The 269,905-nt window shown below is 39.6% G+C and overlaps 15 protein-coding genes and 3 non-coding genes across 43 annotated transcripts; 10 read left to right on the top strand and 8 right to left on the bottom strand.

The window, feature by feature from the left end:
* Positions 1-29,980: 29,980 nt before the first annotated feature.
* LOC122828045 (protein Wnt-2b) lies at positions 29,981-49,853 on the bottom strand. 5 transcript variants are annotated; one of them, XM_044111253.1, is made up of 6 exons: positions 49,823-49,853; positions 43,866-44,734; positions 40,168-40,388; positions 36,112-36,389; positions 34,711-34,975; positions 29,982-32,656 (listed from the first exon to the last, which is right to left on the bottom strand). In XM_044111253.1, the coding sequence occupies exons 2-6, from the start codon at positions 44,045-44,047 to the stop codon at positions 32,427-32,429; spliced, it is 1,176 nt and encodes a 391-aa protein (XP_043967188.1). In that variant the 5' UTR covers positions 44,048-44,734; positions 49,823-49,853; the 3' UTR covers positions 29,982-32,426. The 5 variants fall into 5 exon arrangements, with proteins under 5 accessions (XP_043967216.1, XP_043967188.1, XP_043967206.1 ...); XM_044111271.1 differs by having other exon boundaries at positions 43,866-44,010; positions 49,823-49,840; XM_044111261.1 differs by lacking the exon at positions 49,823-49,853 and having other exon boundaries at positions 43,866-44,010; positions 44,327-45,320.
* A 12,627-nt stretch (positions 49,854-62,480) lies between these two features.
* On the top strand, positions 62,481-65,329 carry fkbpl (FKBP prolyl isomerase like). Of its 2 annotated transcripts, none has more exons than XM_044111295.1 (4): positions 62,481-62,665; positions 63,404-63,565; positions 64,045-64,325; positions 64,539-65,329. In XM_044111295.1, exons 2-4 carry the CDS (start codon positions 63,406-63,408, stop codon positions 65,172-65,174), a joined length of 1,077 nt encoding a protein of 358 aa, XP_043967230.1. In that variant the 5' UTR covers positions 62,481-62,665; positions 63,404-63,405; the 3' UTR covers positions 65,175-65,329. The 2 variants fall into 2 exon arrangements, with proteins under 2 accessions (XP_043967230.1, XP_043967236.1); XM_044111301.1 differs by having other exon boundaries at positions 62,495-62,614.
* A 115-nt stretch (positions 65,330-65,444) lies between these two features.
* Positions 65,445-65,517, bottom strand: trnaf-gaa. The gene has a single exon. It is a non-coding gene; the product is annotated as a tRNA-Phe (tRNA).
* Positions 65,518-66,295: 778 nt separating this feature from the next.
* On the bottom strand, positions 66,296-68,954 carry LOC122828112 (EBP cholestenol delta-isomerase). Of its 2 annotated transcripts, none has more exons than XM_044111402.1 (5): positions 68,711-68,954; positions 68,328-68,631; positions 68,196-68,232; positions 67,955-68,085; positions 66,296-67,858 (listed from the first exon to the last, which is right to left on the bottom strand). In XM_044111402.1, exons 2-5 carry the CDS (start codon positions 68,626-68,628, stop codon positions 67,638-67,640), a joined length of 690 nt encoding a protein of 229 aa, XP_043967337.1. In that variant the 5' UTR covers positions 68,629-68,631; positions 68,711-68,954; the 3' UTR covers positions 66,296-67,637. The 2 variants fall into 2 exon arrangements, with proteins under 2 accessions (XP_043967337.1, XP_043967329.1); XM_044111394.1 differs by having other exon boundaries at positions 68,814-68,954.
* A 507-nt stretch (positions 68,955-69,461) lies between these two features.
* trnah-gug lies at positions 69,462-69,533 on the bottom strand. The gene has a single exon. It is a non-coding gene; the product is annotated as a tRNA-His (tRNA).
* A 587-nt stretch (positions 69,534-70,120) lies between these two features.
* trnae-uuc lies at positions 70,121-70,192 on the top strand. Its single transcript has one exon. It is a non-coding gene; the product is annotated as a tRNA-Glu (tRNA).
* A 253-nt stretch (positions 70,193-70,445) lies between these two features.
* ccdc115 (coiled-coil domain containing 115) lies at positions 70,446-72,290 on the top strand. Of its 2 annotated transcripts, none has more exons than XM_044111382.1 (5): positions 70,446-70,714; positions 71,101-71,204; positions 71,297-71,406; positions 71,492-71,683; positions 71,880-72,290. In XM_044111382.1, the coding sequence occupies exons 1-5, from the start codon at positions 70,595-70,597 to the stop codon at positions 72,050-72,052; spliced, it is 699 nt and encodes a 232-aa protein (XP_043967317.1). In that variant the 5' UTR covers positions 70,446-70,594; the 3' UTR covers positions 72,053-72,290. The 2 variants fall into 2 exon arrangements, with proteins under 2 accessions (XP_043967317.1, XP_043967307.1); XM_044111372.1 differs by having other exon boundaries at positions 70,475-70,714; positions 71,489-71,683.
* Positions 72,291-73,506: 1,216 nt separating this feature from the next.
* On the top strand, positions 73,507-77,629 carry si:dkey-109j17.5 (zinc finger BED domain-containing protein 4). The gene is made up of 5 exons (XM_044111158.1): positions 73,507-74,082; positions 74,314-74,553; positions 74,690-74,949; positions 75,041-75,638; positions 76,364-77,629. Exons 1-5 carry the CDS (start codon positions 73,933-73,935, stop codon positions 77,204-77,206), a joined length of 2,091 nt encoding a protein of 696 aa, XP_043967093.1. The 5' UTR covers positions 73,507-73,932; the 3' UTR covers positions 77,207-77,629.
* Positions 77,630-79,979: 2,350 nt separating this feature from the next.
* apobec2b (apolipoprotein B mRNA editing enzyme, catalytic polypeptide-like 2b) lies at positions 79,980-84,591 on the top strand. The gene is made up of 4 exons (XM_044111313.1): positions 79,980-80,780; positions 81,255-81,435; positions 83,861-84,208; positions 84,299-84,591. Exons 1-3 carry the CDS (start codon positions 80,383-80,385, stop codon positions 84,200-84,202), a joined length of 921 nt encoding a protein of 306 aa, XP_043967248.1. The 5' UTR covers positions 79,980-80,382; the 3' UTR covers positions 84,203-84,208; positions 84,299-84,591.
* On the bottom strand, positions 84,339-102,911 carry LOC122827938 (carcinoembryonic antigen-related cell adhesion molecule 5-like). 5 transcript variants are annotated; one of them, XM_044111082.1, is made up of 22 exons: positions 102,816-102,911; positions 102,204-102,355; positions 102,029-102,121; positions 101,892-101,927; positions 101,135-101,182; positions 100,376-100,654; positions 99,999-100,265; positions 99,188-99,454; positions 91,435-91,701; positions 90,839-91,105; positions 90,360-90,629; positions 89,835-90,098; positions 88,764-89,051; positions 87,738-88,001; positions 86,631-86,900; positions 86,438-86,552; positions 86,188-86,345; positions 85,995-86,096; positions 85,572-85,640; positions 85,317-85,376; positions 85,098-85,166; positions 84,339-85,012 (listed from the first exon to the last, which is right to left on the bottom strand). In XM_044111082.1, exons 3-22 carry the CDS (start codon positions 102,105-102,107, stop codon positions 84,948-84,950), a joined length of 3,504 nt encoding a protein of 1,167 aa, XP_043967017.1. In that variant the 5' UTR covers positions 102,108-102,121; positions 102,204-102,355; positions 102,816-102,911; the 3' UTR covers positions 84,339-84,947. The 5 variants fall into 5 exon arrangements, with proteins under 5 accessions (XP_043967017.1, XP_043967024.1, XP_043967008.1 ...); XM_044111089.1 differs by having other exon boundaries at positions 102,204-102,280; positions 102,816-102,830; XM_044111073.1 differs by lacking the exon at positions 102,816-102,911 and having other exon boundaries at positions 102,204-102,586.
* Positions 102,912-104,064: 1,153 nt separating this feature from the next.
* mybpha (myosin binding protein Ha) lies at positions 104,065-117,085 on the bottom strand. Of its 3 annotated transcripts, XR_006370149.1 has the most exons (14): positions 116,876-117,085; positions 116,132-116,191; positions 115,877-115,942; positions 114,412-114,546; positions 113,844-114,011; positions 110,284-110,372; positions 109,978-110,173; positions 109,588-109,727; positions 109,305-109,464; positions 108,424-108,560; positions 106,726-106,912; positions 106,592-106,643; positions 104,554-104,588; positions 104,065-104,377 (listed from the first exon to the last, which is right to left on the bottom strand). XR_006370149.1 is itself a non-coding variant. In XM_044111179.1 (13 exons), exons 1-12 carry the CDS (start codon positions 117,048-117,050, stop codon positions 106,615-106,617), a joined length of 1,542 nt encoding a protein of 513 aa, XP_043967114.1. In that variant the 5' UTR covers positions 117,051-117,085; the 3' UTR covers positions 104,065-104,377; positions 106,592-106,614. The 3 variants fall into 3 exon arrangements, 2 of the variants coding, with proteins under 2 accessions (XP_043967114.1, XP_043967125.1); XM_044111179.1 differs by lacking the exon at positions 104,554-104,588; XM_044111190.1 differs by lacking the exons at positions 104,554-104,588; positions 115,877-115,942; positions 116,132-116,191.
* A 1,007-nt stretch (positions 117,086-118,092) lies between these two features.
* On the bottom strand, positions 118,093-204,033 carry LOC122827880 (neuron navigator 1-like). 12 transcript variants are annotated; one of them, XM_044110987.1, is made up of 34 exons: positions 203,936-204,033; positions 199,162-199,350; positions 193,710-194,560; positions 192,843-192,934; positions 183,167-183,985; positions 171,330-171,432; positions 168,683-169,039; positions 140,276-140,414; positions 137,087-137,360; positions 133,599-134,412; positions 132,977-133,498; positions 131,591-131,632; positions 130,720-130,862; positions 130,436-130,618; positions 130,263-130,342; positions 130,030-130,053; positions 129,741-129,818; positions 129,046-129,129; positions 127,191-127,299; positions 126,976-127,097; positions 126,779-126,787; positions 125,188-125,372; positions 124,931-125,093; positions 124,630-124,828; positions 124,455-124,543; positions 124,263-124,361; positions 123,992-124,163; positions 122,855-123,120; positions 122,580-122,731; positions 122,424-122,495; positions 122,134-122,339; positions 121,908-122,026; positions 121,624-121,812; positions 118,093-120,500 (listed from the first exon to the last, which is right to left on the bottom strand). In XM_044110987.1, the coding sequence occupies exons 3-34, from the start codon at positions 194,552-194,554 to the stop codon at positions 120,405-120,407; spliced, it is 6,846 nt and encodes a 2,281-aa protein (XP_043966922.1). In that variant the 5' UTR covers positions 194,555-194,560; positions 199,162-199,350; positions 203,936-204,033; the 3' UTR covers positions 118,093-120,404. The 12 variants fall into 12 exon arrangements, with proteins under 12 accessions (XP_043966922.1, XP_043966907.1, XP_043966943.1 ...); XM_044110972.1 differs by having other exon boundaries at positions 130,714-130,862; positions 203,936-204,032; XM_044111008.1 differs by having other exon boundaries at positions 130,290-130,342; positions 130,714-130,862; positions 203,936-204,032.
* A 3,355-nt stretch (positions 204,034-207,388) lies between these two features.
* On the top strand, positions 207,389-213,651 carry csrp1a (cysteine and glycine-rich protein 1a). Of its 2 annotated transcripts, none has more exons than XM_044111491.1 (6): positions 207,389-207,898; positions 210,328-210,437; positions 210,880-211,048; positions 211,128-211,257; positions 211,331-211,427; positions 212,783-213,651. In XM_044111491.1, the coding sequence occupies exons 2-6, from the start codon at positions 210,329-210,331 to the stop codon at positions 212,857-212,859; spliced, it is 582 nt and encodes a 193-aa protein (XP_043967426.1). In that variant the 5' UTR covers positions 207,389-207,898; position 210,328; the 3' UTR covers positions 212,860-213,651. The 2 variants fall into 2 exon arrangements, with proteins under 2 accessions (XP_043967426.1, XP_043967415.1); XM_044111480.1 differs by having other exon boundaries at positions 207,393-207,898; positions 210,310-210,437.
* A 233-nt stretch (positions 213,652-213,884) lies between these two features.
* Positions 213,885-216,666, top strand: phlda3 (pleckstrin homology-like domain, family A, member 3). The gene is made up of 2 exons (XM_044111503.1): positions 213,885-214,718; positions 216,197-216,666. The coding sequence occupies exon 1, from the start codon at positions 214,289-214,291 to the stop codon at positions 214,709-214,711; it is 423 nt and encodes a 140-aa protein (XP_043967438.1). The 5' UTR covers positions 213,885-214,288; the 3' UTR covers positions 214,712-214,718; positions 216,197-216,666.
* A 3,870-nt stretch (positions 216,667-220,536) lies between these two features.
* On the top strand, positions 220,537-226,016 carry tnni1a (troponin I type 1a (skeletal, slow)). The gene is made up of 9 exons (XM_044128805.1): positions 220,537-220,632; positions 222,317-222,348; positions 222,476-222,482; positions 222,573-222,614; positions 223,049-223,180; positions 223,274-223,363; positions 223,485-223,661; positions 224,217-224,240; positions 225,930-226,016. The coding sequence occupies exons 2-9, from the start codon at positions 222,335-222,337 to the stop codon at positions 226,014-226,016; spliced, it is 573 nt and encodes a 190-aa protein (XP_043984740.1). The 5' UTR covers positions 220,537-220,632; positions 222,317-222,334.
* lad1 (ladinin) lies at positions 225,422-235,778 on the top strand. Its single transcript, XM_044111200.1, has 14 exons — positions 225,422-226,143; positions 226,646-226,828; positions 226,983-227,268; positions 230,085-230,164; positions 230,918-231,059; positions 231,442-231,534; positions 231,845-231,888; positions 231,973-232,015; positions 232,208-232,248; positions 232,364-232,430; positions 233,730-233,864; positions 234,019-234,105; positions 235,078-235,214; positions 235,302-235,778. The coding sequence occupies exons 1-13, from the start codon at positions 226,106-226,108 to the stop codon at positions 235,174-235,176; spliced, it is 1,338 nt and encodes a 445-aa protein (XP_043967135.1). The 5' UTR covers positions 225,422-226,105; the 3' UTR covers positions 235,177-235,214; positions 235,302-235,778.
* Positions 235,779-236,062: 284 nt separating this feature from the next.
* Positions 236,063-243,529, top strand: tnnt2a (troponin T type 2a (cardiac)). Its single transcript, XM_044111327.1, has 15 exons — positions 236,063-236,188; positions 236,303-236,359; positions 236,576-236,586; positions 237,012-237,053; positions 239,069-239,119; positions 240,180-240,203; positions 240,478-240,502; positions 241,266-241,329; positions 241,449-241,565; positions 241,650-241,727; positions 241,830-241,940; positions 242,009-242,118; positions 242,218-242,308; positions 242,405-242,445; positions 243,295-243,529. Exons 2-15 carry the CDS (start codon positions 236,325-236,327, stop codon positions 243,326-243,328), a joined length of 834 nt encoding a protein of 277 aa, XP_043967262.1. The 5' UTR covers positions 236,063-236,188; positions 236,303-236,324; the 3' UTR covers positions 243,329-243,529.
* A 761-nt stretch (positions 243,530-244,290) lies between these two features.
* LOC122827972 (plakophilin-1) lies at positions 244,291-268,648 on the bottom strand. The gene is made up of 15 exons (XM_044111146.1): positions 267,320-268,648; positions 265,146-265,255; positions 260,402-260,566; positions 260,141-260,319; positions 259,874-260,018; positions 258,676-258,883; positions 257,997-258,159; positions 256,921-257,038; positions 255,478-255,633; positions 255,209-255,400; positions 249,424-249,571; positions 248,050-248,236; positions 247,869-247,953; positions 246,575-246,676; positions 244,291-246,440 (listed from the first exon to the last, which is right to left on the bottom strand). The coding sequence occupies exons 1-14, from the start codon at positions 267,480-267,482 to the stop codon at positions 246,581-246,583; spliced, it is 2,115 nt and encodes a 704-aa protein (XP_043967081.1). The 5' UTR covers positions 267,483-268,648; the 3' UTR covers positions 244,291-246,440; positions 246,575-246,580.
* Between the last annotated feature and the right edge of the window lie 1,257 nt (positions 268,649-269,905).

Genomic DNA, 269,905 nt, shown 5'->3' with positions numbered 1-269,905 from the left:
ATCTATGGAATGTACTTCCATAGATAGATACAGCTTGTAGATTCATAGATTGTCAAATGACTTATGAGGCGTTTTAAAAATCCAAAATTCAGTTTCTCTGAATATTTTAACTTTACATAACACAAGTTAAAAATAGAACATATTTCACATTATCACGTGAAAAGCAGCTGATTGCTTTCCACACCATTTACTACAGTCATTGACCCTCTCCACAAGGAGCAGGTTGAAAATATCACGGTAAAGTTGACTGGAAGGAAAACCTGTAGTGGAAAACGTGCACAAGCAGCAGAGATCCCGAGAACATTGAAAGGACTGTGAAGCAAAGCCAATTAAAGAGTTTGGAGATTTATCTAGCTTAGCTTTAATCGGGAGTTATATTTTTAACAACCAACACAAAGACATGGACTTCAGCTCATGAGTCAGGAGAACCTCACCTGGGCAAGTAAGAAAAATGTCTGGAGAGTTGCCCAGTGACCAAAAGGTTTTGTTTTAAAAAAAAAAAAAAATTCTCAAGTTGGGGTAAAATATGATTTTTATTTATTTATTTATTTAACGTAAAATGCATATGTCTCTTATAAGAAAAAAATGCTTAGTCTCTTCTAAACCCAGTAAATAGTGATAAGGATTAAAATGGGCATTAAGGGAAAACTAAATTAGTCCAACTTTTGTGGCAACAGTTTATGCAGAAATAGATTTAGTGAATACTGCACTGATTTCACATTTATTTAATGCTGTATAATACCAGCCAAGGCAAATAACCATTTTTTTTGTATTCATAAACTACTTTTACAAAAAGACAAAAATACTGAAAAATACTCTGACTGTACATCCATATGTTATAATAATAAAATTTGGAGTATTGTTTGTTTATTGTCAGGAACTCTGATGTGATTCAGACACAATCAGCTCCTGAACACAACACGCCTTTGGGTTATTTGAAATAAAAACAACCAATATCTATTGAAAAAAACCCATCTTGGCCCTGATGGTTACAATAGGGAGCAAATTAATCACCCTTTGCTTTATTTCAATAAGAGCAAGTCAAATATCTGGTGGGTAAGGAAAGTAAAACATCATTATAGAAACCAGTCAACACAGTTTTAAAATGGGAGATTTTTACATATTCCAATATGTCACTGAATGGAGATTAGATTATTTCTAAATAAAAAATACAGGCCTATCTTTGTTTTCTGCACCTATTTTACTTTTGCTTTATATATAATATAGAGATTTTGAAGTTGTGCCTTTAGGTAAATGTATTCCTACAAAGAATATTCCAACATTGTCCACAAATCAAACAGTTTTTTTTAATTATTATTATTATTTTACGACAGAAAAAAGGAGTAAATTTCCACCAGAAAACTCAGATATTAGGGATAGATCTCAAAATGTCAGAGATTTTCATGCATATTTTTGACTTTTGAAGCTCAGAAATGTCAATGTTTTTTTCTAGAAAATTTTTGAGATTAATCCCAAAATTTCTGAGTTTCTTGACAGAAATGTACTCCCCCCCCCTACTTTCAATGGCCCTAATACGCTGTCATATTACTGTCATTCATGTTAGACTATTAAGTCTATACATTTTGAGAAGCTAAATAAGAAGCTAAAATTTTCATTGTGTCCGGTATGTTTCAAACAACATCTTCGGCACAAGGATTCCTCAGCAATTAAAAACTGCAGTGTGACTTTTGTTTGTTTTCTATTTCTCCACTAGAGGGCAGCACCGACTCATTTTTCCTCAGCATGCGCAGAAGAAGCTCGCTTGTTTTCTGACCTCTATCGTCCCCCTCCTCTTATAAATAAAACAAGTTCAACAAACTGTAAAATAAGCAACCTGTTGTTGATTTGTGAGGCAATTCCTATGTCTGTGCTCACATTGTGATGAGAGTCTTCTTTGTTAGATTAAGTTTCTTGCTTTGGGCTGTGACAACAGAAAGATTTGAATCTCTAGTTATCAATTCTACTACCAGTTTTTCAGAGATCATAAGATCTTGATTGTTCTCCTAAACAACAGTTATGCCGTTTGACAAAAATGTCATAAGTGTTTTTACAACACCATAGGTGTATTCTATCTGAAGTTAGGTCAATTTAAAATACTTTATAACATATTGCATGACGTCATGAACACTTTGGCTCAAATTAGTTTGCTTGTACAACACAGGAAACAAATTTTACTTAAAAAGGAACTAACCTCACAGAGGAAGTGGAAGTTTCTGAACTCTGGCTTGATATGCTCTTGATAACATTTTGTCCTATGTTTAGTCCAGAAATAATGAAAAATAAACATTAAAATGTTGTTTTTATGCCAACATTTGAAACATTTAAGCTTAGCATTAGTTTTTAAAGCAGATATTTAAGATATGTTACTTGAAGTGAATATTAAAAATGTACTCACTCCTTTCAAATTGTCAAGTTGTCTCATGATTTAAGACATTAGTTTAGAATAATTGATTTCAAACTTTGTTTCACCTTTAGTGAAACCCATATATTGTGCAAATCAATTGAAAGCAAGCATGCACGGGGAAAATGTTAACTACATAAAAATAGCTGCAACAATTAGGATGCATACATAAGTTTGGACACTCTGGTTTTATGCCTCTTTTTATGGTTCCTCTTTAAGACCCAACAGACCCAAAACTTTCAGGCATCTGCTCAGTAGAGATTACAGTTTTATCAACACAGTGAGTCTAATCTCCAAAACATTAAAATAACAGGTGACACTGCTGACATAGCTCTGAAACACTACCACATTTAAAGTGAAGAAATATCAATAAATTACATGTCAGTTGATAAATTACATGCTTTATGTTCAAGGACAAATGTGTTAGGATTTGCTTTAATACCAGTGTTGATGTCAACTTTATTTACATCACTCTTATTAAACAAACAGGAGTTACATCAAAAACGAGAAATAAGTAGGATCAAATAAAGTCCGACTCAGCTTAGGTCATAAAACCTAATAAAGTGAAGATTAAAAGTAAAGTGAAATGAGCACAAATGTAATTTTATAGAACCTAAGAAGACAGAGTAAGTCTTCCTGGCAAAGTGTGGCTTCAAAACTCCTTGGGCTGGGTTTGTTTGACAGAAAATCTTCTGAACAAGTGGAGGTGTTTGTTTACAGTGTGTGTGGATCTGTTTGTGTGTTTCTGTCTTTCTGTCGATGTATTTGACGACATCTGAGGTTAAAGCCAACCTCTGTCCACTGGCTAACTCATTAAGATTTTCTTACTGTATCTAATGGGACTCAGGCACAACCTCAGACCCCACACGAATGCCCGCAAGCGGCGCTTGTGTCGCTTTGATGGCACTGTACATATGTACATATTCATTTAATAACTGCATTTGTGTGTTTTTGTGCATGTGTGTTAGTGATCCACAGGGACCAATAAATAGCTTAAATGGCCACAGCTGCAGCACCATGGAAACGGGGTGTTTAAATGGAGGCGCATTACGGGCTAAAGCACAGGGTAATGACCGCTTTGGCTGTCGGAATGCCTTGATCTTATCACCATTGCAAGATGGGATGCTCCCACTTTCTGATGGTCTAATAGCCCCGACTCTCTGTAACCCGGATAGTAAAAACATAAGAGAAGCATAAGATAATAAATAACAAGGATAAGTTCATTTATTATATTCTTTTATTTCAATTAACATTTCAAAGTTCATATAAAGTTATTAAAAACATGTTTGCATTGTTTAAAATAAGTTATCTTTACTTTGTGGGGAATTGCCAGCAGAGAATTATATTTTCCTACGGGAGTACGGTCTGTGAAGGGAGCACAGGTGTGAAGAAGAAGAAAAAAGAGGAGAGTTGAGTGAAGCGGGAGAGGTGATAGCAGAGAAGGAGCAGTTAGCTGGTTTTTCGAAGTGAGTAAGCTCAGACTTGTCGTAAGGAGAAGTTATAATATACTAATATACCGTATGCAGGTTAGCAGGACACAGTAGAGTTTCAACAAGAAACTGTATGGACTGTGTGTTTGTTTTCTTTGCCGCTGTATTACTCAAGAGTTAGAGCGAAGCTAACCTAGCTGTTCGCTAGCATGGACTACTGTAGGCTGCTGTTTCGCTGGTAGAGTGAAACTTAAAGGACTACAGAAGATCGTTACCGGACTGGATAACGAGAGACGGACTCCAGATAGTCACTCTGAGTGCCCGTGTCGCTCAGAGTACCTCTGGCTACGTGGGAAACGAGGACCCGGACCCCAGATAGTCACTCTCAGTGCCCGCGTCGCTCAGAGTACCTCTGGCAACGTGGGAACTGAGGACCAGTAGATGTGGTGCACGTGGAGAGCACATGGAAACCACACAACTGCGTAAATCCTGAACTGCTGTTTCTTCAGATCGCTTTGCCTGGATTCAACTGTGGAAAACACGATTATACAAGGTACTGAGTTGCACTTTAATCTTTTGCTCTTTGAGTGAAGAGGCTCTGGACGGTTGAGTCGGTGGGACTCCTACATCCATGAGCATCTGAACAGGCCTGCAACGTAGGGTATATTTTCTGCCGGCTTTAGGTTTAGTTTTTCAGAATAGTGGGTTGTATACCTGGTGTTTTACACTGTATATGCAGATTCATTGCACAGTTGGAACAATGTTCTGTCTTTTCTGTTTCACCTGAACCCAAAAACCTGTCATTTCCTTATTTTATTATTATTTTTGCCTAATTAAAGGAGGGTTATTATGGCTTACTTTACATGGTGTGTAGTGTAATTTAATGTAGTTGTGTTCAATGCTGATTGATCCAAAAGCATTAGAGAGAGATTCAAATTAGAAAGTTGAGACTATACTGAAGCAAAGAACCCAAAACTCACTTAATTACTAATATTGCTTAGGTGAGGGCTACATAAATTGGAGGCACCGCTGGGATCTTTTGGGTCTTTTTGAAGCGTTGAACGTGCAACACACTATAAAAAAAAAAAAAAAGGCAAAAAGTTGATTTGAAGTAGCCAGTTCCTATTTTTCATTACTGTGGTTTGAAAGATGGCAGATCGCTCTGGGCTAACAGCAGAACTGAAAAGGTGGTGTCGGGGCGAAGGATTGGAAGAAGCTAATGCTCTCTTGGTAATGGTTCCAGAAGAAGTGGAGGTAGCCAAGATAGAAGAAACATTAGAGACTATTAAATGCTTGGGGCGAGTCAGAGTAAGGGCAGTAGTTTCATACCTCCTTGAGCTGCCGTATGGTGCTCTGTGAATGCAGAGAAAATATACCCAGAGAGAATCCACCAACAGAAGTGCTGGAGCCAGACAGTGGTCAAAGATGGCCGATAGTCACTCTCGACGAAAGTACAGCTGCTAATGATTTTGCTCAGAAGGTGAGAAGTCTTCTGGACACTGAGGGAAAGACTATGGAAGATATACAAAGCTTAATTTTCAGCCCTGCTCAACAACAGCACACCTCTGATCCCCTGTAAATTCTACTGAGTCTATATTGCGGTGGGTGATCTGTTGGAGAAGACACGTAAACCACAAGCTGAAGGTGGTTATCGGCGTTTGAGGCTGTTCTCAGGAAACCTGCCAGTCCCTCCCAGTGAGGAGCCATTTGACCACTGGTTGGAACAGGCATGGCTCATGGTAGAGGAAAGTGACTGCACTGACAAGGAGAAAAGGCGCAGGCTGATGGAAAGCTTATAGGGACCAGCTAGAGATTGCTAAATCTCGTGAGTCGAATCCTGAAGCAGGTCCGATGAATAATTAGAGGCGTTGGAAAGTGCATTTGGTAGTGCTGAATCTGGAGATGATCTTTATTTTGCGTTCCGATTAATGCAGCAACAACCAGGTGAAAAGCTGTCTGATTTCCTAAGGCGCTTGGAGAGGGCCCTCACTAAAGTTGTTCAGAGAGGAGGATTAACAAGCTATAGCAAAGACAAAGCACGCCTAGAGCAACTTCTAAGAGGGGCCGTTGTTTCCGACCTCATGTTAATTCAACTGCGTCTGAGAGAGAAAAAGTCCTCACCCCCAACTTTCCTCCAGCTCTTAAGTGAGATCCGCATAGAGGAAGAGTATGAGGCATCGAGGAGAAAACTTAATCCATCCGTCCACAGTGTGCAGACAAAACTTTCTGAAACAGAGCACACAGAAATACAAAATCTCAAAGCTGAAATTAAAGAGCTTAAGAATAAGTTTTCCACCTGCACATCTAAGTCCCTTGATGCCAAAGAAAAAAAGGTGTCCTCAGTGCAGTCCAGTGAATGCAGTGATACCCAAGAACTGGCTGCATTGAAGAAACAAGTCAGAAGACTCCAGAACAAGGTAGCCCAAAAAGGGACTGCTCCAGAACCCTCAGTACAACTTGCTTCGGTGGCAGCAGTGGAGGCCACATCAATGACAAGAACTCCCAATCGGAACAGGCCACCTCTGGAGGAACAGTTCTGTTACCGTTGTGGAGAGAAAGGGCATTTTGTGGCTAAGTGTCAAAATCCTGAAAACCAGAACAAGGTAATCAGAAAGCTCATTCAGACTATCCGAACAATGAAAGAAAATCCCGCTGCTTCATCGAAGAATACCAGTGACACCAATTGCCATGTTAAGCAGGGTCTTCTGACTTCTCCCACTCTGGCTGGAATCCCTGAAGGACTGATTGGACCACCCAGCATTGTACCACTCAAGGTGAACGGACAGCCCTGTGAGGCCTTATTCGACAGTGGATCACAGGTCACCATAATATTTGAGTCCTGGTACAACACCCATTTGTCCTCTGTTCCAGTGCACCCAGTCACTGGCCTTGACCTATGGGGTCTAAGTGAGTCCAATGTCAGTTACCCCTACCTCGGGTATGCTGTGGTGGACATTGAGTATCCTGCTGAAATAACAGGTGTCAGACATACAGTGCCAGTTCTTGCCCTCATCTGCCCAAGCCCAAAAGGAGAGCAGATTCCTGTCATTGTTGGCACCAACACCAGCCATGTCCGTAATTTGGTACAGGAATGCAGGAAAGAGGGGCGGGACATCACTAGAACTCTGGGCATCCAAGTTTACGGTGAAAGGGCAAATATACCCACACACTCTATCAACCTGGGCTCCCAAGATGACCAGGTTGGTTGTGTGATTTGGCAGGGGTCCAGTCCATTGTCCTTACCCCCAGGGAAAGAGGTGCAGATAACATGCAAGGTACATTTTCAGCAGGCACTGGGCAAGGAGATTCTGATGGTTGATTCCTCTCCGTTAGCTCCTTTGCCAGGTGATGTCTTGTTGCAACCGATGGTGGTGCCTTCGCATGCTGTACAAGTTAACAACTTTAGGATTTTGGTCGAGAACCAGTCTGCCAGGGAGACCATTATTCCTATCGGAACCGTCATGGGTCACATTTACCGCACTGAAAGTGTCATCTCTGTTCCATGCCAAAAACAGGAAAGGGCAGTATTTGACAGCAACCAGATTGATTTTGGTGACTCGCCTGTGCCTGAGGAATGGAAAGACCGGCTGAAGCAGAAACTAGCGGAACGCCCCCATGTCTTCTCGACTGATGAATGGGATGTGGGCCTTGCAAAGGATGTTGAGCACACCATCCGTCTGGTCGACTCAAGGCCATTTCGTCAAAGATCCCGTCGTCTTGCACCTGCAGACATCGAGGATGTAAGGAAACATCTGCAAGAGTTGCTCTGTGCTGGCATTATTAGAGAGTCTCGAAGCCCCTATGCTTCTCCGATTGTTATAGTTAGGAAGAAAAACGGAACAATACGGATGTGCATAGATTACAGACTCCTTAATAGTCGGACAGTTCCGGACCAATACACAACCCCTTGCATTGATGAAGCCCTGGATTCTCTGTCTGGCAGTAAATGGTTTTCAGTGCTTGACCTGCGTAGTGGATACTACCAGATTCCCATGGCAGAAGAGGATAAGGAGAAGACAGCATTTATATGTCCACTGGGTTTCTTCCAATTTGAGAGAATGCCACAAGGAATAACAGGAGCGCCTGCGACTTTCCAGCGACTAATGGAAAAAACAGTGGGAGATATGAACCTCCTTCAAGTCCTCGTATACTTAGATGACTTGATTGTTTTTGGAAAGTCGTTGGAGGAACACGAGGAGCGACTCATTAAGGTCCTGGATCGTCTTGGGGAAGCTGGATTGAAGCTCTCCCTGGACAAATGCCAATTTTGTCAACCGCAGGTGAAATACCTTGGACACATTGTGTCTTCCGAAGGTGTCTCTCCTGATCCACAGAAGATCGAGGCAGTGACGACCTGGCCTCAACCCCACGACCTAAAATCTTTAAGATCCTTTTTAGGATTCTGTGGATACTATAGGAGATTTATTGCTAACTATGCAGCAATCGTGAGACCCCTCACTGAACTGACAAAAGGCTATGCTCCAACCCAGAAGAGCAAGAAAAAGAGTCCAGACCCCAATAAGTCCTATCTGAAAGAGTCTGAACCCTTTGGAGAACGGTGGGATGACTCCTGCAAACAAGCTTTTCATCAGATTATTCATTGCCTGACCCATGCACCAGTACTAGCCTTCGCTGATCCTACAAAGCCCTATGAGCTCCATGTGGATGCTAGCTTCAAGGGACTGGGGGCTGTACTATACCAGCTACAAGAAGGGGAGCTTAGGCCAGTTGCATTTGCCAGCAGGAAACTAAGTCAGTCTGAGAAGAGGTACCCTATACATCAGCTTGAGTTCCTGTCATTAAAATGGGCTGTGGTGGATCGCTTCCATGACTACCTCTATGGGGCGCGCTTTTCAGTACGTACTGACAATAACCCGTTGACCTATGTTCTGTCCACTGCCAAACTCAATGCAGTAGGACATAGATGGTTGGCTGCTTTGTCTACGTACGACTTTGACGTTCTTTATCGTCCAGGCAAGCACAACATAGATGCAGACATCCTCTCCAGGAACTTTGTTGATGACACTGAATGGGAGACTATACCTGAGGCAGCTGTTAAATCCATCTGCAGGAGGCTGCAGGTATCAGAAAACCCAGAGTGTTCAACTAGATGTATAGACCAAACTGGAGCTTCCCCAGAATGCATACCAGACATTTATGCATTCCCACTAAGAATGGAGTTGCAGTCTCTGGAACATGTTTCAAAAGCTGATCTTGTTCAGGCGCAAAAAGATGATTCAGTCATTGGTCCAGCTGTCCAGGCAGTTAAGCTTAATCAATGGTCTGGCACCAGTCCAGAGCTGTCGCTTCTGAAAAGAGAGAAAGACAAATTGACCATACTGAAAGATGGTCTACTTTATCGCATCACCAAGCGTCACTCAGGTGGGGAGGTCCATCAGTTATTCCTGCCAAAGATTTTTCATGATGTTGTATTGAGATCAGTGCACAATGACTCGGGACACCTAGGCATAGAGAGAACTCTAGATGTACTCCGTCAGAGGTTCTACTGGCCAAGAATGAGTCAAGACATTGAGCAACATATCAAAAGGTGTGGTGAATGCATAACACGCAAGACTCCTGCCCAGAAAGCTGCACCACTTCACCAGATCTCCAGTAGTGGTCCATTGGATCTTGTGTGCATTGATTTTCTATCGATGGAAACTGATTCCAGAGGGATGAGCAATGTTTTAGTGGTCACCGATCACTTTACTCGTTATGCCCAGGCGTTCCCAACAAAGAATCAGACATCTCGAACAGTGGCCAAAACCTTAGTGGATAAGTTTTTCGTCCACTATGGTTTACCAGCTCGTATCCATTCTGATCAGGGGCGAGACTTTGAAAGTCGCCTGATCAAAGACTTACTGAAGACTATGGGGATAAGAAAATCACGGACCACCCCATACCATCCGCAAGGAGACCCTCAACCAGAACGGTTCAATCGAACATTGCTTTCGATGTTGGGTACTCTCAGCACTGAAAAGAAACGTCAGTGGAGCCAGCATGTTCCTTATTTGGTTCATGCATACAACAGTACCAGATGTGATGCCACAGGGTTTTCACCCTATTTTCTGATGTTTGGCCGTGAAGCCAGATTGCCAGTAGACTTGTGTTTTGAGACGACAACTGACAAACCTGATGAGAGTCACTCACACTATGTGAAATTAAAGGACAATCTCCGTCAAGCCTATAAGCTTGCGTCAGAGACAGCAGACAAAGTCCATCAAAAGAATAAAACGGCTTATGACAGAAAAGTGGGTTTCCAGTCTTTAGAAGTGGGAGACAGAGTCTTGCTAAAGAACTGGGGTCTAAAAGGCAAGCATAAGTTGCAAACCAGATGGAGTCCTATACCATATCAGGTTGTTGGGAAAATGCCCAATCTTCCTGTCTACCAACTGAAGAAAGAGAACGGAAGTGGTCATTTGAAAATCCACAGAGATCACATCCTTCCTATTGACCAACAAGTGAGATTGCCTACCCCTCCAGAGGGCCAGCATTGTTCGAATAGACAAAAACCGAAAACCAAGACACCAAAGCAGGCTACAGTTGTGTCTGAACCTCAACTATCCCTGGATTCTGATTCAGCCTCAGAATATGAGTACTATGAGCCTCAAAAACGTTACTACACTCGTGACAGAGTGAAAGAAGGACTGAGACACACTTTAAGATTTGAAGCGGCTGCACAAGAGGACAGTGAGGATGAACAGGACAATGTTGCTGATGAAAAAGATCCTACTGATACTAGTGATGGGGAACTGCAACTGGAGGATAGCAGATCCATTCAGGGCAGTGAGTCTGAGGCAAACTCAGTGGTGGATTTACATGAGGAGCCTGACCAATATGGAGAAGATGAACAAGATTCTTCCCCGGAACGCGATTTGAATTCCAGAGCCGGCCCATCTGTCAAAACTCCAAAACCACAAACTCGTAATCAGTTGTACGACACTCCTAGATTAAGGCCAAAGAGACAGATTAAACCAGTAGTTAGATTAACCTATGATGAGCCAGGGAAAGCTAATGATCAGCCTATTACCATTATCCATCGAGGGGTTGTCATTACTATAGGTAAAGATTAACACTCATGGGGTGTTCACATAAGGTTCATCCTGCTCCTGAAGTTCTTGTAGTTCTTTGGTAGTCTGTTGAGGACACCAGACATTTAGTGGGGGGAGGGTGTAACCCGGATAGTAAAAACATAAGAGAAGCATAAGATAATAAATAACAAGGATAAGTTCATTTATTATATCCTTTTATTTCAATTAACATTTCAAAGTTCATATAAAGTTATTAAAAAAACATGTTTGCATTGTTTAAAATAAGTTATCTTTACTTTGTGGGGAATTACCAGCAGAGAATTATATTTTCTTACGGGAGTACGGTCAGTGAAGGGAGCACAGGTGTGAAGAAGAAGAAAAAAAGAAGAGAGTTGAGTGGAGCGGGAGAGGTGATAGCAGAGAAGGAGCAGTTAGCTGGTTTTTCGAAGTGAGTAAGCTCAGACTTGTCGTAAGGAGAAGTTATAATATACTAATATACCGTATGCAGGTTAGCAAGACACAGTAGAGTTTCAACAAGAAACTGTATGGACTGTGTGTTTGTTTTCTTTGCCACTGTATTACTCGAGCGTTAGAGCGAAGCTAACCTAGCTGTTCGCTAGCATGGACTACTGTTGGCTGCTGTTTCGCTGGTAGAGTGAAACTTAAAGGACTACAGAAGATCGTTACCGGACTGGATAACGAGAGACGGACTCCAGATAGTCACTCTGAGTGCCCGTGTCGCTCAGAGTACCTCTGGCTACGTGGGAAACGAGGACCCGGACCCCAGATAGTCACTCTGAGTGCCCGCGTTGCTCAGAGTACCTCTGGCAACGTGGGAACTGAGGACCAGTAGATGTGGTGCACGTGGAGAGCACATGGAAACCACACAACTGCGTAAATCCTGAACTGCTGTTTCTTCAGATCGCTTTGCCTGGATTCAACTGTGGAAAACACGATTATACAAGGTACTGAGTTGCACTTTAATCTTTTGCTCTTTGAGTGAAGAGGCTCTGGACGGTTGAGTCGGTGGGACTCCTACATCCATGAGCATCTGATCAGGCCTGCAACGTAGGGTATATTTTCTGCCGGCTTTAGGTTTAGTTTTTCAGAATAGTGGGTTGTATACCTGGTGTTTTACCCTGTATATGCAGATTCATTGCACAGTTGGAACCATGTTCTGTCTTTTCTGTTTCACCTGAACTCAAAAACCTGTCATTTCCTTATTTTATTATTATTTTTGCCTAATTAAAGGAGGGTTATTATGGTTTACTTTACATGGTGTGTAGTGTAATTTAATGTAGTTGTGTTCAATGCTGATTGATCCAAAAGCATTAGAGAGAGATTCAAATTAGAAAGTTGAGACTATACTGAAGCAAAGAACCCAAAACTCACTTAATTACTAATATTGCTTAGGTGAGGGCTACATAAATTGGAGGCACCGCTGGGATCTTTTGGGTCTTTTTGAAGCGTTGAACGTGCAACACACTATAAAAAAAAAAAAAAAGGCAAAAAGTTGATTTGAAGTAGCCAGTTCCTATTTTTCATTACTGTGGTTTGAAAGATGGCAGATCGCTCTGGGCTAACAGCAGAACTGAAAAGGTGGTGTCGGGGCGAAGGATTGGAAGAAGCTAATGCTCTCTTGGTAATGGTTCCAGAAGAAGTGGAGGTAGCCAAGATAGAAGAAACATTAGAGACTATTAAATGCTTGGGGCGAGTCAGAGTAAGGGGCCGTCAGTTTCATACCTCCTTGAGCTGCCGTATGGTGCTCTGTGAATGCAGAGAAAATATACCCAGAGAGAATCCACCAACAGAAGTGCTGGAGCCAGACAGTGGTCAAAGATGGCCGATAGTCACTCTCGACGAAAGTACAGCTGCTAATGATTTTGCTCAGAAGGTGAGAAGTCTTCTGGACACTGAGGGAAAGACTATGGAAGATATACAAAGCTTAATTTTCAGCCCTGCTCAACAACAGCACACCTCTGATCCCCCTGTAAATTCTACTGAGTCTATATTGCAAGCGGTGGGTGATCTGTTGGAGAAGACACGTAAACCACAAGCTGAAGGTGGTTATCGGCGTTTGAGGCTGTTCTCAGGAAACCTGCCAGTCCCTCCCAGTGAGGAGCCATTTGACCACTGGTTGGAACAGGCATGGCTGATGGTAGAGGAAAGTGACTGTACTGACAAGGAGAAAAGGCGCAGGCTGATGGAAAGCTTAAAGGGACCAGCGTTAGAGATTGCTAAATCCGTTCGTGAGTCGAATCCTGAAGCAGGTCCCGATGAATATTTAGAGGCGTTGGAAAGTGCATTTGGTAGTGCTGAATCTGGAGATGATCTTTATTTTGCGTTCCGATTAATGCAGCAACAACCAGGTGAAAAGCTCTCTGATTTCCTAAAGCGCTTGGAGAGGGCCCTCACTAAAGTTGTTCAGAGAGGAGGATTAACAAGCTATAGCAAAGACAAAGCACGCCTAGAGCAACTTCTAAGAGGGGCCGTTGTTTCCGACCTCATGTTAATTCAACTGCGTCTGAGAGAGAAAAAGTCCTCACCCCCAACTTTCCTCCAGCTCTTAAGTGAGATCCGCATAGAGGAAGAGTATGAGGCATCGAGGAGAAAACTTAATCCATCCGTCCACAGTGTGCAGACAAAACTTTCTGAAACAGAGCACACAGAAATACAAAATCTCAAAGCTGAAATTAAAGAGCTTAAGAATAAGTTTTCCACCTGCACATCTAAGTCCCTTGATGCCAAAGAAAAAAAGGTGTCCTCAGTGCAGTCCAGTGAATGCAGTGATACCCAAGAACTGGCTGCATTGAAGAAACAAGTCAGAAGACTCCAGAACAAGGTAGCCCAAAAAGGGACTGCTCCAGAACCCTCAGTACAACTTGCTTCGGTGGCAGCAGTGGAGGCCACATCAATGACAAGAACTCCCAATCGGAACAGGCCACCTCTGGAGGAACAGTTCTGTTACCGTTGTGGAGAGAAAGGGCATTTTGTGGCTAAGTGTCAAAATCCTGAAAACCAGAACAAGGTAATCAGAAAGCTCATTCAGACTATCCGAACAATGAAAGAAAATCCCGCTGCTTCATCGAAGAATACCAGTGACACCAATTGCCATGTTAAGCAGGGTCTTCTGACTTCTCCCACTCTGGCTGGAATCCCTGAAGGACTGATTGGACCACCCAGCATTGTACCACTCAAGGTGAACGGACAGCCCTGTGAGGCCTTATTCGACAGTGGATCACAGGTCACCATAATATTTGAGTCCTGGTACAACACCCATTTGTCCTCTGTCCCAGTGCACCCAGTCACTGGCCTTGACCTATGGGGTCTAAGTGAGTCCAATGTCAGTTACCCCTACCTCGGGTATGCTGTGGTGGACATTGAGTATCCTGCTGAAATAACAGGTGTCAGACATACAGTGCCGGTTCTTGCCCTCATCTGCCCAAGCCCAAAAGGAGAGCAGATTCCTGTCATTGTTGGCACCAACACCAGCCATGTCCGTAATTTGGTACAGGAATGTAGGAAAGAGGGGCGGGACATCACTAGAACTCTGGGCATCCAAGTTTACGGTGAAAGGTCAAATATACCCACACACTCTATCAACCTGGGCTCCCAAGATGACCAGGTTGGTTGTGTGATTTGGCAGGGGTCCAGTCCATTGTCCTTACCCCCAGGGAAAGAGGTGCAGATAACATGCAAGGTACATTTTCAGCAGGCACTGGGCAAGGAGATTCTGATGGTTGACTCCTCTCCGTTAGCTCCTTTGCCAGGTGATGTCTTGTTGCAACCGATGGTGGTTCCTTCGCATGCTGTACAAGTTAACAACTTTAGGATTTTGGTCGAGAACCAGTCTGCCAGGGAGACCATTATTCCTATCGGAACCGTCATGGGTCACATTTACCGCACTGAAAGTGTCATCTCTGTTCCATGCCAAAAACAGGAAAGGGCAGTTTTTGACAGCAACCAGATTGATTTTGGTGACTCGCCTGTGCCTGAGGAATGGAAAGACCGGCTGAAGCAGAAACTAGCTGAACGCCCCCATGTCTTCTCGACTAATGAATGGGATGTGGGCCTTGCAAAGGACGTTGAGCACACCATCCGTCTGGTCGACACAAGGCCATTTCGTCAAAGATCCCGTCGACTTGCACCTGCAGACATCGAGGATGTAAGGAAACATCTGCAAGAGTTGCTCTGTGCTGGCATTATTAGAGAGTCTCGAAGCCCCTATGCTTCTCCGATTGTTATAGTTAGAAAGAAAAACGGAACAATACGGATGTGCATAGATTACAGACTCCTTAATAGTCGGACAGTTCCGGACCAATACACAACCCCTTGCATTGATGAAGCCCTGGATTCTCTGTCTGGCAGTAAATGGTTTTCAGTGCTTGACCTGCGTAGTGGGTACTACCAGATTCCCATGGCAGAAGAGGATAAGGAGAAGACAGCATTTATATGTCCGCTGGGTTTCTTCCAATTTGAGAGAATGCCGCAAGGAATAACAGGAGCGCCTGCGACTTTCCAGCGACTAATGGAAAAAACAGTGGGAGATATGAACCTCCTTCAAGTCCTCGTATACTTAGATGACTTGATTGTTTTTGGAAAGTCGCTGGAGGAACACGAGGAGCGACTCATTAAGGTCCTGGATCGTCTTGGGGAAGCTGGATTGAAGCTCTCCCTGGACAAATGCCAATTTTGTCAACCGCAGGTGAAATACCTTGGACACATTGTGTCTTCCGAAGGTGTCTCTCCTGATCCACAGAAGATCGAGGCAGTGACAACCTGGCCTCAGCCCCACGACCTAAAATCTTTAAGATCCTTTTTAGGATTCTGTGGATACTATAGGAGATTTATTGCTAACTATGCAGCAATCGTGAGACCCCTCACTGAACTGACGAAAGGCTATGCTCCAACACAGAAGAGCAAGAAAAAGAGTCCAGACCCCAATAAGTCCTATCTGAAAGAGTCTGAACCCTTTGGAGAACGGTGGGATGACTCCTGCAGACAAGCTTTTCATCAGAATATCCATTGCCTGACCCATGCACCAGTACTAGCCTTCGCTGATCCTACAAAGCCCTATGAGCTACATGTGGATGCTAGCTTCAAGGGACTGGGGGCTGTACTATACCAGCTACAAGAAGGGGAACTTAGGCCAGTTGCATTTGCCAGCAGGAAACTAAGTCAGTCTGAGAAGAGGTACCCTATACATCAGCTTGAGTTCCTGTCATTAAAGTGGGCTGTGGTGGATCGCTTCCATGACTACCTCTATGGGGCGCGCTTTTCAGTACGTACTGACAATAACCCGTTGACCTATGTTCTGTCCACTGCCAAACTCAATGCAGTAGGACATAGATGGTTGGCTGCTTTGTCTACGTACGACTTTGACGTTCTTTATCGTCCAGGCAAGCACAACATAGATGCAGACATCCTCTCCAGGAACTTTGTTGATGACACTGAATGGGAGACTATACCTGAGGCAGCTGTTAAATCCATCTGCAGGAGGCTGCAGGTATCAGAAAACCCAGAGTGCTCAACCAGATGTATAGACCAAACTGGAGCTTCCCCAGAATGCATACCAGACATTTATGCATTCCCACTAAGAATGGAGTTGCAGTCTCTGGAACATGTTTCAAAAGCTGATCTTGTTCAGGCGCAAAAAGATGATTCAGTCATTGGTCCAGCTGTCCAGGCAGTTAAGCTTAATCAATGGTCTGGCACCAGTCCAGAGCTGTCGCTTCTGAAAAGAGAGAAAGACAAATTGACCATACTGAAAGATGGTCTGCTTTATCGCATCACCAAGCGTCACTCAGGTGGGGAGGTCCGTCAGTTATTCCTGCCAAAGATTTTTCATGATGTTGTATTGAGATCAGTGCACAATGACTCGGGACACCTAGGCATAGAGAGAACTCTAGATGTACTCCGTCAGAGGTTCTACTGGCCAAGAATGAGTCAAGACATTGAGCAACATATCAAAAGGTGTGGTGAATGCATAACACGCAAGACTCCTGCCCAGAAAGCTGCACCACTTCACCAGATCTCCAGTAGTGGTCCATTGGATCTTGTGTGCATTGATTTTCTATCGATGGAAACTGATTCCAGAGGGATGAGCAATGTTTTAGTGGTCACCGATCACTTTACTCGTTATGCCCAGGCGTTCCCAACAAAGAATCAGACATCTCGAACAGTGGCCAAAACCTTAGTGGATAAGTTTTTCGTCCACTATGGTTTACCAGCTCGTATCCATTCTGATCAGGGGCGAGACTTTGAAAGTCGCCTGATCAAAGACTTACTGAAGACTATGGGGATAAGAAAATCACGGACCACCCCATACCATCCGCAAGGAGACCCTCAACCAGAACGGTTCAATCGAACATTGCTTTCGATGTTGGGTACTCTCAGCACTGAAAAGAAACGTCAGTGGAGCCAGCATGTTCCTTATTTGGTTCATGCATACAACAGTACCAGATGTGATGCCACAGGGTTTTCACCCTATTTTCTGATGTTTGGCCGTGAAGCCAGATTGCCAGTAGACTTGTGTTTTGAGACGACAACTGACAAACCTGATGAGAGTCACTCACACTATGTGTCGAAATTAAAGGAAAATCTCCGTCAAGCCTATAAGCTTGCGTCAGAGACAGCAGACAAAGTCCATCAAAAGAATAAAACGGCTTATGACAGAAAAGTGGGTTTCCAGTCTTTAGAAGTGGGAGACAGAGTCTTGCTAAAGAACTGGGGTCTAAAAGGCAAGCATAAGTTGCAAACCAGATGGAGTCCTATACCATATCAGGTTGTTGGGAAAATGCCCAATCTTCCTGTCTACCAACTGAAGAAAGAGAACGGAAGTGGTCATTTGAAAACGATCCACAGAGATCACATCCTTCCTATTGACCAACAAGTGAGATTGCCTACCCCTCCAGAGGGCCAGCATTGTTCGAATAGACAAAAACCGAAAACCAAGACACCAAAGCAGGCTACAGTTGTGTCTGAACCTCAACTATCCCTGGATTCTGATTCAGCCTCAGAATATGAGTACTATGAGCCTCAAAAACGTTACTACACTCGTGACAGAGTGAAAGAAGGACTGAGACACACTTTAAGATTTGAAGCGGCTGCACAAGAGGGCAGTAAGAATGAACAGGACAATGTTGCTGATGAAAAAGATCCTACTGATAGTAGTGATGGGGAACTGCAACTGGAGGATAGCAGATCCATTCAGGGCAGTGAGTCTGAGGCAAACTCAGTGGTGGATTTACATGAGGAGCCTGACCAATATGGAGAAGATGAACAAGATTCTTCCCCGGAACGCGATTTGAATTCCAGAGCCGGCCCATCTGTCAAAACTCCAAAACCACAAACTCGTAATCAGTTGTACGACACTCCTAGATTAAGGCCAAAGAGACAGATTAAACCAGTAGTTAGATTAACCTATGATGAGCCAGGGAAAGCTAATGATCAGCCTATTACCATTATCCATCGAGGGGTTGTCATTACTATAGGTAAAGATTAACACTCATGGGGTGTTCACATAAGGTTCATCCTGCTCCTGAAGTTCTTGTAGTTCTTTGGTAGTCTGTTGAGGACACCAGACATTTAGTGGGGGGAGGGTGTAACCCGGATAGTAAAAACATAAGAGAAGCATAAGATAATAAATAACAAGGATAAGTTCATTTATTATATTCTTTTATTTCAATTAACATTTCAAAGTTCATATAAAGTTATTAAAAACATGTTTGCATTGTTTAAAATAAGTTATCTTTACTTTGTGGGGAATTGCCAGCAGAGAATTATATTTTCCTACGGGAGTACGGTCTGTGAAGGGAGCACAGGTGTGAAGAAGAAGAAAAAAGAGGAGAGTTGAGTGAAGCGGGAGAGGTGATAGCAGAGAAGGAGCAGTTAGCTGGTTTTTCGAAGTGAGTAAGCTCAGACTTGTCGTAAGGAGAAGTTATAATATACTAATATACCGTATGCAGGTTAGCAAGACACAGTAGAGTTTCAACAAGAAACTGTATGGACTGTGTGTTTGTTTTCTTTGCCACTGTATTACTCGAGCGTTAGAGCGAAGCTAACCTAGCTGTTCGCTAGCATGGACTACTGTTGGCTGCTGTTTCGCTGGTAGAGTGAAACTTAAAGGACTACAGAAGATCGTTACCGGACTGGATAACGAGACGGACTCAGATAGTCACTCTGAGTGCCCGTGTCGCTCAGAGTACCTCTGGCTACGTGGGAAACGAGGACCCGGACCCCAGATAGTCACTCTCAGTGCCCGCGTCGCTCAGAGTACCTCTGGCAACGTGGGAACTGAGGACCAGTAGATGTGGTGCACGTGGAGAGCACATGGAAACCACACAACTGCGTAAATCCTGAACTGCTGTTTCTTCAGATCGCTTTGCCTGGATTCAACTGTGGAAAACACGATTATACAAGGTACTGAGTTGCACTTTAATCTTTTGCTCTTTGAGTGAAGAGGCTCTGGACGGTTGAGTCGGTGGGACTCCTACATCCATGAGCATCTGAACAGGCCTGCAACGTAGGGTATATTTTCTGCCGGCTTTAGGTTTAGTTTTTCAGAATAGTGGGTTGTATACCTGGTGTTTTACACTGTATATGCAGATTCATTGCACAGTTGGAACAATGTTCTGTCTTTTCTGTTTCACCTGAACCCAAAAACCTGTCATTTCCTTATTTTATTATTATTTTTGCCTAATTAAAGGAGGGTTATTATGGCTTACTTTACATGGTGTGTAGTGTAATTTAATGTAGTTGTGTTCAATGCTGATTGATCCAAAAGCATTAGAGAGAGATTCAAATTAGAAAGTTGCGACTATACTGAAGCAAAGAACCCAAAACTCACTTAATTACTAATATTGCTTAGGTGAGGGCTACATCTCTAATAGACAGGCTGGCCGGGCCACTGAGGTCATCCGGAAACATAGAGACCTGGGAGAAAAAGCTCACCATAACTGAGTGCAAATTTCTGGTGAAAGTCCATTGTGGTTAAAATATCAGGGAGAGGTAATGTTTTACTTTTGCAATTTGAATGCAACAATTGCCATCTTTTTTGTATTCTCTTTTTTGTTTCAAAATGTCAACCCATGTGTGAATTTTAACTCCAGCCTATTTGTTCACGTTTCTTTTGCAAAACTGGTTAGACAATCTTTGATAGTGTACGTGTGTGTGCGTGTGTGTGTGTGTGTGTGTGTCCATCTGGAGGTGTGCGAGTGAATGCTGCACTTTATCTCAGTCAATGAGTGAGTGGAGGCCGGTTATAAGGCCATCTGTCCCTCTCAGACACCTCATCCGTCTCTGTCGCTGCTAGTGCACCCACTGCACATACACATATGCACTGAAGTGATCTCCTGTTGTTGAATACAGTATCTCAGGTCTAAATGGTCGTACTTAGCGTGGAGACGACTGACTTAGATTAGTGCATCTGCATCAAACGCAGTTTTGTTGCGTTATCTTTCAGCCAAGATAGGCCACCAGACAGCTCACGTGTACTGAAGTGTCCCATTGAGTTTGCTGAAGTGGATTTGTCTCGTCCAATCACGAGCCAGAAGCCTCTCGCATCCCACTCAAGGCTGAATCCAGACACTAGTGAAGTGATCAAACTCAACTCACCTTTCTCACACCGAAGTCGAGTCTTAGAAATAATCAAGCAGGGAAAACATGGATACGTGTTCCAATGGTGCACAACTCCAACTCAGTCCATGCAGTGGCAGTTTCTGATATGTGGGACTTGGGCAACCACCCAGAGTGGCATGTTGTAGGGGGCAGCATGTCAGGATATTTTGAGGTGTTTGTAATGTTAGCAATAAGAAATGACAGACAGTTGCAGAGATTGCTGCTGGAAATGACTTAGTTAACAATCCCTCAGAGTCAAACAGCATTTTGTGTAATGGCGCCATCACAACAAACAGATCAAGTTTTTCAGGTAAAAAGTAACTGTTGTTTTAAGTCAAAAGCAAGATAAAAACATACAGAAATAATGGATGCCGCATATTCACTTACTGCAGTTCACAACCTTGAAGCGTCTTGCTTCAACAGTGACGTCTCTTTTAAGTCGTCTTGTTTTTTTGTTAAGATCAAACTGACCTACATCCACTCAGTAATTTTCTGTAAACATTTTGTCCGGTACAGAGTTGATGGGAGGAGTTTGCATTGGCACATTTGTCCTGTAGTCAGTGAGCAGCAGGCCGGGTTCACATGGAACTGGTCACCTGTCCATTAAAGACACACAACTATTCACATGCTTTTTTAACTCAATTATCAGTTCTCAAACAAACAAATTGTTACACGGTCAGTATGCAATCTAATACAATGGACTACATAATTTTGTCCACCAAAAGGTTGGGTAAGGAACAATCAAATCTATACCTGCAAGCATATTAAAAAAAAAAAAACAACAAATAGGTGAAATGACAACAGAAACACTTAATAACAAAATATGAACAGCACACGCAAGTCTAAGTAGGAAAAAACATAAAACACACAAAGAAAAAGAGAAACAGTGACTCTAGAGTCTAGACCAACACATGCATAAATACTGATGCATGTATGATGGATGTACAGAGGAGAGATAAAGGGAGAAAGATGGTCATCAGGATGCAGATGGTAAAGGTGTATGTTTGTCTCACCTATGGTGCATATTTGCATTTTTGGCAGGACGCACAGATTGCTGAAACTGAGAATGATGAAACCAAAGAGTTTGTGCTAAGTCTAACAGCTGTAACTTATAAAATCTGGCAGGGCACGTTCCTGAAGCTCCTCGGCGAGTTTGTGTGAGGACAAAGACTCACGTTTTCCAGTCTGCTTGAGCTTGAAAGAGCTTCTTCTTCAAAACAGCTTGTGACTGTTCTCTGTTTCTTCTCTTCAGTGAACTACTGTCGATATTACCTCCCTTAAGTAGCAGCAGGACAAGATAGCAAAGAAAAATTTGATGGATGGAGGTTGTAAAGGAAGGTCACATGATGTCTTTCTTGTGTGAAGCGCAAAGGCTCCATGCAGCTTTGTTAGACGTCTGAACCTGAGGAGTTGAGTTAATTTAAAAAAATTAAAATCAAAAATGGGAATTCTTTCAGGTATGCCTTTCACTTCATCACTCTTTTTAGTCTAAGTTAGAGAATTGGAAAGCATTCTACAGCAGCTTATACTGCCAGAACCGCCCAGCACACACACACACACACACCCACGCACCCACACACACGCAACAATAATAATAATAATAAAAAAACACCTTCAAAATCACATTCCCCATTCAATGTAAGGCTCCATCAGATTGGATGTTCCTCTGGCTGTTGATGTTGTTGAATGTGATTGGGTTCTCTGTTGGATAAACAGCTGTTGGTGTGTGCTTTGGTGTCTGATAAACACATTAGACTGATGTTTATTCTTGTCCAAACTATCCCATCTCAAACACTTGACAGATGTGGCGCTTTGAGCCAATAGTAAAAATGGGAGCGTCACTTCAGAACTTCAGAACAATGAAAGAGCCCAGAGAGAACAAGATCATATTAAGCACGCGCATTTTACCTCAACATGAAACACGCAATAGTCCTGTTTACGTGCTGCATGTCATTTGTGAACAAAATTAGGGCGCGCAGTCAAGTACTTAAACATTTTGACGTCTAATCTTGTTGTTTTAATCTCTTGGGATGGAAATTACGTGCAACAAGATGAAATGAAAACCTGGCTGACCAACAAATTAGAGTACAGTAAAATCTAGTCGAACCCCACTTGGACTGTCTTTGACATTAGAGAGAGAACGTTTGTCACATGTCATTATCAACATTCAGATTTCTGAGGGGTTTCCTGCATGTTCAGTCCACTCAGGTCACCCCACTACATCTCAGAGAGTTCAAATCAAATCTGGGATTTTATCCAACATTTTTTAGTTTTCACGCAGTAATGGTGGATTTATCTTCATATTTTGGACTATTGTGTTGCAGGGTCAATTCTTCATCACTTTTAATGTTTTTACATTTTTTTTATGGTCTCATATTTTTCTCAGGTACCTTAAATGGAGGTGAGCTGCAACAAAGCATTATTAAATTGTAGCGCCTCAACCTAAATGCTTTACAAGTGGCATCAAGATAATTTCCTGGAATGCTGTTGATTTACCTTAAACATGTCATTTGTTCTGGTGTTCAAATAGCCTCATGGTGCCCACACAGATGTTTCACTTTCACTTAATCAGAGTCACTCATTGCCTGCCTTACTAGTCACCCATTTCAGCACTTAGGAGGTGATTCAGCTGTTGGATTCAGATACGTTGGACCAGGGAACCATCTAAGAGTTGCAGGACACTGGCCCTCGAGGACCAGGAATGCCCACCCCTGATCTAGGTGGATTTCCTCTGAAGGAACGTTTTTGGGAGCCAGGGTAGGAGTTTGGAGTTAGTGTTCCTCCCCCTGGAATTTCTGATGCATGAACCAGGACCAAGTCAGGCATTAAGTGGCTTAAATCTATTATAAGAACAGCCCTTGTAGGGAACTAGGACCTTTTTGTTGGAGTCTAAGCTAATAACTGAACTTTAAAGTAGAACTGATTAATATCCTCAGAGTTTGATCTCAGTCATCTTCCAGTTTATCCTTGTCCTCTGTAGATCATTTTATGTTGACTTTAAATTACAAAGCAAGAAGTCTGTATTTTCTTTTTTCCAAACACAAATCCAGCCGCCTGTGTGGAATATAAAAGTGTTTGACAGGATTAGAATTTTTGGACCGTCCAACAACCTGAGTGAAAGTACTCTGAAACTGACATAATTGTGTCTGATTGTAGTCACTCTTTTTTCTTCTCCTAAAGTTGGGAATTTGGATTGGCGCAGTTCATTCAAAATCCATTCTAAATATATATTTCCACCCTTCTTCAGTTTTGTACTCTATGGTTATTGATGTGTGCTAACCTGAATAAGTACTGACTGTATTCGTCTGAGTTTACCATTTTGTAATCACATTCTCGGCTTCATTGTTGGAGTGGGCAGAGATCAGGTGGAAGCCGCAGTCCGGAATCAGGGAACGTTATCTACAAAAACAGAATGTTGATCTGCAGCCTAGAAGATAAAAACGATCTGGGAAAATCAAATTCCCCCAAAAAATATGCAGGAACCAATCATGCTCACCCCTCTAGATAGACTTCTGTGTTTTATGTAAGTGCTGGGACAATTATCTTCTGTACGTCACCTTAGGGACTGACAGCACCTCGCTTTGAGTACTCTGAGATATTCATTTAACTTTGAAGTATCTGTATTTGAATGGGGATATAATTGAATCAGCATACACATTGCACAAACAGCGCTTTAAAACCACACGAAACATATCGCATGAGTGATTTATAGTACTTTCGCGCCATATATGTGCAATCTGGCAAGCACATCTACGCTTCTCCCTCCTCCGCATTTTCTGCACAAGAGGAGCAAATCTCCCTTCTGAGGGGGATCAAAACAGTGTCAGAACTTGGCTGTAGTAACTGAAAGAAACTTGGATGCAAAGTGTTATTGCCAAAACAATGCGTGTCTCCGCTGCTCAGTTTATTGCAGTTTAATTGAAACACCCAGTTCATTCAGACATTGAGACACCACTGCAATTCATTTGCTTCCCTTTTCCATGAAGCTCTTCTCGCTGGTGTTTGTTTTGCACTTCTGTCAAAAGTGCAAAACACTTTTGACAGAAGTCAAAATTTTTTGACTTCTGATAAAATGATAGATCATTTTATCTTGTGATTTTAAGTTGGTTTACGCTTACAGTATTTTCTGTAGTATTTACACTATTTGCTTTCAGACACAGTTTGAAAAAAATACCGTGCAATCAAAAGAATTAGCATCATTTCTGGGTTCTGGATTCAGTTCTTTTCAAGAAGGGCAATCGAACTCCGACTGTAGAGATGCAGCAAATTATACTTGTGTGTAAAGGACATATTTGTGAAGTGCACGACTAACAGATCTTGTGTTAACATGTGTTCCTTAGAGCTGCTGATGTTGCTTGTTCAGTAACATCCTCAAAGAAAACTCTGAGGCCTTCACAGAACAGCTCTATATACATGATTAAATTATACATATATTTAGAAATTAGATGGCTGCTTAAGATGAATTGTAGCACTTTATTTGTTTAGGGGGGTAGAGTAAAGGGGCTGAACAACAAATTTCCGACTTTCCATGTATCCTTTTTCTTCCTTACACTTATGCACCATTTTGTGCTGGTGTATCATGTACAATTCCAATAAATTACACAGAATTTAGCTAGTTGTTGACTTACTTTTGCAAATATTCTGAATCCATGAGATCTGGGTTCCACATTTGTGTCTTAGGACCTCTTAGAACACAACTAAACTTTTACAAAAGCACTACTATCAGTGATTGAATTATCTTTTCTAAAAACAGCGAGAGGCCGGAGCATAAACACGTCTCTCTGAACACACAGAGGGACAGATGAGTTCCCTTCTGTTGTTTTAGTTAGCGCAGTACTTTATTGTAAAACTGAAATGATATTGTTCCAGTGGCAGCTTGGTGTAAATGTTTTCCACGCTGGATTCAGCCATATCATTCCGAGCGCTCGCTGTGTTTACCATTGTTTACCGAGCGACTCAGGCTACTGTACTCTGTTCTTACTCATGATGTACAGCCTTGCTGCCTGTTACAAGACGAAGCCTAGTCAAACGAAACAATTACTACTCCTGGCTGTACGTGAGAACATAGGAAGACATAAGGACCATTCCGAGGTTTTACAATGCCAAATGTATACTCCCAAGCAATAAAAACCAGAGAAAGCTGCACCTCGAAACACAAACAAAACAGCCTCCCGCATTCCACATGGAGTGTGTTTGTTTGTGGGACGAGTTCAAGATCTATCGTACAAGTGAGCCTGTGTGTATCTTTGGACGGTTTGTGTTTTCAAAGGTGAGGAGTCTCGGAGACTGAGCGTGGTATACTGGCTCCGGTGATCCGATAAACACCATTTAGTCTACTTGAAGCAACAACAAATACACAATTGTGAATTATGTCTGGGTGCAGGTAGACATTACAGAAGAAGCCTTTTACTTATTTACCACACGCAGAACTTTAGGTTGATGTGATTTTAAAACAAATGTAATTTTTCCCCCCACTTTAGACTTCAGTGGAAGTCTGAAGAACATTTAAAGACATCCGGATTGCTTTCTAAAAATTCATAAGAATAACTTCCAGCTAGCAGTCTGGGACGGCTCTGCGCTATATATCAGTGTCACTCAGGTAGCCGCGGTATCGCTGTTAGTGTCAGCATCAGAACGTGTCAGCTGGTATCACTCACTGGTATCTGCGTCTGTGAGGCCTACACAAGCTGACCCTGACCCTCTATCTCCTCTGTTTCCCACACCTCTGCCTCGCGTCTGCATCGTCAGCGCAAACCCCTAGATTCTCTGGTATGTTGCTGGAATTTAGACTATTTTTCTAGGTCACCGTTGTTTGTGCCTTCGTGAGGTGTGTCTGTAAATTCCCACACAGGGAGTTAGATAAACACTCTAGCACCATCACATGCATATGAAGCCCTTGCCTCAAAGCAGCTCCACACCCCATGCAGCAGAAAATCTGCGACGCAAACGGACATGTTTGTTTATGCAGCAAATATTTTATGCTAGGTGATGCTGAAACCCCCCCCCCCCCAAAAAAAAACCCTAGCCCGTGCATTCGGTTTCTCTAGTGGATGATTGCAATTCTTTATCATCAGGATGCATGACTTTATTTTTTTTAAAAGGCTTTCAGCTAATTCCTTATGCTTTTCAATCAAGTGCCGCCGTACAGCTGGGAAAACTCTAGAACACATCGGTTTTTCTAACATATCTGGGCACATGGATATTAAATATAATTATTTCTGATGAAAATACATGACAACAACCAAAGAAGATTACCATAACTTTCTGTAAATTGCAAAATAAAAATGTAATATGTGGTGCGCAATTAATTAGGACACCCCTGTCCATCCACACAAACACTCTGAACTCTCTGAACTCAGAGCCTCCAAAAGAGTCCTGAGACCCTGAAGTAATCACTGACCTACTGAAGGATTTTGTTTTTGTCTAAATGAAAGGCATACATGTAGAGTCAGAAAGGCAGGCCTAACTTATAGTAAGCTGTCCAGTTCACTGTCATACAGTCCACCATGTTATCTACCATGATTAAGAGCGTGAGGAAACTATACAACAATTTATGAAAAGTAAAATGTTTTACAGTTATCTTGTGAGACAAAACAGCAGCAGCATTAGAATATGACGCTCCGGTGGAGAGAATTGGACAAAATGTGCTGCTGGGAACAGAGAACACATCCATATTTTCAGCCGATCCATGCGGCGCTTGCGTTGCCATTTCTCATTGCCATTTAATCTTCTTGGATCCTTTCTGTTTGACAGAAACTCACTTTCAGCTCCAGCATTACGAAAAAGGTTGACTCATTGCGTGCCAGATCTAAACCCGGCCAAGCAGGTGCTCTTCTAAATCACTGCACCTCACCGCCGGCCAGCCAGAGCGCAAGCTGCGGGTGTTTAGAAGGTGTCAACGGGCACCGGATCGGTGATGGTCATTTATGCCGCAGCTGAAGGCTCTCTGCAGATATACCTAAACTCTATGACCCCTGACCTCACCGGCCTACACCCCTGTCAACTTTACCCCACAAAAAAAAAAAAGACAGCAGGAAGACAAAGGTTGTGTTGGCCCCGAGGGGTAAACTAACCCAACTCCACACATGCACGCACAGACTTATGTATTTGTGTGCTATCTGGTCGTGAGCAGTGAGTGACAGAGCAGAAACACTTTTAACATTCTGAAGCTTCGACCAGACAGGTGATAGGTGAGGTCCTTCTGTCTTAGCCTGCAGGTGTATACATGTGTCTGTGTGTGCAAAACAGATCGCTTGGCTGACGCTCCGACCACCTAGAGGAGGCTGATTCCCGCGGACAAATACCTGCATCAGAGGCAGGAAGGAGGAAAGAGGCGGTCAGAGGGATGCACACCAGATGGAGCTGGTAATGATGATGAATCACGGAGAAGGAGGCTCAGCTTAGATTAGCATCTGCTGCAAAACAGACTCACTAAGTGACGTTTTTATCCCTACATGAGCCATTTTGACTTATTCTATTTCCTGCCGCTGTGTTGCACTTCTTGTTTCTAGTAGTGAACGAACTAAATATTATAATCCGCTTGTGTGGCTGAGTTCTGTGTTGGACATCGAGTATGCGTGCGCATGCATGGATGTGGACGTAATCCTGGAGTCCGATCTCTATTCTCAGACTTGTCATTTGGCAAAGACTGCCCAGGCTGACATGCGTTGCAGCCTTGACGTAAGTTTCATAAATCTTCTTTTACTGTCAGATTTGAGACGCCGATGGAGCCAAGAGTGAGAACAAGATCTAGAGCAAAAAAAAAAAAAGAAGAAGACTGGCATAATTCAAAATAATTGTGATAATGACGAACAAATGTTTGCTCCGTCTGTGTTATGAATAGTCTAACTGGAATGAAGCTACACATTCGTCTGTATTGCTTTTGCATCTTGACACAATGGCAAGTGTGGTGAAAGATCTGGAAAGTTAGAGAGGATATCAAAGCCACAAAAATGGGCTGAAGACAATTCACTCCAAACAAATCTGATTGGGAGAAAACATGAATAAATAAAGTGCAATAACCCAATTGCACAAGTGTTCAGCATGTTCACCTTTTGATTGAATTCTACTTTTCTTTATTGCTTAAATTAAGTCAGATTAATGTGAGGCACTTTTGAAACGTGGTATCAAAAGATGTTTCAAAAAAGAATAAGTATTAGGATGTGAAAAATTGTGCAACGGGGTTATGATACACTTTTTTATCTTTGACATTTGTTTCCCTAAATAAAAATTGTTGTTTTCCAACTAAGTTTCTATAAGTTTCTTAGCTCCATTTATGTGTGGGGGGGGGAAGGCCGACGATCATCTGCATGTGTTCCGACATGTTCCTCTTTATTTTTAGCACAGATAAGTTGGCCTGCCTCTTTATGCAAGGACTCCTCTCTGCAATGGAAAACAAACACATCGGATGTTTGTGTCCTCATTTAGTCTGCTCTGCCTCTCCTCCACCACCTCGTTGCCCCGACATTGTTTGCGAGTTGCTGAGGCTAATGGTTTGTCTGCGACGGGAATGCTCTCGTATTGGCATTCAGAACACAGATAGAAATGACCACAGGACACTGGCATTAGTCTCACTTGTGTGGCTTGATAATATTACTCTTGGGAAAGACAATAAAGCTTATCTAATAATATTGGCCTCTTGTAGCTATTTAAAGACCACTTCGGGGATGTTGATGGCTCTTTTAGGGGAAATAAGGCTTGTAGTTTAACAGGTAAGTCATAATTCATGTCAGGCTTTTCTTCCTACTGTGAAGGAGAATTTTAATAACCAGGTACAATGAAGCTTTTTACTTAGGATAACATCTCCTGTGACTCTTTACTTCAGATCTCCTGTTCTAAGGAGAGATGACGTTTTCACCGGAACTCAGTGAGGTGTTACAAAAACCTTTGTAAAAAAGATGGTGAATTGTGTAAGTCTCAAAAACATTTTAAGAAATCCTTTGGTGTTTTCCCTCAGTGCTTGTGTGTGATATATTTTCTAGACCGGGTGTCTTTCGACTCAAATGCAAAAAAGAATCAACTGGAGTCTGGGAAGCCGAGGGGGCTGAGGCTGAGAAGATTGCTGGAAAGTATTCACTGTGATAAGCCGCCCAAGAAGCCTTTGATTAAATGTGGTCCCAGTAGGAGCCCACACTAGGCCCTCTGTGGCACGACCATGTCCCATCTCCAGCTATCAACAGCCCTGGGTAATTACAGCCATCTAGTCATTAGCCTGGGCCCACCTGGAATTCCACACAGGGAGGTGGGTGGGGTGGGGGTAGCAGAGGGTGAGCAGGGGTTGGAGATTTTAGGCTGGATCTTTAATAAAACACTTCCCTCTCCTTGACTGACACAACAGTCCTAACCCTGATCTACACATAACCAACCTTTTGTTACTAAAATACAGTTCTGCATACAAGTCTTGGGTCATCTCGCTCCCTCATTTTTAATAAACAGGCAGGGCATCTTATTATTATTATTATTTTTTTTATTTTTATTTTTTTTTTTTGGAGGTTTGATCCCCTAAATGCTTCATTTAGGGGTCTTTCAAGTTTTTCCTTAACTTTTTCACTCTTCTCAATCATTGAAAGTTCAACTTCTTAACCTTTTTGGGGATTTTTGTTTTCTTTTAAAGCCATTCAATGGTGACTTAAGTTTCAGTCATGCATCACATAGCTTCTACATTCAAGGGATGGATTGGTGGATCAGTGCTAATATATACACAACCTGGCTAAGAAACTACTTTAAATTGAATCTTTGGTTACATGTTACCAACAACTTCTGGCTAAAACTCAATTTGTTGCCATATCTATTGTTAATTCTTTGAAAAATACAAAAATGGCTGCTATACAGTTTCTTATCTTTCTTGTATGTGTGAACATCTTAAAATGTGTAACTAAACATAAACAAAAAGAGCACGTTTTATGAAACATTAAGGTTTATGAAGCATGTGTATCATTCATGATGAATTCCTATTTCGTATGGTGCATGTATATTGGGACCAAGGGTGTCGAACTCATTGTGCGACGTCATCAGGATGAAGGAAGTTACGTCTGGAGCTACTTTAGGCACTTAGAACGCCAAGAATAATAAATCCTAACAGGTGCAGACAAATCACTTGCATGGTGGGAATTATTAATGTTGGTGTCAAGTTATTATGTTGACATTTGAGTACAGCTTGCTTACATATACAGTGATGGATATGAGCTGGATATATAACATTTCTGCAAAGCTCATGGCACAGAAGGTTTCAAACAGTTCCGATAAAGAGATTTTCAAAGCTAAGCTTTGAGTGATGTATGGGACATTTTTATGGAAACAAAGTTATTTACAAATAACTGCTTATTTCTGTGGTAAAGAAACAGATACTCAACCTTCTGATGGGGAATAAGAAATAAAATGTTTACCATACACTGTTCAGTATCCAGTAAAATAGTTCCTTAAGGATTGTTAGCTGAAATTGTGGAACACAATATATTAATAAACTAATGATAGGTGAGTTTCTTAGACCCTTTGCTCACTACTAGACAGAACTAGACAGAAAACTCAATCAGGCTGGAAAAAACTATGATCAATACCACTTTCAAAGATAAACAAAAAGCCCAGTAGCTTGGAGTCAAATTTGGAAAACAATAACACTTTGTTTAAAATGGTTGCATAATAACTGCAGTTTGCAATATTGGTACTTCTTTCACATTTTATGTGACTGCAGTAACACTTTACAAATGCTCTTTGTTTAGTCTCATCAGGACTGATTCACTTAACTTGCCATCATTTGCCCATTGTTTCATATTTATGCAACCGGACAAAAAACAAAACCAACCAGCAACAAACTAATTCACCATATATTTTATATGAACATCTGTTTAGATAGAGCGTTATACAAAATGTTATACAAGCAAGCTCAAGAGCAGAAAAGTGAAATCTGTGGATGTCGTGGTTGATGTGTGACGCATAAATGCCTCAGTTTTCTTTGTCTTCTTCTCAGCAGCAGGTTTTTCTAATTACACACACAAAAAAAAGACTAAAACTCGCTGTATAATCACAGTAATGCAAGTGCTCTTCTCTCTCCTTGCATAAGCCAATGTAGTGCAGTCTCATCAACAGATGAGGAATGAAACAACACTTTACAATTTAAATAATCCACTATAAACAGTTTTTGTTTTCATTTTCCTCCATTTGTCTGTCCTTTTACACAGTGTCACTCTATGCTCCAGTGATGCATTTGTCCATTACTTTAAAATTCCTCTGGTGTCCATCTCCTTTTCCTCCAGCAGTCCTCTTCCTGGACGCTTGTCCGGCAAAGTGTTGCCATGTTTAGACATCTTGAATTGTACTTTCCAAGGTACTGTCCACAGTCCAACCAAGTATGCTTCTAGTTTTGTTTTTATCCCAAAAGATAATCTTTGTACTCCCCCGCCCCTATCCCAAAAAACCCCCACAAACAAACCACAAAACAAATAAAAACAAAACAAAAAGAAAACATAAACAAAGCAAACTTATATGAGTATATTAATATGATGCCATTAATAATACTGGATATGTTTTGAGGCTCAAGTAACATCTGTCTGAAGGATCATGAGGGCAGCAGACCATTTGAAAAGTAGCAGTACCACACACCAGAAGCAGGTCGTCTGGGCTGGATCTCTGTTTGAAGCCACGTTGTTATCACTGACATCTGATCCCAGCAGGTTTAATCACAGAGACATTCACAAACAGGAGCTAATATGTGTTGACTCATTACGATGGATAAGGGAGTCTTAGTGCTTTCACAAACAAGTAAAAAAAAAACAAAACAAAAAAACAAAGAGAAAGGAAAAAAAAGCCATGCAATGATGAGACAAGGTTGGGGCGGAGATGCATAGCACTTTTGGACAGACATTTCCAGAATGCCACTTTCTACATGATGTCCTGCAAAGGGGTATCGGGTGGGGCTACGTTTGATGGGAGCAAAGGAGCAGCGCGATCTCAGGTCTTGTCCAACCACTCTGCTCGCTTCGGGGCCTTGCACGTGTGTATGTCCACAGCCTCCTCGCAGTCCTTGCACTCCACTGCGCAGCACCATTTGAACTTGCACTCACACTTTGTGATTTGCATGACCCGGGTGGTGTCGTAGCCTCTCCCGCAGCACATGACCTCACAGCCGTCCGTGCCCCGCGATGTCTTGTTGCAGACCCGTCCAGCGGTGCCCAGAGAACCTACGCAGAGAGTTTGAGAGTTTACTTATTTGTTTTTCGAAAACAGTTGATGTCTGCAGTAGCATGTGCAGTGACAAAAGAAACTACAGTGATTGCAGTTAAAGAAATAAAGACATACAGTGCCTTGCAAAAATATCACAAAATTTCACATTTCAATGAATTTTATCAGGAACTTGTGTGCGTGGTTGAACCAAAGCAGTGCATAATTGTGAAGCATTCCTTCTACTGATAAAAAACCCCGAAAAGTGTGGCATAATTATGTATGTAGCTTCCCGATTCAATACGTTGTAAAATCACCTTTTCTTGGAGTAACAGCTGCAAGTCTGTATGTCTCTACAACCTCAAGATATGGCTGCATTTGACTATATTTAGATATATCCTAGTAAAAGTTTTGCCAGGCACTGCAATTCTTTTGAGTATTCCTCAGGACTCACCAAAGTTTTACTGCTATTTCTCACTCACTGACACGTATTACTAAAAAAATAAAATCCCTCTGAATTCCCAGATCTGCTACCTGTTCATCTTTTTGATCCTTAGCCACTAAATATTTCATTCTCCCTTTTCTTAGTTCTGTTGACCCAGATCTTATCAGTCTTTGCTGCAAAGGTGATAACCTTCGTACTGCAGAAATCCTGGGAGAATTTATCAGTCTGACCTGACAGAATTTAGGAATCACCCTTTTAAGAGTATCACCTATTTGCAATGTTCAATATAGACCAAGCAGTTTATTGACCTAGCATAGGAAAGAGTAAAAGGATCTCAATCAGATTTAAACAGCTTATCTTAGTCTAGAAAAAGATATAAACCACAAAAAAAAACAAAAAAAAAACAAAACGGTGCTCAATGAGAGCAGCTAAAAGCAGCTGCACAGTAGAACAGTGCAGCTGAAACTTTTACCATTTCTGGTAAAGTGAGTGAATCCGACGGACTTTAGGCGCTTTGAGTTTCAGTATGTGCGGTTATGATGCCAAATCAATTTAAAACGCTCGTCAGCGGTGATGAATGCCTCATAGCGCTTAGCAGCCGGGCTACCACTCAGTGCAGCGGCACATTGTCCATGTCTTATGTGAATGTCATCCCCACAGAGATTAGCGTTCATGTTTGGTGTGAGAAGCTCCCTGTTTGAACTGCTACCTATCACAACAAGCGGCCTGTACAACAACAGACCCACACACACAACTATGCGGTGTTGGTAGAGCGGCCTGCAGTTACACTGCCTTTCCCAAGCCACTGCTCCCTTTGAAGCACCTCTGTGTGTGTGTGTGAGGGTTAAATGGACAGTGGAGCGTGACAGACAGACAGGCTCTCACACTCGGAGGCCCACTCTGCCCTCAAGCTACGCTTAGCTCAGACAGAAAGAGAGGGAGAAAGACTGTGACAGACACAGAGAAGTGACTTTTTTTCTTTTTTTTTTTTTTTAATTAGCTGCTTGTGTCCCTAGGCTGTGGATTCCACTGAGAAGGTGAGAATGACAGGGGAGGGTGCATGAAGGCACAGAGAGACAGGGAGACAAAACGAGAGCGAGCATGGAAAGGCTGGAAAAAGCTTCAAAGTAACATCATCAAATACTGTCCAACCGTTCTTCATCCATCACCCAGTCAGTTTGAAACAGTTACATATGATCAGGTTCAATGTTTAAAGAGGAATCAAGACATCTCCTGACCACAAGGTTGTGTGTGTGTGCGGGTGTCCGTGTGCGTGTGTGTGTGCTTGAGAGAGAAAAACAGACTGACAGACTGACAGAGGTCAGGTGGTCACAGAACAACCATGTCCTCAGGGTACAAGGATATTAGCTTCCACCAACATCACAGGGGAGGCCTGCTGTGTTATCTGACTACTATTACACACACACTCACACACGCCCGCACACGCCCATACACACCCATGCACCCGCACACTGACATTTATGACCACAAAACACACTAGTCATGCATGAGCATACACAAAACACATAAATAGCACCTCTAAAACATAAGAGAGTCTGGGCAATCCATCAACATCCATGAGAAACAACCCCTCTGTCTTTTACCCCCTCCTCGCTTTTGCTGTCTTACCTGCTGCTTTGTCTTGGAGGCAATAATCCGGAGAGTTCTCAAAGTACACCAGATCATTCTTGGTGGCCTTCCTGAAGGCTTTGTTGGCCACAGTAAAGCCTGTCCCGTCCTGATTCATGATCACCTCAACCGCCCCGTTGTACTTCCTCCGCAGGTAGTCCCCCGTCTTCCTGAAGTCTGATAGGGCCATCCAGCAGGTCCGCAGCGTGCAGGAGCCGCTCACGCCATGACATTTACACTCCATGTTCATGAAGCGCTTCACCGCCTGCGCGAAGAAGTTTGGTATTTGATTAGTGTTGTTTCAATTTGATTTAATGTCTTGCAAAATGTTTAAGGTCATCTACTATTATTATTTGCCCTTTCGTTGCTAACTTTTATCTGTCTTCTATGTTGTAAAAAAAAAAAAAAGAAAAAAAAGAAAAAATTAAATCATCTGCTCCGATTTTGAGCAGAGCTTTAAGATTGCGTAAAACGCCAACTACAGCATGTAGAATTAAATTTCACTGTAGATTGCTTGTCCTCAAAATAAAAGCTTGGTAGCAGGCATGTAAATAATGAAAATTAAGAAGCATTTGAGCAAAGATTTTTAATAACCAAATAAATCAAATTAATGGGTCATTACCAGGCCTCTGCAGAGCTAAAATTTGCTGATGAGTCATTTGATTCAGTTCTGTTGGAGAGAGGAGAGAGCCACAAGGTGTATTTTGGTAGAGCTCAAAGGCTGGACTAGGACAACCTTGATTTAGACTCACCTGCGTATGTAAAGCCATAAACGGGTAAAAATAAGTGCTAGTCTTCAGCTGACCATATACATATATTTTTTATAAATCTGAGTTCAACAGCACTGGTGTTTGCAACATTGCTGGTGTAATTCATATAAATATTAATCAAGACGGACAAATGGTCTACGTTAAATGAAAGTAAAGACTGATGATTTAAAACTAATGACATGAGATGCTATTTCAGGAACACATCCCCGACAGCTCGAAGTTCAAGAATGAGGTGGACATGCACATCAGTAAAGAAAAAAAAAAAACAAGCATCTCATGTGTACCAAATAAAAAACATATCGATGCTGAAGCTAAAGAAGCTTCATGTTTTGTTTATTTCTGATGTAATTTGGGTATAGCGTTGCAAAAGATTTTCCCAAAAGAACACAATGTTTAAATGTTTAAGAAATCCAGCCTCTTGCCCATATTTATTTTAAAATTTTCAATAAATACAAAATATTTGTTATTTTAATTAAAGCGTCTGGTGTACCTTTGTGCGTAAAAAATATGGTACATGAGCCAAAGATGCCCAAAGTAAATAGCAGTTATCAACATTTTACTTATTTAGTACCGAGTCATTTATTTAAACCATCAAAATCACATGAGGTTGATATGGAAATCATCCACTCACTGTTCTGCCACAGCGGTTGTTGTGGAGGTTCATGAGTGCCCGACCATCCCGGATGGGTCGCTCTTTGGCATCAATGAAGGTTTTGGCAAATTTGATCCCATAGTTGACATTATCACTGCATCCACCCCAGTCAAAGTCTCCTTTTCCGTCGTTAGCTCGCCCCCGCCGGAGGGGGTCGCAGTTACACAGCTTGAGCTCCCCCTGGCTGCAGGCACGGGTCAGCGCATACACGACTCCCGCTGAGGAGATGGCGTAGACGAAAGCTGCTTCACGACTGCCTGAGTGGGAAGGATATAAATATAGAGGTTTCTGAGTACAGGTGACACAGTCACTCACTCACAGCATGTAATAAGTCCTTAACAAACCAAAAGACAGCATCGCGACACATGCTACACTTCCAGACATGCACATACTGCCATGACAAGGCCTGGTTGTGAGCCATGAGGACATGAAGGTGCAGCTGACGGAGTAAATCAGCCCCGATGTGGAGTAAAGAGCAGCTCTGTTTAAATATTATCATGGAAATAATCCTCGCTGTGGGGCTCTCCCCTGCTCACATAAATTGTTTAAATACAGACACAGTGATACCCCATTTATCAGCACCAGGGTGATGTCATGAGAACATTATCTACCATTGCTCTACTCATCTGTTCTTTGCCGGTTCCCCAGGACATTACTCACGCACCGTGCGGCCAAATACAAAAGGAAATTTTTATGATGTGATCGGTCACGGTTGCTCTTTGCAATGTCTCTGTGAGCAAAGTGGCCTAAAACATAGCAAAGGGATCAAAGTTCATCTTAAGCTGAAACACAATAAAAATGCATTTAAAAGCTGGTTTCTGAGATGACACAAAAACTCCAGTCCCTAAATAAGACCACGAATCTTTCTCTGATAACTCACCAGGTTAAAACGTTTAAGAAAAGTTTGTCCATTTAGTTTATCGCGTACACTGTAGCAGATAATCATGACGTTTAATTCTGAAATTCTGTTGCCCAATGCCAGTACTTTGGGAGGTGATAAAAATATGTGAATTTTCAGCTGTTTGTTTTAAAATCACATCGGATTTTCATGCAAACGCATCCTGACACGCTGTCATCACAGAGCTTTTCCTCTTGTCTCCCTTGGAAGCTATCCGTGTGCAGTGAAGAGAAATCAACACCTAATATTTACACAAGAATTTATGAATGATGGATTCTATGTTTTTATTCAGGCAACCCATTTCCTTAGCACAGCTCTCAGGGGTTCATGTAATTTTATCATATACAGACGTGTAATAAATAGATTTGTATGTAACTTCCAAAACACATTCAGCTCCTGAGGGATTAAACCTTCATTTTAACGTTGTTGACTTGCAATGTATCTCAGCTGAATTTTTGTCCTATCTGTCATCTTCTTATCTAAAATCTCCAGTTCAAATAAGTTAAGATTTTGATTTTCTGGGGGGCTTCGTGAGCCTATATTCTAACCTATACAGCTGTTTACACTGGCTGTGTAACAAAAATATATTTTGCATCTTTGACTATCTGACCAAGAGTGCAATTTGTTGATGTGTGTGTGTGTGTGTGTGTCCTTCACTCCACTTGGTGATTTTTGTCTTTTAAACTTATGTATTTATTATGTAAATATGAAAGAATTTGTTAACTTTTTTAAGGATAAAGGAAAGAGCACACAAAAGCATTAAACCAACATTGTTGCATGGTCTGCAGTGAGCAAACCACTTGTACTGTATATTCGCCAAAGTGTCCCGTTTACTCTTGGAGGTGAGGAGTCGGGGGCAGAGGATGCAGACGGGATGCATGTGGGAGAGCGGTGACGAGGGCATCGCTGGTCATCTTTCAAAACTCCGCTGTTTGCCTGACAGTGAGAATATCGCTCTAAATATTTACATCTACATTACTGTTTATTCCTCTCACCCCTTCGTTCCCCCTGCCGCACACACGCAGCCGTACAGGCAGGGTGAGTGTCTTCATATCTTTCACTTTCCGCCATGCTCCGACGGCCCCCACACATGCTTGAGATGGTTGGCCCAGACCCAATAACAATCTGTAGGAAGTCACTGACGTCAAAATCTAGATATAAGGACACTGACACAGTCTTTTTTTTTTTTCTTCTTCGTCCGACTGAATCTAACATCTTAAAGAGCTGCAAAGGAGCTTGTTGGAAAACAAGTCGTTGTGAGAAATACGATGCACTTTGGATTTGCAACCCGTATTCTTTTGTAACTCCAAATGATGCTGCCTCTGTTCAGAATCTTATGCATGCATGGTCCATGTCCTGATATAACAAAGAATAATAGATTATCTATTCGGAGCTTGTTCACGCCTTTGACAATTTCATGCCATAATAGAGCTACAGAAACTGACTGTAAGTCATTGGTTGTTAGCAGAATGACAGAAACTACAGAAATACAAAATGATATGAAGGGAAGAGAAAAAAAAATCAACCCATTAATTCTTCATCCTTATTTATTTCATTTTTTACTTTCGTCATTTTTGTTACATTCAAGTTTTATATTAATTAGCAAGAATCTGCCCGGTCCTGCTATTGTGAGACTATATATGTGTGATGTGCATTTAAAACGACAATTCTTCCACACATGTACAAATGGATGATTTTTAAAAAAACACATCAACTTCTTGATAAGTTGTGGTGTATCATTTGGAAACAATATGGTTGCATAATTCAACTCTTTGTTGCCAAATCTTCAGACCCTCCTGCTAAGTTCTGCTCAAAATCCATTCTGGCAGAAGTTTAACTGTATTTAACCAATCAACCATGCAGCCAATCACATGCAAGGGCAGACTGAGACCGTACAGTTATGTAAAAGAAAGAAGGTGGAGGTCAATCGTCAGCCAGTGTGGTGGTACAGACCACTCAAATTCCTGATTTGATTGACCTGCACCACCACATATTTAGATTCACTTAAGAAAAAATATGTAGCAATATTGTCAAGAGTTCAGCATTTATTTATCTGATTAGTTTCCCTGACTGTGTTCAGGTGTTCATGTAGAGGTTTGATTCAAACATCAAGGTAGCATTTCTATTTTTTTAGCAACAAAAAGGTACATATCAATTAAGGTTTTATAAAATTATTGCATAGAAAATGCTTAGCACCACACAAACATTTCATATTTGCAAAATTAGGTTTAAACGGAAGCCTTAAAATGATAATAAACAAAGTGGAGAAGTGCAATTTGGCTCTTCTAATGAAATGAGACGCCAAAAGCACTGAACCTTTAGTAAGAAATTTTTCTCTTTCCTCTATTTTAAGTTGACATTGACTAAACAAGTGTGCCACTGCTATCTTGTGGGTTGGAGTGTAAAACCATAGTATATTTTTACATACTGTGAGATAAGTGCCATGGTGAAACTGATCATCAAATTTAAAATTTACTTCAGCTAAAATACTGATTCCCAAGCACAATAAAACAGAACCAACCCTAGATCTGAAAATCTGAACTCTCTCGTCAAGACACCTCTACAATCTGAAACTATTCATGCCAATGAAAGGTAGCTTCATGAAAGTAGCAATGCCAAAAGACATTGGCTCAATCAATTCGTACGTCCGTCCGACCATCCATCCATCTATCCATCCATCCATCCATCCATCCATCCATCTATCCATCCATCCATCCATGCATCCATCCATCCATCTGCTATAGCCACTTAGCTCTTAAAGGGCTACAGGGGATCACGCTTGTAAAGCTCACCAAGCGAAACTATTGTAGCCAGTTAACTTTGCGTGTTTGTGGAGTGTGAGGGGGAAGAAAACAAAACGGAGTGTGCACTGGAAAAATATTCTAACACCAAGCAGAAAGGAATGAGCTGGGATTCAAATTCATTGCCTTCTTGCTGTACGTGAACTGTGCTAACAACTGAGATGGTTGTTAGCACAGCCATCTCATGCAGATGCCACCATGCAGACTTAGCATAGCCTGCAGAATGCAAAAGAATGCAGAAAAAGGGTGAACATATAAGGTCAAAGAAAGACCTGCTTGGTGAAACTGCTTCAGGTTCACCAAGCAGTTTTTTTTTTTTTACACTCAGAGACTTACTCCGGAGCAAGACGCGTCCAAAGACGGTGTGATCGCGGTCCAGTGTGCTGCAGTTCCACCGATGGTGTCTGAACTGGTGTTGGCACTCTCTGATCCACTCCTTGGTGCCCTCGCCGATGGCCTGCATAATGTCTGGGTGGCGCTGGCAGAGCTGCCGCTGTTTGTTCACAAGGCCGGGGATGTTGTCACAGATTACACGAGCTCCCAGAGCCCCGATGTACCTGAGAGTGCCAGAAATGATAAAGTTCAGAGATGTTGTATGAAGCGATCAGAAATCTTCCATGTCATTTCAAATATCACTATGAAACGGTTAGGACACAGCGATTGGTGGCATCCTGCAATTGACTGCTTCATGTAATTTCGACTTTTATGTGTGTTCTCAAGAGGACGCAGAGAGGAGAGTGGCATGAAGAAAAGCTACAGAAACAAGCCCCCTGTGAGTCAGAGTTCACTACACTTAACACTTTAAGGTTTGCGAGTAGAAGGGGAGTGGAAACCATTTACTCCACTCTCCAAATAAATAAGCACTTAACCTCTCTGCACAAGACCTGTGAGTGTATGTGTGCTTAAACATTTCCCAGTCGAAATCATGTTGTCACAAATCAGAGCTCTAAGTCTGCAGAGTCCAATAACCCTGTCAAACTTTATTCACTTTATTCTCTTCTGCCTTTTGCTTAATTGCTTTTACCTAACCAGAAGGGTCTTCAAATGTCCAAATAAAGCAGACTTTTACAGTATCTTCCCAAGACACTTTGTTGAGGTAGCCCAAAGTGAACTTTCTGACCAAGTGAACGCTTTTTGCATGAGACGTCTTCCAGACTTATGGCTGTATGGGGGGTTTGATGGATCAGACAAGGAAGGCCAGGGAGCTTGTAGCTTTATCGCCCTCTTGAATAAGGCTGAGAAGAAGTCTAGAGACTTACTATTCCCTTGAGTGGGATTAGAGAGCAAGGAGAAGAGCTGTATACCCATCAAAGGAAATGCTGTAACAGCAATTCACACCTATTTTTTTTCAGTGTAACTCTCTAGAGAAAGGAGGGTTTGTGGACAGTGAATCATTACCCAAAGATAAAAAATAACATGGTGTTAAAACTTCTGGGAATACCAGGGCACTAGGAAAACACAAGGTGAAAAATTTGGCTGATGACTATAATCTACTTGTTTTATACCCGCCTGGGCCCTTAAGGTGAAAATCTGTTGTAAAACTCAAAAATCCAGCCTTTTATCTAGTCATTGAGTAGCAAAATATGAACATATGTGATGCACATGTGCCAGCAACACTCTTCGGAGTGGAAGATGTCCACACAAAGAAAGAAAGTGAGTTGCTAAAATACCCTGAGACATAAGGAGTTGCTTAAAAATAAACTGTAGTGTATTCAGAGACTTTATGGCTGTTCATTCAAGTCCCAACAGCAGAGATAGACTTCAGTGTGTGACATTGCCATCTTGCTCCAAAACCATTTTCAAAGTTTTGCAGTTTTGCTGGTTTCGTGGTGGACTATGAGTTGAAAGGAGTTTTCGGATATTTAATGCCTTACTTACATTTTGTACCTCTGTCATGTTGGCTTTGGAAGGCTAAAAGTCTTTGGAGATCGTTCAGTTAAATTAAGCTTCTACATTCTTCAGGTTCATTGACATTAATGTTTACTTTTGAAAATAGTTATGCTAATTGCAAATATAAGCTAATGTTAAAGGCAACTTAAAATGCAAACCTTAAATGTTTTCTGTTACAGACCACATTCTACAGTGACTGTTCTTTCAAGCAAAGCATGTCACATCACCTCTGCTCCTAATACAAATAACTGTTGACTGTTAACATAGAAAGAAATATTTTGAATGCTATTATTGCTCTTCAAGAAAATCCCAATGGGCTAAAATTGGTAGCTATACAAAACTCAGAAATCAGCCAGGAAGCTATGATTGCTGGATCTTGAGAAAAAGATCAGAGTTGCAATGGCTGGGTTCTAATGTGCAACAGAGTTTTTAACACCACCAAAACCTTGAGCTTTATTTTTCTACTGTTAAAAATCCTGATGCCAAGCAAAGTGTCAGAATAGCGGAGCGTTGCCCCTCCCTCTCCGGGAGCTGTGCACTGCTTGTAAGGTGATTGAAATAAGTCTGTTGTAAATTTGGAAATATGTAGTGAAAAAAGAAACAGACATTTATGCCAATGAAAACAAAAGACCACCAGTCATCACACATGCTAATTTAATACTGTCTTGAAACTGCAATTGGTAATCCATGAATTGCATTTTTGTACAGTGTCTGATTGCAGGTCAGCTAGAGGACAATAGCCAACCAGCTTGCTTTGCTTTTGTTGCTCTTGATCAGAACAGAACAAAATAGCACTCAAAATACCCCACAAAAACAATGTTATAAATAAGTGTAGATGTCTGTTTAAACTTAAATCATTAAGATTATATAATATATCTATGTTTTATCTTTTTAATACATTAGACACCTTGAAGTTATTAAGGTCTTACTCAAGTTTATCAGAGTCTGAGATAATACCAGCCAACGCAGTTCTGATACTCTAGTCATACACTGACTTGTTAAAACAAATATGTAATAGCACCGGTCTTCAAATTTGCAGGAAATGTAGGTAAATTAATAATTATTTAACATTCTGAATGAAGAAAACAGAAGAACTGCATTCAATCTCTCAATTTATATGACAAAAAATAATCAGTGATATAAGATATAATTTATTTTTAACTAATGTTGTGGTTTTTTAGATGGCAGAAAATCTGATTTTCTGCAGGATCCTCTAATCCCCCAAAATAAAAAAAAGGAATAACACCTGTTCCCTCCACATTGCCTTCTCCCATAATCTACACAAACTATTAGACATTCCAGCATTACCAGCACAGGCACCTCTACTATAAACACACACACACACACACACACACACACACACGCACACACCCACCCTCTACTCTCACACGCAAACGTTTTCTATTATGTAACGTCGCCGGAGCTTTAACATTGGTAAAGTCATCTACGTGTGACGCATATACAGAGGTGGCTGCTACCTGGTGAATTATTGACCAGAGTTTGCCGCTCCAGCTGAGCAGCGCGAGCTTAGCCAAAGACGCTGAGATAAATTACGCTCAAGGCAAAGCGCCGGTATTATTAACGTAATCATTATTACTGCTCAACGCGGCAGGGCCAACAAACTGACACGAAAAGAGGGCAAGCTCACCTTCGGAAAACGCTCGAATCTCATTCACAAACTCATAATTTCTTTCACACCCCGGCGTGTTTCTTGGCTCGTATTTTTGGAGACACGTCAATAAGAATTAGACGAAATTATGATTTAAAAACACTAAGAGTGCTTTTGCTTCCAGTTACTTGTAAAATAATACTTCCAAGTGTAAAATTTAATATCAATTCGAAAATAATAAGTAGGCTATATAAAGGCGTATTTATATTTTAAATTACTTGTTAAAACAAACAAAACAAAAATATTGAAGAATCCCTTATTGGATGTAAACATTAAACACGTGGTTATTTAAATTCATTCCAATGCAATTTATCCCTGTTAGGGCTTTGATACAGAGTATCTTTTGAAAATTAAGATAAGAACAATTGTGATATATAGATAATTATCTAATTGTCTGTCTCGGGAATAAAACCAAACGGCTGTAGTGGATCGTGTGGGTGATAAGAATAGGCCTGTGTGATGGATGCGCACTCACCACCAAGAAGAGTCCACGCGAGGCGTGACGAGCAGCAACAGCAGCAGACACGCACAGTACATCCTTGAGCTGGCACCTTGGTTCTGACACGAAGAAGGCCCGGGTGAGAGTCCGGCTCCCGGAGAACCAACGCGGTGAATCCGAGCTGCACGGAGGCCGAGAATCCTGCTTAAACCCAGCATGGCTCCTGTCTTTTTCTTTTTTTTTTTTTTTGTCCCCCCCCCAAACCCTCCCCTCCCCCCGGTAAAGAAGGGGAAGGAGAGATAAATCCTTATTCCAGATGTGAGAGCTTGTTAAGTTTTGTTGTGAGTTATGGAGTTAAAAAAGTTGGAAGGCCTCATTATCCAGAGTGTGAGTCCCGTGTTGTGCGGCTGTCAGCAGATAGAGCCACCGCGTTTGCGGTGCCATGTGCGCACCAGACCCTCCCCTGAGAACTTCTGGCTGCCAACCCGGAGCCTTACCTGACGAAGCGGGGCGGGGGGGAACCAGCGAAGCCGATATCGCCCCTGCTCTCAATTCCCCCTTTGGCTGATCCTGCTGTTTTGTCCTTATACCAGAAGCTGGGACAGTGCGTTGAGAGTATAAGGGCAGAAGTCAAAGTTTGCAGAGGAGTCCGCAGTCTGCTGCGGGACTCTACGCTGCGTCGGATGCTCTCCTTTATTAGCGCACGGTGGATAGAGTCCGAGTTAAGGGGGAGAGGAGGAGAGAGAAAAAGATGAGGGAGGGCTCGCCGCGGACAGCTTCCCTCCCTCATTGGGTGGAAGCAGAGGTTACAGGGTTTGGCGAAGATCGAGATGTTTAAAAGGACGGAAGGAGAAAGGTGAGCTAAAGGAGTGATGACGCTGCTGATGTGACGATCTTGAGCTCATCTGGAATGTCAAATGCATTAAGGGAAATTATTAAATAGCACAAAAGGTGTTGACTAACGTATAAATGCATTAAATGTTTAGAATATAAATGGCTTTTCTCTATACTCCTATAATATTGAAGCATTCGGACTTCGACGAATTTTATCAGGGTTTTATAACATAGAATCAGATAGTGACTCATTACTGTTAATGAGTGAGAGTAAAAATCCACAGCACGCATTTATTTTTGCTGTTGCAGCAGAAAGTCTTGTGTGTATCTTGCAGCTTGACACATTTACAGACTGAAATTATGTCCAGTGTGCTTTGCAATTGTGGTTCATCCTCAGCCAGGTGGGATGGAGAGATTCTGTGAATGTTCGTTTTTAAGTCTTCAGAGAGAAGGAGGCAGACAAGTTTCAGAAGGATTTTGGTCTGGACTAAAGCATGAACATACTTTGTTTTAGATTATATAATATTAGTCCTGTCATAGAGTTTCTAATATGTTTTCTTTCCATGTATTGCCACCTTCTGTGCTGAAGAAAAACAAAAGGATGGACTTAAAGGGAGCTAATTTTCAGATGTATTGGTAAAAGAAATCAAAGGTCATGCCTCTGCAATTATGTGCTATATTGTTTTGGTTTATCAGATAATAACCCAATAAAACTCATAAAATTTTGTGGTTTTTCTGTGATAAAATGTAAAAAAAAAAAAAGTAATTTCTGCAAGACATTATGCTTATGTCATTACCTCATCTAACCAGCCATATAAAACGAGACAAATGTAATCAAATGTGTATTCTTGTGGCTTCAGCTCCTAGCAACAAAGTAGCTAGGCCACAACAATTGTGAGGCCATAAAGATGGCTGAGATGCCAAGATACGGAGAGCAAGAATCACAACAAGGGTGACAAACAAAGCAAACCAACGTTAGGAGCAAATGTCATTGATTTTAAAAGAAGTTCAATCACTCATTGGCACATGCTATAAAACAAATGCATATTTAAACACCCCTTTCACTAGCGTCCATGCCCCTTGTATAGTTCTTCTAAGGTTAAAATGTGAGAAAAAAGCTTGGAATGTAGAACCAAGAATCAAGAAAACAGTGCCAACTTGTCCATTGGATCAGCATCATGGCCTAAATATGAACCATATGTGTGAGGCAGAATGCTGAGAGTGCTTAGCCACACACACACACACACACACCCACGCACACACACGCACACACACACAGATACAAATTTCTCCTCCTACAACCATCCTTGCCCTCTGCCCAATTTTTGCTGGTCCATTTATAGCACCTTTAAACTCACTATCATCAGATTTGGGATTATTTTCATCCCTCCACGACATCTGAGAAATTACAATCTGCTCCTAAAAGTCAGAAATTATGTACTAAAACAAACACACTCCACTGCTTTCTGACAATTTTTTTTGCTTTTAAAAAAAAAAAAAAAAAAACTAATCCTGGGTGAAGAAAGCCACAGTTGATTCAGGTGACCCCATTAATACCAATGAACAAGCAAACAAATCAGGAAAATCCCTGTCGGAATTGAAACTATTAGACTTAAGGAAAGCTGTTGCGAAGTGCTACGTTTTCAAACGCTTTTGAAAGCAGCCTTAGTGTTTGCGCCAAAGCTAGTGTTAAGGCTAAGCTTCTTAGAGACTTTAGTGTTTCTGCTTACAGCCCAACCAGACAGGCTGCTGCTGCTGACAGAACAACCCTAATTTTCACAATTTTCGCAGGAAAAGAAAACAAAAAACAAACAAACAACAACAACAACAACAACAACAAAAAACACAGGCGTCATGCAGAGGGCAGCGCCGGGTGGAGGTTTGTGAAAGTCAGCAAGGTGAGACAGAGGAGCTCAGGCTTTGGAGGATTTTTGCACGCTTCAGCTTGGCATGCTGTTTTCTGCTAAATTGAAAGGAATCAGGGAAGTACAAACACATCTGAGTTATGCTCTCCCTCCTGGGGCCGTAGCTGGAACTCCCGTGTCTCTCCCATTGCCAGCGAACCTGTCTCCAGCTTTCTCTCCATAAACAATAACAAAGTCAAGTGTCTCCTTGTCAGACGGATGAAAAGTTTACCGCGATGTGCTGGGTTTCATTCTGACAGCTGCCTCCGCAGAGGAAAAGTACTGATTTGGGTTGGACTGTTTAAACTACGGACTGGAGAGAAACAGGAATAAAGATAAAATTTACAGCGATGCAGGATTTTAATGTTTATATGTTCGAGTTACTCAGGATTAGATCTGACATTAAGGTTGCAGCTAGGAATAAAAGACTGGACCTAAGGCATTCAGTTTAGATGGAAGAGTTGGACTAATAGCTTAGTAATGTGTCCTTTCTGTGGGGATTATACTGTGTGATGCCATGAGTCACCAGTCCAGCAATGAGCTCAGTGAGTATTCATATCCCACCAAGCATCTGGTAGGAACGGCAGCCCCCAGTCAGGTCTGGCCGAGTTTCCACAATGATGTGACAAACGGGTTGAGGGGAAAAGGGAAGCGGTACGTTGAACTCATCCAAATTCTCTCCTTGTATTTTTACTCTGACCACGTGTGTAAGAAAGAATGCCTCAAATACACAAATTAATTTGCTCATTATTTCATTGAACAAGCCATTTTTGCTAATGTTTTAACTTTCTGGCTGATGTCCTCAGATGTTTCAATATTTTCACGTAATTTTCTCTCCTCATGATCCACCGGTCCCTCCTGCAGCAAATCTCTCTCTCGACAAGACAGCACCACTCGTGAAGTTCTCAATTGGACGTCTTTCTCTGGTTTCCAATCTTCCTCCCTTTTTCATGTCAAAGTAGTTACTTTGGGAGTGAAGGTTTCGTTCTCTTGCAGCGCAGCGTAGTACATAAGTCCTTTCATTGTGGGTAATGACGCCGCTACCATCTTCATCCTGCATTTCTGCCAAGACTTTTGCTTTTCTGCTTTTTTGCTTTTTTGTCCTTTAGGGATATTTTTGGTTATTTTTCATTTGATTTTGTGAACGGCCAACTGAACTCAGCACTTGGTTGGTTTCTCCGTAGTTGCGCAACAAAACCATAAACCAATTCAATGTTTATTGAAATAGTATTTAAGTAAAGTAAGTTTAATTGACTTTAGTGGCAATTAAACTTAAAAATCAATACTTAAAAATAAAAAAGGGTGGAAAATAAAATCGACACTTCAAAATAAAATATTGCTGGAAAATACACCTTTAAGCATGTTGATTTTGAAAAACATAACAGCTTTTCTTCAAATCTTCATTGTAGTAAGATCATGTATAATTTTCTAATATTGACAAAGACGCAAGATCATGTGTGGCTGGTTAGCTCAGTTGGACGGAATGTGGTAGTCATAAAGCCAAGGTCATGGGTTCAAACCCCACACTGGCCAATGGAAATGTAAAGTGTTTCATAAAGTCAACTCTTTAAAATCGCAGGGGCTTTAAATCAAACCATATTTCATGAGCATTTTGAAAAACTTTAGAATTTCACTGCTTTTGTCAAGATCATGTAAGTTTTTCTAACATTGATGAAAACTCAACATTATATGTAGCTGGTTAGCTCAGCTGGTCACAGTAGGGGACTCATAAAGCCAAGGTCATGGGTTCAACCCCTACATTGGCCAATGGAAACATAAAGTCTTTCAGAAAATCATCTCTTCAAAATAGCAGGAGGCTTTAAATCAAACCATAATTCATGTTGTTTTTGAAAAACTTAATAATTTCACTGCTTTTGTCAAGATCATGTAAGTTTTTCTAACATTGATGAAAACTCAACATTATGTGTGGCTGGTTACCACAACTGGTCAGAGTAGGGTACTTATAATGCCAAGGTCATGGGTTCAATTCCCCCACTGGCCAACTGAAATATAAAGAGTTCAGGAAATCAATTCTTCAAAATGGCAGAAGGCTGTGTATTAAACCATTATGCACATTGATTTTGAAAAACAATAGACTATGAGCACTTTACTCAAATCTTCTTTGTGGTAAGATCATGTAAGTTTTCTTAAATCCATGTAAGATGGCTGAGATCATGAGACATCCTGGGGGGAGGGGGCATCATGTGACCGGAAATTAAAAGTAGTTAAGTTGGGTCATTAATCATTCATCAATCATTCCCCGTTCAAATTTTGACAGAAGTGTGCCTATATAGTTTTTTTAAATGTATTTTAACACCTAATTAGACTTATGTTTAATTTTAATGGGAAAGTATTTATACTATAATTGGCCTCCGAAGGTAAAACAGCCAAGCCCGAAAGCATATTCCCATAATTATCAAATTATCAATGAAAATCATTTGGTATTGGTGTATATGTGAAGCTCACTTAAAGCCAGATTACGACACAGACCTTAAAAATATTTAGTCCTTGGCAGGCCTCAATGTGTGCGCCAGAAATCCAGAGCCTCAATAATTTATTGTCCTGTAAATTTAGATCTGCCGACAGAGGTAAAGTGCTTTGAACGAATACAGTGGTGCTGGAACTTCAGAAGCTTGTAAACGGATTGGCTGGCATATAAGTACGTGTCGTCTGAGCCTGTTGTTGATCACGTTTCACCCTGAAAAGTGGGATTTCAGAAATTTCTGCTAAGGGAACATCCGTCTCTAAAAGAAAAATAATAATAACTTGCTCTCACATGTGCATATTCTAGATTATGTACACTCATGTTACATCATGGTTGGCCTCCACAGGGGGAATCAATGCCTTGCATACTTGCAAGCCTTTCTTACTTTATCCTTGGAATAGCCTGCCATCAATGGATTTGATAAAACTCGTGAACAGGCTGTGGGTCCGAGGATGTCATTCTGACTGCTCTATAACAGAAGGTTACGGCGTTGCTGGAAGATGCCGTCATGCTTTACCAGAAAAAAGTACATGTCCATGAATGTGCACAGGCTCTCACACACATACACACAGCGAGACTTAGAATAGAGCGAGTGATGCAGACGACATCAAAGGAGCATTCAGGTCATAGTAGCCTTTTCGACTCTCGAAACATCCCAGTCATCTTTAACTTAACAATAACTTATATGTTCTCTGTTTTATAACAGTGTGCAATTTATAGAAAGCCAAATACGTAAAGTAAAAAAAGAAAGAATGATTGATGAAATTTACCTCAATTGATGCTGGTCATCTATACAGCACAGACACTGTCGCTGCTTCTTTCTGACAAGAACTGAGTAAATGCTGAGTAGTTTCCTGTTTTAATAGGGCCTTGTCTGTGTGACGAACACAGCAGGTCACATGGCGTGTGACCTATGATTACCTCTTTGGAAACTTGTCATGTGTTTAATTATTTCAAAGTAAAAAAAATAACAATAAAAAGTATCTTGCAAGTTTTAAACGAGGTCCATGCCAACACTGTGTTTTATCTTTAAATGTCCCAGTGACACAAATCAGGTTGCAATCACAGCTAAGGTTAAAAAGTTGCATAAAAGGAACCATTCTGGTTTTAGATCTGCTCATACTATGAAACCTCATGTAATATTATGAGGAAATTGTGAATAAATGGTGAAATTTAATCACTGCCATTCATTGCGACAGCTTCTAAATCAGCAAAATTGCTTCACGCAGCCATCCACAAAGCCACGACTCTAAAAGAACACCAGCTTTTCTTGACGCATTCGCACACCGACAAATAAAAATAATGTCGTCTAAGATAAAACCTGAAAGTGATAATGTAAATATTCCAGAAACCTTAATTAAATAAATAAGGTTTTAAATTGAGGTTTTGTGGAGGAGTTACTGCGCAGCAATATGTTACCTGTCAACTCTCTTTGCATCTTCATCTTGGTAAAGTAGAAAAAAACCTATTTTAAAATAACACCAGAAATGTAATATAAAAGCTATGTTTTAAACCTCTAAACTACCATCTTCTTTGCATTACGCTATCACTGACATAAGGGTCTGTGGTTATTTACAGAGAAGCCTGTGGTAGATCATGGCTTGAGGCCCCAGTCACACTGGATTAAGAGTATAGAAAACGTCTTCAGGGAGGTTGTGGTGGTTTTGTTATCCTGGTGGAAGCTTATATGTCTGGATCTTGGGTACAGTGTGAGGCAGCCTGCTGGCATCACTTTGAAAATGTTTGATTCGGACTGGTCATCAGAGAGTTTGATGTGCATCACAGTGGATATGTAATTAGTCTGAATTGCCTCTAATTTGGATGTTTTCTTGCTTCGCTGTAAGGTATCAAAGGTGCATGTAAAGGTGTCAGATTTCAAAATCTCTCTTAAGTTTCATCTTTTACAAAAGTTCAGGGTCAACTGGAATTTTCAGTATTTAGTGAGAATTGATCAAAAATATTAGTTCTTTTCTTCTATTGTGCTGTTTTAAATTTATAGGTTGTGCCATTTTTGATAAGTTTTCACACTTTTTATGGTTTGATTCCATTGTGTTACTTTGAATATATGTCTGTGTTTTTAGATAGACTGTATATGGTATTGTTTATTGATTACTTATTGTATTTTATTTTTGTTGTGTAGAAATCATATATCATAAATGCAACATAATAAAGACAGGCATGAGTGTAACTGACCCATCTATTATCATTTGTTCTAGCTGAACAATGGGGAAATTGAGAATATAAATCAGTTGTCCACTGTTTTTTCACTGTTGTTATTTTTTATTGTAAAGGTCAAACAATAAACAGACCTGAGAATGGCAAATTAAACCAAATAAAATTTGATGAATCACAATTTACCAATGCATTGTTTCATTTCATGACATTATGATAAAACAGTGCATGCATACCATTCCATCCTGTGTAGGCTTTAGATCTGTGTGAACAATGATGGAGGTGACGCTAATCTTGCGGTTTATCATCCCACGTGAAATTGTCACTCAAATCTACCCTGAAGGGTGTGCAGTATCTTTCACTGAATTCCTAAGTATGGACCATTGTGGGCCTTTGGCAGAATAAAAAAAAAAAAAAAAAAAAAGCGATGAAGGCTCTAACCGTGAGAGAGATCTCTCTATGTCCTGAGCGATGAGAGCAGGGTTTAAATGGCTGCAGGTGCGCTGGAGTTAGGCGGGCAGTATCTTTGAAGTAGAAGCCAAGTGGGACCCCAGCCCATCTCTGACCAACCGCCAGAATAGACACATTCGTTTTCAATTAACACTCCTTCTTTCTCAGATGCTGCCCCTTTGCTTTTTCTCAACTGATCTATAAAGGTTGTATGTTTTGTTAAAAGGGTAGCGTTATGTATTTTCCAGTAACGTAGTGCCGTTTTATGGTACAAGCAAATCAAATAACTATTTTACCTTTGATTTTTTTAAATAAAAAATGCTGTATATATCAAACATGACTTAAAGACATTTTATTCCACAATTTGATGCCTTGCAATCAGCTTCTGTCTCTTTAAGAAGCTTCTGCTCTTTCCTCTCAGTATGTCATCACAACAATGCTTATCCATTATGCCCTTTACAAATGTTCTCAGCAGTGTTGGACTGAGAACCGGTTTGCATGATAAACTCAGCAGAATCAGAGTTACACCTAATTGTTAAGTGCTGCTGCCGCTAGTCTGGAGGAGCTGCAGATGTGGATGAGGACAATAGATGTGGCTGCCACAATAGATGTGAAGATTCCTCAAACATGTATGAAAGAATTAAAGCAATCAATCAAATTTACATGGCAGCCCTTTTATGCAATTAGCTTATACCATGAAAACAGTAATGGGTAATATTTTCTAGACACTGTGATAGAGCAGGTACTGGTACCTACTTTAAGAGAAATTAAGCTTCAACAGGGGAGAAAAAGTATATATAATACTTTTATATAAACTATATAAAAGTAAATAGTTTTGTCAGAAATAGTTTTATTTTTACTTTTCCTGGATTTCCATGAGTGTTTCATTTGTCTTAATATATTTGCTACACTTTTCCCGTTTTAGTCATTTTATTAAAAACTGCCCAGCCACACATGTTCCTTTTAAAGAGCTGCTAGGAAAATCTGCTCTGAGGAATACAATTTGTTGTTGAGCCATAATGACTAATACTCTTTACTAAATACATGCCATAATGAGGAAAAAACAGCATTTGGAAATATTGACGCAAGATTTCAAGATATCAGCCAGGAAGTTAAAGCTTGGGCACTAATGGGTCAATTAGATAATGAGGATATGATTACAACCAAATCAGTTACAAAATGTCTTAAGAACTCTGACTGGTCATAAAAAAAAGCTGGGAAGATTTTTTTTTATGTCGTTGTGTGCCAGAAAGACAGCCTGCAAACCTGAATCAGTAACACCAGTTGAGCAGTTAAAGTGGGAATGGGCAAAAAAAAAAAATCTAAATAAATAACTCCAGGAAGCTGCTGTGAAAGCTAAAACATTTGACCCAAATCATAAGATTTAAATGTTATCAAACCAAACATTAGTGAATTGCGTGTCAACAATTCACTAGTAGCTTTGTTGCAATTGTGGCATTTAGCAAATGGCAATAATTTTATCAATCTTAACTGACATGAAAGTGGAAACCAATTGTCTAATTGTGGTTGTGTGTTTTATTCATTCTGTGGAATGTATGATTTTCAGCTTTAGGTCAGACAAAAATATTCTGGTAAAACATTATTTGCTTTCTAACTCATTGCACCTCAATGTATATAACTTAATAAATGCACAGAATTTATTAAAATAAATCTCAAGTATAAATATCTTTAATGTATATTAAGCAAATATTTTATTGCATTCTAATTCTGAATATGAGTGCTACACCTCTCATTTAGGTTTTTTGAACCTGTCCATAGTTAATTGGGTTTGACAGTTTGGCTGCTCAAATAATAATGAGAGGTTCTTCTATATTGGAATTTTTATTTCTAAGTTATTTTTTATGTGCTAAAATCATGCACATTTTCACTCCAATGAATTCAAGAGGTTTCCTGTGTTTACTGCTACCAAAATAAAAGCAAGCGAAGGCTTGCCAGCTTTAGAACAGATAAGGAGTTATACTAATGCTGTTGTGGCTCACTGGTTTTTACAAAATAATGCATACACATTGAAGTGCATCTTCACAGCTCATTAGAGAAATGAAAAAAAAGGTATATAAGCTAGTTTCGATGGCGAGCTCCCTGTAGGCAGCCACATCTGGCTCCTTTTAGTGACAAGCGTATAAAAATCAATTTTAGTTTGGTTTCAGGCATTCTGTACCACAGACACCCCACACATATATACACACGCTGGGAGGTAGGACTCCAGCATGGTGGTCACCCCCACTTCTTTCAGCTTCTGCAATACCAGCAGTCGTCAAGGGGCTTTGATAAAGCCCACATTCCTGCCACAAGCAGCAGGCCTATTTACTGGATGGCATCTGTACACAACAATAGCCCTTTAAGACAATCTTAAAAGATAATACTTCTAAAGTGGTTGTGCAGAATAGTTACGAGTAAGCATCATCTTACCTGTGAGCAGCGGTCAGAGTGATCTCACTTTGGAGAATTAAAGAGGTGTCATAAGAGAATCAATCTAACTACTACCATATGATTAATGTTTTAGATCATGTCTTCCTAACGCCACATTTTCTACAGTTTTACCTCAATTCAAAAGGACCAGTTAAGAACTGCTGACATATTGTTACTATACTAGTCCTAAAATGTTTGCTGAACCAGTTTGTTTAATTGCCCAGCCTAGTTTTTTTTATACTTCTACTAAAATTAGTTTTAGTCACATGATTTAAAGCTGAAACCAGCGTTTTTGCTTAAATTCTTCTTCTTTCTTTTTTTTTTTTTTAAATGTGGTTATTCATAATACTAATGAAATGTGACCGCAATCAGACTTGTGGGATGTGATTCCAAAGTGATCTACATACGCACTTTGTATACAGCAATTCTCTGTATATGAAAGTAGAAATGGATGCCGCCATATTTGAATGGATTTTAAAGAGGCAGGAGATTTTTAGGAAGACCCAGGACATTTTAGTGGGACTATGTTTCTAAGCTGGCCTGAGAGATATAGTCTCTCTCTAGAGGAGCTCACCCACGTGGCTGGAGAAAGGGAAGTTTGGACCTCCATTTATGCTGTTACCCCAGTGACCCGACTCGGATAAGGGGAAGAAAATGGATGAATGGAATAGCAGAAAGTATTGTCACAAATGACTGGTACTCTCATGATTTCCCAAGATATAATACACTGTGAGATTAAGATGAGGCACAGCTCCTTTAAGGTTCTGCAACTGTAAATTGTTTGGATCATTCAACTTGATTCTTTCTCTTGAGTGCGCTTACATTATTTTAATACTTTTTAATACTTTTTCTGAAAAAAAATCTATAAAATTTGTATGTTGCAATCAAAATATTGCACTGTAAATAATAAAATGCTTGAAAATGACTGTAGTTGTGTTCCTGATTTTTACCACCAAGTCATGGAAATCACGTACTGCAGGTAAAAAAAAATAAGTGTTAGACAAAAATATCAACTAATGTGAAATTCTCGTCAGATGTCTGTAAAAACTTGTCCATATGTGCAAATAAATAAAACCACGTATGTCTATTAAGTCATTTACATTTATAATGAAATTACCCTGGGGGAAAACACTGTGCATTTGGAGAAAGGAAGGTTCAAAAAATACACAAACGCATTTATAGGATTAAAAGTGGCTCTTCAAAAATCCTGGACTATCCCTTTTATACATCTGGTTATTCCTTCATTCATAAGCTGCGCTTCAGATTTAGATGTAGATTTTCCTTTCAGTTAAAACCTAATATGGTTCAAAAATATCTAAATATTCTTTTTAATTAGTTGCCACATTAAGAAAAAGGGAGCAGATCCAACATAGTTTAAATGGTGTTGCATGAAGATCACATTAAAGCTCTTTTAAATCCTGAAGACTACCTAATCAGTGATCCGTTCTGCAAGCGATTTAAAACAGATGCTCGTTTCACTATGTATGTGTGTGTGTGTGTGTGTTTGTGCCTCTTAGCACTCTGATAGCACAAAGAAACACATGTCCACATTAAGTGGCTTCACTGATCAAGCCGATAGGCACATAGATGAAAGAACCATGAAGGAACTCGTTCCCCTCAGGACTGTGCTAGCAGCTGGCAGCAACAATCCACTCCAAGTTGGCTCATGTTATCATTAAATATGTCTGTCAGTTTAACACTTCTGCCTACAAGGTGTAATAAATTACAAAGAAGTGATGATCAGACTTTATTTTATTGGTTTGGATACCTTTTTTGTTTTTTTTTCTGAGCACATGATATCCACTGCATTTATTTTTAGTGTAACTCGAGAAATTTCCCCATTTTTTTGGAAACGTCTTCACGAAGGGCGAAGAGCAAAAGTGACTGATTGCAGGACATTGGACCAAATGGGAACCAGAAACTGTGAGATGTCAGAGCTGCTATGGATTTATTTTCTACCTGCACCTCTGAAATCTACCACACATACACCCGCCCGAAGCAGAACAAAAGAGAGGTGGGTGTGGACGTTAAAAAGTATGGGCATAGAGTCATAGGTCAACGATGAGAGAGAATTAGCAATAGGTGTCTGCAAAGATAAGCAAAAGATGGAGCAACAGACAATATGACGACCAGTTTTCGGGAAAAAGCATTAAAATCAGCTGGCTCCTATTGAAATCTACCTTTTGTACTCTGCGAGCGTACATCTGCCCACCGCATGTTGGACTGAGATAGGTGGGCTGCCCTGTTCAGCTTTGTCCACTTTTTATACTGCCCTATTTCTTCATCCAGGATACAGGAGGCTCTGGAAAGGTATCCATCCTGACATTTCTGCTTCACAACCTTAAAACCTTCACATGATGAATTTTGCTTCAGCAAAATGCTGCAAAAATAACACACACAAATATTTCATTTCACCCATTTTTTTTTTTTTTTTTTTGTCAAAGGTTTTTGGAATACATGAATCAGGTTTAACAGATGAATTTCCTATACGCACAGTCTGAGTAGGAAATAGGCAGCTCTTGTTTGACTGATGCTACAGGCCATGACACGGATCATCACGAGTATGACTAACTGTATGGCAGGCCATTATAGCATTTATTTATGCTCTTCTAGTTTTCCATGTTTTTTAAACATATTCGTTTCATTGTATGGGAGAAACATGGACTTACAGACAAGCAAAGACTCATTTACCTTATGATTTCTGAAGCACTAGGGGACTCGTGGACAAGTACACAATTAACATCACAAAGACTTTGAGATTTGAAGCCTGAAAGTATTAAATTGGGTATTGCAAGACAGAATAAAAGCTAAGACTATCTAAAATGCTTTATCTGCCAGTAAATGTGGCTTTTCAATGTCTCTACAAATTACATTTATGAAAATCTGAATCTTAGGAGGTACCTAAAATTATTTATAAACATAAAGGCTACTTTTGCAGATATTGATCAAACCCTGTTCTTTAGAGCCATGACTTTTATTCAAATCAAATTTCCAATGAAGCAGAAATAATCTTCATTGTTTTTCTGAAACAAATACATTCTAGAATTGCAGAATTTCAGAAGTAGCAAAATCGAAGTCAAGACTTGGGGGAAAAAAAGAGGAAAAGAAAGGCTGGTCACCGAAGGCCATGCTCAGACGACTTAAATGTTGGATCACATGCAGAAGTTGTACCAGTTCCTGCAATGTCACTGGATTATTCGAATTAAACCAGAATCAAAGAAAAATAATTATTCTGTACATAGATCTGTTAATTGCCATTCTGTGATTTGGACTGGACCAATGTACAGCTCCAACCCTTCACCGTCGGACCCTTCCTCCCAGAAATGTTGCCGTTGTGATTGCTTCCTGAACTATATGGCTCTAATAAATAGGTTGCAGTTCTTCAGTCGAACCAGCGTCCTCTTCTTTATCATTGAATCTAGTTTCATCCACCAAAATTGCAGATAAATCATTCAAATCTTCGCTGAAATCGTTCATAACGTCCTTTGATTCTGTGTACTTAGTCATAGTTGTTAATGTCTTGAGTTACCCTCATTACATCACAACAGGGTTGACCAAAGACACTCTAGGGTTACAAGATGGAACCAACATTTGACCTAATTACTATGGAAACTGCAACATTCTGAAGTGCCATGGTATTTATGGTAGTCGGTGAGAAATATGTATTATTAAAAGCTTTTTTGTCCGTTAGAATTATGTAAGTGACATCATTTTAAAGTGACATTTTAAGGTGTGGGTTTATGCCAGTTGTTTTTATTGAATCTGAAGCCCCACAGCTGGACTCACTCTCTGGCCGCAACAGGCTCTCTCTCATACAGTAACAATACAAACAGAATGTAGAAAGAAATCAACACTGTCTTCCAATTTTTTTTTCTTTTAGGTAGAACATGAACCTTTAGTTTATATCAAGTTTAACACGAAACGAGAGGCAACGACTTGGACCACGGCTGTACTGCTTAACCTTCAAGGTCACAGTGTAAAACATTTAGGTATGCACTCGTTCAGTGTGTTTGTGCTCAACAAAACTCCAAGACATCCTGTTCAAAATTCCTTCAGATTTTAACATGATAAACATTTACAGTCACACCTACCAGGAGCTCTGACGCTAAAGTGTTACTCTGACTCTAGGCTGGTCTGAATTAGAGCCGCTCACCCCCTTCTGCGGACCTCATACCCTGATCTAAACCTTAGACCTGAACAAATTGGAACTGACCTGAGGATTTCTGACCCTGTTGAGTTAAGCTGCTTCTTAAAGTAGAGATGTGAGAGTCCCACTTGTACAGTGTTAGCAATCTGAACCTCACACAGGCAAAATCCTCACCTTAACAAAGCAATAAAATCTTCATGGGTGTTTTGACTGAGCGTACACTGTTATGCCAAAACTGGAACTGTTGCCACTATTACTGACAACCCCCCCAAAAAAGAAAAATCAACAAATGATTTAAAAAAAAAAAAGAAAACTTGGAGGATCAGAACAGAGGGCACTGGGGTGGAGATATGGCAGTCAGTAACTGGTTTTATCTCAAAGTCTTGGAAAGCATTAAAGGGTCAGACATAAGGCCATTGGGTATGAAGGTATAACTGTAGAGGCAAAAGTATATCCAGATGTGTGATAACGGATACAGAGAGGCCTAATGGAGACTATCTCTAATCACCCACCAAACTGCACCCGCACACAGAAACACATATAGAAACATTGTCCCAAGTATCTCCGCAGGTTTCCTCATTGAAAAACAGCTTTTCACGTTCATTAAATAAAACCCAAAGCTTCTACCTTCCACAGTCTGCCCTGCAGCTCCAGATAACCATCTCCTCCCCTCAGTGGGTTCCTGTCCAAATACTCCAGCTCTAGAATTGCCCCCAAGAGACCAGAGAAACCGTTTAATAGACTTTAAGATCGCCGTTATGCTTCAAATGAAACTAATTTACCCGCTCTTAATGTTAGGTTTTCCCATATTGTTAGTAGACAACAAACAGATTAGCATGTTGGGCTTTTTAGGTTTCCTATCGAGGCAGTGAAGAAATATCAAAGAGCCAAGCATGCCTTGGAATGGCAACGATTCTGACTGGAAATCATTTTTGTTTTGACACATGTCAAGTTTTCAGATAATCATTCAAATAAATGTTAATATTAAAAAGAAACGAATTCAGCCATTTCTTACATAAAGGAGCACATGGAGCTGAGATGGCCTGATTTTTTAGGGTTACACTTTACCTCTCAGCTGATCTGAGGACTAAGACAACCGAAAATAACCGACGTAAAAACAAAAATTCAGATACCTAAGATTATTTCAAATTATATAGATATTTCAAGGCTATTTTATTTCACATTTACACCTAAAAATCTAGTGACTTTTAACTGATTAGCCAGGTAGTGTAGATTGCATTTCTTCCGATATAAAATCACTATACGGAACTAACTCACAGGAGTAATATAAAACATTACCTGGATCATATTAATCAACTGCAAAAAGTGTATCTGTTTGGAGCCAGAAAACACTAGTATGTACACAGTTGAAACATTAACAATTCCTATTTTTGCATTAGAAACACCATAGTTTGTTCACATTTTAATTACAGCTGTTCAAACATCAAACATTCACATGACTCTGACTTGAGTCAAGTTGTGATTGTATCTTTTGAAAAGCAGTACTGACGGCAAGAATGCACTTTCACAGTGCCATTTGCTTAGATATGTCACTCTTAACTGCGTCATTGCTGTGGTAACCTTAATAAAATAAAGCTGGTAGAAGAAATCTAAATTGCTTTGATGATTTTAGAGTTTTTTTAGATTGCAGAGAATCAGCACATTCTGTGGCTTCAGTTTATGCTGTAAAGTCTGAGGCTCCCTTCAGGTCGCACATAGACAACAAACAGCCCAGGGGCAGTAACTCTAGATGCAGTTAAAGTGTCCAACACAGTCCAGCACACACCTGCAGCCACTGTAGAATGTGCTGCTTACACTATGAGGAATCAACATTCTTGAAGCCAGATCTGTTTAGGAGCTGGTCTCGTTGCGGCCTGGGTCGTGGCTGTGAGTGTGTGTGTGAGTGTGTGTAAGCGTCTGTCACCTAGTGTGACTTTCATTTGATACTAAGAGACAGAAAAACGCAGAATAGTAAACACGCTGTGCTTTGCGTGTCCACCTGTCAATTTCAACCAGTTACGACCATCTTCTCTGGAATGACGCATATTGAATCCCTCCGGCCGTACCGGGCCTCCCAGCAGTCTGAAGCTCTAGCTCCTGGTGTTGCAGCTCTTTGCTTGATCCAAGAGCCGAAACACTGCTGTGGCCTCTGAGCGACTATTGCATACTTCACAGATCCAGGTACATGCTCGTCTAAACCAGCAGTTCTATTTTATAATAGCACCAATAGGGAAGTCGTTGATGGCCAAATGAAAACTGCGGGGACATCCCATTAATGGCAGCCCTGGTAAAGATGTGTAAATAGCCATCAGTTTGTCTTCCATTACATTAGCAAAGTCTCTCACTTGGCAGTATACAGATAAAACTTGCTTTGAAGGTTCTATCTATGTGGTCTTCTAAAGTTTCTATAGAAAACATTATGTTTTATACCATTGCACGTTGAGTATTGCCTTTATGTCTCTAAGGCAAGGTCACACCTAAACCTCTGACTTATGTTTATTAAAGTTTGGATGGCCCTACATTTTTTGCATTTTAATGAAAAATGGCTGAGGTAATTGTTTTGGATCTAATGGAGCATGTTAGAGCCCTCATCAAGATGTAGGCCCCCTGGCAACGTATGGTAAGTCTATAGTAACAAACCTTGGTGTTAAAATGAACAAGTCACTTTAAACTCGTAAAAGGGCCATGATTAAGTCCAGCTTTTACAATTCAAGGTAAAATCTATGTATTCAAGGCAACAGTGATTGATACCTTCATTTTATCGCAGCTGGATCACTGCAATTTATTCTACCTCGAAATCAGCTAGTCCTCACTCAGAGGTTTGCAGCTGGTGCAGAGTGCTGCTGAACGCCTCTGAACAGGAGCACACAAGAGAGAGCACATTACCTGACTGCCCTCACTGACTGCCCGGGTATTTTAGAGTTCATTTTAAAATCTTTCTGTTTTTATGTTCTTAAACAGCCTTACCCTGACTTACTTCACTGAGCTTCTCCTCTGCTGCACTCCTGCTCGGTCACATAAGTCTGCTGACCAGCTGGTACTGGTCATTCCCAGTTCTAAGCAACTGGGGCCCCTAAGTCATGGAATGCTCTATTTTGTATATTCGTCAGGCCCCTTTACTGTCCACGAAACCACTCTAGAAATGTATTCACTCCAAAATGTTCTCCTTACTTTGCATATGGGTGCATGTGTGAGGAGGACCTGGTTCTGACAGACAAAGATGCTTTTGAAAACAACACATATGTAGACATACACCAGCCTGTGATTACAATGTGCAATGTTCTGCGAGGGGGTCATGTTGTCAAATGGGTTAGTAGAGAGCGACCCCTACTGGAAATTTATATTTTTCAACAAATTTGTTGAAGTTTCTTTGTCCTTCTTTATTTGCCTTTAATGCCTTCTTTACATTTACATAAAACATTTTTATAATCTTATTAAATGTTAACATTGTTAAACTATTAATTTTATTTTTTCGGTTCACTTTAAATGTTTTTTTTTTGTTGTTTTTTTGTTTTTGTTTTACTGAAATCAAGCAAATTCAACAAATTCTGATCTTTGATTGACAGAAATCTTTATATCCAGGTATATACATTAATAAGTAAAAAGAATAAAATCAAAAGAGGAATTTTATTCAACTTTAAAAGAAAAACTAGTATCATTATAATTCATGCGCTTATTTTATGAAGATCATAATAGTTTCTTAGAAAAATAGAACACCATATTATTGGACAAGACTTGAAATTTGTCTAGAAATTGGAAAGTGGCTCCTCGACCAATTCAAGAAGGCTTGGTGCAAAATGTAATTCATAAAGAAGCCATTTTTCAAATACATAATGTACCTAGGAACATGTACAAGAAAAGCATGTTTTAGAAAGCTAAAAACAGGCATAACAGCAGCCTGGAAAGGATTGGTAAGCAACAACCATTCCAGCGTGAAGCTCTGTATAAGAAATTTACCTCATTTTTGATTTTGCTTTGTTGTGGCTGACTCACACTCATGTAGTCTTGTTGCGTACACCTGCTAGAAAAGCAGAAAATCTGTTTTACAAACGAACTTTATAAGTTTAGGATTATTTCAAAAGGCTCCAGTGTTTTTTTTTTTTTTTTTTCTGGAGACACATAATGGCATAGATATGAAAATGAAAATTGTAATGTTAAGAGGAAAATATGCTACCAATGTCTGGATTCCCTTTGAAATAACTTAAAGGAGACTCCAGCTCGATAGAGGGCAGTAATGCTCCTCACCACCCTGCGTGCCACACATTGTGTAGCTGGACGGCAGCCTCTTAACACAAAGAGAAAGAGGCAGACAGGGCATTAAGAAGAGCTTCTGTTATTAATATTTGTCCGGTACAAGCTGCAGGTGTGTTACTGTGTGAAGGACGGGGAAACTGACTCCTGTGTGTGGGATCAGGTGGGTGTTTGGAGTCCTGAGGTCCGACTCTTTTCCAGAGTGATGAAATGCAGGTTGTTTAATACGCCTCTCTGTGCTCGTGTTGCTCTGAAAAAAGCTGCATAATATAATTCACCGTGTGCAGCAATCCACGCTTGCAAAAACGCGCATAAAACCCTGTGGATTACTTGTTACAATACTTAACCTTATATTTTAGCCATGCAAACAAATAGTAACATTATGTGATTGTGGTAGTATAGTAACTTTGTATGACTTTTTTATATATATAATTATTAATTTGCTCTGCCGTTTTGCTAAAGCACTGCGATTTTCGTCCAAAAAAAAAAACAAAAAAACTAGTACCAGTCAAACTAACTTAAGATATCATTTTCGTTTTATCGAATAACATGTCATGGTCGTTTTTTTTTCTGTTATCTTATGTCTGTAAATTACTGTTTAAGAAAAAAATTCCTCTTCCAAAAGAAAGAGTTTTCATTCAAACATGCCTCTAGTGACAACACGTGAGGAGACTGATCAGACTTTTTATATTTTCCAAATCTAATAATAATAATAATTATAAAACATAATTTTTTTCTGCCATTGATTACATCAATGTCTAAAGCTGAAGTTGTACTTTCCCTCTAAACAGGAGCTTTGCTGTTTTGTCAAATATTTCTAATCTTTTTAATGTGATTGTAAAATAGAGATGTGAACAACCAGCTGTTCATCTTTATGTCTTTGTATGTTTTGCCCACCCAGTGATGGAGCCTGTTGACCTTGTAGAAATGCAGCCTGATAAACAAGAAGCTGTTGATGTCACCTCATGGGTCTCTGTGTGTCCTGGAGGACTCTGGAGGGTTCAGCGAATTCAGACGCATGAATGGACTCAGCAAATCTCTTCTAATACAGCAGCTGACACATGTAGGACATTCCTTTCAGTTACAGTTTCACTGATCAGAATTTTGTGGCCTGTTTTGAATTTCTAGTTTTTATATATGTTCATTCCCACGCTGGAAACGTAAGCACTGTATTGACTTTCTTTCCCCTCTAGCATTCGAACAATGAGCCACGAGGAATCAATTGTATTAGGAAAAGAGGAGACATCTTGTTACGTTTGTGAGAAAAACTGTTAAAAATATTTTTGCTTTTACTTTTAAACAGAGGAAGTAACTAGATTTTGGATACTACTCTTTATTCAGATTTGATCAAGCAGAAATTTGGCAAGTGTGGCCAATTCTTGTCAACATCAGATTTGTTTTAATTATTATTTTTATTTTTTAGCATCTCTACTTATAATTTAACATTTTTAATATGACTAATATTTAGCAGTGCACTATTTGTGACAGCAATCTAATCAGGTGCATACTTTTCAAACTCGTTTTCTCTTTCTTTCCCCGCAGCTTGTCTAACTAATCACCGTCCGAAGCTGGGCTCACTGTGTCGGGTAAAAGTGCAGCTCAAAGCTCAGACCGATGACTCCGATGATCCTCCATCTGCAAAAGAAAATGAGAAGATGGCAGTCACTGCTGTTACAGATTTAGTGCCAGCTCCAATTCTCCGGCAACAGGCTACTGTGCTGCAGGTGCCCCTGGGTGACTGGACAACACTGAGGCTGGGGGAGGGTCAGTGCGATGTCACAGAGGCATGTTTGGAGGGGATGAGAGCAGGGGAGAAATGCGAGGTAAGATCTTTATAGTTCTGTAGCAGTAAAGTCTGGTTTTGTTCTCGATTGGAAGTTGTTGTTTTTTTTTTTGTTTTTTTTTACATAAAACTTTTAAAGAGCCTCATAGTATGAAAGTATAAAACCTGCATTTGATAATGGATTTACAGAATCCTCCTTTCCCCGTTAAATGAAGTTTCATCGCAGGTCTAATCATGGTGTCTAATTGCTCAGATACAACTTGCTCCCATTGGAACCGGACCAGAAGCCTCACTTCACCAGCCTTCATATGAAGACCTTCCTCTCATTGCCACTGTGGAGCTCCAAGTGTTCACTCCAGGAAAGGAATCCTGGGAGCTGACCCCCACCGAAAGGTGGGAGTGGGTGAAATCGCACAAGGAGAGTGGTGGCGGTAGGTTCAGGAGCGGGGACTTATGGGGAGCAACAGACAGCTACAGCCGGGCCCTCAAGCTCCTCATCCCCCTTTGTGGCCTCGTTGGAGAGGTGGAAGACACAAACTGTTTGGAAGAAACACATCAGCTCCCTTCATCTGATCAGCTGAAAATCAAGAAAGCTGAGCTTCACTCCAACTTGTCTCTATGCCAGCTGAAATTAAACCAACCACAGCGAGCCAAGGACAGTGCTGCTAAAGCGACTCAGCTTGAACCTGGCGCCTCAAAGGCCTGGTACCGACTGGGCCAGGCGTGCCAGAAGTTGAACGAGCTGGATGAGGCCAAAGAGGCATTTAAGAAACTGCTGGAAATCCAGCCGGACCTGCCTGCTGCTGTGAAGGCGCTCAAAGAGATAACGAGTAGAGAAAAGGAGAGAAATGTGCAGCTGGGATTGAGACTCAGTAAAATGTTTAGCTAAAGATGGAATGTTATAATTCTAATAATGTTTTTCCTCGTAATTAGATCTAAGTGCAATTATGACACAGCCTCTGTTACAAAGTAAAGCCTTATAACTACAACTATGTCTGATCTCCTTGAATGGAGGTTGGGATAATAAATATTCAACCAAAAGAACGACTGACTGAGCTTATTATCGCAAAATGGTCGCCTTCAATAAATGTCGATAGTGTTTGGTGTCCAGCCACTAGGTGGAGCAAGAAGTCAACAAAACTAAACACGACAAGCAAAATGCCGAAACCCGGGATCGAACCAGGGACCTTTAGATCTTCAGTCTAACGCTCTCCCAACTGAGCTATTTCGGCGCACGCGGGCAATTGGTCCGTGATTCAATATACCAAGAAGAGCGATGTCGTCAGGTCAAATATGGTCTAGTAAGACGACCTACTTTTGGGGAAACTGCTAGAAAAGGTTCCATAAATCCAGCCCTCCGTTTTGCAAACATTAAAGGCTTTTCACTAACTCCAGCACATCGCTACCATCTTTTTCAAACTTATCGAAAGCTTCATTTAAACCATTTTTATAGCACTTTTATCTCATAATTTGTAAACCATTAAAGACGTCACAAACCTGGGATGATGAGTTCATAGCTCAAATTTTCATGTGTAGATTTGATCCAGTGCTTTCTTTCTAATTGCAATTGGAAATGCAATTGGAAAGAAAACACAAATACTCAAATGCTAATTAAATGTTAATTATATAAGAATGTTTTTATGTTCAAGTCATAGCCTAATTGTGTAAAGATTAGTACTAAAGACCATTTGCATGGTATGTTTACATGTTCAGCTTTTTCTGTCTTCACACCTCATCTTTTTTTGGAGGAGAGGTGGGTGATGGTTAAAAACCAAAACTAGATCTGAAACTCCATGCTTAGCAACCTGTATCAGAGACAAGTTTTATAACCTCAATGGTAAAAAGTAAAGTGCTGGACTAAAGGTTAGACAGTAAGAAATCTGTTTTCTTTGTCAATTTTTGTATTTACAATTTCATGGAATCAGCATTGCTATGAATAGGGATCAGATAATTATAACTTATCCAAAATATTAGTCCCAAGGAGCATGGCGGTGGTGTAGGGGTAAATGCGTAACCCATCTACAGAGGTCTCAGTCCTCTACATGGCTGTCACAGGTTTGAATCCTGGGCTGTTGGCCTTTACCATGTCTTCACCCTCTCTCTTACAACCCACTTTTTGGTTGATCTTGGTTTCAATTCATCAGTCCTACTTCCTAATAAGGAGTTGTTATTCCCAGATTTTGCAGCTGCAGGTACAGACCGAGCCTGGTACGGACGGGGATGTTCGTGCGCACAGAATATTCCACAAGCAGCAGAGCTGTGCCATCATATATCATAGCAGATCATACTCACTTAATCAACATAAGCTTCAATATCAGCTGATTAACATATTGTAATAAAAGACTAAATATAACCACACAGTTATTACTAGTCAGATAGTGATGGACGTATTAATATTGTCGATTAAGATAATTACTCATTTATAAGGCGCTTCCCATTAATCTAAGAAATGTAAGATGACAAATCATTTAAGCTGTCTGTGTTTGTGATGCTATGCTCAGTTCAGCGAATGTTCTTGTGGTGCCATATCAAAATGTTGTCTCACACACTGACTCCACCAGATAAGCTCTTAAACAGATTTCACACCTCACCACAAACAGCATTTGCATCCTACCACAACTTTCTATTTAAAAGACAAATATTTCACCAAGGCGTACCAAAGAAATTCCAGGAAGTGTCCAGGAATTCAGATAAGGGATTGGGTGCCTACAGGGCACAATGTAAACAGCACTGTCAGAGACAGTACTTGGGATGCTGGCTTGTTGTCAAGAAGAAATCCTTTCTCTCCTAAAAAAAAAAAAAACTTCAAGCACACCACTGTAATTCTGCAGGAAAATAAACAATGCTGCAAATTTCAAGCACTGGGCAAAAATGGGTAAACATCAGTAAGACTTTTGTCCCGGAAGTTGATATGCAAAATATTGAACTTCATTAGATCATAGAAACATCAGTCAAGATGACTTAAGAACACTGAAACAGTAAGGTTTGTAAAGAGACAGCATGTTTAGTCCATGTTTCACAGTACAGTGTCATACGTTTGGTATTACATGTATTTATTTTTCTAGAAGCTTGATTTTTTTAATCAACTAAGAAATTTGAAAACATCACTGATGTGAAGCTTAAGATGTCATCCAGTTCATTCACAAACTAAAATCTAGGAACAAATGGCATAAAACATTTATTTGAATGATCATAGTACGAAAAACGCAAGAACGAAACTCTTAGTTTGCTGGCACTTTTTGGACAATGAGATCAATATTGCAAGATGCACCAAAGGACTACAGACAGTTTGCATTTGTTAAAATTTTAAAATGTATTTTCTGCATGTCCCATTTTGACGACCCTTTAAAGATTACTTCCTTTTAACCTTCTGTGTCTTTGAGCTGTCTGAAAGTGACTGGGCTGCTGATAGCTGTCTCCATGCATCCACAATAAGCACCAGAGGAATGACAATCCACAGAAAATTCATGAAGATAAAGTAGAACCAGAAGTAGACTGGATGTCCGAACTCGCTGTGAACATAACCATCTCTGTGCTCTGTGAAGAAGTACAGCACTGCTCCGTATATCTGACCTGGTGACAAAATATGTATTTAGTCACAACGTGAACATATGAGAAACCAGAGCATTATGTAAACATTGTGTTTTTATAGTTCTTAGAGCTCCTTACCGAGCGAAATGATCAGCTGCAGTACAAATCTGTAGGACTTGGTAGTTAAAAAGGAATAAACGGTCCAAAAACTGAACGGACCCCATAAGACAGCGGTCACGGTCTCCATACAAACTGTGAAGTTATCAGCTCTAAATAAGAATAAAAAAGAAAACAGCAATAGTTCACCATATCACCTCAGTTTTATATTTTACTTATGTATATTTTTTAAATCAATGTTTTTAAAGTGATTGTGACTCACATAACATATCTGCTGTCTCCTTTGGAGTACTCCTTCCCTGAGAGAGGGAAACAGAATACATATTACCTTAAAAATCAAGAATACATGTCTGACATGGTTTTCTTTTTGTTGGTTTTTTATGGTGGTACTTACACAGTTGTGATAGGAAGCTCTGATCCCCTGGTAAAATGTCATAATAAAGACAAAACCATCCCTCGATAACGCCGTGGATGAATCCACAAACGGCAAACCAGCAGATGGCCAGACGCCTCCATGTTCCCAGCCTGCCAGCGATCCCAGTGATCAGCCAGGTTACAAGTAGAAAACCCCCAGAGACAGAGAAGAGGAACACCAGAATCTCTGACATGGACCGATCATTAGCCACATAGGAGGGAATCGCCAGGTCCCGGGGCCAGAAAGGATGAGGAGTTCTTTTTGCTGAGGTGGCATCCATTATCTGTTTGAAGACAGAATCATTTTTTTATTATTATTATTGTCAATAGAGATGTGATCATTTTAAATATAATTACACTTACTGAGAAGCAATTCCAGTTCTCAGATCTTTCAGAGTCAGAGTTTAAGAGACTAAATGAAAAAAATAAATAGAAATAAAAGCTGGCATCAGCTGGTTCAACTCACCAGAGAATGCTAACAATGTTAGGGATCAGATTTTGTAAGAACGTCTATAGACAGGGTAAAATCAAAATTGATATCCAGCAAATTCCCAACTGCTTCACATGAAAGTGTAAAGCGTGACATCAAACACGGAAATCTGTCAAGTTAGGGGCGGTAACTCATGATTACAAACACCAATGAAAAACCTGCAATTACTGAGGTCGAACGCATGAAAAGATACATTCGATCTGACGGTTCAGATGATTGGCTCCTTGTCTCGGAACATGGACTTTGCTTACAAAAACAACCAATGAACAGGAGCCATTCTTTGGCTCCCTCCTCCTTTTGAAAAAAAAAAAGCACGCATAGACGGTAGACCATGAAAGATTCACAAGAATCTTTAAACTGCGAATTTTGAAACTGAGGAACAGTTTCAAAATTCTGTTGTTCATCGAGCAGTGAGTTGCGGATGTACTTTATTGAGATTTGATATTAAATAAGTCAGAATGAGGCTAAAGTCAGTCGCTGAGACTACAAATGTGCAACAGACGTAAACACAAACAAAAAGATACTATTTATCACTACTAGTTACATTCTGTTTAAATAGAACATATGTAGTCAGACAAATCGTAGCACAAAAAGAAACCCCAAGCCGTGTCAGGGAATTAACCCTGCCGTGACCCGGATTCGAACCGGGGTTGCTGCGGCCACAACGCAGAGTACTAACCACTATACGATCACGGCGAGCTACTGGGGGATATGAGATGCACTGTTCTGGCTGGTTTTATGAACCTGGGCGTATGATCTCGTCTTGCGCTCATGGCTAGGAAGCGTGAAGTACAATAGGAAGTGAAGTTCATGGGTAGCCTACTTTAAAAAAAATGTAACTTACAGAAAGACTATTCAAAAGAAGCCCGAAGGTACATATATACGGAATAAAGCTTATATGTGGTGGTTTGAACAAGCTGTGTAGTTAAATTTTACTTGTTTATCAGATGGAAGTCACAGTTGCAGAAAGATTTTACAAATGCAAAGATTATAGCCGCAGAAGATACATTTTATAAAAATGTGTTTTTCACGTCGTTCCTTTTTTTGCCATTCAAACTTGCTGGTGTGCTGTAGTAGCAGTGATTATGACGGAGATAGCACAATGACAACTGTCATTATCGAAATTGATGGAGCTGTCCGATGTTGGGTTACGAGGGTGTGGACTGAGGATTGTAGCGCAGCAGACATCAAGGGGAAAGACGTACAAATCCAAACTGACTTCCCTCAGCAAGATCGCCATGGTAACTGTCTAGTAGGTCACTTGTCTTATTCGTTTATGTAAGTCCCATATGGTCTAGCGGTTAGGATTCCTGGTTTTCACCCAGGCGGCCCGGGTTCGACTCCCGGTATGGGAACTGCTTTTGTTTCTCCTGGTATTTTTAATATTATTGAACTATCAGGTTTAATACTTTACCTTTACCTAAATAAATCTTTCTGTGATAAAGATATAAAAAATTAAAATCACATGTTTCATGGCAAACAAATTTTTTTTTTTTACTGCCAATATAAACTGTTTCTCATGTCGTAACACTGAAAATATTTTGGTTATGTTGCTAAATATTCACAAAGTTGGCATGTTTAATCATAGACGTGTTTAATTATCTATTTCTCTGTGGCAGAGGAAAACTGCAGTCATGTGACTTACTATGTCATGTGACACCTACACGGAAGCTGTACGGGTCGTCTTGAGTGGATCTGGTGTTGATTGTAGCCGCGATATAAACTGTACGGAAAACACTTCTTTCTAAACAGCAGACATGGGTGTATTGAGAGAAGAAGACTCTCGTCTTTTGTTGGATGAAAAGCTGCTTTATTTTATGGATCAGCTCGAGTTATTGGAGGAGAAACGAAAGACTCTGAACTCACTCATCGAGCAGGTAGAAAAATGATTGAATTCGCACTTTCAACTTGGCTCTCTGTCTTTGAAAGCAGCACTCTAAAAAATTTATAATTTTCAGAAACAAACAATTGTAGTTGTTTTTAGCTATTAGTCTGTGTTATGAACTAAGCTGCTAACCAAAGCTTGATAGATATTGTAGAAAAATATTAAAAACAATTTAGCATTTTATGAATGTATATTTAGTAAAACGACTTTTTCATCTTACCAGAAAAGAAACAAAAACCATAGTTGATGAGTGTGTGTTTGTATATATATGCAACTGTTTATCAGCCGCTTCACTGAGTGCGTAAGATTATTCAGCCTCTTTCCACTTTACTCTTGTATAGACTTATATTTTTATTTTTGTTCTTTACTTCTCTGTAGGGGTGGTTCTCCATAAGCAAGGCCCGTTACTCTATGGGAAACAAGCAGGTTTCTGCTCTTCAGTTTGCAAATGAGATGGAGCCACTGGTTTCTGTGCATGTTAGGTGGGGTATAATAAAGTAAATGTTCTTAAAGTCAAAGTTTTTGCATTTTTAGTTTCAGCTAACCTTTTGTTTTGTGCTTTTCTGTGTTGCAGAACCTTGGAGAAAGACGAGGTAGAATTTTGTGCAGTAAGATCGTCACAAAAATGCAACGACGAATTTGTAAAAGAACCAACCTCAATAGAGGATATTGGACCTCAAGAAGGTGATGCATTGAGAAAAATGTGTTCTGGCAATATCTACTATAAACCTTTTCCTTTTAGACTTCACTGTTTTATTTTATTTCACAGGCATCAGACGAAGAAAAAATACAAAAAGTGATATAGCAGAAAAAAAGACAAGTGAAGACATAAGCAAGGAAAAAGCTCCTGAGGTAAACCCAGGCAAAAAAAGAGACCCTAATCCTCAGCAGGACCCACTAAAGTGGTTTGGGATTTTGGTGCCGCAGTCTCTGAAAGAAGCACAGTCATCGTTCAAACAAGGTATGGCTTAAAATAAAGGAAATTTTTGCCAAAGATTGTTGCGCATTCACAATGTACGGCTTACAAAACGCATACCGGTATATTAGTGAGAATATTTGAAAACATTGACCTTTGGATCCACAGCGATTGTATAATATAAATTCCAATGAATAATTTGTGGTTCTTAATTGAGTTTCTCCTGTCTGTTCCATTGCAGTCATAGAGCTTTCAGCTGAGATTGCAGCTCTCCAGATCGTGGTCTTAAATGCCAGACAGGAGCTGAAGCATGACTCGAGAAACGATAACGGCTCAACTGGTGCTGGACTAAATACCTCTGCTCAATCAAATGAGAAGGAAACGGATGCTCTTTCAGCAAACGAGAGTTCATAAATCACAACGTCAGAATCAGATAATTTAAGAAGTTATTGCTGGATTTAAAGGTGGAAATCACAGGCTGATCAGTACCTGCGCCATTAATTATTGTTCAATAGTTTTCCATGTTATTGCAAAATGTGTAACTTAGTTGAGTTTGTATATAAACGTGTGGGAGTTTGTAAATTTGCCCAAGACTTGTGAGCGTTCTAACAAATCGTCATCACGGCTTTAAATAAATGTGGAATCAACTACATTTTGTGTTCAAATATTTTATATCCCTTTACCACTAAAGTAAATAACGCTAAAATTGTTTGGTTGACATGCTGGTGTAACATTTTGTACTGTTTTTACACTCACTACAAACATTTATTTGTAGGTAAATTAGTGATGCTAAATGAAACATTTTACTGAATAGCCTTGATTCATTTTTGTTAAGTTTAAACATGATATCGATTGTACAGCTTTGTACACTGATCACACATAGGATCGCTATCTTCTTAAAAGCATTTTCCCTCTTGCTCTCAAAACAGCCCTCATGTCAAAGTACAGACCCCTGATGTCGTATACCGGCCATGGTCAATTTTTCCACTTGCGTCGCATTTGATGTTTTTTTTATTTTTTATTTTTTTATTCCAACAAAATGATAATCTCAAAAATCCATCAAGATTCTTTTCACTAAACGTCTCCTAGGTCTTTCATTTGGTATATGAAAAACCTAAGTTGACCAAAGTGCTTTACAAAACAGTCTAAACACAAATAATACATGAAAAACATAGTAAATCATGTAATAAAAGTAAGCAAATGCTATTTGTTTTAGCAGTGACCCTTTTAGAATTTAAAGCTTAAAAGTAAAATTTATCTTGAGCATTAATTTTAAACCTGGAACATTCTCAGCCATCCTTATCTACAGAGGTAAACTTGTACAATTTTGGTAGAGCAACTTCAAAAATGGCAAACCCTTGATTGCCTTCATACTATTTTAGTTTAGATCTGGGAAAGTTAAAGAAAAACTGTAGGCAACAATAATAAAAACTAGTTGATTCTACAGCGGACCTGGGCAATGGAAAAGCTATGAATGTTCCTAACATTTTGTGAAGATGGGCTACTGCATTCTTAATCTTAAAAGCCTTAACTTAAAATATATAGCTCAATTTCATACCAACTGCCAATTTATGCTCAAAATACCACATCTAAGAAATTCAAACTACCTCTATCAATATTGCATAGAGAAGTGGTCAAAAACTCAATCACAATTATGCCAGGACGTCGTTAATAGCTAAAAGTCTGCGTTAAGGAACATTTATCAAAGTAGAGGGGCTATAAATTTGTTGTGTAATTTTGATTTCAAGTCATAGCTACTTAGTCTTTTTTTTTTAGAACAATTGGAACTGTATTGTTTAGTTTGCCTCATTGAAAAAATTATTATTTGACGAATGTATGAAAACGCATGACCTGCTCTGCACATCCTGATCCAGATCGACTATAGCGACCACAGCGGGTCAGTGCTGTGTGTCTGCCTCCTCCATGAAGGTCTTCGCTCTGTCTCCGCTTCACTTGCGTCCGAACGGCGGATGGGAGCGCTGGAAGCACGGATGTGGCCTCACGGTTATGTTATTGATGTTTCCAGACATCCGCCGCTGCTGCTTCTGCTGCTGCTTGTGTAGCTCGACCGTGGCCTATTTTAGATGCGCGAGCAACGGGAGCCCTTCCAGTTCAATTAGCTTTGTGTCTGTGGAGCGATCATTTTTCTACGCGTGATACCGGGGGTCGGGGGGGAACTGGGATGTAAACACGACGGCTTTCCTGCGCTCATGATCTGGGGCGAGGTGAGGCTGATTCCTCGGACTCGGATCGCCAGCTGATTTCACTCTGGAGCAGAGCAGCTGTTCGCTCCAATGGCGTCAATTTCGAAAGTGTCTATCCTGGATTATTTCAATATTGTGTTCGAGGGGGAAAATGGTAAAATCGAGTCCAACTGTAAGGCTTGTGGCACCAGAATCCAGGCGAAACGGAGCGTTACGTCCAACTTCGTTACACATCTTAAGGTAATGTGTCAAAATCCTATAGCAGAAATAAATAAATGATGTCCAGTGTGATCAGCTGGCCCAATGTCTCTGCATATGTTAAATTGCTGGATCAGCAAAGACAGACTGTTGCTTTTGTGTTACTGAGAGTTTATTAATTTCTCCATTAAAATTTACACTTTCATGCTGTTCTCTGACATATATGACATATTAAGCATGTTATCCAATAACATCTGTTTCTCTCCCATTCAGCGTAAACACCCAGCTATGTATGACGACTTTGTGAAAAGGAAGGATATGAAGAGAGAGGGTTATTCCTCTGCTTGCCTGCACAGTTTCACAACCAATGGAGGAAACCCCCGCTTCACACTCCCTGTAACAACTGGAACAGGAGGAGGAGCCCTAGTAGGTGTTGGAGGAGTGGGCACCCTTGAGGGAGGAGGAGGCCCTGGAGCAGGGGTGACTAAGTTTGACAGACATGACCCCCGTCAGGTATGTGTTAATGTCTGTCACCCCTTGGAATAACGCTCCCTCTGAAATCCCTCAAATGGAGCAGAGTAATGGAATCCAAAGTGAGTACAAAATGGAAAGTTTGCCATTTTTTTTTGTCTTTTTGGGATTATGGTAGGTTCTCATCTCCGAGGCGATAGCTAAGATGATCGTGCATGATCTGCAACCGGTGTCTATTGTGGAAAATCAGGGCTTCAGGGAGTTGCTGCTGCTCCTGGAGCCCCGTTACACTCCTGAGCCCCAGCACTACATCCAGGGACAGCTCCTCCCCGCCTACGCTTACCAGGCTCAGCTGGTTACACGTCAGGCCGTAGCATCAGCACACACACTCAGTCTTAGCTTAGACATCTGGAGGAGCCAAACTCAAACTGCTTCAGGGTGAGTTGGCAACATAAACCCTAAAAAAATAAACCAGCGGCATGGTTAGATTCCCCAACTGTGTGGCCTACTTCTTTCTCTTTCTTCGCAGGTACCTCGGTGTTACCTGCCATTATCTTGCATCTGACTGGCAGATACGTTCTGCTCTCCTGGCCTGCCTCCCACTGACTTGCAGTAGCTCGGCGAGCCGTGTGCTGGCAGATTTTGACGAAGTGTGTCATTCTCACGGCGTGTCAGGGAGAGCATTTTGCATCGTTGCGGACCCTTTCCCAGCGACGTCAACGGCGAGGCCAAGTTGTCTTCCTGGCTTCCTGCTTCCACCTGTTCTTACTAACGGCCAAGATGATGATCCAGCAGATCAAGTGCTGGACAACGGAAACAACGCAGAGCAATGGATCAGCAATGGCCATGAGTGTAATGGAGAGGAGAAAGACTGGGGGGAGTCTTGGGAGCAGGGTTTGGGCGTTTGTCGGGTAGACTGTTTCTCTCGCTCTCTGGAACAATGTGTCAGGGAGGGGTTGCACTCCTCCCCACAAATTTCCTCTACTTTGACCAAGGTTGCACGTTTCTATAACTACATTACCTCTGCTGTACCTCCTGAGAAACTCATCCAGGTGTTTGATGGGTGGTTGCCTGGGGGAACCCGAAACCTTCACGATACTGGTACAGATTGGGCTGCTCAACTTAAGGCAAGTAATAGTATTATGATCATAAATAAAGGAACTTAAATATTAACATATTTCACCATATTTTAGCTTCCCTTCTGTTTATTGAAGGCAATTTATTTTTGCACACACCAACAAAATGTTTCTGAGTACTTTACAGAGGATCAAAACTGGTTTAAATTCAAGTACAATTATAGACAATCTGATTAAGCCACAAACCAATCCTGTCGAATCCTATCCAGTCCAATTCAATCCCATCCAATCCAATTAAGATTAGTCTTTCACTGTAATCTAATTCCATATAATGACATTTATATAATGCCAAGTCGTAAAAGGTCTAAATAAAGAAAACCAGTGGATTGCATTGAATCTTTAATTTGATTTCAACCTTGGACATCACAGAGTAGTGGGCGGCTTTGGAGAGTAAAATCCTCCTTTTGGCAGAATGAGACGCTAGCAGAACCAGTCCCAGAGACAGTGAAATCTTTAAACTTTAAAACTGTGGATTCCCAAGACTCTTTACATAGTCTTCATACAACATAATATATTTTTACATTGAGATAATGTGATTATTGTGATTAGATTGTCAATAATTGACAGTGCAACACACCTACCCTTTCACATAACTAGTAGTGTTCGGATGTCCCAGAAACATTACGATTAAAATGTGCATGTGTCTATCAATAGTGCAAATTTCTTGATATATGATCTCATAGTTGTTTTGTTTCTTCACCTTTTTTTTTCTACAGGTCTTGCGGCGGCTTTTGGACTCAGTGGAGTTCCTGGAGGAAGTGAGCGGTCCCGGGGAGGTAGCATTGAGTAGCTCAGAAAGAGCCCTGCTGAGGGAACTCACTGACATTTTGGAGCCCTTCACTGAGGCCTGGGACATGGTGCACAGAGACACACAGAGAGACACCCAGCTGGACAGACATGTGTCCATCAGTTTGGCTCTGCCTTGTGTTCTTGGCCTGCGTAAGCACCTCTCTGAGACATCAACTCCCCACTGCCCTGCCCTCCTGCTCGGTCTAAACCAGTCCCTGGAACGGCTTCTGGCTCCGATCCTGGAGAACCCCTTGTACATTACCGCGACCACCCTGGACCCCCAGTTTAAACTTACTTGGAGCAGCAACCCTGACTGGCACAAGCAAGTTCTCCTAGAGGAATTATCCAAACATTCCACAGCCTCTCCCCCAACCGACCTCAACACAGACATTAGCCCTCAGTCCCAAACTCTTCCTACTCCATCACCATCCCCGGTCTCCTCGTTGTCTCGCCCCTGCAAATTGTTCTCTTTTATCAAGCAGAGACCGGCGACACAGGCTAAAAGCCTGGAACAGGAGTTATCTGTCTACCTTCACGAGGAGCCCACAGATGAAGAGGCTTTGCATTACTGGCGCCGTAAAACCATTGACTTTCCTCTGCTAGCTCAAGTAGCCAAAAGAGCATTTACCATACCTGCTTGTGACACTGTGGTGGAGAATATCTTCTCTGCAGCCAGAAGCCTCCTGTTGCCAGAGAGAGGCCACGTCCTACCAAAGAACTTGGAGACACTCATCTACCTCAAAGCCAACTACAAACTGTTGTGGACATAAAGCTATGAGTCAGCCATATTTTATCTGAAGAGCGACCAGAGGGTTTTCAGTTTTAGAAACATGACTTCTTCTTCACAGCAACAAATGTTGTGAAGAGACCTGAGTGAACCCCATAGTAAATTACACACCTGTTATTTTGAGACTGAAATAACTAGCTTCCTTTCTTAAGTATGGTTTTAGATGTGGATATTCTGCATATGGGTTTTCACAATATGAACTGTTGAAATGTCTGAGATCAGATCAAGACTAAAATACTCACTCCATCTGTCTTTATTTTGCCATTTCAGGGTCTTCGGATGACCATCAAGTTCCTATTGTCTGGTTCCAAGCTTCACTTAGTGAATTATCTGTTGTATTTTTGATTACAGTCAGGAGAGAACAAAAGTTTATTTGCTGTCCATACAGTCATGAGAAAGCATAAGTTTACACCACATATGTCAGAGTCAAGAGTCAAGAGTCAGAGTCAAGAGTCACATCCGGCCCGCGAGAAGATTTTCTACGGCCCCTGGGATGATCTTGATTTATTATTAGAACCGGCCCGCAGCAAGCCGGCACCCCTTCTGAAAAAATGCGAGATGCGCCCCCCACCCCCGTTCTGATCCTCACAACACCCCACCCCATTCGATCCTCACACACCTCACGCGATCCTCACACGCACGGTCCGCAGGAAATTTTGTTTTGGGCGGTCCATGCACTAGACCAAATGCGTCATTTAAAAAATTTGGCCCTCCGTCCATTTGACTTTGACACCCCTGGTTTACACTGTGATCTAATAGCTTCTGCAACCAACTTTAGGAATTGGGGAATAACTACATTTAACAGTTTTCTATGAAATTTTACCAATTTCTATCATTGCTGTTGATGAATCCTGACCCACTCTTTGGTTTTCGATGTCACAGTTGCGTGACGAAAATTGCGTAATTTTGTTTTCAGCCTTAAGTCATCCACCCCTTCCTGTCACAATCTCCCTCGCAAACTTTTCGTCCCCCATCTACGACCAAAGTTATTGTGTGATTGGTCAGATTTTAGTGGGTGCTTTTAAATGGAAAACAACCCTAGCTACTCAACCTCCAGAAACCAGTTTTTCTGTCTGTGAACTCGAAGATATAACTCTTGGACGTTGGTGCAATTTGCATTCTATAGCTAGAAAGTGTCTTAAATGCTTTCCATATGTGAATGATCTTTCTCAATTTGGAAACAATGGATGTTAATGTATTTATAAATTGCCAGACGACCTTTCTCAGATTGATGTGTAAAAACAATTGCTTCTTTAAAGTCTTTGCAGTCTGCCAAAACTGCTTTTATGCTGGCAATAAGCCTTGCTTAAAATCAAATACATACTCTATATAAATGCTTGTGATTAAATGAGTACAGTTTCCCTTCTTAAAACCTACGCAAGGAGCAAGGAAAAATGAAATTTTCCCAATATTATTGACAGTAGTATAAGGTTTGTTTTCTCCATGAATGTATGTAAAACTACTCTACTGGCTGCCGGTCTTTGCTTCATTGTCATCTGAGAAGGATTACATTCACTGCAAATCAAAATATACATCTCCTCATTCTTTCGCTCAATTACTGTAAACCTTAACACCAGGATATCAGAATAAAGGAATTTCAGTTTTAAACATGGAGGTATGTTTTTGTCAAAACTATTAAATAAAAGTAGAATTAAGAGTTTTTAAATGTTTAAACATATAAGAATGTAGGTATGCTCCAATTTATTCTTTCTGTTTTATTCTAAAACAGGCTTTGCTTTGAATCATGTTACAGCAATGGTTTCACGTCTGCTTTGAAGAGCCCTGACTGTATCAGAGTGTGTTATCCTTTATTCGGGGATGGGCCGGTGGGGAGGCAAGGTAATTGTAATAGTGCCTTTAAAATAAAACTTGAGTCAGCAGGCAGGCGGCTGTAACAGCCAACAGATCAGCTTTCTTCTCACCATCAGGTAGGCACACAAATGGGCCCTGCTAAAAGAGGGATGTTCTTAAGTTACCGGTACAGCAAGGATTAAAAGCAGCACGTTTGAAAGTGACCACAAGCAGAAGTACCGGTAGCTTTGTTTTCAGTACAAAGTACAGCTGCTGTTGTTTCTGCTGAGAAGCCACTTCAGAAAGAATTCCTTCACGGATAATTATTATCAGAGGTTGCTGCGATCTTAATGATTACCTCCACACGAGGCCCTCTGCAGATGAAGATGTGGCAGCCAAGATATGTGCATGGGATGTGTCATTGTGTTCATGTCGGAGATGTAGTATAAATGCTCCCTCTCTGGCTGTGTTGTTGTTTGTGATTGTATCTGGAGCAGCTTGAAGCATCTCTCCAGCCTGCGCCCTCCCTGCCTCCCTCACTCCCCTGAGCTGTGACAGCTCATCCATTTGAGTTAGGCGACCAGGGCCGGGATGCAGCCCTATGGGTAATTGCCTCAGAAATGAATTACTTGGCAGAGAGCTAGACAGAGGGAGGGAAGGAAATTGTAATTGAACTGCCCCCGCCACGCTTTATTCCTCTTGCCTCTCTCTCTCTCTCTTTCCCCTCAAGTTATTATATCTGCAGTGCGGGGAGACATTTTCCATCTGCACAAATATACACACACACAAACACACCCTCATAAACTGGTCCTCCCCCCGATGCGGGGTGATTTTATAGATTGATTGCTCACAGGCACATACGCGTATAGGACCACTCTGCACTCCACACACATTGTGTTTATTCAGACTACCTTGCTCCAAATACGCTCCTGTTTTTAGTGCCCTTTAGGTGGCCCCCATAATGCCTGATGCACTGCGGGACTTCAGAGTTGGCACCAAGAAAAAAGTTGCGCTCGGTATCGAAATAACCCCGGTTACCCCATATGTGCAGCCAAGCAATGTTATTAATAACGTGCCTGTTGCCTGCCTGTTGACAGATAGAACGGCCGAAGGATTAAAGATGGAACAGAGTTTGTGTATGTTTCTTGGTTTGCTTTGGCAACCCTGTGGAAGGTGGCTGAATTAAAAAACAAATCTTCTCCCTACCATACAATCCCTACCATTACGCTGTCGTGATCCGTCCTTTGGCCTTTTCTTAGCCCGGCCATGGGAAAGGGGGTGGAGAGGGCTCAGCTAACTGAGCTGCCTGCCCCAGCACCAGAGCAGACATGCACATGCTTGACATGCTGAGTTAGGACTCAGCACACAATGGGGTCTATTTCTGTAACTGCTCTAGGGTTATCACCCCACTTGCACCGACTCTCTCCCTCTATCTATTTCTGTCGTCTCGTCTCTTTTCCCAACACTCTAACCTACTTCCACACCATCATGGCCGACAAAACCAGCCGGTTAGGCGTTCGTAGGAAGGAGAAAGCGCCAGAAACCAAAGCAAATGAGGAGAAGGACAAGGAAAAGGCCAAAGAGAAGGCTGTAAAAACTCCAGACAAGCCCAGCAAAAAGCAAGAGAACACCCCAGAGCCGCAGAGGACCGACGAGAAGAAGACAAATGGTGAAAGCGAAGGGGCACCAGGGGCAGCAGCAAATAACAGTGAGGATAATGGAGAGTTTCAGCCCATAGAGCTGCCACCTTTTGAAATTGTCACTGGGTGAGTAAGATTTCTGGATGTAGGATTCTGATTACTAGTTTAGAAACAGTTTTTTTTTTCATTGAGGAGGGATACGAGTTGTTTGCACCTGCTGTCTCTTAACTTCCTAACAGTAAAAATAGAGATGAGTCATGCAAACACCAAGTTTGGCCATATCATTATACCCAACATCTGCTCCCCAATCTCTGTTGTTTGAGACATTTTATTATCAAAGTAGTAGATCTTTATGCGAGACCATCTGGCCGTTTGTATGCATCATGACAGATTGATGAAGCAAAGCAAAGAGAGAATGTGACACACAAATCAGTTACCTAGTATATTGATGAAGACTTTATGTGACAATATAACAGAGTGATGTATCTCCGACAGTCAGAAGGAACTGGTATTATTGTGAACCAGTAGCTTGTGAATTCTTTGAAGAGCAAACACACACTGTGTTCGATGCGGTGATAACTCTTACTGTCTGTCTACCAGGGAGAGAATGAGCCCGTTCTACTTCAAGTTTCAGTTCAGGAACGTGGAGTATTCATCGGGCAGGAACAAAACGCTCCTGTGTTTCAGAGTGGACACAGCGGGAGGCAACGCAGAGCCTCTGAAAGGCTACATGGAGGATGAACATGCCACAGCCCACGCTGAGGAGGCCTTCTTCCAGCAGGTGATAAAAAGCTCTAGAGCAGGCCTTTAGCACTGCAGTGGCATGCAAAATCTAAATGCTACAAGATGCCCTTATAGTTGTTGGGAGAAAGAAATGACAAATGTTTTTTGGTATGATAAGTAAAAAAAAAAAATCTCTTATTTTTCTTACATTTTTTTAAATTCAAGTAGGGTGTTTAATGTCAATAAATCCAAAAGCGAATTGTGCTTTTCCTGCTTAAGAACCTTGCGGACGAATTTCAGTATGAAAAATATTTCTACTTTTCTAATATATTTTGGAAATTGTCCTCAAAAAATGTTTTTAGATCTGTAACACTGTCTTTTTGTTGCTGTTCATCCAAAGATGCTTGGTCATGACCTTCACTTAGTTCCCATTAGTATACCCTATGTGACTGACATTTGCTTACAATAAATATGTAACTGTGGAACTGTGAAGTAAATATGAAATACTGCCATATTTACTGTGGAAGTAAATATCTTCTTATATTATGTTTTTTTTTTTCTTTTTTGATAATTCTTAAATCTTTATTCATATTTTAATTTTCATCCATTTGGCCTTCTGACATCACAATGTTCCTGTGCAACAAACCTGAAAGTAATTCAACTGAAGTTTTGTTCGTATAGCATCATCTGACAGGAAAAGTCATCTCAGGGCTCCTAAATAAATTTGAAAAAATATGATGATTTGAACTGATGATTTGAACAAAGTATGAATACATATTACAAATAATCAAATTTTATTTTATCCAATTCCACCTAATTCAATAACCTCCCCTTGATTAAATCCAATCTAGTTCAGTTCAGTTCAGGATAATTTGATCTTGCATACTTATGTAAAGTTGAGAAAATAAAGACACTAAAAGCAGTTTAAATCCAATCAAGATTTTCTTTTATTCTCTGCCTTCACAAGGAGGAGAGTTATCTCGTTTTAATCAGTGAACAAAAACAGTCTCAAGACGTTTGGTCAGGCAGTGAGATCATTTGAGGGGATACTTCACAAACATGAAGCAAAAGTGCAGGAAAGACACACTCTACTATAATATCAAATTCATGAATTTAGTCAAGTGAGTTTAGGCCTAAAGCAGCATTAATAAAGCAGAACTCAAATACATGAGCACCAGGTCAAATGTCACATATTCAACTGGGATAACTGAGAGACTGTCTACATCCCAATGTAAATATGTGATCTCATGTCAGAAAAAGGGAAATCTGATAGCTGAATGGTTTGCCTGACTTTCTAATTTAAGAAACTGAAATTTGATCTGTAATGCGAGACCATAAAATGACCCTCCCACACCTGTGCAGTGCACTTACAGCAAATCTCTTTTTGTGACATTCAGCATCCTTTTCTCTCTAAACATCTCATATAGACACATAGATACAATCTAAACATCTAAGCTGTTGCTCATTTGGAAATCAAACTCCCAGAATCTGAAAGTAGTTGCACAAGGTCCAACATGTACTTTCCGCAATAAGTGATCATTTGAATGTCTGTTCCAAGTCAGCTCAGTGGTCAACTAATAAACAGTAGAGCAGCCTTTTGGAGAGACCCAGGAATTTAAGGAGAACCGTGAAAGGGAACACGAGAGACACTAAAGCCAACAGTGTAGATGAGCTGATGGGATATTTTGCTTCCTTAACTTCTCAACAGTTCCTTTGGTTGATCTCCACAATGCCAGATCACACTGAGGCATGCAGAAAGATCCCAAACCAAATATAAGTTCTTATAATGCTAATGCATGAACATACTTTGCACTAGACCGACATTTCTTCTAGTACCACCAGCTGAGTCTAATATTGTTTATTTGGACTCACCCAGCCCTGGTCTTGACTTGAGTCTGATAGATAATTATAAGAAAGATTTGATTTTTCTAATACCCATTACACTGAATATTGAGAAAGGTTTAAATAGTTTTTATCTGGATGTTCTAGTTCAAATAACAAGAGATAAAGGAGCTTTCTCCATTGTCTTGCTGACAAAATTCTTGGTTGAATGCAAAAAGCTTTAAATCTAAATCTGCCAAAGGTATGAATAATGTTTGGTGTAACCATGCCACTCTCTGTGTAATGAATCTATATAAAATATACATTTAATTTGTAGTCTGAAAGTTTTGAATGAAATGTTTTGATTGTATTCTCATTTATTGAGATGCACCTGTAGACTGGAAAACCTGCATCCAGGTGTTTCCCAGCGGGCACCAGTTGTTTTAATTAGGGACCCAGCCTTTGCAAGTCAAGACTTGCCCTTGCAAGCAAATTAAATATTGGAACTGTAATCATCCAAATTATCCAAAGTTCGAAGTGTTCTTTTATTTTTTTTAACTCCCTTGGAGTCGTACTAAAAACGTTACCCTCAGATCAAATGTTGTTGTTTTTTTTTTTCTATTTTCATGTTATCAAACACCCAACCTGGATTATTTTTTCAGGTTCTCCCAAACTCCTCTAAGGAATATGACGTGACATGGTACGTTTCATCCAGCCCCTGCGTCGCTTGTGCCGCCAAGTTGGCCAACATCCTCCAGCAGCGCAAGAAGCTGCGCCTCTCCATATTCTGCTCCCGTCTCTTTGAATGGGAGGAGCCGGAGATAGTGGAAGGCCTGAAGGCCCTGGTGAGAGCCGGCTGCAAGCTGCGGATGATGAAGCCCATTGACTTCCAGCATGTTTGGGAAATGTATGTGGAACAGGAGGGCGAGAGCTTTACACCGTGGGAGGATTGCCAGGAGAACTACGAGTACTATGTGGAGAGACTTACTGATATCCTCAAGTAGATGAGTGTGAGTGATGTCATGAAATTTGATTGTTTTTTTGACTGTCTATCTGGATAATAACTCCATGTGGATTTCCTGTCTTGTTACTGTCTGCAGGTCCAACCTGACTGAAGAAACCTGCTTGTGAAACCATCACTTCGTTTTTGTTTGTTTTTATTTCATTTTTTTGCTGTCACATTTGACGCTGCGGATACATTTTTCACAGAATGAGCACTTGTGGCAACGTTTTCTACTTCTTATTTTTAAAAATGAATACATGAAGGTACACGATTTGTAGATAAATATATCAAACACGATGCAACGAGTCGCTTTTAAAAGAGCAAAGCAATGCAAAAATACATTCAGTCATGAACGGTTACAAATATTAAAAACAAAACTGGAAGAAGTTACACTGACATCTGGTGTTTGTTTAGAGAACTGAAGCATGAACTGAAAGAAACAACGATGCACTAAAAATCTCTAACAACTCTACATTTTTTTTACTAGGTTATTTATGTAAAATAAAAAAGAAATCTACAGTTTCATTTGCCAAATCTGAAAGTGCTGACCATTAAATAAATCCATTTGCCTGATCATCTTATTTACACCTTTTCATGTCATATAGATAAATCACTAGTTTGTTAGCTCGAAAGTCATGACAAGAGACGTTTTGTTAAGCTGAGCTTGACAAGCCACATGCTGTGCAGTTGTCTCTCAAATATGCATAACTACCAGAGAACAACAATTTAGGGTCGTCTCTAGTAATTCACTGCAGAAAAGAAACCATCCCGCCACCATTCTCTGTTGCCTCTTTCCCGTTGGCTGTCGCAGCTGAAAACAAAGGTGCAGAAAGACGGGTGAGAAATGTTTTGGGCTGTCTTATTAGAGTGTTGTTTTGTAGTTTACAAAGAAATACCTTGTTCATCCGGCGTTGTTATTGGGAGAGATGTTGCTTCACTGCAGCTTGTGCCATTCTCCTCCCCTTCTTCACACCAGATAAAAGATAGTAATCATTAGCAATGAAGTGAGAAACTCGTTTTAGCAACCAAAGAAGAAAAATAATCTGTCCTCTTCTTGGTATTTGCTGGTTTTTATAGTCTAGATTAATCTGCAAAACATCAGATCTTTATACTACCTTTGACAGGTGGATTCACATCTGCATCAGTGATGTACTCCACCAGAGGACATGGTGCATCTGTAGCAGAAGATGGGAAGGAATTGAAACCTAAACGTTTAAGACGCATTCCAGTATGACATAAACTTAAATATGTGAGCTGATGGTTCCAAAATCCCTTTTAAAAAAATAATCTTGAACTAAAATCATCTGCAGGGCAATATGTAGCACATTCAGAAACCACACACCAAACCACACAATGTGGGCTCTACCTACCATTCCGGTCCTTTAACTGGGCCATGGTGAGAAACAGACTGGTCTCCTCTTGCTTGTCATCTGCAACAACTGTGTGACAATAACAAGAAATTAAAAGTAATTTAAAAAAAAAGCCTAGAGCCTTTTATTTGCCACTTCTTACCAGAAATTGGCATCATATACATTTTAAATAACTATTGACCTTCACCAGCAGCTACGTTGGCTTCATTTGTGATGTTCAAGCTATGTTAACGCATAGCTTAATAAAAGCGTTTTAGTCTGAAGTGGTTTCTGTTTGATCAGTCGGCCACACTGGCCTGACTGATCGGGTACATGAGCTGTGGCTGGTTTATGTTCAATACAGCTAAAAAAGCTGAAAGGAATTAGTGATAACTAAGTCAATATACTGGACATTAAGAAATTGTAAACGTAAAAATCCCAAACCTGGTTTACGAAAGATTCTTAGGGCAACACATCCGATGAAAACAGCTATGATGCCAAAGAAAAGACAGCCAGAGATGGAAAGAAGGATCCTCCTCTTTAAAACTACAAATTGCAAACAACAAACAATGAATAAAAAAAAAAGACAAGGGATCAAATATTTCAAGGTGAAAGTCAATGAGTGAGGTGTACTCACGGAGGTTCTTGGTTCTGTAGGAGTCACTGCGTTGAGAATACATTGGTCTCTCGGTGCGAATGCCCTCACAAGTGTATGAGCTCTGCTCTGGGTCATCATGTGGCGTGACCTTATATGTCGATGAGAGCGACCGACTGACATTAATGTCCTCTTTATACCTGTGGCAGTCATTTTAGAGACTTTGTTACAATGGAAATGCATTTTAAACAATACCAATAAATACAGAACATTTATTTATTTGTATCATTACCATGTATAGTTCCACGAGTCTGAACTGCCCATCACGTCACATTCTAGCTTTAAGCTGTCAGTGGAAAATACCTCAGACCAAGTAGTTAAGAGGACTATATTGGCCTTTGGGCGCTCTGCAACAAATCCAGTCATAGATGTGATATAACATGTTTAACAATACAGTAAGCTAAAGAATCAAGATTAAAACACACCTTTAATGGTCAGTTCTACATCCCGACTGTCTGAGGAAAATGTTTTTGTTGTTTTCCTTTCAACTTGGCATCTATATGATCCACTGTCTGACGTCTTAGCAGAAGCAATTTGGTGACTGTTTCCAGATGACTTGAATTGTTTGTTATCTTTGTACCATATGTATTTCCATCCAGAGGAGACATTGACATGACAGGTGAAGGAAATCAAATCACTGGTGTGCATCAACTTATCTGAGGGATCCTGCAGCAGTGTGACTGTTGGTTTCCCATCTGAAATTTCACAATAATAGCAAAGAAGATGTAAAATAGCAGGAGGAATAACTTGTATAGGAGTGTGGGTACCTTACTGCTAAATTTACATTAATTTACAAAACAAAAAAGGTTCTACTTTAAGGGAAAATAAAAAGCTGACAAAAATCTGAAAAATCTGTTTGACACAGCAATTGTTGAGTCACCTTTCAGTCCAATACAGTCACAAATGTTTTCAAGGATTTTCTTCTTCTTTGCATAGTAGTTCAAGCTCAGTCAAGAGGGGAGAGCATCGATGAGCATCAGTCACCACAGATTCTCAATTGATCTTTGGTTTAGACTTTGACTTAGTCTTTCTGACATATCAAAGTTATTGGATTAAAACATTTGCCATCATTTTGGTTCTTTGGACATCTATGAAGCTAGAAATTAAATCTCTGCAGCCTCCTACACATTTTCTTCCATAATTCCCATGTGTGTAGCTCATCCATTTTCATCATTCAAATTTATTTCCTCTGCTAAAAAAAGACATTCCCTCAGTTTGATACTATGTTCACTACATATTACCATGGTGTGTTAATTGTTTCTATGACTTAAATCCTGTGATTTCAAGCCTGAAGACACACCACCTAATATTTCCTAAAAACTGCACCAACACACACACACTGAGGTGTTCTTTAGAGAATTATGCTTATGCCACAACATCATGGATCGACATACCAAGAACGCATGAAAAGCAGAAACTCTATGATTTTCTAAAGGTAAACCAGCCATTTGGGATCTCAATAAGGCAAAATTAAAAATGACAACATTAAAACTTTAAAAGAAACAATGGGGTTTTCACCTCTATTGACCTACCTCGAACATCCAGTTGTGTTTCCTTACTATGTCCTGTTGATGTTTTATCACCTCTTTTGGCTTCGCAAGAATATCCTCCTTTATCAGAAAGTTTCAGGTCTAAGCTTAACTCTTTGCCAGGTTTGTTCAGATTGCTTCCATCTTTGTACCAATGATAACTCCAGCCAGAAGAAACATCTACTGTGCATTTTAATTTCACAGTTTCTCCAATAAACATGGGGGTAAACATCGGATCTCTGCTTAATGTGGGTGTTGGCAACTTGTCTATAGAAAGAAAGACAATACAGAATATGTTACTGCTACTGTGCACAAAAAAAGTGACACCAGAATCAGCGACTTTTTATTTGATGTAGCAATTTGATGCAATTTAGTTAATCTTTTTTTTCTGTACATTTCTGTCAGGTCTTTGCATAATAGTTCAAGCTCAGACAGAATGGGGAGGATCTATGATCATTGGTCACCAATGATTCTCAATTGATCTTTGGTTTAGACTTTGACTGAGCCTTTCTGATATATTAAAGTAACTGCATATAAACATTATGGTGTTTTGGATGCTAGAAATAAATCTCCCACTCATTGTCAAGTCATCCTACAAATTTTCTTCCATAATTCCGATTTTTCCGTTCACCATCTTTCCTCCCTCTGTTGAAGGAGGGAGGAAAGATGGTTAATACACAGAGGCTGTATTACGGTTGTGTGTTTTTTGTTAGTTTTCCACCTCAGATATAGTGTTTTGAAAACTATTAAGTTGAATTATTAAAACCTGCAGAAACTCTGTTGTTAATCAAAACTCTTATATAATTGCATTGTTTAATGATTGATCACATTTTTCTACTGTTTAAATATTTTCATACAGGTTTTATGAGGTTAGATGCTGATAACCGTCTTGGTTCATGACAAAAATAGAGATATTTAAAAAAAATGTTCATCTAATTCCTTAAAATTACTTTTCTTAACCTGCCAAAGTCACTTTTATAACTTCTCATACAATGACATCACAAGTGGCTTCAAGAGCAGACATCTCACCGTAGACTTGAAGCTCAAGTGGAGAGCTCCTGGTGCTGCTGACAGACCTGCCCTTCAGTCTTCCTGAGCAGAGGTATTTTCCACGGTGTGAGTGTGAAGCTTGACTGATGGAAAGAATGCTTTCCGCTTCACTGTCGATGACATTTCCTTCACGATATTCCTTTAAATCTTTGTACCATATGAACGTCCAGCCGGAACTCCCCTCCATCCGACAGCTCAGCTGCACGCTCTCGGCGGGGAACACATCCAGCCACTGTGTTTTGTGACTCAGTAATGGAACAGGAATTTCTAACCACAAAGACATACATTAACCGTTTTTGACATCCTGTTTGTGGTGATTGAAAGAAAAATATTTCACTTCATTTGGTTTGTGTAATTAGGCCAGACGTGTTGTTCTGTGAACCTTTCCGTTCCTAATGAAAATAGAAGTGATAAAAATGCATATATTCAGAGCTATCAATTCTTCCTTGATCCTTAGTAATCTCAGTTTCCTACCTCAAGGGTTTCACGTTACATTTAGATGTTAGTAAGTTTGTACATTTTGTTCAGTCATTGGTCCTTATACATATATCTAAAATGTACAATAAGCTGATTTGCAATAACAGGCTTATTATATCCTTAGGAAAGTGCAATGGAGTATATTTTTGTTAAACTTGTGATACAAAACGGTGCTTTTTATCGCAACTATTATAAACAAATTACAACTTTTATATAATTGCATCATTATGTGCTTTATCACTTTTTCTAAACATTTTCACCCGTTTGCTATCTCAAATATCTCACAATTTCCGTTTCTATGATAAGTCCTGTGACTTCAAGCCTGACGACACATCACCTAATCTTTCCTAAAGAACTCCACCTACACACATTCACTGCACACTCTGAGGCGTTCCTCTGAGAATAAAGCTCACACCACAACATCCTGTTTCATCGTATTCAGAAGGTATGAAAAGCGGAAACTCTATGGTTTACTAAAACTAAAACAGCCTCTCGGGGGGGCTTGAAAAAATTCAAAATGGCAACATTAAAACTTTAAAAGAATCAGTGGGCTTTTTGCCTCTATTGACCTACCTCGAACATCCAGTTGTGTTTCCTTACTACGTCCTGTTGATGTTTTTTCACCTCTTTTGGCTTCGCAAGAATATCCTCCTTTATCAGAAAGTTTCAGCTCTATGCTTAACTCTTTGCCAGGTTTGTTCAGATTGCTTCCATCTTTGTACCAATGATAACTCCAGCCAGAAGAAACATCTACTGCGCATTTTAATTTCACAGTTTCTCCAATAAACATGGGGGTAAACATCGGATCTCTGCTTAATGTGGGTGTTGGTAACTTGTCTATAGAAAGAAAGACAATACAGAATATGTTACTGCTACTGTGCACAAAAAGGGTGATGATGTAGCAAGTTGATGCAATTTAGTGCATTTCTTTGTTTTTCTTTCTTTGGTTTGACTTTATGAAAAATTAAATGAGAAGCTCCAAGAGCTCGACTTTTACGGAAATATTATTTCTAATGTAAAGAAATCAGATCCAACATTGTAAAAAATACTAAATGTAAAGTTAGATCTGTGTAATGTTATAAATGCTTTAAAACGTACCATAAACGGACACAGTAGATGTGTTGCTGAATGCAGAGCTGACTCCTCTTCTGTCCTTATGGTGAGCTTTGCAGGAGTACTGCCCTCCGTCGCTCACTTTGGCAGCTGCGTTGTTGAGCACCGACCCTTTTTCATCGGCAATTAGGTTCTGATTTTTGTGCCACGTGAAGGTCCACTCAGAACTGCTCACGTCACAGCTAAACTTCAAGACCTCATTCTCAAAAACGTCTGACCAGGGGCTCAGCAGCTTCAGGATTGGCGTTGGTGGGTCTGCAAGAACGTGTCACAAAAACATTCTTCAAATTAAGATTTATTTTGAAGTTTCAGTGATAAAATGTTTACCTTATTACTGCTTAGCTACGCATGAAATATTTAGGGGAAGGTACCACTACAATTGAAACCATATCGATGTTGTATTGGTACAGTTGCATGCATTAAATTTGTCTAGTGACAGAGGATGTATATAATAATGTGCTTACCAGAGACTTCCAGGGAAACAGGGTCACTCTGATCTGTTTTCAGCTGGTCTCTCTTAGCAAGGCATCGGTAGTCTCCTTTGTCACCATGGGTCACAGAACCTATTGTAATTGTTTTACTGCTGAGTGATGGATTTTTGACATCTCTATGATACCACTCATATTCCCATCCAGACTGCATATCAACAGTACATGTGAAGTTGATCGATTCTCCAGGGTACATTGTAGGGAAGGTTGGACTTCTGGTAAGATCAGGTTTGGGCTTGTTGTCTGTTCAGAAGAAAGAAAGAATAAGGAAAATTTCATCAACAACTGAAAGGATAAGCAAAAGCCTTACTTTGCTTTGCATGGCAAAGTAATAGCATTTTTTAGTAGTAGTCTAATTCTGACAGTACATATTAGACGACCAATATAATGTAATTATTCACAAGAGTTTTTCTATCTCTTCTATGAGCTTTGTCATAAATATTTCCACAATTATCATTCATGTCATTTGCTTTTTAAAGGTTCTGTAAATTAAGAAAAATATTAGCAAAATTATTACACTGCTTGGAAAGGATTCTAATCCCACTACAAACTGAGCATAAATGAGAGCTTACCAGCAACTTCCACTGATTCTGTGTTACTCTCGTATAATGGGCCTTTGCCTCTCTGGACTTTGCAGTGGTACTGTCCCTTGTCGGAAGGCTTCAGAGAGGCTATTTTATGGGTGTTACTGCTGGAGTCTGCGACTTTCCCCCCGTCCTTATACCACTGATATTTCCATCCAGACTGCATATCAACAGTACATGTGAAGCTGATCGATTCTCCAGGGTACATTGTAGGGAAGGTTGGACTTCTGCCTAGAACAGGTTTGGGCTTGTTGTCTGTTCAGAAGAAAGAAAGAATAAGGAAAATTTCATCAACATAACAACTACTACTTACTGAACAAAGAGTGAACTAAATTGTACTATACAGGTGAACCTAAATAAATAAAACAGCTGAGAGACTGAGTTCCTTTAAAACAAGGCTCAAAAACCTTTGACCCTGGACTTCATCTTTGATTCTGTGGCTTGATTTTTGAACAAAATGCCGATTCCAATATGCTTCTGACATTCTGATGGCACAGAACAATTCACTTAATTCACTGACTCTTTCTGTGATAAACAAATTGCAAATATCCTGGAAACATTTGAATTGGCTTTGCTGCATGATCCTGTTGTTACTGCTACTGCCTATCCTCACTACACTCAGCTGCCCATTACTATACTTGAATACAAAACTCTGTCAATAGCCATCTTTTTTTTTTTTTACCAATGACCTTTAGTGGCTTAACCTCCCAGTGGAGAGTGCCTATGCACCGTCTGCTGCAGAACCGTTGAGTCAGCCGTCTTCCCCATGACTGTGTCACTGTTAGCCTTTGCTGTATTTTCTACAGCTAAATACCGCAAAATGCCCAGTAAAACTAACATAAAACATCTTTACAATTAGTTACTGTAATTTGCATTGCATTATGGGTAAAGGACATAGTATTACAGTAACTTACTGTATGTTTTGAAGTTGCAGTAATTTACTGTTTACACATTGCAGTAGTGGTACTGTATTTATAATATCTTGCACTGTTAGCCTTTACTGTATTTTTTAGCTAAATACATAAAATGCCCAGTAAACTAACATAAAACATCTTTACAATTAGTTACTGTAATTTGCATTGCATTATGGGTATAGTACATAGCATTACAGTAACTTACTGTATGTTTTGAAGTTGTAATTTACTGTTTACACATTACAGTAGTGGTACTGTACTAATAATGTCTTTGCGCTGGCCATGTAAGAATTCTATTTGATTTCCAACGGTCATCATAGATGTTTCATCGTGGTTCTCTGTTTCTGTATTTTTACTCCTTTAGTGGTTAACATATTTTAAGGCAGAAAGAGAGCATGTATTTTTGTTTTTTTCACATCCTAGCTAACATTAATATGCAGTTTATCTAGCTACGTCATCAAGGGTGGCTTCGCTTCCAACGTTTTTCTGATGACGTTTGTTTTAAACTCCGAAGCTTTTTCCGTCCAAGTGCAAGTGCAGCTCTGTCGCTGTGGGCTCACACTGCTTCAGCTCTTCGCAAGACAGGTAAAAAAACACTTAGAAAACTGTTTGAAGCCAATGTATATTTTAGATGGAGCTAACGTAACTTATAGCATCATGCTATAATGCTATAACTTAGCATGAGGTGAAAGATAGAAAAATATGATGGTGTTATTTTTTGAGCTGGTTCGGAATTAACGTTAGCTAAGGTGCTAATTTTACCGAAGGTTTTAGCTTGGCTTTTGCCGCTAAATCTTCCTCGAGCGACTAGCTTTGGGTTGAGATAAGCTCAGTGCTGAGTGTCTGTTAGCATTGTTGTTACATCCTTTGTCGAACAATATAACGTTAACTGATAATTGATCCCCCCCTTTTTTTAAAAATACATCTAACTGTTCATTTGTTTAAACCATGACCTTGCAAATGTTAAGAGTGCAGATTAGCTAGGTCAACAAGGATGAATTCTAACGTTGTTCTTTTTTTTCTTTGGTCAGATGACTTTTTTTAACTCCCAAGCTTTTTCCCTCCAAGTGGCTGTGCAGTTTTGTCCTGCTGAGTGCTAACATAGTTTCAACTCTTGAAAAGACAAGACAACAGGTAAAAAGACAGCTCTTCAAACATATTTGAAGCCACAAAATAATCTGGAAATGTAGAGGAGCAGCTAACCTAATCTATAACTTTGAGCTTGCTACAGCTAGTTAGCCTGCTAAAGTATCATTACATCTCCAACATAGTGTATAAGAGTCTGTAAATGAGGACAAAGGTGGAAAACATTCAAGTGGTTTCTGTTATTTTTTGAGTTGGTTCAGCCACAGTGGCAGGTGGACAAAAAAGTTAATTTCCAACCCTGGTTCCATATAAGGACTGTTCACCTGTTTAAACCATGCTCTTGCAAATTTAAAGTTAAGTCAGTACTAACAGGTGCAATTATGTACAGGTGTAAATTCTGCAGCATTTGTACTTCAGAATTTAGAGAATTTTGTACTCATGTGAAGAAACATCAACACACAGCTAATTATCGGTTTTGTTGTGGAATAGAGCAATGTCCTACTTCCGTCAGAGAAAAAGAAAACATTTAGAAGAAAAAGAGGACTCAATCTTCATCTTGGTTGATGTAATTTTATATCGACTCTTAACTTAAAACACACATCTTAAATCAGAATTGTTCAATTAATTTGTTAAAGGGATCAATTCACCCAAATTACAAACATTTTGTTAACCCATATTGTACTTAGCCATTCAGATACTGTATTTGTGGAATGTAATGCTTTAAAAAATTCATTTAGCCTCACAAACTGTCATTCACATCCGTTGTTTCAGAGTGGTAGCAGGATGTAGGGGTAAAGTCTAGTCTAGTCTCTGGGGTGAGGTTCTCAAAAACCTGTTATAATCTGGGTGAACTGGCCCTTTAAATATAAATTACTACCAGTAATTCATATTTAAGAGTTTTCCTTTTATGTTTCAAAGGTATCTTCCACCAAGATGTCTGTTGAGATGGAAATGACCTTACCTACAACACCAAGGGTAATCATGCTTGGTAAGAGGAATATTTTCTATCACTATAATTTTTTTGTAGCAATGTATGTAATAGTTATGGTAGTCTGTACTTTTACTCACTAGCATTAGCTTGACAAGGGTTTGTCTATTTTAGGAAATAGCTTGATGTCTGCAACCTGGTGGATGGTCAGTATGGAGAAGAAGGTATTTTTCGAACCTGAGCAACTACATGACTTTGCCAGTGTCCTTGCTGTCTTTTTTGGGTCATATTATGACTTCAATCTGGAGTATCAGGAGTCAGCATCCACCACGCTGGAGATGATACAACTGTAAGTACTCTACACCAAGCCATTTATGAATTAAATTTAATGACAGTTTGACTGATGATGAAGAACCATAGCTGATTGCTGTATTGTATGTCTTCATTTTAAAAAATACAATTAATATATTTTATTTCTGTTAAAAGATTCTTTGTGAGGATCAATCCAGATGTTGATACCAAATGCACAGCCAAAGTCAGTACAAGCTGCAAGATGGGAAGTCTTGTCAAGAGGAAAGTAGTCAGTGTCAACTCCCGGATCAACACCTTCCTCAAATGACTCGCTGAATTTGAATAGAGGACTTCCAACTAGGTAAGCATTTTACCAAATGTTTATTATTTTATTGTCTTTTCCTCCTATCTTGCATGTTCTGACTTTACTTTAGCCTTTTTAATATGATTTTAATGATTATTTATAAATGGCATGTGATTCCTACACAATAGCCCTTTAGAGTAGCCTGCATCTTTTCTGTGTCCGTGGTAAAAAGTGGATGTCGCTGCATCTCTTACTAAATCACAGAAATGTTTAAGTGTGTAGTCGTTTAATTGAGGTGTTTTTTTTATACTATGCAGTTTTCAGTTTATTAGGCACACCTTTGCAGTAATCCATCAGCACCAACAAAATGACTTAAAGATTGTTATGACATGTTGTACTTCATCGTCTCCTTGGGGACATTTGCAGGAGTCTCAATACAGTACATAATCTTTTGAATTAGTGACCACTGACTGACTGCTTTTGCCATAAACAATCCAAAAACCTGAAGTGAAGCCAGTCCTGCACATTCTTTATGCAGCTTCTATTATCACTTCAGTGTAATTGATTTTTTTTTTTTAAACAAATTATCAACTTAATGCTGCTTTATGCCAATGATTTTATGCATTTGGACATTGTCAGTCAGCTTAATTTGTCAGCCTTCCTGTCGATTTGAAAATGTAGATAACTTCCTGACCATCTCATGACCTCCCACATTGTCTGTCTTATTCTTTACAGTTCAGCTTCCACAAGATGGATCCCACTGATTTTGTTTGACAAATGGAATAAAAGTTCTTCTAATGTAGGAAATGCATCTGATATAACAATATTTATTGATATGAATGCCTACCATATAGTACATTATCGCACTTGCACTGTTATTGTGATGTATTGTGTAACAGAGCACATTTAAGCTACTGTTAACTGCTTTCTGACAATGCAGCCTCTGCTGGTTTTTTAAATGAAGTATATTCTATATATTTTTTAAAGTCAGTCTTTAATAGTTTATGGCTGGTACTTGATGCACACATGTTCATGTTGCTACATACATGTGCCATAAAAATATTGACATGACCTGTAGTGTGTTCTATGGTTTTGTTGTTTTATAGCACATTGTATATTATATTGTGACTTTGTTCTTTATGACATTGCGAATATATAAATGGATTTTATTTCAACAAATCTGCTGAAAATAAATACCTGTTTTTATTCACAGTACTTGGACTAAAATTTCTTTTGTGAAACTTTTAGGTTTATGGTAAAATATTCTTGTATTAAAAAATGTAAACTTTAATTTACAGTAAAACTGACATTATGTTGTGAAACAAGTTTACAGTAGACCAGCTTTACTATAAAATACATTTACAGTTTTATGCTATAAACTACATTTACAGTAAAGCAGTTATAACTGCAAAGCACACTCACAGTAAAAATTAACTGTGAAATATCATAACAGTAAAGGTACTGTAGAATGGTGATTACAGTAACTTACTGGCAACACTGTTGCCAGTAAGTTGCCAGCAAGTTACCGTAGAATGGTGATTACAGTAACTTACTGGCAACACTGTTGCCAGTAAGTTGCCAGTAAGTTACCGTAGAATGGTGATTACAGTAACTTACTGGCAACACTGTTGCCAGTAAGTCGCCAGTAAGTTACTGTAGAATGGTGATTACAGTACCTTACTGGCAACACTGTTGCCAGTAAGTTACTGTAGAATGGGGATTACAGTACCTTACTGGCAACACTGTTGCCAGTAAGTTGCCAGTAAGTTACTGTAGAATGGTGATTACAGTACCTTACTGGCAACACTGTTGCCAGTAAGGTACTGTAGAATGGTAATTACAGTACCTTGCTGGCAACTTACTGGCAACACTGTTGCCAGTAAGTTACTGTAATTACCATTCTACAGTAACTTACTGGCAACAGTGTTGCCAGTAAGGTACTGTAAAATTACAATAAAAAGTCTAACAGTGTAGGCCAGCAGTGAACACAGTGTGGCCCGAAGGCTAAGTGAGGCAATTGAATTTAATTGATGTGCTTTGTTACCAAATTCAAGAAACATAGAGTTTGACCCACCAGGACATTTTTGTTTTTTTGTTAAAACTGAAAATTGGGTCTATCTTCAACTCAGAAATGTTGACCTGCAGGGTAAAATGTTTGGTCGGGTGGGAGTTGGTGCTCATCTCCAGTGGTTATTGTGTGAGAGGCAGAGTACATCTGCCAGTCCATTGCAGGGCAACACTGTTTTTTATTTGCGTTATACTAACTGTCCGAGAGACTGAGCTTTCACCAGCCGTAAGTCACAGGTATCAAAATTTGCCAAAATAAATACTTTGAAGATCTGTCTATATTTGATCTATATTGCAGAGATTAGTTTAATTCTTGCAATTGAAAAACTACAATTAATTAGCTTGTCAAGGATATTTAATTTTATTGAGTGCATCCAGAGTTCTCAATATTTATTTTCGAGTGGATATGAGACTGGTTTTCATCCAACAACCTTACTTTGGAAAAATAATGATCACATCTTCGTCATAGTCTTGAAAATACCCGTGCAAATACATATCCAAAGGTTAGATTTTCTACCACGGTTTGCCATCTAACATGAATGTCTGTTCAGAGTATTCACTGCTTTATATCGTCGCAATTCGCACACGTACGTTCTCTCTTACTTGTTTTGGATACATCCTTATACCATCAAGTGGTGTTGAATTGCAATGCTGACACACTCTCCGAATCTATTTCTCACCTTTGAACAAGTAACTCTGTGGGTTAGAGCCGAGTGTGGGCTGCAGTGTTTCAAGTCTTACGCTACGGTTGTCAAGAAACCAACATGCTCAGAAAGCATGTTGCTATGACATGTTTGGGTTATGTCATAGCAACAACGAGCAGAAAGAGGTACTACCAAAAGTATTTTCAGAAATAATCATTTAAAAAGATTGTGCACAATGTAATGTGGTTGTAGGACGGTTTCACTGTCTGTTTTTTGAGTCATAGTGTGCTTGATTTCAGTTTATATGGGTACAATTTAACTCTTGAATTTTGTGTGTTTAGTACAAAAAAAACCCCAATAGAAACCACATATTTAAATGTTGATTTATTTTTTATGATCCATCTTTAAATCAATCTAAGCTTCTGTTTTAGGACTGCCAAAATTATGTCTAAATGCTAAATGTCACAATAAGGAAAAAGGGAATTTTGTTTTATGAATTTCTATTTGTAGAAGTTTGCAAATATTTTTTATTTTTTTATTTGGTAGAATTGCCATTAAACTGTAAGAATAGGAGCAAACATTTTGGGTGCGCTTCGACAAGCTTCTCACAATAGTTTGCTGGAATTTTCCATCCATTCCTCCTGACAGAACTGGTGTTTAAGTCAGAAATGCAGGTAGTGGAGTGATGCATACGAGTAATGAGACTCTAGGAAAACTAGTGCCGTTCTTGCTGACAGCTCTCATCCTTTTACACACAAAGTTCCATTTTCTGTCTTTTGGCCTCCAGCTCTGACTTCACTGTATGAAAAGTAACAGGAACAAGCAATCCTTCGTCCATTTCTCTTTTGAGGAGTAGAATCTGATTGTTGGGGTTGATTGGCGAATGTTTATTTTTATTGATTCCACATATGTTACTGATATTAACTAATAGTTGGTTAACAATAAGAAACACTGCCAGTACTCTCCCTAACTTGTACGCACTTTATTGTCCCTGACTTTTTTTTTTTACTTTGACTATATGTCTCTTAGCTTTTACGTCCTTTTTTTTCTTTCATACTTGCTCCAGCACTAATTGCCTGGTTGTTTGGTTTTTTTTTCTTTTTTTTTTTTAAAAGAAAATACATAGATGTAAACATTTGATTTTAAGTATTTTAAATCCATCCATGCAGGCAGGAATTTACGCCACTGAAAAATATTACTAACAAATATTTTGCCAACAACTGAAAGGATAAGCAAAAGCCTTACTTTGCTTTGCATGGCAAAGTAATAGCATTTTTTAGTAGTAGTCTAATTCTGACAGTACATATTAGACGACCACTATAATATAATTATTCACAAGAATTTTTCTATCTCTTCTATGAGCTTTGTCATAAATATTTCCACAATTATCATTCATGTCATTTGCTTTTTAAAGGTTTTGTAAATTAAGAAAAATATTAGCAAAATTATTACACTGCTTGGAAAGGATTCTAATCCCACTACAAACTGAGCATAAATGAGAGCTTACCAGCAACTTCCACTGATTCTGCGTTACTCTCGTATAATGGGCCTTTGCCTCTCTGGACTTTGCAGTGGTACTGTCCCTTGTCGGAAGGCTTCAAAGAGGCTATTGTATGGGTGTTACTGCTGGAGTCTGCAACTTTTTCCCCGTCCTTATACCACTGATATTTCCATTCAGAGGTGACATCAACAGTACATGTGAAGCTGATTGATTCTTCAGGATAGAATCTGTCAAAGTCTGGGCTTCTGCTCAGAGTGAGCTTTGGATTGTTGGCTATTTGGAAAGAAGAAAAAAAAAAAGCAAGAATTTTAAAATAGTGTTTTGACACAAGAGTACTCAAAATGACAGCAGTAAAAATTGAACATTTTAAATAGAGGACAGTTTAAAGGGGGGACGAGGGATGACTTAATACATAAAGCTTCATGTATTAAATCCCCTACGTTCAAAATCCAGTTTTGCAGGGACAGAGCTGAAGAAAATTATCTGTCATCCATGACTGGATATTAAGAGTCAATAGGAGAAACGCCAACACGGAGTGTGTCATCAACATAGCTATGAATATTGATGGTGTATCTCCTGATGAAACCACATAAAGGTAGGCGTAGAAAGTTTTACTTTAAGTCTAAGGCTTAAAACGGAGCCTGGTGCTCCATAATAACCAGTTTTAAACAATACGGCATGTCTGTTAAGTTTAGATAGAGAAAATGTTTTAAATACTGGACACAGTTTTTTTATTATTATTATTATTATTATTATTATTATTATTATTGTATTAATGCAAATATGATATAATAATAGATAAATGATGAAAACTCACATTTAACATTTAGATCTGTTGTGTTGCTGAATCCAGAGCTGAAAAGTCTGGATTTCAGCTTGGCTTGGCAAACATACGTTCCTTTGTCGTTTTCAGTAACTGACTCAATGTGGAGCGACGGCCCCTCTTTATCCAGAGGCTGATTGTTTTTGTGCCAGATGATTTTCCATTCAGCAGGGAGGTTCGGTTCACATTTAAAACTCACTGCTTCACCTACAAACACATCTGTCCAGGCAGTCTGCCGGATCAGAAGGGGTACAGGTGGCTCTACAAAAATGGATAAGAGTCATAATGAGCTTTGAGTCTTTGAAAGGAAGCAACGAAGAGCAAAAATAATTATCTTTAACACAAATAGTGGTAAGAGACATAAAACTCACCACTAACTTTGACGTCAGTTGCTTCACTAGTTTTGCTACCTTTTCCCTGCTTCTCTCCTCTGCAGGTGTAACTTCCAGAAAGATCTTTTCTATTTGCAGTTATTGTAAGCTCCGAATTCTGATCTTGAAAAGAAAAATCTGCATTTTGAGACAGCCGCTGTCCATTTTTCTCCCAGGTGAAGGTCCAGCCAGAGCTGCTACTGATACTACATTTTAAGACCACTTTCTCATTTATGTAGACATCCGAAAGCACTGAAGTCACAGAAGGCACAGGAGGATCTGGAAATGAATGAAACGTATCAAAAGAAGAAATTCAAAGGCGCTCAAAAATGAAGGAAAAAAATAAATACCTTGCATTTTGTAATTGACTCAGAATGCATTGCTAAAATTATTTAACCACTTCCAGAGTGAAATAATACTATATGTTGATAAATAATTAACGTGCTTACAAAGAGTCAAATTACGTTGATAATGGTAGAGCAAGCAGAAAAAGCATTACAAACAATAGAAACTGTTCATACAGATTTGAAAGCCAACGTTTCTGATGCAGAGCTTTGATGACCTAGTCAGCGATGTGTCATTTCCTGTGTGTCATTTCTCACTTCCCATGTGTCGCTAAAGTCAATTTGACACCATTACGGTACATTTTCAATTTTTTATTTTATGTATTAAAACTTAGCCATTTAAAACGTGAAAGGTCAGCACATCATTGATGCAAAGTGCAAGATTGAAAAAGTATATAAGTTTTTAAAATCTCACCGTAGGTAGTTGGTGGCACATAAGTGGTTTCATCTGAAGTTGGGATTGCTAGTAGAAGGGAGAGGAGACGTCAAAGTTTAGGATAAATCAGGACTCTGGTTTTACCTACATGAATGGTTGATTTTAAAAAACAAATCCTGTAAGTGGTGAAAATTAAGACTGCAATGGACAGCTAAGGTACTGAGAGTTAGTTGCAATAATCAAGTTTACTTGAATGTCGTGGTTTTTTTCAAGTCATGTGAACGGAATGGAAAAGGAAAGAAAATAAAAACTTATGTTGCACATACAGGCAAACCTGAAACCGGTTAGGAACACAATTAACTGGTTTCAGTCAAACCAGTTAAATATTTACCATAAGCTATAAAGCTAAATGTACAAAGTGGTTTAGAAATCAACTTAAAATGTTATAAATAATGAATATTAGGTTTTCATGAGGGAGGTCAGAGCGCACAAAGAGTAGCTGCTGTCTAAATGTTGTGACTGCCAAACCCATGACAATAAAGTACTTCATGTTCCTCATGTTTAGTTCCTGAGTGTTACTTTGGTCAGTATCTAACCTAAAAATATCAAATGTACAATGCACATTTAATAAAATAGTTCACAACAGCGGAGCAAAGTCAAAGAATATTCTGTGTGCATTTTAGTTAAAAAACAATAACACAAGGGAAAAAGGAAGTGGCTTTAAGAAACAAAATGCTAAACTGCTGTCGAAATATCCGATCAACGCAGTACAGTTAGACAGATTGTTCATTCCTACCAGTTACTTCTTGAGCTGCACAGACAGAGATCAGATCTGTTCAATCACATAAGAGAGAGAAGAAAAAAAATGCAATCATAGTCTCTATCAAGCTTTACCCATATAAATTCTTTTGTTTCAAATATTGAAAAACTTACATATGAGTGTTAAGACCTGAACAAGCAACATTTTCCATTGAGTCTCACATGTGGAGGTTGTCTTGCTGAGCTGAGTCATTTAACTGCCCTGCACTGAAGTGAAGTAGAGGAAATAAGCTTGCAGCCCGAGAAGGGTGTGTGCATTAAAAAAAAAGAACTTCACTTCTGATCTCACCTCAGGAAAGCAGCTTTCCTGTCACTCTGGCATCTAGTTTTCTTTTCTTTTCTTTTTTTTCTTTTTGGTTCACTCTGCTAAAGAAACAGGAAATGTGCTGGCGTACCGCATTCAGAATACCAAGTGTTCGACACGCTGGTTTGTGATGAAAACTGAAAGAGTTTGAGGAATTGAAAGAACTGACATTTTGATGATTTTGATGATTTTGATGCTGAATTTATTATTCATCAGTGTTGAAGAAGCAGGTTGGGTTGCATTATTCATTTCTTTTAGTGGAAACAATTTGTATGAATTCTGATAACAAATATCAGATGAGCAAACCATAGCATTTTCTAAAACCAATCTGGGTACAGCTTTAGAGATCTTTTTATCATGGTACCTGCAACTTAATTTAGGTATAAGCGGAAACCAGGGGTAAAAAACAAACAAAAAAAAGCTCTCTCACTAACCACAGACAGCGCTTCAGTTTTTTTTTTTTTTTTGTCTTTAGCGGAAAGAAGAACCAATAAGTGCGATTAAGAGAAAAACCCTCCACACATTTGCTTACTTCTTATTGTAACACGTTCAACTATATTACTTTTGATGTACACGTGGAGTACTATAAACACCTACCCTGCTGTGTTGTTGCGTTTGATTAGTTTGCTGCAGAAGTTGCTCAAAAACAACTTCCTGTCTGTCTGAGATGTGTCCGGATGTAGCAGGTTTCTGTTCCTCTGTCAATTTACACAATTATCCAATGAACCACAAGGTGTCAGTGTCGCACAGAAAAGCACATGTCACTTTCTAATTGGAGGTTTTAGTCTGAAACAGTTGGTGATGTGGAAGTTTATTAATTTGCAGTCATACTTTACAGTTTAAACGTTGTGAGTCACACTCCCCAAATTATCAGGTATTATTGTACGAAATGTTGCTGACTGAGGTCATAATTTATAAGTGTATTAACTCCATCCTCAAGCATCCTGTTATAATTAACAGGATGACTTCTGTTTTTTTTATTTTTTTATTTTATTTTTAAAAAGTCATTTTGAATTTATAGTTTAAGTTTTGTATTTTTGACAAAACCACAACTTCTGTTTAATCAAAAGCAAAGTATGCTGTTGCGTCAGTAATATTTAGAGGTGCAATGCTTGGAGAGAAAAAAAAACAGCTAAAAATAGAAGAACATGTTTACATATTTATATTTACTTACGTTTCCAGTAAGTAAAGCCTCCGTTCACTCGTCACGACATTTGTTTATGGTAAGTTAAGTTTGCACAGTAACTTTGTCGTTGATCTTTTCTGAGGCCACCATGGCTCCTGTGCGCAACTCCACTTTATCAGTCACAAAAATTATTTTGAAAGGATAGAATTACATAAAAACAAATAAACATGCTAGTTGACACCTTAGTCTCATGCATTTATTTGATACACGCTTGCTGAAGAAAACGTTTTATTATTTCTCATGTGATTTGTCTGCGTAGTGCAAAGAACAGCAGCACTTACTTCCATTTAAACCTCAACACGAGAACAGACCATCCTTCATCCTTCATCTATGGGATCTACACTACCTATTTATACTACCAAACTTCACAAAACAGCAATTGAGAGAGATTGGGAGCTTTTGGCTTATAGTTCATGGTAACCAGATAACGTTGTGACTTGGTAATTCTGATCAAAATGGCATACTTTTAAATTGATGGTCAATGCCCAAACCTATTTTTGCACAACAATTCTTTATGGGATGTTTGCTGGCCATTCAAGCTCAGAAATATTCATTAAACCAGATGTTAGTAGATTATGACTGTGTGGACAAGTGCCCAAACTGCCAAAATTGATAAATTCAACACATTTATTTTGAAACAAATAAAGAATCCCACACGAGTTGTAGTAAAATACACGTTTTTTATTAACATGAGTTATTGCATCTGATGAACTGTTTTTGTTTTATTGCTTGTTAAATCTCCACAAGATTTGGATAAAAAGCTATACATTTAGTTTTGCATACATTTCTGTCAAAAACAGGTTTCTCCAAATGAGATTGTAAGAGTAGGTGTAACGTATGTCTGAGGGACAGTCCTGATGTTTAGTGTACAAATAAATATACGGACGTTGGCATGTTGTTCTGTCTCCGTCTTCGTTGTGTACGTGCTTCTGCACAGCCATCTGCAGTATCTTCACTCACTTACTATAATACTCTGGAAGAAATATTAGATAGATATAGTGAGGAAATAGTAAAATGATCCAAAGTTCTCAAGTTCTATGATTTCAGAGGATGTAACATTAAACCATTCGTTGGCTTTCTTTCTCCCTCAGGAGAGAGATGTTCCATGATGTGATTAACGTGTAAAATAGACACATGCTTCAAACTCACCTTAAGACCCAGGCATCTGCTGCTCATTTAAATTACTGATGGAAAAACAATAAAGACATGAGTCAAATGTCTCAAGTCTTTATGGGTCATTTAGTTTCATTTAGTCTCAATTTTATTTGTTTGAGGAACTGTTGTTTTTAGATGTGCAGCTATTAAAGTTGTTTTGTTTTTTTTATTGTCTAAGGACAAAAATAATGAAATTCACTTTTTAAATGTAAAACGAATCTGTGGAACATACTATTACCGTATGTCTTTGAGGTAAATATTAACGTTCTCCTCATTGTTCAGTGGTGCTGTGTTTTAGAACAATACAGGATGTTTCTCTGACTGAAACCTCACGAGATGTTAAGGATCACTTTAGCTAAGAATGTTCTGCTAAAATGAATGTGGATTTCTGGAGGCCAGATCCAGCGGGCGCTTCCCACCGAGGATTATCTGGTTCTGTTTCTGCCCTCTTAGCCTCTTCCTCCTTCTTCTCGCTGCGCTCCACTCAGCCTGTCAGCTCATGGTAATGTGATGAGATGGGCTGTGCGCCAGATCATCTGGAGTCATTTTTAGAAGCTGAGGATCACTGTTCTGACATAACTGATGCCTTCCCACCCGAAGGCACTCCCATCTAAACCTTTGTCCCTCTAAGGCTGCCTCCTGTGTACGGCTACTCCTAATGGATACACATCCTGATACTTTCTAACGTGACTGCAGTACTTCGGGGACAGATTATATTTGGAATCACACACGTTTTCTCTCAGCACTTTGAATTGTCCTTGGCTGAAAGGTGCTATATAAATAAAGTTGCCTTGCCTTGCCTTGCCTCAGCGATCAAATCACAAGAAGAAAGCTGCGAACTTCTAAACACAACCTAATATGCGGTGTGGTGTAAACATTCCCAGCCTCATTCAGTCTTTTGTTGTTCTCCAGTCACGGTGTATCCCTCTTACGAAAATGATTTTCTAGTTTAAAGGCTATTTTTCTTCCAACTTGATTTTTTGCTTTTGAATTTGGAGCATGTTAAAAGTAGAGTGCACTATAAAAATCATCACTACTTTGGATTCATTAGATATTTACCAAGTTTCATGAATAAAAATAGAAAATGGACCATATTGAAGTTAATATTTCATCATGCCTTTTATGTGTTCAATGCATCTTGCTGCAAATCTGTTTTGAACTGATTTTGCTCTTATTAAAAACATTGCAGTTTTTTTTCTTTAAATGTTAGTGACTGCTACTTTGTCATTTTGTAGGTTATCATCCTATAGAGTTTACTGGTTTTGTATCTTGTTGAGTTTCCTTATCAGTCCTGTCTCAAGCTACTTATAAGTTTGTATTTTTATCTGACTAATTAAACTACAAAATGGTCCTGTCGGGGTTAGGTTTGTATTTCAGTTCACTAAAAACACAACATGATATGTGTTGTTTTTTTTGTTTGTTTTTTTAACTTTCGGTTGCTCCTTGCTTTCATAAGACAGAATATTGCACAGTCACTGCATGTTGCAAAATGTGCACTGATATTTGTGAAAACAAAACAAGGACTTCACCAGTAAATTCTCATTAATGAAGATCAACATCATACAATGAAAGGAGAATATGCATGTAGATTATAAAGGTTACCTTAATTTTTTAGATTTAAAGACGTAAAGCTGTAAGTTCATTCAGGTTTAGACATCTTACCAGCAACGCAGCAGAGCATAGTTATGTCAGTATCTTGTAGTTTATTGTAATCGATTGTTTTTAGCAGCCTCCAGCTAATATTAGTTCAAGTTGCATTATGTTGGTCAAGTTAAACAGTGGGAAAACATGTGCAGGTAAGCCCTTCAGAAGTGAATTTAAATATACTTGCATTGCATTCTTAAAGACATTTATCTAAATGATTCTTTTATTTTCAAACATTAAACAATAATGGCCTCTGAAGCACAGAAGAGAGTTTTGCGCGACTCATTCAGGTCGAATGAATTCATTTAGTTTCATTAGTTTTTTCTGTTCTGTTTCAATCATTTGTATATGCTTATTTTTTTTTTATTTATTTATATTTAATCCTTACCTTTTTTTCCTTATTTCCCTTTTTTATTTTTCAGTCTCCGAAAGAAGAACCTCTGTTTGGAGAGAGATGTTTAGAGTTTTTTTTCAACAACACAAGTCTGGAAAAATGTGAATGTATTAGTTTGCAACACATACGTTTGACCTCCAGTTTGCAGGAGACCATGGCTTCTCCCTGGGCGTTCTTGGCTCTGCAGGTGTACACGCCACCATCAAAGCTGCAGGCCTTGCGGATCTCCAGGGAGCAGATGCCCTGGTTGGAAATCTGACGAAACTTGGGGTCGTTTCCAATGATCATTTGGTTTTTCATCCACTCGATCTTGGGCTTCAAAATAAACGGAAGACATTAAGAATGTCATTCATTTCTCTGTCACTGCATTCAGACTGGTTATATTTAAGTTAACCAGTCTGAGGCCGATGAGCTGTGTCTCTTTTTAGTTATTTGAGGATCTGTGCTTTTTTTGTCCAAGCTTCTTTATTATAATAATGTTGGGGACCTGCACTGATGTTATGATGAAAAATCTGCTTGACATCTTGTACAGACTATTTCTACCAATGTGAGGTATAAGGTAAAATCTTTAAATTTTAAATTAAGCTGTAGAAGTTCATTCTTTTCATCAAGAAGAGTGTGACCCTGGAGGGAACTTCCCAAACTTTTGTGCATCACAAAATAGCTTTTCTGTGTTTATTGTTTGTGCCTGTCTCTTTTAGCTTAGTGTTTACATACCAAGTATTATTCCACAACTTCTGTGAAACAAAGAGTAGATAGTTTTCCAAATGCATGATAGTTTTCTTAAATTTTACAATTATACACTGACTTCTGTCAGTCTATTACATAAAATCCTAATAAAATACATTGAAGTTTGTGGTTGGAAAGTGAGAAAATGCTTATGAAAAAAGGTTAGAAGAGCATTAATAATTCTGCAATGCACAGTGCATGCAGTTATTGTTCTCTACTGCTTGGTCATCAGTTCAAGCAGACCAGTGTATAACTGCTACTCATTGTAATTCTAAATTTGTTGCTATGTGGCTACAACAGAAAGACGGATCAAAGTGCTATTTGTGCCTACGTACAATCTCAAACAACTCCAAGCATGTATGTCGACTTAATCTCATTTAAATAGCAGAGATAACTGGTTACCCAAAGACACCTGTCTCTCCCACCTCCATGAGAGCAGATGCACAGTAACTGTCATTAACACTGATAAGGGAAGTACGCTACAGTCTGAACGGGAGGTAAAAATAGGACCTCCAGGGGAAAAAAGCAGAACATCTATGTAGACATAACATCTTATCACTGATTTCTCTTTGTGTTCCTCTTAGGGCCACTAATGTAACCCCTTCCTCCATATGTGAAAACTCTATCAGAGACAGCAGAACATCTTATCAGTATACTGGAGACACTTCTCTGCTGTACCTTCTCAAACGGCGCTCAACAGGCTGCAGGATCCACGGCAAGAAAATAAAAGTAGCCACACAAAGCAAAGGTTAAATATAAAAACTCCACTTACAGTTCATATGATTTGCAACGCTGATAACTAAAGAACTTCAAAGTCAAATTTCCACAGGAGAGTGGACATGATCCGGTTACCTTCTGTTGCACTCTAAAGACAGTAAAATAAACCTCCACGGGAGTATATTATAACACATTTTGATGCAATTGCTGACGTACAACAATGCTTAAATGGAACGGGGCAGTTTCTTTCCATGTAGAGCATCGTTTGATTGATTATTCTTTGAAGACGGAGCAAACATTTAGCCAGGATTTTACTAAATCTGTGAATGAAGGCGAGCTCTCATCCATGAACCTCTTACTCATGAGTGCACATGACTGACCTTGGGGCATCCTCGAACAGAACACAGCAGCTTGGTAGTGTATCCCACAGTGGTTGCACGGTTGATGAGGGGCGTGGTAAACTTTGGTGCCTCACTGAAGTCATGTTCCTGGTACTCAGGAGGTTTATAGACAATGCCTAAGTTACACACACAACCATCATTGCATCTTTATATAGCATAGGCAAAGGATACTTTAGTGCATTGTGTAAAATTAGTGGGTTAAATATCAATTTCAAGCAACAATACATAAGAAACAGAGCACCAATTTAAATGGAAAACAACTTTATGGGTCACAAATAGATTCTGGCTAGTATTTAGTAATATTAGAGCATATGCTGCAAGGTTATTTTATTAACATTTAATAACAACAAAAAAACTCCAAACAGGGAAAAAATTTTTAGACTGAAATCTAATTTCTTTCTCCTTACAAAACAAAGTAGTGACTGTATTAAACCAAATGGTACAGTGCAATAAGTTGATATCCTGTATGCTTTCCAACAACAGAGAAGAGCACCAATGAACACTACCTACATCCATCATACAGCCTGGTATTGACAAACTCATAAAGTTTCTTGACAGGATCAGGTGTAAAACACATCCCTGCACATGCACACGCAGCTCTGTCAAAGGTCTTTATGGTTTTTCAGGCTCTAAAAATGAATCTCAGTTTTACTTGAACACCGCCCAAGAGAAGCACCCACTTAGATTTTAAAAGAGTGCCAAGGTCATTTTCACTCCTCAAGTACTCACTTTAGACTCTGGATGACTGACTGCTGTTCATTAATAAAGCTGTAAGTGCTGCGTGCCTGCCTGTAAAGCTATACCCACATAAAAACGCTTAGATGGAGTCAAGAAAGTAATAAATGCATCTATAACGTTACCCGTTTTCTGGATTGTTGCTGCGGTCTTGGTAACGGCACCGTTCTCACTCCTCCCCACTTGGTTCTCGGAAAACACCCTGAACAGGTAGGAGTTACCCATGACGAGGTCTGAGACAGTGGCTGTTAATCTATGGTAGTGCTCCAGCACCGTGAACCATTCCTGTCAGTGGACACATGGCAGGTTGTTTACTTCAGAGTGGTGTCCATGTAAAATAAGACTCACCTTTGCTGTTTTTCTACTTGTTAATTTTTCTTTTTAAATATGGTGCTACTGAAGTCGTACCCCGGTCTTCTTGTCGGCTTTTTGGAGAGTGTATCCAGTGATGTCTGAGTTGCCGTTGTCCTTTGGAGGAGTCCATTCCAGGGCAGCATTGAAGCCCCACGCGTCTACTAGCTTAACACTAGCAGGTGGACCGGGGAGGTCTGAGGACGGAAATGAGGGTCAGTAAAACATGGATGGGGCACACCGCAGCCAAGTAGTTTATAAGGCGGTTTAACAAGCAACGGCTCAAAGGTCAAGTGTGTCTTTTACATGTGTTTTTTTATTTAACAGCAGCAGCCGGAAGCAGACTGTACATGCAAGTCAAAGAGGCAGATTAACGTGGTCATCTACAGTCTTTACTGTGAATGGTCGCTGGGAAAGTCAAAGCAAAACATGGAGCATAAGACTGACCTACAATCTGAAGGGTGATGGTTGTTTTGTCTTCAAGGCTTTCCACTTTCAGTGTCATCTCGTAAACTCCAGAGTCCTCCCTCTGAGCACTGCGGATGAACATGATGCTGTCCCTGTTGGTGTTCCTGATGTTGACCCTCTTGGTGTCCAAAGGCTGTCCATCCTTCAGCCATGACACTGCAGGTTTGGGCTTCCCCTGACGGATCGGAAAAGGAAGGAGGAAAAACAAAATGCAGCTTCAGTTTTTCTCGCTCTCTTTTATGCCCTAGTATGATCTATTAGCTTTGGTATGAATTGCTAGCTTACAACAAACGGGATGACCAGGTTGATCTGCTGTCCAACTTTCCCTACATAGCGGGATCTGAGCAAACGAGGCAAGCGGATCTTGGGTCTGTCTGAAAAATTGAGACAACTATGTTTTTTTTCCGGTTATCCATTTACTTATACTGCTACAAACTACTCAAATATTATGCACTGTCTTGAATTACTGGTATTCTTTGTGAAAGCTGGAATGTGTTTAGTGTCTCCTCTTCAGGTCTGTGGGGGCCACGTCGCCTCAAAACGGCACGTCAACGAGACATAAATAGACCAGACATAGTGAGACAAAGCTCACACTGGAGAATAACTGAGTGTGCTACTCTCAGGTTTTGATGTTAAAATGAATATTTACAAAAATGAAAAACAAAACACTTTCAAACATAGTGAAAAAACATAGTATTGCTTAAGTTTCTTTCTTTCTTTTTTGTTTATGTTTTGGGAGAGTCTATTGCTGTGAGAATTTTTCCCAGTTTTATTTGATATGTTGTGAAATATGCAAACACAAATAAAACACTTCATACAAAGTCGGTCCCAATTTACCATCTATCCAAATCCTATAAAATCTGGATTGTTTTTTTTTATTTTCATAAACGATTATACCATTTTTTATGGTAAATTGAAATAGAAAATAGGGTGAAATTGTAAGCTTTTTTTCTGTTTTAGGAAAAAGAATTAAAATTTCCACACTCAGAATGAAGTCACATATAACATTTCCGAGTGATATAGTTTCTGAATGGCTAATCAAAACTACTGTATCTGGGCAAGGAGATGCAAAAGAGGAAGACCTTTCATCCAGCAGAGCCCAAAATAGCTTTGGTGAGAAGAAAACCTTGGCTGAACCCTCAGACACATCTCCTCTGCACTATGTGCAAAGACAAGAAGACGTCATAATGTTTAACTCCTCAGAGAGGTCAAATGTCGCAGCTAAATAGAGGTAAAACATGCGCAGTTGCACTTTTATTTGGATACGGTGACAGGGATGAAATGACATCATGGGTGGGAATTTGTCTAACATCTACGCAGCTACCACGCTGGTTAATTTGTTCAGGTTGGGTGGCAAGGATCAGGAAGAGCATCCTTCACATGATTCTGCACAAGTAGCAAATACCTCAAAAGCCTGATGGGTTTAGATGACACATGAAACCCTGCACTATTTCCACAGATCAACCCAAATGTCCTTTCTCACACCTCATCAGTCCTTCCTCGCACCTCCCCATGTTCTCTGTTGGCGACCCCGCACGTCTCATCACTCTTTATCCTCACATTTGTCACCATATCAAGCTGGGATTTGGCGACGGAAGCCATCATTTCTCAGGAAGCTCAGGTCTGCCCCCAGATGCAGCTCAAACACTGAGCCCTGCTAATTTCCAAACCTGGCAACAATGCCCAGAAGCGCTGCGAAGCATTGCAGCATCCACCGACCGCCGGGTTGGACTGCAAACAATGCGTAATCTGTCTTTGTCTGGGGATAAAGTGTCTATGTTGGAAGAGGCTTTCTGCAAATGCAGGACAGTCTGCTTTCATCGGCCGGTGCGCTTCAATGCGTGTCTAACACAGAGCTGAAATTAACACTGACAAGCCACCCAGAATCCATCAATTAGGCTCATGTTTCGCTTCCCTCCACTGGCCAACGCTTTTGTTTTGATGACCGTATGTGTCCCTCAGAGGTTTCTCTGGATTCCCGGTGGTTTGAACCACAACCAGGAAATACGCTCGGGGACAGAAAGCTCCGTCTCTGAAAGTGGATAAGTTAGGCAGGTCAACACATTTTGACAGCCTCTCAAAATGCCACAGTGGAGTCTGCGGTCTCAAATGACACTTGTCAATCTTAACAATGCGTTGTGCGCTTTCAAACATGACAGTGGAAAATTGAAATATTCCTTAGGTTTTACATTCCTTGCATGTTTTGGGAGAGTCTGTTGCTGTGAGTCTATTGTTGACAGTCTATTTTGAGCAATAGACTCACAATAGACATATCAATTATTAGTCATATACAATGTATAAAAAGAGAGAGAAAGGAAGACATTTTAACATTGTACAACAGTTAAAAAAACTTTTCTAAAGGACATTTTTTACCTACAGTGAACAGCTTGGAGAGTTCTGAAATACAATACACGTCCTGATCTTTATCACCGTACCACACTGTGAAATGGAAAGAACTCAGAAAAGATTAGCACTTCTGCTGGTTCAGAGTCGCATTTCTTACAATGTAAGCACTTTTTTAAAAATACGCACGTTTCCTTCCAGTTCTGATGTAGATTTTAGGAAATGCTTGAAATGGCTTCACACACACAGGTTGATTAATTGGAGATTTTAGTCAGAGATCTAGTCAAATCCTATTTCAATAAAATCTTTCACTTGTGCAAAATATTACCTTCTCAATTTATCTTAACATCCTGAAAAACAATTTAGCTATTTTGCAGACAACCACACATTGCCAGAAAGACGGACAACTCAACTGTTACATAGGCTGAATCAATTTACTTTGCATGAATGATGTCATTAGGTCAAACTGAGATATAAGGACAGCTAGCGCAGCAGTCCCATAAATAAATCGGCTGTGAATCTGCACTGACGAGGCTGTGTTGGTGAAAGGCACGGCAGCCAAAAGGCTCATTACCCAAATGTTTGCCTTTGCCTGACTGAGACTGACTATAAATCATCCTTGAGACTGATAGTCTCAACCATTTAACGCTCACTTGTCACTTTCAATAGGGATGATGTTTACATCCACATCCATTTGTGTTAATTTTGTATACATCTGGATTTTTTTAAATTTATTTTCTTTTTACACATCAAGGCATAGGACACTTTTTTAAAAAAATCCAAATGAATTGCTTTTTTTAAACCAGCTTTCTTTCCCCCGCCATGTTCATTCTTTAGGATATGATGATCACAGCTTGCTGTTGCTGATTAAATTAATTTTAAAAAGTGTCGTTATCAATAAAAACTGCAGTTACTTTCGGAGACATTAAAGTGACAGTTTGATCCACCACCAATGAAAGCTCTTGTCAGCGCCCGTAGGATTTACGTCTTTACATCTGTGCAACCCATCAGACGCTGGCACTTCATACCACCTCTCTGTTTGCAACAGGAGTATTTTAAGGATAGGTCATATGTTACAACTATCGGAGGAAATTCAACAGATAAGTCATAAATGACTTCAACACCAAGGAAATTCTTAAGAAAGTGGCTGTGTGCAAAAATATTTTGTAATGACACAATTGTTTCCAGGAAACAATTGTGTCATTGTTTCCTGGAAACAATATATATATATATATATATATATATATATATATATATATATATATATATATATATATATATATATATATATATATATATATATATATATATATATATATATATATATATAAATATATATAAATATTTATTTATTTATTTATTTATTTATTTATTTATTTTTTTAAAGAAATTGCAAAATTGACCTAGCGTTTTTTTCTCTCAACTTATGTGAAGCTGCAAAGACTCAAATTAAAAAAAAAAGTTCTTTCACCATAAATTGTCTAACCCTAACAGTAACTCACCGCCAATCTCCCGGACAGGCACCGGCTCTGGAAGCAACCCAGGTTCACTGCGGCCACCTGAGTTTACAGCCACTACGCGGACATGCAGCAGGTCTCCGGTTGCCAGGCTTCTGATACAGTAGCGCTCAGCCACGATCAGCTCCCCATTAGCTACAATCCAGTCTGTTGCTACAGAGGAAGATATTTTGTGTCAGAATGGGCTGATTTTCCACTTTTAGGTCTATGTGATGATGTCTGAATCAAAAAAATCAGTTTGAAATATAGCCTCGAAAATCAGGTTCTCCTTCTGAAAATGTATTGGACACTTCTATTAGTTTATCACCTGTTGACACAATTCTGCAAACAACCTGTCCAAGAGAGGGTACAGTAAGCACCAACACCATGAAACCTTAAACGGCATGCTGTCATCCGAGCTAACGAGCACTTCTAAAAGCAGTGTCAAAGGATACAGTGAACGACAGCCGGCCGTATTCGGTATGGGCCCGGCAACAAATCTATCTGCCTCCTGACACTCTGTGGACAGGTGCAGCCTCACACACAAACACGCACGCACTCTTTATACACTTACTTCCATCCTTGCGGTACTCGACAGTGTATCCACTCAAGCCGGAGCCACCGACATTCTCTGGTGTTTTCCACTTGATAGTGAGGCTGGTGTCGTTCACATCGTCTACAGCCACATCCAGAGGAGCGCTGCTGGGGACTATACGGCACAAGTGGATTAGAAAAATAAAAACACAAGCATTAGGGAGGATTTTTTCAGTTTTCACAACATGCTTACATGGCCAATGTTATTTTCTTACAGCGTGTCCTTTCAAATATCTCATTTGTTTGAAACCTTAGAGCTTAATTGCTAAAACATTTTATTTAGCCACAAACAAGCAAACAAATTGCAACTGGGAGACAAAGATGAAGCCATTGAGTACAATAAATGTGTTGTTTACAAGGAAGCTAAATGTGTACAAAAAATGTCACATTTTATTTTATATAACATTTTAACTAAAGATAACTAGCCTTATTTGACAAAGCTAGTTAGCACTTGGCACAATGCTAACTAGCAAGTGTGGTTCTGCTGTCACCTGCCAAACAGGCTCGTCCATTGGATTGGTAAACAGAAAAAGATGTTTAATAATTTCAAACAACACGTCTCTGCTGTACAATAATCTATTGGGGTTGTGCTATATAGCTCTGCATGGTGCTTGCATTGCCTTTGGTGATGGAATGAATGATGCTGCTGTCATGAAGTCTTGAGCTAAGAACATGAAGTTTGGTTGTCTGTAGTAACATTGAATAATCTTGGCAGCCTTTGCATCATGGACCTGAGAGGTTGACTGGGTTGCTGTCATTCCCATTTGTTTCCACCTTGTTATAATGTCACAGTTGATGATGGTGGGATATTTTACTAGCCAATAAATCAGATGACTGAACTTGTTGCCCAGGAACCCAGCACTTAAGGACTGCAGTCATTAAGTGGTAGGTTCCTAGGTTTGTGTTGATTAGTCGGATTCATTATGTTGGTGCTACTCTGGATTTCGGTGAGCTCCCGAGAGCAACCCTGTCTTTCACAAATGTTTGTAAAAGTAATCTACTTGCCTTTACATACCTATGATCACGAAAATGATTGACCCAGCTGAAATGAATAAACAGGAATGTTACGCAGTACTTTTGGCAATAAAGTGTCGTGACTGAATTGAGTTTAATTTAATTTAATTGAATGTACCAAAGAGCTTTAGAGGTAAAATATAACGATATATTTGTAAGATCACACCACATTTGACAAAGAATAACCTAAAAAAAAAAAAAAAAATAAGGAGCAAAGTCTCTAACAATAAAATTTTATATTGCTTCTTTGTTGAATTCTCCGTTATATATAGACATCAAGCCTTTGATTGATTTTTTTCCCCATACCTGACCATGCAGTCCACTAAAAATATTCAACAGCTGGACTATCAATGAGAAGTACACACACAAACACACACAAAAATAGTAATACAACTTGTTACACAGCAAGTTGTCAGGTATTGTCAGGTTACCTGCGGGGGGAGGAGGTGTTGGGGCTTTAGGGGTTTCCTCAACTGCAACAGCTTCTGCTGGAGCAGCTGGAATTTAACAAGCCAAAGGTTTACCAACAACCTCTACTCCACATAGTGAGATCTTAACCTGCTTTCTAAATCTTCTAGATGTCAAACTTCTATACTTAATGCAGCACAAATCACATAACCATTTGCATCATTATTTCTTGCACAAAGCATATTTTGCATATGAAGGTGGTTATATTTTATGTTTACCATCTGTTGGAGCATCTGCAGCAGGTAGCACAGCACTGTCTTCAGCAATGGGAGCAGCAGCTATAGCATTCAAATCCCATTCAGGAAAGCCAGTTAGTGACATTTATTCCATGTTTTAATCTTTTAAAAATTTCCTGGTCATTTGTCCAACACTGGAGCTATTGAAGCAAAGCAGCAGCGAGAGCATTGGAGAAATGGTTGAATCTATAAAAGCACAGTAAATTTTTAATAGAAAAGACATTTTGTTAATTTTTTCCTCTAAAAGATGAATAGGGGGGATTTTGGATTTTGCACAACAATGAAATATGATACTATAAAATGTTACAAATATAACACGCATCATTCATTCATTCATTCTGCATTATAGTTTATGTGTGAACTTTTCGTTCCCCATCAGTCTGATGCTTAATGAGATTAGCAACCAAATTCTGCATAAGCCGTTCTACTAAACCCACCAATGATAAGAATAACCGCTGAGGTTTGGTGATGAAAATTGTGGCAGAACAAGAAAAAGACGAATGAATTTTACTTTGTGGAACCCCCCAAAATGTTGACCGAAACCACTCGCATTTTGTGTTGCAACCTTCAAATCTATGTTCAGATTAATAATCAGATCCTTTGACATCTTAGAAGCTGCAGAATACAGTTGAACAAAAATTCAATATTACTTTCAAATAAGCTACACAAATACGGCTTTCCCTTCCCTCCAGTTGCAGGATTTTTATTTATTTGTTTCTGTTTTACCTGGAGCAGCTCCCTCAGCTGCAGGACTGTCGTCGGCCGGGGCAGCTGCAGCAGGCGTTGGCTCGGCCGGAGCCTCAGCAGGTGGGGCGGGTTCAGGTTCTGCAGCAGGCTCAGGTGCTTTCTCTGCAGCCTTTTTGGCTGGAGGCTTTTTCATAGGTGCGGGTTTACTTGGCATTGCTGAAACACTGATAGAGTCTGTATGAGGGTGGAACGGAGTCCTCAGTGAAATTTATATATACTTAGAGTACTGGGGGGGCGGCAGTATGAGGGAAGGGAGTAACTCCACCCATCTCCTCACCAACCTCCTCTACACAGCCTCATCTTTATCTCTGCAGGTTTCCTTCCAGGCAACTTTTATAGTCTCTTGTCTATTAAGGTTACAGCATAAAACCAAGAAAATAAATTTTCACTCAAGTTCAAATACAATTCCTTATACATCCACATATATACTCATTTTTGAGTCTAGGTTTTTAATTTAAGTTTGAAAGTTCCTTTTTATGTTATTTAAAGGAGCAATATTATGTAAAATCAACTATTGTGAGATTTATATCACTTTATTCCTGCATGAAAAAACATACCTGGGTTTTGAGTCTTTCATTCATGTTTGAGAAATTCCTTGAACCTCTGGTGGCAGCCATTGGGGCGCCTAAACACTTGCTCTCACAAAGCGCCACCTACGCAGTTCATCCTTGCAGCTCACAGAGAACCCCTCCCCTATGCCTTCTCCACTCAGTTCCTTCAAACTAGTGGCAGCAGCAATTAACAAATACATGGTGGACGTCTGCAAGGCCCATCATATGAACTACTTCCCAGTCTAATACTTCCACGGCTCTTTGTGAACAGCATAATGGACTGGTTTTAAAATTTAGAACGTGTTGAATTGAATATTATTTAGGGTGAACTTAATTTTTTTCCCCTGATTTAGTTTTTCTCATAGACTTACGCTGCTTTACAGTTGCTTTGTTTTGTTCGGTTACTTTATTTTGAGGCTGTCAACATAACTGTGTGTGTTTGGTTTATTATTTTTCTCCCTGAAAGTTTTTGAATCCTACACATGCAACGAATCAAGTGAAAACCTGGCCTAGCATCTTATTCTAAAAAACAAACAAAAAACAACAATAGGAAAAATAAAAAAATAAAATAAAATAACCAGTCACAAATGTGTGACGCCCCCTAGTGGGTAAAAAATGTGCAGCCATCCAACCAACAGTCAGAGGTGTGAAAAATGACATGATTTTATTATGTCCAGTGCTTAAAGATAGACATATGGAATCTGATGTGACTATAGAGACATGACATTTCATGAAGTCCACTTTTAATCCAAGTGCTGCTTCCTGCAGGAGGAAGACAAAAAAAACAAACAAACAAAAAAAACAAAACCAAGATGCTCATTTTCTGCATCAACGGGCAAAGCTCTTCTTTGATCTCTCTTCGCTTCAATGATTGTTGTCGCAGATGCAGTGGCTATGTACAGTGTTCACAACAGTGATGTCATTCATATACAAAAGAGAAAGAAAACTTTACAAATATTCTAAGAAAAGCAAAACAAAAAGACAAACACATTTCTGTTGTTTAAAAATGGCAAAAAAAAAAGAGAGGAAGATTTCCAGTTATCAAAACTCTTTGCTATGATACGATGAAATTGCAGTAGGTCCAATGGATGATAGGAATATTCTCACATCTCACCACTTGCCACAAGTCTCTCAGTCTCTGGGGTCAAACTGTGTCAAATTGCACACAAATAGCCCAGTCGTGATCCACATTCTCATATGCTGATACCTATCATGTTCACTAACAGCTCATCCACTAGATCAATAAGCCACTAAGCACCCAAACATCCAAGTCACCGTTTTAAAGTGACAGGACAGTGATTCAGAGGTCCAGAGTTTCCTCCAAACCGAGGCCTCCTGGTGGTAGCAAGCAGCTTGAGAGCAGCTTTAGGTCGAACTGCATTTCAGGCACAGATAGACTTAGGTGTCACATCTTTACTTTCACACCTTCAAAGGGAAGCAGAGGAACGTTGACCGAATATGGCAGTCTGAGGTACATCAGGGTTGAGGTGGGGTGCACATAGTTCTCCATTACCAGCACTTTCCTTCTCCTCCTCCACCATTCACTTTATCTCATAACAGTCATGATATGAGCAATAAATACTGTCACATACTAATTTCTAACATAATTTGTGCAAAAAAAAGAAGAAAAAATACAAAAAGCTTCAAACTTAATTTTCATAACTTAATGCATGGGTGGAGACTTCTTTTTGAGTTCAGATAAAATCTCATGATATAAAAAAACAAATGAAAAGAGGAAGGAAACTATTTATACTTCTTTTTTTCTTTTTTTCAACAGCTGCTCTCCACTTCCCCTTGCAAGATCATATGCGAACAATAACCCAGAAGTCACAAACACAATGTACCTTGCTGTCACTAGATCTCATTTTGAAATGTGTTGTCTGTTCAGAAAGTAGGTGAGGTGATGGGTGAAGGTGTCTCGAGTACAAAATCCTACAAAATTGGCATTTTTAGCTGTTTTTTTTCTCTCTTTTTTTTCCCCAACACAGCTTTGTGTTTTGAATGTGATCTAAATAGAGAACATACTGCACGCAAGCATAGTCAGAGACGGTAAACTTGATCAACAAGCTGTTATTGTAACCGTGTTTCACTTCTGCAGAAATGAAATCGCCAACTTTAAGCCACTGATTATTTGAAGAGTTATGTAATTAGTCATCCATGCACGTTCCTCTTACATCTCTACAGCTTGGCAAACTGATCAACAGTAAGCGAGAAAATTATTTAAAAAATAAAATAAAATAAGAAAATTGAAATAAAAATACAAGAGAAACATTCAAGGCTATGTTCATAAATGCGTTTTCACGTGTGTTGTAATCTGGTGAGCACCTTTGCAAGGACAAAGTACACCATCAAGGCAGGACCTGGCAGAGGCTGCCATCTGCAGGATTTATCCATGAACTGCACTTTTTTGGCTATACCACCAACCCCTCTTTTGCCACATTCACTGACAAAGCTCTCTCTCAAGTCCCATTTTCACAAGTAGAAAATAAAGTGCATTTTGGCCTTATGTCCAGTGATGGTCCAACTCACGGGGGGAGGGGGGGAAGCCGCTAACACAATCGGCTGAAATGAAGTGCCTGCCTTCAACGAAAACCTGTGAGCACCAGTAGCTGTAAAAAAAATACGGTCGTTTCAACAGAGTTAAAAGGGAACAAATGAGTCTTGATGGTTAGGATTACAGGTAATATTTTGCATCGTAACATTTCCTTTCACCATGCACTTGCAGATAAAACAAAAACCCAACCTGGGACACCGAGGCAAGAGGAAGAACAATGTCTGATCATCACATTTTCTTTCCGACATCGGTTTGTATTCCCGGTCCCTCGGAAGCAGGGCAGAGAAAACCCTTAGTTCATAACCCCACTCTTTACAGTTAGCTTTGAAGCTGCTCACTGAGCACACTATAATATTCACTCTAGAGTCCTTTAAACTCTCCTTTGATCCCCGCTCCCATCGGCTCAGAGCATAGTCTGCAGACTGGGATCCAGGCAGCCTTCTCTCTCTGGAGACTCGATATAGTTGGCAGACTCCTGAAGCTTCAGCAACATGGCCATCTGGGAGGCACAAGGAGGCAGAGGTAGGTGGAGAAAATCAAAGCATCAGTCAACAAGGTTGTTTTCAAAAATGTACTTTTGCACGTGTAAAATTCATCTTGAAATGTATTTGACTAGGACATATGACTTGTTAGTTCCTCGTCTGCATCTCTAAGGAACTTTGCATGGGGGCCTTTCTACATTGACTAACCAGTTTGGTTAAGGGCTTTGTGAAAAGATAATTGTTAAGCACCTTCAATTAATGTGCAAGCTGTGAGAAAGTGTGCAACTCTCCTCAAAATTTCTTCAAGCCACATTGAGCTTTCTACAAAATAACATCAACACATGTAAACACTGTCTATTCTTTAAAGCAACCACAGTAGATGCCATTTTAATTTACTCTGATTATTTTTAAAGAACTTTTTTTTTTTTTTTTGCTTAAGGTTATTTGATAGAAAGGTAAAAAGTTTGATGAAGGGAGAAGATCATCCCAGTTCATACTTTAAAGGCTACGTTGCTAAAATGATTGGGTCATTTGCTTCCGTCATCAACTTCAGTAACATCCCACTGTAATCTAACGGACTTAACTTGTTATCTGTCCTCCTTTGTAGCTATAACAGTTTCAATTCTTATTGCAGTGCATGATTATTGCTGATTTATTGATGTAAAATAATAGGAGTTCTTAGTTTTGATGCATTGAATAAACCAGGAAAAAAAAAAAACACAACAATGCTAGTTTTTCAGTATTTAACCTGCAGATCACCAACCAGATTACAAATTATTCATTCTACGGGCAGATTTATTCGTAACAGTAAAATTTAAATTTTATATTCACTTTACTGGCATGTTTCTTCTGACAGGAAGTAATAGCAAGCTTTGGCTGTGACAATAAAGCATTTATTAGTACTCCTTTTTATGTAATTTTTGACAAGCCATTTTTCATAACAAAACCAGTTTTTTATATATATATATATATATATATTTTTTATTTCGCTTTGACATTGTCATATTTTGTGAGATGCCTATCTTCAAGGTAAGGTTAAACTTATGAATCCAAACCTGCCAGGGTTATGAGTCCTTTGGGCTTACCCGTCTCTAAAATAATAATTAGTAATTATACCAGTAGTAAGGACTGTTAACTCACCAGAGGGTCTGATTCCAGTGTGCTGGGTGGAGGTGTATCTTTGGGGGGCTTCTTCTCCTCACTGGGCAGCCCGATGCTGGGAGGTGGGAGGTGAAAGAGCCTGGCCTGGTCCTGCTGTGCATTTGGCCATGGCAGAGTGCCTCTCACCCACTCCACTGGGTCCTCCCACACTGCTTTCTGACCATGCACCTTGGAGAACAGACAGAGAACAGACTGTTGCAGGAATTGTCTTTTTACACGTCTATACAGCAAGTTTTCCACTTGGGAAGTCAGTGTTTGCTCACCTTGATGCCGTCTTTGGCTCCCTCTTGGAGGTACGGTATGATGGAGTGGTTCCACAGGTCAATGAACCACTGCCTGAACTCTGCTACTGACACTGGGCATGACAGGAAGAAGCAGGGACCTGCAGGAGGCAATACGTCCAGTTAAACCCCTACTTATCCGTCTTAATAAAACCACAAAACTTCCCCAAAACCAGGTCCGGTTTACCCAGCAAACACCATGTCTCACCTATGAGAAAGTCTGAGGTGCTGTGTTTCTCCAAGAAGGCGTGCAGATGGTACCAGAGCTGAGGGATCCAGTCGAGGACACGTAGAAGTGTCTGGCGGTGCGTTGGGTCACGCTCCTCCTCCTGGTGGGTCTCCATGGCTTTACGGTGCAGATACCTCAGCAGGAACCCGTTGGCCGGCTCCACATTATTGGAGAACGTAACCATCCTATTGCAATTTTTAAAACACGCTTATTTCGCAACCCATGCTGTCAGAAATCAAGAGGCGGTATTGTGAATTTCATGTGCTTACCTGAAGCTAAGGTGCAAGCCATGATTAGAGGTCATCCTCACTGGTTGATTGGTTGTTCCAATAATGTAAGGACTAAGACACAATCCAAGATGAGAAGTTTAACTGTTAGCAAACACTCTTTGGTAACATCCTACATCCAATAAGCCGAGCACCTACCATTTGTGATACTTGCACGTCAAGGCTCCGTTGACGAGCTCAGTGATGGCCGCTGAATCACTAATATCGTCTATGATAACAACCAATGGCACCTCTCCTCCACTCTCTCTGTCAATCTGATTTGCCAGATTTGACAGGTACAACTGCAAATCCTGCAAATGTGAGGAAATACGACTTTTCTCAAGTAAGACGATAACAACAAGCTAGCGTGTGTGTGTGTGTGTGTGTGTTTCGGCGAGAGCAGCTGTTAAAAATAGCTCAAAGTTGTGTTTTACCTTCTGTGACTGCCGGTGCATGTTGAAGGTGACAGCAGCACAGCGGCCCAACACACACGACTCATGGTCGCTGTCCGACGTGTCGATCTGGCTGCGCTGCAGGAGGTAGTGGGCCAGATGCTGGGCCAGATATGTCTTCCCTGTCCCGCTGGGTCCAGACAGGACCAGGCGTCTGTGCTTCATTAGCAGACTGATGTAGTGCAGCATCATGGGCTTCGGTATCAGAGTCTCAAACACCAGCGAATCAACACTTTTTTCTCTGAGACCTAGAAAGGAACACTTGGCGTTTTAGAAGATTTTACATTTACCGTGAAACTGATTGAAATGGTGAATGGCAGCAACTATGGATTATTTCAGTAAAATAAAATGAGGATTATTCTGACGCTCATAATAACGTCATAATATTCTGACGATATAATGAGAATGTACAGAATTGGCACATTGGATAGATTTTTTATTTATGCACTTAAGCTTATTTTATACAATACTAAGAAAACATAAAACATACAACTGAATAATTCAACAGCTTTAAAATAAATAAATAAAGTAAACATTTGATTGTATCAGATGCTCTGACAGGATTTCTTTTGATCATCTGTAGCAAAGGATACATCTGAAGCCAAAACAATATAACATCAACATATTAAAAGCTCAGCCCTGTCTGCTTTTTTTTTATTAATACAGGTCAGAACTGATCTATTTATTTGGATTAACCAAATAATAAATAGGTGTGCTCAATGGGATATTTCTTTTCCTTTTTTACCAAATTTTAACCAGGTGAAATTAAAACCACTCCACTGGAGACGTTTTGGGTAGAACAAATTTACAGACAATGATTTTTACTTTATTTAATTTTTTTTTCCAAATAAAATATGTATATATATTTTCCACAGTTTTGGCTTCATTACTGCTGTTACTGAATGTTTTGTTCTTACAGCAATTAGTCAGTACACCAAACAATTAATCAACTACTAAATCAGTTGACGATTATTTTAATAACTGATTCAGCGCAATTAAACCAATCAGTTGTTTTAGCCCTGTAGTGAGTCATTATAATTATTCTCAAATTGTCTTTGTCAATATTTAAAAAAATAAAATAAATGAATAAAATCAACCACAGAATCAACCACTGCTCACCTTTCAAGGTTGCAAAAATTTCAACTGGGCCACTGCCAAGGCATTGATGGGGCAAGACCTGAGGCCTGTCCCCCCCTACTGTCCTCTGCACTCCTTGGTTCAGCTGGTACATGTGCAGAGAGTCGCAGGTCAAACCCAGGCTTCCTGTGGGGTCCACCTGACTCAAGTACTCCTGAACAATAAAAGCAAAGAATGTCACTATTAATATCGAGCTACATCACAGAGCAAAACCATTGGTTGAAAGTCGAGCAAAATACTAAATCAGACTCACTTGAAAGGTCTTAGCTATGATGGAGTCGAGGCAGGTCCAGTCAGTTCGTTGGCTGATTGTCACTGAGCCCAGGCAGAATTCCTGCAGCTGTTTCCTGTCCTGCAGACGCAGAAGAGTCCACAGATTGCTCTGAAGTAAAAACCCCAATGATATCTGTGTTTGTTGCTGTTGGAAGGGTTTTTATGAATTTACCTCCATTTGATCTCCGGCGCGAACCAGGACTTTAGCGCAGACCTCTTCATGCTGAGACGACGTACTTAGCAAGTCGCAAGAAGACACTTCTGGAAGACAGAAGCAAACAACTGTATTAAATTATCAGCGAAATTGCAAGAGCTAAATGTTGACTGGGGTTTCTTTTATTCTTTACCTGGAGCTTTACAATCATTTAAGCTTAGGCTGAAGGACTTGGTGAGGGACATGCTCATTGGCGGATTCCCAGAAGGTCCCAGGAGAGAAGCCAGCCCCGACGGCTGAGAGGTGGAGGAGGTGGGACCCGGGCCGGAGAGAGGGAGCTGACTTCCTGTTTTCAAGTGGTCGTTTTCTGCCTTTAGGTTGTCCACAGTGGACTAGAGCACAAATAGATTAAGTTTTAAATTCAAGCCATGCAAAAAAAAAAAAAATTAACCAGCAGAATTTATGGGTGTACAGAACTGAAAATGAACACCAACCTGCATGTTGTTCATGGCTTCTCGGAGCTGCTCCAGCTGATGGGCAGAACTTAAGGCCTCCAGACGGATATCTGTCAGCTTCCTCTCTTTCTCCCAGAGTTCAGACCGTAGGTCTGATACCGCTTTTTCACCATTATCTCCCTCTTCTACTGTTTCCATGATCCTACAAAATAACCAGAGAAACATCATAACCAGAAACCCACAGAGGCGTTTTTAATTTTTTTTTTTTATTGTTTCGAACCCGTTTGTCTACTTACATGGAAGACGTAGCAGATGTTGACATTTTCAGGGATGAAGGCAGGTCCTCGCCCACTTCTCCTCCCTCATGAGCCATCTTCGGCGAGTTGGGAGCTGAGGAGTCTGGGGTGGCAATTTCCTCGATGTCGGAGTAGGTTTTGGAGCCCTTTTTGATACTAAAAGCCTTGTTGAAGGAGCTCCTCAGCTGCACAGACACATGAAAGCAGACACAGAAACTCAATCAGACAGGAAACGTCATTTAATAGGTAAGAGTTAAATAAATACAGACATGCTTCACATTAAGGGAAAAGTTTGTCATTTTTCAGATGTTGCAGTGGGAAACCCCACATGTACTGTATGTAACCCAGACATTAATATTTTTTCACTGGCCTTGTCTATATTTAGAAATATTTGTTTTTCTAGAAAAAAAAATAAAAAATCCTCGAGTTAAAAAAGAACAGTGAATAAAGTTTCCAAACTCAGTTGTGCTTGTATTTTCAATTTGTTGATGCCTTCATTTTGTAATTGCATGTGTTTCAGGGTAAACAGTAGGGGGCAGTAAACTTTCACAAATACCGGTAATTACCTGGTTAACTTATAAGTCCTGTTAATAGAATTTCAAACTTCCGTTTAAGGAAATTCAAATATGTTTTCCAGCTGGAGCCAAATGACGTTGAGATGGATGAGTCTGTACTTAAGCCAAATATAATTAATGATTTCAATTTGTAGAAATATAATATTTAGCAACAGTTTTGGATTTTTGTTTTTTAAATTTTATCTATTTTCATGCAAAAAAAAAAGCTTTAAAATATAGCTGAAAATAAGGAATTCTACAAATCTTATTCCGAATACCTGTTATTACTATACATTACGTACAAAGTTGATGAAGCTTTTCAATATATTCTATGCTCTCAAACACCAAAGAGATATGTTTGATTGTACAGGATTGTGTGTGCCACTAGTTTAAAAAGTGTGAGTAATCAAATTATGTTTTTTTTTTATTTTGAAAGAAAGAATCTAATACAAAGAAAATCTGTGGAAATATTTGAATAAGGACAATTGGCAATTACACCATACCACAACGTCCAGTTCTCAAACAGATACTGCATTTTTTTACAGTTTTAATTATAAAACAGAAAATGGATTGATCTGATTGGTTAACTGCTTTGCGCGTCTTAAATAAATTCAAAAGGAAACCCATTTCTCTAAAATGACAAACTATTCCCTTAAATTTTTTGTTTCATTTTACAAGCAAACTGCTGAGTAACTAAACATAATTTTCATGTCGGTCAAATTTATAACTTCTCATATTTATGCTGAAGAATACGCTACAAGTTAATCACGTGAACGAGGAGAAACACACTTCAGCACATCTAATGACAGTCAACTGAGCAGTGGTTAATTATATTAATGGCACATCATGTCTGCTGCTTGCCTCTCATGACTGATTCATAGCCATAGATTTAATAAAACAGTTGAAGATCAGGCAGAATTCATCAGCAGAGCAGCAAGTCAATCAGCAGAGGTGAAGGGACTGTAGTTCAGACGACCCATCATGCTGTGTGGATGGAAATTATAGGAGTTGTATGATTATGTAGTGACGGCACTTACCTCAAAAACCTGAAACAGCCAAATAACACAACACAAAGGAGGGAGACAGTGGTCATACATCAACCATGCTGTTTTTTTTTTTTTCTTTTTTTTTATTTTTTATAGAGGATGAAGTTCACCAAAAAAAATAAAACAGGCTGAGTTTCAAAAAAACAAACAGAAAAAAACACCACTTTTGGACTCCCACTCATTCTTACCCAGCTCTTCTTTTTCTTCTTCTTTGCGTCTTGATCTTTCAAGCTGCCCACACTCGACATGCTGGTCAAGCTGTTCAGACTGGAGATGCTCTCACATGAGTTCTGACGTCGAATGCGAAGCTCTGGAAGACAGGAAGCTTCAAATTAGTCACAACAGTTTGAGGAAGGGGAGGGAGAAATGCATTCATGGAGTGACTGTCTGCTTATCTACAAACCTTTCATATTATCTTGGCTGTTTAAGGCTCCGTGGATGACGGCCTGTGCTTCTTCGTTCCTGGTCTTCAGGGCTTCGATAGTCTCCCGCAGCTCCAACAGCTCTGAGTCCTGCACAAAGATTTCATAGGAAAAAATGAATCAACAATCTTGGTTAGTGGATGCATGTTAGAGGTGAATATGTTAAATTGTGGACTATAAATGAATTATCAATGAGTATTAAGAAAATTGTCTGAATGTGCAAGAGTCAAACACCAGCAGATTTTTGTTTTATCTGTGTTCTGAATGACAAAGCGTCAAATCAGCAGAGCTATGTCGAAGTATTGGAAAAATTTTAATTTAAATATTTTCATAAAAAGAAAAAAAAAAATCAACCTCATAGAATCTAATGTAGTTTTGTCCCTTGAGATTCTCAGTGAGAAAACAACCTCAGGCAATGACCAGTTCATTTACACCATATATGAATATATGAATTGCATATACTTTTAGAGGTGAGTCTACTCTCATTATGGTGTTTACCTCTTTAAAAGATTCCCAATTCTCCTTCACTGCAAGGAATCACAACTTCTACCTTTCAAAATTGAATTGGAGATGATATGTAGCTTTTGAAAGGTGAGAAATTACAGGTACAGCTTTAAAGAATCCACCTAAGAACTATATTCTTTAATCATAACATTTTCTGTTTCCCCTGAATGAAAAATTATTGTTTGTTTATTTTTGCATTTTATTCAACTTTTTATTAATTTGTTATGTCATTATTAAAAAAACTGCTTTATTCTAACTTAGTGCATATGCGCTATTATTTTTGTTGTAGTGATGTGATGCACATTTAGAGAACCTTGTAGCTTCAATGATTTAAATTATCTGTCCATGCCCCTCTTCTCTGCTGTAGTCCAACTAAATGCAATTATTTGAGATTGCCATTTTTTTCTTTTTATCAGTTTCTTTTTTCTTCGGAAATGTGATGTATGTTTTTTATATTTAATTTCATGTTTTATTTTTTTGTACTCCGTTATTACACAAAATATTTATATACATTAAATATTTTAATGCTACTCATTAGTTTTATTTGGTCCAACTGACTTCTCACTGTTTTGTTTTTTTTTTACATTTTGCAAAGTACTAAATATTACATTTAGTTTTGTTGCGACATTGCAGGATGTTAGTGCAACCTCTGTTGCTCAAATTCAGAGAGGTAGTTTAATGTGCTAATGTAAGCAATGCTCACATTCACACTGAAATAAAGTCAGACAAGCCTGATGAGGCTGTGTGTGATCTCCCCCAAAAGTTTCGGATGAACTGAGCGTTTCTGCTCTGCTTGTTTTCTTCTAAAGCTGATAGCTCTTTGCTCTCAGTGGAGCCACCCGGTCCATCTCAAGGTTAGACGGTGCTGAGCTCCAGGCTGATCTGCACAGGTCACTGCACTGGCACGTACAACAAAGACTTTTCTGCTCCGGTACAGACTGGACTTTCAGAAGAAGCAGCAAGGCGTGATGATCTCCGAGAGACTCCTCATGCATTCCCCTTGTATCAAACACCAGCCTCCGGCAGTGACGAGTTCATTTACACCAAAACTAGACAAAAGAGTGAAGGGCTGGAGCTGCCGGTGCACATGCATGCTTGTCAGTGCAACGTAAAAAGATTTTTATTCGTTTTCCACATCTCTCTTCCGTACTATTTGGTCCCGGTTGCCCGGCCTCTAATCCACATTTAGCTCCTGCCGCAGGCTGTGATCAAAGTCGCCTCACGGAGCTTCGGCTCGTTAAGCTCACTGCTCTTTAGATAAGTGTAGTGTTGGAATCTGGATGGAATCTGTTTTGTGTGTGTTTGAGTTTGAAAGTGCAGCTGGAACGGTACCTTTTGTTCGTGGCTTATCGACAGACTCTGCAACCGAGATGTCATCAGGGCCAGACTTTGCTCGAAGGCAGCCACTAGGTTTGCCTGTTCACAAAAGATGAAAAATAAAGGTTTTTTTTTTACATTTTGTAAGTAGTTGTCTAAGAGAGGATATTTGTACAGAGTTTATTTTTAGGTCTAAAATGGCAGAACATAATTTAGACATTATCACTACCAAAGAGGAATAGATTCAGCTAGATTGCTTTACTTTAAGTTGTTAAAGGACACAAAGGTTGGACAGGACGGCATTTTGCAATATCCACCTCTTTTCTAATCTCTTCCTTTATGGTCTAGCAAAGGAGAGAAAATGATGTTCTTCTCTGTAGCACAAGGCTAGCAAAAATAATAAAATGAGTCATCTCATTTATCCAGTTCATCAAAATTCTGTATTTGAAGCATTTGTTATGGCTTTAACAAGGTCTGTCCATATCTCAAAGGAAGGCGTAGATGACTCGTGGTTTGTACAAGGCTATGCCTAATGTCGGAGCGCTGACTGAGGTGCTCATACTGAAACAACCTTATTAGACGGAGTTAGAGAATCACGGGGAAGGAACCAGTTGCCAAATGTCAGAGAAGATGACACTAAAGATCCTTTTTTTTTTGTAAAAATAAGGCAAGAAAATTATGTGGCAGACGGAAATAGACATGATACATACATTCGCTGTTAGCTGTGTAGTCAGATTGGAAACCTTCTCCTGCGATGACTCCAGCTCTCTCCTTAACATGCGGATTTGCTGTGTTGGAAAAAATATATGTTAAATTATATGATTTAAAGCATCACTTTAAAAGTGTCTGATGTTACTCAATAAATGAAAAGATGGTGACCAAAGAACGATGAGGCGACTTGTTTACTCAGAATCGACAAGGATGATGATTGATGGATGAAAGGGGAAGGAAAAGGAGATGCGACAGCGGGCGTGACTAGGCTGTGAAGAAAACACTCACCTCTCCCTGAATCCTTTCCTCAGCCTCGGGAAGGCGGGAATCAAAGTCAAGAAGTTAGAGAGGACAGAGGGGGTAGGAGAGAAGTGGAGAGGAAAGGAAAGCATAGGAGACTAATAAGGTACTGAACATTATCTCAGGTGTGCGCTTTTTAAAGCATGAAGCAAGGAAAAAAAGCATAACTCCCTCCACCTTCCAAACCAACAGTCATACCAAAAAGACTAATCAGTATCTACCTGATTCTGCACGCTGCCCACACTCACCGAAGAGTAGCTCGACGAGGCGTTTGAGGCCAGGGAGAGAACAGACCCATGAACTGGGAAGTGAACGTTAAGAGAGAAAAAGTTAAGGAAATTCTGCATGTAGATTACATTGATAAATAAACCACAAAAGTAATCTAGTGCCTCACCTTCATCATTGGGCTCTCTGTCCCTGAAGGATCCAGAGCGAACCATACCCATGCTGCGGGGACGTTCGGCCAGGGACATGGTGCTGCCCAGTGGCGACGCACTATAAAGTTCCAAGGAGGCATCGTGTGCTGGGATGCTGTTGGACCGGGTCATCCTGTTGGGTCCGCCTACGGGGCTGGGTACTGTTGTGACAGCAGAGATATCGAGAAATATTAGCCAAAATGATGAGAAACTCCTGCTAGATGGTGCAAATTATTAGCTGGTATTTGAGACAGACCCATACTAGTCTTGGAGGTGCGGGGCAGGGAGGTGGGTGAGGACAGCAGTGGGAGGGTGAGGGAGTCCGTCATACTGAGGACAGTATGCGAGTGTCTCCTCTCTCCTTTCTCTTTTGTTTCCTCCTCAGGCTGAGAGGGTCCACTGAAACTAAAAACAGAGCAGAAAAAGTCAGGCACCCAAAACTAATAAAGGTTGGGAGCTTAAAAATGATTATTTATTTATTTATTTTTTTGGGTAATCAAATAAAACTTTTTCGTGCATATTGGTCAAAAATGATGTCTTGTAACCCACTAAATTGGATATGGTTTAGTGGGTTACCACTAAACCATATCAAAATAAACATTTTAAAACTTTAAAATGTTTATTTTAAAGTTTTAAAATAAACATGACTTTTGATGTGCACCAAAAGACAATTTTTTTTTTGGGGGGGGGGCTTTCAGGTAAAGCCAACCTATAATTTATGTGCATTTCTTAAGGGGGAGGGAAGCTGCAAATTCAGAAACAATTGTTTATTATGTCATGTGACACCGAGGGACATTTGTATTAATAACGGTTCAAATCAGAATAACAAGAAATAGTTTAAGAAATGGCTACAAGAATCCCCCACTACCCATTTTTCGGAAAATCAATGTTTAATAAAAATGTTTTGAGACACAAAACATTGCAATCAAGATGGAAGACACACTGGTGCAGTTAATTGTTTCGCTTGTCTAATTGCAAATCAGCACAGCCACACCAAGACACGGCTACAAACACCCACAACAGCATCCTGAGTAATGAAGTAGCCTGTACCATGGAGTCCATATTGATCCAGAATACAGGGATGAACCAAGCTGTGGATTTAAAAGGATAACTCTGTGTTTGAACTCACATACCTTAAACCTTTCTTTGGCAGTGTGTTTCTGTCTCTCCGGGAACTGTGGAAATGAAAGAAAGTCGTTATGCGAGCACTAGTGCAGGGACATATTAAACTCTCAGGAACAGGCACAAAGAGGCGAAATACGACTGGCAGGCAGATTGTGGCAGCCAGTAATTATGACTACAATCAGAGCTGCTGGTACAGCACTGATAACAGGCCTGTGGTAATAACATCTCAGCAGCTCATTAATCTGCACATGTGCGAAGCAGGTTAACTTTACTTGTTTTTAGAGCTTTTAATTTAAAAATGTCAACAGTTCCCACAGTTAATACTAATCCAAGTGCAAAAAAAACAAAACAAAAAAAAACAAACTCTGTGGCTATTAAAAATAACAAATAAAATTGACTAATATTTAAGCAATTTGCTCATTATTATTTTCTCTTTTGACCAAAAAAAACAAAAAAAAAACAATGGATTAACAACAAAAGCCATTTTCAAAGTTTACTATCAAATTCAAATTGGCATATGCTTAAGAGATGCATGTATAAAAACTTCCTAGTGTTTTGCAGTTGCCACAGTTTCACACGTGCGTCTACAAGAACAGTACATAAATCTAGCCATCTGTCTGCTTAATTTGCTAGTGGGAACATTTGAATTTCCTATGGTTCAAGTTATACTCTACAAGATACCTAAATCAGCCGGTTTCAAAGTCTAGACTCTGAATCCAATGTTTAGTCATCTAGTCTAGCACAGAAAATGCAAACATTTATATAATTGGATTTGTAAAAATGTGAAATTGTTTAATTAGTGGATTTGATCAAACAACTCTTGAGTTTCCCAACAATCTGGGTGTCATTTTACACTAATGTTCATAGTAAAAGGGCTTTATAAGATCCAGGCTTAGGGAGTAGACACAACATGTTATATTTCACAGTAGGTTGCTACAGATTGTAACTGATTATTGTCTGTAAGTTTTACCACAGTTTGAACTTTAATTTGAATTTATTTATTTATTTATCTTAGGGCAAAAAAAGACCCATTAGTCAATCGTGTTTCAGTTAAAATTCCTAACTATATTTTATTTTCAAAAATTAGGCTCTCAAGAAAACAATTGTGCATCTCAAGGGTCAATTGTCTTGCCTACTATACTAAACCAGTTTAATAGTTTTAAAAAAGGGATTTGTTTATTCATTGGATCTTATCATCTAGAAATGTGATTTGGATGTCTGAACATGAAGTTTGAGAATATAGAAGTCCTTTGTCTATCACTTCCATAACAGACCAGAAGGTGGGGCTAGATTGCCGCTTTTTTTGGTAATACCAAAAAGAGGCATTACCTCTTTTTGAGGTAACACAGTACATGACAAATCTACTGATTATATTTCAGCAGGAGTTGACTGACCTGTCTTTGAGTGTGATTGAGGCTTTACTCCCAGAGCTCCAGCTGGAAGGAGGGTCCCTGTCCACTTCTCGGTCTTTGTCTTGAGACTCTAAGGCGTTGGTGCTTCTCTCCAAGGTGCCCCTCACCCTCTCTTTATCCCTCTCCTGGGGTTCTGGAGCCAGACTCATCTGTAAGGGTAGAGACTCCAAACTGCGATGTAGTCCTGATGTGCGAGGGTAGAGCAGGGGAGAGGTACTGCCTTCACTCCCTCCAACACCGAGAGAAGTGACTTGCCTCGGTCCCAGGCCAATGCCGGAGCCGGAAAAGCAGGCTGAGGAGTTCACATTGAGTATAGGTGCGGGGCTGGGGGTCAGACAGGGGCTCGTTGACATTCCTGGTGAGCTTGAACGTTCTTGGAGCTTAGAGTAGGGGGGAATCTTTGGAGGCACACCATCCTGAACATCTATGTCCAGACTGTTTGAGTTCAGCTTGTCCAGTTGGGCCATGGATGGAGGTTTTGACAGACTGCGCACCCCAGACAACCTGATGGACAAACAATGATAATGTTGCAGCAATTACATAATGATTTGTTAAAGTGCATGTAAAAATGGATGAATAAATCAGAGCATAGGAGTATGAATACCTCTGGGTGTTGGGTGAAGACAGATCCATGCCCTTGACACTGCTGGGCGGTCTGAGCCCAAGAAGCTTCCCTCCATTCTCTGAAGGGGTCTGAGCAGGATTGACCTTCAGAGGCCCATTTCCACACTCAGAGTCCGATACTACTGCTTTAGCTTTGGCTCTCTCTTTTTCCTTTTCTCTGTCAGTTTGATTGACAGGACTAGGACTGGGAATTCCACGTCCTCCAGTCTTACCAGAACTTAGTCCTGAGCCGGGTTCCTTGAGCTTAGAGCCCTGCGGCGATGTTGTTGAAGGCTTTGTTAGCCCAGAGCTAGTGTCCATAGTGGTGCTCATTGGGCGAGCTGAGCTTGGCCGGGTCAGCGTCAGGGTGCTTGTCTTCGCAGGACGAGGCAGGGAGCGGTACTGAAGAGAGGTCCTGGCATTTGAAGACAGAAAGCCGCTTTGGTCGCTGTTTGAAACATCCAGACTTGTCTTACGTCCTCCACCACCTGTACATGGTTTAACGGGAATACCAGATGTTTTTGGAATCTTCCCTACAGCCGCTAAGCTGCTGGGCACAGAGCTGATGCCTGAGCTCCCAACGGTGGGTGCACTGGGATTGTTTGCTGTGCTGCTGGTAGATGTAGGGGTTTTCTTGAAGCCAAAATTTCCACCAGCTGAAGGCCTGACCAGGCCAGATGGGGGTTTTCGCTGTTCACTGCTTCCAGTGCCATTTCGATGGTCTTTACCCGCATCAGAGGAAGAACGCTGAAGTCCCGAAGCCTTCACTGCTAGCCGGGATTTGTCCATGGGCTTCCCATCTGCCTTCACAGAACCTACCGTTGGAAAAACAACAGCGATGACTTTCAACAGCTTCCAGAAGGTTGGGTGTGAAGACTGAAACTAACCACTCTACAAAAGGATATGATATCTAATCTGAAGCCCTAAAAGGACTGACTGTCCACTGATAAAACTGAATCCCAGTTTCGCTAGCTGGCCAGACTACAGCCACACACACTGTTATCACATCGTTACTCCTCTTTTCCATCATGATGACCTAAAATAGTTGTCAGTTTCCAGTAAGTGTTTTAGCTTTCCAGTAAGTTCATTTCTAAATGTCCCAGCTGTGGAGTGCCGGGATGTACATGAGCAGCATGGCATGGAAAAGTAACTCGTCTGTATGGAAAAAAAAAAAAAAAACATCAGTTTAACTTAAAATTCTATACCTGAGAAGTCCTTTGGTGATAAAAAACAGGTAAAAGCAAGGGGATTTTGATACCTTTTCTCACATTTCTCAACATACAGATTAATTGAATTTGCTTGGACGTAACAGAGAAAAATAATCTATTTGACACAGGAAGGCTCCACTGTATCCACCACCCACACAAAGTCCTTACTCCTTACACTCATGATTCGTATCTAATGGGAGTCATTATGTGAGGTTTATAAACCAGTCGTTAACAGAGGCAAAGAAGTGCTGTTGCACGAGGCCCACCACCATGCAGCCTGTGGACATCTGGAGTTATTTAAAAGTATTTAGAAACCCACAAAAGACACATATACACACACATACGTACGCCCGCACACACACACACACACACACACACACACATTTGAACAGCTTTCTCCCTACCCCAACACAAACTCACAGTTCCCCATGTTCAGATAATGACACTGACAAGAGATTACTCCTGGAGTTCTAATGTAAATGGGAAAATTGGGTTTATGTGTCAAGTCATAAACTAAATCCATTGTGCAACCACAAAGTGACTTGTTCCAAGAACATTTGAATGAAGGAACACACTAGTTGCAGTGAAATACACAGACGGACCCGGGTGTATGCATTAGTTTCAGCATAAAGACGGTTGATTCACAGACACCCTAACTATGACTCCAGCAGGAGAGACCCTGAATTTTTACATGTCCCGACAGAACAGGCCTGCGTTACATATGTATTCAAGTGAGACTCTATGACATTTACAACACTGACATTTTGAATCTTAAAACAAACTGACTCGACATAGAAAGCTCCAATGTTTAAGAGTTTACAGGCCATATTGTGACGATATATTTAAACTTGCCTTTCACTCAAAACTGTCACCCTCATTCAGATCCAATCCTGCTATTAACAATACTGCTGGCCTCCTGTCCAAGCTTTGCCATGATTGTTAATGAGCTGCTTTACAAGTTTACATTTATCTGAAGGATTTTCAAAAAGGACTGTTCAGGCTTGTGCAGAGCAAATGAGCAATGATATAACGACCAATTCCTGCAAGTTTGAAGTCTGGTGAGCAAACTAGAAGACAAAGCTAAAGCTATAGAGTTAATCAGGAATTATTGTTCATGACAGCTTTATTCTCGTTTCTCAGAGTACAAAGCAAAGTATACTTTAAAGTCTCTTTCTGTGAAATTATTGATGTATATTTAGTTGAAAAAGGCAAAAGTCTAGAAAAGTGTACTCTTATTTACTCTAAACTTGTATTATCTAAGCTTTTGTTCCCCTTTTGTTTAACATTTCTTCAGTAATGATAAAGACATTTGCAAATCAACGACAGACAGAAACAAAGACTTTTGCCAAACCTCAGTCATAAACTCTACAGTGAATACAGTATTTTGATTAGCCTCATTTTCTCATGGTGGTAAATTTGCAAACTTCTGCAAGTTTCTTTTCTTTTTTCTTTTTTTTTCTTTTGGTGAGCAAAAAAAATAATCTGCTTTTAACCAGCCTCATCTTCTGAATATTTACTGTCTCAAACATAGGGGGTAAAATAAATGGCTTTGTTGGCAGTTTCCCATTCAATAACAATAAAAGCCTGGCACACACAGATCACAGGCTGGCCCAGCACACTTGTTTGGCATATCTTTCATTTCAACAGCTGGCAGTGCAAACACAGGACGGTCCCACAGAGGGACGGCTGTTTGCACATCCAAACTGCACAGAACATCGTTACTAATGTATCCTGTTGTTTTGTTCATCTACTGGGTGAGGGTGCGTGTGTATGTGTGTGTGTATGCGTACATAAACAGCACACAGATGGTGTGCTTAACAGGCAGCTGCACAATCCCCACCATTGTGTTCTTCATGTGTGTGAGCGGGAAAAACTTTTTAAGGCTGGCACAATCTCAAATGACGGCATAGACACATATCCTAAAGTCTTTATTTCAAAGTTAAAAATTCACTCTGTCCAACCCCAAAAATAGAGCTGGAATTGTAGGGGATATAAGGCGAAAAAAAAAAAAAGCACTGTTGGTGTGTGTTTGGCTGGCAGGAAGGGTGTGGGTGGTGATGGGCATTTGATACATGGCACCACTTTCTGGCCCAGAGGGTGGGCTGCAGCTGTGGGTGAATGTGTCTCACAAAGACAGGGAGTGTGTCCGCAAATGCGTGGGTGTAAGACAGCCAGAAGAAGAAGGAGAATTAACAGAAAGCTGGAGAAATCAGCCCATCTGTTCAAGTCAATTCAAATGGTTATATTTTACATAACCATTTGTGTCTGTTCCAGAACTCACCTGCTACTTTGAGGCCACTCTGGGAGGTGTGTGTGATCGGGGACGTGACTCCCACAGGTGGGTTTCTCCCTTTCTTCAGCCCATGCCCCTGACTGATGGTCTGTGGTTTCTTCAGCTCACCCTTCTCTCCTTTCCACTTGTTGGCCGACTCAGACTTCAAGCTTCCCGTATCGAAGGAGCTGCTGCTTTTGCTTTTGCGACCGGGCTTGCTGTCATCAGAGTCCCAAGACAAACCGCTTTCCACCAGAGATCTCTTCTCTGCATCTGTGCGCATCTACAGAGCAAAACACAAGAACGTAGAGTGGTAACTTGCCTCAAAAAGGTCTGAGAAAGGGATGTGCAAGAAAACAGTATTTACTTGTGACTTTCACTAGGCTTTTATTTGTCAGTATGTTTTTGTCCTGCTAAACTGTTAAATGACACACCCACAAAAGACAAGTTATGTAGCATTGAAGAAAATCATATTTACATTTTCTACTTTGAAAAAAATAAAGAAGAGTTGAATTCAATGTATATGCTCTTTCTTTGTTCCAGTGAATTTTTGTAAACTAAATGTATTCTTATTTACAAAAAAACAAACAAACAATTGACTTTAGGTTTTCAATGAAAAATGTAAAGTATTCTTGAAATTAAAAAAGACTACCTATGTCTTCTTTGGATAGCAAGAGAGATCACATCAGCTGACTTTTTTCACAATAGCAGATATGGATGAACTCATTTATCAAAATTGAAAATACAGAAAGCGTTTTGAAAGAGCGACCCATAACCTGCTGCTGAATATGCACCGGACGTCTTTCTTTTTTACGTTTCAGGTGTAAAATGAATAAAACATGAACAAAATACGTTTCGAGACTTGTAACATATGTGGAGATGTAACCCAGACATTTTATCTAAAGTTCTTTAAAAGGTGGACGTTGGCTCAAGTTGTTTTTTGAAAAGATAAACCACACTTTATAGGCTTAGTGTCCAATTTAAAGAGACATGAACCCTAACCTGACTACCTGACTCCTCTTGATGACTCTTGAACAGAATAACTCATGCAAATCAGTCAAGCTAAAAAAAAAAACATTTAGTGATGTGTCAACTTTATACTCTAAATACTTTTGCATCTTCTGTTTATTTGTCTCTAAATGTGGTGGAAGGAGACAGTTGCAAGAGAAACAATGCAACAAAACATTAGACACATACACAGACATGAACAACACTAAATCCCAGAAACTGTTAAACACTTTTTTCCTACATAAAGAAACCAGACAGCCTTGTCTGGTCTGAACATAATCCGGAACGGAAGAACAGCAATGCTAAAAATGAAAGAGAAGGAACATCAGGGCCGTCATCAAGTCAGGCAAGTTTCTGTCTATGCTTTTGTGTGTGTGCAAAGGTTCACCAGTTACACAATTCATCAGAAAGTTTCTGAATGTGTGTGAGAGTGTCTGTCTGTCAGTTTAGGACATCACACACACCCCGCGATTCCCACGAGATTCAGATTGCTAAATACTTTTTGTTTATGAAAAACAACATAACCCACAGCCAGAGTCATTTTACCAGAGGCAGAGGAAATGCTGAGCTGGTGCTGCATGTTCAGCTTGATGATTAAACACCGTCATTTCCTCAAACACATTTACTGATGACTGAAGCAGAAGCTGTGAGATGCATATCTGGACAAGCAGCAAAGTATCAATAACACACAAAGATAGACAACGATACAGAGAGGAACACTGCACAAATACAGAGACAAACTGGAAATACAAGTTGCTATAACACGTGTATGTTGTCAACAAACCTCTTGAAATGAGAGAAATCGCACAGCTGACCTTAAAAGGTTTTATGTTAGAGACGAAAATTAAAACAGGACAAAACAGACCAGCGCATGGCTTTGGGACGGGGAGACAAGGAGCCATGTGTATTAGACTTTGTGGGGTGCATAATGATGTGATGCAAGGTTGCCATGGTGATGATGCCACGGGGTCTAATGGTTGCTATGACTCCTGTGCCTAGGCGTGGTGGGAGGTGCTGAGTTTCTTCCGGCTCGTTGGCCCGGTTGCAGGAGTGCAGATGGTCCTGCATGGGTGTGTGTGTGGACAGACGGCCGCGCTCTAGACCTGTCCTTTGGTACATACGCGAACAGACAAAGACTTGCACTCCCTGCATCCATGTGCTGCGATTGCCATGGTTACATTGATATCCTCTCTCTTTCCACCTCCCTCTGTCTATCGCTGTCTCTCTGCTGCTGAAATCGCACCACATTAGTCAGACTCGCCACACTGCGGAGGCGTGACCTAAATCAGGCGGTCTAAGAAAACACACACACAAACAATCTTTGAATTACTTAAACTGAAGTTGACTGACAACATCAAGTCATTGCCCAATCTAAAGAAATAGCTCAGAAAAAAATGTGGGACAAAATGTTGTGTAATGTTGTTAGTTTTTGGCTGCATCCATATTGGTAGTTCTTGCCACCATGGATGACACAACCAGTTATTAGTTTTAAGGGGCAACTAGTTTGTCACATGGGGGAAGGTTGTTTTGAATATATGTTTTAAAACATAAAATCATTATTTGATTGAATAATGTAATTCATTTTTAACAAGCTGAAACATTTCATTGTAAAAAAAAAAGGGCAGTGTGCACAAGTTTAATGCAATGTCTCGAACCGGCTGACTTGGCAAAATCTGAACTTGGAACCCTTCAATAAAAGCTTCATAGCTGTGCAGCTGCTTCATACTGAGTTTTCTAAAGAAGCAATCGGCGCTGATTAAAGTCTACTCATTAATCAGAGTTAACACGCTCTTGGAAGACAAAGTCTACTCATTAATCAGAGTTAACACGCTCTTGGAAGACAAATGACTAAATGTTAAACATAAGTGCTTGATGCCTTTAGCAGCTCCTGACTTACCCTACAAAGGAACCATGAAGAAAAATGCGGCTGCCCGTCATGCAGAGTGTCTGTCGCAGCAAACATCGATCGCTGCAGATAATGCGGTCGATAAATATGTCAGAAATATCAAGAGTGTGTGTGGACTACTTAATGCGCTGCATCTCCTTTTTCTTACTCTTATTGTTTTTCCTACACTGGACTCAGATCGTAATCAGTACCTCTCAGTGGATTAACAGCTCAATCAATACCGACACAAACGCACACGGAGAGTGCTTGTCGCTCTTTATCAGATAGATGTTTGTGTCTCTTACCACCATGGCCGAGTTCCTGCGTGAGCCAATGGGAGTGGTAGGGAGGGAGTTGAGAGTGGGACTCGTGTTGAACTCTTCAGAGCTCAGGTTGTCTGAGCCGTCGCTCAGGCCACTGCTGATGGAACTGCTCTCATCCCAACTGAGAAACAAAAAACAAGGGCAAAGAAAGCAGTCAGACAGCATACATGTTGGTTCACCTTTAAAAAAAATCATTTTAGAAACATTTTGGAGAAGTAAAAAACATTTTAGAAACATTTTGGAGAAGTAACACTGTTGAAATTCTCACAATATGACTGGATACAAAAGGGGAGTTCACTTAAATATACAAATTAAGCATTAACATTTTTTGAAAGAGTCCTCAGTCTAGACATCAAATGGAGACAATGTTTCTGATTTCCTGTATCCATTGATCAATGATGATTATTACAGGCTATAAAACAAGTACTCCACTTTCTTCAATTAATTAACACTTAATACCAGATATCGCACTTGGTATTAAGTGTTCAGAGGCCCCATTTGGTAAGCCGAGTGCTCTACATTTCCAGCTTACATGCTGCGTTAACTATCTGCAGCCTGAAATTTGGAGCGCTACTGACAAAATCTCAACCCACACTCTCAAAAATAGCACTGAGGAGCCCACGCCGATGCACCCACAACCGCATACAGCACCATTTTGTGGCTCCTAAGTCAATGCACTGTTAAAAAAATTATTATACTGAGGATATTGTCTTACTAAGACAGCCAATGAGTGTTTATACATAGTGATAAATAAAAAATAAAGAACTTTATTAGGAATTAGGGATCATTTTTGTTATCTGGAGCCTGAGCTAACACAAGCAAGATTGGGAGCCAAAGCAGAATCATAATTAGGGATCGACTTACAATGCGTCACTCATAAGCCACGGCACCATCATTTATTTTGTACATCATTGTTTCCCAACCCTGGTCCTCACGGTACACTGTCCTACATGTTTTAGAGGTTTCCCTGCTTTAATGTGCCTGATTCAACTGATTGCAGTTCAATAAACACCTGTTATATATACAACAATCGGACCAATGCGACAGAAAATGTGTCTTAGCTAGAAATACTGACTTTGGGGACAATAGAGTGGGGTCAAAGAGAGTGGCTCAGTTGTAACACTTACTGATGGGTTTTATTAAAATGAGCTTGCTTACAATAAATAGGTCACATTTAGGAAGTCTGGGGGGCGGGACTGTGCTTTGCAGGGGTCAACTGGTCAGAGAACCGAAGACAAGCTGTACTGTAAATCCAGTTGAAACAGAGTCTATTTAATGAGGTCATATATAGTACGGCTGCAGAGGGGAGGAAGAAGGGAGAGGAAGCGCTGTGGGCTTCCAGTTGGGTGCCTGAATGGGTCACACTGTAGCCTGGAGGGGAGTTGACTGGGGATAATCGGAGATGGGGGAGAAACTACAGGCAAGCCACGTCTAGCCTGTGGATATCTTATACAGAATAGATCAGTCTGAGATGGATGTCTGACAAGCCGATCTTAACATTTTTAGTCAGAAATGGGTCGAATTTAAGAAATGCACCAGAAAGATACCTGGAATTCCCCACTAAAGGACAATAAAGGATCTATCTATCTATCTATCTATCTATCTATCTATCTATCTATCTATCTATCTATCTATCTATCTATCTATCTATCTATCTATCTATCTATCTATCTATCTATCTATCTATCTATCTATCTATCTATCTATCTATCTATCTATCTATTATTATTATCACTTCATTTATGAAGCATTTGTAAATCAGGTTGTGCTGTTGGGAACGTGATATATAAACAAATTTGAAAATTTTTTTTTTTTTACACCTGATCCCCAGAATTTTGATAGACAACACAAAAGCTACCCAGAACAGCTCACAGTTGGTTTTAAAGTGCCAGACAGTCTCATTTGCATAGGAAAAGGGGGGCTGCTTCACCCTCCAACCCCAAACCTTTGGCTGCTAGCAAACAAACCGCCTGCACTCCTGAAGTGAAGGTGCAGGGTTTTTTTGCGTTCCCCAGGCCAAAAATTTGAGTTAGGTGTTAGGTTGTTGTGGAAAGGATATTAAAAAAAAATGCAGTGATAAAACAATATCTACACCTGTTCCTGCACATGTCAACATTAGCACTGCAGTAGAGCTAGCTGCAATAAGGTGTCTTTAATAAACAAAGCATCTAACAATGATGCTTCATTGTGAGCATTTTATAACATTTGTCATAACAGTCATGTCACTCTCTAAGTGACATTCAGGAACAATTTATTTTGTTTAATGGAAGTGCCAAATTTGTTAATGACCAGCCAGTTCCACATGTTTTGAGACGAACTCAATTTTACTTCAATGAAATAGAGTCACTGCTGTGAGACAAACAGTTTTGTTTTCCTATTGACATCTTTTTTTCCATGTTCTGTCAAAGGCCTCACAGCAATTGGCCTCTCCAGCATGGTTTGGAGTGCCAGCACCCTTTTTGTTGAATAATTCACATCTGATGGAAAGCAGATCAAACGGCTTCTCTGCGGAGTTTGATGTCACAAAGCTGACAGACGTGAACACAGGAAGCCCACAAGACAGAGGCAAGGTCAGGGGTCAGGTATTATAAAGAGAATCTGCCAAGTATATTTATCAAGAAGGTGATGGAAAAAAAAAGTAGGGGACTGTGGCAAGTTATTTCAACAGTGGAAAAAATAAATCAATTAAGAATCTAGATTTCTTTACATGTTTGCTTTATGAGTCTTTCCAACACAATAAATGAATTGGAGTTGGTGTATTCTGAGACATCAATGTCTGTTACAGCTCTTTTTTTCCATGTGATGAAATGAACTGCTCAATTATAATATTAAAATTTCTTATAAGTTATCTGTGGAGGATCCAAAGCCTCTTATAAAAGTTTGTCTTAACACAAAGTGTCTTGGAGAGGACTAAATTTATATATTCTTCCATTAGTGTAGAGCAGATTGTGGAGCCATTGTGGAGCCACTGCAAGCTAACTTTACATTAGTCCTCCACTAAATGAGATAAAAATACCAACTGGGCTTTAAAAAAACTCGATGAACTACGCAGACACGAGGGCGATGTGGTGTGCAAAGAGGGTATAAAAAAAAGGTATAAAAGAGAAAGAGCTGCATTGGAAACAGAGGCTCTGTTTTTGAAGCACAGTTTCCCCTTTTTTTTCCTCCAAATGTCGTGATCTCTGCGAAGAGCTGCTTTCTGTATTAAAAAAGTTTTCCAGGTCCACATCATCTTCCTCATTTTGCTGCAGCAGCTGTGCAGATAATGTTAGCACCACATTCATCAGTATGAACTTTTTAGCAGAGAGTTTTACATTACACACTGCTTAAGAAACTTCCCCGTCATATTTTTTATAGCCGATTAGGCTAAGACTTATTCCTTACGCGGAAGCAACAAAGAAACTCAAATTTAAACACCTGGAAGAAAACAACAAAACATCTTATAAAAATAATAACTCTAAAGGTTTATGGAAAAACATTTATTATTCTATACATTTTCAGAACATTAAATATATCATAAGTTAAACAAAACACAGCTTGGAGGTTCTGAGCAATGAAAATGGAACTCCGTCACTGTAATACTGTGAGAAAAAGGAAAATCAATGTTGATTTGATATAAGATACAATAACTGTCAATTAGGTTGAGTTGCATGTTATTGCCACCATGTATCAGCTCACCTGACAGCCACAATAAGGAAAAGGTTCACACAAGTGTTTTACTGCAACATATGACCCCACCTTTAAATGAAAAGCTAACAGGTTGTTTTTCTCAGATACAATTTACCTATTTTCTTTGTCATTTTAATAAAAAAAAATATATAAAAAAACATGTACTGATCACATTTAAAATATCGTCTTTAAAAAAAAAAAAAAAAGATGCTTCTTTGTTTCCCGTATAGTCTGCAGAGAAGAACCAGCCACACCCACACAAACACTGTTGACTTCACGAGCCATTAAGAGAACAGACAAATAGCTACTGGGCTGAATAGCTGCCATTCATTAAGAAGCATCTATGTTCTGTGGAGATAATTGTTCAAATCTCGAAGCAAGAGGGATTTTTTTTTTTTTGTCTATTCTGAGAGCTCAACCCTGTGTCTGACCTTCCTATCGTGTTGAAAGACAGTTAATAAAACACGGTTGCTCTAGCTGGGATGATAAAAAAAACATAGAGAGAAGGTATCTTTGCCTGTGATGTGTGGGGCTTGAAAAACAGCCAGGCCTCCAACAGCAAATTTTATAGTCTCAGATGATAAGCTTATTATTTTATAAGCTTGCAACCTCAGCTAACTTTAACAGTGACTGAGCAGAAATTGTTCTTTATCTATTTAGAAAACCCTGGAACCATTTTGTGACTATTAAAATTCCCTTTATATCAGAGGCGACTGCAGTTTGTGCCCGATATTTAAAAGAGGTTTCCATATGTTAGGGTCTATATCTGTTTGTTTTTTTTAATCCACATCAAGACATAAAGAACAATAAAAAAATCAATTAGAAACAAGTAAACATACAAATCTATCTTACCTAATACTCTGTAGTAGAGGTTTGAAAGCAGAAAGTAGCTCAGGTTGGAATGACTTAATGATGACAATGAATGTCACTAAAGAGTGGGTCACACCACCTCAGTAAATAATAAATAATGAAGTTTTCAGGTACCACCATACTAAAAAAAGATTTTAAAACTCTAATATGGTATGATTTGGTCTTTTCATGATTGTTTTGTTGTTGTAGAAAGATTAAGGAAAGGGAAATAAGAAAGCTGTTTATCTATTAGCACAACATTTAAGCTGTAATAAGACCCGGATTTGAAAGTTAGCGCTATCGACGGGTGATTATTATTATTAATTGTACCTCTACGTACGCCTAAAGGCTATCAAAGTACCACTAGTGGTATCTGTACCACGGTTTGAGAATCTTGGAGGTAGCAGAAATGCCAATATTGCTAATCATGAGGCGGCAAGAAGTCTTGATAAAACTTGTCAGACCAGGTCAGATCAGATAAGAATAGACAGAAAGGGTCAGTTAGGAGAAATGACAAAAAAAAAAAAAAAAGCAAGTCAAGATTTGCAGACTTTATGGCTCTGGATTATTTAAACATAATAAAACAGACTCAATGCAAATCAACTTTTAGTCCCTTCATCCAGTTAAACACTCTCAAACCATTCACTTACTGTGTAAATGGATGGAAACTCTGCAGTCCTACAGAGCACAGAAACTTTCCATTTCTATTAAAATCCCCAAGTGTCACATGGCAGAAACCAAAATGGCAAAGTCAGATGTTGCCCCTGGTTGGGTCTTTTGAGGTAAATGGAAAGTAGGGCACCAATAGGGCTCTACTGGGCGGTCCAAACAAAGCATTAGAGGTATGTATGTTAAGGTTACTAAAGTATTTTAAGTTTCTAAATATGTTGCTAAAGGAAGACAGAAAGTCTGATGTGGTATGTTGTATCTGTAGTGCAGGTATTTCTATGGTCAGTCTGTAGAGAAATTAAATAACCCTTTTTTGGAAAGCCAAATATTCACTACATCCTCCCATACAGCAGGTGCCTGAGGAGAACTATTTATGGCCCTCACAAAGTCTGATAAACCCTAAAGCAAACTAGATTAGCTGAACTGAGGTCAACCATAAAAAATAAAAACAAGAAATGAAATGTGAACTGTTGCTATGAGAAGCGGCTGCTTCAACATCCTCTGCAGGTTTCAATCTAGACACGTAAAACAGGATCTGACACCAACCGACTACCTGCTCACAAACGGCCATAGGGACTGCAGTGTAAACACACTTAAGTGCACACTCTCACAAAACTAAATGACTCATTTGCAGCAGAGGTCATGACCGGCCGCACCTAATTTTGCTGCTTTTTTTTTTTTTTGCACCAGTGCAATCATCCTGAAATTGAAGATGATTTGTGGAAAGAAAAAACAAAAACACTCATGCCCAAAAGCGTTGGTCAAATTTTTTAATTTACATGGGCTACCTGGTAAAAAAAAAAAAAAAAAAAAAGGAGGTGAAATATGGTGCAACTGTGTGCACAGATGGCTAACAATATGGGTGCTTGGACCTCTTCATCAGCTTATCACCAGGAAACAATAACAAACACACACACACACACACACACGCCCTCACGTATCCAGATCTGTGAATCACCTTGGTGGATAAGTGTAACAGACTGTAACATTATAATATTTCCAGTCAGAGCTGTGAACCTTTCCATAACCTTAAGATCAAAAAGTTTTTAAGATTCGGTTTTCTGCACAGGATAATCTTCCTCTGCAGGACCGTATATGGAGTGGGAAGAATTTCTAAACTGTTGTGTCTTCAGAGCATTAAGACAAGCCGTCTGTGGTTTCATTCATTCTGATATCCAGCAGCTTTAAATCATGTTGTAAAAAAATGTATGTTAACATCTACCCATACAAATGTGACTTTAGTACCATAGAGGCATACTGTTTTCTTACTAAATAACCACAGTGACACATGCTGTGCAAACATTTACTTGCTGATATAATCTGATCCTACCAATTTTTTAATAAATGACGCCATGCTGTTTGGATGCTTGGGGCAATTGCTAGGTGATTAACAACAACTCTGTTAGTAAGAGCTACTTTTAATTAAAATCCCAACACAGTCACTGTGTCGCACTGTAGTTTTATGCATCGACAGTAAATCACTGACCCAGTTAAATACCAAATTAAGTCTAAATTTAAGACTGTGCATACATCCCTACATGTCAGTGTACAAATGATTTCCTCTTTGGTGTTATTTATTATTTCCTCCCTGTTGTGCTTCCACATTGTGCGATGGAACAATGCGTCGGAGCAGTTTTAGCAGCCTTTTGTCTACTCGCATAAGCACACACACCCATACACACACCCAGCAGTATTTGGGTATTACAAAGGATTACAGCACAGGCTGGAGTTAATGAGCTCACAATTACTGTTAATTCCATCTGCCACCAGGATCAGGTCGTGCCAGTGGCCACAGCTAGAGGTGTGCGTGGAAACTAAGGAAGATTCATCCTTAAATGGACAATGAGAAGAGATTATGTTTTATGTGCTTGCGGCTGACAGCAATGGCCTCAAGGTTTAGCACACCCAACTCCTTGGCTCCGCGCTTGGATTAGCTGTCAGAAATGTGTGATATAAGACGCAGAGCGGAATTGCAGTTTTGATAAAGTCACTCATTGCTTCACTGAGAGCTGCCTCCAAGGTGTGATTGTGCATGGAAGAATATTTAGGTCCATTACTCTTCCAGGTTTTCCTTCACAAAGACGGTGACACATTCCACAGAGGCTTATTTGGTTTCTGTGAGTGGAAAACCGGATTTAACAGAAATCCTGGTCAGTCAAATGTGGTTTTCTCCATATGGCGGAGAGTTGTAGATCAGACAGACAAACAAAGGACTTTTTTAAAGGTGGAAAAAAACCTTGTTTGGCGAGGGAGTTAGTGACTTAGTCTCTCTGCAGCTCTGTGCAACTCAGTTTGTATAGATTGTTTATGTTGGCTTTATACCATTGCTTTTCCATGACAAGACACAGGACATCTGACAGCAACAGAACAACTCAACTCTTTATTTAAGAAATACTGAACAAGGCAACACTCTTGGAACAAAAAAAAGGCACAACTGTTGATCATTGGGTCATCTTGATCTTCTCAAATCGTAAGGCCAAAAAAGGATAAATGGGGGGAAGCAAGTAGCAGATTCCTTGAAAGGCAAATTCGTCTCTTTTATCCCTTCTTGGTCTAATATTCCTGTAGTTAATCTTGCCAGTCAGGGATCAAAGTTTGAAGAGTAAGTCTCTTCTAGTCTAAACAGGCCTGGTGCAGAGATAAAAAAATCTGTCACAATACAAACAACGCACTTTAAACTTAACTTGCAGTGATAGGTATAAGTACGTAGAGGGTTTCACCCAGAAAACTTGCTAAGCCCGGCAATACGGAGCGTCCAGTTATAAAGTCTTAAAAAAGACAAACATCAAAAAGACTTGATTTATATTTTTTAGCGCTTCAAATGTTTCATTCTAATTAATTTGTCCAAATTTTCTGATCCTCTATCTGTGACTTGTCACTTTATTCGCTGAACTTATTAAGAGCGTAGACACTTAAAGACAGACAGTGGTTACAGCGTTCCAGTGAATAATAAAAAAAAATAATACAACTTACCTCAGTCTCCCTATGGATTCACAACTAAAGAGACTCTTTAACCCATCACCGATATTGGAGTATAAAACAGCTTAAATAAACAAATAATGATTAGCCTGGCGACATGCCAAGCTTACAATACACTGGTGGAAACCCTGAAGTAAGAGCAGCAGAAGTCGAAGAGAACTCTGAAGAGTGTTAGAGGAGATGACCAGCAACGTTCTGTAGCAACCCATTAACCTCTGATCTCCAAAGTTCCTCTCTTCTTCACTAAAGAGCCGGAAAGTAGAGGAAGGACAGCACTCCTGGGACAACTTCGAATGGCCTTTTAAATCACCTATATAAGTAGTTCAGTCTGGAGCTTCTAAGTCCAAAACTCAATGTCTAAGAACCAGGGAGGAGCTCAAAGGGGGGAATACCGGCACACAGACGCCCGGGACAGGGGTTGGATCTCGGGTTAGAATTACCTCTGGCCTCCATCCAGATACGTCAGCTGACTTAACGGCTATGTAAAATAATGGCGCAGAGCGGATGTTTTGGTTCAAAAGAGAAAAAGGGGGAGGAGGAAAAAAAGAGAAAGTAAGAGGGAGCTAAGGAAGGAGACGAAAGACTGGGAGGTTTCATTTTTTTGAATAAAGCATATTTCTCCCAGGTTGCTGTTAACTTAAAGCAGCTGTGCAGAAGACAGTCCGAGACATGTGCTAAAGAACAAACACAAGTGTTCCCACAAGCAGCTGCCTTTTAATCAACAGAACCAAGAGAAAAGTAGCAGAGCTGGCAACAATTTAAACCAAGCAGCAAACACATGGAGATTAAAAACAAACGTGATAACACTGAAAAGGAAATAATAAGAAGTACATCACAGCAAACATGCAGCATCCTGGGAATTGCTGTGACATTGTAAATCTTTTAGAATATTATTTTTAATCACTCTTGCTCGCAATGGAAGATTGTAGGCAATCAGCGAAGCAAAACCCAAGAAAGGAATATATGATAGGGTCTGTTTTGTTTTTATCTGCAACTGTTTTGCAGTGGAAACTTTGCTGAAAAGAAAGAGGCTTGTGGATAACAATGATTTGGCGATGTTTGTGAAAAGCGATGATTTTTTTTTTTAGGTGGAGAGTTTCTGACCATCCGGCCTTTGGGGACGGTCAGTAAAATTAGAAATTTCTTAATTTCTGTTATTAACAGACTCCAACTTACCCGACTAGATAAAATCACACTGGCAGCAACTAAAAAGCTGTTTGCGATACACTGACCTTGTGCGCAGAAATCTCTTTAAAAGTCATATTTTAAATCAATCATACTAAAAAAAGTATATATTTTTATTAGATTTGAGATCTAGGAGTTTTGCATAACTCTTTATTTTGATGAGAAAAAATGCTTGACACATCTGCACAAATATAAGAGTCATGTGAACTGGCAGAATATGAGACTACAAATCTAACTTGAAGTCCACTAAGCACCTGCCAAAGGTTGCCCAAATATTAGGTAAAAAGAAAAGATTGACCAGAGACTCTCTTTTACCTCTGCTGGCTGAGATAAAGCAGGCCCTCAATAAAACATTCACGGTAATAAAACATTCACGGTTGTGAAAACACAAACAATTTGTTGTGAGACCGTCTGTTTTTGTCTGTATTCGTGTCATCTGACCACATGTAGTATCGACCGGGAGGCGCACCCATCACCTGCTGTCCCTCCCAAGAAATCCACATTCGTCGGGCACTTAAAGTGAGCTTAGCAGACATTCCTTACCCTCTGGACACCCAAAACATACACTTTACATTCCAGAGAGTGTATTCTTGGTTCCCACTCCCTAATCCTTCAACATATGGAGATGCATATAAGCATACCTCTCCAAAAGCACACGCAGCCAAGGAGAGAATGACAAATCGAGTTTGGGCAATCATCTTACTTCATCTCCACTGCAAGATAATCTCTGAGTTTTTAACACTTCCCCAAATTTTCATGAGTGGGACTTTGGTGTCCAGTTAAATTTACATCCTGAGGTCACTTTTTCAGCACGACTGTTTATGTTCGCCTCAAAGCTTTTCCCTTCTCCCCAACTGCCAGTTAAGGTGCACCGTTGTCTGCATTCACTCCTGCTTCGGCTTTGATGTACCAGAGAAGCACACTAAACCACAGGAGGGTCCACCTCATGAAAATATGAACGCTGTCTGTGAACACCAGCTCCTGTGTGTACAATAAAATAAGAAGACTATGTGTCCGATGAAAGCAGGTTACAAGCATCTGTTGAAGCACTCTGAGGTCTCCCTAATGATCTTTCCTACAAGATCATTAGGGAAAGAAAAATAAACCTACTCACAAAACAGCAAGACTATTATAGGATGCCTTGTGTCCTAAAATCTCTGGCTCTCCCCTATCTTAAGCTATTTCTAGTGAAGTTTATTTATGTTTCAGCAACAAAGCATTACAAAGTGCTTTACATGATAAAAGCAAAAATAATGAGAAAAATGAAAAAGTTGCAATCCGAACCAAAACCATGATGTTCTCGTTATTGAAGAAAGGCAATTTTAAACAAAAGGGGTTTTAACCTTGATTTAAAGGGACTCGTGGTTTCAGCTGTTTTGCAGTTTTCTAGAAGTTTGTTTAGAGGAGAATAAAATCATGAAATGCAGTTTCCCCATGTGTGGTTCTGGTTCTGGGGATAAAAACCAGTTTTATACAAGAACAACAGGGCTTTACTTTTTTTTTTGGTGATATTTAATTCACAGATAAAAGTATGTCAAAGTCTATTCTCTGAGCTCCAGGGAGTCAGTGTAAGGACTTTAGAACAGAGGCGATGAGCTCCATTCTCCTAGTTTTAGAGAGAAACTGAGCAGCAGCGTTCTGGGTAAGATACGAGTATAAACGTGTGGATGAATATTTCAAGATCTTGCCGAGACATTATTTTGGAAATGTCTGCTAGGTGATAGGAGGCCGACTTTGTAATTGTGTTTATGCACCTCTGAAGGTTCAGGTCTGAGTCCTGATTTCAGGAATATTCAGATGTGACAGCTGAAGCCTTGTGATTGTTCCTCTTTTGATCCAATAATAATTACTTGCATTGATTTGTTCAATACATCTGCTAAGTGCTTGAGTGGGCTCATAGTCACCTGGAGACATTGTAATGCAGTTCACTGCAGCATCCACATATGCAAGAAAAAAAAAAAAAAAACATTGCTGAAGAAACTGAGGATCCTCAATCCTTAGTGTTACTAACTTAACACCATTATTTATCAGTCTTGGTCCCTTTTTTTTAAAGTGATAATCCCACATTTTTATTTAAATAAAACAATGCCATATTAGGGTGTGAAAAAACATAAATTGTTGATGCAAGTCATTTGTAAATGTGTTATTAAGGTTGTGAACAGTGGGTGGTTCTGGGTATGTGGTAGTTCATGCTGAGCAGGCTGTTTGCATAGCGTTCACATGACACCGCATGTACACAGTCGCACACAAAGCGACGCAATGAGCTTGTGTTGGATGGCCCTAACTGGGCTAACCAAATCTTTGTGTTGGCTGGATATGGTTAGCTACGGGTGCATGTTTAGTGTGTTTGTGCACACACCCTGACGTATATGAGCGAAAGCATACCCTCATCAGCTCTGGTTTCAATCATAGAACTTGGTGACCGTTTGAAGGGCGTAGTCTTTTTTTTGTGCCAGATTATAATTATTTTACAGTTTATCACACATTTGACAGCCAGTCTGTTTAAGCACACGTGTCCAGCTCCAAAACAGAGATAAGAACAACCTACATGGCCCTGCACAGGCTGACGCCTGAAGGTCTCTGAAAGGCTTTGTGAACATTCGGTATTTAACAACGCCTTGTTTAATACAGAAAATTCGTAATTTGCCATTATAAATTAATACACCATTTAAGCAACAATTTAAGTAACAGACGAAGTAGTGTAAAGCTGTGAAATTAAAGCAGGTTTTTGAATTTTGTCACGAGTAAAACAAAAAAAAAAAAAAAAAGGAAGGCTGTTAGATATCATTAATGACCAACCAGCTACATCAAACCAAGGGGGATAAAAGCAGGGATAAAACTGTGAACAATTTTACTGCAGTGTTATAAAAATCTCACGCTTTAAAATTAAATGGAGCACTATACAATCCAACATCACAAAATGAAAAGAAATAAAAATGGAACAACAATAAAACCAGGACAGAACCATCAAACTCAGCTCACAAACCTACCAAGGAGAGCATTAATTAGCGGACTAATTGGAGAGGCTCTTGAGCAACTCAAGGATTTTATTAAAAAATTCCCTATGAGGTGTGTGGAGTGCATGCATCTTTTTCAAAAACCATGTATCCTTATATTTTCAGATTTATATTTATGAATATGAATCTGGAAATGCAACGATACATTATTTCATTCATGTGTCATTGTACTTCCACTTCACAATTATGCACTTTATGTTGGTTTATCATATAAAATTCCAAAATGATGCATTGAAATGGTACAGTATTAGTTCAAGTGGTTCAAGTGATCAGTGGGTTAACCAACATGAACAAAGCAGACTCCTAAATTTCCAAACTATATCAATAATATCCTCCCCTTCCTCTGTCAACTATATGGTCCTGCTTTATTTTATTATCCATTCCAATCAACAGCTTATTAATATAAGCTGCTCTACATTAGCCCACTCTATATGCATATGCATACTCTTAAGTAATAGGGTGGGCGTCAGGATGATTTAAAGGAGGCTTGCTATATTTCACCCAATCACTGCAGACACAGGGAGAGAAATGTAGGTCAGCCTTTCAGAAAAATGCGGCTCGGTTCTGCAGCGGATCAATACGAACACACCCACTCACACCTGACAGTCTTCTAACTGGTGGAGGTCCTGCACGCACCCACCAACATGAGCAACTAGTTGCCATCCTATAATAAATAAAACAATAGATCCGTCATTGTGCGCACGCCTTTTTAAGACGCCTGCGCAATGTGCACTTCAGCATCAATAGATGATTTATATTACTGTGTAAATGTGTTGGCAGTAATCTGCTTTCAGATGTCCACCGACCAGCATGGTAAAGACCGAGCTGGTGGCTTTAACGCACTTGATTAATCTACAGAAGAACCGTCCATCCATCCACATGCTTATTAGAAGACCGTCACACAATTTATCCTGTCAGTCACAACAGCAAAACCTGCCAGCATGCAGCTGCTGGGAGTTTTATGAATGAGACATGCTGCTGCTCATTTTTACGCACCGACTCCGCCGGAACCTCTGCAGCACACTCCCCGCGCTCACACGCCTCACATATGCGTGGATAAAAGCCAATGTCACTAAGGTGTAAATTAGTTTCCCTTCCGGCTCTCAGTCACGCATACACACGTTCTCGCGGGTCGCATCTATTTACCTTGACAGAAAGTGCATTGTCCTCCCTGCGCGCTGCGGAGCCGACAGCTGCAGCATTTTCCCATTCAAAACGCGCCCGCTCATTCTGCTACCATCCAGCACTCACGCCGCTTTGTTCCCGTTCGGCATATCCCGCCTCTGTGGCTCTAATGGAAGAGAAACCCGGTAGGCTGCCTCTCCACTGACAACCAAGGAACCGCCTGTAAGAGTCAGCAGCGTTGACTGACACTCACCCGCAGTGCCTCCGCTCACGCACTCTCACTCTCTCTCTCCCTCTCTCTCTCTTTCTCTGTCTCTCGCACACACGGTACAGAAAGGAGGGGCAGAGGGAGGTGATGAGAAAAGGAGGGAGGACAGATAAAAAGGCAACACCCCAAATTCCTCTTCCTTTCCTCCGTCGGCACCGTTTCACAGATCGCCAGCAGCTGCGCCCGCCGCTAATACCGCACAGAGCTTCCAGCGCTCATCCAGCCGCGGGATAAGCACAGAGTCATCAAATTCCCCGAAAGCGACTTGACGGGTTGACGCTAAATCTCAAATCTGTGCAGCTCGCTGATCCCATTCCTATTGCGGTTAACAGTACAGTGAAAACTACCCTCTACTTTAACAGAAACCGACTTTGTTATTACTTTAAATCTTAAAAAGATGTTAAAAAGCTACTAAAATATAACACAAAGTTAACAATAGAATATTAGGCAAATCAAACAATTGAACAATCTTTGGACTAATTAGAGGTATAAAAATGTATATATAAAAATGTATATATGTATATTTGGCAATCTTATATGTTTTTTGAGTAATTTTCTGTCTTGGAAATCAAATATTTATGTATTTTGCACATAGCACCGTTTTTCAAGGAGTATTTTCAAATCTAAAGATACCAGCAGAACTTAGTAATCTTCAAACATAGCATGTCCCATTTAATACGTGGTATGGTGAGTTTTATTTCATTTCATTTTATTTTTCTATCCTTTGTCAAACACAAGCTTTCATGTCTCTGGTAACGTCTCATGCATGAGGCCACAGAGTTCTTTTGTGTTATATTTATTTATATATATTTTACAGGGTTTTCCTTTTCAGTCACTTCTTTTAAGTTCAATTCGTTCTTTAAAGGTTAGAGTCTGCATGGCTACAGCAAAATATTGATTATCGGTTAAATTATTGGCTTTTATGAGGATACACTGTTTTATTATAAATGAATTAAAGTGTATTTTGGTGGCGACTGTCCAAATATACACACAACAATTTATGTTGTAAAATATTTGAAATATTCTTGCTTAATTTAGGTTGATATAGTCCTTAAAATAACTACATCGATTTTAACATAAAATACTTAATAATGTGGGCTTGGCAGGGGAAAGAATAATTCCTCTTGAGTCCCGTGGCAATTTCAGAATCTTTTTAACTTTACAGAAATATTTCCTAAGCAGTCACTGGCTATGTGGAACAAGTTTTGGCTAATAGCCAACCCACTGGTGCCACAAAGAGACCTCAAATCACGTTGTAATGAAGCGAGGAGGTTAAATGACTCCATTGTTTCTCGTGTAACAAAGTGTGTATTGCCTTCAGGAGAATCACAAAGCAATAGTCTGGGTATCATATATCCACTCCGGCGAGCTCGGCCCCTTCCCAACATCCAGTGGTGTTCAAACACTTTCAGTACTGAGTGGACCCCTGTGAATAGATCTGCCTGTCTGCTGGCTCCGTTCAATAAGTGACTGAAGAGTTAGAGAGGCACGGGAAGGAGGAGGGAGATGGAGCTAATTAACAGTGTCTTTTTATTAAGGAGAAAGAAGGGTGAGTGCAAGAAAGACAAGAGACAGAAAGGGAAAGTTTGGAAAATGTCCATAGAGGGAATAAAAAAAAAAGAGAAATCACTAAACCTCCCTGTCTAAATGCGGGTAAACAAAGACGGGATTCTACTGCTCACACCACACACTTCTATTGCACAGCCAGGTGGGCACACAGAGTGACTGCAGAGTGTCTGGCACATTGACATGCTGAACTGCAGGTGTATGGAGCTTCTGTCACTCCTGTTGCCTGGTGTTAATAAGAGAGGTAAACAGAAACTTTCCCTGCACAAAAACATTCTTACTGACACACTTTCAATCGCCTTTCAATCAGTGCGAGCAAATGCTTTTATTCACGTCAGCGCTGATCCGAGTTTCTGGAAAGGCCCGTTGGACGGCGCTCTGTCTGCTTGGCAAGCTTTGACTTCAACCTCTGACTCATGTCCAGACATGCCCTCTGTGTCTCCAGCTCTGTTTATTTGCCTCGGACTCATCGAGGGCTATCTCTTTTTTCACAGCTACCTTCCCTTCCACTCATCGTCTAAAACCTCAGTGCTCATTTTCAAGGTTTCTGTTTGCAGTATAATTAGTTGGTGATGTAACTATGTAATGACAGTGTACAGGCAGGGTCATCCCTGCGACCCTGGGAACCTGCCACTCCCCCCCCACTGATGAAAGAAACAGGAGACCTGGGAAAGCTCATCCCTCTTATCACACCAGGAACACACACAGACGGATAGCTGCAGATTCCCAGGCAGCATGTGAGCTTTGCTGCAAACCGAATAAAAAGACATGTACAAATTCATCCCAAACACACACATCTACTAAACTGGAAAACTCTTCTCATCACAAGCCAAGTTTTTGCTCACATCCCTTCAGCAGCCAGACTAACATTCAAAGTGGGTTACATTTAGTACATCACCTCGAGCTTTTCTCATCCACACATGTTGTTTCACTTCCACAACAACTGACAAAGTTTCTTTTTAACCCTTTGCTCTTTTTCTTAGCGAGGAATCCCTTTAAACTTTATTTGCTAACTCTTTGTTGGACACCTATTTGCTGTGCAAACCACAAATCTGGTCTTTATGAAAAAGTGCAAAGAAGAACATCATTGCTTAAAGAAGTTTTGTTTTTTGTAAACAAACAAAAAGTTTTGTTGTAAACAAAACTTGTTTGTTGTAGTTTGTTGTAATTTAAGAAGGCGACAGAGCTTACAATAGGGATGGAGCAAAATTTAAATTTGGGCCAATATTGATATTCAATATTAATATTGGTCTTATGGTCCTTCACTGCATCACTATAACTGTCACATGACCAATCTCCTCCACTTCCTTCTACAGAAAAAATCCATATCTTTATTTGCTTTACTGGTTGGACTGATATGACTATATGTTAAAACGCATAACATATGATATTGTATATTGTGCATCCCTGGTATAAAATCAATGCGTTTTGATGTGTTGTACAAGCAGTCAAAGTTCAAACCTAAATCTAATTGAGAGGCTGTTAAAAGAGCTGCGAACGGATGTTCAGAGACGCTCTGCAGTCTGACTGAAACCGAGATATTTTGCAAGAATTAGCAAGAACATCAGTTTATCCATGTACAAATAGTAGAGAAAGGGCTTAAAAGACATAAAGGTTTAATTTCTTTGGAAGTTACTTTTGCAAATATTAATGTAATAAGTTCCAAGCAAATTATTAATCAATGTTCTCAACAAATTTAAATCTCTGAGAATCTTAAAAAAAACCTCTCAAGAATCCAAAGAAAAGGGATTTTAATTACTGAGCAAAGGGATCAAACATTAGCATTGGAAAGTGTCTACAGTTTTTTACTGCCAAAAAGGTGGAAATAAAATGCCACGTTTTTATCTCCCGCTTCAAAAAGGCAGAATAAAAGTTTGTTGTGTGACTTTTCACCTGGAATGTGATGTAATTTGTGCATGTAATCAAAGCATGCAGCCAGGAATTACAGAAATGATATAGATAATAAAAGTTATGCCAAGCAGACTTTTGTGTCGTGGGGGTTTTCATTGGATTTCATTTCTCGATTTGAGCTTGCTCCAACGCTCCAGCTGGTTTTGCACTCTGCCAATAGCTACAAATATGACTGAGCTTGAAGGTTGCACCAGCCAAGAAAAGGTGAATACATACCATGACAGGTTGATCTATTAATTAAAGCCACATCATTCTGTCACTGAGACACTGTCTTATTGTGATATGCCTCGTGGCTTCATGCAGTCATACCCCTGACAGCATCAGAGACGCCCATATACAAGACGGGACAGCACATCATCTATAATGCCAACCTGTTTTTACAGTCAACATTTTCAAGGCTTGGTGTCATGCCATAAATACTCCGCTTAGCCTTGAGCAGGCTGTGATCGTGTGAAACATTCATGCTGTCGAAAATATCACTTTTCTACATGTTTCAGCTAGTTGGACAAGGATTTTGGCAGACTTGTGGCGCTCACACATACCTGAAAGCAGAGAGGCATGCATGGAAACAGAAAACTCTTGAAGGGGGAACATGCAAACAGATATCCAGATGTCTTTATTTTTTTCTTGCATTCCATTTTTTTTTTGTAGAGCTATAAGAAACCACCCTTGTACCCAAGAATGATGGAAAAAATACAATCTATTTCAAAACACCATCTTATGGTACAGCTGACTTAAGTTGTGTTTGAAGTGATCAGAAATAACAAAGCAGAGTCTTATAGAAGTGAACCCGAACCGACAGACTATCAATCTGATTACATTGTTGGCGATGAATGTCAAACCTTTCCTCGTGCCATCAGACTGATAAAGCACCATCCCACTCATCAGAGCATATTCAACCTTACTTTTTCTATTTCTAACATTTAACTACCAATGGGCTTTTTATTGTGGTTGGATAACATGACCGTAGAAGGACTTCTGAGAGACTGTAAGCCAATCGTTTAGTCTACTGCCACTAAACAGCTCCAGAGGAAATTTACAGACAAACCTTCATCTTGCTTTGTGGGAATGAATGTTACCCAACTACACTGTGCAAACCAGAACTCCCTCTTACCCCCCAAACTCAGGCCAGAAAACTCTCTTACAACTGAGCAGCTTTTGCAGCTACATACCCAGGGTTGGAACACTAAAAGTACCCAAAGTATTTTTGAGTTCTCTCTTCCAAGCAGCAATACGTGTCTAAAGAAGTACTCTTGTGGTTGATTGAGGGACCCTCCATGTCAGTACCACAATAAGAGTTTTATTTACTTTGAGTGAAAGGGGAAGAATAACTTTGTGAAAGGTTTTGTTCTGTTGAGAACAAGGATTGGTGGAACTTGACTTCAAAGATGCTTCCTTTCTTAAGGGAGAAAGAGCCCAAAAAGTTCAAATGCAGCTCGAGAGGTTTCTGCAGCCAGTGCAACCTAAAGTCTGCTAATGAGAGAATTTTCAGTGCCGCACATGCTTGAAGGGATAAGATTAAGGAATAATGTATTGGGGAGAACAGGAAGGGAGGATGATGGCAGGGGGGCAGAAGGAAAAGTGTGTGACGAATGTTGAAACAGCTCCAGAGAATAGCACGGTGGGAGTCAATGGGAGGGAAGCAGGGGTGATTCTTATGCGCATTACACACCCCCGTCACACCCCACTGTTAGGAATCCAAGACTTGGAGTTGGCTGTTAAAATTGCATGTGTACATGTGTGTGTTGGCAAGTAGGTAGGGTTGATTTAAAGCAGCTTCGATGCAAAGCTTTAAAGGCTTCCAAAGATCTTTTTTGTAAACTGTAGAGTTTAATTTACCCCCTATATATGAACTCAGCATGTTCTCTGAATGCAGTATAGACGTAAGAGAGTGTAAAACAGTGAGAGCAAGCTTAAAGAGAGGGTATAACATGTGCGTGGATGTGGGTGGGTGTGTGTGGGTATAGTGGGCTTGGGTAGGGAAGGATGTGTTTTACTTTGGGAACCAAACCTTTGGAAACAGAACCTGATCATAAATAAACTACAAGAAGCACAAGTTTCACACTGAAAACAAGATTTAGGTCAAAATAAAAAGTGAGAATGAAATTCTGATCACAAACCTCAAGAGATGCAATCCAGTTTTGACCAAATCTGTGAAAACCTTTAAAATAAGCTCTCCAATGTATTGGTAGTTCTTGCTACTTTACTCACAAGACATTTCAAACATAAATATATAGAAAGGCAACATGAAAACTATGTTTGTTTTTTTAATTTTGTTTAGACCAAATTAGTAATTTAGAGTGATGGACTGATTTAATACTTGTTAGTCTATGGGACTAAGCTGGAGTATCTGGAGAGAACCAATGAGGAGAACTTGCAAACTCCATGCAGAAAGTGAGCAGGCAGATTTTTGAAACCAGGAACAGCCATCAGACTAGCAATGTATATTACACTGAACTCTAGAGGGGAATGTCAGAAAGCTATTGGTAAAGTGTGAATTCCCCAATCAGAATTTCTTTGTTGAGCCCTTCATGACATGTTCCCCTCAGAGGAGACTTAAATGAAAAAGCTTGTTGACTGAATGATGTCAGGTCCATTGGTTCATATCTGAGCTTGTTGGTTTAGTGTCATGTTCACTGCCGGCTGTTATTTTCAGGTCATAGGACCCTCTCCTCTCCCGCTGTAGGTCAAGTGTGATTCTATCGTAAGGAAGGAAAATAACGCAAATCAAAAACAGCTCCAGGAAGATGAAGATTCATCTCTTTCCTTCAAGGAAAAGGGTTGAGTTTACTCATCGGGCCAAAAGCTGTGACATTCTGACCTCTGCAAAATGAAAGAGGTGAACTCACTCACTAACACTATCCCATGCAGTTCTTTTCTTTTGCATGGATTGTTAACACCGAAACGAAACACATCCTTCTGAACTTTGCGGGGGTCCTGAAACTCCCCAGACACACCCTCTGCCTCCCAAAAACTCAGATTGTCCTTGCAGAAGTCATTGAGTTCTCTAGTGCTTTTCAAAACCCTGCCATGAGAGGAAGCCAGGGATTACAGGGGATTATGCCATGGCGTCCCCATAAGGATTTACCAAGGCCAAGCAGGAACGGTGAAGAAGGGGGTACCTAAGCAACAGTTCCTAAGACTCAAATGGAAAAAAAAAAAAAAAAAAAAAACCCAAAAAAAAACAACAACTTTTTTTTCTGTATTTGCAGAGAATAGGCAGGTAAAGTAAAAATAATATGAAATAAAAAACACATTTTACCACGACAAAATATTTTTGCACAGAGCTTTGACAAGGAATACAAAGTGCTGTCCAAATATCTTTATGCACATTATTGTTTTCTTGTAGCCAAAATTTCCTCCAATGTTTTCTTGCCTTCCAAATAAAATAGTGAGAACAGTTTTAAATGCAGTTCCCAAGCTGCAGTCCAGAACACGTGTTTGTTGCTCAACAGTTCATTTCACAATCATAAGATGGAATGTGGTCAAACTAAATACATCTAGGGAGTACAAGTCACATCTTCTTCCAACTACTGACAGAAGATAACGTGGACATTGATATTTCAGTAGGAAAAAGGAAACACATCTGATAATAAATTCTCAGATTTTATGTAATGAATAATATAACATAAAACTAACTCTTTAAAAAAGGTAGAATACAGCCCCCAAATCACTGTGTGACATATTCTGTTATTTCTCATTTAAATAAAAATAAATGCAAAATACTTAAGCTGGTCTGAGTTAAAGACAAGGACATTACAATGTCTTATGAAGCGATTAAACGGTTTGAGATACTGTGAGAAAGTTATTTCATCAACGGAAAATATTCACAATCTCTTTCCAGTCTTCTCAGTTATTGATGACTCAGCAAGTCACCTCTACTGCTCAGTAACTTAAAAAAACAAACAAACAAAAAAACACTCAAAGCAATAAATGCAAAACTTGTCATGTCTCAGCACAATAAAGGTTATGAGAAAAATTGTCAGAGGAAGTACTTTCTCTCTAGAAAAAAAACAAAACTACACCCAAAAAAAGCTGCATTTCACCCCAGAGTAACTTTCTGGTGCATCAGAACTATAGGATCGTAGATTCCAACAATTTCAGTGTGTTCTAGAACCGATGGTGCATTTTTAAATCTCAGAAGCTCAGATGTGGGAACAATGTCGGACTCAATTCGAGCGTGACTGGGAACTTGGAAGATCCAGCTTCTGAATCCTCAGAGAATCCACAGCAAACGAGAGAACTGGGATTTTCCTTAAACTGGGCTTCCCAACAGGACAACTTCATATACGTACATAATAAAACTACAAAATGCTCAGAGGTTTACAGAAACAAATGTCTGTAAACAACACAACTCCATTAGGTCCTCCTCTCTTTGAGTAGTCAAAAGTGGTTCTACTGGTGTTGAATCATTAGGTTTGTTTAATCTTCACAAACTTCTTTTAATGGCACGGTTTACAATGACATGCATAATTGTTCTTTTGAGGACATATTCAATTAATTTTAAGCACTAGTAAAGGCCAGACTTTTTTATGTCCTGAAATATAAAACCTTGGAATTATAGGAGGGCCGTCTTATATTTCACCTTGCCTGTTTGTCTGTTTGTGAAGACAAAGGGTCGGATCCATTAGGTGAAACTCTTATACAGAATCCACTGGAGTGACTTAATATGCCTGAGAATCCACTGGCACCCCCTAGAATGAGCTTAAAGTGTGGGAGAGGGATTTTTTAATTTGTTATTTATCCATTATTTTACTAGCAAGTGACTTGAAATAAAATCTCTTTTTCAGAAGATATCCAGGTTACCATCCTTGACCTGTTGAACCTACAACTTGGTTATGAAAATGCAGAACACGGACATATGATGGATAGATGAATAGATTATCGCGAACATCCTTCTGAATGTTCACGATATTCAGAGGGAATATCGTGAACATTCAGATAATCACTAGCAGTGATTAAATCATTAGTGATTTAATCTTCATTAAATCACTAGCAGTGTCTCAGAAAATGGCCGCGTGTATGTGCTGTGTGTGTCTGTGTGTGCCGCTGTAGCAAGAAAAACAGATTAATGTCATTAGTGTTTGTCAAAGACCTCCTGCTGCTATAGCTAGAGCTGGTTACATCATCGCTGAAAAAAAAAAATAGCCAGACAGATGAACAGTAGAGTTAAATGCACACTCAGCATATTTATATGAACTACATATGGTGACATTATCATGCTGCAGAAGTGCTACTTTCATGCTTAGCCAGTTGAAAGGGTGCCATCGCCAGTGACAAAGAAATCTCCATATGACTTTGTTTATACACGCAAGTGATGATGTGAGACTCTTTTAATCGGCTAATAAAAAAACCAAAAACCTTTTAGTGTATCTGTGTGTGTGTTCTTCCTGGGTGTTCGCTCAACTGTTTGGGTCCACACGTGCTGTAACAAAGGCAGCGCGGTCTTCCCCATTGAGTCGAGTTCTTTAAGCAATGACAGCAAAAGTAATTGATTACACGCCACACTGAGCAGACAGAGCCAATAGAGTGGCACACAGAGGCAGAGAGGCCCAGAGAGGAGCAGGTATCCAACACATAACCCATCTTTACCCTCCTGAACCACATCCCAGTCTGTCTCTCATCAACATTTTATGCAAACTGCACCACCTCTGACACACAGCTGCACACAAGCATGGAAATCAGTCTGCCACAAATAAAATGATAGCCCTTTCTTAAACGGAGTTGAAGGAAGATTTTAGAAAGAGTGATTGTCAGGAGTTTGATCTCACTATGTGGAATATCAGCTTCATTTTAAAGAAATCAAAGCACGTGTAGCCTTCATTTTAAATGTGATTTAGATTTGATTACTGCCCTATGTCGTAACGGCACAGTCTGATTACAACCTTAGTTGTAACAACATTCAGAGTGTGGGAGTGGGCTGTCCTGTTTTTGTATAGGAGGTGGTCTGTAACTTGACTGCAGAAGGAGTCAAAGTTCAAAGATCACAGATGAGAGAAAACCTACATGAAAGCCACAATATGAGCAGGTTTGCAGCAAGTCTCTCACCAGTCAGACAATTAAATTTACAATGTTGTCTGGGAGAAGAGTCTTGCTGTTTGGCCAGTAGGTGGGGTCAGAGTATCGAAATATTAAACTTTACCTAAAGAACGCACTTTGTTCCTCTACATATAACTGCAGGTACCGTACAGGTAACACAAGTTTAAAGGAATCAACAATCTTATATGATGCAGAACACTAATGGAAAGATTTAAACATAACAACCAAGACGAAAGGTTAAACACAACTGAAAAAGCTTGAACGTTTAAATTTAATCACATTTGGTCACAGGGCTGAAGTAACCCGCTGATAATGTCTAAACTTATTCCAGGCACCACTATTTTCAGAACACGTCAGTTGTACACTTAAAAAAAAAAAAAAAAACTTATTTCTGTTTCACTTCTCTATACATTGCAGCCCTGACACATAACACAAACCAGCTCAGTTCTGTTATTTCTAACAAGTACTGTATGTGGCACCGCATGCACATACTTCACCAACCAGACTCTGCTTCAGGGAGTTGTGTTTGTGTCTCTGAATGTGTGTGTGTACGTTCGTCCTGCTCCACAACAAATGCTCTCATAAATCAGGCAGTTAGTGCAGTGAACCGAACCTCTCTTGCTGTCTGATGTCGGGGATGAGTGCTCTTCCATCCATGAGCTAAAGCGTCTGCGGCTACCGGGGCAGAAAATGAGCCACACACTCATGGTATATTTGACCTTTGGATGTGTGCATGTAAAGCTTCTGATCTACACTTGAACAACAACAATTGCAAATCAATAGTGTTTGGTACAACCAAGTGGATTTCAGTGGGTAACTTGTGTGGTGGGTGATGACCCCACCAGTAGGTGGTCTGTATTTGTTTTGTTCTCCGGGCTCCAGGCTGACATCAGTGGTATATGACATACCTGGGCCTACAGAGAGTTGCTCCTGCCTGCTGTCACTGGCACTCCTTAAGCAGTGGGGAAATCTCCCAGGTTGCCTTTGAAATTTTGGTGGAACTGTTTTTGTGTGCTTCATACACTCCCTCAGACCATTCACTTATTCATTAGTGATGACTAATAAGCCATGTTGTTTTTCCTAAATTTGTTTAAATATTTGAGTCAGGCTGCTGGAAGTGGAGGTTTAACCAGAATATAAACCAACATGTAGTTTGTCCTTAGACTAAATCTTGCAGCTTCTCAAAAAATAAATGCACACAAACAGAAATTGGTTACATAAGCAAAATATCATTGCCTATGGCTACTTCAATACCCCCTTCACCCACATAAGAGATTTAAAAAAATAGTAATTTCGGTGATTATTCTTTGTTACATTACACTGTGAAATTTCCGCTATTGAATGAGGTACCTTAAAAAAACACAGAATGCCCAATCTCATCCCAAAAATAGGTCAGGCACAGAGGCAATATAAATTATCTGTATCTTAGTCCCTTGACATGGTCCTGATGCCTGTTGTTGGTGAACCATCTGTGATTTTTATGTCTACCACACGCCTAACAAGCCATGCTACAAACAATTTGCAGGAGCATTAAAACTAAATTACATGCAAGGTTTGCAAAACTGAATCACAGACAATTAATGTTATCTTGTTTATCAAACAAATCTGTGTTTTCCTGTGGGATTAAGGTTTTTACCCTTTGCATTGTCCTCTATCAGAACATTATTCCTCCTTAAACACACAGCCATGAACTCGTAATGGATCATTTTGTTCACATCGTAAGAGTTGATTAGGTAAGCTTGTACCTCAGTGTGCTTTTAGAGAATGTTGCTGGGACCGAAACCAAAGGGTTGTGGTGTATAACTCAGCTGAGCTATTTGGGTGGCTACGCGTTGAGTAATTCCAGATTTTTCTTTTATCTGGCTGAGGTCTGAGTGTTACCATCCAAATGCATTCAGTGCCTAATTTGCACACAAAATTTTGTGTGCCATCATCAATTACATTAGATTCTACCGATCAGTGTATTAGACTGATTAGATCAGCACTGGAGGATCACATTGCTCTTCCTGAAATGGACTAATAAACTAATAAAATGCTTCACCTGTATGTTGTCTTAAGTTTTGATCGACTCTGGAGACCAAATATTGACATCTTTCCTTCATAAAGACTAAAATAGTTATTCCTTTTGTTTTTGTTTGTTTACATTTACTCAGTTTTAATAAGAAAGTTTCCCCTGCACTTACATATTTACTGACATTTAAGCATTTCCTTTACAAAAGCTCCACATTCATAATAGATTATTGCGAATACAATGTTACCTTTTTTAAACATAATCTTCTTCAAGTTTCCAGACATAAACACCCAGAAAGGAATCTTGTCATACTCTACCCTGTCAGTGTTTCCCGGTAAAAATGACTCGTAGGTGAATTAGACTGCGTGACGGACTGCATCGGTTCCTGGATCCAGATGGAGGAAGAATTTGTCTTAAGAGTTGAGGTCCTGACTTAAAAAAAGAAAATAAACTAATAACTGGTCGTGACTCAGGCTGTGTGTGAGAGAGAATGTGGGGTCTGTGTGGAGTCCTGTCATGTTATAGTCACAGTAAGTTTACCTTTGCATGTGAGTGTGAGTCACGTCTTAACTTTAGTGACTCATGGTGAGTACGGAGTCGAATCAAGTTTTGTTTATTGACAAATTCACATAATTTGCCCTTAAGATAATTTCCCTTTCAACAAAGCGAGAAGGTATGCATAACCCTGACAAAAGAAATGAATTATGTATCAAGAAAAATCCTGTGTACAACATATACCGAGAGGAGATGTGGAAGCGTACGGTGACCCGTGTTTGATGCTGCTGGTGTCTGAATGCATGATGAAGCAGGATATGTAATAAATTATGCGATTGTGGAGAGGATTCAGCAGGAATGCACCCAGACAATTTGTCAGGGAGGAGGGACCTCATCAGGCAATGGGGGAACGGCAGCACCAGTCTGCCCTCTAGTGGGAAACATATATTAGTTAAGGCGGAAAATTAGGAAACTATTTAGCTCTTTATTTGCGGTTTGCAAGAGAAACTTAAAGCAATAAAATGCACAAACTACTAACTAAGCAGTATTCAGAAGTGGATGCTTTTGTAGTAAAACTTGGAAAAAAGTTACAACTTTGGGAAGTTGCTCAGATTCCTACTCTATTTTGACCTATAATAAATACCAGCTGTATAAATATGTAATGTACTTGCATTAATAAAATAATATTGCACTTTAGACCAAAGATGAGTACCTTCTAAGCAAATCTATGATAACCTCAGTCATAAATTTCCCTTAAACAGAAGAAAAAGAGAGATAAAAGTAGATGTGTCTACCAGCCTATCAATCTGTTTATAGTGTTGCTTGACATTTTTCTGTCCCAAACTCTTTCTTTTTCTTGTAGAACATTGGCCTAGTGGTTTGGCGTCCTCAAAGAAACTTTGTATAACCTTATTGGTGACCTGCAACAAAGCATCTCTACAGGGGTTTAAACTGTGTGTGTTGCAACTGTTTTTACTGTGACTGGGGGTGCATTTTTGTGATTACCGTGGAGATGTCGAGCTGTGGCCTGAAAGGGGCTTTTTTTTTCTTCAGTTTACTTGGACGAACTCTAACTGCAGCTGACAAACACTCAGCCAGAATGCAAGCTCACAATGAAATATTGTGTTTTTGTTCGGCGTCCTCAGAGTCGGTCATGGAAACATGACTCTGCTTCTAAAGTTGTGTGAAAAATGTAGAATCGTACATTTTTAGCAAGTAGCGAAAGCTCACCGAGGGACCACAGCTTAGATCATTTTCTCCTAAAGCTGTACTGTCTTTATTCTGTAGTGACTAGACGTGCAGGCTTAATGGTGGAGCAGTAGTTTGCAAGTTGTGGGTTTAAAACCCAGCCATGGGCCTTTCTATGGAGTTTCTATGTTTTACCTGTAACTGTGTGGGTTCTCTTTGGATACTTTGTCTTCTTCAGTCCAGCGGTTACTTTTAATTGTTCTCAGGAGTGAAAGTGTTTGTTCTTGTTTGTTCTGTGTGTCTTTGTGTTGTCCTGGGATGGACTGAGGATCTCTCCAGTGTTTTCTGCTGTCTCTTGAATGGACAATGAATGGGTGGATTATTAAAAAGTGTCTGAAATTTGATATTTTTTTTGACTGGCCTTGATTGACTGGTGGAGAACTCAAAAAGCGGATGTTTTCTCTGAACAGCAAACACACCATGAACAAGCTAACATGTCACACCAGTCTTCATGGTGAAACTTGAGTCTACAGGGGAAAAAATCCACAGTTTATCAAGAATCTTTTTTCAAATTTTTCTATAAAGGGATAATAGCCAATTACTCAGACTGCTACAACACAGAGCTAGACTTTATTTAATGGTGCTGGTCATTCCTTCACCATTTGAAACTTTTTGATGTTTCAGACCCAACTATTTCTGGAACAGAATTTCAAATCATACATTTCATCATTAGTAGGCAAAGGAGAAAACTGAAGAAGTAACCAGGAAGGCACATTTTATTACAGTAAAGTTATTTTTGTTTTAACCTTTCAAGCTCTTAACCTCTCTAGGAGACGTGGGGCATAAAACCGTTGGCAGGCTTGCCTCTGATTGGCGCAGTACTGATGGAGATATTATCTGTGTATATACGTTCCAACTAAAGCCATGAACAGCAAAAGCTATCATGGTGATTTATTCTCTTGTGACCTATTCTAGTGATTAGGCTCTGAACAAACAACTTATGTTCACTTTTTCAGGTTACAATGTTATGGTAGTCAACACCCAGACAGACAAATTAATGGAACTGACTCTTGTTTGAGTCAGAACATGTTTATCTGACTGTGGATGTGAATTAGTTACCAGTTTTTTAAAGATTTCTGTATGCTAGCTTTTTCAGCAGGTTGCTCCATGTGGAAGCCTGTTAGTGACCTCAGCCAGCTCAATACTGGGAGGATCTCTCCATGGGGCCTTGGAAATGGTGACAACATTGCCTGTTGCTGCCAGAGGGCTGCTCTCAAATTCGAGCAGGGAAAACATCTGACATGAAAAACAGGCAAGAGAGGGTAGTGGGACTGTGATTTGTTACAGGAACTACATGCTTCATTATTTATGGTCAAAATAAAGAAACAGGCTTTTAAAACTAAAGAGCACACACTCACCCATTTTCTAAGTCGTCAATATCATCATCGTCGACATCATCATCGTCGTCGCCATCGTCTTCGTAGTCATCGTTTGGATTCTTGCCGCCAAGATCGCTGTCACTGAGGTAACCTCCCTTCAGGAGAGACGGATCTGAATCCTCCAAGTCTTCTATGAGGTGGATACGTGAGGTCTGGCTGAGGCGGAGGGGAACGTCAGATGGGGCGCTTCCTGTGGATGGGGCGTCGCCGGCCTGCAGACGAGGGCTTGCTTGCCCGTGGCGCCATGACAGAGGAGAGGAGCGGTTGGAGAGGCTAGAGATTGAGAAGGCAGCAGCTTCATCGCTGTCATAGCTGATGGTCCCCTCCACACAGCTGCTGGATGGGAAGCAAACGGAAAGGTCAAAAAGTTGATTAATTTACTCATCTGTCCTGATAAGAGCTCAGCATCCCAACACATTGTGAGTACACAACCTTAATCGGCTGGTATTTTGTCTGAATGCAGGATAATGTATTATAATGAATGCAGGGTAATGTACCCTCCTCTGTGGAACTGAGATAAGGGAGATCTTTTATCTGTTTATTTGAATCCCCATTAGCCATTGGTGTAGCAATGGCTAATCTTCCTGGGGTCCACATTATAGATCTACGGACCTTCTTATCCAAGTAATCCGCTCATGTGGATTGAAGGTAAGGTAAGGGTCAATGCTAAGGTAAAAGTCCTTGCATCATATATTGTGTGTAAAGTACGTGAAGATTTTATAAGAGACTATATCCTCTGTGCATGCTAGACAGTTAAGCTTCAGCCTAACACAGTGAGATTATTTAGGAGGTTTTACCTTTTTTTTAATAGATCTAGACCATCAACTAGACCTTCACTGGCCTGTGCCAGAAGTAACAGCATCAGTTGCTTGACTGAACTGCTGTTTGTGCCAAAACCAAGTGGCCAGCTGAAATGTGAGTCAATGTTTGGCCCGGAGGTTACTGGAGATCTAATACGGGTCCTTTAAAGGTGAGAAAGCCAGAGGTAACCTGAGTCATCAGTGTGCTCACCAATATTGGACTCATGACCGTTTTCTCTACTCTCATAAAACTTAAGTATTAGAATTTAGGTTTAGGCAATCTCTTCTGACATTTTATATTTCGATTATCGGAGTTACTTTTTGGATAAAACTTTGAATCTTTCATGTGGTTTAAAGAGAGCTCCCCAGGAAATTAAGCATTTACTCTTCAGATTGATTTTCACAATACAGTGGACCAATTAATTTATGATATTGCTGAAACTCACTGTATTTAAAAATAAACATCTTCCACCTACCAGAAACTGATGATTTCTTCCCGTTACGGAGAATGTATCCCCTTCTCACCCAAACCTCACTATAAGATGCTTTGTATTGACTTTACAAGGCTTAGGGATTATTCTGCTGTGAATATACGTTTGCTTTAAGCTCACCTTAGAATAATTCCACCTGCAGAGGCATAATGAACAGGCTTTTGTTGCTGTTTTCCTGTCAGCAAACCTGCCTTCAAATGACTCAACATTGAGCGTAATAACTGCACACTGTGTCACAATCATTTTATGCCAGGAAACATTTGTATGTGTCTACAAACATGAGCATCAGTAAAAACTCACTGTGTGCCAAAGTAGTACAGCACAGCACATCACTACTTAGTGCCTGGTCTGACAATTATGAGAATTAGCATATTAAAAGTTACAAGCGCTCACGCTGTGTCACGGCATTTGCATTTACCCGCTGCATTAAAATTAATCTCGTCTGCAGGATACAGAAACGTCCTCGTAAGAAATACTGTAAAACATTTCTGAATAAAAGGCCACATGGCTAAACATGAAGAAGCTGCGATCGTCTTGTTGGAATAGATTTTAAAAGCCTTTTTTGTGTGCTACATGGTTACAAAATTGAAGATAAATGATGTGAAATACACTGATTAGCTTTTCAGGGGAATCCTTTTGTTTAATAAATGCATATCTCCAGCTCACACAGGACATATGACATCCTATTTGCACAAGAAACCTTCTGAGGTAGACTCTGAGGCCTTAAAGCAAAGTCAGTATTTGCTGACTGAAGGTTATCACAGTGCAATAAAAATATGAACGGCAGAGGAAATGTATTCCAGCAGGGAACCATCTGCTGAGCTGCTCTACACGTGGAGTGCTCCCGCTGAGGGACAGGGAAAGGATGCATACTGGAGGAATGCAAAGACGAACGGATGGAAGGGAAGCTCTGAAGGACAAGGACACATTAAATACTGAAACTATCACAGGAACCAATGGAAGGAAAAGGACATCCCGACACACTTAAATTCAATCAGTCCAAGCATCGTCGCTTGTCAAGATACAACTCTTTCAACCGTTCAAATGAAAGACTAGCTTTGAGGTCATTTTTGAATTAATTCGGTTTTGTAACAACAATTCAAACAAGACTCATTGCAAGATGAGGGCGACAGACTGACTGCAATAGGTCAAATAGGGAAACTGATATTGATCTGTGTTCCCACAGGCTGTTCACCACCTTATGCAACTGGTTGAAATGTCAAAGATTCTGATGTGTGCGTTTCATTTTTAGCATTCTTTTCCCATGAGATTGTGCATTAAATTGTGCGTGGGTGTGCAAGTGCGTGTGTATTTTGGGGTTTTTGAGTGGCTGACCTGTGACTGAGCTGGACCCCTCTCAGACTGGTCATGGTTTCCTCCAGGTTTTGACGAAGGTCCAGCACATTTTGCACCGTCCTTTTCCTTTGAGACTCTGGATCTGCAGGGGTACAAAACTCCCAATTACATGTATGAAGAGGATGAGTGACATAACACCAAATATGACATTCTTATTAAGCCTAAGGAAAGACCTTGAAAAGACTGTGACATGTTTAATACATGTCCCTTGTAGCCAAAATCTGAGATAGCTCAATGTGCAACAATAGTTCTCATTCCCTTGAATCTTTTGCACATTTTGTCACATTATAACAAACTTTACCAACACAGAGCAGTGTATTATTATTATTGTGAAGTTGAACTTAATGTTCATGTAAAATGTTTTATAATGTAAAATGTTCAACACTGATTAACACTTTTGCCAGCCTCTGTAACAGCAGTGTGAACCAGTATTTTTATAAACAACAGCAGAGCAAAAATGAACAAATCATGAAACAGATTAAAAAGATAGAAGAAAAATCTTAACCCATATCAGTTTCAACCAAACAGCTTTGTCATCTGCCTGGATAGATGTATGGATCTCACTTTAGTCTGAGTATTCTGCCACTTTTATTCATGGTGGACTAAACCAAAATCTATCCTCAAATAACCTTAGTAGCAGACACACTGGATTCTGTGTCAGCCCTTTCAATTCGGTTGCAATCTGCTCAAACAGAATCGCATAGATTAATGATTTATAGTAACGTGAGGGGGGCCTGTCCTTAAACTGCCCGCAAGCAGGAATGGATTAGATGGAAATAATCTAAGTGAGAAAAAAAACACATCGAGCCATTAAAACAACAAAATGCTATGACACAGTTCCAAACTAAATGCTCTAATGTTCAGATATAACTTTTTTTTTCCGTTCATGAGAGATTGTTTATGAATGTTTCTAGATTTTAATGCTATCACAAGAGACCCACCACTCTCTTTTTCACACCCTTTCAACAGAGAGAGAGAAAAAAAAGCATCTCTTTTAGGTAGGAACTAATCAGGACACCTCTGCTGCATCGTTTAACCTTCACCTCTGCTTGCCTCAATGCTCTAGACTATGTTTATGTGAAATGGGATGGAGGAAACAGAAGTGTTATGAAGGTCAGATACAGGGCAGTCTGCTTATCCCTGAGGTTGAGTTCAATAGACTATTAGTCCAAGCCAGCTGACTCCCAAACCTGCACAACAAAAAGTATTACTTAGCCACAGGAAAATGTCACATGGCAAAATATATAAGGGGTTCCCTTTAAAGCCATCCTCTCCACATTCTTAGAAGATATTGTAAAGGATACATTTTAATTGTCCATATTTTTATGTCAGTAATTTATTGCTATTGTTACCAGTAACATTAGTACTTAGTGTGTCAAACTTCTTAGCTGCCTGAGTGATGTTTGAAAAACACACTCAGGCACACTCGCACCAAGTTTTCAGACGCAATGCAAACTCAAAGGTGATAAAGCTTTATTTTGAGGCTACAACTCCAAAACAGGAAAATGTTTTGCCCAATGAATGTTAAATAACACTCCTGTGAAGAAGCCCAGATGGTAAATGAGGAGGAGAAGAGTAAGAGGTCATCCTAATGAGAGAGGAGGGAAAATAATGAGGTGCTGGAAGTGTCAATCCCAACAACAGCTGCACACTTACCCAATGGACACATTTGTATATGAATAGTTAGTCGGCCTCCTCTCTTTCAAAGATTCAGACAATCTAATGGGTACTTGGACCAAATGTAACCGGATTGATTTGTCGTCAAAGGAAAAAAAAAAAAAACAACTAATAAAATTCATCAGGCTGGAGATCTAGAACAAAAAGAACATGACTTTGTAATCCAAACGTGCAACTCAAATACACAAGTGCACACTACAGACATCAGATGACCAAAAACATAAAAACTCCCCCAATTTTTTATTTATTTTTTTTCAGATGGAGAGTGGAGTTGTGACAAAGACTCCTACCGTGCAAATTCAGGCCATAAAAAAAACCTCTTCACGGCTTAAGGACATCCAGAGTTGATAATATGATCACATTGAGATTAATCTGGAACAAAGCGTCTGAAATACACGCAAACACAGACAAAGCGTGACACACGCATGTGGGCTTTAATTGTGCGATTCTAATTATCCTAAATGGGAGCTTTGTTTAACAATGCTGTCAAATTGATTAGCTATGGTCTGCGTTATTGTGTGCGATCCTCTGTGTGGACGAATGAGTGCGTTTGTGATTACATGTCTGTGAGTCTCTTCCTGTCCCGCCTGTGCTCTGGTCCCGGTGGCCCCAGCTGGCATGTAGAGCGAGGTGGGGAGGGTGCAAGTGAGAGAATTAGGGATGCAAATATCCCTGTCAAATCCTAGCAGCTCCCCTGGGGTGCCGATGATTTACACTGATCTGGTTTAAACTGAGTTTCTCTCTGTTGTGTGGAAGTATTTCTGTGCACGTCTCTATGTGCTGGGACACCGTTTCCACCCGTCTCTTCTGGATTCATGCACATAAACAAGATCCAGCTCCACAGAGGGTCTAAGAAACCTGCTAAGGTGCCTTTCTTAATGGACAACTCAGACTGTTGAAATGAGAGTCAGCATGTTGGACTGAGAGTGCCCTTGTAAGTGCAGGCAGGTTCTCCAGGGCTGTCTGTGCATCCTAATGGAAGAATGCTTTCAGGCAAAAGAGAAAAAAATAAAAATAATAATAAACTCAAGTGGCATGAGTTCTTTATTTTACATGGATATATGACATTAGTTCATTTGCATAAACAAATTTCATAAAACATTGGAAGGACATCTCTATCTGCGTTTCTTTGACGTCCTCTTTAACTTCAGTTTTTAACATGGTGGCACTCTTCATTGTAGTCTGCAGTGTTTAAAACAACAGGCACATATATCCCTTGGTATGTTCTGCACCGTCATACATTGTACAAATACATGGCTCCACATTAATGAATCAAGGCTCAGATTAATGTTTTCAAAAACTGGCTGGGAAAAATGGCAGTATGGCTCTGGGGCTTGTATTATATGCTATCAACAGCAGGTAGTGGAAGCTGGTTTTTTTTCAGGAAACCTGATCCCATTACAAAATACCTTGATCAGGACATACCAACTGAAGATGTTGTTTCATTTGTGAAGCAGATAGGAATAAAAAAAGAGGTAAAGTACTTTATTTTGTGGCTAGCAGAAAGAGCATGTGGGAAAGTAAAAGCGAGAAAATGCCTACTTTGGTTCCTCTGGTTTCATTCGAGTCTCCTCTCCATTAGAAATAAACTCCCCAAAGATGTATTAATGGCTTCTGTTCTTGTGAAATTATTATTATTATTGTTATTATTATTATTATTATTATTATAATTTTTTTTTTTTTTTTTTAGTAGCATGACATTTTCTTACCTTTGCAGGAATAGGTGTGTGTGTGTGTGTGTGTGCGTGGGCGTGTGTGTGTGTGTCCCTCATCAGAAAGATATTATTTTTTTTGTTGAATATGAATGAAAGGATGAGTAATGGCCCACATTTCTATTCTTTCCCTCCTTCCCTCCGGAGGTTATCTGTCCATGTCCTGTCTGCGTGTGTGTGCACATATGTTAGAGTCACAGCAGCCATCCTCAGGCCACAGCAGCACTTACTGCATGATGGATGGCTGCAGCTCAGCTTCGCTCTGCCGCTCCTGCACCTCCTTCCACACACTTTGTCAAAGTTTTCACAAGGGAAGTGAGAGTTTGTGAGCTACAAAATAAGCCATTATAGTATTCCACTCCAGTGACACACAACTGGTTTGTTGTTTTTGTTCCAAACTGATAGCTAACAGCCATGATGCATTTATTAATTATGTTTCCTTTCTTGTACGACAAAACCATAGTTAAAATATTCATGCTTCCTGCTTTTCTGTTTGTTTTGTCTCTGCCTAGCACTGCAGCTGTCAGCTGACCTCAGACAGCTTGCAAAACAGGAAGCATTACAAAATACAGCGATTCCTGCTCATCTGGAGGGGCCTCACAAACACACACCGAATGCATATGGACGCACGGAAACACACACTGACGTTCCTCTGCTACACCAAGATGTCGAAACAGGATATTGGAGCATTTGATGATGTCCTCTGATATCCAACAAGACCAGCTAATGAGTGCATCAGGACAAACAACAGCATCTGTGTGCATTAAATCTAAACAGTTGTTGGCCATAAATGATGCAGACGTCTCGCCATGACAGAAGGTTTAAGCGTGTACATGGTTGAGAGAAGGAAAGTACACCAGTGAGCCAGTGAATGTGGAATCCATTTATAATTGGAAATCCTTATCCAGGAGTCTTCGAAGCACAGCTGCAGAGTTTTGGGCAGTTATAATTGAGACAACCCGATCACGAATCTCAATGTGAAAAAAAACAAACCAAATCCACAAGTTAAACCTTCCAATTTAAATCTCCTCAGACCAGGTTGTACTGCTGCCAAAGCCTAGCTCTCCAAATGTGGATACAAACACAAGCATATATATTTAAAATACACTTGGCATATCTTCTTAGCTACAGCTCTATCTGCTTAAAACCCACTGTGCTATCTGCTTATGGGAGAGGTTTAGATAAGGAGGCTTTAAATGACTTAAGACAAGTTTACTTTCATGAAATGACGATAAGGATCTTACCAAACTCTGCCCGAAAGAACTTGTCATTTCTGAACGATCTCAAAAAGCAACACATCCACCTCTGGTATGAATAATTTCAAGAACAGATGAGAACAAAGTCCAGTTCCAGAATCATTTCTATAGTTTTGGGACACCGACAAATCACAATAGTAACCACTGTCCGTAAAAGGAACAAAACATAGAACAATGGTCAACAGTGGTGCAAAAAAACAAAAAACTTTGCGTACATCAACATGTCGTCCTTATATCACAAAAAAAAACAACAACACAGAATGGCATCTATGGCACTCTATGCCTCATTTGTCTTGGCTAAGGTCAATTGACATGACTTCTGGGAAAATATTCTCAGGACTGATGAGACTAAATTGGAACATTCCAAATGGTCTGTACCAAATACCAAACAGTATTTCAAAATAAAAAGCATCACATGGTGAAATAACTTTCCCCATTAATTTTTAGAATGATAGTCCTGGGTTGTTTTGGTGCTTCAGTTTCCATCCATGCAAAAGCACAACGCTTACATACTAAATAACCTGACCAGCTCAGGCAGAGCATAATGTGTGGTAATGTTTGGGTGTGTTTTTGTTCAAGAGGGTTCCTTCCTGTGGAACTATTTTTATTTTTTTTTTCACAATGCTCTTCAAGCAGCTGCAGCTTTCCTCGCACATGTCAGACACACAGCCTGCACTCGCCTGGACTCTTAACGAGGTGATGGGTTGCAAGGGGAAGTGATGACAAGACAGCGTCTCTACTAAAGTGTTACAGATGCACATACTAAACAAGGAATCAAGATGGTTGGGTAAATATTTGATTTGGAGAAACCATCTCTAAACATGTTATAACAGCTGCAAGAGCAGATGTAGATTGCACAGCGGCTATTTTTGGATCTGCATACATTCATTTCTGAGCAAAATTAATTTTCTTTTTATTATTTATATTTTTCCCATTAGACTACAACTTTGAAGAAATGTAGAGAAACATCATAAACTGAAAAAAAAAACTATTTTGGCAGTGTCACGATCTATTTGAAAAAACCATTTAAATTAACTTTTATCCTCCCTGCTGATGTCTTGAGATGTTGTTTCAGTGTTTGAACATGATGTTTCTTCCTGATGTTATCTATTTTGTAAAGTCCCTTTCTTCAACAACATACCCACATAACAAGGATCTGAAGAGATTAATTTTTTATCCCTCATTCTTCATTATGAAGAATATCATCTCTCATGCTCAGTTAGATTGGATAGGGAATGTCTGGAAGCATCAAGTTTTACATTTTTCCACAAGTTCTCAATCAGATTTGGATCTGGACTTTGTCTGGAGTTCTTTATTACATGAATGATCTAAACCTTTCCAATGCAGTTCTGGTTTTCTTTTTGGGGTTGTTGTCCTGATGGCAGGTGAACCTACAGTCTCAAGTTTTTTTTCAGCATCTTGCAGGTTTAATACCAGGGATTCCCTTTATCTATCAAATTAGCTATGCAATTAACTTTGACCTAGCTACGTGTTTCTGCTGGACAGAATCATCCCTAAAGCATTATTCTTCCTCCAGGCTGGCTTCGATGTGACTTTGGTCCAACACATCTGAATCAAATAGTTGAATTACCTCAATTTGGAGTCAAGTTCTCTTGAATCCTGCTAGTGATTGTATTATTTGATTCAGGTGTGTTGAAAGAGAGACATATCTAAAAGTTGCAGGACACTGGCCTTGGACTTGAACATATCTGGAAAATAGTATCTTCTTTTATATGATTGTGGAACACGTACGGGCTGCACAGTGGTGCAGTTGGTAGAGCTGTTGCCTTGCAGCAAGAAGGTCCTGGGTTCGATTCCCGGCCCAGGGTCTTTCTGCATGGAGTTTGCATGTTCTCCCTGTGCATGCGTGGGTTCTCTCCGGGTTCTCCGGCTTCCTCCCACAGTCCAAAAACATGACTGTCAGGTTAATTGGGCTCTCTAAATTCTCCCTAGGTGTGAGTGTGTGTGCATGTATGTCTTGTCTTGTATGTCTTTGTGTTGCCCTGCGACAGACTGGCGACCTGTTCAGGATGTACCCCGCCTCTCGCCCGGGACGCAGCTGGAGATAGGCACCAGCAACCCTCCCGACCCCATTAGGGAAGAAGGGTGTAAGAAAATGGATGGATGGATGGATGGAACACGTACATGATTAATGGCTGATGTGTCTCCTGGATGATTTGTTGGAAACGTTTAGCAGGACATCTTGTGTCCTGTTAAATGCCATAGATTACAGAACAATCAAACTGGAATTAAATTATCAAAACACCAAACAACCCAAGATCTTAACACTTTTCCTCGTAGTTATCACTGCTTGGATTGTAAATTTACCACAACCTCTCACATTATAACCGCCTAACTAGGTTTTGCATATTGCTAGGTGGTATTTTAGTGGATTTCTGTAGACGTTGTGCTGAATAAAGATATACCAAATAAAAAAAATTCAACAATTGCAACTGCAAGAGTAAGGTATTGGTATGATCATAAAATACTTCACTAACTCCCAAAGCACATTTTTGGAGTATTTGTAGTGTACCAGTTTGATCACAATGTTGTCTCAGAAACATCTGAGGCTTTCACATAACATCTGTATTTATACTGAGATTAAATTATACAAGGATTTCATTATTTTATCTGTTTAGTTGGTTGTTGACTTTCAAATTTCATTTTGCTGGTATTTTAAAGAAATGCATTTCAAGGGAATTTTTTTTTAAGGAGTGAATCACAAATTTCGGGATTTAAAATGGAAAATTAACAGCTGATGTGAGCTTTCTGTTTTCAACATGGCACAATATAAATGAGAGGATTGTAACTATGCAGTTACAATCTTATTGAAGTGAGATCTGATGAGACAAAAACACACTGAGTACTAATACGATTTAGGAGGAGGATAGCAGGAAGTAGACTACACTAATGCAATGGTCTCTGCATTAAGTTTTTACAGACTGACCACAGAGCATTTAAACCCACATCTAAACACAAACAACCATACATATCACTACTGAAGTGACGAAAGACAATGAGCCTAAACAGAAATGCTACCATGCATGTATACAGTCCTTTAATCTATGAATAATCTTGGCTACAACTTCTCTGTCATGCTTAAAAGATGTTCTCTGTCCTCTTCCTGAAACCCTCGTGCCAGAAATATCCTCTCTGCTGTGTGACTGGTGACAGAACACCGCTGGCAGTCAACTCGCATCAAACATGAAAGGGAGGAAGAGAAAGACAGGAAGAGAAAAGTATGTTTTATTTGTCACTTTCCTGTTGCCATTTGTTTTTTATGTGGCGTCTCACCAGCTCCTCTATTAAAGGACAACTCCCATGAATCCTTCACTCAGTAAAGCCCGGGGCAGATCCAGGGCCGCCCCGCATGGCCCCGGCCACTCCCGCATCACATTAGAGACTCAGCACTCCAATCACAATGGAGGAACTGACTATGGAAAATACCCTGTCACGGTCAAAAAAAACCCTGAGGAATAATAGGAGGAGAGTGGATGTGTGACCGAACATGGCACACATTCTGTGTTGATGCCTGCTTGGACTTTGGACCGAAGAGGCTACAGTGCTTTGATAATATTTTCCGGCAGCTCCCTTCGAACAACTATTTGTGTTCTTGTTAAAGCTCTTGTTGGTTTCTCTATGGGGCTTATTTTTCCCCAAATCAGAGTCAGGGGGAGAAAATCAACCACACAGAGTTATAGACACGCAACTCAGTGTCAGTGTAAAGAAACATGCACTCTGTTAACAGAGGAAACTTTCTGAGCAATCCATGTGCAACTTGTCTCACATTTAGTTTTTGTAGCATCTTGAATTGAATTGATTTTATATAAATTTCAAATGGACATTTTACAAAGAGAAAAACAAAACAACAAAAAGTAGAACTTGCATATTTTCTTAGTTTAATACCCTTTTACCAAACATACATATTCAAATATATACAACACACCACTTGTTTGGTGACTATGAGTCTGAAAAGGAGTGTGGAGAAATTTAACTTAGACGCACAAGTGATCACCAAGACCACAGAGTTTCGCCAATCTTCTAACCTACTTCCCTAAATGCCTAAATCTCCAATCAAACAGATGCCCTGATGACTTTAAGCTTTAATTCATTTTAGTTTGTATGGATGGTCTTTTCCACGGTGATAGATCTGTGATTAGGCGAATGGGAGGGGAGGGGGAGTTGCATCTTCTCATTATCTTTATGTGAGGCTTAATCCGGAAGCTTGGTTGGTGTCTTAGCTGGGATTCGCTCTAAACTATTCCTGCCCCATGCTGGGAGAGGCTAGTGCTTCAGGGAGCTTACCCTCTCCATCGTGCCTCATTATGGGTGCTGGATTGGACCACGAGGGTCATTAGTGGAAGACATCTGAGGTTCAGAGCTTTAAAATGACTATTAAAGCATTTCAAATTTATTCATTATGGTGGCAGAGTTTCACAAGTAGTGTTCATCCTCTCTATCCTCCACATCCAGCCTTAACTCTAAATCTGCTCTCAGAAGACTCTGAAATACATTCTGGATTTGGAGGAAAGACCTCCAGAACCTAAAGCTCCTTCACGTGCACAGATTAGTCAATTGGTTTCCCGAATCCAATAATTGAAAAGCTGCTGGTAAAACATGTCTGATTAAAGATAAACAAATATGACAGAAACTAATCTTGACCTTGCAGAAATTAAGATTTTTATTTCTTTGTCTTTCTCCAATGTGCACAGGAGGGGAGTTTTATTTTATAAATACACAGAGGATTGTGTTTGGTTATACAACCTCCCTTTCATTCTACATCATACTTATCTATTACTGCAGGCTAACCACAAAAGGACAGTGTCGCATAGGATGTTGTCAGATGTCACACAGTATGACATGTAAAAAGTACAGGCAGATTTCCACTCCCTACAGATAACAGTTAGCACAACAGATTTATCTGTTATAATTTTCTTCTCCAGTAAAATATCCTGTACCAGCATATTCATATCCCCAGTAAGCAAAAACATGAGGTAAGGCTGCATAGAGAATGGAAGGTGTAGATCCACTGAGCATCCATAATCTATCTTCCGATGACAGAACAGAACCCAATTAGCCGAGAGTCCCGTCGGAAATGGAGAAGCAGATACAATAAAGGAGGAGCCCACAGCTGCAAAGCTACAGGGCAAGTTACGATTAACCTCTCTTCAGCACACACATGCAAATTCACACCAACACGCATTTGCACACACACGCAAGCACACAGTGTCCTCTGTATATGCTGTGATTTTGTGATACACCTTCTTGGAGGTCGTAGCAGACAGTAATGACCCACTGACGGAGGTTTCCTGGCAGACGTTAATTTTAGGTCAGTTGGTGTTGCTTCTATTCAGCTTCTAAGCTGAAGCAATTCTGCAGTATAATTTGTTTTGTTAATGGTGTTTTTCTTACTCTCAATGCCATTGTGCATCGTAAACGTAAACTTTTAGAGAAATGTAATTGTGAGAGAGTTCTACTTCAAAGTGACAAAAGGCACTGAAAAGGCCATGGAGTAAATGTAAATTTTTATTGCTATTGGTCAGCTAAAAAAAAACAAAAAAAAACAAAACTGAAGCAAAAGGTTTAATAATTATCTGCTAATGCTGCCAGATTACATGCAATTCGTCTTTGGTTTTGGGATCCTGGTCTCATCCTTTGAAAACTCAAATAATCCCATGAAATTTTTGGATTGATCTATCAGATGTGAATGGCTCGGATCGGAAAGACGTTAATTGTTTGACATCTTTCCGATGACGTTAAGCTTAACATCCGATGAATAATCAGTATTCCCTAGTGGCCAAATTTTAACATTTGGCATTCCACATTAAGTAAGTTAATTCAGCAAATGCTATTGGTTAAAGTTCACATTGGTCTATTTAGAGTGAAATCACTGATGCCACTATCCATTTAAAAAAAATCTTTCTACATGTGGTTGACATTGTGAAATGGTTCTGCCTTTTCCTTTTCCCCTTGTTAAACTCAGTGCTGTGGAGGATTTTCTCTCTTTTCAACCTTATTCTCTCTACCTGGCTGCTTAATGAGGTTCTCGCCAGTAACTTCACAACAGCAAAACAAGGTCACACACATGTACGCAGCATCCACACACAAAACAGCATCCGGAGAACTAACACACTGAGGCCGGCAGGGGCAAGGTCATCCTGGCTGGGATTTTAGGCTCTGCTGCAGGAGACAAGCTACTGAAGAGAACGAAGGACGAAATGCAGAGGAAGACGGCAGAGGGTTTGAAAATGAGCAGAAAATTATTTATTTTTGTCAAGACTTCACTGGTCTCTCTCTTCCTCCCCACTTCCTGTGAATTAAGATGCTTTCTTCTCCCACTGAGCGGGAGGGATGAAAAGAGAATGAGCAATATCCTAACACAGAATTTCAGAGACTGTCTATAAATGAGTAATGGGTGAAAGGTTTTAGTTCAACACAATAGTTATACACAATAATCATAAACACAGTCATTATTCTCACAGTACACCTCCAGAGGCTAAAGCTTAGGATAAAGCAGCACATCCGAATGACCGTAACTTGTTTACATCCACGGCAGACAACTACCTGCCCAGGCAGCCACCCGCTAAGATTCCACTCTCTCCTCCCACACGTTGCCCTCGGAAACAGGGGGAGGACATTGGAGTGGGGTGGATAGTGACCATCTGCCAGTGGCCCGGAGATCAATAGACGTGGACGGGGAAGGGGTGGGGTTGAGGGAGGGGTGCTGCGAAGCTAAATATGTGGCCCACTGTGACCAGAGCCTGGCTCGATGTGCAGCCGTTTTATTTACTGAATGAAAACACACACCCCACGAGTCCCACTCACACGGCATTTATTAACGAATGGCTGGTTTTAGTAGGAGCCAGAAGACATGAAGGCATATGATGCCTCCTAAACGCTGCTTACAATAATGCATGATATTTGCTGTTGCAGGCTTCAGATTTGCTCATCTGAAGTCTGAAAATGAGAGGGTTTAATATAAATCTAGATCACCGTGGCACTGGGTCAGTTGAGACCAGGACAAACCACTCTGCTGCTGCACAACAAAACAATGCCAGCTCTCTAGAAATGCTTGCTTCAGCAATGATATGGAGCCGTATTGTGCTAGTTCATGCGGTCGGAGGTGAAAGGACGGGTTTAGGTGTGGAGAGTAAAGCTGCATTACACTTACCCAGCATTTGGCTAAAGAGAAGCTGCTCCAAGTCTCCTAGAACGGTCACCACTAACTCTGGGTCCACCTTCAGAAAACTCTTGTCATTCTCTCCATCTGTCCCTTTCTTTTCTTTCTTTTCCTCTGATAACTGAGCTCCGGATTTACCTTTCTCTCCAGGTTTCTTGCCATTGGTGCCAGCGCTCCCAGCTCCATTGGAGTTAGCTTTGAGAGGCTTCTCGGCAGAGTCTGTACCTGGGCTCACTTCGGATGCTTTACTGATCGGCTTCACCTCAGCGTAAGGTCCCCGCGGTTTACCAGGAGCCGGGATTCGACTTGGCTTACCCATGTTTGAAGCTACTGCTGGGGAGCCGAAGGATTTAGGCTTACCCTGGAATAGAGACTGTTCTGATTTTGAAAGTGTCCGAGACAGAGGTGGTCTCCCGCCACCTGCTTGACCTGCCTTGGTCTGTCCGGCTTTGTTAGACCCTGCTCCAGGACGGCTTGCATCATCGTTCCATCGAGGGGATTGGTACAGGTGCAGCTTCTTCTCAGCATCAGTGAGCACACATAAGTTGCCAAGTGATCGTTGCTTGCGGAGCCCAGATGGATTAGGTATTGGAATAGGGATAGAGCCGGCGTTGGGCCGATACACTTTGAGCTCTGACCCTGAGGGACGTGGAGGTGCCTGGGGCAATGCAGAGGGCTTAGCCAGTGGCTTCCTGGATGCCATGGGCTGGGCTGAAGTATCCTGACAGGAGACAGCTGCAGACCTCAGATCCAGCTCTCTGGGCTTAGCTGTCATGCTAATATTAGCCACATTAGCCTCCAGCATCCCTCCTGTAGGAAGAAAAGCAACAGCATCAGTCATCCACTCAGAAATGCATACACACCAGCTGATTAAAGGAGCCAGAGAAAAGAAGGGGACAAAGAAATGCGTAAAGGCACAAAGACTGAGTGGTTGTCGCCCCCTTTTACCCCAGGGTCATGACTGAGTGAGCCAGACTCCCTGCAGTGTGAGACTGTGGGTTCACTTCTTCGCTAAAAATGATGAGTGGGTTAGTAGAGTGACAGTCATACTCACTGCTGATAATCCATGGATTTGCAGATCCTTGTTCAGCACCAAAATCCACTAGCTACAAGCGTATCCACAACTGCCTGCGCGACACAGATGAAAGCCTTACCAGACGCTAGCTCAATGTCCCTTCAGGATACCTCTGTCTTGCTCTGTACTACCTCCTGTTCGGCAGGCGACCAGCAGCCGACTGACAGGAGAAACAGTCGCAGCAGCACCAACAACACCCCCCTCTTCCTCTTTCTCTCCTCCCTTTGCCTCTCCCTCTCTCACTGTGTTGCTCACTCTACCCCTGCCAGCTCATTCACCCTCCTTTCCTTCATTCTCCTCGTTCCTTCCTTCCTTCATGTTGTCACTTGCGTGGTCTCTCCTCCTACTGGCTGATTCATCGCTCCATCCTCTGTTTCCAAAATACACTGCAGAGGCTGTGCTACGCGGCTCACCAGTGAATGGAAAACAATAAGGGCTTTAAAAGATATGAAACGTTTTGCGTAGAATTAATTCTCCCTTTCACCTTGTCCTATGTCAAGGTGAAGATAAACTTTGATGACGAGTTTATTGTCCAGCCACTAAAGACCTAGAAATTAGTAATTGGATGCAAATCATGTAAAAATTAAGATAATTTCTGTGACTTACTAAGCCACAACTAATAACCTACAGAACTGAATTTATCAATACATTACCTGACCTGCCTCGCATCACTTATCTCTCATTGCATCTTTGCCGACTTCCCATTTTAACCCACCCACTCCATCCGGCCAATGCAGATACAAGAGCTATTAAATTGATATCGTACAGTTTCATGCATGCCTCAACATTACAAATTCACTGCCTCTGTGATGTAAACAACTGTGTGTGCGTGCTTGAAAGAGAGAGCGAATCTAAGAGTGTGTGTTTTTATCTGTATTCCCCCATGCCTGTGTATGAATGGGTCTTCTACAAGTGTGTCACATTGATGAGACAGGACCAGAGTAGTAAGAGCTCCAGTGGAGGGAATTGGTTAGTGTTCACTATATCATCTTATCACTCTAGACATTCCAACCCAGACAAGAGAAGGAATTACTTTCCTCCTCCCCAGTCTACTAATTTATTTTTCTTCACAGAGAAGACTAGATCTTGGACACCAGACCTTGTTTCACCCTAGTTAACATGGCCATGTTAATACTCTACACAATTTCTCGTCCAGGTGAGGAGAGCCTCACAAATGCTTTCCAGTCTGCTTATGTATGGGATACACTATCATTATATGTCTCTGCTATGTAAGAAAGAGCTTTATCTATATTTTGATCTGACAATCATCTTTTGAATTATAATTTTTAGTATCTTTCTGTGCCATTGCTTTATTTTCTCTTTTTTTTTTAAAAGACCAAATCCAGACTGAAATATTATAAACTTTTATGTGTGAATACACAAAAATAGTAATTATTAGTTTCCCAAAAATATTGCTAAAATCCCAGTCTCAGAGATTCACTGGGAATTTGACTTGGGCTTAGAATCAGCAATGACAGCATGCTCAAAAATCACTGGGGCATATTTCCAGTCAGTGAATGCCCCTTACCTAAGATCTACCAGACTGCACTGGGAACAACACTCCTTAGCTGAAAGAAAAATACTCAAAACAATTTGCAAATGTTTTGATAGCCTTAAAAACCATATGCTTGCCAGAAAGCATATATGTACAATAAATGCCAAATAATTTAAAACAAAAGTTAACCAGAACCAAACAAGAAACAATTTGCAGCGTTTTCACACATTGTACTTTACAATGTCTATTGCTACGCTGATGGAGCACAAAATGAGCTGTAAGTCAATAATAAGGCACTCACTATCTGTATATATCTGCATGCAGTCCGTTTTTGAGTGCTAATGCATCCTGTGTGCATAGTGGTCATCTAACGGACAAAGCATTCACATCTTTGGTACTTAATGGTAGGTGTGTTCCTTTGTTCAATTTGCACGTAGCAATGCTTATAGCCAGGATCTTATCAGGCACCCAAACGGCAAACAACGAGCTGCTTCTTGTTGCATTTGCATAAATCGGTTAATACAAAATCAGAGTGAAAACAGGCCTGTTTGCTGACATTTCACCTCATTAGCAGAGAGTTAATTTAAAAACGGATCAAACCAATTTTGACTGAACCTACATAACAACACTAAAACACATTACAATGCATGTTTTTTTTTAATTTCTCCCTAGCCTAAAGTCCATTTGGTCTTGAGTGAGGGTGTGTAGTAAAGGAGTGTGGATGAAGACGTAGGCATACAGAGGCTGTTTTATTGTCTGAAGGCCATGGCCATTAATTAGTGGTAGCAAGGTTTAATAAAGGACCAATGTTGAAGTGGTTTTGCCACAGTGAAGCCTGGGCTGTGTGGTGACGGCTATATGAGCTCTCTGAGCTGGTGTGGGGTGCGGTGCGTTTGCGAGGGTTGTAATTTAAGGCTATTAGGTGCTGTACATCAGCTCTTATACTTCCCTGATGAAGGATTAAGGCTAGTGAGAAGCAAGTGGCCACATACAATGTTGCTCTGTGTGTTGTACACATGGATTCAGAAAAAAGACATGAGTCAGTGCTCTTACAAACACGCACATATGTACACAAGTAAAGTTTTGCATTAGCAGTGCACAGATACCCATTTGTTCAAACACTCGTCTCTCTGGCTCCACAGTCTAATCGCTTTAATATATGGTTGATTTAGACTTGGAGATTATTGTCCCACTTTCTTTCTGCTTAGTCTCAAAGTGTACCCATTACAGCACACATACAGTGCATTGCAAAAGGACTCATACTGCCCTACATGTCTTGTGACAAATCTAAAAAAGGGACTACTTATGACTTTCTTTTTACTGTTTTTTTTGTCTTACCACCCTGCCATAGTTGTCAGAATCTTTTGGAACTCACGACTTGCAGTTGTTCTGTTACCAGACATCTCCCTCATGCCCACATCTGAGGGAGATGTGGGGATAATATCCATCGCCACAGCCATCTTTGCTGCTTCCCTAATTAATATGGAATAGAATAGTATACAATAGAATACTTTTTTGTCATTGTACTGGAAGGTACAATGCTCTTCTCACCCGAGCTGTTAGTTTAAGTTGGCAGCTATGTAAGTTTTTGTATGAAGTCCTGTCCTATACTGTTTCATATCCTAACCCTACTATTAACCAGATCTGTCTGGTTAATCGTAGGGTTTTACTGAACATAGGGGCAGTAAATTGCACACACATGGACTCTGTTTACTAATTAGAAAACCTCTGAAAGTTGTTGGTTACATTAGATTTGCCTTATGGTGACCAGATTAAGGACAGCTAAATATATAAAAGCCAAACTTTTCAGATTGTCACCAATTTTGAAAAATATGTAGTTATGCACTACATTATACTGGTCTGTCAGATAAGATTCCCACCAAATAGTTGTTTATATTATGACAAAATATGAAAAAGTTCTAGGCTCATGAGTACTTTTCAGTGATGTTGTACACAAACACACATATACTGAGACAGGCTCTCAGACCTGAGCAATTTGGCCTGACATCAAAGTAGCTAATAGTTGTAATGAGTGCCAGTCGTAAATATTAGCGCTGACATTCAGCATGTAGCAGCCTCGTACACTCAGCATATTTTAGAGCAATGTATGTGAATATTTTTGTCTTAAACTGGCATTAACAATTTAAACATTTCCATAAATGGTTAAAGGTATTTACTGGAAAAAGGTAATGAAAGGCATGACTGACAAGTAAAATTAGATAGTAGATAGAATGAACAGGGTCAAATAGGTGCAAAGAGACAGCAAAGCTGGCAGAGGTGGAGAAAGTGGACAGTGTCTCACTCCTTTGCATGAGTATATTTGCCTTAGCATTTGTAACCAGTGTGAAACAAATTCGCCACTATATTTCAACAGAGCAGTCATGTGAAGAAGGACTCACTGAGATGCACTGAATGGTTCATTATACGCATGTTTACAAAGTTATACAAGGTCTTGGGCCTTGAAAGGAAAAGTACTGAGAGGAAAGAGCAGTTTAGAAGCAACTAACTGCATCAAAGTGCCTCAAACCTAAATAAAATTAAAAAGACTCATTTAGGCTAAGCAGATGGCATGTGTTCTCACTTTCACCCACTCACTGTTGTCATCCACCCCCACTCAGTTGCTTTTGTTTTGCCTTTTTGTGTGCAAATACGAGAACAAAATTTTGTGGGATTTAAGAGGAAAGAAAAAGGAGGCTGAGAGGCTAGAAGCCTGTTTGAGTATCAAAAAGATAGAGCATCAAAAAATAAAAAAAGACTGGAAGGATTTTAATTTCACATTTTGTGCTGTTGAATTCTAGATCATGACTTAAATGTGTAAAAAGTAGAAGAAGGAACCGGAAGTGAATAAACAAATAGGATCAAGAAAATTGCTGAAAGCTGCATTTAAACTCAGGCTGTTCATCAACTGATTGGAAGTTTAAGACCATAGTTTTTATGTGATTTTTGCCCAAGCGTTTACTCTGTTTATGCTAATGGAAAACTTTCTGTCTTTGAGCATGGATTTTTGAGATTCAGTAGAAAGGCATCTTGCAAGGCAGTCTTATGCAGTGAGACAAGAAATTTCAAAACTGATCCTAAAGGTGTTCTGTGATGGACTGGCAACCTGTCCAGAGTGCACCCTGTCCCCGTGCACAGATAAGAATGAGCTCAGTTTTTGTTGAAAGCCCAGTAGACTATAGTCAGGCAGACAATGGAGCTTTTTCCTTCAAAAGAACAATAGAGCTGTGCAGTCCCAAGTCTGCAGCTGGATATGTGGAGAAATTGTAGAGCTCATCCTTCTTGACTAAGGGCAGGGATGACCGGGTCTTTCAACAAGACACACTTCAGTTCCAAATGCCTGTCTGACTCCTTCCAGGACAATCACATGCCTGTTTTGGAGAAGTCTACATGTTCCCATAATCAAAATCTCATTGAAAAAGTTTGGGATAGCTGACAATGGAGCTTTGCTAAACAGTCAGACATAAATTTTAGATTGTTGGTGTCACTCAAGATGCCATCTTCATCACATAAAGCAATATTCCTTTCAGCCGTCTGGCATTCTTGATTCTTTGCATCAAGCATGCCTACGCGAACCTGTAAAATAATCTGCTCCTCACTAGTGAGTCTTTATTTAAAATAATCAATTATTTAAAAAAAGCAGTATGAATTAAAGATTCTTGTAACTTTCCCACTCAGTCTTAAGATGTTCACCAGGAGTGTGTTTCTCAGAAACAAAGCAATGAGTAAGAGTGAGAAGTGTAAGGGGACGGGTGAGGAAGGATCTCAGTATGTGAGCCAGAGGACCAAAGGAAGCTCGTAAGACAGAGAAGGGATATCCTGCCTCAATGCCTCAAGTCTCCTCCAACGTTTGCTTGTGTCCGCAAACATGCAAACACAGGGGGTCCACAGGACGCAAAGAACAACAGCACACTCTGACACACATACACAGGGGACTACTCTCAGTGACATACCCTTGGACCACACAAACACCACGGCATGGTTATTAATGTCCTGTTTATACACAAAACATTTAAAACAGCAGTCTGGTTGATGCATATAGTACGTGGCTTCCTCCTTTGGGGTAGAATAATGTGCTTGAATAACAAAGAGGGTTTTTCCAGCAGTGACAAATCTCTAGTCTAGTAGTTACAATGACTACTGATGATGAGCTTCATGAGTCACCAGCTTAAGCATTTCAGCAATCCAGCTTTCAGTGTCAAAAGTGAGACTGTATCAGTCATACAAGCAGCCAACTCCTGCGGCACAAATGTTAATCTTGTAAAAAAAAAAAAAATAATAATAATAATAATTCTCTCCCTCTGGGTGGACGGCACAAACTCATCATGAGTCACACACCAGCTGAGAGGAGAAAAAAAACATCAGCTGCCTTGCAGAAATGTAGGTGAAGTAAGAGAATTTGTACTTTATGTTTTTATTTTTAAAAAAGAAATTGTAGAGATGGTCTCCTGCTAAAGCCCCAGTGTTGACATTCTCAGCACACTTTCCTGGGGTATCCCATAGTGCTCTGCTACCGACAATGGTTGCCTGGTTACAACATTTTGTGCATGTAGTCTCAGTGGGATCTTTAAGTATATTATAAATGTGTAAATCAAAATAAAAGTTGAAATGTATTGGTCGCAAATCCACAGTGTGTGCTTATATTAAGGCATGTGAACATGCTTTGTCATGGGTTATTAATGTGACAGAGAGATGTCTTTGTGATTTCACTTTTGAGTGTCTTTCTGTGTGTCCCAAATTGAGGGGGTTACACACATGAATAACTTAATTAGACTCCCTGGGTTGGGAGTCATCCCACAGGTCAAGAAAGATCCTGTGTGTGTGTAATCATTCACCCATTCCTTAATTTACCCATCTCTCTCCATGCTTTCCTCCTTCATCTCCTGTTCTGTAATGCAGCTGCGCATTAACCCTTGCTTCCTGTGTTATAAGGAACTGTTCCCTGGGGGGAAAGGGTTGCAGAAAGAAAGCAGCAGAAATGGAGATAAGACGACGCAGAGGCTATGTGTTGGTAGTTATTGTGGGTAAAAGCCGCCCTGGGGGAGGCTCTTCTTTTATGCTCGATATATTAGAGCACTGCAGTATTTGCACTTAGAAGTCACCTTTTCCATTGTGAAATAACACAAAATTACATGCTGAATTAATATTTCTGACTGCAAAAGCAACCTGACCTAAACATCCAAAATAGCTGCTTTGCAAAAATGCCTATATAAATAATTTATTATAGTAACTGCTATGTGTCTGAAATTAATCAGTCCAGTGGGACACATAGTGACATGCAATATTTATTGGTGAACAGATTCTGCTAGAAAAAATGGTCAAAATAGTGAGATACAATATCATCATTTTGTATGGCTGGCATGTTGGCAAATTGTGTACATCTCATTCGGGTTATTTAGAATTAGACTATGTCATATTTTTGTTATGTTTTCAACTTTGGTTCAACTTCTACACATGCGTCATAACTTTGACTTTGCTGAAGTTTGAGTTCAGAACTCCTGAAAGGTCAACGCTTGAATCAAACATGATGAGAGGAATGCCATTAAACCATAAATAGTGATTACTCCTCCTGGGGATGAGTGAGCAAATAATCTTATCCATTCTTTTGTCTTATCATCTCCAGAAAGCTACTAAACCACTCATCACTGTCCAACACCAACAGGGCATATGTCTCCCCTTGATTGGATTGGCCAAAGAGGATTATGAACTGTCCAAGAGTAGAGGCAGTGGTAGATCCCTGAAGCAGTATCCATTAGACTATGCAGGCACTTTAACAGCCTGGTACAAAAATGCATAAAATGTGAGCTTGCACAATTTTCACTGTCTATGTACTTTTATCACAGATTTATTAATGTTGGTAAATAATTGTATCCTTATTTTACATGTTTAATAAGCCTCTTGTTTCTGTCAGCACAACGTGTGTAGAAAAGAGAGACATCCACTATATATACTGACAGACCTTTAGAATGTCCGCAGGGATGTTTAAGCCATTCCCTTGCTGGGAGATGAAAAATGATACCGAGTCCACATCACATTTATCTTTTCAAATACCATCTGTGTGCTGCCACACAGATGCACATTAACACACATACACACTCCATGCAGAGGTACAAATGTACACGCAAATACTGTTCCAGAGAGAGGTAAGGTCGGAAGGTCTGCGCTCTAATTGAAAGACCACATGGTGCCACAATCACATTAAATGTTCAGATCTTCATTAAAGCCTCAGATAGGCGACCTGATCATGTTACCCCTGATTGAATCTGTGTGAATGCAACCATATGGAAAACAGAACCTGTAAGGAAAATAACTCATATTCAGTGGGGACCACCATTTAAATAATTACGTCATCTATTTAAAACACTGAACTGTATGCTCATTCTTCTGCAGAGTTGTGCTGTTTTTCATTCTGACCTTTGTGATCAAAATGAGATCCGTCATCCGTTGTCCCTCGGCGCACTTCTCTTTCCATCTCTCACTTGCCTAAAATCTTTACCCTCCGACCTATTTCCCTCCCTTCTTCTCCCATCTAAATTACAGTGATTAAGATGTCAGTCCACCCTCCGTATAAATGCAACTTCAAGAGGACTAACACTTCAGTTCTGTTTCTAGCGCCTGCTAGGGACCAATTAAAAGACCACAATCAAGGCCCAAAGACAGCCAGAGGCCTTTTAAAGACCATGACTGGCCCAACAGACCAGCCCCCATCCCACACCCTTTTCACAACCAGCTGGTAGAGACCTCATAGAAGGTTTTATACATGTCCTAATTGCCAGCAGCGCATGAGTTGGGTAGATAGCGGTAGACTGACAGGATTTATAAAACAGGAAAACTTAAGTGTTTTTTTTTTTTTTTTTTACAATAATGGCATAAATCCTAATAACTCATCTTTTGATATTAGACAAGATGATACATAAAGGCATCTCAGAAGAAAAAAGTAATCATTGCTGCCAATATGGAAATGAAAGTTACTCTTTTCTCTGAACCAAAATCATTTTTATTAATACGGAAATTGACAGGTGTGATTATCTGCATGATTTCCTAAACATAATACTGATGTCCTGAATTTCTAAATGTATAATTTTAATAATGTCTCTAACCTGTTGTCAGGTCATCACAGCACACCTCAATAGATCCGGATGAGCAGTCACTCAGTTCCTCCAGAGAGAAGTCGCTCTCCTGTATCCTCAGCCTGCCAAACACATAACCGTAGCACATTTCAGTTACTGAACATGCAAATTCATTCAAAACAGTTCAGTACACTCAAATATTCTTTTCAACTGGGGAATATATTTACACATTATCCTCCACAATTTAACATACATATACAAAGGCAGAAACAGTCTTTTTAAACCTAAACAAGTAAAAAAATAAATAAAATGTTGGGGTTTTTTTATCACTTATTGTAGTGATGTGCATTTGAGTGAGAAAATCAATCTGAGTAAGGGCCTGTGGCTGAAGACACTAACTATGAGCTCTGCTATGGAGAAGTGGAAGTGTCTCTTTATGCAAGCACAACAATGATGCATCTCTGGAGGTGATTCTGTTGAATTAAATTATCCTGAAATGACCAAACAAGCCTCTGAGTCTGGTCTGGATTCTTCCAGGTAATAGTCAGCATGTATTCATAATCAGAGAGAACTGACGGTGAGCACGAGGAAGCAAAAGTGATCTAATGACACAGTGATGTGATATAAAAAAATGTTATGTGAATTGGTATTCAGCTTACCCAAAATAGCCAACTTTATTTTGTCTAACTCAAATTATCACCTTAGTTAGGTCAGGGGTCCACATGTCCAGTTTTTTGCAAGGAAGCACAGGAAAACAATGGCCAGGCTATATTAATAATCCATATATTTGACTTAGGTGTATTTCCGTATTTTCTTAATTGGTCTGTTAAATGAAATTACAATAAAATCTGTTGTTTGTGGTTGCAACCAGACACAATGCAATTTTCTTTCAGTTACCTGTAGCTGAACGGAGCCACAGCTGCCATGTTAACTCTGGTTGTGTGCGTCTCTGTAGAGTCCTTGGGCAGGTGGTGTTCCTGTTCATAAACACTGGATATTAATGGCATGTTAAATGCGATGAGTGGAAGTGGGAGAGGATCGGGAGAAGATGCTGTACTGCTGTCCTCTGGAGTCCCCATCTCTTCATCTGACTGACTTGTGGAGCCACTGTGACTTCTAAAAGTGTGTTTGCAGCCTGACTGAGCAGTACCAGGCCGAAGATTCCCATTTTTTACAATGCTGGATTCGACTGGTTGTTTAGGGGGATTTCCTCCTCTTGCCAACGTATTTTGACTCATTTCCTGAGTTGTGTTGGAGTTTTCACCTCCTCTGAAACGGAAAGCTGGATGCAGGTTGTTGGCTTGGTTCTTATTAATGATGGCATTTCTGTTATGATTCCCATCATGCACCAACTGTGCAGGGATGTGAGACGGAACAGGTTTTTGAAGATCCAATGTGTCTTTGGAGTGTGGCGATGGTAATCTGCGCTGGACCACCGGGCTGCTGTAGGCTGAACGTGACACATGACTCCGGTGGTAGAGTTGATTTTTCATGCCCCCGTCTTTCAGGCGTTCCCTTGAGGAAGGCCCAGGAATACTGGAGTTCCGTGGACGAAGTGAAGGAGAGTGAGTGGGTGTATGTGTAGGGGTGCGTTTTGGGGCCTGCGCTGAGGGCCTGGGCAAGTCACAAGCTTGGCGACGGGGGTCTGTTTTTGGAGAGTTGGTCACAAGGCTGCGGGGGAGAGGGATTCCTGAGGAGGAAGGCCCACGGGGGGCTGATTTCACATTGATTCCTCCGCTCATGTTGACCTGCATAAAGAGATGAAAGACTGATAAAACAAAGGGCAGAAAGGAGGGTTCCACAACAAATCATTAGCCAGAAGACCTTTCTAGGAAGGTCTGGTTATACTTTAGCGAGTAATTGAACTTTGTTAATATTTCACAAAAGATCAAACTGATCAAAATTAACCTGACAAGAAGTTTGACTTTGACTGAACCATGAGTTAAACTTTTTGATAAATTTCACATTGTTTCTTGGCTAAGTCTGTTGGTGAATCTAAAAATGTATTTTATACGGGGCCATGTGCAAAGAAATAAATATACTTTTAAAATCTCGTTCAACTATATATTTTAAGTATGTGTATCATTTAGGACGTGCTCCTGGTATATGTATTGTGTGTATTTCTATGAAGGCTGCAAGTTTAGAGAGCGCAACGGTCTAACTTTTTCCATTTACAGTACAATCCTGTTATTTCCCCATGGTGAATGATTGCCAGGCTATCATGCGCAGAATCTTCAGCACTCTTGAATCAGCGCAACTACTCAGTAAAAAGACCGAACAGTTCTAACATTTCAGCATCAGCATGAGCCCAGCATTCTGAGGTGAGTGAATCTTCATCAGTCTAGACAGTGTGTCTTCAGAGAAAGACAAGATTAGTAAACTTGAGGGTGGGTGGGTTGGTTGGTTGGATGGATGGATGGATGACGGAGTTAGCCCGTTTTATTTCTTTCTGACAATCCCTCCATCTTTTGAAAACAGAGTTGTAATTCACAGAGGACTACTTCAGATGTTATCGCTGTAGGCTATTGAAACGTTGACTAGATAAGCAGTTGTAAGAGGGATACAAGAGTTGTAACATGAAACATCTTGGAAACTGAAGGCTTAACAAAACACTTTTACAAGAAAGTATCAAACAATAACACAAATAGACCTACTGTGCTGTCCGGAAGCCTGCTCTATTCGTTAGGCATGTCAGATTGAAATTTCGGCAGCACACTGGATGACCCATCAAAATGCTGACCTAAAGGTTATTCAAACAATGTGAGGTTGCATAAAAAGAGCAGCTACCGAGTCAAATATAGATTTTTGCTTAATCTGATTTTAGATAGCAATTGTTCATAAAATAAAGAATTACCAAAATGACTGAACTATAGGTTTGACAGCTAGACCAGTCCAATATACTGTCATATACACCGTGCTCCAAATTATTATGAAAGTGATATTTTCTCAGATTTTCTTAAATGGCCAATGCAAATGATGCTCAGTATAATTTTCAAGTCATGAACTATTACAGTGTAAATCTAATTTGACTGATTCCGGCCCAAAAAATGACTCCACCACCTCCTTGCTGACGTCACAACCGGGTTAGGATGTGGTGGCCATCCACCACCAATCCACTACTGCATCCATCAGTGAAAAAGTCTGTTTGAAAATTAATCTTCATGTACTGCTGGGCCCACTGCGACCGTTTCTGCTTGTGAACACTGGTTAGGGGCCGAATGGTAGGTTCATGCACCGCAAGCCTCTGGAGGATCCTCCACTTTGAGCTTCCAGAGGCACCAGCAACTTCTGTTTCATTATGCCTTTATCTGTAAAAACCCATCTTTGCTCTGAATCAGCCACAAATCTCTTCACAGTACGATAGCGCTTCAGTTTTTGGTTAATATCTAATGTTTCCATATCTTGTCATACGGCACTACACTATCTGATGATTTTTGACAGAAGAGAGATCCTTTCTCTTTCCAATATTGCTTGAAACCTGTGGCCTGCTTAATAATGTGGAACATCCTTCTGAAGTAGATTTCCTTTAATTGAGCTCACCAGACAAACTCATCAACCAGCCCTCTGAAATTAATTATAGTGATTCAAAGAGCCCTGACACACAATACCATCTATAAATTTAATATCACAACAAAAAATGTAATTTTTATGACACTTAAATCCAATTTGCATAATAATTTGGAACACGGTGTATTGGACAACAAAAACAAGCACAGTTCTCAGTCACTTCAGCCTTTTTTGTGGAAACTCTCAAATTCTGAATAAACCTTTTGAGATACTTTTCTTTAAGAACTGGAGAAATTGGGTTATTTCTTTTTTTTTTTTGTCATCCTTTATCACTGGTAATTGGCATTAATGACATCATCAGTGATGCAGCAGGAGGTAACAATAGACAGATGTGCCTATCCATTCTCATTTTCTCATTTCTCTGGATCCCCGGATAGCTATATCTGTTCCTCTCCATCTCACCCCTCCTCACTTTTTCTCTAGGGAGGTGCATGGCACTAACAAGCATCAGAATTTCTCCTCATCTAATAGAAGTCCAACAAGGGTTTCCAAGAGCACAGGTGCAGCCTGACTCTGTGTCTATCTGTATGGAAATTGGCTTGTCCCTGGGGGGATGCTGGGGGTCATACTGGTACATCGGCCCAACATGCAGTACAGAGGCTCAGCTGCTGCTATTAGATCAACTATGTTTGTTTGTACGTGCAGGGCTGTGAGTGAATGAGCTAGAAAGTTAGAGAAAGAGAAGACTAGAGAATATTGGACAGTAAGAGAAATAAGGGAAAATCAGAAATCTGTTTTAGTTAGACAATTTACAGAAAATACTTTGTTTACAAGTTTAAGGTTTATTTTTACTACTAAAGACATTCAGCATCATCCTGTTGGATTAGTAGTTGCCCCATTCATCTGTTGACATTTTCCTTCGTGCTTGTGACTAAAAGATTGAAATTTTGTGAACCCTTGAGCAGATTCCCACACAAGTCATGAGAGAAAGTGTAGAAGTATGTATTGGTCCTTTACTTTTCAAGGGAAATAATTAAAATTTTACGCAAATCTTACACATCTGAATGGCTTGCAATTTCTGTTGTGCAATAAATAATTAGGCCAGTAAATTTTGTACATTTTCTATCCCAACCAATCATGTATTTGCTGCCAGTTTTTATGATAATTAGGTTGCTCTCGTGCTGACCACGAGCAAGCAAAGACAAATACAATACTGGATGAATCCTGTTATTTTTCTGTAATGCATTACTCCTTGCTGTCCAAGAATAACTTCCATCAAAATTACAAAATACTGTTTGGTTTAAATTGTTCCAATTTTCCATGTGGCTTTCAGGAAAATGTAGGAAGAGACAAAGAAAAAGAAAAGATTACACCAACTTACTCATGCAACTGAATCTTTATCAATATATGAAAAAGTAATCATATCATAATGTATTTTTTGTCTTGTATATTTAAGGGAAACATTATGTGGTCACTGACAGCTTTCTGTCCAGAACTCATTTCCTAGTGTTGTAGTTAGCTTCTTTTTTTTTTTTTTTCCTTTGTGCTCTTTTGGGAATGGCAGTATCAAGAAACCACCTGGGTCAGCTGCAGACTATTACCTCGTCATTGTACAGTATACCTGTTAGAGTGTTAACTCAGCTCATTGCCAGATTGCTGGATTTTGCTTGTCATAACACACTGAAACCGGAATTCGGTTCCTGTAATACTAAACTTTGCTGTCTTCTGTATCTCCCAACCTTTGATTGTGCCTGTCGAATATTGACAGGCACAGGCTGTACAATGCAGCAATGGTTCCTCCACGCCTTCTCTGCCTGCCAGCCTCAGATTGTTTCATCATCAGTTAGTTCGCACGTTGGACATCACCAAGATCCATCATTATAATCTGACAATATCTTTAAAAACATATGAAGCACTCTGAATGTCTGCTTTTAGACAAGCACATGTATCCCGTCAACATTTATTGAAAATTTATTGACATTAAGGAACAACATAAACAAGTATTGTACTTTTTAAAAACAAAATTAAATAACAATCCTTTTAGAGTTATTGTCCTATTTTTTTGCAACTGAACCGTGAATAACCCCAATTCTTTCTGTCAGGATAGTGCTGACATCTGCTGGATATTCTGTGAAACTACAACATGCAGCAATTGACTTGCTTCACTAGTAAGCTTCTGACCTTTTCAATTACCTCTTAAGAAATATAATTCAATTGCCTGCCTGCCAATGAAGCTAAGAACATGTTCGACCTTTTCAGAAAAACAAGAGCCGCAGTAGCTGTGACTTTTGTTTAAAACAAGAAAAATATGACAGGCCCGACATCCAGGATTTTACATTTTAACTTTAGAAGAACAACTACATTGTTTCAGCTTTTCTGCCATGGGAATAAGCTCTGTCATAACTGAGTTACTGTATGTTGGATCAAAGAGACATGTATACCCTCTCACTAGAAAAAAATAAATAAATAAAAAAAACACATGCTCCCCTTGTGATGCACACCCTCTGACTCATCACAAAATCAATACGAGATGGTAACACAGCCCTCTCTGTCTGAAATGAAGGACATTGGCAGTGACTTTGTGCTTGTCTGTGTCACAAAGGCTGACACTGCAGAAGGTACTATCGTTTGCACATCAATATACAGTCCACTGAAATATTAACAAAAAAAATTGCAGTGCAAAGAATACAATGAGAACCACTGAAGAACAGAGAAAAGAAAGTTCTTGGGTTTGAGAGTTTTCTTTCGGAAAAAGTGACCAAACTCCAACAACACCACCTAAACCCAATAAGTCCCTCCTGATAAAATTAAGAAGACTTGGAGTCTCACATGAATCCCTTACTTGTCAATGGTCTTCCCAGTTCTTCGACGTGCCGCCGGGCCGAGTGCGGAGAGAGCCGGCAAGTGGAGGGAGGTCGCACTCCTTCGACTTCCCAGGAACAATGGTCTGTTTTTTCCTGGATCACAGTTGCATCCTCGTCGCTGCTCTCTCATTGGTTCGCTCTCCTTCACCATTCCCCAACACAGGAAGCTGTGACAAATAGGAATGACAAATCCAGCAAATTAGCAGCCAACATGCTGAGATGACTCATTTTCAAAGTCACTTTTGTGTCTGAAATCAATGTTCTCACCTGCTGGCATAAAAAAAATAGATAATTTGAGGATGTAAGAAAAAAGTACTGAAGAATGAGTCGAGGTCTGTTTATGTGACCATGACTCAGTGACCCAAAAGGAGAGATTTGATCAACAATGAACCACGATGACACATTGTCTTTCATGTTCAATAAAAGGCTAACACACAGCAGTATTTTTAGATTATGGTGTGTTCTGTTGAAGACAATCCATGTCTTCTGCTGGTAGATTTTTTTGAAGACACAACAGAAAACAAAGTTCAAAATGCAGCATAGATCAATGATGAATAGTCACCCAACACCACTAAAAAAACCCACTAAATCTTGTTATTTACTCACAGCACACTTCTTGTAATTTAAGTAGACCTAAAGAGAAGCAAAACACTTCCTCAAAATTTAACAGGATGAAACACAACTGGGTCGCACAAAATGTAAACATCTATTTCTGCAAGCAAATTTGGTGCCTTTCATCCACTCATCATTCAACACTTATTTCAGCAGTGGTAGTTCTTGTTTTCATGGAGCCAGAACCCTTCTGCTTTTCCCAACAATTACCTCTTCAGACAACCAAACGTATTCACACCCAAGTGATGAAGTCAAAAAATTGTGACGTACCACAATTATGAGGAAGAAAAAAAAAGTTGAACTTTGTTTTGTATTAATTCTCACCATATAAGGAATTTTCATTAAATGTAGATTTTTAATAACCCAAAAATCAATAGTTGGTGTAAAATCAATCAACTCCAGCTTGATCATGTTGCACTTCCCATGTTTTACATACTGGTTAATAATATTATACAGATAATTCATAATACAAAACAAAATATGTTCCATGTTTGTAGGTCAACAATAGAATAAATGTTTTGTAAATCACACACCGTTTCTTAAATTTAAAATAAAATAGGCTTAAAATAAAATTTCAATCTAAACCTGACGTTTTTAGATTGAAATTTTATTTTACGATTTTTAAACTATAACAATCAACTACATTCTTGATGCCATAAAAAAAACCCAAAAAAAAACAAACTGTAAAATATCCCTTTAAGAACTGCCTGCTTTTGGGTATGGTCATACTGTGTTTTCAGAGTGTGCTACTCATTGATAAGATATGCAATTAAGCCACAGAAAACTGACTTGTTTGGGATGCAACTGATATCAAAAACCACCACTGCTCATCAAGAGTAACTTATGCCAATGCATACAAAGTACACAGAACTGAGTCATGGGGACCCTATAATGCTGACTCAAGCTGATCCTGTCACCCCTGGTCATAAAATCCCCCAACTTGCCAGCTTTTCGTCCAACCAAGCACCGCCTTCTTCCATCTTTTCACTTTATTCCCGACAGTCACACCACTGTGCTCGCATTCACCCTCAAGAGAAAACGTATAATTATCTCTGTTTACACTATCACTAAACAAGAAAGACCACAATACATCAAAATGAACAAAAAAAAATTTTTACGATATAAAGTGTAAGTAAGTAAAATGAGGATAAGGCTCGACTTACCCTCTCTCACTCTTCTTGTGTCTGGCTGAGTGTCTGCCTCTCTTTGCCTCTGTCTACTTTTGTGAGGCTGGCCGGCGTACATGTGTATTTGTGTCTATAATCTCACCTTCTATCACGTCATGCCGCTCCGCTGCTGCCGCAGTACGCCTGCAGCCATGTCCCCGCCTCTACCTCTCTCTCATCATTACAATATCTGTCTCTCTCTCTCTCCCTCAGTCTGAGTAATGGACCTGTTGGCTGGAGTCCCTCCCTCTCAGCAGTGAAATATAAACCCAGCTAGCAAAGACAGGCTGGTGCATTAGCTGGATGAGTGTATTGCTGTGTGTGTGTGTGTGTGTGTGGGTGCGTGGGTGGGCGTGTGTGCACATGCGTGTTCGTGTGTGAGCAAGAGAGATTTAACCTCAATAGTCTGAGTAGCATATGATAATTAAAGCAGATGTGGCTCCAAATGTGAAAAACCTGACCCCAATCATCAGATTTTCAAGATCTAATTGTTGAAGAGAGAAAAGAGAAAGAGACAAAACTGACAAAATCAACAAACTGGGTTAAAAGGAGATCAGCTGATGCAAACTCATGATGATACTTAGACACCTGATGTCTTTATGTACTGAAAAGCTGGAGGAGAGGGACAGTCTCTCCATCCATCACTCCGTTTTGTCCCACTCTACTAATGAAAAGGGAGGGGCAAATGAGAAACGAGGGAGACACAACCAAGAAGAAAGGAGGAGTGATATGAGCAGGGAAAACATCGTACCCCCATCAGCATAAAACATCAGCTGGCATACTAAGATAACAAAACATATCGATTATTGCAGTTACACTGAGAATACCAGTAAGATTATTGATTATTTTAATATATGAATAGAGTTTTGATAGGAAAGTAGAATAAAGATCTGCTAATTAGTTTTAAAATAAACTTGTTCATTGTGCAAAAATATTTTACCTTTTGGCTGTTCTGATATTTAAGGACTTTGCACTTCACTCTGTGTACGCACATCACTCATGAGCCACTTTTTTTGCTTAGCGGGACAACAATGTTGTCAATAACACCTCATAGGAGGTGATAAATGTTCTTATTTGAATGCTGTCTTCTCAGAGGAGATGAACAGAGCAAGAAACAATAAACAGAGATGCCTCATCAGAATATGAAAGCAGCTTTTGTTTTCTTCTTGTTACCAAGAGCTAAACTAGCAACTCTAAACATCAGATTTCTCCTGACTTTATTTTCTTTATATAAGCTTAATTTTTGTTGTTTCCTATTTTGTTTATCACCTAACCTGTGGTTTTTCTTATCCGCTGTGTGTTTTGGTACCAGCCTCTAACTGGAACTGTTTATGTTTCTGTCAGCGTGTGCCGCTAATGCAGTCATAAAAATCTATCCAGCATGCAGATGTTTGTATGAATCCTAAGTGGAACCTGGGAGACATGTACAGACAGTGAAATTTGCATCACAGATGCTTTGGACTGCAGCAGACAGCAGAGCGAACTGGGAAGTATGAATTAGGCTTTATAAAATAACAAGTCAAGCTAGCTTGCAATAGCTGATTAATTAGAGTATTTGCCATCTGCTTGATGGCTGCACTTACTTGTCTCTGATTTCCAGTCTTCATATTATTTTTCATTATGAAGTCTTTCAAAGTTTAATTTAAACCCTTGTTTCCCTGTTCATTTTCTTTTATCACATCCCTGTTTCCATAATTCCTATGCCATTTCCAACTGTTCTGTCTAGGAACTTCAGCTCATGCTCTCACACCACTGCTGCACATTCATTTGCTCCAGATGTCATCGTAAAAAGATGAAAACTCCCTGTTCAACACCTATTTAAATTATGCCGTTCCTTGTTCCTATTTTGAAATTGTCTCTTTATTTATGAACTCATGTTTCTTGGGAAAAGGGAGTTTGTTTAAGCCAACTGTACAGCCAGTGTGCAGCAACAAGTGGGAGAAGGGCAGCCCTATGGTACCCCATTCCTCAAATGGTTTGAAAAAAGGGAAATTATGGATTGTGTGAATGCAGTTGCATTTTGTGAATATAATATGGTTTGATTTTTCAAACAAGTTCATACATAATCAGTTGACTACAAGCAATAGGTTAAGTTTCTTCTCTTGAAGACTGTGTAGCGACAAAGCTCAAAGTCTCTGACCCCGTCGCCGGACACTGAAAATGCTCTTCAATCTTGTGCAACAAACTACTGTGTAACCACTGTGTCTCGTTCGCAGACGAAAAACTTTAAATATTTGAAATTGTACTTCCCATGAGCTTTTACAACTGCCCTTCCAAATTACATCTTTGTATTTACAATCTCTCTGAGAAACCTAGTTATTTTGTAATTTTCTTTTCTTGTGGGATCTTTTCCTGTCTTCAATTATAGTTCTGTGCAAAGCCACATTTGTGTTTTGCTCTGGATCTCCGTGTCTCGCTCCTTCCAGCTCTCCCAGCTCATATTTCTGCTTTGCTGGCTTAGGTTTTGCACAGTGGCACTTGGGCTCCATGTAGCATATTTAATGGCAGCTACAATGTCCAATAAATCAATGCGTAGCAATCCCTATGCAAAGTACAATTTCCAACATCTTCTCAGAAATACGATTTCTAAGACTCTAACCCATTTTTTTTGCTTACAGTTGTGTGTGTGTGTGTGTGTGTGTGTGTGTTGGCTCATCCCTGCTTGACTGGTCTTGAAGCTCTCTAACTGATAACATATTGATCAGACTCTTACTTGGTCTGTAAGTCCCCAACATGGAGACGTAAGCATAATGGAGTATCTGTTCAGTGAAAGCCATTATGCAAATAAACATAAAGCTGCTCAGCTAGGCATGATGAAGTGATGCTTGCTTTCAAAGCACAGTAGGTCCAACGTAATGAACGGCCCCTCCCCCAACATGCGTACTGTACAATACACATGACCTCCTCACTCTTCCCCCTCATGTTTCTTCATACTGCGAGATGCTCTGCTGGTAATAATCCATGCGTTACTCACCTTTTAATCCTAATATCATCACCAGGCGCTGCTCCTCTGTTTTCTTCAGCTCCAAGCACATGAATAAACCTGTAAAACTTCTGCGACCACAAGTATGAAAAAAAACAACCCACCCTCACATGATCTGTTGCTTTGTCCCTGTGTTTCATGAAAATGGGAAGTGACTTGTAACAGAGGATTATGGGTAGTAGTGTGCAAGCGTCTGCAGTGACTATGACTTTGTGTGTTGTGTTGATGGAGTTTGTGTGTGTTGAGTAGGGTTAGATGTAGGGGTGAGGGGAGTTAAGGTCATAGTTAATCTTCTGATGTCCCCTAGGGCATGTCCCCTCCTGGGAGAGAAGGACTCTGTGACAGACGCTGTTTTGACAAAGGGACACTTGTGTCACCGTCACACTAGGAGCAGACTGATGAAAAAAACAAAAAGGGGGGGTTGCAATTTCAACATGTCGACTGTCTGGAGCCCCGGGCCTCACATGTGTGGTCTAAATGAAATCTCTGCATCAGAACCCAAAAAACTTTATCTAAAATTAACAGATTAGTTAATTTTAGATTAATTTAAAGATTTTCTGTATTATCAGAGACTTTCGTTATGAGCTTAATCCTCCAATATATAGGTCCCATCAGCTTTATGAGTTGGTCTCTAGCTTGGGGGTCAGCAAGCCGCGGCTCTAGAGCCGCATGCGACTCTTTAGCGCTGCCCTAGTGGCTCTCTGAAGCTTATTCAAAAATGTTTGAAAATGGAAAAAGATGGGGGTTGGAAATATATTTTTAGTTTTAATATGGTTTCTGTAGGACAAACATGACACAATCATTCTTAACGTTTTCCACTGCTGTAAAATTGTGTACAATAAATATTAAATTTCAACATTTCTGTCAACGAAGATTTGCGTCAAATACTGTGACATGTTTCTGTCAGCTGGGCGGGGTGCGAGGCCGGTGGCTGTTGTAAACAAACAGACGAGTGTGTGGTGGGCCCTGGAGAGCAAAGGGAAAAGAGAAAAATAGCAGAGGAGAGATTCTGCAATTCTTGGACCAAATCATTTGCATTCATTGCCAATGTGGAAGGATTACCTGAACATTTGCTCTGTAGCGAGAAGTTGTCAAATAACAAAAAGAGTATCGTACTTTCCGGACTATAGAGTGCACCTTACTGTAAGCCGCACCTACAAATGTTTTGGAAAAAAATGGAAACGTACATATATAAGCCACACTGGGCTATAAGCTGCCTGGTTCAAAGCATGGGGAAAAAGAATGACACTTGGCAATATTATTGTGTTTTGTTGCTCAGGTCAGAGGATTGTTGTGTGTCAAAAGAGAAGAGGATGCTGCTATGTTTTACCATTGCACTGACTTACTTGGCATTTACACAGAAATCAACCTTAAACTGTATTAATTTAATTTTATATACTTTACCTTTTAAAAAGGCTACTGCTTTATTTTTATAACTGATGGTTGCGTTTTATTGCACTCTGTTTGTTGCCCAGATAAGGGGCACGTTATGGACGTTCTGTTTTGTTGTTTTTTTCCGTCACACACTTAAAAGTGATTATTTACAAAGAGCGGTCATTATGCAAACTACATTTGAGAGCAGATTTTCTGAGTTCCAAAAGGAAAAAAAAAAGACTCTTTCCCTGTCGATCTTCATAATAAAAATGACATCAAAAATCTGATTTTTTTATTGCATTTGTTTAATTTTATCAAAGTAGTGAAACATAATACATTCATATTATAACGGAAGGTAAACTTAAAGTACCATTGCACAACAGAGTAGCCGCGTGGTGCATAAATCCTTCCAGGATGCACTGCAGGGAAAGTAAACATTTAATCATGAAAGCTAATTTTGTATACACTTAGTCATTTTGATAATAGGCTAATATAAACACTTTAAAGCCTGCCTTATATAAGGCTTTTAATTTTTTGCGGCTCCAGACAGATTTGTTTTTTTAGTCCAATGTAGCTCTTTCAGCATTTTAGGCTGCCGACCCCTGAGATACAGACCTGACAGCACTGTCACCACCAGATGATGCTACTGTGCCTGTCCCTTGGTGTCGGTAAAAAAGGACAAACCAGGATTTTAACTGTCTTCAAACAACTTAAAGTTGTAAATCACAGAGCCAAAATTCAAAAGTAAAATAAATACTACTGAATCTTTTTTATTTAAAGCATTTTCTAAGCAGATAAGAAAGTCTAGGACCTTTTGATTTGTAAGGCTTAAAGTATGGTTTATTTCACCGATCAGTTTTAAAACTGCGAATATTTCACACCAGCGCATGTTAAAGAGAAAAAAAAAAAGCCACAAATAGCAAACAGATGTATGGCAGTGGCAGTGTAGCTGTTGCCTTTCTGCTAATGAGCCTTTATGACTGTTTAATGATGTAGTTAATTTTCCATAATCTGCCTTTACTTCCAAAACGCTAAAAAAAAATAATAACAAGCAAAGCAGTTTCAATAAGTTTTTTTTTCATCTCATCATTCTCATCAAATACCTTTTCTCCAAACATCTTGGGTGAGGGGAAAAGCAGCACCACCACTTTACCCTCACTGTGTGTGTTGCAGTATTGTTGAGCAATAATCAGGCAAATAAAGACAGATTTTGCTTGACATTTATGATCAAACTGAAGAGATTCAATTCCTGATTCAGACCTACATAGAATCCAATACCTTCCTTTGGCATTTTTGCATAAATAAACTTAAGTGAAACAAGCTGAATGTAAGTATGCTTAATAAATCCTTATTTGCCTCCGTTTGTGAATGTTGGTCTTTAATTCTCACAACAACCACACGATGGAAGCAGATCCTGCTGTGTCACTAATCCTTATGGGGCCTGCTTAGCCAATACTACAAATATTTGGATTTTTCCTTGACTTTTGCATCATTTATAAGTTATTTCAGAATAAAGTTAAATCTAGTAGGATCAAAATCTTATGTTGTTGCTGTCAACGTTCACGAATGATCATTTGTACTGTAATTTGACCATGTCACTAAACAGATGTGAACCTTTAACAGGTTATATATGTGTCTGTTCTGATAGCTCACAATCTGCTGTTTATGTTGGCAATAATTTTTTTGAGAGTTTGTGTATAGTATTTAACATTTTTTTTGCTATCTCAAGGTTTTTTTTTTCTTTTTGCTTGTATAGCTAATTTTTAATAAAATACTTCACTTCTATATCCATCTGTAATAAATATTTCCTCCCTCGATAAGATAAATGTTTTATTCTACACTAACAAGTTGCTTCAGTGAGCTTTTCCTCTGATGATGGTAGTTAGTCTTTTTAAGGCATTTTTGTTAAAACTGAAGATTTATTTATTTATTTTTTGTCATGAAAAGAACATGGTATTGACATTGCTTCACTTAAATAAGCTTTAATCTCTAAACACAAACCTTTGCTTTGAATATGATTAAAAAGTTAACTAATGCAGATAAGATATTTACAAGTCATTACCTCTTAAGAGAACCTCGCCTCACAATCTGAATTTTCTGTCAGACTGAGATGTAAATACTGGAATTTACAAAAAAAATGTACACTTTTAAAGCACCTTTAATTGTTTTTAAAGACAGAAAATGTAAATTCCACTTTGAAACATGGCAAAATTTAATCACCTACTAAAACAAAGTAGGTGATCCCACCTACTTTCACTCTGACTCTCTCTCGGTTGGTGAGTTACTCAGAAACTTCCTTCTTCCTTAGTACTTTGCACATTGAAGCCACAACTGAAGCTCCTCCCTTTCAGCACATCTGGACGAACATTGAAGAAGAGAACATAACTTCTTTTTTATTTGACTTGCACTACTGGGAAAAGCAGTAAAACACACATAACCTAGATTTGCTCTTCAACTACAAGAGCAGTAACTGTATACTGCTTTAAACGACTGGTTTCCTGAACACACCCTCTTGCACTGGGGCTGCCTCCAACTTCTTTTCATCCTACGTCTCAGACCAACAACAACTACCAACTTTAGGTGAGCACCGTTTCTTTTTTGTTCTTTCAAACATATCTATCTTCTTATGTATATCTGGTTCTAGTGACATAGCCTTCGCTACAACATGATTAAGATATACTGAAAATAACCGTCGGAAACAGATACCAAAGTTACAGGTTACTGCAAATAGTAACAGAAAGCTATGACGTACATCTGCGAATCATAAAGCAGGGAGTAATGGGAAGTAAGCTCACAAAAGTCAGATGAATCCACGTGCAATTTATGAGCAAACTTCCTGATTTGTAGCTGTTCGCACTCCCACACCCGCTGACTGTGCAGCTACATGTTTAAACATGCAGTGTTAAACAGCCAACATGTACTAGTACTCAAATTCAGCATGATTCTCTAAACCAGCTTTCCCAACCCTGATTGTCTGGATCCATTCTCCTGCACGTGACCCTACACCAGGTCCTGCTACAAATGATTGAATTACTTGCTGAACAGGTCATCCAGATAATCAAAGGATTGTTAATAATCTATTGGCTTAAATCAAATGTTTTGTAATGAGGGGCAGAGTCTATCCTAAGGACTAAGACACAAAATCCAGTGGAAGGTTGACCCTTGCTCCTCAGTGCCCATATTGTAGTCTTGTAGGATGTCCTCAGAATTTCAGTGGATCTTTCTTCAGGAAATGTAAGTAATTCACTTAATTTAGGCATAGGGCTCATTCAAAAAAAATGTCATCTCAACTAGTTTACAAAACAAACCGATCCAGTTTACATGCAGAAATATATACTCAAATGGATCCAATCATGTAGACAGATTTAAGTCACAAAAATTTCAATTCGATTTTAGATATACAAAATTACAATCAAGTTCAGTTTATTTTGGCAGTTTCTAAGAAAGCCCGGCCCCAGCCTGTTGCATCATGTCTGACTTTGTAGCAATTTCTCCTCCTAGATGAGCATATGGTGACAGCAGACACTTAATTGCATCAGGTCTTCATAGCTTGTACCAAAACTGAATAATGAACATGAATGTGGTGACAGTGGAAAGAAAAATACCCTTTAAACAGAAAGAAACCTCAAGCTCAACCTAGTTTCTTTCTGGGCATGTTCAAAAGTGAATCTCCTTCTCATTATGACTTGTTGTATGTTATTCAATTAGTTTGATTTAATAGATAATATGCCATTTGTATTATGATTTGATTATGGCAAAGAGCGGTTTAAAGCAACTCTTGCCAGACTTACTTTGTCAAGCAAGTAAACTAATCCCACTAAAAATAATTTGATGCTTATAATGACAGAACATCCACATCAAGGCATTAGACACTCCTTCACTTAAGGCTTTGCTATACAATAAAATTATATTCAAATCACCAGCACTTTGTAAGTCCTTTTTTAGTTTGGGAGCCAACTGTCTTGGTTTTGGTCAAAAGAGTTAATCATGAAATGACTTGCTCTGAAAGAACAGGAAATGTGTTCAGGATTATAGGAAGTGACTAAAAACAGAGTTAAGAGCTTTGCTCCCTTAACTGATAAGAGAAAAGGAAGTGATATTTGAGCAATGGCACATACTTGGTCTTCATCCTTCTGAAATAAACAAACAGGACAGAGGGATGTAAAACAAGACAGTCAGTCAGGATATGATGTGAACCAAGGGCAGAGAGGTGGGAGGGCTTACACAGTCAGGAATGTGGAAGTGGATATACAAGAATTGATTGGGAGGGTCGTGCCGGGAAAAGCTCAGGGTGGAAACAGACTGGATGCCAGAGTCCTTTGCATTCTGAAAAGCTTTGAAATTCCTTAAAAAGTCATGGTTCACATAATGCTCACACTAACTTTGTCTGCTTTTCCAACAGAGGAACTTTCATCTGTTCCCATTTAGCATAACCTTTCCTAGACTTTCCATTACTGGTTTGCTTTTCTTTCACAGAGGCCACAGTGAACTGGCAGGGATGAAATTACAGTCTAGAATAAAACCAGAATTACAGACAACCAAGTATAGCTTAAATGTGCTTTACATAAAACAAAAATGGTTTTGTCAAATTTATTAGTCCTCCAATTCATCTGTTTTGCTTCTTCAGATGATTACCTTTTACTGGTATTGAAATTGAGACATTAACTGTTTCCTTTAGAAATAGATATGATACATGTCATTTTATATCATGTTTTTTTCTCTTTTCCAACAGACAGCAGTTAACAATTTTGTATTTTTTTTTAGATTCATTAATTAAGGTGTCCAATCTTTAAAGGTTTCTGCTTGTTGTCACCTAGCTGAGAAAATAAATAAAAATAAAGCGACCAGCCAGACCTCTCTGCAAAATCAATAACATTAACCTGAGATAGCTTTTCCACTATAAAACAATATGTGGTCTTTTTTTTTTTTTTTTTTTTTTGTTGGAATTCATGTATGACACTAATTTTAACACACTTTGGCCTTATTTTCAGTTTGCTTTCATTCCCAAGGATGCCGTTGGGAGGAGGAAATAAATGTGGCCGCTGTTCGAAAACGGTTTACTTTGCTGAGGAAGTCCTGTGTGACAAACGAAGCTTCCACAAGTCCTGCTTCCTGTGCAGTGAGTAAACTATTTGTTGTTTTCTCTGATTGTAGTTATGGAAACCACAAGACTGAGTCCCTTATTTATTTAATTAAATCATTATTTTTGTAATGTGCATGTCACACCTCAAAATTAAAAATTTTTAGAAGAAATTAAAGCATGAACTTTTATCTTTTGGTCTCAAGGACTGATATTAAACTTTAGATTTCAAACTACAGTAGCAAAATCAGTCCATCGGTGAGGGTCCATGGCCTTCAGATGATATTTGCAATATTTGTGTTCCCACTTTGTTATCAGACATTCCTGCAAATGGAATTTAGATGTGAACATGCTTCTTCAGAAACGCTGTTCCATATAAGGAAGAAGTCAGGGGCCTGTCTAAACACATTTAAAACACACAAATATGCAAAACAATAATATGTGCATTTCTGCCTGTCTGTGAATGTTATTATTTGTGTAGTGGTGTGTGGGAAGAACTTGGACAGCACAACTGTTGCGGTCCATATGGATGAAGTCTACTGCAAAGCATGCTACGGCAAGAAGTATGGACCAAAAGGCTATGGCTATGGCCAAGGTGCCGGGACCCTTAGCATGGACAAAGGAGAATCATTGGGTATTACACATGAAACGTGAGTAATGCACATATTAAATTCTGGTTGTCTGTTTTAGGCTCTTCATCAACAGTTTTTTGTCCTCTTCTTCCGTCAGATCCGCCCCTCATCTTCCGACCACAAATGCAAACCCCTCTAAGATGGCTCAGAAGTTCGGAGGGTCAGACAACTGTCCCCGCTGTGGCAAAGCTGTTTATGCTGCTGAGAAAGTGATTGGAGCAGGGAGTGTAAGAAAACCTCACATGTGCAGAAACATTCAAGTAATGACTATTATTATATTAATTAGCTTCCTCTTTCCAGTCCTGGCATAAGATTGGGTGTTTCACCTGTGCCACATGTGGGAAAAGCCTGGAGTCAACCACACTAGCTGACAAGGATGGACAAATCTACTGTAAAGGTAAAATCCATGTCTTCAACAAAATTAGGAAGTACAATTACAAAGCTTTAAATTCCCCCATCAACCATACTTGTGTAAAAAATTAAACCATATATTGGCATTGAAGGAAGACATCTGTCAGATGGTTCAAGAGTGAATCGATATTTTGAACATTTTTGCTTTTTCCTATCAAAAGCAATGTTCACGGGATATCAAAGGCAACATGAAGTAGATTTCCACCTTACCTTTGAATACAGCCTATTTTCAAGCTCAGAGATTTCATAAAAGAAAAAAACTAATAAAAAAGAAGAGAAAGACAAATGACTGGTCATGAAGAATGATGCATAAGACTATCCAGAGGAGGGACATTGTTGAACTAATAATTCCAAATAAATTTCTTTCTTAGTGTACCTCAGTGTTTTTTCACAATAGTAAAGACTGACAAAGAAGGAAGAGAGAAGATTCATCTTTTGGTATAAACCAAAGCTGAATCCATTTAAAATTATGCGGTGTGACCTGATAATTGCTACACAGAAGTGATACACTTTAAAATATGTCCATTTTTTGGAAATGGACAATAAATCAGCCACAATTTGTGTCTATGATGAGCTTTTAATCACAAAAACTGAGCCCTGCATTTATAAGAAAAGTTATTTTAACAAGACAGAAAATTTAGGGCTTTCACATATATTTTCACAGCGTGCGATTAACTTTGTTCTCCAAGTAGGTTATTGCAGTACTATAGCAGAAAATATCAAGAAAGAACATACATGGTTGCAGAGGCTGTCTTCAGAAGTTTTATTAGAGACTGAATTTTGAACGTAAATAACTAATCTTGAATTTATAACACTGAATTTTTATCCTGTGCAATTATGTATATGTATATGAATTTTGAATTGAATGAATTTCACCTGCAAATGTGGTGGTGACCTTTTGGTGACCTACGCCAAAGAAATCAGCACTAGATTGAGCTCAGTAGCGTTTTTGTTTTTTTCCGCTAATTATGCTCCTTTGATCATTTGGCACCAGACAAAGTGGAAAAGAATCATATGCATAATTTGCATGGGACAACAGTGTCCCATGCAAATTATGCATAGGATTTACAATTGCTTTATTTTCCAGGAGCACCAATAACAGTGCCAATGTTTTTTTGTTGTTTTTTTTCCCCAAGAAAAAAACCCATTCCTAATTGTTTTTGTTTCACCTCTGATTGTACTCAAACTAAAATTTAATTTATTGGTATGCTTTTATACCCATCTTTGCCAGGGTGCCAATAAGTACGTAAAAAACAAAGATAAAAGTGTGCTATGGTCAGTGATCTGAAATTGATATAGTGATCGAGTGTAAATTGATGACACCGTTTTTGTTTCTAACAGGCTGCTACGGCAAAAACTTTGGTCCCAAGGGATTTGGGTATGGACTAGGAGCCGGAGCACTGGCCCACACCCAGTGAGATCCAACTCACGTTTTCATTACACCGAGCTGCTTTCCAGACCAACACAGGGCAGGTTGCATTAAGAAAAACCTCCAAAAATCACCACACAAACACAAAGAATGCAAACGATATTTAATCCTAAGCCTTGTTTTTGTCTCCAGCCTGTAATACAAATGTTGATGACAACTTTTTGGCCCTGAAAGAAAATGTGCTTGAGTAGGACCAAAGATTTAGTCTTGGAAAGGGCCGTTATTGTTTATGCTTCACACCTTATAGCCATTCAATCATATATTAGCTGTACAGTGATTGACCTAATGCTTTGAATTACCTTTGGATCAGAGTGACATGTTTGGTTTTCAAGAAAATTCTGAAATTAAATGCAGGAAATACTCCCCGTTTGTGTGCATTTTATACTTAAGAATAAAAAAAGCTCAGTGTCACAAATGCAGCTTATCATTGTACGTGTACACAGGAATACAAATAAAGCAGCCAGGTTGGGTGGATGCCTTTGCGTTTTAACAAAATGCTTCCTGCACATTTTATCAAATTTTCTCATATCACTGTCATGACACTTCTCATTCTCAGATGATCACATGAGATAAATCCTGTCCAAATGAGAGAATAGCAATACCTTTGAATCTCTTCTGTCAGGATGTGGGGAATGCCAGAAAGAACCAGTAATTATCTCTTTTTTTATGTTTGGATTGAAAATGTTTTTCAAAGGTGTTAATGTAACTTTTTGACAGTATTCAAAAGTGTATTTACTTTGTAACATGGACCATGTACAATAAAGCAACTTTATATTAAAAATGTGTCGTGTTTTTTTTTTTCCTTTTTAGAAAGAGGTTTTCAAAAACGTAGAAAGTAAATGACGCATTTCCCATTTAAACATGTTTCGTCCAGTCGCGTCTCTTTCTCTACACAAATCCAAAACAATTCCAAGCTTCCCACTCACATTCCTGCCCATATTCCTACTCTGTGTAAGAAAGCGAGAAGGTGACGATGAGCAAGCATGCTGAGTGACGTAGGCCTATTTTACGTTTCGTCGACCGAGCTATTTCGGAAGGGAAGGGAAGGAAAGCGGCGTGACGAGTCCACGTACCTGTGTAACTGTTCATTCACAACAACTCTCTCACGGACGCACATCACTCAGGAGTGAGTTTCATAAACAGCACGGATCTCCTCTTCCCGTCAGCAGCGAGGAGGCGGGGTGCTGGAGCTGAAGTGGGTGAAGGACCACAGTGGCGTCGGGCATGTCCAAACATATCTGGGTAGACCAGCCAGCCAACCTCCACGCACGGTGAGCCGACACTGCGCATAAGCTGAAAGGAAGGTTGTTATTATCCGGCACAGTCAGGCTAGTCTGACGCCGCTATGTTTTTGTGAGGAGCTTTAAACTGAAGTGAGTCAGACTAGGCACTGTGAGTCTCTTCGTGCGGTTTAGGTCATGTCCTTCCCGGTAAAAGTGATAAGAGATGGGCTGCTGGAGAAGCGCAGCAGCGGGCTTCTCCAGCTGTGGAAGAAGAAGCGCTGCGTGCTCACGGACGAAGGGCTCCGCCTGCTCAGCTGCAAAGGCAGAGGCAGTGATGCTGCGGGGTCGGCGTGGAGCTCCAGAGCTAAGGAGCTGCGCTTTGAACGCATGGAAACGGTGGAGTGCGTGGAGTACAAGCGAGAAATGGTCTACTTCACAGTGGTCATGGCTAAAGGGAAGGAAATAGACTTTCGGTGCGCGCAGGAGGGCACGCTGTGGAACGCGGAGATCGCCTTGGCGCTGGTCCGATACAAGAACCAGCAGGCCCTGCGGACCGGGAGGACCCGGCACCTGTACACGGCGCCCTTAGGCAGCACCGGGGAGGATGAAGTGCTTTGACCGGACGGTAAGACCAACACTAGGAAAGGTCAACAAAGTGGTAGGAGCAGTCTTTTAATTGGACGTTATCATTATTTTGTTTTCTATGATGCACAAGGGTGTTGCTTATTGTTAAGCTGTAATAGGATGTAAATTTTGGTTTGATCTTTACATCAAGTCCTTGCTTGTGGGACCAAAAGCAAAATTTGGCTTGAGAACCCGGAGGCTCCAGTTGGAATCCATGTGTTATCACCTCTTTACAAACTGAGTTTTTAAATGAGTCTTAATGACATGAGGGCCCCATTAGAAAAAAGGGGCACACACAATGTTAATGTATTGGCCCATTTTCATGTAACTGAACAGTGGTTCACTGCGACAGCTGGAGCAATAGGCAGTGCCAACTCACTCTATCTTCCATACAGCTGGACTCTGTCATTTTTTGGAAGGTATAATTAATAGAAAAAAATATGAATAAAAATTTATCTACAAGTTATTGAACTTATAGTGTGCTTCTTAATCGCATGAACACAATCAGGGCTGTACAAAATTATTCATTTTCATCTTTTACATTTTTCATCCAAGGAAATGTTTGATAAGGAATTTTGAAAGCAATATCCTGCGGTATGTGCCCAGTTACGAAGGATATTTAAAATATGTGCTTATCTATGAGCTACTAATTAAGGTGTGTCATACGTGTAACATTACATCACCACACCCACTCATGGTCAAAGAGTTCCTTTCATCAGAAGCTGTTGAATCAAAGTCTCCCCCACACCTCCTTCCTAATAGCAAAGGTTCTGCTGCCAACAACCTAAAAACCAGCAAACACTGATGCATCCAACAGTTTATTCAAATGTAAACACTCAGACACTTGGCAGTAAGGTAATGCATATCTGACAGTCTTTCACCAAGTTCCTGACATGGTTATGTAAATGCACCACTCCAGTGTTTAGATGCTCTAGTCACTCCCAGTCACAGATCTCAGTGTTTCTTTACTACTGGTCATCAGTCTTCTGAGGACACAAACCACTCTCACTCGAGGACATAATTACCATGAAATACAAGACTCCAGAATAACATCTGCTTGCCTCTCCCTCAGCAGGCAGTGGGGTATTTTTAAACATACACACTGAGACACACCCCCACACACACGCATTCACACAATTTATTTTATGCTTATGAAGAAAAATGTAGGCAAAACAATGTGTTGTTTTTTTTTAGTTTTCAACATTCATGTCACATTCTAGTTATATACTGAAACCAGTGCCTGAAACCTCAAGTGAACCGAGAGTCTGAAAGTCTGAACTATGAGCTCACAGATCAGGAATCCACAGCAACGCTTCCTTAAGCAAGCTTGCTGGAGCCAAGCGCCCAAATTAACCGTGTAGCTGTGGTAACAGTGTAAAATAAGTGAGCGTACGCTTCCGTCAGCTGCCTGAATGTTAAATATATGATTTAAGTAATGGCTATTAAAATGTTTTTTTTTTTTTTTTTTCTGTTTTTCAGACTCTCTACCTCCTCAATTTGGGACTAATAGAAGGTGAGGAGGGATTCCCACATCTTCTGTTTTGTTTCTTTTCTGCGCAGCATCCTGGGATGTGAGGAAAACCCAACAGTGACGATGGATAACAGGACCAGGAACACGCACACTGTTTGAAGTTTTTACTGTGGTGGCAACTTTTGTTTATCAAAAATGAACCATTCAGAGACTTATGGAATTTTTAAAAACATTAGAAACTGTTAAACTTGAAAGTAGTTCACCCTCTGTGCCTTCTTGATTCAAAAATACTACTTAAAGCATCACTTTAAAGGATTTTGACACTAGAGTAGAAAAATAATGTTTTTGTACAGACTTACCTCATTTATGAAGTTTAACATGAAGAATTTTTTTCCCCCCTGAATTCTTTACAAGATTCTCTTAAGCGTATTTGCTGATGTGATGCACAGTATTACAAATATGTAAATAAATTTATTCTTAAGCACTTTCTCTTACATGTATTTCTTTACGGGTCCATTGTTGAAATGACACCCTTTTAAAGAATTGAGTCTGATAAATAACTGACTTTTTTTCCACTCTTACAGTCATATATTTCTTGTATAGTTCAACTTACAAACAAAACATATTTTTTAAAATTAAATCAGAATTGATTGTTTGATATAATGTTAGCACTCACTCTCAGGTAGGAGCTCACACAACTGCCACTTTTTAACTTAATATTAGTTTTAGTGACTGTCTGCTTATCTTTTTGCATAATGGATCTAAAAGTTCCAGATTGGTTTCTCCAGATGACAACACATTCTCCCACAATGTTTTGGGAGATTTTGGATGTTTTCTGTGGAAAAGAATGCAGCAGTCTTGCAACTCTCCTGCCTTGTCCAGATATAGAAAACACAGGAGGTTGTTGTCACACATAGACCCAGAACACAACCAGAACGTGTTGGAAATAACTGCAGCTCCTTCAGTGTTACTGTCTTCTTGTCATCCTCCCTGACCAGTTTCGGTCTGGTGTGGCAGTCAGCTTTGGAAAACTTCTTTTTTATAATTTATCATCCATCCATCCATCTTCTTCCTTCTTATCCGGGGTCGGGTTGCGTTGCGGGGGTAGCAGCTTCAGAAGGGAGGCCCAGACTCAACTGGCTCCTCTCGATGTGAAGGAGCAGCGGCTCTACTCTGAGTCCCTCCCAGATGACTGAGCTACTTCCCCTATCTCTAAGGGAGAGCCCAGACACCCTACAGAGAAAACCCATTTCGGCCGCTTGTATCCACGATCTCGTTCTTTTGGTCATGACCCAAAGCTCATGACCATAGATGAGGGTGGCAACGTAGATCGACCGGTAAATTCGAGAGCTTCGCTTTTTGGCTTTCCGCTTTTTAAAATTTATTTCACTCATATTTTCACCAATCATTGATGACTATGTTCACAACACCATAGTTTTAAGCAACATCTGTGCTCATCATTGAAAATTTTCTACTGTAAGATTATTCGTAACTTCCTATGTCCCTGGCAGAAGGATGTAAATGTCAGAAAAATTGTACCTGGATGAATAAACTTCACCGCAGCTTCATTAGATTATCTCTAGCTGATGGAAGATGTGACTCAGGGAGACCATGCTAAAATTAAATCAAAGCATGCTTCAACAAAGTTTTAGCAAAATTTAATGCAATTAAGTCATATTCATCTAACCTTTTTGTTGTTTGTCTCTTGTCTCCTGAAAGATTGATGATTAATTCTTGTTCTTGTTTTTTATTTATTTATTGTTTTAAAACCTTGTGATTGTAACATGGATGTTCACACTTTCAAGAGTCACTGTATGTACATCTGGACAGAAACCGCTTCATGCTAAACAAAAACCGCAGCTCACTTTACGGTCAAATCACTCATTTCAAGCGCATTTGTTTCCGGTTGAGCAGTAACTTTGCCTCCAGAAAACCCCCACTTTTGTCCACACACACAACAATGCAGAGCTTGGAGTTGCATGTCTGTCGGAGTGAGGACACCTTTTGTTCAGAGCCGTGTGCAGGACTAATGAGGAGCAGTGTGAGCCAGAGGCATGTGCATGCAAACACCCACCCACACAATATTCACCTACAATAGCACACCCAAAATGACATTCAGCGAGGCCCAAGAACTCGCAGACTGTTGTCTGCAAGACAGTCTTTTATTGTTTCTTTAAGGGTTGCTGTGCATGTGGGATTTAGTCAAGAGTTTTGAAATTTGTGTGCGTGAGCGTGTGCATGTGCCTATGTGTTTTCTCCCGGAATAAAGGCTGGGCTGTGTTGTGACTACTCCTGTTACTGTGGAAAACCCCAATGCAAGCCATACCACATGCGTCAGCGATGGATGAAGAGCAGCATGAGAAGCAGGGAGACACCCACTTATGCATCTTTGTACCAAACCACATGCTGTGGGGCCTGATTTAGAGACAGGTGTAAATACTTACATAAAGATCTCAGCGAGGCTTTCGCAAATGCTCAGTTGGGGCCTGTTTGCAGTGCTTTCTAGAAATAGTAACCGTGTGTGAGAATGTGTACTTTCATGTCATTGTGAAATTTCTTTTGTACAGGCTTTGCTTACTTTTCGGAGTTCAAAATGTGCACTAACATGCAGTTACATAAGGTAACTCAGCAAGTGAAACTCAGAGGTGGGTAGTTACTAGTTATATTTACATAGTTACAACTGCCTAAAAATATACATGGGAGCTGTTATCCAGCACTGTACTTTTTACTTTTGTTTGAGCAACATTCTTAACTTCCCTGAATGAAGAATGTTTTAACCAAAGCAGCCTTTTTATATACCAGATTTTGAACATAGCTTAATCCACATGCTGTGATTAAATGTTGTGATCATTAGTCTGTACTTGAGAAACCTGTTTACCGAATACATTTTTACTCTACTCATCTTTTATCTTTTACTCTAAAGCAGAAGATTGTCAACTATGTCAAAAAAATTGACTGCGTTTGATTCCGCTTTAAAAATGAGCCTCTGTTACGATGTTAGACCACTAGAGGGCAGTCTCTCCTATGTGAAATTGATCAGCTTCTTTCATGTACACGACCAAAGAAGTATACATTCCTATTGCGGAGCAAAACTTATTTGCTCCTCAACAGATTACTTTTGTCTTGTGCTTTTTTTGTTGTTGTTGTCAAATATGAATACTGAAGATAGTAAGATGTATCTGGATATCAGACATTGACACGGATAAATACAAAAAGCTGTTTTGGATGTCAGCTATATTAACTCAAGACCCTTTTTTAAAAGTACTTTTCACCTAAGCCTAATGACTGCTTGTGCCACCCTTGGTGAGAACAGTTTCCATCAATCACTTGTGCTGACTAGCAATCAGTATTCTACTTAAATTTTGCTGTTTTTTTGAAGAACCTACTTATTTCTACCACTGGCGAGGTTTTCGGCACGAACAGCTCGTTTAAGGTCATACCACAACATCTCAGTCAAACTTAGACTCCAAAACCTTTGTTCCACTCAGGAACAGTCCTTACAACGCTGGTCAAGAATGGACTCAGCAGGTTCAGACTCCTTGTTAAATGTCTTGGATGCTCAGTGGATACAAATCCACCAACAGCAGTGTAAGTGTAGGTGTCTCTTGGCTGCGCCAACTATGCTGGAATGTTTGAAAATTGGTCAGGGCCCAGATTTAGCTTTCAGAGGGGTTAGTTACACTTTAAAAAGTCATAGGCCAATTTCAAGGCATCGAATTGCAAAGTCAGATTTCTGTTGAGTTATGTATCTATTGCAATTTTATTGCAACTGAAAGTAACATAGTTACTTATGATTCTACTATAAAGTGGAACTATTTGCCTAGAAAATGCATAAGACAGCCCCTTTAAAGTATTACCAAATTTTATTAAGGTTATGTATCTACGGGGACCCAAAAGAAAAACAAGAAAAGTTTCTCATGGTCACCAGATAATTTTTCATCCGCATGAGAAACTATGTGATGCACAAGAGAAATCATCAGGAGGTGAGCACAACAACATTTATTTTGTAAAAATTTTTCCTTCAACGTCCCTTAAAAGGCCTCTTATTTATCTGAGTACTCTATTCCTGTACATGACAACATGTGCTGTTAACATCTTTGGCAGCGTAAGTAGTTTTATCATTAAAACAATTATTAACATGCAAGCTTATTCCAACTGCATTGAAAGACATTTCAACCAGTCATGGGATGTGAGGCTCCAAACTTTACGTTGTTGGTTCTGCTTTAGCCATGTCTGTGAGAGACAAATAGATTGAACAATATTGTTCCGAGAATGAGAAATGGTCTTACCTAATAATAGCCTCTACTAGAAAAAAAAAGAAAGAGGGTGCTGAACAATGGGTGGCACAGTTAAATAGAGGGGTACAGAACGACTGGGCTCATCTCTGCTCTGTCCGTCCTACCTCTGTCACACGTGTTGCTCTTTTCGTCTATTTTAGACACAGGTAAGGCCTCTATAATGTGTTATAAAAATATTTTAGGCACATTGTTAGTCTGGTTGCATACATTTGACGGTATACGAAAAATGTAAATGTGAGAAGCTGGCATCTTACTTACAGATTGGTGCAATGTTGTTGTTTTTTCTTGTTTGTGATTTATAATTCCTCATATCTTTGAATCTAGTTTCTGTCTTGCTGTGGTTTCTTGTAAACACATATAAACAACAGAGCTGTATTTTACTGGATATTGAAGTAGTGTTTTTTTCAGATGTAAAATTTTGTTTTGCTTTGCCAACATGACTGCATCACAGCATCCATAAATTGCTAATAGTGAACTCTTGATCCAGGCTGGGCAGCTCAGCTCCTCTCCACAGCTGCCTGGTCTATTTGGGGAGATGGTTCAGTCCACTCCAAATTCCTCTGATGCAGTTAATCCTGAGGAGAAAGATGGGGATGAACGATACAAAAGGAGGCATCAGGGAGGGTTTACACTCTGGAATTTTCCTAATCCACTGGAGCAGATTTGTAGCCCACAAACCAAAAGGTCTTGTGCGGTGCCATTCATAACAGAGATTAAATAAAAATGGTGAGGGAATGTTGATACAGGGGGGAACAGAGATAGTGGGTGAGTGTTTCATAACTTTGTGGATAAAGAGTGGAAGCTTGTAATACTGAGGGGAAAGGAAAATATCATTCACCCAAAAACTGAAAATCATCAGTTCTGAGAAAAGACCTACAGCACTGATTTATCCAGCGGCGACGGACAGGAGAAATGTCATTTTAGAGCAGTAGCCTGGACACTTAACAAACTGCCATTCTACTGAAAGCTTTAAAGCTGTGCCATGTGAGCTATGCCTTTAATTCACTCCAATGTAAAATAAAAAAATAAAATGCTATTCCGACCAAAACAATTGTGGTATTGATGAGCTAGATAAAAGAACGGTAAATTGCAACTCAACTGTACTCAACCACAATAATTCAAATTTTGAATTAAAGACATTTTTCTCATTTGGTTTGAAACAAAATTAAAAATTTGATTTTGTTTAAAAGGTTACTGAAATTACTAAAATAGAAATAAGCTTTTAAAATATAGCCCTTGACAAACAAACTAAATTGTAGTGTTTCATTGGCAAATTGTGTTGGAAACAAGTTGGAATTTAGCGATAGCAATTCTGCTAAAACTGGTACAACCTTATATTGTTTCTCCAACACAGACATGTTGTAAACCATAAGTCCTAACAACAGCTCCTAACTTTGATTCAATTAATATATTCATCCAGAATATAATTTAAATAAACATGATAGTGTTATTATTCCCTGATGGACAGGATACACAATGAATGGGAACAATGGGTAAACTTAACCGTTGCTAATTGCTAATATTGTTCCAATAAAACCATCACTGAGTGCTACACTGACAAATACCGGGCGCTTAAATTAAATTTTATTTATTAAAAGTTAATAACAAACTTTTGACAGTCCCCCAAAATTATTATTTGTAAAGGGATATTTTGCAGTAATGTTTGACATTTAAATGCCAAACAGAGCATTAAACAGTTTAGAGAGTTCCTGTTAGACCCTACTCCACAATCAAGCATGAAGAGTGTAGACAGGTGATAAAGTCCATCAAAGGCTGAGAGACAAACACTGGCAACTGCTATGTTTCTAATCTCTTCTACTTCTCATCCAGAAAGAACTCATCAGCAGGATGCCTGAGCATGTGTGAGTGATTAAGCTTTGCCTTCCCTATATAGACCTTTGACTCAGTCAAAGGTCTATACAAACAAAACAAATATTGCTGCTTTTCTCTGAGATTGCTGTTAAATTGTTCCCCAATCTTCCTTTACAGACAAGAGGTAACACTATTTCTTAACCAAGGAATAATTTAAATGAGAATGCTTTGGTGTAAATGACATACATCTACTGATAATCTCCTGCCCATGCAGAGAAAATCCAAAATATCCGCCTCAAGGAAGCTGATGCTGAAGGTAAGAAACATCACTGTCAAATATTATATTCTGTTTTATGTAATGTAGGCATTTGACCACAAGAGAGCAATAGGGATGGACAAATACCATGTATTCCTCTTCTATGTGCACGTAGTCATTACAGCTGGTCACTAAGTAAGGGGGTGGAGACATACAGTGCAACACAGCATAGAAAATAAGGCACAAACACATATAAACACACATATGAAGTAATTACTTAACCTTACACAATTTTAAACTGTCAGTGGAAATCAGAGTTTCCAAAGAAAACCCAAGAGAACTTAAATCTCTCTTGCTGTAAGATACTTTTTCAACCACACCTGCGTGGCAGCACTGGACCATAAGAACCATAAGAACACATGATTTAATATTTTTAATACTTTTAATAATTTAAATTTGAACCAAGAGTTGCTAAGAGAGAATTGTTTGTCCAGAGCCTGATGGTGGCAAAGGCCAAGGAGGAACTGGAGCAGGAGATTCTTGTCAAAGAAGGAGAAAAACAGAAGTACCTTGCAGAGAAAGCGCCTCCTCTGAACACCGGTGGTTTCAGTCTTGCTCAACTTCAGGTACTAATCCACAAAATATAGGATTTTTTTCCTATATGTTATAAAAGACTCCAAAGCAGTCAACATGTGAAATCCTCTGAAATGTGTGTGTAGGATCTCTGTAGAGAGCTCCACGCAAAGATCGACGTGGTTGATGAGGAACGATATGACATTGAGGCCAAAGTCATGCTTAACACACGTGAGGTGGGTTAACAGTAACAATCATGCTTATCTTTAGCAATAGATAACCATATGATGGTACAACCCCACGAGAACACCCTGCAGCTGGCCAACTACATGTCTCAATTCTCTCTCCCTGAATCAGATTAAAGACCTAAACATCAAAGTTCTAGACCTCAGGGGGAAATTCAAGAGGCCTAATCTTAGACGCGTTCGTGTCTCTGCTGACGCCATCCTTCGCTCGCTGCTGGGCTCCAAGCACAAAGTGTCCATGGATCTTCGAGCTAATCTCAAGTCTGTCAAGAAAGAAGACACTGAGAAGGTGGGCTTAGAAAGACGACACTTCACAAACAGACAATCAAAACAGCCCAAGAAAGGTGAAACACTTTCCTCAGGGTACTGGTTTGTGACATTTATGAGATCAGTCTTCAGTATGCCATGAAGAACCTGAACAATGTGTTTATGTGTGTGTAAAAGGTGTGTTTGAGTAATCCAATAGTTGGCCAGTACAGGGTGGAGGTGTGGTACATGATACAAAGATCCAATTGTACACTTTTGTCACTAATTCTGCTCAGTGGACACCATTTGTTAGTGAGTGTGTACATCTTTGGATTAGTTCGTTTGGGCGGGTACCTGTGTGTGTCTGTGTGCGTGGACTGATTCGTGAATTTCTGTGAGCAATACATCAGAAACCAGTTCTACAAGTACAGTTAAACACTCTACTCAGTGGGGATTTCTGTTTTATAGCACAGGTCCCAAAGGCTTAGCAAACAAAAACGTTTCCTAATGCCGGTTATCCGCACAGCGTCAACAAAGAATCTTGTACGGGGGCTTTTGTAGATTTTCTTACATCATCTATTTGCTAATTTATCCACAGAAGAGGCCAGTCACCAAGCTTTTGGTTTCTGATTTGCATTTTGCTTTGTTTTTTTTTTATTTTTTTCCTGCAATGGAAATTTTCCAACTAATATTTTTAAAAATGAAATGAAAATTGCGTTTTTAAAAATATGCGCCCTGCTCAAGTGAAGCAAGTGATCATGCAAATTGAACAGCATGCTTGATATGGCTTCTTCATAACTATATCTATCTGCGGTGGGTTTGTGAGCTGTAACTCCAGGTTTTAAAGGAATAAAAAAAATACACAAATATGCTCTATTCAACATGGAAATTATGAACATTTACTGTGTTCAGTTGTCACCTTCATGTGTATTACCTTCAGTTTTTCTCATAAATTTCTCAAACTAAAGTGTAGAATGTCTCTGCTAAAATTAAAAATTAATGTTTTTTTATAAACCAATGCTATTACACACACACACACACACACACACACACCCACGCCCACACTTCTGATGCTGAACAGTGAAAGAAAAAAATTATAAACTCAAAATAAAGGACATAGAAACATATTCACAAAAAAGTGTATAACTTATCAAAATTCATTCAAATAACAACAGATATTAGAAATTCACTGTATCGCAATAACGTCATATATATATATAAAGACCAGAGGAAAGTATCCTTACTGCATACCTCCTTAACAGTTGTTCGCTTTGCATATCCATAAAAAACAAAATTGTTCTTTCATCCTTTTTTGAACACTTTATCTGGTTGAATGCAAATGCAAAATATTGGTACTTGGAAAAACATAGATTTCCATGTAACTTATTTTCTGATAGAGCTATAATGATGACAAATATATTTCAAACTCTGGGCCAACAAACACTTCAGACCATACAGGAGTGCAACCATGCAAAGGTCAAATGTCAAGACTCAGAAGCGCACTGAAGAATGACATGCAAAGCAGCACTACAAGATAGCATCTTACTTTCATGCAGACTTTTCTTTACATGTGCCCGAAGCAGGTTTATGTTTGCACAAGTACACAGAACAAACCAGACTCTAGACTTTAGGTAGTTAACTCATCTGCAGGTTTATTTCAAACTCTTCACTGTTATGAAAGTTGAAAGGTTAGGGGCAGACTATTTAACCTCAGATAAGGTGGGCAGTCTCTGTGTGTGTGTGTGTGTGTGTGTGTGTGTGTGTGTGTGCGTGTGCGTGGGTGTGTGTGTGTGTGTGTGTGTGTGTGTGTCTCTTGCTTTCTTTCTCTCTCTCTTAGACTGAACCTTGGTCAGAGTCTGACACACAACAGAGGAAGGTGTGGTCTCCAACAACAAGGCAAAGAGTCTCACTAACAGTGTGCAAAGCCTCACTGCCAGTTACAAAAACATAGTAATTAATACAGCAATAAGGTTGCTACACACGTTAATACACATGCATATAGAGAAGCTGAGTCAACCACGTTGTTTTGCCACTCATGCACATGTTAGCCAGACTTCCCTGTTTTGTTTCCCTATTTAAAACAAAAACTTGTTCAAGTTTTTGTTTTAAATAGTTTAAAACTCATTTTTTTGGTCAACATCCAACAAAAGCCTTATAGTTGACTTGGTGTAACCTGAAATCTAATCCATGTTTATTATTAGTTATTATTATTACTAATAATAATAATATTAATAATAATGAGAAAACATGACATAGCCACACTTTCACCATACAAGGAGACGACAGGCTCCCTCCCTCCCCTCTCTGTCAGGTGGAAGGCTCACCTCTGTGGTCATGTGACACCTCCATGAGCTGCACCTGGCTAAAGGTGGACTGCTTTGTGCCTCACCGACTCTAACTTTACTCCCTCCGTCAGAGAACTTGCCTGTTGACTTTTTCCCCACCATCTGCGAGTGAAATTGGAATATTTTATCACTTTCCTCCAACATGTCTATCAGTCGGAAAAACTGGTCGGCTCTGTCCAGGTAAGATTAACTCAGGCTTTTCTGTGAAGGGGACAATGACACCTGTTGTTGTGAAGTGTCAGTGACACTTTACACAGTTTCATTTTAAGATAAAGCTCTGGCTTCACTCTGAACAGGAAGACTGGATCTTAGCTACTAGATAATCTCGGGACAACTTAAAAAAAAAAAAAAAAGATTAATCATTTCCATGTTTTACTGTTTTAAGTCTTTAGAAAATCCTTATTTGCACTTGAATTGCAGAAACTTCTCCCTCGTGGTGATCTATGCTTTGCTTTGTCACTTAGACTGAAGTTGTTGATAAATTTCCCTAGGGAACTGTGAAGCTTGAACAAGTAGAACAGGTTCTGTGTAACGGTTATTTCTACTATTATCTCTACTGTTCAAGAAACCAAAACAGATAGATCGGCTTTGACAATAATTTCTCCATATGCTCTCTTTGTCTCGAAATCACTTTAATATTTGGCAACTATTGGATCCTTCTCTCGTGTGCATCCTCATTCAGCCTAGCTCGTCAGTGGACAATGGAGGATGAGGAGGAAGTGGAGCGAGAGAGGAGGAGGAGGGTGAAGAGCAGCAGCACGACCAACCAAGATGGGGACTCCAGCCCCACACCCGGGACGCCACCAACAAGTGGAGGCACCTCTGGGACCGAATCTTCCACTGAGACATCTCATGGCCTCAGCAGGTTAACTTCACACTTTGTTTGATTCATGCATATATAGCTGAGCAGCACAAAAAAAACATATAGAAACCTGACCGGAAACCGAGCCTACAGATCTTTTCAATGCTCTCTCTAGAAGCCGTCCGATCATAAAGGTGTGTGTGGTGTTTTCTCTCAGTGTTGAGCAGATACAGCTGGACTTTGTGGAGATGCTGCGGACGCGTGATGAAAAAAGGAGGATGAGGCAAGTGGAGGCATTAAGGCGGCAGAAAGAGGAAGAAGAGGGTGATTCAAAGGAAGGCAGAGGAGAAGGAGGAGAAGAAGATGCAATGGTGGTCCTTCTTGGGGAGTTGGATGAGGAGAAGGGCAATGTGTACAAACCACAACTGCCAACTAAAACATCTTCTTACAGTCCCACCAGCAGCGACAACAGCAGTACTAGAACTAGCAGTACAAAAACACAAGTAAGTAGATATACTTCTTGTTTTAAATTAAACCAAATTGGAGGACTTTCATGTGATTTAATGTCTGTTTCTGCACCATATTTCACCATATGAGGGAACAGTGTGAATCTATGAGTGTCCTTCCTCTGAGTGTGTGTGTGTGTGTTAACAGTTTTTATGCAAAAGTCCACATGCACTTATAGCTAGGTATATTTTTATCATCCAGTGGTTATCTCTCAGTAAGAGAAAGTGGGTGGGGTTAATGCATTACACATTCTTCAGTTTTCCTGTCTTGAGTTGCACAAGAACATTATGTTGGCCAAACAAGCACAGAAACAACAACAACTGTATACACAAGCTGGAAGTGTTCAAAAAGGTGAACACCCAAAGAAAAAAGTTTTATTAAGGATAAGTCAATACTGAAATGAATCAGGTATTTTAGCCAGGTAGCTACGGAGAGAATATCATGACCTTCTTAATGTTTTCTTGATGCAGAATGTGAGGGATTACAGCATAAAGGTTAAGCAATAGGAAGTAAAGGAAGTAGCTAAGGCTTACTTGTGTGTTATTTAAGCCCTAATAAAAAGAGAAGGAAACACCTTCTATTATTTTATCAAAAACAAACACCAAAAGGCATTGAACACTGACAAAACTACAACTAGGCTACACTAAACTTAAACAGGAGATGACTAAACTTTCATTACTGAGAGCAAACTGTCCACACAATCTTGAAACACTGATCTAGTAAAGGATAGATGAAGATCTTCCTGCACACTCGTCAAGCCGCTTAGCTCTGTGTATTGTTTCCCTGCTACTAGGTGGGTTGAGGTGGATCTTCACACACCATACACACTGGGTCTCGTCCAGCATCTGCTGCATGGTCCTCCTGTTCCAGTGATGCCATGATTAGTGCCTTTGTCCTGCCATTCAGTCTACACCCCTCTAGCCATTGGCAGTGCTTCTTTAAATCAGAGACTTTCTCAATTAGCTGGTGGTACGCAGGACCTTACGCTTTAAAGATGGCTTCTTCCTCTCCTTTATAAGGATTTGTTTATGCAGCGCCTCATCAGTAGCGAGTATCTTACAAATGTACATGAAGATCCTAAATAGTGTCTCTGATGGCTGAATGCCCTTGGTCAACCTTCTTCCTTTTATCATTCTGTCTCAGGGTGCTGGCTTTATATTACACGTTACAAGGTGCTTCCTTGTCTCGATATGAATTACCTATATCTCTTCCTTTGACCAGACCGTGATTGCAACAGGCTATCTGATGATTGGCAGAGGGTTTCCACTGGTGACCTGGACTTTGCTCTTCCCTTCCAGCTTGAATTTTTCAGAAGCTTTTATTTGAAGCACGAATAAAAGACTGGTGACTTCCTTACAGCCTTGTTTGCTGTATAGCCTGGTTAGGTTGATTAGTGATTTGATGCATTGTTCTTTTTTGGCTTATAGTTTAATGTTTGAGGTGATTTGTGATTGTTTCACTTTATTTCTGCAGGCTTGTGTTATCTTTCTTTCTCTGATAATCCGACTATAAGCTTTTCTGATAAGCTTGAAATCAATGCTGAAGGGAGGTTTTAATTAGCTTCTAGAGCTAATAATTTGCCCTTATTTTCAAGCTGCTGGTAAACTACATAAGAAAATGAAAGCGGGCAAAATGACAAACTGACATATATTTGGAAGTAATGTAGGACAGTATAAGCCAGTCTTTGTTTCTTTGTTTCCTCCTTTCTTTCTTTCTTTTTTTTTGGCAGCAAGCACTTTTTTGTTGCAGTAATAAACAGTGTATGACTGCAACACGCATGGTATAAACTGGGTGTATACTGCGCAGCTAAAATCTGGGACCCAAGTGTGGCGTTCTTCTGTCATTTAAAATACTGCTTCTGACTTCTGGGATGAACATTTTATATTACAGTTTCCTGTTGGACAAACGGTTGTCGTGAACTGTTTCCATTTGGACATCTGACAGATAACTCCTCAGTCAAATTAGTCAGAAATACTTACGAAACCTTCACTCCCATCTGCCCTATTTATACTTCACAATGTTCTGGCAACGACAACCCTGCAGTGTTGCTGGTATCTCACCCCACGCAAAGGGAAAGTTGTGTAAATCATTTCTTAAGCTCTACAGCAACAGAGTCTCAGTATGTTGGATATTGATCACTCTCTCGGGCCAGCTGTGTCGCCTTTGTCTTATAATATGAAGCTAAATTGGTTGCATGTGGTTGCGACAGTCTTCAAAATGCTTTTCTGTGCATTTGAGTCAATTAGACTTGTGAAAGGTGGAAATTGTTACAGCAGATCCAAATTTGTGTCCCGTGTAATGTTGGTGTTCCACATTTACATCACCTAGAACTGAATCTAACATTAAGATGTAATTCACTTTATGTTTAAACTGTGTTTCTTTTCTGGCCTGAAGGGTTTGGGGCAATGTGGAGCCAAAGCTTTCAGTCAACTCATTTGTGTTGGCCTTAGTGCAAGAAAAAGAAAAGTTATACATAGTTTTTGTAGATAATTCAATTTTTCTTGGACATACAGTGTTTAAAATATGACTGTTGCAAAATGGTAAAATGCTAAAAGGTTTAGAGTTAAACATTGAATACTGCTGTGCAACTGACCATGCAAAACCTCTAGATAAGAGGTATTTAAAGTCATAATTTGAACCTTATCTGGTCTTACACATACAGACTCACGGTATAACTGCAAATTAGGACATAACTATACTGTGTTATGTAATGTAAGGTGTGTTACAGGTACATATGTACAAAAACATTGAAAACATTCGATGGGCTCTGACTAATTATGTTTACTGTATTTTCTTTGTATTTGTTTGGTAGCATGAAAATGAAGAGTCATCCATCAGAGAGCCTGCACCTAAACCCAAACCAGCCTCCAGCTCAGCGCGCAAGTTTGTCAGGTTAATAATGGGATTTTATATTTATTAACATGTAGCTATTAATGAGATATACATATTTAATGAACATTTATTAACCCTGGGGCTTGTGTGCAGTTTTGGTACTTTGCAAACCATAAACTTCAATTCTGATAGAATTTGATGTTGTAGACCAAAACAAAGTAAGTCATAGTTGCAAAAATGAAGGACAAGAAAATATAATTTTCAGCTTTAGAAAACAAAACATGATGCTTGTATTTTTACAGCCCCCTTAACTACAATATTGCTAGGACATTTTTGTGTGACTTATTGACTCCAGAAGACTGCTGTTGAGTTAGTAAATTCCACTTTTGAGGAAACTATTGAAGACGTTTACAGTAGAGCTACAACATGTTATGATGCAATATCTCGAGCTGTAAATATTTTACAGAGCCATGTTCGGTCAATCAGCCAAAAATGGAAGATGAAAAAAGCATGCTCTAAAACTTCAAACTTGCCAACACATAGTCATCCACCATTCAAGCCTGGCACTAGGAGGATTATTCAAAGAATCAGTTTTAAAAAAGGCCACTGTTACTTGAGACGATCTGCACAGATCCACATCTCAGGAGGGACATTGTGTGAAAAGGGCAATTATTAGTCATGTACTCCAATAATGTCATCTTTATGGAAGAGAGTCAGGAAGAAAACAAGTCTATTTTAAAAGGGTTTTTTTTTTTTTGTTTATTTGTTTTGTAAGCTTAATCTTAAAGTTCCTGTGTGTTTCTGCTGTTGCAGCTCTGTGTCCATTTCCCTTGACAACCCTCCATCTGGCCGTACGACTCCCATGAGCCCTGGTTCTCCGTCAGCACCTTTGTCCCCCCGGGATCCGTTCCCCTCACCCTGCCAAAGCCCCATTCAGAATGGACATGCACAGGAGGTAGTCCAGTATGCACACTCAAATATACAGACATAAGCCATAATTTACAGCTTTATCTCAACTTCCTGTTTTGCTTGTCAAATGAATTACCAAGTTCTCACCAGGTGAAATGCTTTCTTTGTAGAGCAGCTTGACTTGATATTTACTGTATATTGGCAATATGTTAATTAAACAGATCTGAACTTAATTTTACTCACAGCCTATCAGTTCAATTAAAGAAACAGCACCCCCTGATGGCTGAAGAGTAAAAGTTTAGGCCTTTTTTTTTTTCAACAGTGAAAACACAGAGCTAGACCCGCAGAAAGTTAACAAATACGCACATCTGCGGCCCATCTAAACTCTGACTAGACGTAGCAGGAGGCTCATCTGTGTTTTCGTTCAGGTCAGCTCCAACGGCTCTTCCACCACTGGGAAATTTGAACAGGCAGCCAAACCTGCCTTCATCAGACAGAGCTCCAGGACCATATCTTTCAGGGTAAACACTCACACGTGCACACGAATGCACACGTTCTTCCCTTTAAATGCCAACATTGACCTCTGCCAATTTGACTGCTAATCTTACATCAGCTTGCTCGTCTATCAGCTCGGCAGAATTTGCTTGCGCAGCTCAAAGCTTTGACCTCATGTTGGTATCTAAAGCAATATTTACAAGCTGACTGCCTGCTTTGTTAAAAAAAAATCCAAACACATTACAAGAGAGAGCAGATGTAGAACATTAGCATTCAGACGTTCAGAGTAAGTGCTGCTGGACGCACAGATCCTCACTCAGGCTTGTCTTAACGTAGATGATGAAAAAGAAGGAAGAGGAGAGCGCGCCGCTCCAGAGGAGGTTAGGATCCCACCCCGTCAGTATTATTGCAATTTTTCATCTGTTTCTAGGTTTTTGATGGGTGATTTGTTTGTTTTACTGTAGTGCCAGTGTCCGAATGGCATCGAAGAAGTTTGAAGCAAAGACAGTAAGATAACTTCATTTTCTTTTGCTTGAAGCGATGAAACTGACCAAATATTTTCATTCTATGTTAATCAGCTTAATGTGGAGGAGCTGACTGTGCACACTTAATAGAGACACATCCATGCCAGCTGAATGAAATGAAGTGTTGTCTTTGCTTATAATACTTCAATGTATTTCCTGTTTGGGTTTGGACTAGGACCATAACGAAGATGAGGATAAGGGATCTTTCCAGAGAAAGTTAGTATTTATTTATTTTTTTTATTTCAGAACTTTTTCCTCTATATTTCCAGTTATTATTTTAATCATTGTAGTTTTTGGTGAAGAAGTGGATACATGTGTTGTGTATATTCAGCTCTAGGCAGAGGGTCTCGTCCAGATCCATCAAGGAGAAGATGGAGCGTCTTGCTCAGGCAGCACAGGTCAGACCCGCCACCCTCACAGACTGACAGTAACACAAACACTCAGTTTTTGAGCTTTTTTTTTTTTCTTTTTTTCTAATTGTAGAATTGTAGAATTGTAGTGCATTTGGAAAGATCAGCTAATATTTTGAACAGTTTTGGTGTTAGCAGTTTTAGTCCATGTTGAAAAAGTGAAGTACAAAATCATTCACAATTATATACTGCCATGCACAGAGTTTGAGCTGTTGTGGATGAATAAAGTTGCAGCTTGCAGTATTTGTTTTTGACGATAACGTTGAGAACAACATCTTTGAAACGTGCGCAGCTTACATTTGAAGTCTTTCAGAGACAAAGTCAGGACAAAGATGGATGTGGAAAAGCCCATGTCTCTAGATTCACTGCTGTTCAGATTTCTGTGCATGTGTGAAAGGAGCACAGATTCTATCATTTGTGTTAAACTAAAGATATCCAGCAGTTTTCAGCACAGAATATTAAACTTGTTACTTATGTTTAAATATAGAAAGTACTCCTGGACAAGTCCTTTCATGTTTTTGTGTGTCATTTCTGGCGATTCAAAGCCCTGGTTCATTAATGCAGACAGAGGCTCACACTAAACCATGTTCTGTAGGAGGTTCCTTCCTTTTAAAAGTGGGTTTTCCTTCCCACATGCCAAAAATGAAGGATTCCTGAGAAGTCCCAGCATGATGCTATCAACTGGTGCTACATTCAGAATTTATCCCTGAGCATTACCATCTGTGTTTCCTTAAATAGATAGCTTTTTACTGAATGGGACAATAAAGTGAACTTCACTGTACTATACATCACAAAACACACTAACTCATTTTGGTCATTTATACGAACCTTTAAAAACGTGCCTTAATGGGTTTATGAACACTTTATTTGACAAGGCATGCATTAAGCTGACATGTCACTGTCATGAAGACGGAGGAGTCTTCATGAATATTTACGACTGTTGTCATTCAGTAAATAATGACTCTTTTACTGCAAAGTTACATTAAAACTTCTATTAAAAGCACATTAAAAGTGTCAACTTTGTATTAAAAGTGCCATTATTTACCGACAGTGTCATGTCAGTCTTTTGCACGCCCTGTCAAATAAAGCGTTACCTCAGTGATTATATGTCTGTGTCTCATTACTTTTACCCACTACTCACTTTAAAATAGAGAACAGATTTTAAATCTTTTAGAACAGAGGCCTCTTGACTCTCATTGTCTACTTAGTTGTCTATCAGCCTGAACAAGCTATTAATATTTCTGTTGATTGTTTTTTTTTCTTTTTCTGCTACTTGTGTGCCTCCAGAAATCTGAAGTGCCACGCTCTCCGGATGTGACCCAGAGGACCCTGTTCCTGCTGGAGGAAGTCTCAAGGAAACGAGGCTTGTTTGAGAAGGATCAGCAGGCACAGAGCCCCACCAGCCCTGGAGTTTCCAGAAGTGTACTTTCATTTATTATTATTATTTTTTTTTTTTAACTATACAATTCCTAATATTTTATTTTTTTTGTCATATCTGCCAGTGTGCTCATGCAAAAAACAAACAAACAAAAAAACACACCAAATATTGCAAAATATTTGTATTTGTTTTTATCAGGAATTTAGAAGCTTCACATCAGGAATGTCAGATCGCATCAACACCTGGCTCAACAAGACCAATCAACCAGGGTCTCCACTCAGCCTTGTAAGTGTGTCATTTTATTTAGACTGTCTCTGAAATGAAACGAAGTGAAACGTATATGTTTGCCCTCTGTGAAAGCCAGAGGGCAGCAACACTCTAGAGTCGGGGTGTAGCGTCTAGTTTCTGCTGCTCCCATTCCAGTTTTCAGGTTTATTGCGGCGTTATTCTGCTTAGAAACTGCTGAGTCAGAAACAGCAGGAGGTTTGGACCAAATCAAAACTATAGGTCAGATTACAACAGCCATTGCTTCCAGGTGTTACACTATTTTCTATGTCAACTACCGGAGCTTTTTGAGTGGCTCAGTTCTTAAAAGGAGGCTGTAATTTCTTAATAGACAGATATAAAGCTATATATAAAGAACTAACAAAAAACAAAACAAAAAAACAAAACAATTTCTTTTATCAAGAAATATTCAGATATTGGTGTCCAATCTCGCATTTTACTAACCCCGGCAATAAAATTATTTATTTGCACCTTGAATAAAATTGTAACTTTTTGCTAATCTTTAAACTTCAAACTTCAAAGTTTTGGGTTTTTTTTTATTTAGGAGATATTCCATTAAAATTAAACGCATGCAGTCACTTTCTGGTATGTGCATCATGTGACAACATTTTATGATTTGACATTAGGAATTTATTTGAATTTTATGGTCTGCTTTCAGAGTGAATCTCTTTTAAATGTTTTTCACTCTTGGATATTTAAGTGGAAGGATTATTTTTATATTGGTTTTTTTTCTTTCTTTTTTTTGACTGACTTGAATAGAATAGTATAGAATATTCAGCAGAAATCCTGGTGAATGACTCCTAAGCTGCTACCATCTTACTTTTGAAACTCTTTTTTTTATATATCTTACTTGAATTCTTCAAAAAAAGTTAAAATTAATATCAATATATCTGAATTTGTGGAAATACACAAGATGTCCCAATTTCTTTTTCTGTCTGTCTGAACATTCGTCCACTGTCTGTCTCTTTGCAGGACCTGAGAAATGTGGACATCAGCAGCAAAAGGAGCCTCTTTGAGAACCGAGGGGAGGAAAGTGCCTCAAAAATCAGTTCTGGAAAACACCAGAAGTGAACGGTAGTTACCTAAACTGCCTCCTCGCCCAAAAAGAAGTAAACACAAAATTATCATACCAACTTACAAGCAGGTTTTGCAATATTAATTTCTTCAAAAGTCTGACTGAATGTTTGTTTTTACAGGGAAGACGAAGTCTTGGATGTCGACGGCCGACCTTTTGGCTTCTTTATTTTTTATTTTTTCACCGCTGAAGCACACAAGAGGGAGAAATAAAACAGTCCCGCCTAGAAGGATCCTTCTTTTCCGCTTTTTTAGGCTCTTACCTTACTCTTTGCATTGCTTATTTGTGTATGACTTGTTTTGCATTCTAAAAATAAGATGAATATGCTTGATTGACTTGTAATAAGTAAATAAATAATTTGAAAGCAAATGTGGCAAAATGAGAGCATCGCCACTGAAATTGAAATTACGCAGTCGTTTGCTTTACTTTTAATTCACTTTTCAAGCACTTTAAACTGGGGGAGGTCTTCAGGCTAATGATGTTTATTGAATGCAAAAGTTGTAATTTAAAGAATTTTGTCTCCTCTTAGATTTGGACTTGTGGACCAATTCTGCCTGTCAAAGAAATAAAATGTTTTCCTACAGAAAGTGTCTGTGGCGGTTTTCTTCAAATAGAACAATAACAGACGCCTTTTATCTGGAAAGACGGAATGCAGATAAGCGCTGAGTGCCTGTGTGCTTTTTTAGTGGCAGGGCACTATTTAAACTTAAGTGTGTGTGCGTGTGTGTGTGTGTGTGTGAGAGTCAGAGTTGGTGTGCAGATACGGTTTTATCTGGTCTGTTTTTGCACGTTAACGCCACAGCCGGTGCTCCCAGCAGCCTTTTTTGGAGTTACGGGGCGAGTATGAGCTATCTACAAAGTTATTAATAACACAACAGGGGCGTCCTAAAACTTCTTCCCCTCATTATAGTCCCCAATCTCACCCTCAGTGACACTCACCAGTCAGCAAAGGTTAGGAGCTGCACCTTGAGCTCTCTTTCTGTCTTGTTCATCTTATTGCCTGCTCAGGTAAAGCAGAGTGAAAAGTTTTTCTTTGTTGTTGCTGTTTTTTTTGTTGTTTTTGGTTTTTTCTGGCTTCATGACCTTCGGGTGAATTAACCGAAGTTGCATTTTGATGTTCAGGTTCACCTGAACGTGCCCGACCATGTCGGACAACGAGGAAGTGGCTGAGGAGTGCGAGTAGGTTGAAAGCCTGTTCTCTGTTGTCTCTGGAATTACTCCTGAACCAAACTGAACACGTCTCCCTGGCTGCACCCACACGACTTAGCGTCACAAACAGAGGGTTTTTTTTCCCCCCTCTAAGCATTTGTTGCCATTACAGCTAAAAGTTTCTGAAGTGATGATGGATTGTCACGCGTCCTAGAAAAAGTTAACTTTGTTTGTTTTTTTCCGCAGGGAGGTGGAAGGTAAGACCTCATGAATCACGAGGCACAATGACGTTCCAGAAAGATCGGTTCTGCCGTCTAAACACATTGTGCAGAGCCATGTTTTCTTAAACTAATCCCACATGTCTATTTTATCAGCCTGCTGTTACTGTATTTCACATTTGACCTACTGTACATCTTCACATTAGCATATGTCTTAAAAGGTCAGAGGACGACCGGCTTTGTTTGTGCACTAAAAGTTACAGCTTTTCTCTCACTGCTGTGGTTAATTTTATTTTAAGTGTTACACAATAATTATCTTTTACTTTTTGAATCACTAATAGCATCAGCATCGGGCACTATTCCAAGTAGAGTAGTTGCACTATATGTGATTGATTTGCTCTGTGTTTATCTTTCTGCTTCACTGTCCGTCAAATTTCCTCAACTTCACTAATTGGACGGAGAAGAAGAAGGAGAAGAAAAAGAAGAAGAAGAAGAGGCCGTTGAAGGTATTTCCAGCTAATGAGTCATGACACTGATGAGCGTTGACGTTAAATGTTTCTTCCTGAATATTTTGTGTATGTTTCTAAAGGGTGCCAAACCATTACCAGGGCAACAGGTGGAATGAAAACATTGTTATTCCTGAGAAATATTGTTTCTGTTTTACAGTACATCATTACAAAGGTTTGCAACAACACTAAGTTATTTATGTTAGGCTACCAATGAGTCACACTGATCATCTATTTGTTTTAAAGTGACAACGATCAATGAACCTCCAAGCTTTAAACAGATCTTTTATTTATTTATTTATTTATTTATTTATTTATTTATTTATATTGTTTTATTTATTACTTTGTCTACTTTGTCACTCATAGCATTTTGCAGTGAGTTTAATAATAATAGTGAAAAGACCAGAGGGCAAAATCAAGTTTCTAAACTAAAAATAAATAAATTAATAATAATAATAATAATAATAATAATAATAATAATAATAATAATAATAATAATAATAATAATAATAATAATAGAGATATTAAGTAATTCAAAATAAAAGTGGCAGCATGTGAAAAGTCTGGTGCTAATAGAATTATTTCCACTGACCGCTGATAAGTACCTACATAAGATTTGCAGGAGCCAACATATTAACAAACGGCACCAAAGTGCTTAAACGACAAAGTGATAGTGTCATCATGCAGCTGCTAAAGAATTCGTTCCAAACAGTGACACGGAGATATAAGCTTCTTCATGCATGCACCGAAAACCAACGCTTGACAGATTCTGGGCCGCAGTGTGGGATAAATTGTGTAGCTGCTCGCCATGTCAAAATGATTCCTGGCATTAGGTGTGGGGAGCAATAGGGTATGACTTAAGGTCACCACTCAGTGATTCAGTGAACTTAGACAGAAAAGCTCTGAGTCTCCATCGCTCAGCAGTATGAGTCAGCTGGGCACCAAATTTTCATTTATTGTCTGCATGCTTGGTGTGGCGCCCTAATTACCTGTACCCATCAGTTTAATCTTCTGTGCCATGCCTGTCATCGCCTTTCACCACGTGCAGCATCTTCATCTGTGTATCTGTTTTTTTTTTCCTGAAGTAACCGTGAGGGAACGCTCCAGAAGTTCACACAGTTCCAATCAGCCTTGTGCTTTCCACTGCAGGCGAGCAAGAAATAGAACGGCAGGAGGCTGAGGAAGGTGCTACTGTGAGCACAATATCTAGACAAACCTTCTTGACTGAAAGCAAATGTTGAAACGGTTGGTCAAGGTCAAGTAGAATCAGTTAACGGGAAAGAATTTGCTAAAAAGTAAATAAAATGTATGGCTAAGATTAAAGAGAAACATAAATTATCTAAGATTATCCTACTTTCTAACATCCCACTATTCAATTAATCTGATGAGAAAAGGAAAGGTCGCATTTATAAGTAAACGAAAATGGTATATTATACTACTGCGATCCCATAAATATTATTAAGCTCTGATCTGCTCAAGGTTTAAAGGTGATCGCGGCTGAAACCAGATATTTTGTATGCGATATGTAAATAGGATCTTTTTTTTCCCCTCTCTGTCTGAAAATAAAGCTGACCAAAGAGCTCCTGTTTCTGGTCAGTTAGGATTAACAGAATTATTTCTTGCTGCTAAATGTCAAAATAATTAGAAGATTTTTTTTTTCTTTAAGATCTGTTACACAGATTTCTCTTAGTATTTGGTAGAATTGCCTTTAACGTCAACAATGTTGCCTTATTTCACCTCTGCCTACATATTTTGTTACACACAGAGATCAGGGCTCTAAAATTTAGAAATGGTATTTAAATTTAAATAGTCTTTTTCTAAAAGTAAACAGTTTTTTTTTCTATCTCTCTCCTCATTATGTCGTTTCATCCTGTCTTGTTCACCAAGGACATCTGGAAAGCTGCAAAAAGAGTTCAAACGAGGCAACGGCTCAGTAGCACACCCTACTGCTATAAAAAAAAAAAAAAGTTTTTTTTTACTGTTGTAACATTACAACTCTCTCGGTGTGCCAACAGATGCGGTCCAACAGGAAGATAAACCGGCAGAGGAGGGCGATGAAGAACAAGGTGAGCGTCTCTTTTATTGGTATTTTTAAGGATTGTTTCTGCTTGTGAGGACCAAGCAGCAGGTCGTTTTTCTGTCGCATTTTGTATTTAATAGACATCTAAGCGATGTTGAGTATTCGCGAATCGCGACCAATCGCCACAACGGGCAGGAATGTTGCGCACTCTTCTCAGTGCGCAACGTTCTGCAGGTTTCATGAGAGGTCACACAGACGTGTTTACTTAGCCAAACCAGACACAGCCACTGGAGAGTCATCTACAGGCCTCCTTTCCCTCCCAGCCCTGAGGCTCTTAAACATTAGTCATATTCACACGTTTGGCATTTCTCCATCTCTCATGTCTGTCTTACTGTGAAAGGAGAGGCATGATACGGAAGACGTGTTTCATCCTTGTGCCTGATCTGCACCTGAATGTTAAGAAAAGTTCCTATGGGGATCTGCATGTGTCATGTGAGAAAATGTTTAGTTTGGCTGTGGATAATTATTAAAAGTGCCACAGGCAAATAACAAAGTTAGTCATTTTAATCAAAATGACCAAGTCAAACAAAAACAAAAAAACACCTGTTCATTGAGAATAAAGAGCCAAAAACTTTTCAATCTCTGCTGTTTTATGAATAATAGTCTAATAGATGATAAGTTAATACATGCGTGCAAGTAATTCTTTAAAACGACGAGGTCTGCAGTGTTAAAACAACTATAACAAAAAAGACTGTTTGAAAACTTCCTTCGTTCCTTTAAGATACATAAACAACATTTGAGTTGTGGCATTTTGATTTGACAGGTCATCTTTTTAGAGTTCGCAGTCCTTTGTCTGGCAAGATCCCAACACTTATCAAGACCTGTCTCTCTAAAGAAACACAGAGCTTAATTAAAGAATGTGGCTGATGATGGAAACCTTCCCTTTTGGCAGCACAGAGAATTACTCAGTACTTGACTTTATCAGTAGTCTGTCCTGTGTCTTTTCCTGGTTCTTAACTTTGAGCCACAGCTATTCCAAAACATTTCTCGCTCGTTTGACTTTTGTAACCACAATGTCTCAGCTATCTGTTTCAATTTGGTTTCAGGTGAAGGGGAGGCAGAGGAAGAAGGTATTAGCAACGGTCCACACGAATAATGGCACACATTGCACCTTTTCTGTTTGTTTGCTCTTTTGGATGAACTGAAGCTTTATTTTAGTCACGCCAGAGATAATTTCCTGCTAATTTAAGGTTACAAAAAGACGTCTTTGTTGAGACTTGGTTGGACTTCCTGGCATGTTTTGGTATGCTCTGGGCGAATGGGTGCGCATGGGTGTGTGTGTGCCTGTGTGGTCTGGTTTAGCTCATCTCCGTAATCTCTTCTCTTTGTTTTCCAACTCCACAGAGGAGGAGGCCAAACCAAAATTCAAGTAAGTAACACTAATAGGCGAGCACACATGTTTGTGCTCAATGTAGACTTTGCTATCTCTGTACCAGAGATGTTTTCTTAGTTATCAGTGAGAGAAATGCAGCTCAATTAAACTGAAGAGTTTGGGAGAAAATAAATGAATAAATCACAAGAAGTGATACTTCCAGTCTTATGTTCAAATTTAGCAGAGTTGTCTTCCAAGAAATTATAAATCACTTCATGCTTCCTTCTGTTGACAAGCTCTAATGAGATGCTACTTACATTTTCAAGCAGGACTTGGTACCTGCCCACACTGCAGGGGTGCATCAGTGCGTCCCTTTAGAATTATGGTGTCAATGTGATGCATTGGCCAGCAACCTGACCTGAACCACGTGGAAAACCAATACAGTATTGTCAAGACGAAGACGAGAAACAGAACAATGCAGACAAACTGAAGGTGACTAAAGCTACCTGGACTTCCTGATCGTCTCAGCAGAGTCACCAATAGGCTGAATCCATGTCACTCTGCACTGGTGCAGTAATTCATGCTAAAGAAGCCCAGCCCGGGTATTGGATGTATAATATATTCTGCCAAGAACATGGGTAAAGTTTACAGCAGCCAGGCATTGATGTATATATAATATTTTTCTTTTATTGATCTTAGGTTTTATTTAAATTTTCTGGGGGGTTTTCCCCTCATTAGCTGCAAATCTTATTCAATTTAGCAGAAGAAGGTGCTTCAGATGCACCTTGTAGTGCTTACAGACTTTATTCTGTCTTTTTAGACCATTTATTATGCCCAACCTCATCCCTCCTAAGATCCCAGATGGCGAGAGGGTGGATTTTGACGTAAGTAACACGTCTCTGGATCCATATTATCGATTGAAAGCGCTGCTTTCATTCGTTTATTTATTTATTTTTTTAAATTTTACTGTGAATTTAATCATTCTGAATGCGTGCTTCTGCAGGACATACACCGTAAGAGGATGGAGAAAGACCTGATGGAACTCCAGACTTTGATTGAGGTTCACTTTGAAAGCAGAAAGAAGGAAGAAGAGGAGTTCATTAATCTCAAAGAGCGAATTGTGCGTGCCTTGATTACACTTTGGTAGAAGATGAACTAATGAAACCGTGCGGCAATAATGGCAAAGTGCTACAAACTGTTTCAGGAGAAGCGCCGCTCTGAGCATGCGGAGCAGCAAAGGATACGCAGTGAGCGAGACAAAGAACGTCAAAAGCGACTTGAGGTTGAGATGTGTTGCACTTGCTTGTAATATATACTAATACTACTAATAATAATTTTTATTGCTATCTATTTTACTCGATGGTTGCATGTTTTTGTCTTCCAGGAAGAGAGGGCTCGCAAAGAGGAGGAAGAGGCAAAGAAACGAGCAGACGATGACGCCAAGAAGAAAAAGACCTTGACCAGCCTCCACTTTGGAGGCTACATGCAGAAGCTGGTAACAAAATAAGGATTTTTCATAAAAATCTAGTCTCGACAGATCCACAGAGTGTTTCATTTTCCCAGAACGAGAAGCGAAGCGGTAAGAGGCAGACAGAGAGGGAGAAGAAAAAGAAGATTTTGAGTGAAAGACGTAAATCTTTGGATATCGACAACTTGGGTCAGGAGAAACTCAAGTGGGTGGAGAGAAATTCTGCCGCATCACTGAACGTCTCTCCTCATGTCTATAAGAATGTAAGAGTACTAAAGGATAATTATAAAACCTCACTTCCCAGGGAGAAGGCCAAGGAGTTATGGGAGTGGATGTATGAGCTGGAGGCAGAGAAGTTTGACCTGCAGTACCAATTCACCAGGCAGAAATATGAGGTGCCTGTGTGCGCCAGCTGGCAACATTTCTACATCAAGTAAAACAAAACACACTGCCACAGTAACATTTGCGCCTTTCCCCCCCCTTTGTTCCAGATAAATGTGCTGAGAAACCGTGTGAGCGACCATCAGAAAACGTGAGAATCTATTTATCCTTTCAACCAATAAACACGCTGCTCTCATGTCAAGCCTCTACTAGCCAGTCGAAATGAACATCAGCTCTCACTCTTGCTGCAGGAGAGTCTTTTTTTTAATTTTTTATAACAGCATTACTGCCACGTAAAACACACATCTCTGCATCTCCTTCACAGCGTTTAGGAGAAGTGTTATGTTACAAAACAGTATCCTTAGCTTTGAACACCTTACAGACACACAACTCATAAAATCTTATTAGTCGTGCACAGAAAGCTGGCATGTATGAAAAAGGAATAAAGATGGAAATTTGCAACAAATCCCGTTAGGAGCTTGCAACAGTCTAGGTATGGAGGACACACGTGAAAGATTGTGTTTTCTGTAAATGAGACCTAAGCTGTAACGTTTTGGCCACCCAAACATCATGCTGCTGATGCCAGAAAAACCAACACTGCACATCACCCTGAACAGCCCATCCCAACGGAGAGAATATGGAGAGGAAAGCATCATAATGTTGGAATGGTTTTTATTTCGGTAATGACAGTGAAAATGGTCGGAGATACTTGCAACCTAGTATTGACTCGAAGGGTCGGAATAAAGATGTTAAAGTTTTCTATCTGATTCTCAATCGTCACCTAATTTGTTTTGATTTGTAGCGTAAAATACCAATAAGCTACATTGAAGTGGAGGGGGTTTTGCACAGCATTGGAGTAGCTTGTGAAGGATGATTGGGTGGGAAAGAAGACTTTTCTTTTTCCTCTTCAGTGTCCCATGCAGACAAAGAAGCTCAGCCTGAATCCTTTACCTCATGAGCTGTTTTTCTTTTCTTTCTTTTTTTTTTTCGGTTTTCACAGATCCAAGAGAACAAAGAGAGGCCTTAGGAAATAGATGACCTGCTATGCAGACTAAGCACCTAAATCAAGAGCTGGCGTTCTCACCACACCCAAGTTACACTTTTCTCCTCAACGGGACACTTTCTAGTGTATTGCATAATAACATATATTCAGTTGGGTTTTTTTTTTTCTCCAGTTACATTCTTGGAACAGTGAATATTGTGCAGGTGTAAATAAAAGCTTATTTTAAAAACCAGCTTTGAGCTTTTTCTATTTTCCAGGACAAGTGACTGCAGGTGCATTTGTCATTTAGTGGCACTGAAATAAGTGCCCCAAGACATAAGTGACTAATATCGTAGAAGCCAAGAGCAAAATCGGGAATGGACAATCTTCCTGCTCTGAGACAGGCTCGGACATGATGCATCTTGGAATGACGCCCAGACATCCACCCTGTACTCTGCTCTCTCCCCTCCACCATACACAGTTGGAAAAGAATGAATCATTCTCATATCCATATCCTTAATATGGGTGGGAAAGTGTTTCTGGAAGAAGCTCCTCCTCCAGTAACATTTCAAAGTATCAAATGTGTCAAAATGATTTTTGTACATCAGCTGCATTGCATTAATTACAGCAGGTTTTTGCACTTAAGAATCTGAAATCAAAAAAACCAAAACGGAATAAAACCATTATGTGCACAAAAAAACATAAATTGTTCACGCCACTGGATTATTTGTCTGTGTGCATTTAAAAATTAGTAAATCGTGCACACAAAAACTATTTTTGAAAACAAGAACGACTCCTGTATGTCTGTCATAGTTGCTCTCTTAGAGAAAGGCATGCAGAAACCACAGGAACGCTCCTGGAATGAGAGCCTGGAGCCTAATTAGCTTCAAGATATCAACCAACAAAACTGAAAAGACACACTAAACTCTAAACATACACAACAAATACGGTTGTGTAGTCATTGCATTCGTAAATACCGTGTAAGTTATGTCCCGAAGAAACACGCAACCTTGACATTCTTCGCTTGCATAGCCGTTTATTTTTGCATGTAAAATGTGACATACACAATTCTCAAAAAAACATTCCAAACAATACTGAAGGTGATCGAGCCTCAGGCAGAGGAACCTTAAGACAGCCCAGTATAAAAATGACCCAAAGTGAACCCAAAGTGAAATGTCTTTCACTTTGGGTTGATAGGGAATCCTAACAGCTGCCAACTACCTTAACAAATAGCTGAGATGTCTTTTATTGTTTGTTACGCAATCTGCCCCAACAGAAAACGTGTTTGTTTTTTGTTTTTTTTTGGTCAAAGAAGTAGACAGTAGCTCTGTCAAACCAGATACCCTGTAAAGACCCCATAACTCTGTAAGATTGCAAGAAAGAGAGAGAAAACATGATATGAGTTGGACAAAAAAAATAATAATAATAATTAAAAATCTGTGTCTTCCTCCTGCCCGATGATTTGAGCTTTGCTCATAATTCATTATGCTCACATAAAAGGGCCTTTTTCATTTTCAGCTCTGCAATTAGCTCATTAGTATCAAAGAACACTTAAGAGCGTGTTGCCAACATCCCTCATCGATGGCTGAGCCTGCTATGAGGCAGTGGCTGACAGGCTCGGCTCTTTACTGCTGCACAAAACTCCTTTAAATGCATGACTTACTCATGCTACCACTTTGCCTCGATTTTTTTCTGGTTTTTCAGTACTGCATATTTCAAGAAGCCTAGAAGTATCCATTGAAGACCACTCATATGACTGTAGTGTTTGTATGAGCCACCAGTCACTAAAGCATAAAATCAGAAGCGGCATATTGATCACTTTAAAAATAAAAAGAAGCTTTGTATACTACATAAACACTGTACAATTGCAGGAATGTGTCAAGAGATGTCTCTTTAGTTTTGTGTCAAACAGAATTGGCAACATGTCAATAAACAAGCTTGAGCAGAACAAATAGGTGCATTTTACAACCTTTAAGAGAGGCCAGGCTGCAACTGTTGGTCAATGTCTGTTAAGAGCCAGCAAGCAGCTAGAGTCAAATTGCTCCTTTGCAAAGTTACACTCCCATTTAGTAGCCACACACACTGCCAGTTTGTCCCAACCCACTTCCATTCACATCTGGAAGAAAATTATGATTTTTTTTTTATTGGGTTTTTTTTTTCTGAAAATGTATGATTTTTTTTTTTTTTTTTTTACCTAATAAGCTGAATCTTATATATGTTGTAGATCATTTAGTGCAAAGAGACTTTAAAGAAGTTGTGATTGTTGAATAAGAAATGGAATTAATGTTTGTGAAAATGTTGCTGAATGAGTACAGCGAACATTTCATCACAAAACCTCAAAAAAGAAAGCTTTTAAAGGAAGTAATGGGTTCAAACTGTATGAAATGGCAAAGAAGCAAAATGAATAGTAGCCAGATCCATATGTGGAATATGGACCTTTCACACACTGATAATACCATGTTTATATGCATGTCTTTTTGTTGTTTTTTTTTTTTTGGTCATAGAATAACATGTATACATATATATACAATTACAGAAATATAGCATTTTTAACATCAACAACAAATACATTTTTTATATGCGAACATGATGTTTTCTTGACTATTCTATTCATGACATAAGCTGGTGGTGAATTTATTTTAACCTCAAACTGAATCTTTTTTGCTTGATATTACCAAAAGCAATTACGGTAATTTTCCACGTACACATTTACAATAAACAAAAAAAACAAAACATATTTCTTAACTTTTGTCATGTTTCTGATGTTTATGTCAGTTCTAAACATTACCATAGGGGTGTTATGTTCTAGCTATGTTATGTTATGTTATGTTATGCTCTGTTAACTAGTAACTGGTTGCGATGCAACCTGTGACTCTTAAGAATCGCTGCAAGTCACAATCCATAAAGTGGTTGTGTGTACTGAAGGCTGCGTGAATTTGATTTTAGCACCAACTTCACACCTAGCTCTCACACTTAGCCTACCGAAACGCACAAACATTGTCAAATTAAATTACAAGCAACTTTTGATAATTCACGGGGCTAAAATCTCTCCACTCTATATACATAGTGTAAGAAGGACATAACTCTTAGGTTCTTCCAACAAGGTTGGCAGTGAAGATTATAAGGGTGTGGCTGCAGAAGCTTCTGATCAGGCGGGTTTCCTTCTGCAAGCACAGGCACATAGACAGAGAAAGAAGCAGCTAAGAAAATAAGCCTCAATGCCTTTTTTTGATTCGTTTGGCTTACATTGTCTACATGGAGATGTTAAACTTGAATGAGAATTCAGAGGCAGGCTTACCTCTTGTTATTGTTGAGGTGGATTTTCATCGGGTGAAGGTGTGGACTTCGTGACAGCTGCTATGGTCCTTGCATTGACAAATTTGAATTTGTCAAATTTCAGCTGCAGAGAGCAAAGTTTGGAAGAAAATCAGTTCGATTCCTCTCACCCAGTGCCTTAACGTGCAGCACCAATAGAGAAGCAATGTTCAGTGTCAGCAATTTGAAAGAGCCTCTGGGAGATTACAAGTGAGGGAATCTGCCGTTTCTCCACGCTGCAACCTATGACATCTGAGTTTGTCTAATAATAGTTACATAAATATAACTATTTGCGCTCATGCAAAAATGCCCTGTGGAGAATATTTTACTTTCTTCTCATCTGTTCAGTTTTCCCAAGTGGTTACACGTTATCCTCCTCTAGCTTCCCTCCATTCTTCACACACACCCACGCACACACACACACACACACCCCTCTGTTACGACTTTCTCCATAATTGAGAGCATTAACCAGCCTGTCTGACAGGATAGGTATGGATAAAGTCTCTTTATGAGCCTGAGGAGTAATTAAAAACGATCTGCTGGAACCAGACATTTACACCGAACAAAAAGATACCTTCTTTTCCTCACTGTCTAAAGTTCAATCAGACCAAACGTCTCTCGTTTTAGGTCAATTAGAAGGATAATTATTTTTTATTTACTAAATGCCACAATAATTAGAGAAACAATATGAACAAATTATTAGTATTATCGATGGTTGGACATTCTCATCATGTCTGTACTTGCATATAATTATTTGAAAATTGTGCCCAAGGATGTACCAGACATTTGCAGTTCTACAATTCTCTTCCTGATCCCTTGGCTGGCTTCTTTTAGCTTTCACATTGTGTCAAACAAGAAAACAGTGCGTTCCTCCTGTGCCCTCCAAGTAGCTTTAATGTGTTAGTTAACCAATCAGAAGTTTCCAAAGCTTTGCCATCATTATCTGAGCTTTGACCTTGTTGTTTCAAGCAGAGTAATCATTCATCATGTAAAATTCTAATTTTGAAGACATGAATAAATCATATTAATCGCATATCCCTTATGTCTTGTTGTGAAAGTTAGCAAATAAATATGATATTAGTATTTTTAACTGAGCTAAAATAATGAGATGTATGGTCTTATTTAACTTCACACAGTGAGGGACCGGCGGAGGGTGTTTCTATTCGGTGTGTGTGAACTTCTGCTTTGAACTGTAAGCTGGCCCCAGTTCATCATATGTGCTTGAGAGGAAAAGGTCCCTAGTAAGTCACAGGTTAAGTAGTGATTTATAAATTTACATGTTTTATGGTGCCTTTCAGAAACTTATCTGTCCACAAGTTGTGTAGCAGTTTTGAGGCTGCAAGGGATCCACTGTCTTCGGACCTATAACGAAGAGACAATAATCAGTTGGGAAGAGCAAAGTGACACTTGACCAAGACTATGGGATAGCTGGAAAACAAAACAAAACAAAAAACTCACTCTTTCTCACTTATCGCCGACAGTCCTTTAATCACTTTTGCATTCATGGTCTTCTTGCTGATGTCCCGGTCTACCAGCAGCAGTCTATGGAACACATTGCAAACAGCTGCAACAACATCCGGAGGAGCTTCCTTGTGCCAAGTGTCGTCAGACAAAACCTTCCCAAGTTCAGGCAAAATCTTCGGTGCTACAGAGAAGAGAAATGCTCCATAAACATACAGGTGCATCTTAATGAATGTAAATATTTTTGAGATTAATAGAGTGCACAGATCTCATGCCCTGCTGGTGACGAAAATCACCATTTCTGATCAAACACAATGACAATGATTCCCCAAAGCATCACTGTCGAAAAATTCTTTTCGCTTCCTCCGGACCGTGGGACATACAGTCCTGAAAAACATCTAAATTTACTCTCATCTCAGAAGATGAGGTTTGACTAGGCCAGTCCATTTACTTCTTAATAAAGGTGTTGTGACTCTTGAAGCTCTGACTAAATTCAATTCACTCATTGTGAATCTCCCCCTCAAATATTTTAGTTTAATTTGGTTCACAATCCTCTCGATGCTGTGGTTATCCCTGTGGCTTGTGCACCTTTTTTAGCTAGATTTTCTTTCTTCCACTCAGTTTTCCATTCACATGCTTGAACCTAAAGCCAGCTTTTTCTAAAAAGAGAGACTTAGATATAGTTTCTTTTATATGCATGTTTCTTAGTAAGGGTTGCAGAGTATCACCACAATATCAATGTGCACATTAATAATACTGGAATTAACTGATTTTATTGTCATATGTGTTGCCTGTGAGTTAATTAAAAATAATTTCTTAATGGTCCTATTGTAATATTTAAATTCATTTGGGGTTCTCAGGCATAAGTCCTGATTATCATTATGAAAAAAAAAATCCATTAAGGAAAATTTTATATATCATGAATATGATGCACAAAGGCGCAGTTGGTAGCAAGAAGGTCTTGGGTTCGATTCCCGGCCCGGGGTCTTTCTGCATGGCGTTTGCGTGTTCTCCCTGTGCATGCGTGGGTTCTCTCCAGGTACTCTGGCTTCCTCCCACAGTCAAAAAACATGACTGTCAGGTTAAATGGTCTCTCTAAAATTCTTCTGACGTGTGAATGTGTGTCTGTGCATGGTTGTTTGTCTTGCATATCTCTGTGTTGCCCTGGCAACCTGTCCAGGGTGTAACCCGCCTCTCGCCCATTGACTGTTTGAGATATAAACCAGCACCCCTTGAGGCCCTGCAAGGTTAAGCGTGTTAGAAAATGGGAGGATCATGAGTCTGAAAATATAGTTTTACAATTATATTCTAGTTTTTTCAGATGCTCCTGTGAACAGTCCATCCTATTTGAAAATAAAGGTTGCTTCTTACCTATCTGAGATTGCAAAGTGGGTTTGCGAGACATGTTATCCAGAAGAGAGGCATACGTCTTTTGAGTAGGTTTGGACTGCAATAGATTGGACAGGAGAAAGTTGTCCGCAAGTTGCTTGAACAATTGCTCACTTACAGCTACACACGCCTGAAACACAAGACACACAAATACATTTCAGTTGTATGTACTTCAGTGAAACTATCCACATTTACACCACTTATTCAATGAGCTCATAGTGGAAATTAACACAGACTCAATGTTCCCTCTAAGCTGCGCGCCTGCGCAATCGCGCACTGCTCGCATATTCTCAGCACACAAGAAAATCTGTGTAGCGCATAAAATAAAGCTCAGATATCAGTTTTGACTATGGACCAATACAATTTTTTTCTGTACTACTTTGCGATCTAACTCAGTGAGTGACAGGTGTCCAGCCAAGGATACGATATGATTCACTTTCGCTATGCAGCCAGTCATCACATGCTACTGAGTGTACGTGTCTTGGTCGTATGCGCTGTGGCACCGTGCAGATTAGCTAGGTAAGAATAGTGCGGCGGAGTTAAGAGACGTGAAAGCTAACACCTTAAGTCTAAGCGAAGGGGCAGTGGGACATCCACTGACCAAGCCAAAGTAAAATAAAAATGCGCTTCTTTTAAGATTAAATGGCTGTCGGAGTTTGTGCAAATAGAAGAACAGTACAGTGTACAGTGGAGTGACCATGTCAAGGAGGCAATGGGGACCTCATCAGGTAATGGTATGGTGCGATTCCTCTTTTTATTGGTAAGGTATGTGATCACACTTATGCTCATTTTTCAGAGGATGAGTTAAAGGAATGGTCTGCATTTGACATTGAACCATTGAGCTCAGACATTTTGACTATGGATCAGCAGACATTTGTACACTGGCAAAGAAGTACGAGGCCATTCTCTCCCAGACTATGGAGGCCATTAGCTGTCAATATGCTGAATTCAAGTCCATAATGAAGCAAAAACTTAAGCAGGGGTCAGTCAGGACATTCTCCGATATGATGATGCAGCACTTAGATGTGAGGAGCTAAAGGAGATCTCACAGCTCATGGATATTTGTGCTACATTTCAAACATCCAGTACTGAATGTGAAAGGGGATTTCGTTTAATGAATCATATCAAAACCGCATCCAGAAATCATCAAAATCATCGAAAGTGGCGCATTTGGACCAGCTGATGAGCATAAAGTCGAGGCAAGAAGCAGATGGAGCCATCAACCTGGGCAAAGTGTACAACCACTGGAGAAGTGAGAAGGGCAGACGTGAAAAAACTGTGCAATTAAACATTTTACAAGAATTTATACTGCATCACAAGCTACAGAACACATTTCATTGTGCAAAACGTGAATGTTTTAATGTGAACAAAAAAATGATGTCTGAAAGGTGTAATGTCTCATTTCTCACCCAGACGAAAGCAGGACTCTTACTTATAACATTGTTACGGCCGGTGGCCTTGTATGTTTCTTTTGTCTCTTTCTTTTCTGTATATCTGCAGCTTTCTAATGAAATTAACTCTATTGGGAACTGGCTGCAGCCCTAATCCTCCTGTGACACTCCCTGAGGTCTACAGCGGAGCTGATTGGCTCACCAATTGTCGGCTCCACCAATCCTTGATGAGGCCTCCCTTTTTAAGCCCAAGACTTCCTGGGAGAAGGCGCGGCTGATTCATTATTGAGACAGCTTGCCACTTTGCTGGGTGTTTGACTGTGGTATACTGCATTGTCTTTGTGTGAACTTTTGTAAATCCTTGTTACCTGTGATAGTCCCTGTGAGGAACTTTGTATGTAAGCTTATAGTAGCCTACTAGAGTTTTGTTCTTTGTTAACCTTAGGTTTTGGTCCTGTTTTGTTTGGTTAAGATCTTTAGGTTTCCAACTCTGGTTGTTTTGTGGACATTGTTTTATTCAATGTTTTGTTTTTGGTCATTACACCTAAACTTTTGATTGTAAAGGTTTTTTTTCTACCTTATTATTTTGTTTAACCCAAACAATAAATCCTAAACTGAAAAACCTTAACATCTAGGTTTCTTTAATGTTACTTCTCCTTCCCCCTGGCTGAGCTGGGTCGTAACATTAAGTGGGGGCTCGTCCGGGATATATTTAATAATCCTGTGACTACAGTTTGGGAAAATTTGTTTGGTTTCATGTTTTGAAGGTGCCTTTGTAAAGTTTGCGCTGTTAGTCCAAAATGGCTCAGTTTAATATTGACCAGTTCTTGGAACAGCCTTCTCTTGAGCAACTTGCATGTTGTCGTAAAGATGACTTAGCTAAAATTGCTAGTTGCTTTTCCATTTCTTATTCTAAGCAACTGGTTAAGAAGGAGTTACGGGATCTAATTGTGAACAAACTGGTTGAGCTGAACTTGTTGACTTTGCCCTCTGAGATTTCTGTCTCATCTGCCCTGCCAACTGATGCTGTGCCTGCTGCAGAGTCAGAATCTGCTGGCCCTCCTAATATTGCAAAGAAACCTCAGGAGCTAACACCAGAGGTGGACATGGAGGTTGTTGGTGGGATTGCTACTCCTGTCACACTTCCTCGGTTTGACCCCCTCTCAGTTTCCCCTGGATCTGTTGGGTCCAAAGTTGATGCTCGCTTGAAGGTTCGTCTTGCTAGACTGCAATTTGAGGCTGAAGAGAAGGCACAGCTCAGGCAATATCAGCTTGAAGTTAAACGGTTGGAAATTGAGGCTGAAAAAGCTATAAAGCTTCGAAGGCTGGAGCTTGAGTATCAAGCAAGGTCCACAGTTCAAACAACCAGTGAGAGTCCTGGTAGTAGTTTTGGGGGGCCCTTTTCAGTTAGATCCTTTGATGTTACTAAAAATGTGGCTTTAGTACCCGAGTTTCGAGAGACAGAAATTGACTCTTATTTCTCTGCTTTTGAGCGGATAGCGCAGGCTTTACAGTGGCCACCTGATGTTTGGTCAATATTATTACAGTGCAAAATTCATGGTAAGGCTCAAAAGGTTGTAGCTGCCCTCCCTCTTCATGACACGCTTAAGTATGAGGTGGTTAAAGCTGCCATCTTGAAAGCTTATGAGCTTGTTCCTGAGGCTTACCGGCAAAAATTTAGGTCATTTAAGAAAAACCCCACTCAGACCTATGTAGAGTTTGCCAGGGAGAAGGGAAGTCTCTTTGACCGATGGTGTGCTTCAAGTGAGGTGACAAATTTGAGCTCTTTGAGAGAAATGGTTCTATTAGAGGAGTTCAAAAATTGTCTACCTGAGTGTGTTGTTGTACATTTAAATGAGCAAAAGGTAAACTCGTTGTCTTCTGCTGCTGTGTTAGTAGATGAGTATGTTCTTACACACAAGTCTACCTTTCAGTCTGTGTTCATTGAAAGTGTGCCTGCTGAAACAATTACAGAACAATCCAGGTCACCTCCACAAAAAGATGACAGAGAATGTTTCTATTGTCACAAAACAGGTCATCTTATTGCAAACTGTTTAGCTTTGAAACGAAAAGAACAGAACACTTTGCAGACCAAATCAAAAGGTGTGGGTTTAATTAAGAACAAAACTTATAGTCTAGGAAAAGCTCAACTTGACTGCACCCCTGATCCATGTTTTGAACCTTTTTTGTTGGATGGATCTGTTTCATTATCTGGAAAGCCTGCCGATCAACATCCAGTTCGTATTTTGCGTGATACTGGTGCCTCACAATCTGTTATCTTGGTAGACTCCTTACCCTTCTCTGAGCTGTCTTCTTGTGGCTACAATGTTGCTCTGCAAGGAGTTGAAATGGGTTGTGTACCCCGACCTGTACATCTGGTACACTTGCAATCAAAACTGATTTCTGGCACTTTTCCTGTGGCTATTTGTTCTGCATTACCAATTAAGGGCATTTCCTTTCTGCTAGGTAATGATATTGCTGGTGGTAAGGTAACTCCAGCACTGGAAGTGTTGGATGTCCCCTGCTCTCTTTCCAAGGAGGAAGAGCCCACACCACCTAATGCCACTACTTCTCAGAAAATGCAGGTTAATTCACAGGTGCCTGCAGCCAACCAGGTGAAACCAGATGTGATGCAAACCGCTGTTGGTCCGTCCTCCTCTGTCACACAATCTCAGTTTTGTGCAACCCAGAAGGTGGATCCAGCTGTAAAAAGGTGTTTCTCAAGTGGGGTAAGTGCTGACAAAGCCAGAGTTGAACCAGTGTCATTTTATGCTCTGTATTGCCACAACTATGGCACCTCTCAGATAACTGGTAAGCCTGACAAGGTTATTCCTCCTGTTCTTCGCCATACCATTTATTGCCAAAGTCAACAGAGGCCAAACCCAGAAATGTATAAGGTATGTGACTGGGAAGTCAAAATAAAAGCCTTTCATAATTTCCTTGGGATTGATTGTGCTTACAGGAACTTGTGTAGAACCTTCTTAATTATACTCCTCCTTTTCACTACTCTGCTGAACTTAAAAGTCACCCTTAACTGGACTCCTGAGAGTCAGCATTCTGTTGGGTCTCTTTTGTCTCATCCACCCATCCTTTCTTCTCCAGACATGTCTAAGGCATTCAAACTTGAGGTGGAGGATGTTCTGGGACCTGGAGCTATGTTACAGGAAGGTGATAACGGAGCTGATCATCCCGTCTGTTACTTTCTTGAAAATTTACTAAGAATCAGCTCAGGTACTTTATCACTGAGAAACACTGGCTTTGCTTCTAGCACTTCAGCACTTTGAGGTCTACCTAGGATTTGATTCTTATGTTGTCATCAAACCTAAGGGTGTAGTCAACTTTAGAGCAGATGTTTTGTCTAGACTATATCTTGTATAGTCACCTTGTTGGTTGGGTTAATTCCTAACCTTTTGGTTTAGGTCTTAAGGGGGGAGGTGTTACGGCCGGTGGCCTTGTATGTTTCTTTTGTCTCTTTCTTTTCTGTATATCTGCAGCTTTCTAATGAAATTAACTCTATTGGGAACTGGCTGCAGCCCTAATCCTCCTGTGACACTCCCTGAGGTCTACAGCGGAGCTGATTGGCTCACCAATTGTCGGCTCCACCAATCCTTGATGAGGCCTCCCTTTTTAAGCCCAAGACTTCCTGGGAGAAGGCGCGGCTGATTCATTATTGAGACAGCTTGCCACTTTGCTGGGTGTTTGACTGTGGTATACTGCATTGTCTTTGTGTGAACTTTTGTAAATCCTTGTTACCTGTGATAGTCCCTGTGAGGAACTTTGTATGTAAGCTTATAGTAGCCTACTAGAGTTTTGTTCTTTGTTAACCTTAGGTTTTGGTCCTGTTTTGTTTGGTTAAGATCTTTAGGTTTCCAACTCTGGTTGTTTTGTGGACATTGTTTTATTCAATGTTTTGTTTTTGGTCATTACACCTAAACTTTTGATTGTAAAGGTTTTTTTTCTACCTTATTATTTTGTTTAACCCAAACAATAAATCCTAAACTGAAAAACCTTAACATCTAGGTTTCTTTAATGTTACTTCTCCTTCCCCCTGGCTGAGCTGGGTCGTAACAAACATACTACGCATTTCAAGGACAGCGATGTTTTATGTTTTTTCATTTTAAGTGGGGGAAATCACTTATATTAAGCAAACAAATGAAAATTGCTGATGTAATCTGATTCTTTTAATAAGCCATGCCACTTGCTACGAACCCAGATTTAGAACAGATGTAATACTGGTGCGTGGCCACGGCGTGCACATCCGATGATGCCCACGGTGGTCCTCAGTGTACTTAGGAAGATTTTGCGTATGCCCAGACGCATGAAAAATGAGAGGGAACATTGCATGGATTTAGTTTTTAACATTTTCTACTACTAACCTTTTCTTTACTCGCAGTGAGGTTCTGCAAGGCACCACAGCTGGCCTCCTTAGTGACATCGTTTCCGGACGACTTGAGCAGTGAAATATACGCATCTATGGCTTTTGAACTGTACAACCACTTCACCTTTGATGATTCCAGGGTTGTCTCATTACTGTCTTCTGCTAAGACTTGCGGTGGATTTGAGAAAATCTGAGCAGAGAGGAAAGCAGTTTAGGACCTAGAATGTGGTCATCATGATTTGGTCAGGCTTCTTGGTGAACACCCACCTCATCTTTAGCTTTTCCGCTTCTAGGACTGAAGCATCCAACTATGGGGCTTTTCCTGCCCCCAGATTGAGCCTCTGTTGAGAAAGAAGCCTCTGGGCACTCATGCCATAGTTTGAATGTCAAGTTATGGAGAGTACACACACAGTTCTCCACAGGCTATAAAATAAAATAAAAAAACAAGAAATAAAACAGATCATACAAGACAACATGTCCTAAAGTAATTTTTTTTCTAGAACTATATTTGTTAGTTGAGACATGTAGCAACAGGCCATAAACAGTCCCTGAACCAAAATTAACACAAATAAGAAATACTAATAAAAGGGATTCTACATAATAATGAAGTTTGGTAAATACTCCAACCGTGCAGGTACATTTAAACCCAAAATTATTCATACTCCATTTTGCAGAAGTACATTTAGAGTGATATTTTAGTCTACCAATATGCTTCTTCTGACTTGGAGTGATAGTAACGTTCCAGAGTTGTCAGGCCAGAGTCCACGCTGACAGAGAATCTGTGAAGGGATCTGAACCCTCAAAGACTTGTAATTACATTCCAAAAAAATTCATTCCCAAAATATTAATGGCAACATGGAAAAGACTGACCAGCAATTTGATTTTTCTTTTTATTAGTAAGAAGGTTATAAGAATTGTTCTACATTGTTTTTACTTATAAAGATGTAGATAAACAAAAACACAGTTTTAAATACAATATTCATTTTAAATTGTTTTTTTGGGGGTTTTTTATCCTTTGAACTATGCATGTCCCGACTGGGATAAATGAAAATAAATGTACATCTAAATTTGCCAGGAGCATGGATAAGAATGGACCTAACTGTGTGGGAAGACTGACTTGAGTTTCCGTTATCTTATCCATGTATGTATGTGAACATTAAAATCTACATGCATGCAGTGCTTTCCCAAGAACATGCACATATACTTATTTTAGCGTATGGATGTTTCCAAGCAAAATTCTGAAAATGCTTAAAATGTAGAATGAACACATACTGTGTAAGAAACAAGAGAGACGGGAATTGGGAGAGAAGTAGGAGGCATCCTGAGAAGTGAGCCATCCAAATTCAATGGGAACAAACAGGATCAAGAATAAAACAAGCATTTGATGAACAGACAGACTTCCTTCGATGATAAGGTCAGTGATGCAACACTTCATACGAATCATTAAACTTCACGTGTTGCCACAAACAATTCAGTTCAGGAGTCAGTTATTATAAGTCGTCACTAAATCAGGCAACACACAGTAAAACACCAAATCCAAAGATAGAATAAAAACACAATTGCTTGGCCTATTGATTAGCTTCGTCACAAAAAAGCACGTTTATACCACTATGAAATGGGTTGCTGAATAATTTCTTGGCAACTACTCGACTACATTGCCCGATTTAAACGATTGTGACAAATTGTGATGAGGTGTGTATTTACGCTTACCTTTTCATCAGGTTTCCGCTCTTTCTCACTTGATGAAACGTATGTCACCAGGGCCTCAATAAGGTTTTCACATGCTCTCATTTTTCCCCTGTCCGTTTCTGAGCCACCGCTTAGGTTCCTACATGCACATCATTAATCATTGCTCATTATTACGTGGTGTCATGTATATGCACCACACAGATTGTCAGAAAATGTAAAAACAGATTTTCAGTTCAAACTACTTTTAATGCTGAAGATAACCTGAGTACGTACCAAAAAATTTAGTTTTTTTTTAAGTTATAATAGCATTTATCACAGGGAAATAATAGATTTTCACACCAACCTATGGAATGGCAAAATCAGCTGTAAAATCCCAATAGTGGCTAACCGAGCACAATTCATTTTAGAGCGTTTTGACGACTGACAAAAAAATGAATGAACAACAAGTCGAAAAGCTTCTTGCTGATCCTCAACACTTTTGGGAAAATATTCAGTAATTTGACAAGACAAGTGTTGTCTCCAATACATCTATCTGGCGTAAAACTAAAAGCATTTCATAAACATAACACCATCGCAACAAGCTAACAGAGATGTGGCAGTGTGATGGTCTGGGACTGATTTGTTGCTTAGGACCTGGACAACTTGCTGATGGAACTAATGGAACCATGAATTCTGATGCCCACTAAAAAAACACCGGTTTACAAGCAGAAACTCGAGCACATTTGCATTATGCAGCTGAACAGAGCTCAAAAGCAAGTCCTATATGCTCAAAAAAATCTGATTAGTTTAAATATCTGATTGAAATAGTGTGGCATGGCCTCAAACAGACTGTTCATATGCAAGAATCCTTCTGTGTGGATAATTTATAAACGATTCTCGAAAGAGGAGCTGAGCCATGGCAACGTGACAAATTTTTAGGTTTAGAGGTAATTACTTTTTCACATATACCCTATGTTCTTTTAATAGCTTTGTTCCCCTGATAAATGGAATATTTGAAAACCGTTGTTTGTACTTACTCAACTTTGTTTTTGCCCGATACATTTTGATGCTCTGAAAAATGTTACAAATGCAAACACAGAAGGAAGAAAGATATTTACCTCAAGCAGCCGGTGGCAAAATAGAAAACTTCTGGATCTACATGTTCTGGGTCATCCTTTGGGATGCTAAATGGCACAATCACATTCTTAGTCAGAGCGATAAGTGCTGTTGAAAGTAGTTCAGTCCTCAGTTCTTCAGCGGAAGACAGGTTCCAGAGTAGGCCTTTTTAAAAGAATACATTTATATCAGTGTTTTAATGCATCAGCATTTTACACAACTACTAAAACACCTTTTCCTAATCCCACATTTCTCACATTTCCTTTTTAATATGTAAATGCATCATTCTTTCAACAAATCTTAACTATTAAGTATAGTAAAATGAGTATTTGTGTCTTCAGATTAAAAATCATTCTAAGCAGAGCTGCCCAATAGATCGAAATGCATGATTCATCATAATTTTATTGTGTGCAATACCACAACCCTAAAGAACTAGTGGGATTAAATATTTGGTAGGCCATAATTTAATACCCACACCAGATTTACACCTTAGAGACTGAGATGCTACGGATCAGAGGTGACATAATAATTAATTAAATGAAGTAATTAAATGACACAATTAATATGTAATTTAATTACATATTATCATCATAACATTCAAAAACAAAATAACAATGTCCTGTTTTCTCAGTAAAATCCAGCCTTCATTTTTGAGATCCTATTACAATCAGCTGTCCATACCAGCGAGTTGTCTCTGCGTTTCAGTAGACTTTGTGTTCTTCATTTGGTTCAAGATTTTAGCTATGCCACCGGATTTCTGAACTTCCATCTTGTTATCCTTGTTCTTGTAGACAAGATTTCTCAGAGCACCAGAAGCAGCCCTTTGTAAGCTTGAGTTGCTGCTGTCCAGCATCCTCACCAAAGGCTTAATTCCCTTAAGCTGGAATACCTGCAACACAAAATTGTGATTGGGAGACAACCTGTTATTTCTGGTTTGTGATTAGAGAGATTTGTCAGGATTATTTTCACAGCTGACATTTTTGATGAAGTGACAATTTTCTGTCATCATAGAGAATAACTGTATTTTTTTTTTTTTTTTACAATCAACATAAAACTTGGATCCTGCTAAAAAAGCTGGAAAAATATTAAAAATCTAGTTTCTGTCATTTCCAAGTAAGTATGAACAGACTGACAATGGTATTCACTAGTGCAGGGGTCCTCAACTCCAGTACTCAAGGGCTACCGTACTGCAACTTTTAGATGCATCTCTGCTCCAAAATGATGTCTGAATTCCCTCACCTGCATCCAATCAGCTCTGCAATAGGCTGGTAATGAGCAGTTTATTTGAGCCAGGTGTGTTTCAACAGAGATGCATCTAAAAGTTGCAGGATGGGAGGCCTTGAGAACTGGAGTTGGGGACCCCTGCACTAGTGTGTCTTGCAAAAGCACTCCTTCCCCTTGGTGGCACTAAATACCTTTCTTTCCCCTTTTTACATGTCATGTGATAAACCAACACAACGTATGCGCAGAGCTGCAAAGTAAAAGGAAAGGGATACGGTGCTTTATTACAAATAAAAATTTTTAAAAGTGTGGCGTGTATTTGTGTGCAGTCCCCTGAGTCTGTTCCTTTTTATTGGATGTTTACCTGGTCTGCATATCTAAACTGAAATGTTTCATTATTATTCATGGCAAAATAGCTCAAACTCATGGATAGAAAGCATCTTTGAAGATCAGCTGTCAAATCTTGAGAGAATTTAGCAACTAATTTAACACTTGACCTTGGAAAAAAAATTGACACAGAAAATTCACTTTGATCTACACCATTCCATTGTATGTCAAATGCTGCGTTTTTGCAAACGCGCCTCCACTCGCCCAGTGACAAAAGACCCTCCATTGTATGCGATTCCTTCTGGTAACAGGATGTATGCGGTATACCAACCTCTGCTTTGGCTGAATCGTCACTGTAGCTGACATGTTGGATATAGTTGGCCCCCTGTTGCTGGTAGCTCTCATTAGGGCTCGACAGATATTCAACGGCCTCTTTTAGGGTGAAATTATCTTGCGTGTTTTCTGCGTTGTTCCCCCTATCAGAAAACACATAGGAATTGAAGACAGAGTTGGCAATTAGGTGTTCAGAAGGGGGAAAAATGAATGCCTAATAAATATTATGAATCAAAGCAGAAGACAAGGAGTGAAGTAAACTCACATGGATGACTGCTCGATTTTGGACACCTTAATGGTGCCCGACTTGCCATCAGTTTGAGACTGGGTGGAAGGTGTCCGGACTATGTGTGTTTGACTCTCAGTGAAAGTCGGGCCATTAATTATCGAACGGGACTCTTTAGTAACTTGACTTTGGCTGGAGTTGATCTGCCCTTTGGCTTTCTAGAAAAAGAATAATGGTTAAAAAAATTATTTTGGTATTATTTTGAAATCTGGCAAAAACACTGAAGCAAGAACTACTCACCATGCTGCGTGCTGGAGCAAGACAAGAAGCTGAAGTCAAAGCGGGGTCACTCCGACTGGGTTTCAGCCCATTGGGGCTTTTTGTCCAGGATGAGGTGTTGACTTGTTCCATGTTGGAGCTGACTAATCTTCCCTTCATACTTTTAGTTGTTAGACTTCGACTCTTCTGAATATTTACATACATTGCAGGGCAGAAAAGAACAGAAGTTATTGTTTATGGTCCCAAAAATGTGAGAAAACAAATCAGAACTGAATGAAACAGTCTTTGGCTGAAGACTTCAAAAAGTCCTGGGGTGTATTCTTAAAGATTCTCAAATTGCTCTAAGAGAACTCCCTTCTAAGCCAAAAACTTTGTGCCGTACTAGCTTAAGAGTCAGTCAGTTATTGAGACAGCATGACATCCATTGCTGGATGTCATGCTGTCTTCTAGGGACTGTGACCACATACATAACCAAGTTGTATTTAGTGCTTTTGATCCATGGATGTTTTTTAAAGCTCTGTTCCTTCTTTTTCTTATAAGGCATTATTTGAAAATCAGATTTTTCAAATTAAACAACTTTCGTAATTATTGGAACATCTGGGGAACGTTTCAGTGTCGAGGTAGTTCAAAATCATTTAAATCATAAAAGCATCATACAGCCATCAAGTATGAAACAAGCAGTAAGCATTACACTTTGCCAAATGTCATCAAAATCATCAGAAAAACATACAAATATGTTGGTCAATGAACCAGTGACTGCTAATCAAATGCAGCTGTAAACAGGTGAGATCTTAGCCTTGAATTAACTAAACTCTTTTTTCCGGAAGTTTTGCAGTTTTCTGGCAGGCAGTTTGAGACTTGAGGTGCAAAGAAGCTGAAAGCTGCTTCTCCATGTTTGGTTCTGGTTCTGGGGATGCAATGAAGACCAAAACCAGAAGATCTGAGAGGTCTGGAAGGTTGATACGACAACAACAGAACGACGGCCAAAATACATTAGTTTTGTTAGTTTCACAAACTAACTTTGGTTGGTTCATAAACTTTTGTTAATGTTAATTCAATATGTGAAAGCGTGGCCAACAGGTAGTGAACGGCTTTGTTCATTTCCCCTGCTGTCATTGTTAAAACTCAATCAAAAATCAATGTAATTGTTCACAACGTCTCCTGTTTGCTGATTGGCCCTTTTTTTTTTCTTTTTTTTTTTTTACAGTTTTGCACTGGAAGTTAATGGCCAGGCTAGCACACAAACACACATGCACTTGAACACTCACACACCCACACACATTATTTGAATACTCCCAAGTAGGACAGACTAAAATGCAGAAGAGTCTGAGCAATACAAAAGATAAATGTCAATACAAACATTGTTACACAAAAATGAAAGGTTTGGCAGGGAAACCATTTCCTGTCAAACTTGATCAATGAACATCAGTGTAGAAAGATCCAAATTCTCTTTGCAGAAAAGTCATTAATCAAAGCTCCATCTGTCTGCAGCTGACATTTTGACATATTTAATTTATCATTAAGGCGAACTAGGTTATGTGAAAGTTATAGGAAGAGTCATGCACAGTTGATCTCCTGGTGTTATAAAGCTCACATGGTGCTGAGAAAGCAAGACACATAACAAAAATTGCAAAAAGATATTCAACATAATGTTTGAATATCTTTAACTTCTTTAAAGCAGTATTTGGAAACATCCACAGATACAGTGAGTTGTTGCATGTGGTCTTAGTTGGATCAAGTAAGATTCACTGATTAAATTATAACTGTTTGAGAATTTCTATGTAACGCAGTGGATATCCAGTAAGGTGAAGAAACACAACTCTGGAGAAAACTTAAAGTTTGAACTAATCCAGTTTAGCAGCCTTTAAACATGCCTCCCATTAAGGTTGTGTTTCTCAGCTTTGGGCAAGATGTCAAATAAGACAAACTCATATTTTACCTTAAAATAATTCCATAGCAACCAAAAGTTGGAACGTGTGCTATCGGCAAATGATCTTGCATGTACAATGACATTCAGTGTTTATAAAGTATTATCTTACAGAGGCTGTCGCTTCTAAAATAACAGGAAACTACAGAGATTACAAGATTAATGTCACTGATCTTTCTAGCTCAATGAGTCCCTGAAGGCAAGAATAAACTGAAATCAGCCACTGAATAAACAAGTTTCACTTTTGTAAAATATTAATTATATGTTTTTGGGTTTGTTTGTTTTTTCAAATCGGAAATTAAGTGTATACATTTTAGGGGACTGCTACGGTAATTCAGCAATGATGGCAATTCACTTTAGCGCATTATTATTCTTACCTGGATTTCAGGGAATAAGCTACATAAAGTTGCACATGCTGTTCAATATAGGTGAATGTATTAAAAATTATTCTACTTGATGTGCATATTTGCAGATAAATAAAATATGACACAACATGATGTGTGGACTATGAGCCTTCATCAGAACAGGCAACACCAACAAGTTCCCTAGAAATGCCTCACTTATGTGTGAGCAGGTCAGGTCAGGCCAAATACCATAAATACATGCACACACCCAAACAAAGAGCCACATAAACACAGTTGCAGCCAACGTTACTGAAATTTGGATTACAGAATAGTTCATCTTAGTACACGCATATCGAATCCAGAGTTTTGTAACAGAGAAGAGAGTGACGTTTTTTTCTTTTTACACAGCTATTTACAAAGGTAAACAAACAGAGAACCACATGCATGAAAAAAAATCTAATTAGTTTTTCTGCAGAGCATTTCAGCTACTCTGTTTGTTCAAATATCTAGCCATTCATGTCTGTCAGTTATCAGAGACTGGGTCACTGAGGTAATGTATCTTGGAAGGAAACTCAGTCAAACCTTTGCATATAGACACACTCTGGCTCATTCTAAGGGGGGACCCCAAATGGTTACTAGGCCATAAGGTATATAGTCCTTCTGGTGTGTTTTTGATCTGCCCAGAGGGCACACTTATGGAAAACCTCTAAAACAGTGGTCTCAAACTGCATTCATCAAGGGCCAGAGTCCTGCAACTTTGAGATGTGTCCTTTCTCCTATACATTGAGTCATTAGCATGCAGTCAAGCTCTCCAGAACTCTGCTAATGAGCTAATATTGGAGTCAGGTGTCCTGAAGCAGAGATGAATGCAGTTTGAGACCCCTACTCTAAAGAGAGACGTCTTTGAGGCATCCTGCTCAGATGCCAGATGCGAAGGACCAATGGCTGCTGACTGAGCTCACTCTATATGACGAAGCTCCTCACTAAAATCCTGGAGCTGAGTTATTGAAGAAGCTCACTTCAGCCACTTGTATTCAGGATCTTGTTCTACTGATCATGATACATGCCTCATGGCCATAGGTGAAGATAACTTGACCAGTAAATGGAGGCTTTAGCTTTTTGGCTCAATTCCTTCTTTACCACAATGAGTCAATGTGACACCTGCAAAACTGCAGATGTGGCCATAATTTGTCAATACATCTCCTGCTCCAACCTTTCATCACTCTTGAACAAGACAAACCTCCTTCACTGGACCCTCAACCTAGAGCACAACTTGTTCCGAGTAAAAACAATGTCCTGATGCTCAGGGGATATGACTTTTTAATGTTCAGCCATCATAAATACTAATCTTGAGAGCGCATTAGGGGTTCCTCAAGGATCCTAGTTGAAACACTTCAAATTAAGTATCTAATTGCTTCTCCTAACTCAAATTATGAAGTATTCTAATCTCTCTTGATAGGCAAAAATCTCTGTAATATCAATGATTGGAAGGGCTAGAATGTCATAACAAATAATGTGGAGAACACAGAGCTTTTTTGTTGTTTATGGCAACAAAAATGTCAGAACAGCAGATCAGTACTCAACTACACTCAATTACTTTGTGAATCAATGGTGCTATAAAAATAAAGTCGCTTTCACCAGCAATAGAAATTGTCCATCATTCAACGCTGCCATAATGTGAACTCAGAATATTACATATTGGTTTCTCAGCAACATGTTTTGGTTAACAGCCTCAATAAGGATTTCAACTTCTTATTTCTGATAAGGGCAACAGAATAGGAAAAAAAAGCATCTCATTCAGCAAATTAGTATTTTTTTATGCCTTTCCTCAGTGAAAGCAATTTGATTATTTTAAGTCTATTTCTAGCCATTCACTCCAAATCGGCTTTTAATGACTTGCTGCAGCAATTTGTAAGACATTTCTTTTCAAATTATATCCAACATATATATATATATATATATATATATACATATATATATATACATATATATAAATATATATATAGATCGACACACAGACTCACTGCCATCGCAACTAACAGCGCTGCTAATTAGGGTGCTTCCCTCTCCCTATTTTTTTAACCTTTTTCCTGACCTTATACAGTTGTTATAATTACATTTAGTAGCAAAGTCCTGCATCACTTTTTATTTTACATATAACGAATACATTTAAGATTAAGTGTGATATATTGACAACTTATCAGCTAAAAGTAGTCATCGTTGGAGAGCAGTTGTTTGCCCTCCTGCAAGGATATGGAGGCCGAGATCATGTGCATTACAATAGGTCTATGAAATATTTGAGAAAAAATCATGTAGTGTTAAGGACGAAGATGAAATGAACCAACCATTTAACAGAAGTACTTCAACTTTGTCACTTTAACGAACTATAATAAGGTCTTTTCTTGTAGAGTCTTTGAAAGAAGCAGAAGTCTGTGCTCTGATTACCGACACATGATGCTGACACAGAAAGAGAGACAGAGAGAGAAACAGTTACCTTATTGTGGAGACCGGCTGACCCGCTGGAGTTGGTACGGCTGTAGGTGCTAGCTCCCCTATACTGGAACGTTCCAAAGTCAGAGGTTTTTAAAGTCTGTGGAGTAGGGCCTGTGGAAATTAAAGAGAAATAAGAAAGTCAAACCACTGAATCCTTTAAATATATATATATATAAATCAACATGTTTATGCATATACTCCAAGCCTTAGATATGGCTTTTATTTTAATAGTCCGATAGTTCTAAAGCTAGAACGAAAAACAGACATGAAATCAAGCCAGAATCAAGAGGATGGCTGTTGTAATCAGGTCGTAGAGAGATGAGATGAGGTCTCGGACTCAAGACAACAGACTCACGGCTGTTCTGGGCCAAGAGACAAGATTTCTGCTTGAAAAATTGCTTCCTTAATCACCAAATTATTCAGAGTGGAGGAAAAAAAAAAAGACTATCTGGTATAAAGAAAAATGCCTTTAAGGCTAAATGAAGTTAAAATAAACACATTAGTAAAAGTTTGTTTTACTAATGTGTGTTGAAATTAGGAATAGGTATTTGAGCATTTGAGGAGTGAAATGAAATATTTTCTTTTATTAAAATTTGCTGTTTTAACTGTGGACGATTTTAAGTAAAACTCTCATGATAGAAAAAAAGTGCTGCATATTTGAAAAAAAAAACAAAAAACATAAAGCAAAGTCTTGCAGTAGAGTCAGCCAGACAACTTTTATAGGTTGTTTTAAGCTAAACACAAATTTGACTTAAACAGAATAGGTACTGGTTTAAAACAATTTTAATGTGTGCACACACACAATTCTCCGTTTTGTTTTTTGTTTACGAATAAGCACAAACTGGTTTTCCTCTAACTTTGAACAATCAAGCAAAACCATTTCTGCAGCTTCTGCACCTCAAAACCTTAAACAAAGACCATATGACATGGTCCCTTAAAACAAGCTAAACGTTTCTCCGTAATCTGACCGACTGGTGTGATAGAACTGACTCAATTCAGGGAGGCAAATGTCTATTATTATGATGTTTGTTGCTGCATTGTGAATTTGTATATACATTGATTTTCCATTTCTGTATGGAACTCTGAATGGTTAAGGTGAGCTCCCAGATATTAAAGTTAAAAGCAGGCCTGTGAACTCAGATGTCTGTGTGTGGCTCCAATCCTTATTTCTTCCCATAATTCAGAGTTTGAGAACTGTGAACACACCAATTAATTATCTTTGAAAACATTCAAAGATAATTTGAATAAAGCATAAAAACACGAGTTTGCAGTTTATTTTCAAACTGGGATAAAATTAAGGATTTAATTTCTAGCTTCCAACAAAAAAGTATCTTGTAAAAATGCATGCAATCAGTAAACCTACAGCAACAGAACTTGTAACAGTTTTCATTTGATTTTCATTTCTAGAACAAATTAGCCAATTTTGAATTATTTCATGTGATCTGATTTTATGTTGTGCTCACATGTTTATTTTTTTATGGCAAACATTTCACTATTAGTGACATTTGTGTGCATGCTCAAAGTGACTGTAAAACAGTAAAACTGTAGGCATGTAACACCGATCCTGTGTTTTTATAACAACATAAAATAAACAGAACTAAATAGACTGCACTCTGTTTTTGAGATTATGCAAAGGTCGTACTCTTGCTATTACATTTTAGCAGCTCCCACCACTGCGTTTTGCAGGACAAGCTAATTCCAGACGTAATGCGTGTCTGGAAAAGGGTTGCTTTAATGATGTTTGTGTGTTTCCTGACATGCTACCTGCGGGGGGTACGTCAAGTAATTAGAGTCGACTGACGGACATGACTTTTATAAAATACAAGCAACTTAAGACTCGAAAACTCTATTTTGTTGTCACAACCTATCGAAACTGTCTTGTAAACATTTTTAGTGTGTGTGCGTTTGTGCACGAGAGTCACGCCCACACCGAACTAGTTTGGACTAGAAATTGCAGCGTCCCCGCCAACCCCCTCGATTTCATCTCCACACATCAAACGAGTGCCTAACCGAATCAAAAAAAAGAAGCCTGGGAACGGAGCCAGTTTGGTGAGTGACACTTCTGGAAATTTGAATGACTCACCTCTCCCTAGACAGCAAAACCAAACTTGAAAACTTTCTAACTGACTTTCCTCCACGAGACTTAAAATAACTCAGAGAAATTGGTTTCCATACTTGTGGGACTCGTCGTGCCGTTCCTGTATTTCGATTTGCCCCTCTTAATGGTGTTGACCTGGTTCAGCACACGTTGCTGTCCCGAGCTCAGCTCTTTATCGGACGGCGTCACGAGCGAGGTGTCCCCGCTCCCGGGGTCCGTGGTCGAACGCAGTCCCATCATCTTCCCAGACTCGGATCCCTGACCTGGAGCGGGTGGGCCAAACGAGTTCTCCAAACGAGAGCGGAGGCCCCACGATGAAGAAGCGCAGCGACAACGGGTGCAGCGAATAAGCCAAAGAGCTCACATATGGTAAAAGTTCCCAGAACAGAAGGTGTGGACTCCACCCTCGGGGACCGCGCCCCTTCGAGGGGTAAGAAAAGTTCACATGCAGGTCTGGGGATGAAGGGTGGAGCACAGGCAAGAGAGAGAGAGGAACCCATGACAGAACATATTACATTGCAGCGCCTGCGCATATTTAAATACTTAATTATGTCATTGTTGGGACCGTTGCGGAACTGCACAGTGTTTGTGTTTTAACTTGCAAACTATTCCAGCTGAAAGGTGAACTGAGGATAAAAGTTTCAAAGAGCCGTTTGATGCAGCTGCTAATAAATGCAAATTGCATCATTTGAACAAATCATCAGAATAAAAGCTGTAGTGAAAATTAAAACAACTTTTTTCTTAAAAAAAAAAAAAAAAAAAAAATCCCAAAGATAGAACTGTGTGTTGATGGACACAAAGTATTAGAAAAGGACTGCATTATGTCAAAGGACAACATTTATGTGCACAGCAAGAGCTGCAGTGCATTAGTATAGATCAAATCCATGCATTATCCATCCAAATTTTGTTTGCATGTGCTCTTCATTCAGCCTGCATAACCTCTATTTATTTTAAAATGAAGAACCTGCAAATATTTTTGGTGTCACATGTTATCAGAGCATTTGCAGCTGAAAGTGCAATGGGGCTTGCTAAAAGATGGACTTCTTACTGTCCGATTTGCACGTGAGGCAGGCAGCATGAGTCAGACTGGGAGGAGAAAGAATGAAAAAAAGGAGACAAAGGATCAAGGAAAAGAAGAGTTAGAGGGGGAACTGTGACGGTATGGAACACATGCTTTCAGCATAACCCGACTGTTTTGGCAAAGGTTCTGCAGGTAAGAGTTTCCCACCACACCCTTTTGTTGAACAGCACCAAGGCAATAAAAACCTGGGTTTCTGTTACTTACCCTACGTGCCAGTGAGTCTCCAAAAAAAGAAAAAAGAAAAGAAGAAAAAATCTAAACTGGAGTTGATGCCAACAAAAGCGAAGGTTACATTCTGCCACTGATGCATTACAAGCTAGTAAATGGAACTGCATAGAAGACAAGACCTTTTAAAATTGTTCAATTTTATGTTTTGTCATAGCATCATTCAATTTTTTTACTGTTGCTGTATTATTGTCCTGCAAAACATTTGAAAAATGTGTTGGGTTGGGCAGTTATGGCTAATGATGGTAAGCTATGCAAAAAATTTATAAAATACATACATAAAACTGGCCTGACAAAATGCTGGGACTTTTAATAGCAACCAGTGGTATTTGCTGCATTTATGTCGTCCTTAGTCAACCTCTTCATCTCAAGTGTAAAAAATAAAAACAATATTGAGTTCATGAGAATGAGATGATGGAGTGTTGAAACTTTTTTATATTTTCTGAGCTTCTCCGTTTTCATGTTCTACTTGAACATGAAACAAGAGCTGATCACACACAGTCCAGATTCCTTTAGGAACTGTGAAACAGCTTTTTAATGTTTTGCTGAACTGGAGTCTTGAATCCTTTACCAAACCTGCCATCTACAGTTTACTCAAAATGTTTCCACTCGTCACAAGCCCCAGAGGGGTGACTGTCCACTTCCATTTGTCTTGAAAAGCCTTTGTGAGACAAGAAGATACGAGTCATTTCACTAAGAACTTTGATTCAAAAGTTCTAGGGCCTTATTCACAAAAATACTATTTTCTTACTTTCTTAGATTTATTATTCTCTAAGGTAGTGACTATGTGAAACAAGTTCCGCAATATAAAGTGTTCTTTTTTTTTTTTTTTGGTGAATCTTTATTAGCTTTAAAGCTATTGTGTTGGTAGGTGGAGCCTCACAGACCATGTTAATGGCTGCCAATAAAAACACAGAACATTTATTTGGAAACTCAGAAAACAATAACAAATATCCAAGCAACCGCACCTATTACATATTATCAATACGCTGCCGCATTTCCCAGCTATTTAACACATTGTTTATTGGCTTCAATGTTAGGCCTGTCGCAAAAAATCCATTCATGCAATGTTTGTGATGAAAATCAATTAATTGCAAACAAGCTCAAGATTTCCCATTTGCATGATTTATTGCTTTTCTCTGTTTACCAAAAACGTTGTGACAAATGTCTTCAGTCTCGTGGTTTGGTCTCAGCGAGACCCTGTTTGAAGGACTTTTTTTTTTTTTTTTATCACTGAGGCTTTATAACTCTTTCCATTTGATATTTCTGTTGCTTTATTTTTGGATATTTTTTAAACGTCTTCCAGTTCCAGTGTTAAATATTCATTAGACTTTAAACCTTATTAATCTTTGAGAAT

This window comes from Gambusia affinis, linkage group LG01, assembly GCF_019740435.1.
Source record: "Gambusia affinis linkage group LG01, SWU_Gaff_1.0, whole genome shotgun sequence".
NCBI classification, from domain to species: Eukaryota; Metazoa; Chordata; class Actinopteri; order Cyprinodontiformes; family Poeciliidae; genus Gambusia; species Gambusia affinis.
The sequence above is the reverse complement of the archived record's forward strand: the minus strand, read 5'-3'. Positions and strand labels throughout refer to the sequence as shown.

Coding starts and splice junctions, on each gene's coding strand:
- apobec2b (XM_044111313.1), top strand. CDS start 80,383: ATGGGGTCTATTTCTGTAACTGCTCTAGGGTTATCACCCCACTTGCAC. Junction 80,781..81,254: donor CCTTTTGAAATTGTCACTGG/GTGAGTAAGATT, acceptor TCTGTCTACCAG/GGAGAGAATGAGCCCGTTCT. Junction 81,436..83,860: donor AGGAGGCCTTCTTCCAGCAG/GTGATAAAAAGC, acceptor TTATTTTTTCAG/GTTCTCCCAAACTCCTCTAA.
- LOC122828112 (XM_044111402.1), bottom strand. CDS start 68,628: ATGGATGCCACCTCAGCAAAAAGAACTCCTCATCCTTTCTGGCCCCGG. Junction 68,086..68,195: donor GGAGACAGCAGATATGTTAT/GTGAGTCACAAT, acceptor ATTCTTATTTAG/AGCTGATAACTTCACAGTTT. Junction 67,859..67,954: donor GCAGCTGATCATTTCGCTCG/GTAAGGAGCTCT, acceptor TTTTGTCACCAG/GTCAGATATACGGAGCAGTG.
- tnnt2a (XM_044111327.1), top strand. CDS start 236,325: ATGTCGGACAACGAGGAAGTGGCTGAGGAGTGCGA. Junction 237,054..239,068: donor AGAAGAAGAGGCCGTTGAAG/GTATTTCCAGCT, acceptor GTGTGCCAACAG/ATGCGGTCCAACAGGAAGAT. Junction 241,941..242,008: donor GAGGCTACATGCAGAAGCTG/GTAACAAAATAA, acceptor TCATTTTCCCAG/AACGAGAAGCGAAGCGGTAA.
- phlda3 (XM_044111503.1), top strand. CDS start 214,289: ATGTCCTTCCCGGTAAAAGTGATAAGAGATGGGCTGCTGGAGAAGCGC.
- LOC122827880 (XM_044110972.1), bottom strand. CDS start 194,554: ATGAGCGGAGGAATCAATGTGAAATCAGCCCCCCGTGGGCCTTCCTCC. Junction 130,619..130,713: donor CACCTCCAAGACTAGTATGG/GTCTGTCTCAAA, acceptor CTGTCACAACAG/TACCCAGCCCCGTAGGCGGA. Junction 125,094..125,187: donor ACATCTGCTACGTCTTCCAT/GTAAGTAGACAA, acceptor GTTATTTTGTAG/GATCATGGAAACAGTAGAAG.
- tnni1a (XM_044128805.1), top strand. Junction 223,662..224,216: donor AGAAAGAAGACACTGAGAAG/GTGGGCTTAGAA, acceptor ATTTATCCACAG/AAGAGGCCAGTCACCAAGCT. Junction 224,241..225,929: donor GGCCAGTCACCAAGCTTTTG/GTTTCTGATTTG, acceptor CCTCTCTGTCAG/GTGGAAGGCTCACCTCTGTG.
- lad1 (XM_044111200.1), top strand. CDS start 226,106: ATGTCTATCAGTCGGAAAAACTGGTCGGCTCTGTCCAG. Junction 227,269..230,084: donor CTAGCAGTACAAAAACACAA/GTAAGTAGATAT, acceptor TTTGTTTGGTAG/CATGAAAATGAAGAGTCATC. Junction 234,106..235,077: donor CAGGGTCTCCACTCAGCCTT/GTAAGTGTGTCA, acceptor GTCTCTTTGCAG/GACCTGAGAAATGTGGACAT.
- csrp1a (XM_044111491.1), top strand. CDS start 210,329: ATGCCGTTGGGAGGAGGAAATAAATGTGGCCGCTGTTCGAAAACGGTT. Junction 210,438..210,879: donor CAAGTCCTGCTTCCTGTGCA/GTGAGTAAACTA, acceptor TTATTTGTGTAG/TGGTGTGTGGGAAGAACTTG. Junction 211,049..211,127: donor TTGGGTATTACACATGAAAC/GTGAGTAATGCA, acceptor TTCTTCCGTCAG/ATCCGCCCCTCATCTTCCGA.
- fkbpl (XM_044111295.1), top strand. CDS start 63,406: ATGGAGCCTGTTGACCTTGTAGAAATGCAGCCTGATAAACAAGAAGCT. Junction 63,566..64,044: donor TAATACAGCAGCTGACACAT/GTAGGACATTCC, acceptor CTTTCCCCGCAG/CTTGTCTAACTAATCACCGT. Junction 64,326..64,538: donor GAGCAGGGGAGAAATGCGAG/GTAAGATCTTTA, acceptor CTAATTGCTCAG/ATACAACTTGCTCCCATTGG.
- LOC122828045 (XM_044111253.1), bottom strand. CDS start 44,047: ATGCTGGGTTTAAGCAGGATTCTCGGCCTCCGTGCAGCTCGGATTCAC. Junction 36,390..40,167: donor TGGACGCGTCTTGCTCCGGA/GTAAGTCTCTGA, acceptor CTTCCCACTCAG/GCAGTCGTGAAGCAGCTTTC. Junction 32,657..34,710: donor CCTCCAAGACAAAGCAGCAG/GTAAGACAGCAA, acceptor CTCTCTGCGTAG/GTTCTCTGGGCACCGCTGGA.
- mybpha (XM_044111179.1), bottom strand. CDS start 117,050: ATGCCAAGTAAACCCGCACCTATGAAAAAGCCTCCAGCCAAAAAGGCT. Junction 116,192..116,875: donor AGCTGAGGGAGCTGCTCCAG/GTAAAACAGAAA, acceptor TGAATGCTATAG/CTGCTGCTCCCATTGCTGAA. Junction 109,465..109,587: donor AAGCCGACAAGAAGACCGGG/GTACGACTTCAG, acceptor GTCCACTGACAG/GAATGGTTCACGGTGCTGGA.
- ccdc115 (XM_044111372.1), top strand. CDS start 70,595: ATGGGTGTATTGAGAGAAGAAGACTCTCGTCTTTTGTTGGATGAAAAG. Junction 70,715..71,100: donor TGAACTCACTCATCGAGCAG/GTAGAAAAATGA, acceptor ACTTCTCTGTAG/GGGTGGTTCTCCATAAGCAA. Junction 71,684..71,879: donor ACAGTCATCGTTCAAACAAG/GTATGGCTTAAA, acceptor GTTCCATTGCAG/TCATAGAGCTTTCAGCTGAG.
- LOC122827938 (XM_044111082.1), bottom strand. CDS start 102,107: ATGACTCAGCTCAGCAAGACAACCTCCACATGTGAGACTCAATGGAAA. Junction 91,106..91,434: donor AGAATCAGTGGAAGTTGCTG/GTAAGCTCTCAT, acceptor TCTTCTGAACAG/ACAACAAGCCCAAACCTGAT. Junction 86,097..86,187: donor CTACAGAACCAAGAACCTCC/GTGAGTACACCT, acceptor TGCAATTTGTAG/TTTTAAAGAGGAGGATCCTT.
- si:dkey-109j17.5 (XM_044111158.1), top strand. CDS start 73,933: ATGGCGTCAATTTCGAAAGTGTCTATCCTGGATTATTTCAATATTGTG. Junction 74,083..74,313: donor ACTTCGTTACACATCTTAAG/GTAATGTGTCAA, acceptor TCTCCCATTCAG/CGTAAACACCCAGCTATGTA. Junction 75,639..76,363: donor ATTGGGCTGCTCAACTTAAG/GCAAGTAATAGT, acceptor TTTTTTCTACAG/GTCTTGCGGCGGCTTTTGGA.
- LOC122827972 (XM_044111146.1), bottom strand. CDS start 267,482: ATGATGGGACTGCGTTCGACCACGGACCCCGGGAGCGGGGACACCTCG. Junction 265,256..267,319: donor CGGCACGACGAGTCCCACAA/GTATGGAAACCA, acceptor TAATTTCCACAG/GCCCTACTCCACAGACTTTA. Junction 260,567..265,145: donor CAGCCGGTCTCCACAATAAG/GTAACTGTTTCT, acceptor GTAAATATTCAG/AAGAGTCGAAGTCTAACAAC.